This window comes from Drosophila ananassae, chromosome 2L (assembly GCF_017639315.1).
Source record: "Drosophila ananassae strain 14024-0371.13 chromosome 2L, ASM1763931v2, whole genome shotgun sequence".
Classification (NCBI taxonomy): Eukaryota; Metazoa; Arthropoda; class Insecta; order Diptera; family Drosophilidae; genus Drosophila; species Drosophila ananassae.
Genome location: NC_057927.1, coordinates 18,999,031 through 19,255,052, shown reverse-complemented (window position 1 = coordinate 19,255,052; position 256,022 = coordinate 18,999,031). Strand labels below are relative to the sequence as shown.

At 44.2% G+C, this 256,022-nt stretch overlaps 24 protein-coding genes across 39 annotated transcripts; 14 read left to right on the top strand and 10 right to left on the bottom strand.

The window, feature by feature from the left end:
- Positions 1-14,449: 14,449 nt before the first annotated feature.
- Positions 14,450-147,763, bottom strand: LOC6501462 (hemicentin-1). Of its 4 annotated transcripts, XM_044714162.1 has the most exons (14): positions 147,355-147,763; positions 147,160-147,284; positions 119,591-119,667; positions 77,849-78,374; positions 45,815-45,928; positions 39,232-39,432; positions 33,624-33,764; positions 32,899-33,030; positions 32,165-32,262; positions 26,209-26,438; positions 23,799-24,167; positions 23,413-23,471; positions 17,565-17,609; positions 14,450-16,856 (listed from the first exon to the last, which is right to left on the bottom strand). In XM_044714162.1, exons 4-14 carry the CDS (start codon positions 78,096-78,098, stop codon positions 16,738-16,740), a joined length of 1,758 nt encoding a protein of 585 aa, XP_044570097.1. In that variant the 5' UTR covers positions 78,099-78,374; positions 119,591-119,667; positions 147,160-147,284; positions 147,355-147,763; the 3' UTR covers positions 14,450-16,737. The 4 variants fall into 4 exon arrangements, with proteins under 4 accessions (XP_044570097.1, XP_044570099.1, XP_044570098.1 ...); XM_044714164.1 differs by lacking the exon at positions 17,565-17,609 and having other exon boundaries at positions 147,355-147,762; XM_044714163.1 differs by lacking the exons at positions 147,160-147,284; positions 147,355-147,763 and adding an exon at positions 138,285-139,176.
- LOC6499101 (odorant receptor 98a) lies at positions 89,074-90,457 on the top strand (the record flags this gene model as incomplete). Its single annotated transcript, XM_044714069.1, has 3 exons — positions 89,074-89,918; positions 89,973-90,330; positions 90,386-90,457. Coding segments are annotated over exons 1-3 (1,185 nt in total), but the record flags the coding sequence as incomplete, so codon positions are not given.
- LOC123257003 (odorant receptor 98a-like) lies at positions 91,047-92,310 on the top strand. Its single transcript, XM_044714165.1, has 2 exons — positions 91,047-91,836; positions 91,887-92,310. Exons 1-2 carry the CDS (start codon positions 91,058-91,060, stop codon positions 92,293-92,295), a joined length of 1,188 nt encoding a protein of 395 aa, XP_044570100.1. The 5' UTR covers positions 91,047-91,057; the 3' UTR covers positions 92,296-92,310.
- Positions 92,578-93,934, top strand: LOC6499102 (odorant receptor 98a). Its single transcript, XM_001955258.4, has 3 exons — positions 92,578-93,338; positions 93,393-93,750; positions 93,811-93,934. Exons 1-3 carry the CDS (start codon positions 92,578-92,580, stop codon positions 93,877-93,879), a joined length of 1,188 nt encoding a protein of 395 aa, XP_001955294.1. The 3' UTR covers positions 93,880-93,934.
- LOC6501455 lies at positions 112,141-113,056 on the bottom strand. Its single transcript, XM_001955257.4, has 4 exons — positions 112,901-113,056; positions 112,647-112,826; positions 112,386-112,582; positions 112,141-112,317 (listed from the first exon to the last, which is right to left on the bottom strand). The coding sequence occupies exons 1-4, from the start codon at positions 112,949-112,951 to the stop codon at positions 112,248-112,250; spliced, it is 498 nt and encodes a 165-aa protein (XP_001955293.1). The 5' UTR covers positions 112,952-113,056; the 3' UTR covers positions 112,141-112,247.
- Positions 147,764-151,387: 3,624 nt separating the features above from the next.
- LOC6499103 (nucleosome assembly protein 1-like 1) lies at positions 151,388-152,975 on the top strand. Its single transcript, XM_001955256.4, has 6 exons — positions 151,388-151,636; positions 151,700-151,869; positions 151,931-152,054; positions 152,168-152,396; positions 152,450-152,538; positions 152,615-152,975. The coding sequence occupies exons 1-6, from the start codon at positions 151,568-151,570 to the stop codon at positions 152,807-152,809; spliced, it is 876 nt and encodes a 291-aa protein (XP_001955292.1). The 5' UTR covers positions 151,388-151,567; the 3' UTR covers positions 152,810-152,975.
- Positions 152,955-155,913, bottom strand: LOC6501454. Its single transcript, XM_001955255.4, has 5 exons — positions 155,539-155,913; positions 155,186-155,459; positions 155,004-155,126; positions 154,719-154,880; positions 152,955-154,662 (listed from the first exon to the last, which is right to left on the bottom strand). The coding sequence occupies exons 1-5, from the start codon at positions 155,802-155,804 to the stop codon at positions 153,259-153,261; spliced, it is 2,229 nt and encodes a 742-aa protein (XP_001955291.2). The 5' UTR covers positions 155,805-155,913; the 3' UTR covers positions 152,955-153,258.
- A 152-nt stretch (positions 155,914-156,065) lies between these two features.
- On the top strand, positions 156,066-157,304 carry LOC6499104 (28S ribosomal protein S22, mitochondrial). The gene has a single exon (XM_001955254.4). It carries the CDS (start codon positions 156,066-156,068, stop codon positions 157,245-157,247), a length of 1,182 nt encoding a protein of 393 aa, XP_001955290.1. The 3' UTR covers positions 157,248-157,304.
- On the bottom strand, positions 157,198-158,361 carry LOC6501453 (zinc finger protein 426). Its single transcript, XM_001955253.3, has one exon. The coding sequence runs from the start codon at positions 158,306-158,308 to the stop codon at positions 157,295-157,297; it is 1,014 nt and encodes a 337-aa protein (XP_001955289.2). The 5' UTR covers positions 158,309-158,361; the 3' UTR covers positions 157,198-157,294.
- Positions 158,362-158,868: 507 nt separating this feature from the next.
- On the bottom strand, positions 158,869-163,835 carry LOC6501452 (dipeptidyl peptidase 9). Its single transcript, XM_001955252.4, has 8 exons — positions 162,164-163,835; positions 161,883-162,102; positions 161,270-161,826; positions 160,611-161,214; positions 160,240-160,551; positions 159,961-160,183; positions 159,707-159,899; positions 158,869-159,646 (listed from the first exon to the last, which is right to left on the bottom strand). The coding sequence occupies exons 1-8, from the start codon at positions 163,186-163,188 to the stop codon at positions 159,445-159,447; spliced, it is 3,336 nt and encodes a 1,111-aa protein (XP_001955288.2). The 5' UTR covers positions 163,189-163,835; the 3' UTR covers positions 158,869-159,444.
- On the top strand, positions 161,700-168,443 carry LOC6499106 (bifunctional purine biosynthesis protein ATIC). Of its 2 annotated transcripts, none has more exons than XM_044714161.1 (6): positions 161,700-161,704; positions 166,142-166,208; positions 166,316-167,388; positions 167,447-167,880; positions 167,946-168,072; positions 168,133-168,443. In XM_044714161.1, the coding sequence occupies exons 2-6, from the start codon at positions 166,190-166,192 to the stop codon at positions 168,250-168,252; spliced, it is 1,773 nt and encodes a 590-aa protein (XP_044570096.1). In that variant the 5' UTR covers positions 161,700-161,704; positions 166,142-166,189; the 3' UTR covers positions 168,253-168,443. The 2 variants fall into 2 exon arrangements, with proteins under 2 accessions (XP_044570096.1, XP_014765904.3); XM_014910418.3 differs by lacking the exon at positions 161,700-161,704 and adding an exon at positions 164,067-164,170.
- Positions 164,177-165,896, top strand: LOC6499105 (tRNA dimethylallyltransferase). The gene has a single exon (XM_001955251.3). The coding sequence runs from the start codon at positions 164,419-164,421 to the stop codon at positions 165,853-165,855; it is 1,437 nt and encodes a 478-aa protein (XP_001955287.1). The 5' UTR covers positions 164,177-164,418; the 3' UTR covers positions 165,856-165,896.
- Positions 168,426-181,059, bottom strand: LOC6501451 (ATP-binding cassette sub-family G member 8). The gene is made up of 8 exons (XM_001955249.4): positions 180,568-181,059; positions 172,056-172,191; positions 171,652-171,783; positions 170,093-171,447; positions 169,369-169,838; positions 169,188-169,308; positions 168,845-169,125; positions 168,426-168,767 (listed from the first exon to the last, which is right to left on the bottom strand). The coding sequence occupies exons 2-8, from the start codon at positions 172,184-172,186 to the stop codon at positions 168,537-168,539; spliced, it is 2,721 nt and encodes a 906-aa protein (XP_001955285.1). The 5' UTR covers positions 172,187-172,191; positions 180,568-181,059; the 3' UTR covers positions 168,426-168,536.
- A 95-nt stretch (positions 181,060-181,154) lies between these two features.
- LOC6499107 (ATP-binding cassette sub-family G member 5) lies at positions 181,155-184,046 on the top strand. The gene is made up of 11 exons (XM_001955248.4): positions 181,155-181,254; positions 181,467-181,660; positions 181,729-181,837; positions 181,904-182,094; positions 182,148-182,292; positions 182,360-182,825; positions 182,891-183,008; positions 183,072-183,165; positions 183,224-183,362; positions 183,416-183,794; positions 183,850-184,046. The coding sequence occupies exons 2-11, from the start codon at positions 181,601-181,603 to the stop codon at positions 183,961-183,963; spliced, it is 1,815 nt and encodes a 604-aa protein (XP_001955284.1). The 5' UTR covers positions 181,155-181,254; positions 181,467-181,600; the 3' UTR covers positions 183,964-184,046.
- A 241-nt stretch (positions 184,047-184,287) lies between these two features.
- Positions 184,288-192,461, bottom strand: LOC6501450 (mucin-5AC). 2 transcript variants are annotated; one of them, XM_014911566.3, is made up of 6 exons: positions 192,335-192,461; positions 191,740-191,877; positions 189,673-189,896; positions 186,884-187,124; positions 186,265-186,594; positions 184,288-186,185 (listed from the first exon to the last, which is right to left on the bottom strand). In XM_014911566.3, exons 2-6 carry the CDS (start codon positions 191,777-191,779, stop codon positions 184,570-184,572), a joined length of 2,451 nt encoding a protein of 816 aa, XP_014767052.1. In that variant the 5' UTR covers positions 191,780-191,877; positions 192,335-192,461; the 3' UTR covers positions 184,288-184,569. The 2 variants fall into 2 exon arrangements, with proteins under 2 accessions (XP_014767052.1, XP_001955282.2); XM_001955246.4 differs by having other exon boundaries at positions 186,884-187,088.
- Positions 192,462-200,368: 7,907 nt separating this feature from the next.
- On the bottom strand, positions 200,369-204,977 carry LOC6501449 (prolyl 3-hydroxylase sudestada1). Of its 3 annotated transcripts, XM_014911565.3 has the most exons (7): positions 204,787-204,972; positions 202,719-202,809; positions 202,512-202,651; positions 202,259-202,456; positions 202,005-202,199; positions 201,323-201,940; positions 200,369-200,968 (listed from the first exon to the last, which is right to left on the bottom strand). In XM_014911565.3, the coding sequence occupies exons 1-7, from the start codon at positions 204,839-204,841 to the stop codon at positions 200,655-200,657; spliced, it is 1,611 nt and encodes a 536-aa protein (XP_014767051.1). In that variant the 5' UTR covers positions 204,842-204,972; the 3' UTR covers positions 200,369-200,654. The 3 variants fall into 3 exon arrangements, with proteins under 3 accessions (XP_014767051.1, XP_001955281.2, XP_014767050.1); XM_001955245.4 differs by lacking the exons at positions 200,369-200,968; positions 201,323-201,940; positions 202,005-202,199; ... (1 more) ...; positions 202,512-202,651; positions 202,719-202,809 and adding an exon at positions 202,906-204,595 and having other exon boundaries at positions 204,787-204,977; XM_014911564.3 differs by lacking the exons at positions 200,369-200,968; positions 201,323-201,940; positions 202,005-202,199; ... (1 more) ...; positions 202,512-202,651; positions 202,719-202,809 and adding an exon at positions 202,906-204,595 and having other exon boundaries at positions 204,652-204,793.
- Positions 204,978-205,033: 56 nt separating this feature from the next.
- Positions 205,034-209,133, top strand: LOC6499109 (ankyrin repeat and sterile alpha motif domain-containing protein 1B). 5 transcript variants are annotated; one of them, XM_014910419.3, is made up of 9 exons: positions 205,034-205,207; positions 205,532-205,658; positions 205,716-206,482; positions 206,730-206,853; positions 207,187-207,458; positions 207,527-208,332; positions 208,388-208,624; positions 208,681-208,812; positions 208,872-209,133. In XM_014910419.3, the coding sequence occupies exons 2-9, from the start codon at positions 205,555-205,557 to the stop codon at positions 208,971-208,973; spliced, it is 2,544 nt and encodes an 847-aa protein (XP_014765905.1). In that variant the 5' UTR covers positions 205,034-205,207; positions 205,532-205,554; the 3' UTR covers positions 208,974-209,133. The 5 variants fall into 5 exon arrangements, with proteins under 5 accessions (XP_014765905.1, XP_001955280.2, XP_032310198.1 ...); XM_001955244.4 differs by having other exon boundaries at positions 207,148-207,458; positions 207,530-208,332; XM_032454307.2 differs by having other exon boundaries at positions 207,148-207,458.
- Positions 209,134-209,262: 129 nt separating this feature from the next.
- Positions 209,263-211,934, top strand: LOC6499110 (myb-like protein X). The gene is made up of 4 exons (XM_001955243.4): positions 209,263-209,417; positions 209,474-211,030; positions 211,094-211,168; positions 211,225-211,934. The coding sequence occupies exons 1-4, from the start codon at positions 209,402-209,404 to the stop codon at positions 211,791-211,793; spliced, it is 2,217 nt and encodes a 738-aa protein (XP_001955279.2). The 5' UTR covers positions 209,263-209,401; the 3' UTR covers positions 211,794-211,934.
- A 206-nt stretch (positions 211,935-212,140) lies between these two features.
- On the top strand, positions 212,141-213,754 carry LOC6499111 (inactive non-canonical poly(A) RNA polymerase protein Trf4-2). Of its 2 annotated transcripts, none has more exons than XM_001955242.4 (2): positions 212,141-212,349; positions 212,419-213,754. In XM_001955242.4, exon 2 carries the CDS (start codon positions 212,427-212,429, stop codon positions 213,609-213,611), a length of 1,185 nt encoding a protein of 394 aa, XP_001955278.1. In that variant the 5' UTR covers positions 212,141-212,349; positions 212,419-212,426; the 3' UTR covers positions 213,612-213,754. The 2 variants fall into 2 exon arrangements, with proteins under 2 accessions (XP_001955278.1, XP_014765907.1); XM_014910421.3 differs by having other exon boundaries at positions 212,144-212,345.
- A 169-nt stretch (positions 213,755-213,923) lies between these two features.
- LOC6499112 (oligopeptidase A) lies at positions 213,924-216,828 on the top strand. The gene is made up of 2 exons (XM_001955241.4): positions 213,924-214,151; positions 214,208-216,828. The coding sequence occupies exons 1-2, from the start codon at positions 214,048-214,050 to the stop codon at positions 216,291-216,293; spliced, it is 2,190 nt and encodes a 729-aa protein (XP_001955277.1). The 5' UTR covers positions 213,924-214,047; the 3' UTR covers positions 216,294-216,828.
- On the bottom strand, positions 216,778-220,075 carry LOC6501448 (oxysterol-binding protein 1). The gene is made up of 2 exons (XM_001955240.4): positions 218,101-220,075; positions 216,778-218,017 (listed from the first exon to the last, which is right to left on the bottom strand). The coding sequence occupies exons 1-2, from the start codon at positions 219,715-219,717 to the stop codon at positions 217,268-217,270; spliced, it is 2,367 nt and encodes a 788-aa protein (XP_001955276.1). The 5' UTR covers positions 219,718-220,075; the 3' UTR covers positions 216,778-217,267.
- A 617-nt stretch (positions 220,076-220,692) lies between these two features.
- Positions 220,693-226,585, bottom strand: LOC6501447 (protein phosphatase Slingshot). Of its 3 annotated transcripts, none has more exons than XM_032454283.2 (8): positions 226,055-226,585; positions 225,109-225,336; positions 224,645-225,042; positions 224,515-224,580; positions 224,258-224,452; positions 223,928-224,197; positions 221,505-223,862; positions 220,693-220,887 (listed from the first exon to the last, which is right to left on the bottom strand). In XM_032454283.2, exons 1-8 carry the CDS (start codon positions 226,109-226,111, stop codon positions 220,833-220,835), a joined length of 3,627 nt encoding a protein of 1,208 aa, XP_032310174.1. In that variant the 5' UTR covers positions 226,112-226,585; the 3' UTR covers positions 220,693-220,832. The 3 variants fall into 3 exon arrangements, with proteins under 3 accessions (XP_032310174.1, XP_032310178.1, XP_032310180.1); XM_032454287.2 differs by having other exon boundaries at positions 225,440-226,549; XM_032454289.2 differs by lacking the exon at positions 220,693-220,887 and having other exon boundaries at positions 221,648-221,864; positions 221,933-223,862.
- A 97-nt stretch (positions 226,586-226,682) lies between these two features.
- LOC6499113 (nicotinamide/nicotinic acid mononucleotide adenylyltransferase 3) lies at positions 226,683-228,926 on the top strand. Of its 2 annotated transcripts, XM_001955238.4 has the most exons (6): positions 226,683-227,015; positions 227,093-227,499; positions 227,561-227,662; positions 227,715-227,866; positions 228,455-228,728; positions 228,782-228,926. In XM_001955238.4, the coding sequence occupies exons 1-6, from the start codon at positions 226,784-226,786 to the stop codon at positions 228,821-228,823; spliced, it is 1,209 nt and encodes a 402-aa protein (XP_001955274.2). In that variant the 5' UTR covers positions 226,683-226,783; the 3' UTR covers positions 228,824-228,926. The 2 variants fall into 2 exon arrangements, with proteins under 2 accessions (XP_001955274.2, XP_014765908.1); XM_014910422.2 differs by lacking the exons at positions 228,455-228,728; positions 228,782-228,926 and adding an exon at positions 228,045-228,371.
- A 132-nt stretch (positions 228,927-229,058) lies between these two features.
- LOC6499114 lies at positions 229,059-231,159 on the top strand. Its single transcript, XM_001955237.4, has 5 exons — positions 229,059-229,796; positions 229,877-229,986; positions 230,045-230,185; positions 230,250-230,456; positions 230,516-231,159. Exons 1-5 carry the CDS (start codon positions 229,150-229,152, stop codon positions 230,998-231,000), a joined length of 1,590 nt encoding a protein of 529 aa, XP_001955273.2. The 5' UTR covers positions 229,059-229,149; the 3' UTR covers positions 231,001-231,159.
- Positions 231,160-256,022: the final 24,863 nt, after the last annotated feature.

Sequence of the window (256,022 nt, the reverse complement as noted above, 5' to 3'; positions counted from 1 at the left end):
GAAAACCTAACCCATCAATAAAATTTTCTTTTCAATCTTTGTTTGAATCACCTCAAAGAAACCATAAATATTCTAAAACATATTGAGTTGCTTTATGGAATATTTAAAATGAAGTATAATTATTTTTCAAGTGCTATCAGCAATGCAGTTGTGGTCGAGGAATCGATCTGCTTTTAACCCAGTAACCCAAATCCGAGAACGCCGAACCGGATTCGGATCTGGCGAATCCTGAATGAGGTCCTGCCGTGGTCCTTGCAATTAGTCAGAGCTGGCGGGACATTTCTGCCGCTTCAACGGACTGGGTCCTTTGGCCAGCGGCCACAAATTAAATCATATAAATGCACAATTATTTAATGTCAGGGCGGAAGAATCGGGCATGCAACAATAAATTAACATGGCTGTCGGCCTGAGCTGCGGCCAAGTAACAGTTTCATTGAAAATACGCGCAGAATAAATGTAAATTAAAATACATAATTTATGTGTTTTTTGCAATTATTTACAAACCGACACATTAAAACGCCAAGAGATAATGCAGAGCAGGCAGAAGGGCCATGCCGCTGGGGAAGGTCAGTGGGTGGGATTGGGTGGGCATCGGGTTTTGGGTTTTTGGGGCTTGGGTTTTATAGGGTGGTGCTGTTGTTGGGGTGTGGCAACAGTCAATTGCTCATTTGGTTTTGGCAGCACGCAGCTGCTGCCCGCAACAATGAAGTCCCTGCAGACCAATGAATGCGTAATGGCTGCCGGGCGAGTGTGGGAATATAAATGCGTGCGTGTGTGCGTTTTAGCCAGCGCTAATTGTGCGATTGTGTTCGTATCGTATGTGTGTGTATGTATGTTCTAGTGTGTACGCTTGTTACTCCTTATCGAGCGAGTGTCAGGTCTCAACTGAAAGTCGCTTATCGTGTGCACAGTTGACCCCCTTGGCGCTCTTCCAGCACTGATAATTATATAAATTAAATGGCAGTCCGGACCCGGCTCGAATTACACGCCCAAATGCACGTGGTATGCGTGGAGAACTTTGTCACACCTGGCCACCTAGCCAGGTAACCGCGAGTCGGTTAACTCAATCGAAATGTCAAAGCCACATGAGCTGAGCTGCATAAAAAGAATCGTGAAAATGCATAAATATAATTTCCTTTTTCGCGTCAGTTGAAACAATAGCTCTGGCAATCAGTGACAAATACTTGCGATATGGGTTCGTTCTTATGGCGATTGAGCGATTTGTGTGGTGCAGAGCTGGGTGGTGCAGCGATGGCGATGGAGCTGGGTTGGCTGCGATAGCCAAGTAACTGTAACTCGAGCTTAGCAGCTCATGAATATCGTGCTCATGCAAACGGGTAACGAGCTGTCAGAGATTAAGTTGCAAGCGTTATTTTTTATTATATTTAGCGAGGGCTCCGCAGAGCAAGAAAGGGGCGGCGAAACTGGGTGCAGATAAGGGGCAAAAAAAACCAAACAACCCAACAAGCGACTCACCGACCGACCAACCAACCAAGCAAGCCAAGGCAACAGGAAAAGCAAGAAAAAGTAACATTTTGCATATGGTTATAGGGTTGGGCTTGGGGTTGGTAGCGCCAACGAGCCAAGGCAAAAATCGTTTTGACCAGCTCGCTGGCAAACAAACAAACCAGCTCGCAAATAAAACCAAAAAAAAAGTATAAACAGAAACAGAAAGGCAAAAAACGGACCCTCGGAACAGGCGAAAGGCAGATGAGAAAGCGCAGCAAGCCGAAACGAACACTTGGCGGGACTCTGATCAGCAGCAGCAGCAGGAGGTGGTTCTGTGGGTGGCAAAGTGGCAGTGGGTGGGCTGCAGGTCAGCCAAGCCACCCAACCCGCCCTGAGGACACAGTTGCAAGCGAATTTATGCGCTTTGTTAAACAGCAACAGCAGCAGCAGAAGCGGCTTCGGCGGCAAAAGAAAAAATATGGCAAAAATAGAAACAAGCAATCCGCGTTGCCTTCGATGCCGCTGGAAATGAAATGGGATTGGGCGGTTGGGGGGGGACGTGACAGCGGGGAGATACAGAGGTATAGGGTCTGCATAAATAACACAGCAGCCATCCCTGCCTCCCCCTGAATACCTCGCCGGCACCCCAGCTCTCCCTGCTGCTCCTCCGGTGTGTGCTATACAAATGAAAATCGTGTTTGCGCCGGGTGTAAAGTGGCATGTGTAGTGGTGGACGACGATCCTGGGCAGCATGCAACATTTTCGCTCTGCTGTTGCTCCTTGTGATTTACAACAAAACAAATATGCTGGCAGCAGTAGCGGCAGATGGCGGAGGTCGGTGTGGGGATGGACATGCAGCGGCCCAAGGACCAAAAGGAGTCACGGCTCACCCTCACCTTGGCACTCGGCTCTGACTGACTGATTTACAAGGCTGCAAGTTGAGATTGCATGGCGCTGGGTAAATAAAATAAACGCCAGTGTAAAAAGGGGGGTAAGAGGGGACATCGGGGGATAGCCAACGGGGTCAGGCAGGCGATTGCAGTTTCACATTTCGAGTCCCGAGCTGCGTCGAAATGCAATTCCCGTTTTCGCATTTCACGAAATAATTAAAAGTTAAGGAAACGACTCGCCTTTGGCCATCAGATGCAGGTCCAAAAAGACACCGTTCTGCTTGCAACTTAAGCAACGGCAAGTGCAACATCAGCTGCATTAAACTTAGTTGCCGCGGGCCAGTTAATTGCAAAGTTTGCCAGCAGTGGCAGGTGTCAAGGCTGCTTTTGAAAAATTCAACAGGAAGTTGCCCCACGCTCGCTCATCGTGTTGCATGTTTTCGATAACTCGGTTTGTGTTCCGTTTTTTATTTACCTGAGGTTGAGGCGGGTTCTAGGGGGCGTGGTTGGCGGAGATTGCCGCGTATTTATCAACGGAAATCATAAATAAAAGTCTGCGGCATATTTCATTGGAAGCCCTCTGAAAAAAACACACACTCGCACACAATCGGGCAGGACGGAGAACAAACAACCCGCACATGTGACATATTTTTTATCTCTTTTAATTTACAATCACGCTCATTGCGAATTTTAATTGTTGCATAAACGAAACAGACAGCGGCAGGACAACAGGATAAGGCCGGGACACAGCCCCTGAGCCGCTTGCCACTTACGGCGGCAGTTGTCGTAACCAGCCGTTGCCATTGCCGTCTGCTGTCCGTTTTCTTTGATTATCAACTGCAATCAGCCCAAGACTGGATGGATGTGGTCCAGCAGCACTGAGCCCAGGATGCAGGTCCTGAAAAATGTGCGAGAGATATGGCGGACCATGTCTTAAAATAAATTGAATGTTTTTCAGGATGAACTTGAAGAAATAATTACAAAGCTTACGCACTATCTTCGTCAATGTAATGACAATTCCACATTGTTGGAAATCGACTACAATATTAGTTGGCTATGTTTTGATTGGGAAAACAAGTACTGAAAAACCGGTAACGAATAAAATTCGTCGATCGGATAAGTATTTTCCAAGTTATGGCTATTTCCATGAAAAAAAGGCAGATATCCTTTCTGACAAAGATAAGCACTTTTTAGTTCAAGATAAGCACCAATACTTCAGCCATTTACTGACTACAGAAAGCTACGGTCTTTTTTGATCGGATACAAATTGGCAGTGCCATGTCCTTCGGAAGGAGAGAAAAAATCCAACCAGGGGGAAAGGTCGGATTCTCGGAATTTTATAGGGGGACCCCTTGGAAAAATTCGAAAAATTTTAAAATGACTTTTGTTCAATACTTTAAATGAGGAAATCTGGCAGAAGGTTCGCTGATTACAGAATGGTACGTTATTTTTCGATCGGATGTTAATTGGCAGTGCTATGTCTTTCAGAAGGAGAGAAAGTATCCAACCAGGGGGAAAGGTCGGGTTGTGGGAATTTTATAGGAGGACCCCTTGGAAAAAATCGAAAATTTTTAAAATGACTTCTAGCCAATACTTTAAATGAGGAAATCTGGCAGAAGGTTCGCTGATTACAGAATGGTACGTTATTTTTCGATCGGATGCAAATTGGCAGTGCTATGTCCTTCGGAAGGAGAGAAAGTATCCAACCAGGTGGAAAGGACAGATTCTTGGAATTTTATAGGGGGACCCCTTGGAAAAAATCGAAAATTTTTAAAATGACTTCTAGCCAATACTTTAAATGAGGAAATCTGGCAGAAGGTTCGCTGATTACAGAATGGTACGTTATTTTTCGATCGGATGCAAATTGGCAGTGCTATGTCCTTCGGAAGGAGAGAAAGTATCCAACCAGGGGGAAAGGTCGGATTCTCGGAATTTTATAGGGGGACCCCTTGGAAAAATTCGAAAATTTTTAAAATGACTTCTAGACAATACTTTAAATGAGGAAATCTGGCAGAAGGTTCGCTGATTACAGAATGGTACGTTATTTTTCGATCGGATGTAAATTGGCAGTGCTATGTCCTTCGGAAGGAGAAAAAGAATCCAACCAGGGGGAAAGGTCGGATTCTTGGAATTTTATAGGGGGACCCCTTGGAAAAAATCGAAAAATTTTAAAATGACTTTTGTTTAATACTTTAAATAAGGAAATCTGGCAGAAGGTTCGCTGATTACAGAATGGTACGTTATTTTTCGATCGGATGCAAATTGGCAGTGCTATGTCCTTCGGAAGGAGAGAAAGTATCCAACCAGGTGGAAAGGACAGATTCTTGGAATTTTATAGGGGGACCCCTGGGAAAAAATCGAACATTTTTAAAATGACTTCTAGCCAATACTTTAAACGAGGAAATCTGGCAGAAGGTTCGCTGATTACAGAATGGTACGTTATTTTTCGATCGGATGCAAATTGGCAGTGCTATGTCCTTCGGAAGGAGAGAAAGTATCCAACCAGGGGGAAAGGTCGGATTCTCGGAATTTTATAGGGGGACCCCTTGGAAAAATTCGAAAATTTTTAAAATGACTTCTAAACAATACTTTAAATGAGGAAATCTGGCAGAAGGTTCGCTGATTACAGAATGGTACGTTATTTTTCGATCGGATGTAAATTGGCAGTGCTATGTCCTTCGGAAGGAGAAAAAGAATCCAACCAGGGGGAAAGGTCGGATTCTGGGAATTTTATAGGGGGACCCCTTGGAAAAAATCGAAAAATTTTAAAATGACTTTTGTTTAATACTTTAAATAAGGAAATCTGGCAGAAGGTTCGCTGATTACAGAATGGTACGTTATTTTTCGATCGGATGTAAATTAGCAGTGCTATGTCCTTCGGAAGGAGAGAAAGTATCCAACCAGGTGGAAAGGACAGATTCTTGGAATTTTATAGGGGGACCCCTTGGAAAAAATCGAAAATTTTTAAAATGACTTCTAGCCAATACTTTAAATGAGGAAATCTGGCAGAATGTTCGCTGATTACAGAATGGTACGTTATTTTTCAATCGGATGCAAATTGGCAGTGCTATGTCCTTCGGAAGGAGAGAAAGTATCCAACAAGGGGGAAAGGTCGGATTCTCGGAATTTTATAGGGGGACCCCTTGGAAAAATTCGAAAATTTTTAAAATGACTTCTAGCCAATACTTTAAATGAGGAAATCTGGCAGAATGTTCGCTGATTACAGAATGGTACGTTATTTTTCGATCGGATGCAAATTGGCAGTGCTATGTCCTTCGGAAGGAGAGAAAGTATCCAACCAGGGGGAAAGGTCGGATTCTCGGAATTTTATAGGGGGACCCCTTGGAAAAATTCGAAAATTTTTAAAATGACTTCTAGCCAATACTTTAAATGAGGAAATCTGGCAGAAGGTTCGCTGATTACAGAATGGTACGTTATTTTTCGATCGGATGCAAATTGGCAGTGCTATGTCCTTCGGAAGGAGAAAAAGAATCCAACCAGGGGGAAAGGTCGGATTCTGGGAATTTTATAGGGGGACCCCTTGGAAAAAATCGAAAAATTTTAAAATGACTTTTGTTTAATACTTTAAATAAGGAAATCTGGCAGAAGGTTCGCTGATTACAGAATGGTACGTTATTTTTCGATCGGATGTAAATTAGCAGTGCTATGTCCTTCGGAAGGAGAGAAAGTATCCAACCAGGTGGAAAGGACAGATTCTTGGAATTTTATAGGGGGACCCCTTGGAAAAAATCGAAAATTTTTAAAATGACTTCTAGCCAATACTTTAAATGAGGAAATCTGGCAGAATGTTCGCTGATTACAGAATGGTACGTTATTTTTCGATCGGATGCAAATTGGCAGTGCTATGTCCTTCGGAAGGAGAGAAAGTATCCAACCAGGTGGAAAGGACAGATTCTTGGAATTTTATAGGGGGACCCCTTGGAAAAAATCGAAAATTTTTAAAATGATTTCTAGCCAATACTTTAAATGAGGAAATCTGGCAGAAGGTTCGCTGATTACAGAATGGTACGTTATTTTTCGATCGGATGCAAATTGGCAGTGCTATGTCCTTCGGAAGGAGAGAAAGTATCCAACGAGGAGGAAAGGTCGAATTCTCGAAATTTTATAGGTGGACCCCTTGGAAAAAATGGAAAATTTTTAAAATGACTTCTAGACAATATTTTTAATGAGGAAATCTGGCAGAAGGTTCGCTGATTACAGAATGGTACGTTATTTTTCGATCGGATGCGAATTGGCAGTGCTATGTCCTTCAGAAGGAGAGAAAGTATCCAACCAGGGGGAAAGGTCGGTTTCTCGAAATTTTATAGGGGGACCCTTTGGAAAAAATCGAAAATTTTTAAAAATTACTTTTAGACAATACTTTAAATGAGGAAAATTTTCAGATAGTTTGTTGATTACAGAATGGTACGGTATTTTTCGATCGGATGCAAATTGGCAGTGCTATGTCCTTCGGAAGGCCTGTCTGTTCAATAGCTAGCAACACTATTAAAAATCGGAACCTCAATATCTTTGCATTATATATTTCCTGTCTTAAAGACCAACACACATTTCAGAGAATCCTAGAGAAAGTGAAGAAGGATTATTGGCTCAACTTCAGATGCTGAAATTAAGTTGAACGGGAAATGCAGTTCTGACATTGGCAGAAGCATCGCGGCAGCCATTTCTCATAAACGGAAATCGTGAGAGGAGGCAGCTATGGAGCTTTTTCCGCCCGGGGGGAGGTGAGCGGGAGGTAGAAGTGGGGGCGGCTAGCTCCTTGGCATGAAATTTATGTTTTCCTGCCATAAGTGGCACGGCGTGGCGAAACGGAGCCATTTCGGATGGGGAGGCGTGCCCGGAGGGCGTTGCCAGAATTTGTGGATGTGGTCAATGTGCTTGACAAATTGGTTATTGTTATGGTTTTTGCGGATATAACCATTGGTTATGGCCTGGCCCGGACACAGGGACACTCGTAGGTTTTCAGTCCATAATGTCGGGGCGCTAAATATGTCTGCTCATTATTTTTCGGCTACGTGCGGGCGGCCACTTCACAAAAAAAGGAAATGTCGCGCAAATGCGGCCTCGTTAATTGTTTTGATTAATGAACAGGCGCCCGACCTCACGTCCCATCGGGGGTCCACGGACATGGGTATGGGGTGTAGGATTACGGGTTACGAGCTACGGGTTTATTTGAGCCCGGCGAAGGCCCCGCACTCGAGTCGGCTCTCACTTTGCAGTTGCATGTGCCGGCGGCACACTCGACCCCTTTGGCGACCTCTTTCGACCCGACTCAAAGTTGGTCCTCTGTTTATTCGATTTTGTCGTGTGCTGAATTTCCTTAATTTGCACTTTTCACTGCACACCACAAGCCACTCCCTTTCGGTTGCTATACAGCATAGCCCATACCATTCCTCAGTGCCCGCCCACCTGTCCAGCTTTTTCATTATTTACTTTTCTGATTTTTCAATTAATTTAATGCGGCAGTTTGGCGCTTGTTGCATACGCTCAGGTTGCGTGCCTTTGGCCGGGGCACGCACACACTGCGGCTGTAATTAGAAAATTGTGGCACTTTGTTAGGCTCTGCTCTGAATTCTATTGAAGGGCCAAGTGTGCAATTTGTGGGGCCCGGTTAAATGAAGCGATTTGCCACGAAATCACTGTACACCAAATGAATTTATGGCCCCAAGATTTGGTACAACTTAATTGTGAGAAATGTTTTGAAATCGAGTTTAATTGATGCTTTAATCATAATAATTAAGTTGTGTTTATTTCAAATTTGAAGTCCTTAGGATTAGGGAAATTATTTCAATAGCTTGATGGGAAAAATGTTAATCAGATTTTCTAAACCGTATTTTTAATCTTCCAAATTAAAATGATTAAACAAAAAAGTTAATTTAATTCCAAATTAAAGAACAAAAGCTTATTTGCTTTCTCTGGGTGATTCAGGGATTGGAGATTCCAAGTTAAAGTGAACAATAGAATAAGTATTAAAACGTAAGCCCGGCACTGGAATCTGCTAAGCTGGGAACAGGCAATAAGAGCAAAAGAGCCAAAACGAGACAGGGAGAAAGAGGCAGGCACAGAGAAGTTAATGCCACTTCAGCTGGCAGCTGCCTGACAACGTCCAGATACTACGATGGCGACGGCGATGGCGACGACGTTGCATGCATGTGCCATGTGCCCCATGCGCCGGACTTGGAGGCTCTGTGGCAACAAGCGCTTGACAGTCGGACAGTTGGATAGCCGGACTGGCGGACAGCCAGGCATTTGGACAACCAGACCCGCCGTGGTATTTCCAGCGAGCTGACCTGGATGGGTACCCGATTCTCCCGGTCTCCCCCGGTCTTCCGATCATGCCGCCGAGCAGAATAAGTGCTCCCTGCACTGGATGTAGACTAATTGCGGCCGCTGGGCAGGCCACCATGTTAAAATGAAATGGATTTCCATCAACAATTGGCCGTCGAGCTGAGATGAGCTCGGCTGAGCAAACAATGGACCTCCGCCAAAGAGATCTTTGCTGCAAATGGGTTAGGCATTTTAACTTATGATGGATTATGGCTTCAGCCGTGTGTGCAAAGTTGTCCTGCTTTTTGTTGTTGGCCCTGTTATGGCATCGCTGAAAGCTGGCCACAATGTCCCGCATAATAATGCGATTGCCGGGAAGTGAACCATGACGGATGGAGGGAGGAGTGAAACGCCGGGGTAGCTGAAGCGGGTCAGCTGCAGTTGGCCAAACACGCCAGAAACCAACCAAGCCAGCTCTGTTCCGTACTTTCCGTACTTTCTGCTGCCGGAAGGCGAACACATGCTGCCACATGCGGGGGACGACATCCAATATCACCCACCTACCGACCCAACCACCGAGTGGTGGCAACAAGTGAGTGCTCGGAGTGGCGCAAGGACAAACCAAAGTCAAATGCTGGCCACAAAAATTGAAAAACGGTGTGGGAAATGTTGACATGAGAGACATGAGAGAAACCAAACTGAAAGAAAATTATGTAGATTACGTTATTGTACAAGGGAAATCCTTGTAGGACAACACCATAGCTCCCACTCATCCGCACACACACCCATCCTCAGTCGAGAAAGGACATGTGAGCAACAGTGTGCAATAGAAATCGAACAATTGGCAACTGAAAGAAGGACCTGGAGCTGCAACTGGAGGTACACTTGCCACCCCCACTGAAAGGGTGTATGTAACAGTCCAAAACGACAACTTCGTTGACGCTTACTCCACGGGAATTGCCCGAGGTCCTGAAAGAAGGATATGAAATCACATTCTCTGGTAAGACTTGAGATTACTTAGCAATATAATTTTTTTAGGCAATAAATTCCTCTTCTTTGGAGATGGATTTTAACATATGACTTAAACTTAGTCATGCCATTGCATAAAATTCGTAACAAGAAAGTTATTGAGCAGATTTCCGAACAGAATATATGGGTTTAGAAAAAAAGAATAATACCAGACTGAAAATATCTTGAATTGGCTTCTTTCATCCGATTCCTTCTAAAAAATCCATTCATTCTTTTTTCATTATAAACAAAGTCCCCCGTTGATGAGACTTTTGAATTCGTTTCTTAACATTTATTTGGAAAAATGTCTTTATGAGCGAAAACAATATACCCCGTTCGTTCCACAAACTGCGAGTACAAAAATGGGAGAAACAGGAAAGAAAACTGTAAGCGGGGTAAACATATAAAATCGGACAGGGATTCGAGATGGACGATAGGCGAAGCGGATCCTGTTGGGATTGCGACGAGGGCAAGGATTCGTAGTGGTTGCCTCAATTGTGGACATGCCACAGAGCTCACAAGGATGCTTACATGTAAAATCACTGAAAAATTCCGCAGCCAGAGCCAGAGAAAACGGATGGGGAAGCCAAACGAATGAATGAACAGGGAAAACACAATTTAGCAGAAACAAACAAACAAACAAAATTCAGCGGGGCACCAAAGGCGGTGCGATGCCAGAGGCAACAGGGATACTGTGGAATTGGTAGCCGTTTTTTCATTGAGCAGACATTAAGAAAAAATAACAAAGTCAACGGCAATAGTAAAAGGCAACAGCAACAATTCTGTGCAACATAATAGTAGCAACAGCATCGGCGTCAGTGGCAAGGATACTCTGCGCCAACAAAAGAAACCAACAAATCCATGCAAATCGGATTTTCTGATTTTGCTGCTGCTATGTGGTATACCCCCACCACCAGCTCCAGCCCTCTTTAGCCACGCCCACATCTGAAATCCCTCCCATCGCTAGTTGCCTTTGGTGTCCCTGGCGCTGGCCAAACTTGCCATTTGTTGTATGTTGCTCTTGGCTCGTTTTTTACAATTCTTTTTTCTGCATTTGACTTTAGTTTCAGTTGCCCCTCAGCTGCTATTTGCTTTGGCATTCAGCTCTGGCAACAATTGCAGCCAAGGCACAGCTCGTTAGCGCTACAGCGCCAGATCCTGCCACAGTACTACTACCACCTACTCCGATGGCCGGCCAGTCATTCTCTGGGGTCGCATTAGCTGCACATCAATACGTGTGGGAGGTGGCCCATGTTGTTAGGCGTATTTATAAATGATATTACGTATACGTTGGGATGTCCCAATTTAAAGAGCAAACAAAGACACAATGCTCTGGCTTGTTGGCTTGATTCATGACAGATTTCCCCGCCCGTTTCAACAGGACCATTTTTATGAATAAGCGGCACGGCCAGTTGGCCAACAACAATGGGCTGCGAAATCGAAGCTTTTTCCTCTCGTTAGGATTGAATTGCCATTCAGTTGAGGCTTATGTATGTTTCTCCCCTAATTAAGAGGAATACGAACGAAGCGAAAAAAAAAAAAATTAACTCGTGCTTGCAGAATATAGAAAAAATGGAATTCGGCCTTGTATTCAGTTTAGTTTATTAATTACATTTGGAAACATCATATTGAATACGGCATGCCTGTCAATACGATGGCAATTTTCGTTTTTTCTGGCTGGTTGCTATGTGAGATATTTTCATTCAAACATTTTAGAAAGTAATCCTCGACTGACTGACATGGCGCCGGCGGGCAAGTGTACAGAGATTGATCAGGATCCGATTAGAAAATGGTGTAGATTTCAGGCCAGAGTACAGCTGCATGTTGGAGTAGCGATGAATAGGTGACAGGACGAACATCCTGTCGAGATTAGAGGCGAGTGTGGAAAAACTTGCTGCCACTGATACATTCTGGATCCTGGGCAAAGGCCAAATCATAGCACAACCTCTACTTCATCCTTGCATTATGAATTAAAAACGCTGCCAAGCTGCGGCATATAAATGGCCATGTCAACGGCTCTGTGGCAGCCTATTAAGTGCTTTTTGCCTTCATTGTTTCCAGCCAGCCGTTTTGAGTGGCACTTGTTACACGCAGCCTGGCAACCAGGCAGTATGGTGGGCGGATGGGTTTTGCTTGCAAAATGGATTTAGCAGCTTGGCACTTTTCTTTATTTATTTTTTTTGTTGCTTCAGCAAGAATGGCGCCCAGCCATTGTTTTTATATTCCGGCTCCTTGTCCCTTTCCTTTTCCCTTTTGTTCGACGCTGTTTTGTTTGGGGATGCGGCTCGGCTCGGCTTGGCTTTTGCTAAAAGCATGCAAATGCCTATCGCTAAACGCATTACAGGCGTCTTAGGCAAGCGAATTAAGCTTTTTAAATTTAAGTTAATTTCCCCCGCCATTCCAATGCTATTCCCGAGTAGCTGGCATCCGGCGGATGTGGAGGTGGCGGCGGTGGTAGCACTTGAGGAACAAATGTCGAGCCCGTGCCCGTCATCATTGCGGGCGGGCTTAATTACAGTCCTCAGAGCCCTGGCAGTTGGCTTTGTCTTGGCCGGAGACTAAGGAGCATACGTGACCCACTTCCGGCCGCACAAAGGGGGAAGCGAATAGCTGGCGGATGGCTGGTGCAACGCGAAAATTCAAAGGCGAAAATGCAAAAGCGTCGGGCTCGGCAGCTGTGAAGGCTGCTTGAGTGAGAGTTGTCATGACATTTGTATTTTCTCCCCAGCTTTCTGCTTCCTTCATTATGCACCTGCACCTGGGTGTTGGTTTGGTGTTGATGTCGACTGGATCCTGCAAAGTTGGCCTTATTTCGTCTCCTTTTAAATCTTGGCTTATTTTTAGCATAATAAATATCGCATGCAAATATTTATGCAGTGGTGTGAGTGTCTGTGTGTGCGTGTGTCTTTGTTGGCAGGATGTGTCGTCTGTGGTATTTCAAGCTAGCTTACAACACACACACACTCGCAGCGTATGGTACGATAAATTGAGGCACCGTCGAGTGGCGTTCGTGTTGTTGCCATAATGCATTAGAAGCAGTAAAGGACTTTATGTAAACATGTCACACACATGCGCAGGCCTATGAGTGCATGCGTGTGTGTGGGGCACAGGCAGCAGGACAACAAGTAGCTCATAACGTGAAAACAGCAGCCAAACGACAACAGGAAGTGGAACAGGCTCGACTACGGCAACGAGAATGGCATTGAGAACAGGTCCCAGAACCACAACCAGAACCAGAAGAAGTATGTTACAAGTGAACTGCACAAAATGAGAGTGAAAAATTAAATTTATTATTTAATTTATTAAACACTGAAACTAAATGAAACTACTGGGAAGATACTCTCTTTCCATTTATGTATATATACTCTTTATGAAATCTTTTAATTGAAAATTTGATTTACCATAATATGTTTAATTAATGAGTTTTTTTTTTCCAGTGTAACAGAAGCAGGACCTGTACCAACGACAGTTCCAGCAGGCAGCACAGCAGACTTGTGTTCGAGCCAAAAACAATGACCGGAAATGAGGTGCACACACGCACATGTGCTCATACCTACATACATATGTTGGTATGTACGTGTGTTAGGATTCCGTAGCCTTGTTTTGGTTCTGTTTACCCTAGCATTCCTTTCTTCCGCTCCTCTCTCCTTTACCACTTTTCCCAGCCCCCGAATTCACTTTCGTTTGTGGGGAAAACGAGGGGAAGCCATTTTGGGTCGCCAGTTCTTTGCGGTAATTTCATGCCATTTGCACCTTGCAATTTACCTCTGCTTCCCTCCGCCAGAACTTTTGTGCCCGCTCTTCTCGAATTTGTTTCGTTTTGGTGAAATTATATATATTTATTTTTTCAAGATTATTTAACAAGCAAATTACACTCGAGGCAAGTAGAGACACTAGAGTGGTAATATTATGCCATACACATAGCTGGGAGGATTGTTAAAGCCATCGGCACGTTCCCTAATACCCAGTGGGTATTACCCACCTGGAATTTCATTAGCTGTCAGGAATTTTCAATTTGTCGGAAATAGATTTTCTAACTATTTATGTACTATATATACAAAAATAAGTTTTTCCGCAAAATAATCCCATAACACACTGCCAGGCAGATAGCCCATAGATGTCTGATGGCCACACAATGCAGCAGGGACGCACATGTGACTAAGATCATATTTAAAATGCCGGTACGTCTGTCTGTCAAATTTTCCATTTAAAGTTTTTCCTCGAGCTGCCTGGCAGCGAGGCAGCTGGCTTATGTAACCATTGCTACTTCAATCTGGCAGTCGAGTGCCTGGATTGGGGCAGGAAGACTGAAAACTTTTCCATTTTCATTTCCATTCCGTCATGTGGGCTGACGAGGATGGGTGGGTCGTCATCTCTGCCGGCTCACTTAAATGTCTACACAGCCATCACCGGGGAACAGACATACAAAAGGTGAGCCGGTGGAGTAAATAAAATAAACCAAGTTTGCATTTACGCAACTTCAGCTCCTGCAGCAGCAGTGCACTCGACTTGAATGCACACTGTACCCAGAATCATCTGCATCTCCATCTGCATCGCCATCTGCAGATGGAAACAGGCGATGGAGATGGAGATGGCGATGCATCTGTAGTTCTATCTGTGACTGGGTTTATCCTGTCAATGTCTCCAAATGTTGCCCCACCCGGGGAGATAAGGAGACCAAGAGTCCTTGATGAGCATCATCCGTGTCTCGTTCAGTGTCCTCGGGTCTGGGGTAATCTAACATCAGAAGTGGAAAAATACAGCCCAGAGGGCATGCATAAATTATGAGAGAACAGAGAAAAGGTTGAAGTCTCGGGTTTACATTTATATGGTAATATAGACTTTATTTATAGTTTTTGAAAAATTTTACAAAATAATCAAATATACATACACATACGTTTCTAGTCACATATACATTCAATACCGAAAATGTTCTGTTGTAGGTTAGTATTAGTATATTACTTTAAAGTAGAATTGTACACACAACACCGTCTGCAGTGTCCTGTGCGTCCCTCGATTTTCGTATTTTTTGCACTAAAATCGAACGAATTAAATAACTGTAAATTATAGACTATAACTAAGCTGTAAATTACACACACAAGTAACGGCTCATTCTCTATGTATTCAGGTGTACATACACGTATATATTTAGAGTACCGATATCCTTTAGATTTAGCTAACTTATCGATGGGCTCCAGTCGCTGGACCAAAGCAACTTTGCGGGGACTAGAGGGAAGGAAAGTCGGTAACATTATCTTTTGTGGTGTTTATCATATCGTTTGTTTACTATGGCGTACATCCATTTACATAACCTTGAACATAAATCTTTAATTTGCGGTAATTCACGTAACGCTTTTTTGTGGCCAATAGATCGACAGTTTTATTAATTACACATACATATGTATAATTCTATGCTAATTTCCGGTTCGGTCCGGTTCTTTTCCGACCGCTTTTCTCACATTTATTAGATCCTATAAAAGCTGAATGTGTATCTGGTATATGGCTGAGTTTATTTTAGAAATCAATTTAATTTCATATACATTTATTACGTAGGCTTCCTTTTCAATAAATCTCATTACAATATTACGCTTATTGACTATTCTCTAAAGTGCATTTTCCGTTGGCTTTGGTTTCGGTTTTTGTTTTTAGTTTTGCTAAAAAAATCAGATATTACAGGGTGCCGGGTAACCAAATACGAAGAGTGCCGTTTTGCGTTCAGAAGCAACAATACGATTATCGAACTGGTAAGTACATTTATCATGAGATTCCAAAAATGTTTGCGGTGCGATATATTTACATAAAAACAACCTTGGCCACACCCTGTTCAGTGTTCGAGAGAGTTAACCACTCCTCGAGTGGATTTTGGGGCATCATTCTGTGTTTGGGTATCCTTGGATATTAATTAAGTTTACCATTTACTATTCTACTCGCCAGTGGTGACGCCCTTTCGATTGGATTCCTGGCCATCCGATCCTTCCTAAGCCTCCATCTGCACTTCTCATCCCATCGCTCACAATCCCCATATTTATTTACACTTACTGCTAATTGTAATCGAATAACCATGATGTGGAAGTTACTATTTGCTACTCGGTCTGCCTCTGCCTGCCTCCTGGCTTGGCTCCGGTGGCAATACATTAATTTACATACAAAATCAATACGTTTGTTGACTAATTTAATTGCATTTTTGCGGTCAATTAAGCTACTTAGCAGCTACATACATACAAATTGGCAAAAAGCTGGGAAAAATGTCTGATGTCTGTCTTCACAGAGCCATCGAATGAGTTTTACGTGTTTTGCTTGGCCTCGGACTCGTACTCGGATGATGCAAATTAGTTAAAGTTTAACGATTAGTTTCTGCATGTTACCCATTAATCAGAAATTTGACTAAAACGCGTTAGTGTGGCGCGGTGCTGTGATGGCGTATCCGGTAATTAGCTCATATGCATTTATGTATTAATTAAATTAACTATTCGCATACAACTACAAATTATCGGTTCATTGTGACAAAACGAACCGCGTTACATGATCCACGGCCCACTAGTGGCAATTAACTTTCAACTTCCACCAAATATGTACTATATATATATATTTTAAGATATATACCATATGTAAGTGTATTTTGTTTTCTTCGCCGTCGAGTGACTATTTCTTTGGTGCAGTTTATACCTAAAAGTATGCAATAAAATCTATGTACACTGGTATGAGTGCTGGAATGGTCTGCGAATGTGAGTGAGTAGTTTGAAGTTTTGCGATTTAGCAAAATTTTATGGGTCCTATGTAGTTTGAACAGTTGCATGCTCTTTTACATTGATTGTTACATGTATAATGGTTCTTATCATTTTCTTATCATCTTTTTGTTTTCTTGTGAATAATTCATTAAACTCTTTGCTTGGTTGAGAAATTTGAATCGAACAATGAGAAATCGTAGCAGGAATGTTATAAATACGCTTAGGCATATATATGTATATATATATCTCTTAGGCTACCATTTACGACTAAAGTGTGTATGTAGACATCGACCTCGAATAAAATCGAAAACTCAGAATCGATTCACGTTACTGCTATTGGCGGTGAAATTCGTAACTCAGGCAACTGAAGACTGCAATTAGGCCAGGAGCAAACTCAGAGTCAAGGTGGCCGAACTGAGGGCGAAGAGGTTCAATTTCTGTCGATTGATGGCGCTGCTTCCGTAGAAAGTCACACTCAGATCCCGCATCTCGTTATCTGCAACAGAAAGATAGAGATTAATTATTACTTGCGATATCGACTCGGTTAAAAAAATAGCAATGGAGAGATTTTTTTAATATACATAGACACAAAATCCAGAGCGCATATCAAATGCATTTCAATATTCATTGGGTTATAGCCATAAAACAAATTGGTTTCGGGCATGCAAGTCAACAGATTGAAATGTACTCAATGGCCATCACACAGATACTCACGCACACATGCACAACCGCACTCACACACACACACTACTGTCATCTAAACGGACTTTCAATGGCACGCATTAAAACTTATTTTTGTTCAAAGTCCAGTTTTTAGTTTTCAGATTTTCAGCTTTTCGTTTTCTGTTGTTGATCGAGAATTGAAATGGAAACGGAAATGGTACGCCAAATAGTTGGAAAACTGCTCGGGCAAACACACGCAGGGGATTTAATGTTTCTATACAGATACGTATATATGTACACAATAAATGTATTTTTATAATTTTATTCTTATTTTTGGTTTTTCCATTTTTTCAAGCTGGCTTAGCGCAAATATTGAGCTGTATATACAAGGTATTATAAAATGAATATCATGCAGAAATAAACATGCAAATAGAGAGCGTGACAGAGTTGTATATAGTAAGAAAGAGAAAGTAGGAGAAAGTATGAGAGAGAAAGATACAGAGAGAGATAGAGCGAGGGCAGACAGAGTGGGCTGACTAACCTGACAGACCGTGATTCAAATATGTTGACAGATCGACAGGTCCATCTGCAATTAGTACGTGGAGCAGAGTCGTTGAAAGTTAGGATAGTTGAAAGTCGTGAAGTGCAATGGAAATTTTAAAGCTGGCCCTTCAAAGTGTAGGGCTTATTGTGCGGGTTTTTAATAAATGATGGTCCTTACTCCTTCTACCCGACCGACATTTAAATCAAATCCATGCGGGTAAATAAATCATTAACGCTTAAAGTGCAATCTGCAATCAGAGGGATTTACTTTTGCGCAGACGACTGCTGTTGCTGCTGCCGTTGCGGATGCAGGTGGCCAATCAAGTGGGCCGGAAAGTCAGCGGGCTGGACGAAAGCCCACCCACGGACGGCGAGGTCATTCCTCGCCAGGCGGCTCATTTCGTAAAGGGCGCCAATTAAAAAGGCAACCTGCAACATCTGTCAATAATGACAAATGAGCATTTGGTCGGACAACCGATCGGTGGAAGCCTTCAAAGGCGACTCAGGTTGACTCAGTAAACACACGTAAATTAAGACCATCCAAATACCAGATATAACCGTGCATACACCGCGTATATGTATCGGACAGACATCGATTTTAATGAAATGTCAAAGCTGCCTGGGACGGTAGCTTCTTCACTTCTTTAGCAACATAGGGTTGTCACAAGTATCATTGGCGGGCGGTAAGGAAACTTATAAATATTTGATGGTCGCACCTAAGGTATCAGTAGGAAACGAGTCTGAGAGCAAGGCGTCGAAGTTACTCAGTGATTGCTGACACTTTTAATAGACAGGCAACAGCGGATGCCGGAAAGTAGCGAAGCTGAGACGCTGAGGAGCTGAGGAGAGCACTGAAGCAGACAGATATCAATGTAGGTTGCATGTTGCACATGGCATGTTTGGCTAGCAACCGGGACAGCTTATCTATTGAGGCATCTGGGCTGCCAACGCCTCGCAACATGACACCTTTGCAACCAAAAAATAAAGAGAACAAGATTGAATAAAGCCAGAGAAGATACCTTTAATCTTGAATATAAATCTATTTCACCAAGAGTCAACTAAAATAACTAAAAGTTACTGACAATCATTTCAATTTCTTTAAGTGCATCTATTCTCCGGAGGCTTTCATATTTCTCCATTCATTTGGCCATTTAGTCGGTGGCTGGCGGTAAAGCGACTAAGAAAAATTGCCGGCGGGAGGCGATCAAATGCAATGCTCCATGGAGCCACTCTCATGCACACACCGGCATTACCATATAAATTCCCCAACTGTCAACATAAAATAAAAGCAAATTGTCAATTGCGGTGCCGGGCAAACGTTGGCAATTTTGTAATGAAAACAGACGCGGCCCGGCCACGGACCTGTGATGCGCCGTAAACGAGGTCCTGGACAAATGGACGATAGAGGCTATGGCGGATGGTGGATGGACTATGGAGAGCATGGAGGATTGGTGCCTGGAATCGTGACCATGTGGCTGTCCGGCTAATGTTCCGCCAGAGTCCCCTACGGCTGTCGCTCGTTGCGACTTTTATTGCTTGCGGTTGGCGGCACAAAACCCGTAACGTCACTTGTGATTTCTCGTTTGTGCAGCTAAATAAGCGTTTGCCCACCATCGATGTCGCCGCAGTGGCGAGGGTCCGGCTTTCGGCACCTGTCCTGTTTGCGACTCGAATCCGGATTCGTTCTAACCAAGCTTTAGAGAACTCTTCCTCGTACCCTGTCCTCCCCACGCTTTTCACGTAATAGCATTGCGGTGCGGCACCAAATACAAATGGCTGAATGCAATCGACATGGACGGACATGGATTTGTTGGATGTTGTTGTTTCCGCTGCAGCATGTTGCTGCTGCTGCTTTTTCTGCTGGTGGCGGTGGTGATGGTTATCGTGGCGTTTGTAAGTACAGCAGGCAAATCCGATTTTTCGCACAGCTGACACAGTGGCCAGTGGCCAGCGGCTAGAATTGGCTCGGGATGCAGCACCCGGCGAGTATATTAGAGATTCACGAAAAGCTGCCCGGCTGGCAGGTAGCCACGGATTTTCAAGTTTGCCGTTGCAACATTTCAACAGTGCGGCACACGCATCGGGATGACCGCACAGATTTATCCGCCATTGTTTCAATGGGGTTGCGCCCCTAACTTGTCATTTGTCCTGGTCAAGAGGCTTGCCTGGGTCCTTAAAGGTCCTGATGCTGATTAAAGCCCGGCTTAGCCGAAAAAAGTTGGAGCTGTCATATAATGCAGTTTGTTATGCCTTTGTGCAGCAGCACTCAGCACTTGTGGCAAGACAGAAAAAATAAAATTGAAGTATAAGCTCCAGCAACAGTGTCTCTGGGCATCCGCATGTGCCTCCTCCCACTCACACTTGACGGTTTGTGACTTGGAGGGGGGCACTTTACATAAACATAACATTCACGTGGAGCATTCGCATTACACATCTTGCAACTGAGCATGGCTCTATTTTTGCCCGTGCTTGTTATGCTGCCACTACAAAACTTGGGCAAGCTCTCCATCGCCTTCCCTGCTGCTTAATTTTTTCTACACATTTTTTTGCGCCCTTTATTTCTCCATCTTTTTTCGCTGTTCCCATGTACAATGTGCCTCGGCAAACTTTGCAACTTACATGCAACAAACAAAGCAAAAAATAAAGCGGACTATGAACAGAGAATGGCGAAAAAGCGATGACGCTGCTGCAGTCGGCTAAAGTATTCCCAGGGGCAGCACAAAAGCTTCAAACGCACATAGAACGGGAGATCCCGGGGATCCTGCGGATCCTAGGGGCAAGGATACGATGGCCGTCGCCGACGCTGAGGACGAGTAAATTGAAAGTTTTTGAGCAGACGCTCAGTGCCAGCAGCGACGACGACGCATTCTAAGGACATGCAGTGAGGGTCCACTTTGTCATCGTTTGAATGCCTCGTTGTTGTTGTTATTATTGTTGGTGCAGCCATTGCTGCCATTGCTGCCGCTCCTCAGTTGGCAGTTTCAGCAAGTTTTACGCAACTTTCAACGAGTCTTTCATTTTCTGATATTTCTTCCAGCCCCTCCACACACACATACACCCATAGAAACACTCAAACTTGCACACAAACTGATATTGTACATATATTCGCACACCATCGCAGACTGAACACTCGTTGTCGTACTTTATGTTGTAATTTTATTTAACTTCTTTCTTTTTTGCTTTATGTCGAGTATTTTTTCGCGTGCACAAAATGCATTATTTTTTATGTCTCTATGTGCTGGCTGGGGCACGACCCCCTGACCTCTGACCCCCTCACTAGCAGAAACTAGTTCCGCGTGCCCTGCCATCGTTACAATAACTGAGTTCCATGATGTAAATAGCTGCATTCCTGGCCGGAGTCTATTCCAGTGTCCTCCTGGTTTTGTAATCCATGTCACCACCGCCCCTCCCCTCCATCCACATCCACGCATCGAGTCTATGACAATGACAACAAAAACAATGCCAACAAGGATAACATCAGCGGCACAATGGGACTCGAGAATAGTAGACGAAGACTCGTAAAAATTAAATGCACTTACAGGGCATTCTCAATGGGGATAATGTGGCGAAAGGACCAACAAAAAATCGAAGTTCATATGCCCTTTGGGAGTCCTTAAGCTCAGTCCTACTGGCGTCGCTTCTTTACAATCTTTTTGATTACTCCATTGAGTTGGCTTTAGTTTTCAAGCCACTTGTCTAATTAGAACAGTGAGCTTCTATTGATTTCATAATTAATTAATATCTTTAAGTTTCTTAAAATCTGTCTTTTATGAAGCCTTCTAAGTATGATTTTTACTAAAAGCTTATTCAATATTTACAGTCTACTTGTTGATCCTTTTTCTGATAGTTAGAAATGAGACAAAGTGTCATTGTTCTCGCAAATGCCACTTGCAGGAATAACGTGTCTACCGGTGGAACCCTGCTACCTTGCCACTTCTAGCTCCGGCTTTTAAATGAAACTGCAGATGCCACCTTCTATCTCCTGGTGGCAAGTCCTGGATCCTGGAGAAATGCAGGTAAATGAACTAGTGGCTTACTCCCGGACGATTGTCATCCTTTAGTGTTATTGTTATTGGGCGAGCAGGACCCCAGTTATGACACTTGGTGCTCATTAGTTGCCGCTTTGCTAGATTGCACCTTGTTGTTGCCGATGTTTTTGCGGTTATTATTGCATTGCATGCCGGACCACTAATTGCGAAAATTGTTTACGTTTGGAAAATATAATGAAGTCATTTCCATTAGTACAAAGCGCATCCATAAATTGCCGCCAACGAAGTTGTGGTTCGACGACTCGGAAGGAAAAAGGTTTCCAAGCAGGATCCTGGAGCTGCCTTTTCAATGGCGCGTAATGAAGTACGAGACCTAGAGCACTGCTAAAAGGGTCCTTTGTGTGGCACATCTTATGACTCTACGTGTCGGTGTGCAACCTGTCAAAAGCAACACGTCTCGGTTAGGTGACATCGATATCTTCCCGGTTTCTGCATTCAGGGGCCCTGCATACTCATAGTTTGTATTTTTATTGTGTGGCGGCATTCACGTTTTGGTTTATTGAATTTTCGATGCTTCGTTTCGTCCTGCCGGCTGGCTGGTTGCCTGGCAGCCAGAATGCATAAAAGCATCTCTCTCGTTCATGTGCGTGTTTATTGCATATTTCTTTTGGCTTTTGTTATTGTTTTTACGGCTGCTGCATATTTATGCATCTTTTTGCCACTGCAACAGCCGCAAAAATGGCGGCAAAGGCTGCAAAGGCGGCATTGAACTGTGCACCATTTTGCATTTGCATGCATTTCGCAATGGCAGACAAAAGATGGCAAGACGGCGCCGGCAAATGTGCGTCATTTGCATGGAAAATCGCTTTTCTGTGCTCGCATCTCGCTGAGTTTTCTCGCATTCTCCCGCCCAGTCAATGCCGCAGAAATTCAGTATGCAATGCAACAATAGTTTTGCATATAAATGGATTCCGAACGCGCATTTAGACTCTACCCACCTGTCTCTCTGTTGGGCATAAGGGGGGCTCCTTTTTTGTTAATTTATCGCCACGCCCAAAGGTGACTTTCAAGGAACCGCGAAGGATGCCCAGTCACATCCAATTGGCGCCCTTGTCTTGACTTCGTAATCTATTTTCAACTACAATTATGTGAAGTCTTGTCTAACCCCTCTTGGACTTTAGAAGCTTCTAGACAATAACGGTAAAACGGTGCGTATACTTGACATAGTAAGGAATATATGTGATGTACGAGCTTATTGGTTTGCAACTCTTCAGTGCCCTTTTTTTCACCTGTACACAAAAATATTGAATTTCCCATTTAATCCAAAAGGATTCTTAATATCCCGACCTGCGACAAATTCCGCCTGTGAGTGCACAAAAGGTGCAAGATATCTGACATGCTGTGCATTTTTGGGTGCGCGAATATGAGTGCGAAATGATTGCTGAAATTTTCACAACGAATATAAACGAGAGATCGACGTGTTCGCTTCGCGCCTCAATAGTCCGACTTTGGATCTCGTTTCAGTAATAAATTTAAATGCATTAAGTTATCACAGATGGAGCATATTTTTCTTTTTATACTGCGATACACATTGATTTTCAGATATTTTCCGTTCTTTTTCCATTTGCTTTTTTATGGCTTGTCTTTTTGTGTGCTTGCTGCAGCCTTATTGGGATTTTTGTGGATTATCAGCGAAAGCAGAGCTTAATACCAAATTATTATGCATGCAGCGAGCAACATAAAGTACACAAAGAATTCGGGATTAATCAGCAGCAAGCCGAGCTATGGATGCCCCCAAAGGGCTACCTTCCTCAAATTATTTCCTTTCCCTTTAAAAGCATCGAGACTGGTACTCACCATTAGATGATGTGGAGAAGACGAAGCTGTTGGTCAAATCGCTCCAGCCGTATCGATTCCTGTAATTGAGAACCATTGGGTGTATTGATTATGTGGCTCAGCGTCATTAGTGGATATTAATATGCAAATGCTTCCTAATGATCTGAGTTAAGTGCATTAGCATTGACGCTCCAAGAGGCCGTCTATTGTTGAGAATCTCAAATGTCTCTCATTATACTCCGTAGGAATTTAATATTCTTGCTTAAATTCTAACCCTTTTTGATGAATTTATTAGCTTTAACTGTTTGTTCAATTACAGAAGAGTAAACATTTCAGAAACTCCTTAAAGCACTGAAAGTTCTCTATTTGTTGTACAAACTATATTAGCCGGATTGTTTTCAACTCACCTGGACTGCACGGTGGCCTCGTAGTGCTGATCGGGATCCAGGCCGCGTATCATGTAGCTCATGCCCTGGGCGTAGTGGTGGGACAGAGGGATGGCCGGCAGGACAACGTTGCGCCAATCGTTGTGGCCCCAGTGCATCATGTTACCGTAGCCGGAGTAACTGCCAGAGATGCCACCGCCCAAGTTGCTGCCCATCCGGTGCGAGTGCAGTCCGGAGCCGTACATCTGCGAGGAGGACATCGAGGTGGACGAAGAGGATGGGGAGTCAATGGAGTTGCCAACGACCTCGTGTCCTTGTGGCAGCTTGCGGAAGGACAACTTATACTCTTCGATGGGAGAGTGCGAGTCGACGGCCCAGGAGATGTTGTATCTGGAAAGAGGAATGGAAAGCAGGATTGGGTTGGGTAAGTGGCTCCGGTTATCGCAAAGTTTTGCGCGCAACAGTTGGCGTGGGGACTTATTCCAAGGAGGGTTCAATCAATATGTAATTGTTAAATTCTCTATTGAGAGCTGCTGCTGCAAGGGCTGGCGCTGCAGTTATTGTTACAAGCACGCAAGCTGCAGTCAGAATCTGAAGGATTCAGGACAACAAAACGACAACAACGTAATCAATGCCTGACGACAATGGCGGGGTTAAGATACTGCGTCTGAAGTAACTCCTGCTCCTGCTCCTGCTGCTTTCGCAATTTCAGACCCGACGTAATGCCCACCCACTCCTTTGTTATTGGCTGCTTGTTTGGCCAGCTTGCCCCTTTCCTAGGTCCTGGCACAATACGTCCATTCAACCGAAAGGCCAACAGTGCTGCCACATTCTCAGCTCAAGTGTAAATGGAGTTATATCGCAGAGTGCATTGTGGCATGATTAAGGCGATCCGAGAGCCACCAACAGAGGGTTGGCTAAATGCATTTTTGGCCATTGGCCCCGCCGACTTAAAGAGTGGTCCTTTGAAGCCTTAAAGCAGCAGTCCTCCGCATCCTTGTCGGAGCTCATTAGTCCGGTAACAAAACTTATTTATAGGCACACTCCGGAGGAGCGAGCTGTTCAAGTAAACAACTAATTACGAGTCCCCCGAACAGGCTCCAGATTTAGCCGGGATGTCGCACCCGGAGGATGGGGCGCATTACAAAGGCGCAAGTTCATTGCTTTGCGATAAAGTCGGCACACAATTTGAATGTTAATCAGCATGGGCAATGTGCCTGTGCAAAGGCCTGGCCGTAAACAAGTGGGCCGAACTGGCAAGGACCTTCTTCCTGTTTTGTTTTGCTCTCAGTTCTGTATTCTGTATGATTATTGGGCCATGCCAACTAATAACTTCGAGTCCTGGGCACAATAAAAACATAAAACGCCAATCAGAAAACTTTTCGCATATAGCATAAAACTAACGCAAGCAATAAAAATGATTATTAACAATTGAAGAGCCGGCGACTGGCGCCAGTCGGGAAAATGCCAGAGGGTCGGATAAGGCGGAAGAGAGCGGAAACGCTCGCTGGGGGGAGCGAGAATCGCTTTTGGGTACTTTGTGTGTTCGATTCGGGCTTTTGGTAGCTTAATTGCCGGCAGCAGTTTCCGGTGGCGAATCAAACCAAATGAAACGAAATGAAATCAGCGTAAAAGTTGACATGGCAATCGCTGGATCGGTTAGTTGCTTTTGGCCAAAAGTTGCTTTATGCTATCGCTAACGGGGCGTATGCGCAATATGGCTGCCCTAAAATTATAATGGCCAAAATCCCAGTTTCAGCTCCAATTGGATTCGAACCAAGTTGAATAATTGAAAGGTGCCAATGGCATTCCCTTCTACCAACATATCTATTTTTTTTTTTTTGTTTTTGCTTTTAAACCGTGTAAAGCTATCTAACTGTCGGTTTGTCGGCCTGTCTCTGCGCTTGGTTCTGTCTGCCACTTTGTTCGGGTGTGACATGAGAATTGAGCTTGTTTGTCGCTTCGCTGACTACCTTTCCCTATCTCCTCGCACCCCTTCTCCATCACTCCCAGCTCTCAGCTAGACATCGCTTTGTCTGCCCACTTATAAGGCGAATGTGGGTGTGCGTGTGTTTGATGACAGCTAATCCAATTAAAAGTTTCATACGTTACGTATACGCAGGGTGCTGCCGCAGTTCCTCTATCCGTCCGTCAGACCCTCTCCGTCAGTTGCCATGTCAGTCAACGAAATTAATCTAATAAAGTTGCCCAGTGCGAGCTCAGTGCATCATCATCTGTGTGCAATCAACCCTCCAAACCTGACATTTGCTTTGGATTTTGCATTTTATGGTCAGTTACCAGCACTTCCGACCTTCGAAATCCTAATTAGGCAGTCGAGAACTGCGCCAAGCTGGCACGTGTCCTGTTCACTTTTTCATTTTCTTTCCCAAAGTAGCTGAAATAGAGTATTGGGGGGTATTGGAATCCTTACCTGTCCTTGTATTGACTGATTGGCGGTGAATTAAAAACGGCAACGTTCGGTTTTCCGCTCAACTGCAGGGTCTTGCGTGCCTTGCCGAGCTGGTTCTCGGCCACACAGGAATAGTTGCCAAAGTCCTGCGGATGCACTTTGCGTATAATCAGCGTGTGCCTTGAACCGCGCGTCTCCATGATGTGCCTCTCCGTGGTATCCAATTGCATGGTGTCTTTGAACCAAATTACCTGTAAATAATTGAAAACTTGGTCAATCCGGATCCGAGCACGACTTGGCCAACTAACTGGCGAGTTAGTCTGTGAGTCGGTAAGTGAGTGAGTAGCTTTATGTGTTCGTGATTCGGTTTTGTGTTTTCTGTACACCTGAACTTGGAGCTCAGAATGAGTTGGCGGCCAGGGAGCTTCTTGGCCTTCAGGGTCGAGATGGGGGCAAAAGTTAAGACGATTTGCGGCGAGTACTTTCAATTCCACCACCACTTCCACTTACACATCCACTTGCACATCTCCACTTCTTACTGGCTGTCACTTGAGCGTCAATTAAACGTAATTTCTGTTGAAATTGAAAACCAGATCGACGTGCCGGCAATGAGTATTGATTTTACCATCAAAATTTTTTTTGTTCCCAGCCAATGTCAGAGAACGAAATTCATCTTCGATTCTGCATTGTTTGTACCTATTTGTTTGTTACATATTTTGCAGCAGCCGGTTTCGACAACATGTTTTGTGTGTCAAGTGCGAGCTCCAAAAGTCTACGAATCCTGTGCAAACACATCCCGCAAAGGTCCCGATACAACGTGGCTCGGATCCCAACTATACTGGGACAGATACAGACGGACGGGCTGTGCGTGTTTTGTAAATGAATTGGGCGCGAGTCGCTGCAAGCGCCGAGCTGTCGCCGTGCTGACAGTTCGCAGACAGGATATGCCAGGAAACGCCGGGTAGCGGCAGGATGTGAGATAAGCAAGGACAGAACGCACGAATTAACAGGGGATACGGGTAGCGGTTGGAAACGGTGGCAGTGGCATCAACGGCAGCAGTAGAAGCAGCAGCAGGTGCTCCATGGCATGACGCACATACCAAAATCCAATCTCCAGTTACCAACAAAGGCACAAAAATATTAAAACAAATAGATGAAAAAATTATGTGGCCACCAAACGAATGAGAGAAAGAAACAAATATGAATGGTAGCTATCTGGCGTTTCTATTTTCGAGTTCTAGTATTTATTTGGGGATCCTCTGCCACGTTTTGGTTGGGATTAGTTAACGACGGCAGTGTTATGCCGCATATTCCATTAAAATGGCTGTCAGGAGTGCATATGTGTTGTCGTATTTTCGTCCTCACATACACACACAACCAGACAGTCGAACGCAGGAACCGGGTTAGACATTTCCACCCATTGGTCATACAGCGTGTACGTGTGCAGTTACAGTTATGCCATAAATGTTTTTTGCCGTTATTTGTCCGAACTGTTGATGTTTGCGTTTTTCATGCCTTTTCTGCCATCCCGACTAGTTTGGACTGGTGATGTTGATTTTACGTTTCGTCCTTAATTTAAGCTCCGGGGCGACCTCGTCCTCAGAGTCCCCTTAGCCCTCTTAATTCATCGTCGGGGCTATCATCGGCCTGGCGCCATTTCCTTCAATCGTGCGTAACGAGGCGTAAGTGTTGACGCGGCATAAAAATGACCAAAAATTATTTTATTCAATATTTTGCCTCTGGCTGGATGGTCCGGCTAACTGAATTAATTGCTGCACGGCCAGGACGTTATTAGTCGTCCATTGGGACGGCAATTGATTGCCCCTAGTTTGTGTGCACTTCATTAATAGATCCGCGCCAATGTTGTGCCAATCAATCTTTTGCACTTGCGCTTAATTTTCCAATGCTTTTTTGTATTGTTTTTTCTTTACTTTCTAGAGCACGTGAAGCAGAGTAAAGGAAACGAATCGAATTGGATCGAATCGAAACAGAAACTTGGCAAACTTTGAAGCTCTTCCCCGGCACAAAACAAAGCAGCAAAAAATTAGCATTGATGAGCAGCAAAGCGAGAAATACCAATCAACACTAATCAGCCAAAAAGGGAAGAAAGGAGAGTATGCGTGCCTTTGCTCTTCTTTTCTTTTTTTTCTTGCTTTCTCCCGATGATATGTATCCTTGCCTGGCAATCTATTATTCGCCGGCTGGCGCAGCGGAAATTGTAGGAGGAAGTGTGTTGTGGAATGGTTGCCCGTACATGCAGAGGTGTGCGTGTGTGGGCGAGTGGCAGCTGGGAGCGAAAACGCGACAAAGGCTGAGCTAGTCGAAAAGAAAAGCCAAATAATTGCAAGAGGCATGTGGGAATTACGCATACGCAACGTTGGCACGCCAGCACGCACACACGAGAATCGGAATGGAGTTGCGTGTGAAACTGGAATTGCTTCTGCTTCGGGTTCTGCCGCTTCTGGTGTTGTTACCGCTGGTGTCGCTGCTAATGACCACAGTTTGACTTAAGTTGTTGCCTTCACCCGCCGACTGGTCTCAGCGCCAGCTGCTCCCCAAAGTTTCTGCTGCCTCCGCCGCCCAGGGAAATGCTAATAGAAATTAGATAATGACAATAAATAACTTTCCCGTAATTAATTACGGCAGTTTAATGTTAGTTTAGAGAGCCACTTAATATTTTTCAAATAAGTATCGGCTTTAGAGTGTGGAGTTCCAAAGGCCGCTGTTCATTATGGAATATTTTGCCAATTTTCAAATAATTTAGCTTCTTAAATTGCAAATGCCTACTTTATTATAATTTATTTGCTGAATAAATACACATTCAGTAGTGTTAATATTGAATATTTTTCAAATTCTCTCTCAGTTAGCAATTTCCATTCCAACGATTCCTGTAATCATTTAGCAATTTCGTGTCATCAAAACTCATCTCGGATCGGGCCAATAGGCCAACTGCTAGTCCTCCGACCGGAACAAAAACTCATTACGGACGAGTGTGTGTGTATGAGTGTGTAAATGTGAAGAAAATTACCAATTTGGAAATTAATTTGCAAAATAATTAAAAGCCATAGCTGCACTCGGGCTGGCTGGAGCGATGAAAGCTCATCAGCCACGTTCAAGGGTCGGGGTTCGCTGGGTTAAGGGTGAGTATATGGTGGGTGGGCTGTGCGGCGCATATATTAGGGAACAGTTGCTGTCCATACGGACGCCCATTAATGCTGTTAGCTGCTGACGTTGATGGCTCTGTCAAATGCTGCTGCATGTTTAATGCGTCCGACATCGATGACGGCGACAACATCGTTGACAACGTTGACAATGCCGTTGCCCGTTGCCCGTTGACGTTGATAATGATGTTGTCTCATTGCCGTCGCTCATGTTAATGACAATTGCTCTAATGACTTTGTTGCCGTCGACGGGGCTCTTGGGGAAGAAGGAATAGCAGGAGTAGGGAGGAGTTCAGAAGGAATAGGAGCACTAGGATGGAACAGGCACAGCTTAGTGCTTGTTTATGATATTCATTATGCAACAAATCGACAATATCAATGGATTATGAATACACCAGACTTGGGCTTGTGGTGCAATGCGTAATTAATATGTAAATATGCACATAAGTGCCAATGGACGTGCCCGTGCTCGTGTGTGGGGGACCGCTTTCAATGCGCTCTAAATAATTAACATGCTGCTCCAGTGCCGCATAGTTTGCGGTTTTTCCACCGCAAAAGCCGCCTCATCGCTGACAAGACATAATTAAAAATGCACTCTGCTGGACAATGCGAACAATAAGTGATATGTCATAATCAACGTCCATATAAATTTTCAATATTCCATCAGGGCTCATTCGTTCGGCGAAACAGTGATATTGTCCACCTTTTGTGGATGCCACTGGTGGGTTGTAATGCTAAAATTCCATACAATACTAAAATGCCGCAGATATTTTCCGGATTCTGGTATTTTATACGCTAATTAAACCGACCTGGGCGCTAGAGAGTTCACATGCGAGTGAGTCCCTTAATTAACATTTAGGAAAGTTGGGACCTAACTAAAAAACCTCGAAACTCGAAACTGCCGCGTCAGTGGCACACTTGAAAATTTTTATATGCAAGTACTTTGAGCCAGCATGGCGGCTCGTTAAAGAACAACCATACAAAAATAAAAAGCGAGCGAAAACGAAATGAAAAGGAAGCGTTAAATTGTATACACTTAGCCACAGGGATGCAAAATAAAGGGGAAAAATGCTGAAAACAAAAAAAAATTAAATGAATGAAGAAAAAATGACGAACTGCGGCCACCGAAACGTAGTGAGGAGGAAGACGGCCAATGCAAAAATTGCATGCGGAAATGCCATTCTCAAAGACTACTAAATGCCACGCCCCGCTGCCATCAGTCGCCCACCGTTTCGCTCTTCCCGCCACGTCCTCGTCAGCTGGAGATGGCATGCACAATGCAAAGCAGGAGGCGTTGACGCCGACGCTGCAAGCAGCAGGCAAGCAGGGGCAGGACATTAAGGGCAAAGTGGGAGTAGGGGGCAGCAACGACCATAATGAAATGTGTCGGACAGAGCAAATAAAAAGCTGCAGCTAGCTGGCAAATAAATAGTTACGCTGTTCGCTGGAAAGCAGTCAACTCTTTGCGGCCACAAAACGAGGGCCAACAAAAAATGTTAAAAATTAAATAGCATAAAAACTTAATGCGCTGTCGGAATTCGCGGAACGGGCCAGCAGTCAGGAGTCGGCAGTCAGTAGTCAGAAGTCAGAATTCAGACAGAATTCAGCACGAAACAGGGCAAAAATGGAACAGGACCGAAACGGAGTGAAATGAAACGGGAGCTGTATAATTTTAAGCATTGACATTTGCGGTTGCAAGTCATTATTTGGACTGCCACTGGGCCACTCGTTAGGGTGGACCAACTTTAGGCATAATACTTTTAGCTAAAATAGATTCAATGGACTGTATTTCTTAAAGGATTCAAATTAGATAAAGTTTTTAGTGAATACATGGCGTATGAGTAATGTCTTAGTAAAATATTGCTCATACGCAATGTTGCCTTTGAGTCATATGGGATCTTTTGTAATGATTAGCTAATGATAATACAAAATGTTTCTTGTTATGATTGGTTAATAGTTTCCCATTAAATTAAAAACTTCTTTGGCCTCCATGGCGTATTAGTAATTTTCAATCAACATTACACATACGCAGTGTTGTCGAACCTAACTTGAATAGTTAAATTGTCATGTTTTTTATTGAAAACCCATATAATCCTTTTATTGATTTACACATTCAACTTTTAGCTCTCAAAGAGTCACCCTAGTAAGTAATTTTTCTTCTTTTTCTTGCGCTGTGTGTGCGCTATGTCATTTCGGGTTTCTTTTCAGCTCTTTGGCATTTCTCTTGTTATTTTTTTTGGGACTCTCGCCGCTTCTCACTTCCGCTTTGGCAACTTCCGCAATTTTACTTTGAATTATAGCCGAGCGTATTAATTTAAATGTCGACAAAAGGCGCAAAGCACAAAAATAAACACGAAGAGGGACAGCGAGGGACAAAGAGGGCGAGGGCTTTCCTGGCTAAAAGTGAAGTTGAAATTACTGCAGAAATACTCGTTTACGAAAAAATGCAATACTGAGTGGAATGGCGACAGGCTGTGTCTCGCTCGCTCGCTGTGAGCGATGTTTGATTAAAATTATGCTCGGCGTCTTCTTTATTGTAGTCGTATTCGTCCTTTTATCTCCCATCTGCACTTTGTAGTGCACTTCAATTCGCCTTTGTAGACTTTTAATTAATGCGTTGTGGTAGAGGCCGGCTGCTGGCAAACAATGGAGTCGCCTCGATGGCTAAATCTATGGATATATCTGCGGACATTTCTTTATATGGGGCCTGTATCTGTGTCGTGTTTACGCGTGTAGGTGTGTGTATGGGTAGATGTGCTTCCAAGTGAGCAAGTCCGATAATGAAAATTTATGTATGAAATTTAATTAAAACATACCTCAGGCTGAGTTTCGCCGTGGACGATGCAGACCAGCGTGGCCTCGTGCCCTTCGCCGGAAAAGACCACAGGTCGCTCCACGGAGATTTCCGGTGAGACTGTGTAATGAGAAAAAGGGAGAAAAAAAGGGGGAGAAAGCAATGTGAAATTAGTTAATAACATAAATAGTCCCCTCTGCGTTAAATGAAAAGAAATCAATGGCCAAGTGCCAGCAATGCCCACCAGCCATCGAGACGGAAAGTGTAAATAGTGACGAAGGTCCTGTAATTGGCACACTCTGCCATTACAATTCCCATCAAAATTATATATAAATTGTTAATAAATGTCAGAGAGGCCGGTAGCCTCCGAAAGGCATTTTAATAATTGCAATCCAGCCAATGAATGTCGGTAAGTGTGTAAACGTAATAAAAGCTCTCCGCTCTGCGGCGAGTGGCAAACAACGGGCGAGTCCTGCCCCCTGGAAGTACCCCTTTTGACTGCCCCCGTCGTCTGCTTGACTGAATGTGGTGCCTCGTGAGCGTTAAAAGTCAGAACCAGTTCGAATCGAAATCGGATTTGACATAAATTGGACTGACAGTCGAACTCCGTAGCAGAACGGCGTTCTGGAAAAATTAATTCGTTTCACTTCCATTGTGAGCGGGGAGGCACTCGAAAAAAATAAGAGAACTTATAAAATAAAGGTAGGAAATTATATTTTTAATAAAATGATAATTTTCCAATTAGTATATACTTACACAGGACATGCAGGACAACCTGGCTGGAAGCGGGTTGACCGACTCGATTGTTTGCAGTGCAGATGTATACACCGCCCTTGTGCCGATCCACGTTCTCAATGGAGAGGACGTGCGAGTGTAGCTTCTCCTCGCCTGAAAGAAGAAGAAAAAACAATAAATCGGGGGCACCCCCCCACGAAAACCGCATGAAAAATGCAACTCAATAAGGTCAGGCGGAGAGGGTCGAAGCATCAAGAGCCGCCGGAGCCCAAGAAATGACAGAGCCAATTACGAGGAATCAACGTGCGGCCAAGTGACAGTGATGTCCGGCCGTAGTCTCCTCTCCGCGGGTCACCACCCCGGCACCCGGTTGCCAACCGACAACAGAAACCACCAACCGCGCCACCATGCATCGGACACTGCCGGACTCACTGAACGTTGCCGGAAGAGTAAGCATTATATTTAATAATAAAGGCGGAGCGAGGCGGGGCGGAAAATATAATTTCTTTGACTTTCCATTTTTATGGAAATTGTTTAAAGTTTCTTTTACGACTGTATTCATTTACTTTTGCCTCGTTCTTTGTTGCTCTTTATGATTTTAATTTGCGTGGTTGCTGCTCGGTTGGTTTCGGTGTTTGTTTTTGCTTTCGTTTCTGTTGTTTTGGCTGCTGACATCCTTTTTTTTTTGTTTTTTCATATTTGGCTTGGGCTGCGGCACTCGTGTTCGCATTTATGCAGAATCTCACCGTTGGGCAAAATATTATTTTTGCGGCTCCAAGTCACATTCGGCATCGGATTGCCAGTGGCCGAGCATTCGATGCGCACCGACGAGCCCTTTTTGACTTGCAAATGTCCGCCGGTGCTAATGTGATGAATCCTCGGTGGCACTGCAAAGAAAATAAACAGAGAAGAGAAAACACATTAGAAATGGCCGGGTCTGAAATTCGGAAAAACAGAAACAAAAAACAGCCCGCTGACCACCCGCTTTTAATTCTCTGGATGCCCACTGTCCACTGAAATATATGCAAAGTGGGGCCGGCCGGGCAAGGACATCATACAATTTGAATAAATAAATGCGGCCCGAATGCAAATTGAATGAGAGAAAACGACGTTTACGCGTCTTCGACTTGGAAGTGCCCCCCGAATCCACATTTTTTGTGACCCCGCTGGGGCATAGTTTGATTTAATTCGGGACTGGCATTTATTTATACTTGTGGCGGCATTATTTTACAGCTGTTAAAAATTATGTCTGCCGAGCGTTGGCCAAATCAAGGACAATGCCAGATGCCTTCATCCCATTTTATGGGCATTTCTTATGCATTATTATATTTTTGGGGCCCACTGAATGGCCAGCAGTTGGTGTTTCTTGTTTGCGATTGTTGTTTGCCCTGAGTTTGTGATTTTGTATTTACTTTATTTTGTGTCCCTGAGTCCTCTAGTTTCTCTCTTCTACTTTATTTTGCTTAAGCTCTTGGGGATTTCATTCATTTGGCTGGTCCATAAATTGGGACCAAAACACAAGGACACACATTGACGAGCTGATATTTTGCTTGGCCCGAAAATTTCCCATTTAAATGCCAGTATCAAAATCAACAGCTCCATAACCCAAAAGGCTCACAGAGACACATCGCTGGAGTATATAGACTCAATATACATATCAAATTCGAGTCCGTCTGAATGAGCAGGGGTTGAGAGTTACGGATAGCCAGGCTGGCACACAGTTTCTTTGATTAGGTTCCAATCAAATTATCACAAGCAACGCCAGTGGCCCGCAAACATGTGTTATTGATGCAATTCTTTCACAACACATACGATTTGCAATATATCAAAAAGTATATTCGACTGCTATGGACAAAACAAATAAGCACCCAAGGAATGTGGCTCCACATGGAAGGATATTCTATCTCCACCTATATCTCTCGCACTGGCTCTGCAGGATATTTGCATTCGAAAGAAAATTACAATTGATCACTAACAGTTGTTACATAGAGAAAAATAAAAAGTTTTTAAGTTAAATGATAAATAAAGAAACCAGTTCGGATGGTTTAATATTTTGGTGTGAAGTAGTCAGGTAATTTAATAAATATTTCATATTACTTATTTAATTAAAATATTTTTTTCTAGTGTGGCTTATAGCGGGGTCCTTTTGCAGCCACAAAATATGCATTAGACTGTAATAAATCATGAGCCTGGGCAAGGACATTGCAGGCAGGCAGGGAGAAGGACTCTGCGATAGCAGATAGCTCGCAATGAAGTTGCTGGCTACCAGGCACTGGGGCGTGTGTGTTTGAAATATTCTCAATATTCTCACGCTTTGGCGGTCCTGTAAACTCGCATATTGAATTCAATAAATATGTCTCCATACGACTGGGTGATTTCGGGTGGGAATTGTGGATTGGAGTGCTGAAGAGGGGGCGGCAAAGCCCTTATAATATAATACCCTTATAATATAGACCCGAGGCTGAAATTGATATCGACTGGTCGTGTAATACGTGGATTGCGGCTTGTAATGTCGTGCAGATGACGACTACTTAATGGTTCTCGAACTCGAGTCTCCAGACTGGCAGCAACAATCATGATGGTTTGCCGGCTTGTGGGCTATCGGTCTTTGAAGCTTTTGAGCTAGATGGCAAAAATTTTAATAAGCAGCTCTTTCAAAGCACTTGCCGCACTGGCGGTTGCGGCCAGTTTTCATGACAGAGTTTGTTTCATATTGATTCCGAAGCATCCACGGCACTGCCTCAACTTCTGGCCGTGGTTGGTTTTGCGGCATTCAAAGTTCTTCGCTGGCCCACAGCCCCATCCTGATCCTTATGCAAATCCACACTCACATCCACATCCGCACACAAATGCATATACACATTTTCGTCCTCCGGATGGCTTTAACTTTAAGTGCGCCGGATTGTGGGCGGCGAAAGTTTGTGCCTCCGTCTGCTAAGTAATTTAAATCCATATTCTGTTGCAGCCGATAAAGTTTAGTGCTAAAACTTAAGCGGCTGCCGAGTGCCTGGCATTTAATTGTGGGCTCTCTGGCCGGGTCCTGCTGCAGTCCTTGCCTGCCAATGTCTTGGTAATTTGTCTCAAGTATCCTAAGAAAGCTGGCAAGTGTGCGTGTCGCACTATAGCGAATAGTGTGTAGGTGTGTGGGATTGTGTTTTGTTTATCGTTCTTGTGGCATATAATTATGCTACACCTCTCTCGTGCTCCCCTCCTTTATAGCCTGTGGTAGCATCTTTTGTTATTGTACAAACATTGTTGTTTAGACCATTGTGCTGGTCCTGCTGGGAACCCATTGTTGGCCCATAATTAAATGCTCCCCCTTGCCTCACCCGTCTACTCCTGTCCTGCACCTGATGTGCAGGTCCTGTCCACATCCGTCTGCGTCTCCGTATCCGTGGACAGTTGTTTTGGCATATTGTGCATATAAATCACCAGGCACCGGGTTTCATTTTCTATGCCGAAGCCACACACAGTCGGTGCAATAATTATGGTTTCCGGTTCAATGATTCCATTGTTATCGATACTTTAATTGGAGTTCTTGCCTTCGAATTCTGTGGTAAATTTTCGCCATAGATGTGTCCTGTAATTACGCTGCTAATTGCGGATCTCCTGTGGCCATTTCGACTAGTCGCAATCGGATTTGGTGGGCGGGGCGGGCGCTTTAAAGTCAAGCTCACTGAATGGATTTTTAAAATCCCAACTCGCGATTGGATGGATGGGGCGGATGTGTGATAAAAATGTGCAAATTGCCGCAACGCCTGACCGCACAGCCACCGCATAACATAATGTTTTGCAGTTGGATTTGGGTGAGCCACACTCCCCCGCACCACTTGCACTTGCACTTGCACCACAATGACCCATCGATGCCCTGCCACCGGCTAATGGATGGATTGTGTGGATGGGCCGTGTCGAAGCCTAATTGGTTTTATTAAACGTCATATGAATAATGTCCGGCAGCAGCTGCAACTGAATGTCCAACATCCCGCAGCCAGCAAACCAGCAACCAAAAAGCGGAGGTTAAATTAATGAAAATGCTTTTAAGCATGGCTTTAGTTGCAGTTGCAGCTGTATCCTTGACACGGTTACTGGGTGGAAAACAGGACTGCCGTCCCCTGTTGACTCTGGCCAAACAGTCCTTGGCGGACTCATCAAATATTGAAGCTCCGGCGGTTAGGCAGAGATATATAGGAGTGTGTACCGAAAATCTAGGTGAGTGGCAGATGTCCTGCCTGGCGAGGCGCTGGCGCCCGAGGCTCCAATTATTCCAATTCCGCGCCACAGATATTAATGCCGGTGCCATATTAAAAGATTTGTCAACGGCCAAAAGTTTAGGCCATTGTTTTGGCCTTGCCAGAGGCAACGGCATCGGCCGACTGGTCCATTTTTTGGCCATCGCCGGCTAATGTCTTTGTAAGTGCTGCGATGGCCAAGTGCAAAACTTTGGCAGTGGCGCACATTATTTTTTCATCTTTAGTGCGAGCCAAACTGAAAGTAATTTACGCTCGTAAAAACTGCCAAGCCGAGATGCCAGAGAGCGGCAAACTTTATGAAATTTATATACGAATACGCCGGGACACATGGTGGGTTTTTGGGTTTCTGGATTCTGGAGTCTGGATACGGCATTCAGGATTTTTGGGATCTCATTTGGGGATGGGGCTGAGGAACATGGCTGTCGGACGTTTGCTGAGCCTATAAAAACTTCGACAGCGCATTATTTTTCCTGTTTTCTCCTTTGACAATAATGGAGATTGGGGATTGAGTTTTGGGGAGGCTTTTGGCTTTCACCAAGGGTAAGCCGAGGGGGACCAGGCCAAAAGTAAGGGGCCCAGTACAAAAACTGGGCGAGAAATTTACGTGCGCTGCAAAAGTTCAATAAACGAAATATTTCTGGCCATGATCATTATTTGGCAAACGGAGCGCATAATAAACACATAAAATAAACAAAACTTTTCAATAATCGATTTTTTTGCCCAGCTCGCACACGCCCCGCCCTCTTCCTCTTTGAGTTTGTCGAAGTCCTGGTTTTTGTTGTTGTCCTGATTTTCCCCCCTCACCACAAAAAGGAGTCTTCGTTTAATGTTTGCTTGTGGCAACGACGCCCAGAAAGAGGAGGAGCTGGAGCCAGTGCCGGAGTGGGAGCAGGACCACAAGCCAGGACCAAGTTTCAATGACAAATGAAAAAAGTTGCCCCTGCTAAAATAAATACGCATTTTTTATAGGCCTGCCTGGAGAATAATGCTCAAGCAAGTATCCATGCATTCAATATTAAAGTATTTTAAAGAGTGCAATAAAACTATTTTCGAATCGATTTCTAGCCAGCTGAGGAACAGGACTGAAGGACTAAAGACTGATACTGAGCACACAAAAAAGGAGAGCATGGCACTTTGGAGATTTGGGGAATTGTATCGCAATTTGCATGCACCGCACACATACAGCTCGTGGCGCAGTTAAAAGGAAGTGTTAGCCTGGCTAAAAGGCGTGCTCCACACACACACAAACACACACCCACACACACGCGCACGCACTCACACCAGGCCAGTATGCAAATAAAGGGCAACATTGTAATTGGGGGGAAATATATGTAAATTATTCATCATTGCTGATTAGAAGCCTTGCCAAAGACGCACGCCAAAAGGGAGCCGGGGATGAAGGAGGAGCCAAAAAGTAAAAGAACAGGAGGTGGATTAGGACTGGGATTGGGATTGGGGAGATGACGGGTGAAATGGATAGAAGTAACAGTCAGAAACAAAGCTCAAAGCCCGGCCGGAGTCGTGCGCTTGTTAGGCACATTGGGTCCCCGGCAGGAAGTAGTTGAGCAGGACCCGGGAGCCAAGGAGCCAAGGAGCCGAGAGCCAACAATTTGCATCCGCTTTCTGATTCTTCGACTGCCCGCCCCGGGATCTACCCCGGGTCCTGGGTCGTGAGGTCCTCTGTTTTGCGGATGAGCAGCGATTCCGGGGCAAATGGCAGATTAGTTTTGATTTTTTCGCCGCTCTAAAAATTCCACTCTCTATTGAATCTTTGGCCGTAAAGCGGCCAAATTGCAGCCAAGCTACTTTGCATATTTGAGTGGCCCGGACGCATAAAGCACTAAGCACTAAGGATGTAAGGATATGTTAATTTGACCAACACACACACATACCCAACAGCAGAGGTGCCCAAATGATGAAGCCTAACAATGGGGCCCAAGTGATTTGAGTAGGCCGCATAAATTTCCACCCATAAAAATCCCATGGAACGTCAATCTGGGAGATTGGAACTTTGCATAACAATGCGCCCGTTCCCTGGCCCGGGCACGCTTAACCGAAAAGTCAGTTGGCAAATTTGTTGGCAAAAAGCCATCGGCCTACTTACCCAGTATCTCTACCGTGTGGGTGATTTCCCTCGGATCCATGGTGGCAATCTGGCAGATATAATCTCCGGCATCTGTGGGCTGGGCGTCGCGTATCTGGAGATTGAATCCGTTGACCAGGCGAACTCGAGGATCGGGTGTTACTTTCACGGATCCGGCCGTTAATATGGCGATGCCACGCTTCCAGGCCACAACATATGCATCTGCAATCGAAATACCAAAATCGTAATCATCAATGAGTGGAAATTATAATTGATAAATTATGTTCGAGAGTTATTAAATCGACGAATGTCACGATTCAAGTGGCCTGCATTTCAGCGGCAGTGGCAGAGTGGCAGTGTGGCAGAGGCAGCGTAAATTGAAAAGCCAGTATTCAAATGGCTCAATTACGGGCCGCTTCGTAGGATCTAAAAAGGCTAGAAATTCAATTTGGCATGGACCAGCACACACAATCACACACTCGCAGCCAAAGGCAGGACTCCAAAGGCAGGAGTGGAATATAAACCGCAGACAGGCGGCGGGAACAACACTGGATGAGAGTCAGACAGGCACTCAGTAACACCCACTTGATATCCGCTAATGTGCGGCATTTGCAATCATATGCCAGGACGAGAGGCAGTCAGACACCAGGACGCTCTCAACATCAGCAGGATGCTGGAGGAAGGATGCCAGTCAGACAGACAGTAGCGTAGCACACATACTGGCGTTCTCTGGGGTGGACACCATTTTCGAAAAGAAACAATTTCTCAACTTATTATCCCACATTTTTTATCAAGCTTAAAAAGTTTATAATTAACAGGAAAATGGTAAACACCTTGCGCCTTTTAATATAATTCCATAAAGAGATAAGCTTGTGTTAAAGCCACTAATGAAAACATAACTTTTCAAACGGAAGAAAGGAAGCTTTTGGTTCACCCTAATAAAACACATCAATAGACAAACTCACACACAGACACACATATTTCTAACAGTCCAATGGCAATGCCGTATTCATCGAACTCATTAATTGTGATTCCTTTTTCAATTTATGTGAGTTGCTCGATGTAAATTTCCGTGCGCGTGCAAGGCGGTGATGGAAAGGGCAAAAAGGACGATTCGGGACTAAAATTGATTGGAGAAGGAGGCGGGGAAGGAGGAGCAGAAGGGAAGAGCTGGGAGCGGAGAAGTATGGAAAATGTGTATTGAAGCTGCCGGATTTGCTACTAATGATGTATGACTTCCGTGTTTCGGCGCCAACGAGCGGCATTCATTAAAAATTAAAACAATTTCGCCCGCCATCGACGACTAAGTGAGTCCTTCCCCGCACCGGGTGTTGAAAAATCTCGAGTTGGGGGGTAAATGATGTACGAGCACGGGTGTCCTTTCGCGTCCTTTCTTGAAATTGATTTCACCGCATACGCACAGACACTAAGGCACATATGCAGTCGCTGGGACCTCGGCTGTAATAAAATGCTTATGAAGTCATTTACATGCGCATTCAAAAAGCGTATTTATTTGCAATGAGTTCAACAACATCAACAAGCCAAGGCGTCGCTGTACCAGGGCCCACACCAGGACCTGCACCAGGACCCGCACCAGAACCCGTAAAACCTGAAAGGCAATGCAGGCGTAGTGCACTGCAAAAACAAATAAATAAACGAGCACCACCTGCTGTCGTTAGCGTGCTCCAAAAGGACTCGGAGGTGGAGACGTGGCAGGCTTGTGGTTATGCCAATGGAATGGAAAGTGGAGAATGGTGTCCTTGCCTCACAGCAGGAGTTCGTATAGAACGGAAAGCATAATTCTTTAGGCTGCCACGGCGGTGAGTCCTTGCATGCATCCTGCTTAGGAATCAGGAATGGTATGGAGCTCAGGGGTTGCCAGCCGAGTGTTGCAAGTTGGACGTGCTGGCGAAGTGCAGTCATATCATATTAGCCGCTTGATTGAGTTATGAATGAAGCAACGGTGTTTTCAGTTTTTCCAGTTGCTGCATTGCCAGGATATGCAAATTGGGCAATGCTTTTTCAAATTGCCCTCGACCATATGCTGTACGAAATTTCATTCTGTCAATTAGTCTCTTTCCACAGGGGATTTACGAAGCTTTCAATAGGTTAATAACCAAAAGTTGAGACTAATTGGCTGGCGTTGTCTTAAAAGCTGTCAGTTCCCTTCGGTAATGCTTTAGAACTTATCAGTGCCTTTATTTCCATTCCAAAAGATGAGCCAGAAATGTAAAGAATTTCAATTTATTGATAAAAATTTTGGCTTGTTTCATTTTAGCTGAGTCTGTGAAGGGCGGTGCCTTTCCTTTGTTCGGTATGAGCCAAGATTGAGCCGCTTGGCAGGACTCTGCTGGAGTCCTGTGTCCGTTGCACGGGCTTACATAAATTAGAGCCCTTGTAAGTGTGGGAGGGGGGCTGCCGGCTGCAACTAAATAAATTGTTAACTAAAATAACAACAATCTAACGAAAACAAGCAAAACACGAAACGCCTCAATTTCCGGTTTAAGTGTTCTAAACTAAATAGAAACCAACACACACACATAGACTGATATATCCCGTAGTCAAGGATCGCTGGCAGGACTCGGGCATTACGACAACAATACATGCAAACAATTGCGCCGTTAAGCGAGCGGCAATCCTGGAAAATAACAGTAGCCAGGGAAGGGTGAAGGATGTAGGGGCAGGGATCCAGGCACCAGGAGAAGAAGCAGAAACAGCAGCGGATGAGGATGAACGAGTGTCTGGCATAGGGCGGAAACTTGGTAAAAGCATTTCGGTTTCAGTCTGTCCGTCAGTCCAACGAACTGGGCTCACATAAACACGGCCTCCTGGACAAATGGCCGACCACATGTCCTGCTGGCCGGATAGCTGCAGAGAGCGCTTGTTCATTGTTTACAGCCGAAAGCTAACTTTTAGTTTTCTACACTTTACCCAGTGACAGAGATACACACATTCGCACACTCACAAACACAGATAGCCATATGCCTGTAGAGTAGTGTAACACACAAACATAGGCCATTCAAATATGGCCAAAGCCGGCATTGTTGCAGCGCCTTTGTCTGTTTGCCCAGGGCATACTGTGCGTATGCGCCAGCCATCGTTGCGGCCCCTTGCTGAATTTTCTCGCAGTGCAGCAACAAGAACTACTTACACGGACGAGGAGGACCAAAGGCCGACCAACGGACATGTTGTTTGTCTGAGCGCAATTTATTGCATGTCGGAAAGGCCAATATTATAAGATGATGACCCCCGAAGATAAACGATGTTGCGGCTTAGCCGCCTGGGGCAAACTGGAGCGTTGAGGGGCACCGGACTTATCTGCAACTTCTTGTGGAACTTTCTCAGTGTTCGCCCTGTGAGCCTGCCAGGAGGAGGATTGTGTTAAGTGTGGTGTGCGAGTGTGTGTGTGTATGTGCGTGTTAGTACCGTAAAAAGCGAAATTAGAACTGTAAATGGCATTAATATTGAAACTTTGTTGCCTACGCTCTCCCCCCTGTAAATCCTGGACGAAGTGGCATGGACTCCGTTCTGCTGTTTGCACAACTTCAACTTTTGCGGTACGATTCCATTTCCGTTTGCTGGGTAATAGTTTCGAGCGCCGACGCTCCATCAAAGCGTAATGAGCGTTTGTATGGCCGCAACGACGGGGTTTTTGTGTTTTGAATTTTATTGCATTTGAGTTTACAAGTTACAGCCCGTTTCCAGGCAGAAGTACAGCCAGTTTGCCAGTTACCAGTTGTTAAATGTTTTTCCACTGGCTTACTGCTGTTTTTGCCATTTTAGCCATTTTTGTTGTGGCAAAACCGCAATGAAAAATTCACACGACACTCGGCCAGTCGGCGGCATAAAAGGGCTTTGCACGCAGACAAGTTGAGCAGCGGATAAAATGGCCAGAGCCATTAATTAGCCGATTTAGAAAAGCTTAAAAACTGCAACACTCCAATAGCTGCATGAAACCCCATAACGCTGGCTTCTCAATGAAAATATTATGAAGTAATATTAAATGGGTTTTAAAATAGATTAGTCGTGCGGCCAATCTACATTTTTGGAATTTTAAGAACTTGCTTGCCAAAGTGTGCAAGCATAAATTATATAATAATATTTACTCGATTCAAAAGGCAGAAAGGACAACAAACTGATTGTTGGGATTAGCATGCAAGTTTGTCCAGGCATCCTGGCAGCATGTTTCCCAAAAAGAACAATTTGTCGCCTATCGGTGTTTGTTTTCTTTGGCAGGACATCGTTTCAGACAAAAGGACTTTGAAATTGGTCCGAACAGGTGACTGGGAAATGAATCCACTTCCGTCTAATGATCAAAGCTGCCTGTGGACGGTGGTGAACTTTTCAAAAATTCAAATAACCGAGATGCCTCAAGTACAAGACTTTCCACTCTATTCCTTATAGTTTATATCCGCCTAGAGGAAAATTGAAAATTTCCAAGCAGCAGCTGCAAAAAAGGAAAAGCTGAAGAAAAAGTGAAAACAAACAGAAGATACAACCAACGCAGACAATGAAATAAACACACTTGGAGTGCCAGACATTGAAGAACAAATAAAAATTCAAATGAAATGATAATGATGAAATGTTCCAATGTTTACTCGCAGTCAGACAGGACGACTAAGGATATACATATATGGCGGGTATCTGGGGAGGCACAGTCGAGCTGAAAGATTACTCTTTCGGGGTGCAAAGCTCCGTAATAAGTGTTTAAAGGCATTTCATATAATATGGAAATGCCAACACTCATACACTCGCACACCCACCCATTACACGCATGGTCCTTTGTGTGATTTCATTCTTTTTCGAATTTTACGAGTTTGCATCCATAAAACGAAATGAAAATGCGCATAAATTGTACAAAGTGCCGGGGCCAGAGAGTTCCTCGACTAAACTCTCTGGTTTTAGTGGGGTTTTAAAAATTCTATCAATTATTTTTTTACACTTTATGTGCGGTGCCATAAAAAGGGATATGCCGCGATATGTTACGGTTCACCTGCACCCACAATCACGTCAACTCGCCGGATACTCGTTCCTGATCATATTTTTGCCGTTCAGATGGCGCCTCCATAAAGTATGTGCTATTAAAAAAGGCAGCAAATCGCGTTGCGGCTTCACTTTTTAATTAGTTGCATTTATTTAAAGGGGCGCGACTTAGCAGCGAGTATAATGAAATTGTTCTATGGGCACTTTATTAGCATAATGTGGCATTAGCCGGGGGAGGCACACCGGAGCACCAGAGCCCTCGGAAAGTAAAGGTCCTGCAGAGTAAACCAACGCTCAGGCAATTTATTTCCCTTACCATGCCGTGTTTTTCTTTTTATATTTACTTTCTGAAGCTTCCTTTTATTTTTTTTCTTTATTATTAGTACCCAAATGCCCGCAGCTATAATTTTGTTGCAGAAATTGTCTATGTATCGCATCGTCGGCGTTGCCAGCTCTAGCCTCGTCCTTGTATTTATCCTGTCTTCAGTCCCTCTCATTCCCTCCAGTCTGTGTCTGTCCTGTTCTTCGACTTCATCTTCGTCTGAGTCCTGGTCAAAGTTGTAGACATCGTCGGAGGCAATCAAGTGCATGAGAAACGCAAATGAAATTCTTTGTTCTGTATTTCCTTTTCTTATAAACGGATACTCCGACCGCAGACGTCTTGTGTGCATATGTGTGGGAATGTTACGAGCTCTACATACACAAAGAAAAACAAAGCTTTAAGTTTAATTTAACAATTAAAAATATTTATCTTTTATTTACTTTAAATAATAAAACCAAAACTTGCAATGAAAATATCATATTTAGTTCTGAATTACAATAAAACTTAACATAATAGAATGATTTATTAAATAAATAGCTTCTTACATTTTCTTTTTCTCAAAATCAAAATGTTGAAAAATTATTAAGTTTAAAAAACTGTGTCCTGAAAGCCCTGGTCCTTATTTTTTCCCATGCACCCATAAAATGTGAGCTCCAAGTGTTTTGGGTCGGAGCGTTTTTATGTAGCATTTTGTCGGTCGCCGAGTGGCATTAGATTTGACCATCTTGGGTGGCAACGTCTTGGCCCTGGTTTATTTTATTTTAGCCACATGTCCCATCTTCCCTGTTCCTCCCCGAGTCCTGGCATGCTGCTTCTGTTGCTTATGCTAAATCCTTGTTATGTACAAATAATCTCGCACACACGACCGCATTTAAATTGAAAAACGTACATGGCCCAACCACCGCTCAAATGCCAAGTCTTGTGTGGAGCGAACGACCACAGCAAAAACGCCGCAACCACTTCACATGTCCATCCGGATGTCTTGGATGGACATATCCTCACTATCCGAAGTTGTCCGCTTTGACCGCTACTGCTTCTGTTTTTCTGCGGTCCCCGGACGGACAGTGGGCCAGTGAATATTTAGCCCACCCACCCGGATCCGGCCGGGGGATTAATGCATAGTTGCGGCCATCGCATAATGTCGGCTTAATTATTTGTATGGTAGAGCCTTCGACCGCAGCATTTAAATGCATGCTGCGTGGGCGAATCTGCCCGTGTCGGTATGCCGGGTGGAAAATGAGTTTTCCCGCTATGGGTTTCCCTGGGAATCCTTCATCATTGAGCTATGTACAAACTTACCCGTGTTGGCCACCTCGCAGGGCAGCACTATTGTCTCGCCGGTGATGAATTTGAATGTCTCCGAACGTGATATGAACATGGGCTCATTTTTGGACAACATGCTCTGGGCAGATGCTGCAAAAGACAAGAAGGATAGAGAGAATAGATTTTAATATCAGATGCCTTTTGGTATTTTCGTTTAAAATACAAAGTAAATTACTCAAAATATTATTACTTGCCATGCAAACATTCGGGGATAAGAGTTTGCCAGCTTGTGTACACAAATTTTGAGAACACTCTGACCATTTAGATCAACATCATGTGTCCGAGTACCAGTCGGAGTGTGTGTGTCTTTGGATAATTGGTTTAATGCATTTAAGAATATTTGTCAATTGTCGGAAAGTTCATAAAGTGCATTTTATTATGCCCATCCAATGAAAGTTGTCAAATTTACGCACAGGCCGAGTGCATGTATGATTGGACTAGATGGGGAAATAATTTAATGCACTTGCTGTTGATTTGCTAATCAATTTTATATGTCAAAACCAAAGTGGATACGAGTGTGCTGTGGGCTGTGCATGTGTAAGTGCAAGAACACTAGCTTAGACATCTTGTCGGTGTCGGTATCAGTGTCGTTGTCTGTGTGGTATTGTTAAGTGTTAAAATGCACTTAAATATTAAAGCATATTTTTGGCCCAATTCCCCACTGAGCCCTGAATTAATTCAATTGCTCACAGGCCCCAATACGGCCCAAAATACAAAGGCAGCCGCAAACGCAAGCGCACGCAATAGCTGTAGCGCATTATGGAAAATTCGTGTCTTGCATAATTAATTCGCCGCCCAAGCGGGGACCACATCAAAGGACACTGCATGCAGCCCCGACATTAGGCATTAGGGTATTTATTTGGTTTTGTAATTAAACAATGATTATTGCATAAATAGCCCGACATTGCGGCCAGCCCCAATTAAACTCAATTAAATGCTGCAGCTCCGAAATCCCGTCATTATTTGTCCGTCCGGGAGGCTTTTGGGAAATCGTGAATTGCGTCCAAGTCCCAAACGGATATGCTCGTATCCGGTTACAAGGTAATCGATTACTTTTAGTGTGACGGACGGGGGCGCAGATATGTACAAGCCGGACGACTTCCGCACGCAAGGACCCATCGAAAAAGTGAGTCCTGGACGAGGAAAATAACAAGGGAAAGGACGAGCGACGAGGAAAAAAACACAAAAAACTGTGCGTCAGCGCCAGAAGCAACAAAAACAAGGACAATGCCAAAAGGCGACGGCAAACAATTTAATACGTTTAAGCGAATGTGTCAACAGGGCAAGCTGCCTTGAGCCTTGGGGCTCTGGGCGAATGTTGAGCGATGAACAATGCGGATGCGGATGCGAATGCGAATGCGGGTGGGGAAGCGGATACGGATGCGGACCTAGGATCGAGGACCAAGCACTTTTGACACCATGACAAGGCGAGCCAAGGTCCTGGAATTGAATTGATTCGATTACGCTGCGGGCACAATAATGAAGTGTCAAATGTTGTATTTATCTGCTGCGAAAACATTCGTGAACAGGGCGGAGGAGGACTGGAGGACTCGACGAGGACCTTGGAGGAAATAGGTAAGCAAAGCCAAAAGTCAGCAGCACGCACTTGCGAAGAGTGGAGGCTGTCAGGCGGCAGGACCTGCCAGGACTTGGCAGGACCCTCGATGCCATGTAGCTAGCATTTTATTTGATTCCTCTACATTTGGCTTTTTGCCTCTCAATGTTTTGCTTTTTGACCTGACTTTTGTGCCGCCTATTTGTGTTTTTTTTGTCGCTTTCAGTTCGTCCTTCCCCCAATCTTGGCCTGTAAATATAATTTCTTTTGTAGCCAGTTGGCTAGTCGGCTTTCGGCCCGGCTCGGTGCTTGTGACAATATTTTCGCAAGGCTCCACGCTCCTCGCTCCTTGCAAGAATAAAGGCGTCGGCAGCACGTGCCTCTGCTCCTGTCAATCGAGTCCTTGATGCGGATAATAACGAAATGATGTCAGTCGGGGAGAAGTTTTGTTCATCGCCTGTGCTTTTGAAGTTCCTGCTCGGAAGGGTTTCCGGCAACTGACGACGACTGTCTGCCGTCTGGGGATTTGGCATTCGAGTGCTAATAAACCAAATGACTTTGTGCCACTTGGGGCACTGAACCGCGGATGCTGGGGATGCAGATGAAAGGCGCTCTCTCCGCCTCTCATACACGTACACACGTGCCTCTGGAATATTTCTGCATATTTACTTGATTTTATTTCATATTCTCCGATTCAAAATCCAGATTCAGAGTCGATCCCCCGAGGTGAATGTGCACTCATTGAACCGAAGTCGAAATGCGAAGTTTCTATTTGCGTCTGGTCAGTTTGGTCGCTTGCTCTCGTGTCTGTGTGTGGGTGTCTACAATTCAATTTCAATTTTCCAATTTTTAGTGCCCGGTCTGGGCCGGAGGCCCTCTTTCTCAGTTCGCTGGCCAGTATTTTTTATTTTTGTGGTTTCATATTCAAAGTTTTTCCATTAAAGTTATTCGCACAGAATAAGAAAAGTTTGCCCTAACACACCCACTCGCCCACTCGTCCACACACCCACTTACCCACTCTCACAAAATACAGTTGCAAATATTCAATTTGAGTAGAAAATTATCAAACAAGTTTTTTATTTCCCCGACAGCTCCATCCATTCATTCACGGGATCCACCCGCTGACCTTCATCAGAAAGTGTGCTAGAAAGTAACGCCTCCAGTGCCCAGAGACTAGGCAAAAATTGAAAAATTTTCGGTAGCACGCAAAGTGCATAAAATATAAAAAAGCCACGGGTTGCAACAACAACTACAACGGTTGTACAAAAAGCAACAGATGTTGCAACTGTTGTAATTTCGAGTGCAACGCGGTGGCGGCTCGGGGACGCACCTGTTCTGTTCTGGTGTGCCGTGTGCCATTTTTTTGTATTTACTTTTTTCCACCGGAGCTGCAACTGCGACAAATGGAATGGCGGCAGCTTGCTGGAAACTTGCTCCGCCACTGCCAGGACAAACAGAAGCTGTGGCTGCAGGAAAAAATGGAAATTCATTAAGCGCCGCGTTGAGCGTTGAGCGCAGGAACTATGGGAAACAACTTTAAGCCAACACTCGCTAAGGGAAAATCTCACGACAAAGCGGTTAAGGAGCAGATCTTGGCAGGTGCATTTCATGGCAGCCAGGCACTGGCAACGGCATTAGCAAACACGTAATATCTTTGAGCGGCTACTTATGCCGGAGTGGCCTCCATCTCGGCCGCCGGGTGACTGCCCAGACGTCTGCATAAATCTTCCATATTTCGGCCAGAGCCGGAGATCCAAAGCCAATGGACGTCCTCCATGAAAGCCCCCAGCACTATTAGGGTCTGAGCACAAAGGGCAAACTGACGGGTGAAAAGGGGTCGATGGGGCAGGATAGTAGGGAGGTACGTCGCCCAGCCGAACTCAACTGGCAAATTTAGCACAAGGGAATCAAGGATTACCTCGCACATACAACAACATATTCCTAAGCCAAAAACATGATTGTCTTTACAGATGGAAAAGGAAAAAGTAATATTTATTAATTTAAGATTAGACTTAGCATTCAGCCACAACAATTAAACGGGGCAGTGGCTACCAAAGAGCGCTCAATATCCTCCTCTTGCAGCACATTTGTTTTCTTTTTCTATCAACATTTCTTTCTGTGCATCGCCGCAAAATTTTCCAACAGCTTTCGTGTCTAGAGAGGGAGCAGGGAGTCGAGGAGGTAAGTTTGTGGGGCAAGTAAGCATTGCCAAAATTGAGTGAAAACCAAAGTTTGATACTGTTGTTGCAACGTTACGTGCTAGTCTGCCCTGCACCGGCCACGCCCCTTTCAGCCACATGTTAAAACAATCTAAAAAGTTAGCGGGAAAACAATGTGATTGCAAGTGAAATATTCATGGAGTGCACTTTTGACATGAAACTTGGCCAAGCCGCAAAAGACGCAGAACAAGTCGGTGTCGGCTGCGGGTAACTGCGGGAGAAGACGGGCCTGGGTGGGTGGTTGGGTTTAAAATCCTTCCCGTGGCCCGTAGTCCTTCTCGGCCAGGTTAGAAGGAGTGGTGGCTTTCGGGGCAGCGAAGCGCTAATTTCGCAGCCCCACACTGGCCGGGCAAACTGATAGTAAACTCGGATAGTGCATCCACTCCTCCGAGCCGGCAAACCACCGAAATAGCAAACCCACAATGAATACCCCGCCACTGCATCGCCACTTGCCTGCTACGTTCGCACACATGTGGGCCATAAAATCTGAAGTTATGTTCAACAATTTTTGGCCAACTGCTGTGGGTAATTTGTTTGCTCGCGTTGCTGTGGTTTAACAACATGTTATCCAGCCTGTGCCACGAAAATCAATAGAACACTTCTCGCTCGACCAACCGAACCGCCAAATAAACTCCTCCTTTGTGGAGGTTACGCTTCAATATTTATTAAGCATACGCCCCATCCCCACCTCTTCTAACAGACGTCTGAAACGCATCATTTAAAGCAACTGGAAATAGATACGTCGTGAAAAATCCGAATGCGAATACTAGGTAATCCCGCTTAGACTAATACACAACAAATGGACCGAGAGCGTCGGTGAATGCAATGTGTCACCTTTATGGCGACAGGAAAATGAAATCACGTTGTCCCTCACGTGACAAATGCCCGGACTATGATAGATGTGAGCCGGAGTCGGAGACACAGAAGGCAGGAAGAATGGGCAAGGAGCCGCCTTAGTGCCTGCGTGTTTTCCGGACCCGGCCCAGCGGCTCCGGGCACGTTCCAGATAGCCCCGGTGACGACAACACGTAGCGAAATGCGCATTAAATTGTGAAAAATGGAATTTCGGCAAATCAAAAGCGTATTACAATCCCCTCTCCCTCTAGAATAAGTGAGACGAAGTCGGGGGATAGAAAGTGGAACAAACCTCTCATCCTCGCCGAAACTGGCCAGAAAACAAATCAATGTCAATGCTCTGACGTCTGGCAGAACGAGGCCCTCTCCGCATTAGATGTAACAGCATACGAGTGCTGTCGCCACGTGATTAGGCCTGGCCTTCATATCCTTTTGCCAGGTTTCGATTTTCGTTGTTCTGATTCCAGCTCCCGCTCCACGATTTCGGTTTCGGGCACATGTCGCCCATGAATATCTGGGAGCATATTTATTTATTGACTTGTCGACGGCCGTTTGTTTGGTTCCTTTCGCCTTGGCTCACATGCATGCCTTCAGCGAGCAACCACCTGGCTGTCCTTTGACCTGGCTCATAAGCTGTCAGGCTAACTTTTGGCCCCGAAATGGCGGTAAAGGGGCGGAGTACACTTTAAAACAAGGGAGTGTTTCTATAAATTACAATAAATTTAAGCTAAAAAGTGGAAATATTATTTGAAAGTTTTATATCTATTTATTCAAAATATTCCCTTTAGTTTTAAATTTTCCTCCTTTATTGTTTCAAAAGCTTTAAAAATTTCCCTTAGTGTGGCAGGAGTGTTAGCATCGGGGGCATCGACACGGCATTTGAGTGCCTGCTCGTGCATTAGTCAACCTCTTGGTGCTTCGCTTATGCCTACAAAATTTTCACACTCAATTGCCTGGGCAACCTTTTCGCAGGATCACGCGCCGTTCCACCCCCAATCCGCCAGCTACTTAGCGAATGTGTTGCATGCAACAACACACCGCGATACACAGATACAACCGCACACCCACAAACACATCCTCCGTATGAGTCGCTCTCGAGCAAGGACAAGCGACCGGGTTTAGTTAGCTTCTCGCCAACGGCATTTCGTGAGTCCTTTGTGCTGGCAGCTCGGGTTCGGGTATAAATTGTATTTTTTGATTGTTGTTGCCGCTTTCGGTGACACTTTTATTCACTCGATTTGTGTATGTGAGCTGGTAGAGGGTGGCCTGCATATCTGATTGGCGCATATATCATACGTAATGGCTTCCAAATGACGGCAATGATTTCAATTTTGCGATAACCCAGCACGACTTAAAGTGCGTGTTTGCCCGGCGGCCAGATTAAGTAATCAAAGTTATTACCGAAATCCTGAACACGGTGCGTATGGGTAATGTTCAGCAAAAATTTCACAAGTCAGCATAGAGAAAAGCAACCGGCAAAAGTTGGGGCCACCGGAAGTAGACGCTTTACGCATCCGCTCATCGGGGCTCGTTTCTCACCCATTTTGTGATTTTGTGATTGTTGTACGTGGACCCTCGGCACGGCTTCTGCTACTGTTTTGTAGCCAAGTGATTGACGATAATTGACTGTCGCCGGCGAAGGACATCAATCATGGTGTCAGAATGGACAGCAGGCAGCATGTAAATTGCATGCGATAAAAATGAAATTGAATTCGGTAAACAAAATGATAAAAATCTTCCAGATCTCCAGGCCAGGCAGCCCCGATAATTTATGCAGGATCCTGGTGATGGTTCTGGTACTGGGTGGCTCGTTGCCGGAAGTGAGAACAGTGGGATGTCATCAAAAGTAAAAAAAATAAATAAAAAATGCTGCAAATTCATGCTATTTGTTTGCCGTTTAATGCGCAACGAAATGAATTTGAATATATCATGACTTTCAGACAAGGACACTGCTCTTTTCAACTTCGCATTCGTACTTGCCGCTCCCGGCTTCTGCATATTAAATATTTTTGCGTGTCAAATGAAATTTTTGTAATTTTCGAGGTGGCGTCAAATGAAATTCACACAATTCTCGAAGCAGCCGGAGCATGTTTAACTTTTGCCCCAGCGACCCGAGCCGGAGTCCCGGCTTAATTCAGTGGAGTGTGCTGGAAAATGTCACATGCTGCACGTGCAACACTGGCAAAAGTTTTCAGAGTGGAAGAGTGAAAAAAAAGGTCCTTCAAAATTTAGCAAAAATCCAAAAGCTTTAAAGAATCCCCCCCAATCCCATCCCAATTTATTTCGAGGTCTAGGCCATCAACGGAGAGAATGCAAAATAAATTGCCCCAAAAATCGCTGAAGCAAAAAAAGAGACTGGGAGAATTCACCGGACATGTAGGTAACGATTTGCTTGTAACCAGGAAATTCTGCATCGCTGGAAAAATGCGTGTATGCAAATTTTTTTGTTGTACCTGCAAGGGCCGGGGCCGGAGAAAAATGTATTACAATATCTGGGTGAGTGGATGTGAAGGAGGTTCCCCAGAAGCCAAGAAAATGGAGGTAAAAGTCGGGCACGAACTCAGATATTGAGTCGGGTCGTGGCCTAATTTTCACTTCGCAATGCAGTGCCCCGAAATGTTGGCCAGAACAAAAAAATGACAGAAGGAAGTATAGAGAGACGAAGAGAAAACGCAGGGAAGAGAGCGAGAAACGTAGCCCACTTAATTAGGAGGTTTTTCCAGGTATTTTTTCCGGAGTTTTTCGGGCTTTCAGGCATCAGCACGGTTGGCCCCGGCGAGAGTGGAGTAAACACCGGTTCCGTTGGCTTTATATACGCCGTATATAATGCGATTCCTGCCTGTCCGTCGTTCTGCTCTTCCGTTTGCTGTTGACTCGCTAACTGGCTTTTTGTTTCAACGGCTGCTGCCGCATTGTTACGTTTTGTTTTCGGGACAGACCTGGAAAATGCAGGGAAAGCTTATGGATCTACAGTGTGTGTGCGTGTGTGTGTGTTGGGGGGGAAAATAGAAATGCATAATGTGTGAAAAAGCAGGACCGACAGCCACAACAGCAAAGGCAACTGCAACGGCACGGCAACAAAGAGGAAAACAACGCACAAAGAGAAACAAATCGGATTAGGGAAGCGGAATTGTGGACGAAATGTGTTATGTGTGCGGTTCACGACCAGGCTGGCCATGGTAGTCATGGTGGGCAGGATGCCCGGGACAGGCCATCCAACCGAGATCCTACCGAGCGATATCAATTGCAGTTTACCGTATGTGTGACTGATTGCATAAATATATGGAAATCGCACGAGATGGCTCCTGAAACTCCATCACTTGAATATATCCCAGCGCCAAAAGCTCTGCATGCGGGTCATACACTCACACTTTCAACCAGGATATTGCAGGGACACAAAGAATGTGCTTGTGAGTGCGGCAGGACGTGGTGCATTTTTTATGGACAGGCCAGCCATTTAAATACTTGAACAAAGGCCCCAGCAGCGACAAAGCAAAAATGTATGAAAAATGCGACAAGTGGGGAAAAAGTGAAAGGACCAGAGCCTGAGAAAGGGCCAGAGTGAGAGTAGAAAGTGGTATGAGCTGACAATGATGCCGTTAGGAGGAATTCAAGTGGCCACATAACTTAGTCGCCGGGTGACATTAAGCTGAAATTAACCTTGTAATGTCACACGGACAAAGGCAAGTTGCAAGTGGCATGTGCATGCATAAAGTACTATATGCAATGTCTGTGACTTGGCAGGGTGCTGGGGCGGAGACGGAGACGGAGGGCAAGTGCTAAACGGGAAATGGAATACGGCTGGGACTGCCGGAGGGGTGGGCCCATAGGGAAGAGAAAATCTTCCTCTGGAAAATTAATTACGCAGCAATGTCGTAATAGTTGGCAAACTAGACTTAAAGAGCCCGGAGTGGGGAGGCAGATACAACGCAGACACAAATGAGATGAGCGGGCTCAAGTGATGCGCCGGATTACGGGGCGGATGGGTAATGCGGAATCAGATGCCAAGTGAGATAAGCAAACAAACAGCCTTGGTGCTAAATTTTAAGTGTTACAAGGACAACAACACACACGCATCTGAATGGGTGTGTACCGTCTGGGTGTGTGTGTGGGCTTCGGTGTATATGCAAACGGAGATGGAAAAGCCCTGCGGCTGTTTTCCAACTGTTTAAGTCGCTGCCTGAGTGTGTGTGTGTGGGTATATAATTGTTTGCTGTTAAGTTTACGGCAACCGCAGGCGGTGGCAACAATCGGCGGCATCACCAGCGGTGGCAGCAATCAGCATGGCTTGTATTTGCCACAATTTCCCAGCATCTCTGCTGATGAGCCCGCTTGCCATCGACCTGTCAATGGTTGCCTTTGACACTAATACCCCAACACGCACAGCGGTTGTCAGGTCGCAATCACACACACAACCCATCCAAACACCGACAGATCGGCAGGCAGGCAAGACAGACAGACTCATTATGGTGTTCCTGAGTAGTTACTCGATACAGCTTTGTGCCGCTCCCCTCCGCGTCCACGATAATTTTATTCATTTCGTATGGCTAGACTTCCAACGGAAATCCAACTACTTCGCCTTTAATTACGCCAAGAGCCGGATACCATAATTAAGTAAGCGGCTTATGATGCACAATTAAACGGTTGCCCTGACAGAAGTTCCATCATCAGCGTCGACGTAGGATTGGCATCTCACAACCCGGCCAGATTCCTTAGCCGAGCGAAACCCAATCAAACTTGAAAGGCAGAACACGCATACGCCACGTGGGACAAAGAGCACAGGGCATTAGCATAAAGGCAATGCCAGGCCACTTGCCATAAACAAGTTACAACTGTCGCAGTTCGCACGCGTACACTGAACGAAAATTAAGGGTTCTAAATAAAGTAGATAAATCTTTATGGCCATAGTTTAAAGAAAAATCAATTAAAAGGAAAATGAGAGGTTCTTCTAAGTTTTCTTAATTTTTATCATCAACTAGGCTTATATAGGCATATTTTTTACTCTGTAAACCTCTCCAGTTTCATTGTATCCGTGCGTTTACATGTTTAATTCTGGAAGGTCGCACCTTTCCTCTAACGAAGCTATCAGCCCTGGCCGGGCACGTTTGATCTAGCACAAAAAAAGGGTCAACATTGTCATGGCCATCTCTCCTGGCACTGATTTCCAGCCCCTGACTTCCTACTCCCAACTTTGCACACGCCGTCTCCCACGTCGTCGAACATTTTAGGTTACGAGATGCCTATGCACGCACCGCTCCAAGGGTGCTGATAAAAATGTCAACACACAATTGATTCTCTCGCACTTTGCATCGGGATCGACATAGCCAGCCATCGCAGTCGCCATCGACATTGGCATTGGCTATGGCATCACGTCTGTTGTTTGATTTTATTGGGCCACATTTTTTCTGCTCCGTTTTCTCGGCCTAGCAGCCGCCGCAGCAGTTTTTATTTTCGAGCTTTCCTCTGCAGTTTTCCCTTTTTTTCCGTTTCCGTGACCCGTTTCCATAACCTTCTTCGCCAGCTCCTCTAGCACCGCCAGCGCCTCCAGTTGCCATTTCCCCAACTGGGGCGTTGTTTAGACGACCCGGGCAATTGTTTACAGTCCTTGGGTTTCATAGCGGGTCTCTGGCCAGCTCTTGTTGGGCTCGGCTCTCGGCCGGGCTACATGCTTTGCATGAAATCACGTCGTCATCAAGCTGACATTATGTCCATGGGATTAAAGTATCGAAATGGCACTTTGAATTTATCGCTCAAGTTGCAAAGTGTGATTTTTATTGATATTGATACTCTCGACTTTCCGCTTCCACATCCACTTTCCAGCTCCAAATATTCGCACATCCCCGGCTTGACTTTACATGCTACAAACTTGCTTGCCAGAGTTGTTTTATCAACTGGCTCGGCTGGGCTCAACTGGGAAGTTGTGACTGAAATAAGTGTATGCAAATATTGCGAGGAGGGCGCTGGGGCGCCGGGAAATGGCTGCAAAGTTTTACTATCTTGCGGCTCAAGACTCTATTTGCATAAGCCTTGAAATAAATATAAAATATTTTGCATTTAATTATCTCCGCCCTCCTGGTAGTTAAGCTTTGGCACAACTGAAATAATCAACAAGCGGTGGTCCCGGGCAACCAAAATAAAAACTAAATTGAATTTCACAGTAAATAAAAGTTTATCCCTGTACAGATGTCGGGGGCGATGCCAGGTGCCATTTCAGGTGGCTTTGATGGTGGCAGAGAGATGCAATGGGAATGATTACTGCAACTGCAGCTGCAACTGTGGCACGCTACGTGCATTATTTACTGAAACTGGGCAACCTCCACTCCCCCACATGGCTGGCTGCCTGCTTCCTTAATTGCAAGCCAAGACGTGCGTGAGCTTGTGTACATTTTTGCGTCAATTAAGTTTCAACTCTCAGATACTTGGCAATTTACGTGTGCCACGGCTGCCAGTTGTTACTACTGGCTGTCGCAAGTTTTAAAGCAGATTCTCATTACGCGATTGCAAAACTTTTAATGTTGTTCTTTTGTAAGTTGGCCTTGCTTCTCATGCCCATGCCAGTGCCTGTGCCATGCCTCCCAGTTCTCTGTTCCCGCCAGGGATGCCCATTGTTTCTCGCCTCCAGTTTGTTGATGTTCCCTCTGATTTATGTGATAATTTCAGTCTCAGACTCAGTCACAGTCGTAGTCTGTGTTTGGATTCTCGCTGTCTGTTTCTGTTTTCATTTCTATATCTCGTCCTGGGCCTGGGCCTGGTCCTGAGCGTGAGCCTGGGCCTGAGCATGAGCATGAGCCTCGACTCATATGCGTTGCTCGCAGAACGGATGTGCTCAGGATATGAGCAAGTTTTAGTGCCATAGTTAGTTGTTTATTTTGCTTGCCTCGTTTTGCGAGCTGCAACTTATTTTTTATGTGCCATGGCAGGAAGTAATCATCTTGATGGCTCTTGAAATTTATAGCGTATAGCTCGGGATGTATTTGGCTGCCTGCGTTTGGATATTGCGGCGTATCTGCGGCGCTGGTTGTCATTTCAGCTATGTAGCTGCGTAATGAACTACACGATTTTGGCATTAAAGCAGCTGCCGCCTAAGCAAAAAGCCAAACAACAATTACAAAACACACTCGCAGCCGCCGGGCTGAGACAAAACCCGAACCGAGAACACGCCTAAGACTAAACTCGAGCAATTGTGGGCGTTGGCTTAAAACTCCGGGCCATGTCTGGCTGATAGACCGTGTGTATGGCAAGCTATGTGGGGGTGTATGTGAATGTATGTTACCGACAGCTTAGCACGGCCGTAATGCCGTTAAACTCAACTGTCGCTAACGCTTTTAACCTGAGGTTAAATTTTCAATTTGCTTCTATGCTCTTGCCAGCTCAGACACAAAACCTCGAGCAAAACCGAATAGACCAAAGCCCGTAGTCCCGTCCGAGGACAATGGCAATTGCTTTGTGAGCGTATGGGTGTGGATATGTGTGTGTTAACTGATCCGCCTCCTTTCCAACCCATCCCGCTTCTCTCGATGGCCATGGCAATGGCAATCGCCTACAGGTTTTTTCTGCACCACAGAGAATTACTTTCAAGCCGCCTCCTTGTATTGTTTTCCATTTTTTATTCTGTTCTTTTTTTTTTTTGTATAAGTCGACAGACAAAAATACTTATGCACGCAAGCACGTAGTCCTTTAGCTTCGGCTTTGGCTTTAGCTTTTTCCTGACCTCCGCCACTGCTGAGAGAGCGTCTGCACTTGAAATCGCTCCACTCAGCTCAGGCCTTGCTCGAAAACTCGAAATTAAATTAATTCTATTGAATTTTATTAGATTTTGCCTAACAGAGTAGAATGATCGTCAAGATGGAGAAACCAGAACCCAACCAACAACCGGGCCATGACGACGATGGCAAGGACACGACCAGGCACTCAAAGCATTTGACTGTGGAAATTGTAGGGAATAAAGTCAAAAATTTTCCAACAATCTGCCATCCGGCTCCCCCTTGTTTGGTCGTGAAATGCCTTTTGCATTGCTATAAATACACGACTATATATATAGTATATACAAGCTGGTGGTTGAAGTACTCTTATAATTCAATTTCTTGGTGCCTTTGTTGGGGCTTCCGACAAATTGTTGAAGTAGCATATTTCATGCATTAATTTCTGTTCTCTGCCCAAGTTTGGCAATTAATTTAATCGCACTGAGCACTCGAGGACTCTGTCAAGAAACAATTACGGCTAAAGCAATGAAACAATATAAAATAAAATTCAATTTAAATTAAATTGTGAAGTGCAGCAAGGACGCAGGTCCTTCTTTAAGCTGGGTCTAACCGTGCAAAACAACAGGCAGGACAACATAAATGGCAAGAGGAACAAATATATCCCAAGGAAGCCCAGACAACATTTGTGTGGCATACTTTTGGGCGTTCCATGGAGGTGAATGCAAATGCTTCCGCTTCCGCCAGTAGAATGGAATGTGTGTGTGTGTGTGTTGCAAGCATGCTTTTGTGCTTTTGTGTGTGCTTAGACATGCGAAAACCTTGACACAGAAAAGGGACCGTACATGCGGAGAAGTCCTTTCATAATTCATCTAATTACAGGGACAGAGCAGAATATAACGCGACACTTCGTGTGTATAAATATCGACAGTCAGGCAGTCAGGCTGTACGGCAGGCAGCGGTTGAGATCCAAACTTAAGCTGCAAAATGCTTCTGGCTTCCAGCAACCTTCCCGGCAAGCGGGTCGCCAAATTTTCTGCAAATGACACGAAGTCACGTGTTAGACTTGGCGACTTTGGCGCTTGTTAACTTGTTAGCCCTCTGGCTAATGGCTAAAACGAATTCCCTGTTTGTCACCATCCAGCGACATTTAAGTCTCGCCAAGATTTAATGAAACTGAGCGTTCCTACGTCCATATGTGTTTGAGTCTCTGTGTGCGCGGCGGGATGACGGCGGTGTAACGGCGGCCAATACAAAAGTCACTAAATCTCTAAAAGGAAAACCAATTACGGCCATTACCACATATGGCAATTACAAAGGACCTTTTCCTGTCTGCACGCGCTCGAACAGCAAAGTCTCATTAGTTGGCCACAAAACTGGCAACAGGAGTGGGGTGACGGAGCTGTCGATGGGGTAGGGGCCGGGGAAGGTAGTGCCACTTACCACAGATGTCGGAGGATACGGATATGAAAGTGCAGAACGGAGGGATAGCGGGGAGGTAAACCAGTGAAGAGTAATGCTCGATACCCACGGATGGTTGGCAATGTTAATGACTCTAAAGATGATGGCAAAGATGACGAGCTCTGGCTTACTCCTCGGCTCTCCTTCCATCCAGGATGCTCTATACAGGATGTCCTGGAAAACTGTTGCTAATGCCATAAAGCGACCATTTCACGTTCCACCTACTCGTGCATTACTCGCTATTCAATCAATTTACCGGCCAGCCAGTTGAAAAAGCAATCGAGTTTGCCTCTCATGGCGCAACGAAATGCAACACAAATATTACACGTACATATATGTATGAAAAATTTGATATATTTTTATGAACCCTACAGGCCTTTGCTTTTTACGGCTCCAAATCATTCTGCACATTTTGCCGCAATTTATAAAATAAATATGCGAAAGAACGTAATGGAATTTATAGAACAAAAATATATATATACTATATGCATAAATTACAATAACATCTGTCCCGCCCACACTCTGGCACTCCCTCCTTATAGTTTTTGTGTCGCCCGACTCGATTTCCGTATATTTTTCTTGTTTTTTTTGTGTGCTTTGCTTTTCCACAGGAATTTCATTTGGCGAATTGTTTGCCTTGCGTCGTAAATTTGCAGTAGTAAAAATTGTTAGTTGCGTTCCGCAGAGCTTCGCCGTTACTGTCGCCATAGTCGTAGCCATCGCCATCGCCATATGTGCGTGTTTACAGGAACAACATGGTAGGTGTATCAACACAGCACATACAAATTTCATGATATCCTATAGTTTATGCCGGCAGATGATCTATGGATTGAATTTTCCTTTTTCTTGTTTTTTACATTCTATATATACTCGTAATAGTATAGTCCTCTCGGCCATTGTTTTCCCTTATTGGGCATGCAAAAACCCATTAGCAATGCTTTCGGTTTGGCGGGGGTGTTTTTTTTTTTTTGGGGGGGCTTTTCGTGTTTGTGTCACCCTCTTAGAAATTATCTCATTAGCATATTGCGTGGCGGGGGCCTATTCCCGCCAAATATCGATAAGGTTCGTTAAAAAGATTGAAATGTGCGATTTAAGGCGATTTACCCAATGTGGCGAAAAGGCGAGAGGCAATCGAACCGGAGAAGCCCCGGACCCGGACCTGACCCGTTTGCCTTTCCTCAGCCGCGTGGGTGGAGTGCCCTGTTCCCTGTTTTGACACTTGTCACCATTAAGTTAACAGCGCCAACAAGCGAGCAAGGCTGGAAGGGTAGTGAGTGGAGTGGGTGGCAGTGGCTATGGAAGTGGGATTGAAATTGGTGGGCTTGGAGGTAAAAAGACTGAGATGTGGGTGGCAACAACAGGAGACTGGCAGCTGGGACTGCCTCTGGGATTGAATATGCACAGTAAAAAAATACCTTGACTTCCACTCCTTCTTAATTAATAGATTATGAATAAGAATATTATTTAATTAACATTTCTCTCGACAAACAGGCGACCGAATATGCTCCAGTTGTCTTTTCCAAGCTAATTATTTCATAATTAAATTTATGTTAAATATTATAATATTTTTAGAAAATACACCTTTTCTTTCACTGCACTTCTTGGCCTGGGCGGGCTTTAAATTCTGCCAAACCGTTTGACATGCCCGCCAAGATGTCGTTTGTCTACTGCTGTTGTTCGCCGTTGTTCGTTATTCGTTTTTCGCTGCAGCCTGGCTTTTTATGCTTTTTAAGTCAGTTTAAGATTTTTGTAGCCCACTCACTGACTGTCAATGACAACGGCGAAAAGCGCGGAGGTGGATTGGAGACGGGGGCTGGTGAAGTGGGTCTTGGGTAGCAGGACCCCTCTCGAGAGGCTTGAGGCACATATCCACCCCACAACCCCCAACCCCTCCGCGCGTTTTGTGCTCACGCTTTTCCATTTCTGTTAGTCATTTGGCTTTTACTCGGCGCGGATTACGTTTTTATCCCTGTTGCCTGAAACACTTTCACAGCCAATTTTATTATACGCGAGTGTTTCGTTCCGCTTCGTTTCTTTGGCTTTCGTTAGGAAGCCTTTGTGTCGCTGCTGATGTTGATGTTGCTGCTGTTGCTTTGCCGTTGCTGCTGCTGCCGCTGTACTTCTGCCATGTTGCTGCCTTTCCTTCTGCTGCTGACGCAGTCTTCGTGCATTTTTATGCCGCATATAAATAAATCTGTTAGTTGTGCATGTTTACGACTTTTAAAACCGACTCTGGGGAGCGTGGCGCTGTCAACTTGTTCATAAGCGTCACTTTTATGCATACTTCACTGTGTAAACAGCGTAAAATTTTGTTGCGAGCGCTCTGCAAAATTTATAAAAAGAACTAAACGCGACAGGGGTTGGGGGAGTCGCCAACGCAGTAAAACTGCTGTGGGGGTCTGGAGGGTAAATCCATTCTCGACTTATGCAAATCGCAATGAAAAATGGATGCGAGCTTGTAGGACGCGTGCGTTGGCTTATTGATAGTTGCTTTTTGTTGGCCCAAAAGTTCAAAGATGGCCCAACCAATTGGCCGGTCATTCGGCCCTAAGCACCTACCAATGGGCTGGATGAACTGTCAGGCCAGGCCAGACCAGGCCAGGTCAGACAAGTGGCCAAGATCCGGGTGCTGATTTAATGCCCAGCACTTGAGCCTCAGTGCGTAATTTTATGAGGCCCATTCCCGGTTTTATTAGCCAGCGCCGACAATAAACTGTTTATGTTTATTATTTGCTGATGACCTACGTGCAACAAAGCGGAACCCAGGAACCGAGCGAGGACTTCCTTCCCCATCCTCAGACTAGTGGCGCGTCAAATGAATCACTTACGGCCATTTGGCCAGGATGAAACTCTTGCCCAAAATAAAAAAAAAATAAGAGAAAATACCTTCCGGAGCACCCGGGAGCATCTGAAAATGGCTGGCAGTAGTAAAAGGCGGCCGTGGGCTGACTGCGTAAATTACAAATTAGCAATCACACTAAAACCGGCGCAATAAATTCCCAAAAAAAGCTTAAGGCAACTGCTCGCAAACTTTTCATATTCAAAGCGTCAACTCATTAAACAGCTCTCGTCCGAAAACTACGAGCAACTCAACTCGAATCAAATGAAGCACGAAAAACAAATCAAAGTTTCGCTCCAACGAAACACATTCCCTCACAGCCCGCATCCGAGATTCTGAATCCCCACCCCATCACATTTCCAGATACCGACCCATTTCCAGCTCCAGCTCCAGCTACAGATTCAGATTCAGATACAAAATCCAGATACAGATACACACATTTACACCCATGCTGGGACGTGGCAAGTGCAAATCGGATGCGGATGCGTGTGCGTTGAGCAATTTGAAAGCGGAAATCAAAAATTGACCTTAAATCCATGAAACGGGCAGAGAAAGAGGGTCCTGAAAACAACCAGGCTACCAGGACTGAGGAGAGCGGGAAGGGGCAAGGCCAAATCAAACGCGTCTGGGCCATTAAATCGACACCTTCCACCGGGTGAGACCCAGAACGAAATGAAGTATAAAAGTAGCAAAATAATAAAAATTTATTGAGAAATAAAAAACAATTTAATTTATTAGTATTTAGTGTAAAGGGAAATAATCGAAGTTATAAATTTTTTATGCCAGGCCAACCGGCTGTGTGGTTCCTGCTCCTGCGGCTCCTTTCTACATGCCAAGTCCTTCTGAATAGGATATAGTAGTGGTTGATGGGCGATCTCCACCCCTGCTCCGTGTCAGGGCAGTTAAAAGGCAGAGGGAAAACAAATGAATTGGAATACGTTGCCAGTCGGTGCCAAAAATAAAGCGGAAATGCTGCCGGATGTATGTATGTCGATGTGGGAGTGTGCGGGTGTGTGTGGGTTGAAAGAAAGGACTGCGTGTGTGTGTACACGTGTGTGGCAAACAGCAGTCCGTACGTGTCTATTTGTGTGAGTTAGTGTTTCAGAAATGCTCGTCTCGGATGTTGAGTTCCAGCGCTTATCAAGTGTGTAGATCTTACTTATGACTTTACCCCCTAGAAGTTGGGAATTTTCCGGGGATTGTGGAGGGAGGAGTCAGGGTTGGATAGCGGTTAAGGACCGAGGCCTGGCCGCAAAGGAAAGTCCAAATTTGTTGGCTGTCGTTGGTGGCCGGGTAATTTAATTTATCGTCTTCTCTGTTAAATGACGCTCAAGAGTATAATTCGCCATCGGAGCACGCGGCTAATGCGGACACAAATTGCTATCAACTACGAGGATATAAACAAAGGATATACGTATATATATATTGAGCTTTTGGATGCGTGCTAAGTCAGAAAGTCAATTTTTACTTTCAACCCACTTATTAAAATTGTTGAAAACTGTATCCAAACTTTTGTTGGAATCTAATTACCCCTTAATTGTGCGATCATTGAAAAATGTTATGGTTAAACACCTCAGAAATCCCTTTTATTTTTAAAACTTTAGTTTGCATTATTAATTGGAATATTTGATTGACTTTTTAGCTTTTACAAAGTTATTAAAATGTTTTGAACTAATTAATTGATAAAGGCATTTAGCTTTGGATGGGAGTAGTTATAGGTTGCTCGTTATGGGCCATAATCCCTCATATATCCTACCAGAGACTATATAAAGCATGATTATAAAAGCATTATAGTCAAGTGTATGGAAGTGCCCGCATCAGCGAATATATTCGCGGGGCGTCAAGCGCGTCAAGTGTGCGGCTTTAAAAACACAAACAAACACGCGACTCCCGGATCCCCGTATGCAAATTCTGTTACCAAAAACTCAAAAGCAGAAGCGGAGTGAGCCGGAGCGTAAACAATGCACATTTTAATTTTAGCCCAGTTTGTTGCCACATAGAACACGGCAGCTGAGCAAGCCAAAGCAAAAGTAGATTGGAGTGGAGTACAGTGGAGGAGCAAACTGAAGGGGATATGTGCCAATAAAAAGTTTGGCAAACAAAGTTGGCGTCACAAAACTGCAACACACTGCAGCTGGAACAGAAGCGCCACTGCAGAGCCAAAAAATTAGTGGCAACAGGGCAAAAACCAGAAACCACAAAGGGGGAAGGTTGGGAAGGTTGAAATCGGAAATCCAGCTGGGGATTTCCCTCTCAAGTGCTCTGCGTAACCTGATTTTCGCTTTTGCAGGCCACAGCGCCTTCAAGTTTGTCTAAAAAGTAGAGTTAATTAACCCTAATTTGAATGTTGTGCGTGGAGAAACCCCGAAACTATAAGCTGCCGAGTCTGCTCTGCGGCTCCTGAAATTCACCTGTCACCGACACACACATACACATTGCAGTTGTTGGCCACAGCCCAAGGACACGGCCAAGGAGCAGAAGCAGTGGAGGGGCAGTTGCATTCCAAATGGCAAGCATAAACGTTGTATAATTTATGCACTTTATGTAGACCGCAGAAAAATAAATGTTCCCGGCCTCAACACAGCTGTCCCAGACACTAAGATACGTGTATTATGTATGTGGCTGGCACATTTTTTCCTTTTTCGCCAAGTAGCTGACTCGGCGAGTGTCATTCTATTCGGTTTATTCTTTTGGGTGCCTCTAGAACAGGCGAATTTTTATAAAATCTGTGCAGCGCGCTGAAAAACGTAAAGCTTTAAATGTTGTCAGAGACTCAAGCCGATGAAATATTCCAGTCCTGTGGCATAATCAATCTACATCAAAATTTTGAAGCAACATTTCTGACTTTTCATATTTCTCCTAAATGGCCCCTAACGATGTATATATCTTTGCCAATAATGATCCAATCATTAAGAGGAATACCTTAAACGATTTGTAGGACAATTCCCCACTAATCTGCATCGAAACCCTGAAACACAATTTTTGATCCATATTTTTCAAATTTTTGTGGGGCATCCCCTTTCAATATCCTGGATTTTCATATTCCTCATAATTGGCCCCTAGCGATGTCTATATCTTTGCCAATTATGATCCGATCATTGAGAGGAATACCTTAAACGATTTGTAGGACAATTCCCCACTAATCTCCATCGAAACCTTGAAACACAATTTTTGATTCATATTTTTCAAATTTTTGTGGGGGATACCCTTTCAATATCCTGGATTTTCATATTTCTCATAATTGGCCCCTAGCGATGTCTATATCTTTGCCAATTATGATCCGATCATTAAGAGGAATACCTTAAACGATTTGTAGGACAATTCCCCACTAATCTGCATCAAAACCTTGAAACACAATTTTTGATACATATTTTTCAAATTTTTGTGGGGGGATGCAACCCCTTTCAATATCCTGACTTTTCATATTTCTCTTAAATGGCCCCTAGCGATGTCTATATCTTTGCCAATAATGATCCAATCATTAAGAGAAATACCTTAAACGATTTGTAGGACAATTCCCCACTAATCTGCATCAAAACCTTGAAACACAATTTTTGATTCATATTTTTCAAATTTTTGTGGGGGATACCCTTTCAATATCCTGGATTTTCATATTTCTCATAATTGGCTCCTAGCGATGTCTATATCTTTGCCAATTATGATCCGATCATTGAGAAGAATACCTTAAACGATTTGTAGGACAATTCCCCACTAATCTGCATCAAAACCTTGAAACACAATTTTTTATCCATATTTTTCAAATTTTTGTGGGGATAGCCCAGGATATCTATGAATGGCTTTTCCGACAGAACGATTCAATTTACATCAAAGTTCGAAGTCTCGGAAAAGTTTCGGATAATATGAATTAGTTTATAGTACACAGAATTTGTAGTACACTTTTAATCTTAGAGTGCATCATAAAGGCCCCATTTCTATAAAATGAAACGACCAAGGCCACAACAATTGACAGCAAACAATTAGGTATAATGACAGGCTCCTGCTTGCTATATTCAATGTCTATATCCTGGCTTAGTCAAGTGGGGACTTAAAGTAAGTATGTTGAAAAACATAACACTTGCCTTGGCTCAGAATTAAAATGGAAATAATTCGCAGCTGTAAGTCGGTCAGTTATTCCCACTTCTCGTTTCATTTCAGGCTCTTTTTTCATAGAAAGTGCCAAAAGGCAAGAAGAAAGGAACCGGGACAGGACAGCCATTGGTTTTTATGCCGACATGCTCGCGCATTTTAATTAAGAAATTAAATTAAATACAAACTGATGCGTAACAGATTCCTCGTTACTAATTAAAATTCAATTTCTTGCCATTAAAATGAACAGCAGGGCTGTGAAGAGGCGGAGGAGGGTGAAACATCGCCAATTACATGCCGAGCCCTTGGCGCTCCGGAAACCGCGCCAAGAACAACAAGCTGGCTGTATTGTGCCGTATGGAGGCGTGGCTGCCCGCCTACGCCCCTTGCTTGCCCCATAAAGTGGCACTTTCCCCACCACTGCCACTCCCCCTGCTACAACGCGTCGTATCGCCGTAGAGCTGGCAAATTAAGCACGCAAAATTAATACGCAATAAAAAGGCAATAATAAAAGTCGAGTCCTGCCTAGGAGAGTCCTCCGATAACTGAAAACAATTTGTTGTCTTTCCTTTAGCAGTTAGCTTTTATCCCGACGAGACTTTGGAAAAATTAAATAATTTCTTAATGAGAGTTTGGAAAAAGTTGAAGCCTCAAATTTTCCAATTAAGATTTTATATTTAAACCGACATTTGATTGATTCGCTTTAAGGCCAGTTGGATGGATTTCGCCTGCTGGTGCGCTGCTCGGTGCATCCAAGCGATGTAGCTGCCACAAGGGCGTTGCAGAGGGGGACTGCTCGCTCCATTGGAGGCCTGAAGCTGTTCGCCGTTCAACAATGGCAACCGCCAGCCGGGCGGGCAAACAAAAGCTGAAAAATACTTGAAACAACTATGCCGAGCTTACCAGAGTTAAGAGTTTCGAGCAGGAGTGGGGGCAGGAGCTGGAGCTGGGAAATGGTAGAGGGGTAGTGCCCAAAGGAAATCTCCACGGCCGGGTAAAATTGTTTGCTATTTGCCAGACTAAACGGCACAACAAAGCGCTCAGTTGGAGGAACTGCGGCCGGCCAGGGGTTACAAATTACTTAAGAAAACTGTTTTTGCCTTATTGGATTAAGTACACAGGTTCAGATCTCGCAACGCACAATTACCAGCGGCTCTTTTATAATTCCTTGCAACCCCTTTAAGTTAAAGCCCAAGGAATTCCCGGCTCGAATCCTGCTGAAATGTTTGTCTATCTGCCAAAGGGTTTCATTGTTATGGCCACGTCAAGTTGCAAATACTATTGGTCCAGTGGGGCGGGTTGCTGCCCGTTCTCCCCATTCTACCATCAACAAATCTGCCATATGCTACGACTAAAGTCTCGTCTGGCTTCGGTCTTTTTTTTTTTGGCTTTCGGTTTTGTGCGCGTTTATCCCAAAACCTTGGATTCACCCTGGAGGCCCGTTTGGTGTATTGTTATACAATTTTGTTGGAATTTATTTACGGAGTTTGTACCACACAGAATAAACAGAATAAACATCCAAGTTGGCACAATGGAGGTCTGGCTGGCAGGATGGCTGGTTTTCTTGGTTTTTGTAGAAACAAAATCGAAAACTCAAGACCAATATCGAAGTCAAACTCTGCGCTCGGCCAAGTTATGGCTTAAATTTCTATCCCAGCTCGCAGCCAGCACGGATAGCTGATTCGTGTTCTGCATGCCAAGCTCGGAAAATCTATATCCACGAGTATCTATAGCATAGAATGGGGGTCACAAGCTGGCTCCCGATGCCCCGATGGGCGTGGCTCTAAACACAAACAAGATAATAAGTTCATAAGTATTATTTGCAATATAATCTCTCTTCCGATTTGATTTAAAATTCTCGCCCAGCATCCTCTGCCAGCCAGTGTCAAAGTTTTGTGACTCCTGGCCATTTTTGTGGAAAATGTGGGAGGTGAAGAGGAGGATGTAGTTAGAGGCAGCACTTTTGAGCTGGGGATAAGGCAGAGTGTCCTTAGTTAATTGGTCAATTCTGTGGTAAGAGCTGCCGTTGAAGGGGGATTGGGATGGACAGAGCTGGCTTAGGGATCAACTGGCAAGTGGCTCTGAGCTGATTGAGCTACTCCATAGAAAAAAAAGGAAAAACATAGATGGGGAACGGAAATATGATAAGCGCCACGTGCCGCCTTTAACCCCTGAAAGCCCTCCCAGAAAATCTCGCTCAATTTGCAGTGCAAACTTGGAAATTTGTCAAGAATCTCCAGATGGCTGAAGCTGAGTTTAGCTAGCTGCTTCCCACCGGCTAATTAATCAGGCCAACGCCGAGTCGGAAGTAAACAGCAACTGCCACCTAACAGCATTTAGCCAAAGCATACTTTGGCTAACACTTGGCAAACTTCGTCCTACGGAGGAGGATCTGGCATGCTCCACTGCGTCTGGTTTTGGTTGCGATGCAAACTTTCGCTGCCAGCTCCTCTAACTGCGATTTATGAGTGCAGCGGGCCACTGGGCGAAATTTGTTTACAACTTAGGCGTTAATTGACACAGCCACAATTGCAGATGCACAAGGACCAAGCCCGAAGGATCCCACAATCCGGACAACACCCCATACAATGCACCGAAGCCCTCGAAGAGCTGACAATATTTATGCAAGCTTGTTGTGTTTCCAAGCGAGACCGGAGAAAGTTTTCAAATAAAATGTAACACCTTGGCCAGGCTAGGGTTGGCACTTCGGTGGGCCAACTTTTTGCTGGGGCCGCTGCACACCACTTGTGAGGTCGAAACTTGGCCCCAGACAAGTTTAATGGGGAGCCGGTGGTCACTTGTCAGGAATCACACCAGATTGTAGTGCAATTAGCTAAAATACCTCACTCCAAAGGCACGGGGATTGCAGCTAAATCCTTTTGCCCGGCCCCTTCGTTAGGAAATGTGAGTACGGGTAAGCTGAAGGCATAGTAAATCAATGTCGCCTTAATCCTCGCATAAGGCACTTTATCAATCAATGCAGAAAGGATTTAGTATGAGTTTTTTGTCATCGCCTCGTTAATGCATGACGGAGGGTTACGAAAAGAATAAAAAGCGGAGAGTAGGGAACAGGGATATGGGAAAGGACGAGTGTCACAAAGCCGCACCCAGCCAGTTTCGAATCGGCAGGAAAAAGTAATAAGCAATAAGCGGTAAAACAAAGTGAGACCAAATAACACAGTAAATCACAGGATAATACCACACTCGCACACACGCGCTCTCAACTCAACCCATGCGGAGGCACTGAAGCAATCAAATTAAATCCCAATCGCACACTTAGGCTGGAAGACAGGATCTCCTTGTTCCCTTTCGTCCCCTTGGCGATAAAGCGTTATGGTTCATTAGGCCCGCCGATTGCGATTGGGAAGCGTTGTGGGTTATGGGCGCGGTGCCTGGATGAGCCAAACGGATGAGCCCGACAATAGATGCGAATATATCATTTCGTGGCAGGCTTGTCACATCATCGCACGATGACATCGAGCACCTACGCAAGACAAATGGGTACCGGGGGGTTGATGCATCAAATCACAGGCTCAGGATCGGGGGTAGCGGCTTAGGGGTTGCAACGTGAGTTGCATTTAGTGTCAGATTCATGAAGTGCCGCCATATGGGAACGACCGCCACCGGCACTCGAAATGCAGCAATTGTCACCCGGGCCGGAGTCCGGGACGGATGGCAAATATTTGCAAAAGCAAATTAGTAAACCAAACACGGGAATAAACTAATGCACTGGCACATAATTGTAATGGTTTGAAAGTGAATAGCCTACGGTCCATAGGCTGTGACTGCTTGGATGAACTATTTCCAAACTTAATTCCATTATTTCTCTCAGTGCATCTAGTCCCCGGGCCGTGTCGAAGGGCAGAAAAATAAATAAAACATGCGTCGAATATTTGTCAAATCTGTTGCAATTGTTCCCGGCCAGAAGTGTGACCAATTCCAGGGCCAGGACCTTAGTTGCCGCTTCACCCCTTCGGCCCGCTAAAAACCAATCCATCGTATGCCCAAGCACGACTCATTAAACCTCATAGAAATCCCCTGCACCTCTGTACCCTGTGAACCCCAGAGGGCTCTCGACTGGATGCTGGACACTCGACCCTAGCCCGCCAGCTCGTCCTGTTTCCACAAAACTGTTTGATTTATTTGACACTTTGTGCGTTTGTGCCCTGACACCGGAGCTGACACCTGTGCGCCAAATTAATGCAATGAAATTTGCCAAACTTTTATGAACGAGTTAAGTCCACCAGCCAGGATGAAATAAAGGACTCGAGAAGGCGCTCGCAGAGGAGAGGGAATACAATATTAATGAGTTTTCAATGTTAATAAGCCGAGACGGAAGGAGACAGAGAAGGCGTTCAGAAGGACGTCAGCTGCAGTCCGCTGGCGAAAATCCCTTTATAATTTCATTTTAGCCTCAACTCGAGAAATAATTTAAAAACTTTGTTATATATTCTTAAAGTCATTTAAACAACGTCGCGCAAAAAGTTGCCCTGGGCTAACGCAAGTGCGGAGGTCCTGCGAAAAAATGTGAAATTTTAGACGCTCCGTTGATGAGCTGCTGATGAGGCGGTAGTCCTTTTGGCCTCCCATTCCCTATCTGTCCCTATCCACCAGCCACGTTATCATCTGTCAACCAAAGTCGATGTCGGACTTCGTCAGTTTCCAGCTTCAGTTTTCTGCGAGGCCGAAAAACTTTGCGCTCGCCTTTTGTTTCTTTTTTTATGTTTTTGTTTTCATATTTTTTTCCGAGTCCCTCCCAGTCCAGTCTCCTTCCAGTGCCACCAGCCGCAACTTTGCAAGCTTAAAGAAAAATGAAAAATAACTGAGGAGCCGTGGCATATAAAAAAAAAAGATTTATACATATAAAAAAGCACAACAAAAAGATGTGCTTAAAATAAGAGTCGGCACGGCCCTCTGGCGAAGGCTACATGCCCTTTTCTGTTGCGCCGTAAGTGAGACCATAATTCCGGATGGAAATTCACTGACGGAATCAAGGATATAGTCCAAGGATCCTGCACAAAAATCCCGGACACGGCTGCACACTTTTGTGATTTCTTGCTTTCGCGCGAATCGTAATGATGAAAAAAGTATCTCCTGAATATGAAATGAAGCAGCTGGACAAATGTCGCAGGCAAAAACTCGGTCCTTGAGCCGGCCCATTGCCACTTTGCGCCGAGGATAATAATAATAAAGTCGCTTCGCCTGGTGCGGTTGGACAACAGCTGCGTTGATGTCCTGCTACGGCTTTCGCTGCTCCTGATGGTGCTGCTGCTGCTTATATTTCTGCTTTTGGCCAGGTCCTGGTCGAAGAACGCACCCCGGGCCGGCTTGGACGGCAGCTGGCGTCGAACTTAAATTAGCTTGTACACACAATCCGCTTTTCACAGCGCCCCAGCCAAAGTTCTTATCCGTGAATTTATCTTTCATATGGCAATGTGAAAAGTTTGGCCTCGGTTCCCAGTGCTTCCCGGTGTTTGCGGTGCGGCATTGGCCGGCGTTTTGAATTTATTGCAACCACCAGGAGGCAGCACAGTGTGGCCAAAGTGCTTTTGATATTGTCGCCAATATAAACATTTTATCATAAAGAGATTAGACGCTGATAAGCGCGAGGGTGCAGAGAGCAGTGGGGTGCAGACCAAACATAGCCTGGCGAATGAGGAACATCGCCCCAGATGGCAGATCCGAGATTCCGGATCCCGGTATATGTACAGATCCCGGGATCTCAACGAGCTCTTTTGTGCACGGCCCTGATTTACGGCTTCCTGATGCCCGGGCCAAACAATGTCTGGCTATTTCCCCATGCGGTGAAATTAATTTGAAGCATTTGCTGGCCACCCACTGGAAGCCACCCCTTGGCCTCGGCCCCGGCAGCTTTCTCTTTCCGTCAGCTGCAGGAAAGTGCAGCAGTGCCACAGGTTCGCCAGCTGAATGGTTCCCAGGCAACTTCAGGGCAGCCGTAAAATGGCCACATCCCAGGAGCAACACCAAAGAGGGAACAAGGCAATCTGTTAACCCAAACACGGTGAGCAGGGGAGTCTGGAACCTGGAGGGGCAGGAAGGCCATCTAAAGTGGGTGAGTGGCCTGTGAGCTGCACTCACTGTCAGTTAAATCCCGGCGCTGCATTACGACAACCTTTCTCCTTGTCCGAAGATAAAGCTGCAAAAATATTTTAACCTCCTTTGGCAGCATGTCGGTTGGGGGAGAATAGAGTACTGGGGACATGGGACGGAGATCGGAGGATGGAGGACACTATCCCATGGTGCATCCTCATTGTTGTCGCTAATGTTGTTGTAGCCATGGAAACCGTTCTTTTTTCTTCACAGAGAAGCTGTACCTGCACTAAGCAATGTTTTTGTGTTGTGGCTTTTTTCATATTTTATATGCGGCTGGGACGAGTGGAAAACAAACCGAAAACCCTGGAATAAAATGGGCAGTAGCCTGTTTTCGGGTCCGACTCCGCATCCGCAGCCGAGTCCGAGTCCATGTCAATTTGCTTGAAGTGCTCCGTTGAAAAGCTGACAAAGCCAATGCCAATGCGCTGCAAATTAAAATTACCCAGCCGTTGGGCGAGGCATTAGGCGAGTGGCGTAATGAAATGGCTCTCTGGTTTAAGCCGTGGCACAAACGAAAGGTCCACCCATCCGGAGATTCTAATGAAGTTCCCCTTGGTCGGAGTCTAGAGGGGAAGAGACTACTCCGGACCGGACAAACAGATAGCCGGACAGTCGCACGGAGAGAGGAGTCACTTTATTTTATTAGAAACTTGTTTGCGAAGCATTTGCACACAAATTAAATATGGTCTGGCAAAGTGGTTTCTTCTGCTTCTCAAATTACCACTCGCTACGAATTCAATCACGGCAGTTAGCGGCGAAAAGCAAAAGTCTAAGAGCTGAACAGCCCAACTTTGCAGACACGTTAATCGAGGCAACACAATTTCTTCATTTGCCCAGGAACTTTTTAATATGGGCCTAGTCGACGATGATTACACCAAAAAAAAAAATGCTAGCCCGATTCGGGCAACAAGTTCCCATGCTCGTCACAGAAGCTTGAAGGACCTTTGGCCTGGTGTGTGTTCTCTGTTCCTGCCACACATGCGGTAGATGGCCCATAAGCGGCACATTGCCCCAGGCTCTGTGTTTGAGTATTATTCCATTTCTGGCATTAAATGCTGCAATAAACCGAGAGCGTTTACACAGAAAAGGGGGAGCCGTTCGCCCTTGGCCCTGTGACTAATGTTGCACAGAAAAAAATGGCATAAATGCTATTAAATCATTTGAAACATTTTATGAACAATAACACAATAGGATACAGTAAATAAACAAAAGCCTCAGGCCAAAAATCCAATATGTAACAAAATAATTGCTTGCCAGAACAAAACAGAAAGAAAGGGCTTTTTTATAAAAAGAAGGTAATTTTTTTTCATTTACAAACACAAAGCCTATATTGATGTAATTAATATTAATTAACGATTAACATTTTATTTAATATTTAGTTTTTATTCCGATCCAATCAATCCCCTTTTTTCTATGTGCAATATTGTGACATTCATGGCAATAAAATTTCACTTCTTATGGCATTTCATCCCTCAACCCCCGGCTACCCCATGACCTTTAGTGGATTTGCTGGGCTTGGTTTTATGTTTATGATTTAATTGTCAATAAAATAATCATTTGCAAGCCTTTTGCCACTGCAACCGCAGAACGTGCCAAGCAGATTCGAAGCAAATTTTTACCAATAAAGGCATAAGGCAGAGGCGAAAGCCACAGGAGGCTTCAATATGCATGTAGTAGAATCGGGCCAAAAATAACCAAGCTAAAACCGATGGGGGGCCACAGGAACTGAGAGCCCTGGCTGGAACTTAAGTTATTGACGAGATAAAGTTGAGGATTTTGTGTGCATTTTTGTGAAGTGCCAGACGAAGCCCATAATGACGGAGCTCGAGAGGAATAGGGAGCAGGATGAGGTTAAGGATATGGAGAAGGAGTAGCTGAAGCTGGAGCTGAAGATGATGATGGCGTTGACGTTGATGTTGTCGACAGTTCTGATGCCTGTCCTGGCCCAAGCTCACGTAGTGAGATGAAGCAATATGTGCCCAGGACGAAGGCTTTGAGGGCCGCTCTCAGAGGAGCAGAGGGAGTGAGTGAATGTGTGTCCTGGCAGGTCTAGTTTGTTTGCTCAAATGCTGCTCCTTTGCTCATGACACCAGAAGCAGGACAACGGCAAAATCAAACAACACAAAAAAATGTAGGGAAGGCGGCAAGGGAAACCAATAAAAAGCCATGAGAAACGGAGGCGGAAAAGAAAACATTGTGGCCAAGCAACAATGCCAGCCTCCCACCCACAAAAAAACACACCAAAAAATATTATCAGTATTATGTTGTCTCTTCCACATACAGATTAAAGATAACTCCTAATTGTAAGAGTTTGTGGCAAAAAGAGGCATCAATCAAAATATTTGCAGAAGAGCGAAGACCTTGAAGTTGTTTTTATAAGAAGTCTGACACTTGAGTATACATTTACACTATAGATTATAGATTATCTATATAATCTTTGAAGAGACTCTATATCTAAAAGATTTCTCCGTGTACTATACATGTAGGCATCGCCTCATCGATTTTCACTTGAGTTGCGAACGCGAACTCTCCGGAGTCGCACAAACAAATGCGCGTAAATTTTGCTTAGCGCGCAATTCAAGTGCAAATACTTGACACCGCCGCACCTAAGCCTGGGCCAAATGGGAAAAATCGGAAGGGTAGGCCGGGAAAAGGGGACCGTTGATGGATGAAAGTTAAGGGATGAAGAGTCACCCACTCAGTCTCTTCGAATGCCATCAACTTGTAGGCGCCCTGCCTCGAGAGTCACTCGAATACCTTCTCGGCCCTCGTCTCCATCTGCGTCTCCGTCCTCGTCCACGTCACACATCAATATCCTTTTTGTGGTTCTTTTTGTTTTGGATATCCCGCCGCACCAGACCCCCCTCAAAAAAATTGGCAACTTTTCCGGCTCAGTTGCCACCGGCATCTCGTCCCTCTGCGTTATCCTTTCTCATCGGCTTTGTTTAACCAACGAAGTTTTGCAGTGCCGCCCGGTGGTCGATGTCTGATTTATTTGCATTTAGTTTGCGGTCTATGCAGTTAATAAATTTCACTTACCCACCCAAACATGTGTATCTAGCCATGGGGAGGTGGGAGAATGAACTTTTCTCCAACAGATATGTGTGGAGCATCGAAAGTTTTTGGGTTAAAGTTTTGTTGCGGCAAGTTCGGCGTTACCTCCGTATACCTATGTCAAATTGATTAGTTGAGTCGGACAGTTGAATCCGAAAGCTGAGACCCAAAATCCAAATAAGTTGCTATCTGCATGGTGCTCCCCTCGGGCCTTCGGGGAAGATGCAGATAATTTGATTGTGTGATTTATGTCACAATATATATTCAACATTAATGAAGATGAAGGAGATTGCTTGGCAGTTGGCAGTGGAAGCGCTATCTGTCCATTCACAAAACGATTTGCACTTCATTAATTGTGGCAATACGCTATATGCTATGAAATAAAACCAAAGCCAACGATGAATTGACTGCAGCCGTCAGACAACCGCAAATGCAAATATGTATTGCAGCAAAAAAATAAAAGGGGAAAAATAACTGGGATGTCTGTTAACTGGAGTACAAAACCCCACTAATTGTTACTGACACTCGCAGTGGCCAGAGCTGCTGCAATTGAAAAACAGCAACGACCTGGCCACAGAGGATAGTGGGGATAGGGCAGTCCTTCGAAAAGCTAGACAAAGTAAAGTTATTTGCGGTTCATTATTCACTTTTGGATTTTATTTCCTTGCGGTGCCGGTCCGGGCACGATCGAAGACAGTGATGGACAGCAGATTGAAGTTCCTCGAAACACGTTGCTCTGTTGCCAGATTCGAATACTGAATGAAGGATGCAGGATGCAGGATACGGGCGATGGGTAGCGAGGGGACAAGGTGCCACTAGCAACGACCAACACCAAGGCGAGACGTCGTTTAAATTGGGAAATTTTGCTTCGCTGCATTCAAAGCAGCAGTCGAGGAAAATTTTTGCTCTTTGCTTATTCATCTAGCAAGTTGAAAAATAAATTAATAATGCGTTCTTGCCACTGACGGCAGCTGCAACCGCACAAGGAGCACTGGTACAGGGAGGGGTACAAGGAAACTGAGACACTTTCTGGGACTTGGGAAAATTCGTGCTGAGCTTTTTTTGCCCGCGCTCACTTTTTCGCTTTTTTTTCCTTTATATACAAATCTATATGTATGAAGTTTATATCTGACTCGTCTTTGCTGTGCGAGACCCGCATTCGTCTCCGGGTCCATGACCACGTCCATCTACATCTCCGTTCCCGCTCCTGTGCCCCTTGTTTTTTGGCTTGGCTCCCTCGTAGTTCCGACACCCCTGGCCCTAAAATTTAATTGCATCTTTTTCAACAATTCTAGCACGAAATGAAAATTCATGCAAACGTTGGCAGATAAAAACGGAATCCCTAACCAGGACCTCCGCCGCCGCTGCCACACAAAAGAAGAGCGAATGGCCAGAGGAATTTAAGCTTTCAGTTTAGTTCAGTCAAGATATGAATACTAATAGCCACTGGAATGTTTGAGTAGCCAAAGGACATTGCACTGTCAAGGCACTCTCTGGTGCATCCCAAGACACTGCCTGCCACTGCATCCCAAGACCCCTCGGTGGCTGGGCGGTGCTTTTTGCTGGCAATGTCATTACTCTTATTTGATTCCGTGGACATTCGCATAAATGTCAGATTGAGTTTATGCACAGGGAAAAGTTCTTGAGTCCTTGAAATGCACCCACTGCCGGGCATTTAAATGCAAAAGCCTCACAGGACTGGGCCCAGGACCTGGCCGAGACACAAAACGAAGCGAAGAAAAGCAATTAGCGAAATTAATTGCTCAAGTTTCGCTTTGAAATATTCATCCGTGAGATTAATTCGCCGGCCGACAAAGCTCCGTCATCGGGTGTGCCCCCAACACCCACATCCCGATACTAACCCGGCAACCTCTAACCTCCAAGTTTCATTCCGCAATTTGTGGCTTCGTCAATTCAATGGCTTTGCGGCCGCAGCCCGCTGATTGACTTGACTTGGCCCTTTCTTGCACGCGATTGAATTTGCAATTGCCTGGGGATGTGGAGGTGTGTTGCCAACTTTTTGCGGATTACAAACAGATAGTCTAGATAGACAGGCACAGCTTACAATTTACAAAGAAATATTATAATTTGAGGGCTTAATCAAGTCAGAAAAGTGGGTCAACTTACCGCTTTCAAAAAGCAGGGACACCATTGAGATGGCCAGGAGTAGACTGGTGTGGAGGCTCCTCAGGTTTTTCCGATCCTGGATATGTCTTGGATGGCTAATTGTCCTTCCCTCTGTAGCCATTTTGGTGGTGTTGCTGTTGTTGCTGGTGGAGCACTTGAATTTATAAGCAATGTTGCTGGTGCTGCTGTTGCTTCTGCTACTTCTGTTGTTGCTGCTACTTCTAGTGGTGGCCGGCTTAGTCAGGTGCATTGAATTAATTATTTCATTGCTGCACACGAATTTGCTGGCCGCAGATTGTGTTGCGAGAAAGTGGAGCCGCTCCCGGTTCTTTCTCCTTCCTCGACGTCTTCGACGACTGCTGCAGCACTTACGGAATTTTAATTATTCAAAATAGGTTTTTAGCACAGCAGGCAGGATACAAACGGGGGCTCGGTTCCTTCGAATCGTGGTTTGTTGGGGGGGCTGCTCTGCTTTAATTGCTTGTTTTGCTGCAATGCATTTTCCTGGGGCGTTGCAAATTTATAGCTGCAAAATACAAGGAAAACGATATGCGTTACTTTTCTGCATGACCACAAAATGGGAGACCCGGAGAGTCCTGTGTCCCATGTCCTATGTGTTTTTTGTGCTTTTCTGGTGTGTTCTGGTGTGTGTCCTAGTGTGTTGGTGTGTCGGTTTGTTGGTGTCCTGTGTAATGCAGCTAAGCCGCCGTGCCCAAATACATAATTCCTATGCAAATAAGCGTGGCCCGGCACTGAAATTTATGTGCGCACAGCGTTTTGCATATCTGCACACAGAATAGAGGCGACCAAACAGAGATATATCCTTACACCGAAAACTTTTGAAATTAATAGAATAAATAAACTTTGAATTTAGCTTGGAGCTGCTTCAATAATTCTGTACAAAGGCAATACAATTAAAATATAGCTCTAAGAGGTTTATATTTTGTAAAATTTAAAATAAATTTGTGTCATTTGTGAGGTGAATTTTTTTAATCAAGTTATGGCTTAAAATCATTTTGCTTGAATAAATTATATAAATATTAGTTTCAAGTCTCAACATATTATTTTTGCTGTGTGCTCAGTATACATCGGTATATATTCGAAATGCTATTCTTTGACTTTTTTCCACAGGCGAATAAAACTCAAGCAGAGCGTAAAAAAATATAAACGATGGCAGAAAGGGAGCAGGCCGGCAGGATGGCAGGATGGTAGGCAGTCAGGCAAAAACAAAATGCCAACGCAGAACAAGCTGCCAAATTAACAGAAATTTGGATCGTAGCCCGAGCTTTTAGTCTCCGCAGGATAGTGCACGATAGGACCCTACTGCACCCCAGCTCCTTTTTCGAGTGACATGAAGCCAACTGAAATAATCCCGCAAAATATTGTGTGCGCATTTTGGATTTGTTGTCTTTGATTTGGCGCGGTTTTTCCGCTATTTGTACGAATGCCACAAAGTTGGTATGTGTGTGCCACGTTTTTTATCCCGGGTTTTTTATATTTAACATATAAACACAAATATATATATTGCAATTTCTCTACTTAACATGTTTTGGCAGTTGCGCAGGCTGGTGCCCGCAGGATGGAGGACAATGAGGCCGAATGCCAGCGCTGCCAATATGAGGCTCATAAACAATTCTATTAAAATAAATGTAGCATATTTATAGGGACACACACAGAGAGCAGCGGCAAAGTGAAAGCAAAAGCAACTTAAATGCTTTATAAATCGACTCGAATTTGTTTTCCTTTCTGCGCGAGTCGGTTCTAAGATACCATAGGTAGGACAAAGGACTACGATAGAGTCAGGAGCAACAAATTTTGATGAAAGCCAACAAAAAAATATTGATAAACTGGGCAAAAGAAATCGGGTGGCAGAGTTAGAGGCGGAGACGGGCAGAAAAATGATTGATTTTATGTGTTCGGGCCAAGACAAAAAGGACGTAAGAAGGAAGTATGATGATGATGATGGCGGCGACCGGGCCGGAGCAATAAGTGACCACTCTAACAACCGGCTAGCCCAGGAAATACGCAAGGATATTGCGTACCCAAAGCAATATGAGAGTACGAATTTTATGCGCAGGACACAGATATCTGGATCTGGAGCCAAAAACCCACGAAATGAAAATCGAATACCAAGCCACAAAGCAAGAACCAAGAAAACCACACACACGCAGGCTCATATCCTTGAAATTGTAGGAGGTAGGGGTGCGTACGAGAAAATTTGTGTATTTGCCATAAAATAATTTATCAATTGGAAAATTTTCAACCAGCCAACCAAGGGGGTAGGAAGGACAGACGGATGCCTTAAAAGGGCTGCAAAGGGGAGACGAAAGGCCATGGAACTTGAGAATGTGTGTGCGAGGAAAAATTCCCAAGTATTTTGCTATCGCCGCCCTCCATCTCCCCTGCTCAGAAGTATTTGTGTGTCCGGGTGTGTGTATTTGAGGGTAAAATTATGACAGGAGGAAATAAAAAAGCATAAATTTATTACCGAGCCGAGGACGATGACTACTAAAACTTGGCCACAGGCCCGTGGGGAGCACTCGCTGCAAAGTAAAGATCATAAATAATCGAAAGGGCGACAATATTGGCGCAGGACAATGACAACGAGAGGGGCCAGTGAAGGATAAGGGCGGCGGATGGGAGAGGGCCACGGCAAGTACTATGACGTTTTGTGGAGCATATAAATATCTTTCGATTCGATTTGTTCAATGGCTGAATTAAAGAGGTTTCTCCACCACCGCCACAACCATCACAGCGAAGGCTACCCACTCCATAAAAAAGGACCCTGGGAAAGCAAAGGCAAAATAATTGTACAACAATTTTCTGTAACAAGGATATCAAATTTGCACAAGCTGAAACCAAAGGAGACAGCGACGGCGAACACAACGCAACACAGGAAAAAAATTAAATTACAAAAAATAAAAAGGATAACGAGCACAATAAAAGAAATGAAATCGTAGCCCCCGAAACGGTTACTAATTGGACAAAGCAGCCGAAAAATGAAAGCCAAGCAACAAGAGGATATACGCGCGAAGGATTCCCCATCCCACTAACCGCCGTGTGTGACCCAAAAGCCAAATCTGCCTGCTGTCCTTTCTTCGCTCCTTTCTACTTTTGCTATTCAAATGCACCGAGGCAGGATACTGACAACAGAGCAAAAAAAGCTCAAATGAAATAAAAGAGATTGGCTTAGTTAGGTCTAATTTCAGTGGCAGACAAAGTGCTTAAAAAATAATTACACGCTGGCAATCAGCAAGTTGCGCTGGCACAGGAAACAGGAAACGCCGGACACGCGACGTCATTCCTCCATTCGTATGTCCGTCTCTCTGCGTGTCCGCTTGTCTGCCTGTCCGCTTGTCCGCCTGCCCGTTTTCGGTAACCTTCCGGTGGTTCGGACCTTCTGGTCGTTCGGTGGTGCAGGCTGGTGGTGCTACTCGTTAGCAATTGACCGCTTGCCGGCACGTCAAATTCAATTTAGTTGCTGGGCCCCCAAAAACGGCATGCCGCAAATTCGCCAACTTACAAGTAATTAGGCAGCTCAGCTGCATTTTCCCCGCCCCTGCCCACAAGGCAGCCAAAGGCCATTCGGACGCAAAAACACTTTTCAGTACAGTGAGAAAAAATGTCCCTTTTTAATATTAATTGTCAACCTTCAATGGTCTAGATTGGAAGTCATTAAAAAGTAATTATCAATGCTGTTTTCGATTATAAATATCATAGAGACTATCGCTTAGAAATCCTTATTTTCTCTGTGCATACTCTGCACCTACACAAACAGGACACCAAGGACCTCGAGGACAACGAGGACACGCGTCGTCAGCTGCTTTGCGTGGACGATGGCATCGTTTGCTTGATTGTCATCGCCGCAGTGTGGGTATTGGTGTGGATGTCATTGTAGTTGTCGTTGTCGTAGTTGCAGCAGTTTCAGTTGTCGTTGGCTAATTGCACATTGTCCGGAGATGGAAGCTGGATGCTGGAAGCTTTCTTTGCGGGTCTCTGTCTCCTTTTTACGTGTTTGACATGCACTTCAGTCGGGGTAATTACCAATTTGCGGCGCCAATTCGGCTGCCCATATCCGCCAGCGCAGCCAGCAAAATTTAATTAGTTTGCCATCCAAATGCTCTGTCCCCGGTATCTATATCTTTAGCTGTCGCTGTATCCGAATGATGGCCAAGGCAAATGAAACTGTCGCAACAAGGAAAAGCAACAGGATTCGAGCTGAGAAAAGACACAACGAAAAACACTCAATGGCCGGCCGCAGGCGTCGCGCAATTATGAACAATCGCGGCAGCTATCCTTTGACCCTTTGTAATCTCCTTAATGGCAGGACATTGACGATGGCAGAGCCGTAACGGCGACCGGAAGAAAAAAATGTCACAGTTACTGTGATTCTGTGTAAAAATAAAAGCCGTTCGGTGGCCCAGTTTAATTTACTTCAAGTGGCCGTCAATTAATTTAATTTAAGCCGCTCGCACAAAGCATGATTACACTTTGACACTTTGACAACGACAGGCCATGGGAAATTGAGGCACAAAAACGGCAAAAGGACGAGAAACAGAAACAGGCCCGTAGGGTTAGCCCAACCGATAAGCGGACATCCAAAAGTTGCCCGGACAATCGATGTTCAGCCCCCAACTCTTTCCCCCTGGCCATGAATAAGCTCACAACTTTAATTAAAGCGAAATGTGGCTGCACTCTGAATTATGCACAATTTTTAGGGTTCCCAAGCTCTTGAAGGGTTAACTGGTAACTTGTCCTGCACAACTACTTCACACTCGACAAAAAATAATTACTTAAAAATTGTAACCAAAGTTCAAATTAAGTAATAAAATATTTTTCAAAAATCGAAGCAAAATATATTTTAAAACATTTTCATAATCGATTCCTCGATTCTACATAGTTTACTTTTTCTCCGTGCAGAAACAGGAGCCAGCTGCTGTATTTGATTTCAAGGACACTCGATGGGGCAGCTGGCCATGGTCCTGCTCATCCTGGCTGCTACTAGCTGGTAGCCGGAAGTGCTCTTCACAGTTTATAGATCCAAGTGGCAGTTGGCAAGTGCAAGTGGAAATTCTTGAGCACCCTCAGCCCTCCAACTGATTACGGTTTGTTTTCCATGCAAGCAACACTATACAGACATCAGGATGTATAAAAGGATATAGGTATGTATGTATGCGTGGTGCGAACGCTAAAATGATTAAGTTGAGACTTTAGGCAACTATCGAGGAGGCTTTTTAATTGGCACAAAAGGAAATCGCCTGGAAGTTAAATGAAAATTTGATTAAACATCTAATTGATTGGCGGTCTAGCGTGCAGCAATTGATTTTTGTCCGGTGAAGAGAGGGCATTTTTAATTTGATTAAACTCAAGACGCTGCAAATATTTAACGCTAATTAAACTCGACGACCAACAGAAGCCATTCAATGGACATGCCAAGGACTAATTAAGATTTTGTCAATTACTTATGGCGAGTGCCACGCCCAAGGAGCGCGATGGGCAAACAGAAAAGGAAGAAAGCCGCACGAGAACTAGGGACGCAGCGAGGAGGAAGGTCCTGACGCAGCAAACTGCACGCTTCACTGTATCCTCCTTCTTGCCTGTGTATGTGTGTGTATATATGCAATCATTAAAATTAATTTATTGGTTTCATTAACTCGGCTGCCGAGTCTTTAGTAGCTTGGAGCACATTAGGCGCTTCCACACCCGTCGATATCCCTGCCGTCCTTTCATCCTGCCATCCTGCCGTCCTAAAACTAAGGCTGCAATTCCTATCTTTTCTGCTCTTCTGAAGCCAAATGACACTCTGACGACATTTTGTTTCATTTTGTGTGGCAACCAAGCCAAAATCCGTTGAAAGCATAAGCCAGAAAACAGAGGCAGCGGGATTGAAAAGAGAAAAGTCCCCCCGGTCACCGCCATTCGCCCCAAAGTCAAAGCCTTTGCGCTTGGCTGACCAACAATGAAAATATAATGTCGTCCTCGTAGTCCAAGGACCTCCGCGTCCGCGTCCCTTTGCCTCTCCCCCACTCAATATTGTCGGCGGGAAAAAAAAGAATGGCGCTAAATGAAAATGAACTAGAAATAATCATCATTAGGCACGGACCACCTTTATGAACTTTTGGCGGCAAGGCCCAGAAAACTCTTTGCTCCTTTGGCATTAAATTCCAGCAGTTTCGATTTCAGACTGCGTCTCAAAAGTTTCGAGTTGGAAAACTAACTCAGTCACATGAGTTTCCAAGCTTACAATCGGCATTGAATTTCATGCCTAAATTCAATTATTTTATGGAGAAAACAAAGAACTTTGGATGTGTTTGACTTTTTAAGCAAATAGTTGTGTGTACTTCTGAGAAAGATGATTCTTACGGTTAAAATTGACACTGAGATAAAGGGATTTATGTTTAAAATGTGTGTACACTCTTACTCGCTTAAAGCACTCTTAAAGCGCTTCTTTCTTGCAGTGCATCTACACCCAAGCTGTCAGTAGTGTCTATATCTAAGCACCTCACCACCCTCCATACCTCTGGCGTCCCTCGTCAACCCTTTTCTGGGCGCAAAACCACCCGCTTGATGCATTGTACTTTGGCGTGTTGCTGACGCCGCGGGCGAGCTGCAAATGCCGCAGTGCATTTGGCAAATAAGAAAAATTGCATAAATTTCATTAAACTCGAAATGTCAAGCAACTGTCGTAGGAACACCTACCAGCCCCTGAACCCCACACGCCACCCCCTTCCCGATCCATCTATGGGGGCGTGTATATGTGTCTGTGTTTGTGGCTTTACATCAACGATGTGGCTGTCTGGGCCACGGCCTGGCAATATTAAAAATTGTGCACCCAAATCCCCAAAGTAATTTATTAAGATGCCTCATGATGTTTCTGTGCTGTGTTATTTTTTTCTTTTATTATTTACGCGCCGCTGACTTCACGCCATTAAAAAACACGGCACAACCTACATAGAAGCCATTTTTTATGCAAAAGTGTACGTACATATCTAGCAGAAGGCGACTACATCGTGACACTATTTCAGGCAGTTGCCTCATTGGAGTCGTGCTTTGTTTTTAGCCGGGCCAACAGACTCAAATGCCAGTGTCTTGAGAGAATAAGGGATAAGAAAAGGATGTGGAGATATGGGGAGTCATCCGAGCGTCCAACTAATGCATCTGCAGAGCAGCTCAGGGCAGGATCGCATCCATCGTTAGCTTCCTGACATTTATATGAGCTTCTGGCCTGGCCTTAGCCATTTTTGGCTTTGATTGCAATTCGCAGTTTTTGTGGCCAAGGCATTGTCATAAATTACTTTGCATTCCTGCCAGTACTGGGATTGGGAGTACGGGTTTGTGCGAGAGTGTGTATTTGAAAATCGTAAATCAAAAGAGTGTGAGGGAAGACGGGGGAGCCACACTGCGTATGTGTGATATTTCATAAGCGTGTCATGAATTCTAATTACCTTCTGGCGCAAAAGGAGCAATTGCCTTGCCATTTCTACGCTTTGCTTGGCTTCGCTCGGCTTTTGCATTTTATGTGCACACAATTCATAAATTTCATTTTAAATTGCTTTTCAAACTTTTTACACACATTCCCCCACACAATTACCTATACGACGGCCGATGGCATATTAAATTCCCAAAACTGCCTGGCAAAAAGTGCATAAAATAATCAGAATCAAATAAAAAAATTAGCAGATAATGTGAATAATTAAATCCAACAGAATGCATAACTACATGATAGCATGCAAATTTAATACGAAATGCAATCATAATAATAAAAATAATAATAATCATCCTGTTCATTTTTTCACCTATTGAATATTTAAATTGTTCCTTTGTTCCACTGCGCACTCTCTCGCTGTTCCCCCGCGTGCGTTGTGCCAGCACAACTGCCATTTATTGGCCAGAATTCAGTGCCAGCAATTCATTTGGCCATTTCCATGTTAACGTCATAATCTGCGTTATGCAGTTTAGCGTATCAATTACCGCATCGCGGAAAAAACTAGCATGTGGAAAAAATATATGGCCAGTGTGGCGCTCATCAGTGAAAGAGGACCAGATAAACCGAGTGAAAGGATCTCAAATAAATAGCTTTCAAAAGCAATAATGCTCGCGACTAAATATGGCCCATTTCCTAGTTTCAACTTGTTTACATTCCCATTGTTGTCAACTTTTAATAAGTAATGCTTGTATAAAATTGTATTCCTTTTTGAAATAAGAAACGCTTACCTTTGCTAATAATGGCTAATTCTTTAACTACTAATTGCAGCAATAGGTAATTGTGATATGATTATGTCTTGAATTAAATTGCGAACTTTTTCAGGCTTTTAATCCGGGCTAAATTTTTTGCCCCGGACCAACATACCCTGTTACCCTTTTGCCATAAATATGAAAAAATGGCTGCCCTTCGTTTGCGAAAATAAATTTACAATTTTTCCCAAACAAAAACAGACTTTTTCCTTGGTGTCATGAATAAAAAATGTAAATCTGCCAAATCAAAAATTGATTTGAATTGCCATGTGGTAAGTACAGTTGAATGTTGTGAATTGAATGCGGAAAGTGGCAGGCGGGCGCCGGCTGGTAGGAACTGGTGGGTGTTGTGGCATAATTGAAAATGGGCAACGGCCAGGACCTATAGTAGAACACCAATGACATGAAAAATTCATTAAACGCGTCAGGCCACAAAAAGGTCCAACCACAATGGGTGCGGTTCTGGACTGTGTCTGCAAATTGCAATACGAGCCATTGATGCATTGGTTAGAACACACGTAACATTAGAAATCTGTCATTTGCAAAAACATTAAAATTCATTTTAAACAGGTCTCCGTTTCACAGGGTGCAGTACCAAAGGATCGCTGAGGTCTCACATTAACACACAGCATTGGAGTGTGCAAATGAATACACCGCATGAAGTATGACAAATATTTGGCTAGTTTCCGTCCAATGGTGTTGGTTTAGTTAATAAATTAGTAAAATTTTCTGGTGACAATGCTGTTGCTCGCGCGGTTGTCAGACGAGATGGCGCGACAATGGCAAATGGCTGTGATAATAGAATTTTTGCAGAATTTCGTTGTACATTTTCGTTTTTGCCATGAGCGACAGCTGCAATAATAATAATAATGCACCGCCGCACCGCACTGGCAACATCATCATCGGCGGCAACTAAAAACATGTTAGACAAGCGCCAACATTAGCAAAGTGTTTGTAAAATATGCCACCAACAAGCCGGACTGCAGCAGGCTTTCCACCCTTTTCCGCCCATTTTTCCGCCCTCCAATCTAGCCTTCTAAACATTTTCCAAAATGCCTAACGAAGCTGCATGAACGGGTAGGAGTAGGGCCCCGCGGATACACATATCCTTTGCCCACGCACGCCATTGTTGAGGTCGACGTCGCTTTTGACGTTGCAATAAATTTCCACGTTTATTTATTATTGCGCCACACGTCACTGATAATTAAAAATAAATCAATTTTTAATGGGTCTCTGCGAAAGCTAAGCCGAGGCCGCCATAACGCGGCTCTTATGGACGAGTGGACTCTGGGGTTATATGAGGCTTTCGACACAAAAGCAATTAGCACACGTTTAGGGGCGCCAAAAAATTTAATAAGGTTGCCCGCAAGCCAAATCAATATGGGCCAGAAAATTGGAACATACCAGAAATGCGGGGCACGTAAGTCAAAGTGGCGGAGAGTCGGAGTGGCAGACACGCTTTTAAGCAAATCAGTTTATGATCCAGAAACAATACTTCATCAAGCGGCATCGTAGCGCCCATATGGCACAAACTCATATCAGCCACGTTTTTCCACGTTTGCCCAAATGGCCGGCAATAAAGCTCAACTCGGCTCAGCTAGGGAAGAGTGAAAAAAATTCCAAACAAATACTCCGATTCGTGCAAGATAGAAAATGTTGATGCGTCACGTTGTTGCAATCATTAGGCACATAGACGGCGAGTGTGTTTGGAATCAGCAAGCATATATCGTACAATTGTCCCGGCCAATTGCGACTTATTGGACGGATGACTGATGGATATACAAATGGGATGCAAGCAGCAGGTTTAATGAACTTTGGCCGGGCCTAAGCATGATTGAAGGTCGTCGCATTCAGCTTTAATTATGCAGTCAACTCTTTGCCACATCGGCAACACAACACCCACGGCACACACACACCAAACACACACCCAGTAAATCTAATAACATAAGCCCCAGTCAGAGTCAGAGCCAGAGCCAGAGTCACAGTTACAGTGGAAAAGCCGGAGGAGACGCTGTTATTTATATGAACGCATAAATATCAGGGCCAGAGTCTGACCACAGTTGACTTGGCAACCGCAGAAAATGGCATAAAAGTCAACATGTTGAACAGCAGCTGAAAAAATATAGCTCAAGATATTATGCTATATGCTACTATATGGTATAGTGATGCGTGCCTCGTTGTAGGTATATAAGAATGTATTTGTATGTGCGACTTTTCATATCTGGTCGGGCTATAAAGTATAAATTACGGCAAATGTGTTACGAGGAGCAACAGCCTGGGCATCGCACGCACAACTAACTAACAACTATTAAGCCTCTGGCTCACTCTGTATCTGTCTCTTCGGGTAGTGGTTCTTGTTCTGGTTCAGGATCTGGGTCTGGCTCTGACTCTGGGTCTGACTTCATCCCAGGGTGAAATACCGCCGAAGACAGGAGCAGTAATCAACATGCGTGGCACTGTATGGCACTCTGCGTTTTACACATGCGCCATGCCATTTTTCCGGTGATTAAGTGTTGATAAGTCTATAAATTAACTCGAACACACGCGTCTGCCTGCCGACATCCCGACAAGTCAGACAATCCTCTTGGTAGAGGGAGGTAGTGTGAGTAGAGAGCCCACAGCCCACAACCCTCAGCCCACATGTCGGCTACGCAATGTATATGCTAGGAGAAATGTATACACACACATATATTAATCATGGCACCAAAGACATTTACATCCGTATGGCCAGAGCTAAATGGTCGATTGTGGGAAAACTGTTGCCTCCTTAATGATAGGCCTGTGGCCTAGTGTGGAAAGCAAACAAATAAGAAATTCAAGCTGGTAACGCATTGCAGGTTATTACGAAATCAAGTATTCAACAAAAAACTACAAGCTGCGTAATTGATTATAATTCATTGAGCCAGCATTGGCACAGGTTGTTTATATTTCTACTTTTTGGGGAGGAAAAATCAAAACTGAATTACAGTTTTAAAAGGCGGTCATGGTGCATAATTTATAAAGATACGAAGATATGAAGACTATAAAGCTGGGGAAAATTGAACAGTTACATTACTTTTCAGGAAGAGAATAGAAACAAAATGTTGTTCGAGGCGTTAAGAAGGCCAACTCCCGAGAATCTCCTCACATCACCGGAAGCGTTTCGGTACTTCGAATACGCCATGTTCTGGATGGGATGGACTCAATCAAAAAAGTTCAAAGTACTGTACAGAATTGTGTCAGTCTTCATCACAGCATGGTGTGTGATCTATCTGCCGATTGGAATGCTTATCAATCTGATCATTGACACCAAAAGTACTCCCAAGGAACTGCTAAATACTCTTCAGATCTTTTTCAATGGACTGGGTACCCCGATCAAGGTATTTTTCTTCAGAATCTACTTTTGGCGGTTTTATAAAGTCAAGAAAATCTTGCACGAAATGGATAAGAGATGCCAGACAGAAGAGGAGCAAATAGAGGTACATCGATGGGTAGTGCTGTGCAATAAGGTGTACCTCGGATACCAAGCCATGTACACCGGTTACTCCCTAACCAGTTTCCTGTCTGCGATCTTAACCGGTCAGTTGATCGGAATCTATAATCCTTTCGTAGATTGGAGAAAAAGTACACAGAGCTTCTGGTTGGCCGCCTTACATGAAAATGCTCTAATTATGTTTTCCGCAAATCATACTATGATGAGCGATATATACCCGCTACTATATGCCTTGATCTTGAAAGTGCACATCAACCTCCTGCGACTGCGAGTTAAGAAACTTTGCGAGGATCCCCACAAAAGTGATGATGAAAATCACAGAGACTTGATCAAGTGCATTCAGGACCACAGACTCCTTAAACAGTAATTTAATACACTAATTGAAATGATTAAACTCTAACTTAGACTTTCTTCCAGATATGCTGATTTAATTCGTCCCGTGATCGGATCTACTATTTTTGTTCAATTTCTTCTCATCGGAATCCTTTTGGGCTTGTCCATGATCAATCTGCTTTTGTTTGCCGATATCTGGTTTGGATTATCCGCTGCGGTCTATATAATGGGACTTCTTTTACAAACCTTCCCCTTCTGCTATGTCTGCGATCTAATTCGATACGATTGTGGTCGGCTGTCCGAGGCAGTTTTTCACTCAAACTGGCTGACTTCGAGCCAAAAGTACAAAAGAACTTTGAGATTCTTCCTACAGAACTCCCAAAAGTCGATTGCTTTCATAGCTGGCAATATTTTTCCAATATCTACCAGCACAAATATCAGTGTAAGTATGAATTTTACAACTTAATTAGTAAATAACAAACTATTGCTTGTTTTAGGTGGCAAAACTGGCCTTTACAGTTGCTACTTTTTTGAAACAACTGAACATTGGAGAAAAAATAAAAGAAGATAACTAAATTAAAGGAAAAACATTTTTTATCAAGACCTGAACTTCACTCTACTAGTCTACTATTGTAACCTAAAGAGTCTATTATTGTATTAAAATCTTTCGAATACAGCTCCCTAAATAATCCAATCCTAGAATCGATCTTAGAACTAAAATTTTACGACTAAAAAAATGTATTCACCATTTCTAACTATATGCAATCAATAGCTAAAAAATAATTGGAATAAATATGTAAAAAAAAAGAACTGTCTTGTTTAAATAAAAAGCTTCTTTAAAAATCTTAAATTTTTATTACAATACGAGAGAGAAATCATCAATGTTTGGTCTTGAAAAGAATGAAAAGCGGAGGCCCTTTATAATTTTTCCAAGCCAGTTTTATTTTTTTTTGTGTGTGTTTTGTCAATGACAATTTGTCATACTATTTTTTAATTGAAATAATTGACGTGCGTAGGCTGCAGGAAAAATAATTGTGAAAACATGCCTATTGCACTTAAATATTTTAGAATGCGATTGCAGGGTCTCCAAGCTTGCAACCGATGCAAATCCCATAAATATTGTTGTATTCGTACAACCCCGTACAGTCGCAATAAAATTCAGAAAGGAAATGGGAAAAATGTATTTCAAATACTTGAGAAAGCCAACGGCCACGAATGTCCTGACATCTTCGGAGGCTATGCACTATTTCGAGGTTGCCATGTTCTGGGTAGGATGGGCACAGCCGACAAAGTACCAACTCTTGTACAGGATCGCTTCGACCTTTATATGTCTATTCAGTACGGTTTACCTCTCAGTTGGTATGCTCATCAGCTTTATATTTGATACGGACATGAAGTCAACGAATCTGAGTGAGCTGCTGACGATTCTTCAGCTACTTTTCAATGCAATGGGATTGCCGATTAAAGTGTTATTTTTAAGATTGCATTTTTCAAGATTCAGTGACAAGGTCAAGGACATTCTAGGTCGTCTGGACGAGAGCTGCTCGAATGCGGAAGAGAAAAGGGAAGTGCATCGATGGGCGGTCCGCTGCAATGCCGCATATTTAATCTATCAGGCAATCTACAGCTCCTACGCAATTTCAACATTTTTCGCATCAGCATTCGTGGGCACTCTCCCATGGCGAGTTTACAACCCTTTTGTGGACTGGCGAAAAAGCTGGTTAAATGTATGGAAAGCGGGACTAATAGAGTTCGTCATCGCTATATTTGGTATTACTCAAGGCCTGATGTCCGATGTGTACGCTCTATCCTATGCTTTGATCCTTCGAGCTCACCTTAAGCTTCTCCGACTTCGGGTGGACAAGCTTTGCTCGGACCCTGGCAAGAGCGAAGAAGAAAATCTAGGAGATCTCATCAAATGCATCAAGGATCACAAGCTCATAAACAAGTAAAGTCCTACCAAGAATATAAACAAAATTGTAATCTAATATTCTACAGGTATTACGTGACGATTCGGCCCGTCATTAGTGGCACTATTTTCGTCCAGTTTCTTCTGATTGGGCTCTGTCTGGGCCTCTCTCTAATAAATATACTCTTTTCTACGGACATCTGGGCAGCTTTGGCCACCATAAACTACATAAATGGCCTCATCGTTCAGACTTTTCCGTTCTGCTACGTGTGCGACCTGATCAAGTCGGACTGTGAACTCCTCGAAAGGGCTATATTCCACTCCAACTGGTTGGAGGCTAGTCCCCGGTACAAAAAAACTTTAATTTTCTTCTTGCAAAGGTCCCAGAAGCCACTAGCTTTCACTGCCGGATCCATTTTTCCCATATCGACCAGAACCAACATACAGGTAGCTGCAATTGATATATTTGATATATTTGAGGCACGCCCAGTAATTTAATTTAATAGGACATTAAATATTCAGAAGGCGAGCCCCTAGAAGATGAATAGAATGTGAAGAATTTATTAGGCAACATGTATGATGTGCTGACACGAATGGTCCTTAACTAACGATTACCAAGTCATAATAGAGAGTGGCCTGCTGGGGAAACAGCTGCCCAAATATGTCAATTACATTTGAATATTTCACGAAATAATTGTGATTGAATCCAGTATAAATACCTTTCAACTAAAGGGGACAATACTCAGTTTAAGATATATATTGAGAAGGATAAGCAGGGAAATGCTGTTCGAATACCTACGGGAGCCTGTTCCGCCCCATCTCCTCACATCTCCGGAGGCCTTTCATTACTTCGAGGTTGCTATGCTGTGGATAGGATGGATGCCACCGAAAAAACTACAATTCCTATACTGGATTGCATCAACCTTTATTTACACGTGGAGTGCTGTTTACCTGCCGGTCGGAATCACCATCAGTTTTTTTATCGATATCAGAACCCTGAAGGCCAGTGAGCTGATGACCATCCTTCAGCTCTTCTTCAATTCAGTTGGAATGCCATTCAAGGTTCTGTTCTTCCGATTGTACATTGAACGATTTCATCAGGCCAAGGAGATTCTGAGCCGCATGGACAGACGGTGCACTGAGGTGGAGGAGCGCTTGGAGGTTCATCGATGGGCAGTTCGCTGTAACTTTGCCTATTTGATCTACCAAATGATATACACCTGCTACACTACTTCAACGGTTCTGTCCTCTGCCATGGCCGGAGCGTTACCCTGGCGCATTTACAACCCTTTAGTGGATTGGCAAAAGGACACCCTAAGCTTCTGGGAAGCTGCCCTACACGAGGGTGTCCTCATGCTCTTTGCTGTCACCCAGACCCTAATGAGTGATGTATATCCTTTGCTATATGGTCTGATCCTGAGAGCTCACATCAAACTACTTCGAAAACGGGTGGAAAAACTGTGCATGGATCCTGGCAAAAGCAGTGAGGACAATTATAACGACTTGGTCATGTGTATCAAAGATCATCAGCTAATACACGAGTAAGAATCTGAAAAAATCTATGTAATCAGATAACATCTATTTAATGTGTACAGATTCGTTGAAATGATTCGTCCCGCCATTACTCGCACAATCTTTATCCAGTTCCTACTGATTGGAGTGTGTCTTGGCGTTTCCTTCATAAACATACTCTTTTTTGCGGACATCTGGACGGCCTTGGCAACTGTGGCCTATATAACCGGCATTATGGTTCAGACCTTTCCCTTCTGCTACGTTTGCGACCTGATGAAATCAGACTGTGATCTTCTGGAAATGGCCATATTTCACTCAAACTGGCTAACTTCCAGCCGCGAATACAAAAGAACTTTGATATACTTTTTGCACAAGTCTCAGAAACCAGTCGCCTTCACAGCCGGATCGATGTTTCCAATCTCCACAAGCTCAAATATTCAGGTACGATTACCGATAATATCAAATTTGTAGCTAATTTTAATTCATTTTTTTTAATCAAAGGTGACTAAGCTGGCCTTTACGGTGGTTACCTTTGTAAATCAGATGAACTTGGCCGACAAATTAAAATGAAACTAAAAGCAAAAAAGGATTATCCTTCACAAAGGACAATATCAATTTATTGAAATTCTGCAAATTACATTTAGTTGTTTTTTTATAAATGATAAAAGTTCCTTGTGTCGATTGAATTTACCATTAAAACAGAAAATCTTTGAGTTTAGCTCCAGAATCAATTTGGGCAAACCGCAAAGGAAATATATAAATTACAATGTCATCCCATTTTCTGGACCATGTACAGAATGTTGAGGGAAAACAAAGCAAATAAACAAATAAACAGAGTGCCGGCGCAGGACCAGCAGATGGCAAAGTCAATTAAAATTCAGGGAAATTAATTGCTTTAAATACGCATAGAATTGATTTGCAAATTCGCCAAGGACATCGTAAACAAGAAATCTGTCTTAATTGCGGTGGAGGAGAGCAAAGACTGCACAGGCTCAGTGTACACACAGACTGGAGTCACCCAGATCTCCTTTCGACTCACCCAAAACCCAAGCCCAGTACCCATGACCCATTCCCGGATACCCAAGTTCAAAGTCTAGCCCCCGGCGAAAATGTTCTTGTCTGTCTTTGATGTGCACCAGGAGGTAGTCGGTGACGGTTAAAAATATCTGGCGGTACGCCGGGGCGGCGAGATTTACATAAACCGAGATGGAGGCCAAGGCAATCCCGGCCAGCAGCCGACGCAGAGGATGCAGGACGGTGCCACACAACACTCATATTTAATGGGAACGCAGCAAAAAGCCTGCGGAAAATTAATTTGCATTTTCCCCCAAACAACTAGGGCATGCTGGCATCCATTTCTATATAGTTTTTCGTTGCCACACGGCAAGTTTCCAAACACAAGTTTTCACTTGCCCGATTCTCCAGGGCTTTGTGGCATTACTGCTGCGGCGGTGGTGCCTCGTCGCGGTGGTTTCGGGTGGTACTGGTGGTTTCGAAGTGTGTCTACATTTCGAGGCGCCAAAAACTTAATTCTCACAAATGGCCAACAACATTGACAACAAAAACAGTCATCTCACATTTGCCGCCCCCCGCCCCTAGAAAGAGAAGTGGTGCTGTCTGGCGGTTGAGTGGGAAAGTGGGGGCCAGAGGTGCTGGCAACACGGCACGCGTAGACGCATTAAATCAAATTAAAAGCCCGCTAAAAGAAGTGACAAAACCCCAGGTAAATCCCATTTTAAATACAAATAGCATGCGTACTCCTCGAGGGGAAGCTGGAGCGCGGCGGATGCTGGAGTCGTTTTTTAGTCTGTCTGTCTGCCGAGAGTGGTTTTGTGGATACACCCGAGAAGGCCTGAACCACCCAAACACCCACCCACTGTGGTCGCTGGCACACATTTTTCAGCAGCTTAGCGGAGCGGTGCTTGTAATCTTAGTTTAAGTTGATTGTATGACACACACACACTCTTATTCGAATAGGAAAGGAAATCAGGATGCGATTGTAATGACTATTGGATACCTGTTACAATATTACCAAAGTCGATGTAATTATTTTTTAATAAAAATTCTAAACATAAAAGATGAGTAACGGTAAGAAACAAAAAAATATTTTAACGATTAAACAAGCTCTTCCCTTCCTGTCCAATTTAAACAGGATATATCCTTGATATCCACTGTCACCAATATATATAAAGAGAAGGAAACAAGCCCGAAGCTAAGGCAACACGATCCCGGTAAAGTGCTTTAAATAAAAATTTGTGGACCTGTATTAGAGGCGGCGAATGTGTTTGTTTGTTTGTCTTCCTGTGAGCCAAAGGCTAAGGGTTGTGTCTGGGCTAACTCTTAGCGGCCGGAGAATGGAGAATGGAAAGTGCGAAGAAAGGCGCGGAGCTTGCCCTGAAATTGCTTTTAGCGTAATTGCAAGAATTCCCCAAAGAACACCATCAGCTACCTGAAATGCCTCCGTTTTTAGGCCGCTGGAGTTGAATTTCTCCGGCATATATGAACTGTGCTGTATTTCAATTAAGACGCTTCGCAGTTCTGGTTCCCCCTCTCGGGTTGTTAGTTTTTTATTAGTTTTTAACCTTTCGGCGCTTTTGGCAAACAATACATCCGCCAAACACGGGGATCGACCAGAATCAACTCGTTCAATCAATCAAACGATCAATCAAAAAATTCAATCACCATCAATTGCAGGTGGGTGCGGCATTAAACAAACAGAGGAAACTTGTAGCTACGGAAAGGATGGAGTGTCGGCCTCTCAGGACGCAGGACTCTCATTCATTAACCCCAAAAACCGAAAATTGCAAATCGGCAGTTCAGTACAGTTCAGCGGAATTTGGTTTGGCTAAGCTTAGCTTACTTGACTATTCAGGCAAAAAACCGTTTGGCTTTCTGTGTACTTTACGATTTCTGGTTTATTTTCGTCTTTTTCAGCATATGACTGCCGTATGTTACAAGTGGGCGTGGCTGGGTGTGCGGGGTGCTGTGTGGCATTTATCATTAAGTGAGTGTGAGTGTGCGGCCTGTAAAAATCACTTTTTTAAAGCATTACGGCCTGTGCGACAGATACACGCATTGAAGCGTGGGCACTTTTGCGTTTTCCCCACCGGAACCTGAACGACAAATACCAAAGGGTCCTGCAAAACAGGAGCAAAAGCAGTTGCTGGCCACGCCCATGCCTTTCACCTCCTTCAACAGTCCCGCCCTCTGTTGAGGCAGTCATCCAGCCAGCCTGCCAGCATATTTATTTTATTTCAGCTCGTTCTGGCAGTGCATAAAACTGTTTTTAACATGTCCTGCTGCTTGTTTTTGCCTGGGCTGCCGTTGCCGCTGCTGTTTTTGTTGGCAGCCCTTTTTATGCCAAATGTAAGCGATCTGCACGGAACTGACACAAATACGGGACTGCTGGAGTGGGAGGAAGCCGGAGTGTTGGACAAGCAGATTTAAAACGTTACGGTTTACCTGCCACCATGCCACATGCCACTGTGCCATCATGCCACCATCCCACACACACACTCACCCAAACCATACGTAAATATATATTTGCGTATACACGTACATATTTAAATAAAACACTTTCGCAGGACAACGCCGCACTTTGCGCAATCACAGACAAGGGGCAGTTTCAACCAACCCACCTCCTTGCCTCCTTGCCACAACTGCAAGGGTGGTGATGGCTGAGTGAAGCAGCTTCCATTGATTTCACACAGCTTTGGTGAAGAAAAACATGTAAAAGCCGTTGCAATGCGGACAAAAAAGTATAGCTTAACATAAAAAATAAAAAGAAAAAAGTGAAAAATAAGAGACTCGCCCTCACACACAAACAGACAAACACAAATAGAGCAAATACAAATACAAATACAAATGAGTGGGGCAAGAGCATAAAAAAGCACGGCAGCAGGTGGGGGAGGGGAACAAAATTGTCGTCACGTGGCCGCTGCATAAGCTGAAATGAGTAACATCAAATGCTTTTGGCTTTCACAGGAAATGGCAGTGCAATGCATTTTTATTTACATCTAAGGACTCGGGGGCGAGGCTAGCAGGAATGAGGGAAGGGTGAGCAAGCCATTAAGGAATTGCTCAGCAATTGAAATGGCCAAGTCAAAATAAAAGACACAGAAGGGGAAGTAGGGAAAGATGGGGCACGTCGTGCATTTGATTAAAATTAAAAATACTTGGACAGCGCCGGCTTTGATGTAGACCACAGTGGCATATCAGCGGGAAATCCACGAGTCCTTCCAGCCCCTGCTGCTGCCACTGCTGCTTCCTTTGCACTTTTGCCGTTGCCGTTGCTGTTGCTGTTTCGGATTTCATCCCCATCCTCGTGACATTGATTTATGTGAGGCAACTTAATGAAAAGACCATTGCAGGCTGTATCAGCTGGCCAAGGTAGAAGCAAAGCGGCCAGCATGAAGCGTTCGATTAAGCTAAGCGAAAATAAATTACAAGGTATTAAGCAGAAATGACTGCCAAAAGTGTTCTTCGGTTTGGCTGCGTAACGCATACGCCCCTTTGTACAGCAGCGGAGGTTTCCTGTTTTACCTTTTAGCTCGCTAAGCTAGCTTAAAGCCTTCTCAAAAGATTATTAATTTATAAGAAATAAATCATAAGAATAAGGGCCTTTGGATTAAATTCTATCCGCATTTTACTGATCTCTTACCGAGTACTTTTCTTTACTTATTTTAAGATTGAAAACTTCACACCAACCTGAAACGAAAAAGATGTTAAAAAATAATTAATAATTTGCGAAAAATCCATTTATTATTTTCTGTGTAAACATCCAACTACTATTAAGGGGAAAAATAATGCTCTCTAGAGGTTTCAGCACCGCGGCAGATGATAACACTAGTTTACAAATTTAAATGTAATCGAGTGAACCTTAAAATTGATGATTGTTTTATAGTAATTTGGGGTCGGAGAACACGAAAATGATTGATGAATTTTGAAAATTTCAATTTTTCAATTGGTCGAAAATGACACTATTTTTGTACTTTGTTCGCTTGTGCATTACAGAGATTTGATTGAATAGTGTCATTTTCGACCAATTTTGAAAATTTCAATTTTTCAATTGGTCGAAAATGACACTATTTTTGTACTTTGTTCGCTTGTGCATTACAGAGATTTGAGTCAATCTGCACATATTATATATCCACGTAAACGTTACTTCAATACCTGTCAATCAATATCCTTTTTTTGTTTGTAAACAGTTTTTTTCATGAGATATTACCAAAAAACTGAAAAAGGACCTCAAAAACACGATTTTCAAAAATATCTCAAAAACGGTTCTTAAGAAAAATAAACGGATGTCATTTTCGTGTTCTCCGACCCCAAATTACTATAAAAAACACTTTTTTATGGAGGTTCATTTTTGGTGTAAACTAGTGTAATCAATCATCAATTACGTTTGAATCCATCAGGAATTATGCGTTAAATTGATTGAAAGTCAGTTGGCACATTCTAGTTGGGCCCGACACTGAATTATGGCATTAAATCAATACTCTTCTAGTTAAATCAATGGCACTATTGCAGGACTAGACGGGACTCACTAGCCAGGAGTAGTAGCAGCTCCGGCCAATGGCCCCGGATTTATCTGCAGTCCGGGCATTAGCATGGACTATGGCTGCCGTCAGTCAAAGTCAGCCAGCTGGTTGAGCCGGGCTGAGCTGGAGTCCGGGCTCCGGACTCCAGAGTCCCGTGTTGGTCCTGGTGCTGTTGCTGTTGCTCTGCGGAAACTTAAATCGCCCCAGACTCCGGCTCGAGTGACGGCACAAAACTTTTGCCGGGCCAATAAAGTTGGAGCACCAGCAAGCTGCAAAGAGCTTGCAATCTCCGTCCGTCCGTCTGCTGTAGGTCGGTCGTCCTTCTGACCTGGCTGGCTCTCGCTCGTCCCGGCAGTCCTGGCAATAGACTGGCAATAGAATGTGCGCCTCTGGTCCCTCGGAAATGAAAATATTTTCTCGCAAAGCTCAAGCCAAAAGCAGTGGCATAAGAAAGCAAACCAACTGAACAGAAGAAAAACTGCAAATCGCTGCGAATCGTCTCCAGTTCCATTCCTTCTTCTGCGCGTCAATTGACTGCAATAATTCTGGAAAATGTGCAAAGTGTAAGGCCGGACTGTCTGCTTGTCCGCCTGTCGGACTATTGGACTGCCAAGTAATTTATTTATCAAGTTTCAAGCTGCAGCTTGAAAACTTAATACGCCGCCAAATTGAATGCAACACAGACACATAAACAGAGGGTCTTAAATTCCAGACGAAATGGGGTAATCACAGAAAATGATAGTTTTCACGAAGTCCTTCAGTGTCCCTGACTAAAGTTCGATCGTTGACCTAACCGACTCTCTGGGCTCTTCACCACAAAATTCAATTTACGCATCTTACCAGGCTGCCAAATCCTGGCCAGTAAGTAGCACTTCATGCGTGAACCTGACAAGGATACCCGCAACCCGCACCCACAGACCTCGCTGGAATGAGCAAATAAAAGAGAAAGTACTTGTCCTCTTTACAAACACAAAGTGAGAGGAGGGAAAAATGAGAAAAATTTTGAACTGTGGGAAAAATGGAATCCTTTGTGCAAAGTATCGGAATGACATTTATGCATATGGTGCTAGGGACTTGAGAAGCTTCCTTTATCGCCCAGCCAAGCCACTCAAACCACTAGCATCAACACCCACCGCAAATATTTGCAGAACGCAATAACAAGCGATTGCCGAGTGAAAGGAAAAGTGCGAGTGCAGCTTTGTCCTCTCGGCCCCATTCACCACTTTCCATTCACTTCGAATGCAGTTTTTCATTAGGCCCCCGATTCAGAGTCAGATTGTGATTCTGATACCGATTCGATGGAGCCCTTGTCCTCGTTCTTGGCCCACTTGTCATGCATTGCCAAGTTAGCCCTGAGTGGCAAATGGAAGTAGTCTAATCGAAGGCAAAATATTCAATATAAATAATTGATGCGCACTTTTTTTGCAGCACGGCACACCACCTCCCCCCCCCATCGCCCACTAAGCGAATACGCATACATCCGGTGCGGGTGGTGGCGAGTGGGTGGTGCACTGACGACAGCGATAAAAACAATACAGCCAGTATAGCAGCTGCTGCAATGGCAAAACAATTTTGCATGCACATATATATGGCATAGGATAGCAGGTCCTTGTGCAATTGCCTTCTATTGCCCACTGATTGATGTCCTTTTGGCTGTTGTTGGCATTGTTCTTGTTGTTCTCGCAAATTGGTTTCCATTCGATCCCATGAATCGTACGAGTGTGGAAGTGAGTGGAAGTGGAAGTGTGGGTGTGCTGGGGTGATTCAAGGTTGCTGCCGCATTAAGTGTCCTCACAGAGGCAGCAGAAAACAAAAAACAAACCACTGCATACTTATGAGGGCAAAGTGTATAAGGCTCAATTAAAATTTTACGCCCGTTTGCATTTCAAGTGCATGTGTTTGTACAAAGAAGTGAACGGGGCCTGCGGCAAAGGACCAGGATCTGGGCTTAACAGCTCCAAAGTGTGTGTGTTGTGTGTGTAGGCCCAATTGTTTGGCAGTAGTTAGCCCGTAGCTGCAACAGCAGCAGTTGCACTTTCCGACTGCAGTTCAAAGCACTTTGCTTTTGGGGCTAGACTGCACAAGAGCGTATTTAACAAATCGCAACTTGGGGCAAAATTGTTTCGGCCTGGCAGAGAGTGCCTGTCATGCTGCCCACAATTTCAGGCTTCGATTTAAGATGATTTATTCTGGGAGATTGTGTGGCCCTCAGCCATTAATTTTAGTCTGAAAAAGGCATAAAATACAAATTTAAAGATACCATGTATCGCATAATCCATGTATCGCATAATTGTCGACTTGGCCATTATTCATCATTCCGGAAAAAGATAGAAAAGTTCCACCCCCACCCATAATATTTACTCTAACAGCTGGATGCTTTGACAGCGCCAAAAACTATTATTGCAACAGCTCGAGTTGTTTATCCCGGCCACTTTCACACCCCCGCACTGCACGCTTTCAAAATCAGACTAAACTCTCCTCTTTTCTGTTCTAACCCGAATGCGAATTTCATTTTTTATTATCACTCCTTTTATTGTTTCTGCCGCCAACGCAGCCCAGAACTCAAATCGAAATAAAAACAAAATCAACTTGCAAATATGTTGAATATTTTACATGGCGCACAACAATGGTTATAACTAAAAGCGGCAAATGAAATATGCAACAAAAGCGAGCGTGCTGCATGAGAATAAATTGAAAAAGGGCAAAACACATCCTAAAAAACACACACACAGTGTTGGCGAAAAATCAACAAGAAAAAATGCAGAAAAGAAAATGGAAAATGAGAGGCAACTTGGTTAACAAATTGCTGCAAATATTAGAGGCGAAGTTTAATGCAGCGGCAACAGACAATGGACCCATATTTCTGACAACGAATTAAGCAAAATCCCACCGAAAATTCAAAAAATGCAGCAGCAGGATGCAATAAACTGTCGTGTGAGACTGCGAGACGTATAATATACAACAAACTAAAAATGGCAATAGATATATATTCGCAACAGCATCGATTTTCCTTGAACAAGCTGATGATGCAACATGTGTGTGTAACTCAGAGTGTGTTTATATTTTTCCACTTTTTTTCATTTTTAGCCAGGCTAAGCCAAGCATGGTGAAGCGAAGAGGAGTTTGACTGTGAGCTTTCATATTTCCGCCTTCATATAGCTATACTATAGAAGACTGGCAGGACAATTTTTAAAAATTCAATTTTTCCTAACATCTAAGCGGTTTGAACTTGTGTGCGGATGAATGTATTTCCGTATAAAAGATGCAGTCTGAAGAGGCTAGAGAAAATTGCCTTTTTGCGACTATTCCCTCAACAAATTGCCAGGCTGAAGGCTGCAGGCTGAGAGGAAGAGTCTGTCTCACAAATAAAAACAAAAATGTCAACATAAGTAAAGTAAGAATAAACTATAAAAATGGGAAACACAAAACACAGATATATTGGAATAACATGGCCTAGGTGGCCGGGTCTCTTCATTTTTAAGCCAAAATGGAAATGGAAAATTGCACAAAATGCAATTTATGCTCATGAAGTAGAAATCGAGAGAGTCATACATTTTGTTGCCAATTCACTGATGTGATATATAGGCAATAGCAAAATTTCATTTATTTGCTAGACACGCCCACGACGACCCGCCCACTGCCCACCGCCCACCGAATGATGCATGACCCCAATGGTGCTTCAAGGATTGCTCAGCTGTGCGTTGATGTCTAATCCTTAATATTAAATCCATACAATCAATTTGCACAACCGAAACATCAGAGGGGAGGTGGACACGAAAGGCAGGGCCACGTGACGTCGCAGTATTATTTGGAAGCCTGAGAGGATATCTGGAATTCAATTTTCTGCATAGATACGCAGCAACAGGGCCTGCGAGCGATATGAAAAATGCAAAGGGAATAATGAAAGTCACCTTTCGCACAATAATTCATCATTGTGCACGATTTCAAGGGGAGTAGCAGGAACGTCGCAAAGCAGGATCGTCATATCCAATGAAATGCATAGTCATGCGATGTCAGCGAACAGACAAAGCACCACAGAACAGCACAGGACAGGACAGGCGAGTCCTGCGGAACGGCAGAACGTGAAGGGACCTAACCTAACAACGTGGAAAAACAAATAATTCAATTTTTTGCACTCCCAGCAGTGGTGACATCAACACATACGGACGGATACGGATACGGATGGCAGCTCCATGGTGCTCCATATAGCACCATATACGAATGCAATCTACGCAGCGTTCAGCCGGTTGATGTATGACCCACAATGGGCCAAAACGGGCGGGGTCAACAGCCAGGGAATTGCTGAATAGATGAGCATACAAAACGCTGGCCATATGTCAGAGCATCAAATAAATATCATAAATTGCCGAGCGAAGAAGGAAGGAATGCTGATGGTGTTGAGTAAGTGGGTAAGTGAATGAACCATCTCCGGCCCCCGGACAAGAAACAATCAAAATTCTCCTTTCTCGGTGGATATTTTTCAGCATACTCTTGCCCACTATCTGCAGAATTTATTGATTGCCTTGACTTTAGTCAATCTGTCAGATTTTGCTAGCAAAAAAGGAATAAAGATAAAAAAGAACGGATTTACGCTTTTGATTTTAAGTGACAGAGCGACAAAAGGAACAGGACTGGCGAACGAAAAGATAATGTCAATATTAGTCGCCTGCATAATGTGTACAATAAATGGCAAAATAATACAAAGACCCGAACGGAAGGCAGTGGAGAAGCGAAATGACAGGACAGACCGCGCAAAGGGATGAAAAATCAATAGCCCCGAGCAACAAAGGAACAATGCGAAGGATACCGAAGGATACAAAGGATAATACGCACCCAGACCTGGCCCCAGAAGCGAGCCCAGGCCGGATGCCAAATAAAAAAGAAATTTGTCAGTTATGGTTTATGTGCATTTGTGCCTCAATAACAAAATTAATCATTCGCCGTATGGATTACTCGCATGCTCTTCAAGTTTTCACTTTCACTTGGCCCACCGACTTGGCTGATTTGCATTCAGGCGTAAGGTTCAGTCCAAGATTTCGGGCCCAGAAGCAGTACAAAGCCGAAAACAGTTTTTGAAAAATGAATCAAAACATGCGCACGTCATAAATTTCGTAAAAAGCATAATAAATAAAATGAAATAATAACATTTTTATTACACTGCAGCCGGCGAGCCAAGGAGCCAGTGAAGCATGGCCCAAAAGCTGTCGAAGGAGCACCACCAAAATCACCCAACCACCCACTCAGCCGCACCACCCAAATGGCAACAGCTTCTAATACTTTCGAATGGCAAAAGTTTTAGCAGCTCCACACCGCTCAGCACTGGCTGTTTGTTGCTTTTAATGATGCCATCATAAATTATTACATTGCTATTTCGTTTTATTGTTTCACCCGCGATTGAGCAGCTGGAACTGTTACCTAGAGGAGGAGCTGAAGCTCTCAGCTCTCAGAATCTGGGAAAATTTGGGCAGCAAACAAGGCTAAACGCAATTATTATTACTTTTAAAGCATTTTTATGCCCTTTTATTTCCCGGCCACACGATTTTGCTATTAACAGCGAACAGTGAAAAGCGAAACTCCTCCTGCCAGGTTGCTGCTCCTGCCAGGAGCAGGCTCCTGCCAGGAGTATATAACAATCTTGGCGGCTGAAAAAATTCCGCTTTGGAGTTTATTATGATTTTTATGGATATAATATAGGCCGCCCAGTCCTGAATACCAGTGACAGTGCGCACGTGCAAGCTGGGTAGTACTAACGTCCTGAAGTCCTGGCGCCACCTGTGCGATTCCTGTCTCATCAGAATCCCAACTCTCATTTCGGTTTGGTCGCAGCAAAGCATATTGATGGTGGGAAGGTGGTGGTTTGTGGAAATTGGTATGGCAGGGGGCGGAAATTGTTAAAACTGTAATTGCTAAACGAATTTTAATGAGCTCATTAATTTGATAAAGGGATTTACACGGTGTTGCGGTCTGGCGGGCTGCTGACGATGTCCTCGTTCTCGTACTCGTCCCGGTCCTGGCCAAATGTTGCTATGCGGTTAACTCCCCCACGATGCCCCCTCGGTTGGTATCTCTTTTTTGACTGTCTGTATCCGCCGGCAGTGCTGCCGGCATTAATTAAAATTTGCTTCAAATTATTTTCCAGCTTTTTTGGTGTCGTTTTTTGTATCCCTACCAGCTGCCTGCTTGCTAGGCAAACAAAAATTGTTTGACTTGCTAATGTTGTTGGCGGGTTTGAAGCCATGCAACAAAAAAGAAGGAAAGTAACGTGGCTTAATGCTTTCCCCGCTGAAAATTGCACAACAGTAAGCAACCAAAAAAAAAACAATCAAGCAGAAAAAGTTTCGCCCAAAACTAAATAAACGTAGCATGAAGAGATATGCAGCAGGAAGCGGCTATATATGAGCTTGTGTGTCGGCCACAGTTGGTTGCAGCAACAGTGATACACTGGAGTTGCAATGACACTGACAGTCGCACTGACAACACCACATAGATGGCCCGTGGAGTGCCGCACCCACGCACCACTCCCTCCGGTCTGTAAGTCGAGTATGATAGCGCAAAAATACGCCATTTTTGGGCTTGTGTTTCCTTTTTTTATGCCGACAGACATGTTCACAGCTCGTCTGATGTTTCTTTCCATTTTTTTTGTTTCTGGGTTTTTCAACCGAACTGGTCCATCAAGTGTCCAAGGCGGGAGTGAATTTCCGAGGGATTCAACAGCCATTGTTGCCGGGAGCGACTGTAAACGCCTTGATAAACACACTGAAAGCTAATTGGATTCCATTCAATTGAAAAAGGGACAAGAATGGGGTAAGGGCTTTACTCGAATTTAGATCAACATCTTCGAAAAAGCCTGTGGTCTTTGGCTTCAATAATTCCCAAATAAATACCGAGTATTCGACGCCAATCCTTTAATGCCAAATAGTTGATTAAAGCAAGTCAAGTGTATGAAATATGGCTTATAATAGATAGCTTTTGAAGAATTTGACTTTAAAGTCTATGGAACCCGATTTAGGAAATTCAATTCCGGCCATGACCTCTGAACTCGATTTCCCCATTAAGCTATTTCGCCTGCTCTAGATAATTTTCATGGGGGCCGGTCCCCCACAAACTGAGCACAATTTGCACTCATAAAGCAATTTAAATTCATGCCAAAGATGAAAGATATCCCTCGCTGTCCAGAACCAGGACCAGCACCAGCGCTAGCACCAGGACAATGACAATGGTGTGCAAATTGTTGGCGCTGTTTAAGCAAATGTTGCCGAAGGAAAAAAACAAGTACAAGGACAATCCAACCCAGAAACAGGACGTAAAACTCAAAAAAATCAAAACGAGTAACTGAAACAATTGTCGCCAACTGAGTTCCTCTGCTTTCGTACAACTTTTTAAAACAACGCAGGTGTAAGAAAAGGAAAAAAACGTATATATGTAGATATAAATAAAACCAGGAAAAAAATATATGAAACAGCACGCACAGGCCAACCCAGTGGAAGCAGATGAAATAAGAAAAATAAAAATAACAATAAAGATAATATTTTTACAGTTCAATTTTAATGCAGAACATTCTGCAGTTGCAAAAATATTTTCACACCATCGATGGCACTGCCCATCTGATGTATTGCCAGTGAAAACCACTGATGTATTGCCATATATCGTATACAGGACGGGTTTTAAGCCCTATTTTGTATAAACTGGATTTTAATCAACCCATCAAAATATTGCCAAATATGCAAATTGTAAATTGAAGACCGTCAGGGCAGAGCCTGTAAAAAGTTTAACGTAACTAGAATGCCAGGATATGTAGTACATAGCCGGAGTCTGCAGTACGGAGCTTGGCTGTCCGGAGTCCGGACCCTAAGCCCATTAGCGAGTGACGAGAAAGGATTTTTGGCGGGTGAAATGATGGAGCCAAATGTTGCCAAGGCGTCAAGTCAAACGATAAAATATTCAACAAGCAGCCCGAGAAGGCGGCAACAACAATGACAACATTAGTAACATTTGTTTGAATTAAAATGAAAACGCTGACAATCTTTGTGACTTTGAATGCCAAAGGCGGCAGCTTGTTTAGATTCTGTCTTTTCCAAAAAACCTCTATACATACAAACGTATGTTTGTGTGTGTCTGTGATTAAATAGAATTAACATTCGTCTTGCCGGCAGCAGGAGCAGAAAAATATAAACAACAAAGCCATGTAACCCTGCAGACAACCTTTCGTTGGAAGCGAAAACACGACAGCAGATTTGCTCGGCAGCTCATTCATTTTGCGCAGCCTGTTTTGGGTACCAGGATCACGACACGCCCGCTTTTCCACCCACCTACTCCCACTTTTCCCCATTCCCCATTTTCCCTGGCATTTCATTTGTATTCGAAGCATTGTGTCCTGTTGAACATTCTTAATTAGGTTAAATCTACTGTGCGAGGCTGTTGGGTTGGGTCTTTCGGATTTGGGTTCGGAAAGGCATATCCCAGGCCTTTGTGCATGCACACCCCTTACAGACCCCCGTAATGAAGTTACCCTTTTAAAGGAAGGGACTTCCGAGGAACGCGTGTTTGCCATTTGGCATAATTTAGTACACCACCGGCCGCCAAAGACACAAAAGCCATATTTGCGTATTAAGTCCAGGAAATTAAACAATTACAAAGTTTATTGGCTGCAATCAGGCTTACACCCTCACGCCTCAAAAAATAGACCCCACCATGTGTGTTTCTAGTTAGGATTCTGTCAAAATGACAAATATTTCCCAGGATACATTCAAAAAGAAAAGTTGCGAAAAAGTCATGTGAAGTTATGCCAACAAAAAATTGCATTGCTTTTCTGTAAATGTCAACAAAATTTAAATCTAAACTGTGAATGTAAGCCACATGTATCTGCATTTTTTCCTTGTGTATCCCAAGATTTTAGCAAATTCTCCGCAGAGCCTGTTGCCAGTTTGCTGCCAGCTCAAGCGCTTATTATAAATGAACTCAAATTTAATTAACAGTTTCCCATATTTTGTTTCACTCAGTCCAGGAACACGTACCGACTCCATCTCCCATACCATTCCCAGACCTATCATCATCTTCGTCAAGATGTCTGTGTTGTGTCTCCATTTCAGGCTTCATCACGAACAATATTAACGTCATTGTGTGGCTGGCCACTTCAGGTTCGGCGCCCAAAAAAAGAGCGTTGTTAACTAAACTTTTACGCAAAAGCAGAGCCACGGAAAACCGAAGCCGTAGCCGTGACCGTAAACGTTGACTGAGCCATAACCGTAGCGCGTGTTGGCCAAAGGAGAAACTTGAAATTCGCTGCCACAGAAAGTGGCACTCTTGGCATAAACAAGTCGGACAAAAAAAAATAAGGAAAGACTAGAACTGGCAGAAGAAAATCCGGTGTGTATATGTCCTGTCAGGAGGATGTCCTTTTCTTCGTCTACTGCCGTCGACTTTCCCTTTTATTAAATTGAATTTTACCCTCGGACCTGGACGGGGCCCAAGAATTCAAAATGAGGCCGAGGCGATATGTTTATGATGGCACTTGTCTCCCAAATACAATTTTCTTATTTCTTGCATTTTCCGCTCATATTTCAACGCGTGCCACTTGACAATTTCGTCGCTTTTAAATTTGCTTTGACATATTTGGTCGACATCGGCCATTTTCTATATCCCCCCCCTGAAAAAAAGAAATGGAAAGACCCGAACCCGAAAACACGTCCTTCATCTTTCCCGGCCGACCCATCTCTGTAGTCAGTCCGGGAAATCGAATTAAAAACTCATCTTTGCTCAATTTGGGCTTGCTCCCTGCCTGGCCCACATTTGCCGCATCGAGTCGAAGATGATTTAGGCTCGTGTCCTGCCCAAATGCCAAACATCCTTGCCAGCCTGTCGATGCTCTGCGAGAGTGTGTTTGCTTTTTTTATTGTTTTACTAGCAGAAAATCTGTTTTATTCGTACGTTTTTATTGTTGCTACGAGTAATTTAATGTGTATTGCATTTAAGCTAATATTTGAGTTGTTGCTCAGAGTCAGAGGTTTTAATGCTGCTTTTACGATCTCTTTTATGGCCTTTTTATTTGCTGGCCTTAGTCCTGGCCAGTGGCCCTAAGCCACTGTAGGCATCAAGGGGTGGCAATTGTTCCCGTTGTGTCGGCAACTTTACTCAACTAATTTCAAGCAATTACAGACGAGGTACAGCGGGCGGTACAGACGTCTCCTTTATTAATTATTATTTCCCTCAGACGATTGCTCCATTTATGAGGTTCAACACTTCAATGGTAGCGATATCAATCATTGTAAAAGGACTAAGCCGCACCAGACAGAATCGAACCCTTTAAGGACCCATTAGATACACTTGGCTGACTGCCTTACAGGATATTGGAGAGAGTGTGTGTGTGTGTTTTAAAAGGATAGGATTGTGTGTGGGCGGGGGGGTGAAGCGAATTCTTCAAGTTGGCTTTCTTAATCTCGACCCGAGCTAGTTTCGTGGGGCGGGAGTGGGGGAGGATGTGGGTCACATCAAAGGAGCCGCATCTGGAATGCAAACAAAGATAATCTTGGCCTCAATTTATTTACCTTTCGCTGCCCAAACCATTTTACGATTTTAATCAGACCCGAGTGGGCAGGAAGAGCAGGAGCTGCCATCAAAGCAAATAGTTGAGCCGCTGTCACTGGCGAAGGCAAAGGTTCCCTGGGTAATGTACAGTGTCCAAACTAATTTGACGCTGACAGGAGACGAGAGTGGAGCAGAGAAGAGAAAGCGAGTCAGCCTGAATGTCCGGCTGTCTGTTGCTACTACTCCGTTTGTCCATCACTCCCTCTAACCAACTGAGTGACGGACATGCCAGCCCATCCCCTGCATAATGCTTATTACCGCAATCATTTACAACACTGGATGGAGGTCTCCCGAAGTGGTCCAGCCTTTGACTCTCTGGCCCACTAGTTTCTGCTTCATTTCCCGAGGAATGCAATATGCAATCTCCAGGACGACTGACACACCCGCCCGCACATTAGTGAAAGTGTTGTAAGCAGGGTGAGGGTATAAACAAACGAACAATTGCTCTGAACTTTCCGTTATCTATGCCAGCGCACATCCTCCACACTGAGAGGAATAGTAGAGCTTACTAAGCCCAATGCCCAATTAGTTATGCCTCACATTTTTCTCAGTGCACACTTTACGCTGCATGCAACAGTTTCTGCCTTTTAATGGCGATCTCCTGGCAACTAAAATCCTAAATTGTTAACACACATGCGCCTGAATGTGCGTTAGCCTGGTGTCGTCTTTGCTATTATGAATTGTGCAATTGTCGTCGACGCCAGCGCAGTGTCCTTTCGCACCCAACAGCCTCCCCCCCGTTGGCCCCTTTTCATTCCATTCATTCTCCATACACTCCATCTCCCTGCCAGCTGACAGACAGCCAGTCAGTCAGCCAGTCACTCCTTTGCTCCCCCTGTTAGTCACTTCTAGTGCTTGGTTTCATTCCGATTGCCTGCTCATCAGGCAGCAGCTCTTTGTTTGTCGCCAAACTGAAAGGACGACTCACACGGCGTATACGGAATGCTGTCTGCGTTTTCCGTTTTGCCTTTCCTTGCCTGCATTTGGTCCCATTTTTCAACCGACGCGACTCACTTCGTACAACCATATATGCTAGTTGTAGTTGTTGCACTTGGCACTCCTGGTAAATGACTCTTCAACGTTTCTCGTATTTGTCTGGGAAGCACTTTGAAGTGCCAAATATTTTTACGTTTGTTGTAAACTGGCATTATATTGTTGCTGCTTTTGTCATTTGTTTTGGGCCCCAGCACTTTCTCTTTCTCCCTCGACCTGCTCATGACAAATGTCCTTCTACCGGATATACCACCCTCCTAAAATTTCCTCAACACAGCGAACCGTCAGGCCGAGCTGTTCTCCTATTTATGACACCAGCACTACTCTAATTAAGCCACCAAGTGCTCCAATCAGCCAGGTGAGCGTCGGAGCAGTTAATCAAGCCAGGTAGCAAGTATTTAATTAACTTCGCCAAATGGATCTGCGATGGGTTGGCGGCTCTATCATGATTCTTCGGGCCGTAAAATCTTTTACCGGCATTTCCAGGGCTTACCAGAGAATCACTAGGGGTAGTGGTGGTGGAGGTGGATTGCTTTAACATTTATGCGCTTTTCCCGGCACATCAAAGTCATCAAATGAAACGAACAGCGACTGGCAATTGCAATATCTCGCTGCCAGGCAGGCAGTACGAGTGACCTATATGTATTTATATTCGAATCAGTGCTCTTCCATACTGACGGGGGGCCTGTCGCTCACGGTGTGGGACTGTCAGCTAGTTTGCATTCATCAGCAGCAGCAGTGCGGCAGCAATTGAGTGACACACACCATATCCCGTATCATCAACAGAATCATCATCATCGGAGCCATCATTCGCATCCCAAAGATTACATGACAGTGCGACGATGACGATGATGACGATTCGCTTGCTATTCATTTGACTGGGAAGGCTTTTGATTGCTAGTATTAGTGATTGTCAGTTGGCTAAAACGGAGCCAGGAGGGGGAGCTGCATCTAGAATCTCTTATGCTTATGAATATTCCCATTTATGAAGAGCGTTACAAGTTTGTCGCTCGACATCTGATTGAAGTGCAAGTCCCGACACCCGCACACGAATCTCGCCTCGAGTCCTGATCCTTTCATTATGGCAAAGCAACTAATACTTGGTAGTTCGTAGCAGCTCTGAGCACTCCGGTTATTGTCAAAAAGGTATTTATTGATTTCCCGCTGCGCAAATGAAAGTTGGCCCAGAGCAATAGGTACACTCTGTAAGTCCAACAGCAACCCCCGACAAAATAATCAAACATTTCATATGCCATTGTGAGTGCTGTCGACAGTGACTTAGGCATTTAAGCCATTAACACGCAAAGGTCGCCAAATAATATTGATTATGGCCGCTGGCCAGACGGTGGTCCGAGCTTCGAGCAACTTGCCCGCCGCCCCGAGAAACGATAACAAATAACAATAACAAATAATCGACACAAAGGACTGTGTTTAGTTTTTGGCTTGGGTTTGTCTGGAAGGACCAGCCCCGGCCCCTGCTCCAAGTCCTTGCTTGGGCTTCAGTTTAGTTTGGCTTGTATACTTAAACTGTTTTCGCTTACACCGTCTGAGTGTCTGAGGGCCATTCAAGCGTTAAATCATTTTGTGGAGAATTTAAAGAAAAGTTAAATTACATGAAAATGGATCCGAGCTACCAATTATAATTACAAACTGCAAGTGATATCCCCAATGCATTTTATAGTTTCCTTATTAATATTAAAACCATGGTATCAAGTAATTTTATTAATATTTATTAAAGATACATTTCACTCATTTAGCCCTTACAAAAAATATAAAATTTTTAAAATATCCATTACACTTTCATCCGAGTCCACTGTAACATTACTTATTTTCCCTGAGTCTGACTTTGAGGGCCTTCTTCCTCTGCCTCTTCGAGGGTTTCAGGTACAACCTACGGCATAAATGAGAACATATGTTCATCAATCGTCCGACTTGGGATTGTATTTCGTTGATACATACCTTTCACTTGCGGGCATGTATCGGTTGCAGATGAAAGCGTTCACCAAATGCATTATTCCTGCTAGAAGGCCGAAGATACCGACAATATAAAACATGTACAGGTACTCGTTCCCGCAATGATACATAATCACGTCTATGAGCAAGAAAAGAGAGCTGCATGTTACGGCCACGCCCGCGATAAAATTGAAAACGACCGCCTAGAGGAAATGAATACAGTTCATAACATGTATGCAAGGACGATTGGAGCCGTCAAATACGTACAATTGGATCCAGGCCCACGGTGCAGCAGCATAATCGAAAAAGGACAAACACCACACTGTGAAGGGCCATCACCGGTCGAATGAAGAGGCACATAGTCGGCGAAACGGAGAACTCCAGTCCCAGGACACATGGCGACCACAGCAGAAGAACGACAAACACAGTGGCCACAACCTCCAGGATCTGTCGGATGAGAGGCGGATAGCAACGAGATTATCTAGCGACCCCACGACCTCAAAGATGCCAATCTAACTTACCGCCGTCAGCAACTGGAGCACGAAGTTGATCACACGATAGGGACAGGACATATTCCCTACCAGTTACCGGAAATTTTGTTCAACTCGTTGACACTAAAAACAAATTTGACTACACTGAAGAAAATTAAAACTGAATCGATCTAAAATTAGGAGGAGAATCTCAAAGGGAGACCGATTTGAAACCTTTTTTCTAATCCATTAAAGTCTCAAAGTTCATTCAATCAAAATCTTTCTTTGAAATGGATAATTTCACAAATGGAATTCGAAGGTCCTGTATTTTTATCATCGAACTGTGAAGTCTCCTTTGTTTCGAGTGCAGATGAGAAAGTGGCTGGGAGAAAAGGTCGAACTAACCCCTCCATTTATCCACTTGGCAGCAACATTTTATTGCTCCCTGTTGTTCTTTTGCTGTTTTTTGTTTTGTTTTTGCACTTTTACCCTTTTTGTTTTGTTTTGGCCAGGCTAATCTAATTGGCCTCGATAGCAAAGTCGTTGCCCTGCCACGCATTTGTTGCTATTGCCATGGCTATTGCCATTACTGCTTCTGTTGCTTTGTTTGCACTAATTTCATTACTTGTGGAATGTGGCGATGATTTCATGCAATTTAAAGCCACATTTTTCAGTGGCAAAGCATTTAGCATAGTCGCAATTGTCACTGTGTGTGTTTGGCTGTTTGTTCGGTACCTGGCCGGGCCCTCAAAAAAAGTGGGGCCAGGACCCAAGAGTCCATAACCAGCTAGCCATCCCGTAACCAGCTAGCCAGAGTAGCCGCGTTCCGGCCCACTCCAGGCTTTTATAATAATTGCCTGTTGACACGGGATGACCGGAGGGTGAGTTTTGGGGGATGGGTTGGGTCAGGGGACTGGGTCTGGGTTTTGGAATTGGAACTTCTGAACATCGAGCAATGAAAATGCCGTTGATAAATGAAATTTTCAAAACGTGAACCAACAGAAGGGGAATGAAAACAAACGAAATGATTCTAAAACCGAACAGTAACAAAGAAACCAAGTAGGTGAAAAAACGGAGGGCGGCAAATATAATTTAATTTGTTTGCTTTTAAAAAGGTACTCGAGCTACTGCTCCTCCCTTTGATTGAGGACTGATTTAGAAAAACACTTAATTTACAAAACTCTCCAACACCCTCAGAGAGTTTGACGGCTCGAGTGGCATAAATTTTGCCAGCTTTGTTGTGACAATTGCATATTAGCCAAACATGACACTCCCTTCAGTTTTTTGTGGGAAATTTATGAAAAAATTCTGAACAGACCAGAAGAAGCGAAAAGTTTCTCCCTGAGAACGAAGGAAGATACAAGATACGAAGTGAAGTGAACTCCCCAGAGCCGACGAAAGAAACAAAAATAACCAGAAGAAAGAGAAATGCTCTCAAATAAACAACAGCGGAAATGTAGGCTATGATTTGCTTACTTTCCATCAGACCAGGGTCGTAGGGGGCTAGGCGGATGGAAGGGGCCAGAACTCCTGCCAGGGGAATTGAACCAATGACAAGGCGGTGTGGCAGAAGTTCCGAGAAAGAGCTGGCGAAACATAAATCAAATGCATGTAAAATTTTGTACTTTCCGCACACATATCCTGGTCCTGTGCAAGTGCATTGGGGCTGGCCCCAACGGCAGGACAACTTGTAAAAGGGGCGGCGGGAGTGTGAGTGGAAGTGGGAGTGCGTTGTGTTTTGTGCACATCCGTTAACTTTGTCATTTTTGCTCATTTCCTTCCGGCTTGAGCAAGAAAACTGCAGCTGAAGCAAACGAAATGATTCCCAGCAGTGCTCCACTGAGCCACAGTGCTCCACCGAACCACCGGGCCACTGAGCCACTGACAAGCCGTAAGAAACTCAACCGAACTGCAAACACTGGGCTGGATGGCAAAACAAAAGCAATGCGGAAAACGGCAATAAGTTGAGGGCATAACTTTCAGGGCCTTCGAGAACAAGCATACTAGAGTACAGCCTACGGCTCAAGACTATGTGATACCTGGTACATAATTATTAAAGAAAGTCTAGACTTTAGAGCTATTAGTTATAAAAAGAATCTTTAATCTTTATTTCTAATGATAGTTTAAGAATAATTACTGTTTTTTTAACCTTTATATTTAAACACCATATACCTCTAGTAACACTTAAAAAAAATGTAAAGGAGAATGCATTTTCCATGAAATTAGAAACGCAAAACACAAGAACTTAAGCGAACAAAAAGTCTTGAGCCCAATAAGTTGCTTGTAGGAATTTAATTATTTTGCTGTTTCTGCTGCTTCAGTGTTGCAATTTGGTCACGGGGGTCTTATTTTTTGTGCATTACATGATACGCAAGTTATTCCACTGCCACTGCCACCGCCCTGCGAGAATCATGTGCCAAAATAACAAAACTTTGCTGCAATTTTCATTCGCATTTATTGTGTTGACATGCTGCCACACTGCGTACCACACTGCGTATACGTAATACGTATCCTTGGCGCAGCCAAACAATTTATTTATTTAAGTTGAGTTAAGTCGAGTTGAGTGGCGCGCCAAGGATGAAATGTAGAAGTGAGAAAACTTTTCCCGTATGTTTACGCTCCGGGAACTGAGAATTATTTGTGCGCTTTCCGCTGTTTTCAGAGTCCGATTAGGTGGCCGGTCTTCGCAAAAATTCCACCGGATAGGGAGGGAGGACGGATGGTCAGCCCCCATCCACCTGCATTGCCAAGCATATGCATTCAAAGTCAAAGCCACATTAATTAGCATGCTTAGCTGACTTTTATCAAAAACCAATTAAACCTACACACACCCACTCCCCCGTTCACACCCACCCACACACGAGCACAAAGTAAACTTGATAATTAAATGAGTCTGTGTGAGTGGCTTTGAGTTCAAAGTTGTCGGCGAACAAATTTTTTTTTTTAATTTTTTTATAAAATGTTGTTCCTACCGGAGCTTTGACACATGCGACGTTTTTTCGAATAATACGGAGCGAACGAGTTAGGCGCTCCAAATAGAAGTAAATAAAAATCACAAATAACATTATTAACGTTAAATTAAACTTTGCAATTTTGTTTGCACATGCCGACCCAGACATCCTGAAAAGAAACCAAAGAGTTGGCGGAGGACGGGGCGGCTGAGTAACTTTTCAGAGTGCATAGAAGTACATTAAAAACTGGAGAACCGGAAGCGAAAGTACAGGCTTGTTTACGTTCACCGTAATTTGCGGCTCACTCTCAAAACATAATCAAAGACATCAAATAAAGCCGCAGGACGAAAGAGAGCTCTTAGAACACAGCATGTTAAATTAAAAGAGTTTTATTTGCATTATAAAAATCTAATAAATTATTTATGAGATAAAAATTAAGCTGTAAAGTATTTGATTATAAATCCAATGAACTTCTATAGAATTCTAAGAGCAAGCCCTTTTTTCACTGTGTAGCGAAGTGGTTTTCAAAAAGGGAAAATGTGGTCGTAATCGAGCATCTTACCTAGTCAACTCCTGTGTAAATGTAGTGTGATTTTTTCGAGATTTTTCCGCACAGCTTTTCCAAAGCCCCCTACTACCCAGCCTCCCAGCCCACCCACTTTCTCCTCCTCAGCATTCCTCGCTGGGTGTATTTGTCAAGTTGCAAGCGTATGCGTGACACGTAGTAAATTAAATGTGAAACTCTGTAGCAGAGTGTAGCTAACTGAGAGTTTAGTGTTTGTGCGAGGACGAGTACGAGTACGGGACGAGGACGAGTGTGTTTGAGTGGCTACAAAGAATGCTGTTGAGCAAACGTTCATGCTTCGGACCCATTCTCTTACCCCGGCTATAAATCATCAAAGTTCAACGTTTGCCATTTTGTCTACAATGTGAAGGAGTGTTCGAGAGTTGTGCCAGTGTTTGTACCCAAATGTGTTTGCTTTGCAATTTCCTTTTATTTATTTAAAGTTCTTTCGCAAACATTGCTCTGCCACCCATCACGCTTCCCGCCTCGCCGCCTAGATATCCTGGCTGAAAGCAATGTTCGCATTAAGTTTTCTGCCAAAAGTTTTAACAAGTAATCTTTTAATTAAGTGCCAAGCCATCCTCGTCCTCAGACATCTCCTCAGACGTACCGCCATTCAAAAATTCAAACAAACCTTGAATTATGAGAGCAACAGGAAGCGGATGAGCTGGTCGGGTCGGGCCGGGCCAGGGAGGAAGTTCGGGAAATGGCGAAGAAAGAACGCTAAATGGCCTCCGACTGAAATCTAATTTGATTAATGGACAAATGCCGAGCTTAATTAGCACTGAGGACCAAAAAACTCGTCAAAACCAACTGGAATCGGCCAAACAGCATGTGGGTGGGTGTTGGATGAGGGGATCGAAAAATTAAATAAATAACCACAAAACAACAACTAATTGCACCACAAAGCGACATCAAGGATACAATTCCAGTGAAAAATAAAAACGAGGGAGTGAAAAATACCAAAAATGTAGAAAGCATGAAAAGCAGAAAAGCGAAAGCGGAAAATATTTCACAACTAATAAAAACATTGCGGCGTACTAAATCAAGTGGAAAAGTGTAAAATACATTGCAACAAAGGTGAGCTGGGAAAACCGTGGGAAAGCAGTTACCAGAAGGAATGAAACCAGAGGGGGTGGAGCTGGGAAATAAATGAGAAAGATGGTAAATAGTTTCCGCTAAGGGGCAGCACAAATAATGGCAACTGACATTTGACATTAGTTTTCTTGCCTCAGAACATTTATATTTTCCTGCGGCCCTAATTAAAGCGATTGTCATGAATTGCAGAAATTAAGCAGACACAGCCAGGCGTATTCATCTTTAAATGATTGCAATTTACACAAGCCGGGAAGCTCTTTTCAATTAGAAGTATTGCATTGAATTATGACAAGAATTTGTTTGATTTTATAGGGAAAGAAGCTTAAATCTTTGATTCTGTTTACCCCTCGCAAGTCAATGCACTCGCCGTCATTTTTTTCTGTTTTTCATCATTCCTGCAGCTATGGATTGCATTTCATACAATAACAAAGTCGAGTGTACATTGTCCGAAGAGTACTCGTACAGCACAAGGGTATATTGTATTTGGGAAATGTGTGTGGAAGGGAAGAAGGGTCTCCGAAACATATTCTTTAAGAATCCTTTATTTTAATTCTTAGTCAAAGTAAAAATAAACTTAAAAAAAAGTATGGCATGGAGTGAAAGAATAGAGTACCGGGTATCACATAGTCGGGAAACTCTACTGTAGCTGTCCCTACTTGTTTTATTGTTGAGTAATTGGACTCCACTTTTAATTGCTACGCTCTAAGTTCCTCTTGAGCTCCGAACCTTAATTGCACTTCAGCAACGTTCGCTCTTGTTTGTTTTTGTGTTTGCATTTGTATTTTTGTTTGACCAAATTTCGTTGCTTCTCCTGGCGCTCCCTCTTGATCGATTGATTGATTGATTGATAGAGTGATTGATTGCTTGGCTGCTTTTTGTTCAAGTAGCCCGAGCGAAGGAGAAAAATATTTACATAGATTTAACTAATTGCCGGACAAATGAGAGCCGGCCAACAATATCAACTTTAAACAGTTTCCCAAGTCCGGCCTAGACCTGTTTTGTTCGAGATTAAATTGAGTGCAATTCACTGTGAGTGCAATGTTTGACAAAGGATTTTTAGCATTAAAACAAATAGTTTTAAACTTTTCTTGTGGGACAGCGGAGGCTGTGTATGTTTGCTCTGTTATTAATTACAATAAGCTCACTCTCAGTGGATAATACGAATTTATAATATCAACCAAAGATCAAAAGCTAAACGACAACCATAATTAAGTTTTCTGGCGAGCGATTTCAATTATCAGGAATAATGAAACCAACAACGAACACCAAGGTCAGGACACAGCTGGCCCGGCTCAGGACCTTTTTGGTCAAAAACATTAAGATGAAAACTTGGCCAAAGTTTAGTAGCTGCCTTAATGTAAGTCCAAAATCTGAGACCTAAATCACTTTAAGCGCTTTTGGGACAGCGTCTTTTTGGGGGATACTTTTGAGGCCACATAACATTTCAATTTCCTGGCCATGAATAATGGCAAACGTCCAACAGCAACTGGCCAAGCTAGACTCCATTTATTAGCCCGTTTCGACCACCGGAAACTAGTGTCGGAAGAGCCCGGTCCTGTCCAGCTCGTTTGTGGCCACGTTTTGTAGCTGACTAATTGGATAATTGTGATACATTCCAATAGCTATTGATTTTTTGACTAATTTTAACCCGTTGATTGAGTGGATTGTTCATCCAATATTAACTAAAGATGCCATTTGAGCTCGTCAAATGATATTGCCTTGTAAACTGACAGCCACACTGAGTATCAAGTTGGTTTTTCTCAATGACAGACGACACATTGACATGAATATTCACTTTTGAGCGCTTCAGACCACACACTCACCTGCAAACTGATGGATTTGCAGTCACTTAATATGCCTTCACGTTAAAATTCATCCCCCATTATCAGTCAGTCATATCCCAAAACCCGAATGACAGCCAACACAACCAGCTATATACGATATAACATTCAACATATAGACATATAACACGCACACGTATATGCATATTTGTGGTAATTTTAAACCAAACTCAACACTCATTTAATTTAGGCTTCTTCATTATTTTGCCAGACTCCATGAATGTCGAAAATTGTCGAGTGTAATAATTGATACAAAAAATTAATAAATAAACGAAAATTTAATTACCTGTTGGCTATTTGCTTTGGGCGACGTCCGTTTTAATTGCTATAGATGCGACAATGACGGCGACTAGTGCTTGTGCCCTAAAAACGATAAAAGGTAGAAGGATTCTTGTAAATAAATAATACAGTGAAATTTATGAGCGATGGTTTATTGGCATGTTATGCATGAATAGTACTTGCTTCGACCAAGAACTTGTACAATTCAATCAACGTTCAACGTTCCCCAATTGAGGACCGTTGGGGAAAAAAGGCCTCCGAAAAATGATTCACCGCATCCGCAATCACTAAAAATTAATTTCAATTTTATTGCAACGCCACACTGCCTGAAGTGGCGATGAAAGTGGAAATTCCCGGCCGCAGCGAGGAAAACAGGGAAACCAATGCCGACCAGGAGGTCGAGTAAAATATGCAGATCAACCGAGGGGCGGATGGGGGAAAGTGGAAATGCTGAAAACGGTGGAATGAGTCGAGTGTATTTTCAGCAAAAGCCAAACATTTATGAAAATGCAAAAGCGTTTTTAGGGTTTACCCCAGGTAAGCTGCAGCAGTGCCTCCAGAACACGATATTAATGTGAATGGCTGGCTGGCTGGTTGAAGCCTGGCTGGCAAGCAAAAAAGCAAGCCAAAAACTAAGCTGGCAGCAGCATCAGTAGCAGAAACAGCGGCAGCAGCAGCAGCAGCAGCAGCAGGAGCAACAGCAGTTTCTGAAGGGGAGCCAAAAAACAGAGCATGAATTGCGGTTTAAGCATTGAATTATGAATATTTCTTTACCTCGACCCCGACCTGGTTTCCCCCACCCGGATGATGCCAGCGAACATTTATCATCATGGCAGCCGAGATTCTGATTAAAAGCGAGAAATGGAGAAATGTTTCGTAATAATCCCCTAGCTCAAAACCCGAGATAAACTTATTCACAAAATGGTAAAACCGTGCCAAATAAAATATATATATGGCTATAGAGAGCAAATGCATAGCGAGTACGCATCAAACTGTTGAGGCTTTTCATTTTGTTCCCAAAAATCATGAAATTTGGCGTATTTGGCTCTCGCTTTATATTTAGTTGAATGATTATAATGATGAGGGAGGATTTGCATTCAATTTGTAAAGCAATTCATTTGGTTCTTATGCTAAATGGCAATGGCATTATATAAATTAGACAAAAGCCAGAAACTTTCACGGAGAACAAAGTGAAGAGCTTGAAGGGGGGAAGCTAGTATCCGACTATAAGCAGCTGAGCTCGGCCAGTATAATTGGCACAACTTTTGCTCGGTTAGCATGAAAACTCATTTATTTCAGCGCAATCAACATACACATTGACAGCCAGCCGGACGGCGGACGGGTGGAGGAGTCAACCCGACGGAAAGTGGAAGTTATAGCAATTAGCGGACCAGGTCCTGGACCCGGACCCGAACCCGACCCCCCTGAATAGAGCCTCAAAGAATTAGGTAACCATCCAGACAACCGTAGCCCGGCAACGCCTCTCAAAAAAATAAGAGAAAGTCCAACTCTACCCGATTGATGTAAGGATTGCATAAAAGGATATTTATTTTTGCTCCTTCCTCGTCTTTGGGTTTGCTCCTTGATGAATGCCTTAAAGCTTTCCCGGTAACCTCTTACTGTATTTTTTTAGGCAATTACATAGATCAATTAATAAGCTAGAACAAGCTTTTAAAATAATTTGCTTCTTTAACCTTTGAAAGTAAACTTTAATATTAATGCCAAAAGGGTGCCGTCACCTTTTCGTTTTTAATAATTATTCTAAAAATAGGACACTATTGGTAATTAGATTGTTGTCAGAGATAGTTAATTGACTCTTGCTTGTAACGGCTGAAGGTGTTCTCACAAAACTTCTGAATATTTATGAAAACCATTTTATTGATTTATTGAAACTAGTCTTTTATCTAGAGAAGCTATCTGACCAGACCTTCAACAAACCTCACACTTTTTGTTTTGGATTCGCATTTGAGCCTTTGTTTTCGTTACGCCGACTGATGTTTCTGAAAAAACGAATTTTTCATTTAATTAAGTCGGCAGACAGAAAATAATTGGCGCAATTTATGCACAATAGCAATTTGCATAATTCAACGCAACAAATCACAAATCAAATGTTTATTAATGTCCAGACATTGGCTAAAATTCATATCCATCCTAAACACACACAAATGTGTCCCGTTTTTCAAATGTCCCCCAAAGTCCCTGATACTACAACCATCCACATAGATATCAATATCATTTTGCATTTTGCGAACACGCTTCGGTGGCCTGTCCTCATGAATTATGTGAAAACAACTCAATCAAAATGCAAGCTGACAGAAACAAACCAGTCGGGGACGAATACAGGACGAATTCAGGACGAACAAAAAAATGTAAACAACCAGCTAAAAACAAATGAATTAGCCATATCTGTGCGCTGGCGAGAGTGAGTGACGGCGTGATAACGCGTTATTACACTATAAAATCATTAATATGGCGGCTTTAATGTCGCGGATATGTAAATGCAGGCCCGGCTCCCGGAACGGAATCCCGACTCCTGTCACGCGAAACGCTTATAAAAAATATAGACAACGAGCCCCGTAATGCGGCATTAGCCGACTATAGTCAACAGTCTTTGACAACGCCTACCATTTGAGCCATTACCGAACACTTTGGTCATAAACAGCACACACACACGCTAGGGGATATGTTGGGGGAATGTGTGTTGGGGAGCCAAGGCAACGAAATCTATTAGTTTCTCGAGGCCTGGCGGAAATTCTAGCTACACTAGTAACCAAAATTAGTATAATATTATTATTATAACTAAATTAGCATAATATTCATCCCAAAAACCATATTTTCCTTCACAGACATTAGTATCTGACTAAAATAAATCAGAAGCTCATAGTAAATCACTATCATAACTCATATATGGCTACTAGTCTCTCAAAATTATTTGAAAAGAATTCTCCAAGTGTAACCAGCCTTGGCAAGAAAGGGGCGAGATGGAAAGTAAGCGGCGACAATTCCGTAAATTTGATATGCGCAATTTGTTGGCAAACGAGGACGCAAAGACACAGGACGAAGGACACCGAGTCGGCGAGTAGGTGAGGTGGTTGAGCAGCGCCACTCATATTGCTACCTCCTGGCAACCTGTTGCCGCTTGTTACGCACTTTTATGACGCCAGCGGGTGGGCTTCGAGTGGATTGCGTGTGTGCGTCTGCAGTCATAGTCCTCGAAAAAAATACCAAAAAAAAAACAAGGAAGCAGCCACAAAGTCGGCTCCATAAAAGGTAATATGCCACATGACACTCTGATGAGACACACGGTAGTAAATGTATGTTTTTGGCAGACTACTATAACATAATCATTATCAAGATGGGGGTTTTCTCTTCGTAAGATATGATCCCGCATTGCATACAAAAATTTTGGTTTTATATTATAGTTTATTTTGTTTTTTTGTAGTTTTGTTCATCTATTAAGATATGCGAAAGAAAAGAAAATAAGTTTTTCCAAGGCCCCGATATGCTTAGAGTCTGCGACTTGGAGAATCACAGTGCAAGACAAAAGTAGCCAACTTAAGTTGGAAAAGGATTCTTTTTCGGCTTCTGTTGCAGCTTTGGTATTTCTTATGCAACTGATTGCATTTGGCCAAGAGCAGCAGAACCAGAACCAGAAGCAGGAGCAGAGGCAGAAATAGAAACTGCAACTGCAATTGCAATTGAATTTTATAACAAACAATTTTACGCTTTAAGCACACTAGAATTCAGCTTCCAATGAGGTTGCTGCCTTGAAGTGCCCGGAGAGTGCGTCATTGACTTTGCCTTTGGCCAGGCTCTCCTCTACTTTTTTTCCTGTTTATCGTTATTTACCATTAGCTGACTTTCCCAGCTTCATCTACCGTTCCGAACCCTTTCCCAACTTGGCTAGTGGACTCGGTAACGACCACAATAAGCATTCTGGCCCAGCGACTTGCTACTGATTCCAGTTTGGCTTTATTTTTTCTGGCTTCCTCTTTAGCGAAAAGTTTTATAAAAATAAGGACAACAAAAAACAAAATCAATTCACCTATTCAAGTAATTATAAAGGAAGTAGTTAAACAAGCAAAAACTTATTTAGTCCGCCTCTCGATTGAGTCTTAATTAAATAATGATTTTATTTAGGCACTGATGCATGATGAATCTTAGAGAAGTCCTTTATATTTCCATAATGCGTGCATATTTATATTTTTATGGAAATTGTGAAATTTTTCAAATGGGATTCGAAACTGATTTACTTTCTATATTAAATAATATATGTAGATTTATCGCATTAGCATTTCTCGCAGACCGCACACACGCACTTAAGGCTCGAGTCCTCTCCGGCCCGGGATTCATGACAAAGTTTCGGCGCCCCCAGAGCCAGGGCCTCGGGTTAACCCAGCTACCCACCCATTCTAATCCCATTCCAGGCCCTAGTGTATAATTATTCTATCTGTCGCATATGCATGAGATCAGCTATAAGGCAGGGCACACGCCCTCTTTTGGGGGCTTCCTGCCGACTCCACGTACATACATCCTTGTACGTCCTGTATATATTCATATGCGTATGTCGAAAGTTCTTCGCTCTCCCACTCGGCTGCTTCATTAGCAACTTTGTGCGTATTCATTAGGAAGCAAAAGCTGAAGGAGAAGCTGAAACTGAAGCAGCAACAGGGGTCATAACCCCCCGAAAGCCCACAGCTGCGACGGGTTGATAAAAGATTTATGCGAGCACTGATAACCCGACAAAACGCCCACATCCATAGACATACAGCCTGGTCCTGTATAAATAAATGGAAGGAAAACAAAAAAAGACCAAAACCAGAAAACCAAAATTTCTCAAGTCGGGCGGCCAAAATCAAAAGAAAAAAAAGAATGAAGACGAAAATTAAAGCACATAAAAGCAGCTGCTTGATTTGGCATTCAACACAAAAAACCGTCAGCTGGGGCTTGCAAGCAAAGCCCGTCTGACAGACTGGCCGGAAATTTTCGAGTGGCTTCCCCCTGACAGCCATCCTTTGGACTCCCGTCTCTGTCTCTGCTGTAACCGCAACTTGTTTCAGGAAATGTTTTGCCAAAATGTTTGGTAACTCCACGGCGGCTCTTTCACATGTTCATAAATTAAAATGCCGCAAATCAAATTCACATAAGGCTTCAAAACACTCAAACGCTCGGCTCAAAGAGGCTCAGCAAGCGGCGGCATGGGGGAGGTTTGAGTGGGGCCCACAAAAAGACGAGGCAATCCTTGAACATTGTCTAAACCGAAAAACCCAAAAACTGGCGCGCCGCTGCATGTTAAATTATGTTCACACTTTTGTGGGCTCTCCACTTGCTGCTTGCCGACCGGACCCAAAAAAATCGGAATCCGGACACGGACACAGACAGGGACCCAGGACTAGGAAGTACGGAATACTAACGACTGTATACCGACTATGGCGGAGTCCATGTGAGTGAGCGTGTTCGGGGCTGTGGCCGGGGCCGTGGGGGGTTTGCATGTGCGGTTTTTTGCTGGCCAACCACTTAATCTCCTTTCGGTTTATGCCGCTTCTGCTTTTACTTCTTTTGCCCGGCCCGGCTCGGCTGCTGTCTTGCTTCGTTTTTCAAGTGAAATTTATTATATTTTAATCACTCCCCGGGGACTTGTTGTAGCAGTTAAAGCATATTTTTAACTTTCTTCGACCGACCGAGTGCGCGAACGCCTTGAAAATATTAACCAAATTGCCTCTGCTGGCAACCGAAAGTATGAATTGCTTTAAATTGCTTTAAGCCACGACTACCGCCATGGACCGACGGCAAACGGCAAACATATTTCTTGTTTTTCTCCCTTTGGCTTTGGCTCTTTATGGCCATGGCCAACGGCAGCGGCAACGTTGCGTATACGCAACATTCGCAATGCTACGCGCGGAACGCACTTAATCATTTTGATTGTCGTAAATGGCGCATTTTTAGTGCGTCGCAGCTCGTTTCTGGTAGCTGGCGAAATTGCGGCCGCGAAAGGAAACAGTTTCAGCTCATTAGTGATTCATTTATTTATGCTCGCCATTACTTAAGTTATTATTATATGATTAGGACGAAAGTGGCGTTGGCTCATTTATTATGCATCAGAAAAACGGCCGCAAATGCCAAAGATCAGGCTAAACGAAGCCGATGGGCCTGGGGAGTGCCTGGAAAGTCTCGCCTGTCAAGTACGGGGAACATCGATCGACTTGGACAGCTATTAGACGTAATCACGGCCGATTCACACAAAAACCAGTCAAGTAGAGAAACGGCCCTGGAGAAACAGAAAGGGTGGCGGGCGGAAAAAGGAGAACTGCATGTGGTGGCTGGGGTTGGGTCTGGAAGGGGGGGGCTGAGTGGTTGAATGCCTGGAGAATGCCAGAATGCCTGCATGCCTAAGCAACCAGACGGCCAACTTCCGGGGGAAAGTGGCTACGAAAAGGCAACGGCAACGGCAACAGCAAAGGCAAATCACGGCCGAGAACTCACACTCACACTCACAAAAAAAATACCGTCAAGTCACAAGGATATATTGATTTTGCCCTTTGGGCCAACAACGTACATGGCCAAAAACGTGAACAAAGACGAAAATCAAAGCCGCATGCAGAACGCAGCCAGCGGCCTTAAGGTGCTCTCCGTCCTTTCTTCCTGTATCCTGCTGCTCCTTTTCTGTCTCGCTTTCAGCCTCTATCAGCAGTGACTCCTCTATTGGAGCGTTAACGAGCAGTTTGATGGCTCGAAGGACGACAAAATACTTGCCAAGATACAGGCCAAAAAAAACGTGCCAACAAAGCCGATTTAAAATAATTCATATATTAAACTGTGTAGTTTTTAGAAAAAGAGAACTTTTTTATCAATCTATGAGTATGAGTACATAAGTGCCTATCATAAATTATGACCGTTACATCCTTTTGTTTCTGCCAAGCTGCATCCTAAATTGGCCTGCTGAACCTGCACTTTAAGACTTAAATTTGGACACATAGCCCGGCCAACTGTCCCAGGCCCTAACCCCTCATAGATCAACGGCACTTGTTGGCCAGTTTTTTGCACCATTTCTGCATTTTTCTCCTTGCCGTTTTTTCTCGGTATTGCTGCGTTTTGTTGCCAATGCAGCGAGTAGTAGTAGTGGTAGTAGTGGTGTGCAAATGTCGTAACGGGGGAAGCGCAGCCACAAAGCGAAAAATAACATTGCCACACTCCGGACGCCCGGGCTCTTGCACGCTACGTCGGCACATGATGCACGTTGACTTTGACGGCTCGCTGCTCGAGCCCATAGCAGCCACATGCCACACACAGTGGCAACATTGTAAGAGCGCCGATTGTATTGGATTCTATTCGGTTTCGGCTCGGATAGGATCGGCTGAATTCTGTGGTTCCATGGCTCACAAAAAAAAGTACAGCAAAAAGAAAATAAAAATGGCAGAAAAAAGGGCCGAACAATTCTATTGATTGACAGTTTGGCAAAACGCACACGCCAACAAAAGCTGCAAAAATGCTCGCAAGCCGAAAAGTGTAGAGCCGCAGGCGTTACCGTTGCGGATGTTGCAGGCAGCGTGAAAAAATGCTTCCGCCATTGATTTGTTATGCAGAAAGGTGCAGAGCCCTGGCCAGAGGCGTAGCTCCATAGAAGGGCGGCGGAGGGCCGAGGATCCGCATTCAATTTGAACGCGATGTCGCGCACCAAATTCTTTAAATGTTTTTGGCAACGTGCCCTTTGCTGGCCAACTAATTGACTTGATTGACACAGCGTGATTTCCAAGGATACGGCATGACTTGCTGTTCAAAAATTCTATTTTATATTACATTGTTCCAAAAAATATTTACCCACCGGCTTGAGTGATCAGCTTGGCTATTTTCAGGACCCTATCGATGTCAACATAGTAGTGGCCATTAATCATAATTAATCAAGGGGAATGGCACTCCAGCCAGATGTCAGAGTGGGTCGGCAGGTCTTCATTTATTTTTTATCATGCAAATTAAATTTAATTGCTTAACAAGTTGTGGGAATTGGCCGGAAAACACAGAGCCGTGGCAAAGTAAAAAAGCCCCAGCCCGCACAAATTATCTGTCCCGGGCCAGATATTCGGGGCCAGGGCACAAACAATAACTAATGTCAGCCAAGCGCAAATTGCTTTATTAAATAAAGTTCAGCCAAAATAAGCAGCCCGAAAAAAGGAAGTATGTATGTATGTATACCCCATAGCCCTCAGGGGCAGGCGGCATTTGGGCAGTCCCTAGGCGACAGGAGGAATCAGAGCAAATTGTACAATGTGGGCAGTGTCGGGTCCGTCTAATCATTGTGCACACACTCCAACTGGCGGCGAGAAAGGCGAGTTGGCCAATAGAGGATACCAGAATGGATACCAGAAGCAAGAGCCCCATACAAAGGGGGCAGAGCCAGAGACGCAGCCAGAGGCAGAGACAGAGACACAAAAGGGCTGGGTGGTCTGGTAAGGACATTGCTATATGGCCACAAGGACTAAAAGTATTTTTAGCTAATATCAATTTTTCATAGTTCAAAGATTTTGGCTCAGACACACAAAGAATCCGTATGTGTGCTCATGTCGGGGCCATTGAGGCAATATGAAATTTTCTGGTTTTCTGATTATAAACGATCCTCTGCAGTGTCCCGGGGACAGAATATATTCCTGCCATTGTATACGTATATATACAATGTACATTTAAACTGGAGAGAGCCTTTCGCTTCGCCGTTATTCCTGCCATTTGATTTGTATTTATTTGAGGCTGCACAACGAGAAATAGCGAAGGGATTTTATAGTGAGGCACTTGCACGCTGCAAGTGATAATTTATGTTCGATGGAGTAATGCCTCCAAAGCAGGGAATTCAATTTTCGACACTCGACTCGGAAAGGATTTTCTCCCAGATCCTGGGCAGGATCTCTGGCAGCATTTCATTAGCCGGCTACAGCCGGCAGGCAAAGTTGGTAACTTCCATCCAGGTGTATCCAGTATCCCAGCCCTGTTTCTCGATTCCATGTGACACTTTCAATGTATACTCACCGTAAATTTTCGCCAAACGTTATCGACACAAACATCGAAGTTTCTGCTTTTTTTTTGTGCAGCTGCTTTTGTGTCCTTGCTGCCGCAGGAGCTGCACGAGTCCTGTGTCACTTTCCTTGGCCGACTTGCAGCTGCATTGTTTATGTCCTCTGGCCCGGCTGAAGTTGTGTAAATTCTCCCCTTCATCTAATGGCAAATTTATTTGGTACGTAAACAGTTTTTTGGCAAGCGTACACAGGAATCGAAATAGAGAAACGAAGTGTGAGAGCTATGGGGGGGAAACTACGGGCTGAAGATATCCTTTCTGCCGCTGGCTTTTGTATTGTCTGGCCGAGAAGACTGCTGGAAAAGTAGAGTCAACTTGGATTGCATGTAATTCCTGTGTCGGGCCAAAATTGAATTCCATTCTCAGCCACACAGTGGAGTGGGTAAGCCATACTTGCTAATAATGAAAGAGAGATGGGGAAGTGAAGGGGAAGGCGTCGGGACGGCAACTTTTCAAACTAAGCCAACAGGTTAGGCAACTGTTTCTGTGAGTGATTTTCTGGCTACCGGCCCGACTGACAGCCCGACTATCTATCTGCCAGTCCATTTGTTTGTTTTCTGCTTTCCTCAATCCGGGGATTGATCAAATTTCCCCTGCGTGTGAGTTTATGTGCTGGCCTTGTTTTCACTTTAATTGCAGAAATCCATTACGCATTGCAAAATTGCCGTACCCTGTGGGGAATCCTGTGCGGGGATAGAGGAGCGCACAAAGCTAGTAACAAAATTAATTTTTCTCAGCCGCAAAATTGAAACCGAACAGCATCGAAGCGCGTCGGCAAATTTACACACCATTAAGTAGTTTACAAGCACACGAGTGTGTTATAGTGGGTGAGGTGTGTGTATTTGTGTTTTGTGTTCTGTGTGGGTGTACGGCAATAAATGCCGGGATCCCGCACACCCACCCACACTGATCCACATGGGTAGTCATTGTAAGTTGATATTATGCTGCGAAATGGCGGCATGTGTTGCCTGGTGGTGCACACACAACGCCACAATCGGAATCAGAACCGAGCGAATCCAAAGGCAGATGGAGAGAATAAGTAAAGCAAGGCACAGCAAAGTCAAGTGAAGCCGGGGAAATATAATAAAATAAAACCCAATATCCGGGCCAAAGTAAAAGTAGTGTCTGCCTGCTCCGAACTATTCAATTCGCTCATTTCATTAAGTTTCTTGTCGCACTCAAGCACTTGACGTTGACAACGTGCCGTATGCGCAATGTGGGTGCCATCGGTGTTAAGTGTCGAGAGTATTGTAAGTAGGTGGAGCCCATGTTTATCAGGCCGCATAACGATGTGTCACTTGTGCGTGGCTCCTTGAATAGAGCCAGATCTCTAGGATGGGCAAAGCCGGGGGTATAAGTGCGTTGCATATTGATATGCTAATCGAGCCGGCAGCATCAGCCTCGGCAGCAAGAGCAACAAAGGCTTCGGCAAACGTGACTCGGCTGCATGTGAACGATGTGTGGGTGTGTTGTGTGTATGTTTGGATGGAGGTGTTTGCCAGCCTAATGGCTGAAAGACAAAAGCACGGCACAAATGGCAAAAACGCAGAGCGTGATGTCCTTAACGGTCGCTGTTTGTTGGCTGTTCGCTGGCTTTGCGAGGTGGGTGAGCGCTATTAAGCGCATTATTTAGCTACGAACACAATGGCAACACCCACAACAACAACCGCCACAACTGGACAACTGTGTAGATAAGCACTTTTGACGCTGTAATGGCTACGCTGACCACTTTGTATCCTTGTGTAACCATATGCTCGCACCTCCTTCTTCTCCTTCTGCCCTTTTCTCTGCGGCTCTCTCTTTCTCTTGCTGCCCCATGCTACATCTAAAGTGCCCTTAAGTGTCCTGGGCAGGCCACATAAGCGACAACACCTAAGCAAAACACGCAAACAACCGAGTCAAGCCAAGTGCTCGTTGTCCGAACTGATGTCCTTTTGCCCATTTCGTAGCAGACTCTCCTTCATTGATAGGCCAAAATTAAGGCCGACTTTGGGCTATTCCCATGGCTAGTTTTAGGCCACAAACTTAGTCCGACCGATTAGGCAACTTTTTTTTTGGATAACTGATCTCTTAAGGAATTAAACCGTTTTTAATTTTACTCTGAGTGCAGTATTCTCATGGCATATGTACATTCAGAATGCCTTTCAAGAAATTACATAAGAGCTTTCATTAAGCCTACACTATTTTTGAAGATTCCTTGAAAGTCCGGCAGACACCTTACAAATTCCTTTTTAATCTCCACAAATCCCTTTGATACTTCCACATCGTTGGCTTTCCTTCACGATGAAAAAATCATTAGACAAGTTGATACAGAAGGCAATATTTTCGGTTTTAATAAAAGTAAATGGCCATGTTTAGTTTCTAAGCTCCGGAATGACATAAAATTTGGTAGGAAAAGAATGCAATTTCGTGCCTGTTCAAAGGACAGCGCGCATTACTCAAAAAGGAATTAACTTTCCCCTCGCCCCTGATGATGTGTTCCATTGATGCCGGAGTGGGGCTGTGCAGATGAGCTCACGTTAATCCCAAAATCCTCCCAAGTGCTGGCTGCTAGCAAAAGCAGGAGCAACAACAAAAGTAACAGATTCTAGCCGTCGGAAGCACGCACACAAGCAAACAAACCAAGGATGGGAGTGGAAATGGGAGTGGGAGTGTCCTAGAATTACGCACATTCTGTCAATGTACACACTGAGCTGGGTACATGGATGCGTATACGCAATATGGCTCCACTTTCGTTTTAATATGAATGCTAATAGGCTAAGTCGGGATTTCTGGACTCTCTCCCTCGGACTTTGGACTCCGGGCTCTTGGCTGCCGGCTCTGGACCGGGCCTCCTCGAAATGTAATTTTCCCACAATTTTTGTTCACTTTACGCATGGGGCCAGACAATGCGAGACCGAATGAATGGAACACTTGGCAATATGGTGCAGAAAGCACAAGCAAAAGCATAGGAAAAGCAAAGCACAAGCACAGCAGCAGCAATACACAATAGCCAAGCCATTTTTATCGCTTTCCATGCCGGGGCTTATGTTCTGCAGTTAACCAGAGCGACTGGCCCACTAAGTCCTCCATCTTCTAACATTTAATATGACTTTACTTACGCAGCCACCCACCGAAAAAGGAAGCTGAATGAAAGCGGGGAAATCTTTTTCATATTATGCAAACGTCTTAGGCGGACCAATGACCCCCAATGACCCAAAGCCACTATATACATATATGTATACAAATCGCATAAATACACTCGTACGTCCGTATTCCTGTATATATTTACACGTCTGCTCTCGTATATTCTTGTATGAACCATCTTTTGTCGTTAACAAGCTTGCACTCTAATTTAGCCAGCTTCTATTGTGGCTATTTCTTCTGTTGCCCGGCGGGGCATGCTGCAGGATGTTTATCGTGAAATTTACGCCGTGTCCCGGCTCCTATAATTGGCTGTTAGGTCCGTTAAGATTGCGCTTCAATTTCAGATAGGTGACATTTCGTTGCATTTTAATGAGCATTATTTCCCCGGCCCGGCTCCGGATCTGTCCCCGATCCTGGCCAGAGCGTCACGCCATTCCATTTCATCAGCGGCTTATCGACTTATCTGGGTGCCTGGTAATTGCGTGCTAAATTTTATGCTGACTTTGGTCGACATGCCGAACCCCAACAAGGCTCACCTAAGCGTCATAAAACGCCGTCTGAAAATCTGTCTAAGCAGCAGGTTTTATGAATGCATGGAATATGTATGGCCTAATCAAAGTCAATGCCAGTCAAATGTGTCTAAATAATTCAAGTGTTCCGAATAAACACATTTAACAGGTCGGCGTCGGAACACAGGGCCAAAGGGCAAAGGCAACTTTTCGGCATTACAGGCAGCCACAGGATAACAAAAAAAAAAGGGAGGAAAAACGAACTCAAACAGCAAAAGACCGCATAAATGATGAAAAGTATTTTTTATTTTTCTCTTTTCTCAAACAAGTTTAAACAAAAATCTCCTGTTTCGGGGTAATGAAACTGCAAGGTGCCCCGCCAGCAAGGACATCAGCGGCGCCGGGCAGAAAACGAAATGAAGAGAGAGGAGTGGCCGGAGGGAGGGGGCAAGGAAAAACAGCCTGCCTACACCTGCTGACAAAGACATTTACTCAAAAAGTTTTGCCGGCGCATGGCGCAAAATAAAAGGCACAACAAGGTATGCGGCAGCAACATCTACAAACTGGGACACCGGGGCACGACAAGCATTCCTGGCAAAACGCCCGCGCCCATTAAGGGAGCCCACAAAGGGCGCGTTTTTCATTACCATCGAAGGGCGGTCCCGGTGTGGGTCCTATGAATGGGTATAGGAGTGGGTAAGGGTATAGGTTGGTCTTAAAAACGCCGCGCGAAAGGCAACAAAAGTCAAGGAGACTGTCAAAAACTGCTGGCGGGCATTTCCTCACTTTCCATTTCACTTGTCCTTGCAATCGCTCCGCCGACTGTTGACTGTTTCTTTCTTGGGCTTTCCCTTCGGGTCGACTCCTTTTTTTCCTTTGGATTTAATTATTTGGGCTCCTGCGGGCAATGCCCCGCCACAAAGACGAGCCCCGAAATAAGTAAAAATAATAAAGGAAGTGTTGTCGTTTTTATTTGTATTCCCTTTTAGACTTTGACTTTGAAATGAACAACAAACGAAGATCCTTTCGTCCGTATTCCGGCAGAGATATAACTTTAGATATATAAATGGTACTGCAAAGTCCATTTATTATTTGATTTTCTCACTTAATTAAGCCAGATTTAATTTGGGCAAAATTTGTTTGTTTACTGTACAGAATGTATCCAAGACAATTTCTGCATCCAGTGACTGTATGCAGAGTCCATAAATTAGTCAAATTTATATAGTTAACAAAGCCAATAATATCGAATATAAATAGGTTGGTTTATTGACAAATAAACACTCAACTGGGAACTCAATTGGGTTATCAGAAATTGCAGAATTTATTTAGAACACAAAAAATGGTAGCTGTCGAGCAAATATGGTGGAAAGTATCACCACATATTAAATAAATAAAACATTTCGCTTTACAAAAATATTGTTTTTGCTATGATTTTTGTCAATATCCCTGATTTAAGTTAAGAAATGTATTCAATAAATATGAGCAGAAATAAATGCTGACATGACACCTCAAATACATATTATTTTCACTTTAGTTTTTACAAAGAACTTTACATAAAATGGCAATTGTTTAACAATTTATTTTCTATTTAATTTGAATAAAAGACTTTTGAAAATAGACATGCATCGGAAGAATGCAATTAATTACTATGCAAATTTATTATATGTTCCATTCAAGTGTGAAAAAATGCTTTGATGAACGCATACAAAGGACATCCAATTGAGCCAATCAACACGGCCCAATTGGAGAAACTTGGCATGGTCCAGGAGTCCATTTGACCCGTTGGCTAATTAGAAGCACGCACACCACACCACACCGCACACACATGTGTGTGGCTACAAGCACTCACTCATACATTCGGACATGAACAGCTTACAATTTAAGCTAATTACGTGGTGCACGTGAGGCTATGATTTAGCGTTTAGCATAGCAATTAAGCCGACAACTGGCCGCGGGGTGGATTGGTTAGTCGGTGGCACTAACTAACCTTATCATATCAGTAGCAGCACGCAAAGCAGCCTAAGTAGAGTGTGCCTCTAGCCATAATGGACAAGGCGACAATAAAACCTAGAGGAAAACAAATGCCTAGTACCGAAAAAGCGAAAAGCCAATGCCCGTTGACAAGTAGCGAAGGCCAACCGGCCACAAAAATTAAAGGATAAAAATATAGAATAACCAAAAAAAGTTAGGATGCGTGTAAAAGCTACGTTAGAGGGTTAAGTTATGGCCCAGCGACCGCAACGATATAGGGGCGGCGCTGGAGAAGTGCAACAATTAAATTTAATTACCATTGTCATAAATATGCCATGTCATGCCCAACGCCAAACGGCCCTACGCCTGACACCCCACATGCCCACACAGCCCAAAAGCCTCAAAAGCGAATGCAATTGGCCTAGCAAAATAATCAAATAACTTGTAGCCACGGACCCCAGAGCGATTCACAGCCGCACAACCGAATTCCGACCAAAAAGCCAGTCGACCAACGTGTAAATTACCACTGCACAAATTAATTATTCAAATGTGCACACTCGAATGCCTAAACATACGGCGCATCTGCGTGTGTGTGCATGGGCCTTGGCATTAGCTGTCGGAAAATGCAGCAGCAACGGCAACTGGGCCTATGACTGTAGCACCTCCTGCTGCACCAGCAACTCCAACTGCAACGGCATCCTAATTAGCCGTAATAAAGCGCCTAAGCATGGATTTCGGTCAAGCGCAGGCTGGCTAACCAAAATTGCGGCATAATTTGAAGCTGGACCAAATACTGTGAAATCAAGCATCAAAAACAGAGTGAATTTACAAACAGGGTAGGGAACTGAATTTTCGACATACCCTCATAGTTTCTAGCCTCTTATTCTAAATTATAAATCCAAATAAGAGCAATTATAATATATATTTTGAATATCTTTCAAGAAGTACCTATTGCTCAAGGAATAATTGGCAATAAAAGAAATCGTAGCATACTTTTCTGCCCAGCAAGCTGAATTAGCCACCAGCAAATAAAAAAAATTTGTTCACCTGTAATTCATTACCACGCTCCCAACTCTCAGCCCTCAGCCCTCTGACCATTGACCACTCCAGGCATTCTGCTCGAAGACGTTTTCATATTTTCACTATTTTCACGCTCATTATGCCCCAGGCAACGCTCATTGCCCCTCATTGTGGCAGTGGCCCTCTTACAGCAATTACCTGGCTAGCTGGAGCTGGAGCTGGTGGCTCATTTTATTTTCCCTCTCGCTACGATTGCTGCCACATTTATTTTACTTACTCGTTGCTGCTTCTACAATTTCTTCATTCTTTTTATTTTACTGTTTCACTGTTTCTCTCTTATTTTTGATTTTTCTGCCATTTGCCATTTGCTATTTCAGTTGGCCACAAACAAAGCCGGCAAGAGAAGAGCGTGGCTTGGCGTCATAATGAGCTCAAATTTATTGGGTCATTTGGAAAAATACGAGAAATCTACAGTGCCTCCTCTTTTTGTACTTTTAAGAGGTATGGACATTCCTTGTTTTGCTTCTACCATTTAGCCAGAAATTTTAACATCGAGCAAACACACCAAAGGCCAAAAGGACGACTGGATACTGGTAACTAGTAACTGGTAGCCAGAATCCAGTGACCGAAAGGGAAAGAAAAACCAGAAATAGTGTCTTATTATGGCATCTAGATTCCGTTTCTTCCTTCTGTGTTCCGTTGATTTCGTTTATTTTTTTAATTAGTCAATAGTTGGAAATGGACAGAGACAGGGGGGAGTCCAGCAAAAACTTGGTAGTGTGCGGTTTTTAGAGAACAGAAAATGAACCGTGAAATGGATAAGGTGAACTGGCAATTACCACAAGCGAACTAATTCATATTTATTAGAGAAGGGATTTTGGGGGTAACATAAAAAACGAAAAATCAGAGATATGGTTAGATGATTGGAATTTTTATAGTAATCATTTCTAGAAGAGCTTTAAATAGCTCGTCGGATTTCCTTTATATTTGCTTTTGATAGACCTCAATAAAGCTACTGTCAGAGCTACTATCCCCAGAGACCAAGCACATTCAATTTGTAATTTTTGGTCATTAATAATTGGTACAAAATAATGAATTCCTGGCTAAGTGGTGAATAACCTAAGTCGTCCTACACTACTTTGTACAATACATCAATATCAGAAACAGCAAGGATAGGGATAGTGGCAATTTCAGAATGAGGACCAGCAGAGGACCAATCGATGTCCGTCCTATTGAATTAAAGGCAACTACATCTATATGAGAATTATGTTTCGTTTCTATTGCCTTCGATGGCCATATAGGCCGGCATATGTACGGTGCGGGTTGTTAGCTGCCTGTCTGTGGCTTTCGTCCCTCGCATCCTGTTCACATCCTGAAACTCGGCTATTTACATTATTCCATTATTAGGGAATATTTTCATATTACCATTTCCGAACGAGCTCCTCTAGGGCGACTGTGGGTGCTGGGACTGTGTGTTTGTGCGGTCATGTTTAATTAGCCAAATTTATGTATGAATGCTTTAAAACAATTACCACAACAGGAACGCCCACACGCCCTCAAAAACATGAGATATGCACTTTGAGTTTGAGCTTTGGAATTGGAATTTTGAATAACAATTGGAACTTAATAGAGTTGGCTCCTCTTAAATTAAATTGCATTTTGTGGACACCACGCTAGGGAGTGGTGCAAAATAATTGAGCCCGGGCAGGAAAGAGAATCCTGCCATCCCGGATCCCTGAATAATGGCCGAACGAGACCAACCATTAAGCGCTGTCCTGCGAGTGCAGACCCGATAAATATAAATATAAATATGAATGTCTTTAACTAGTATACCATGTGATTGCTGTGGCTTTCGTGCGTCTTTAATTATTTAACCATTATGTGTGTTGACTTATTAATGCCTTTATATAAATATGCGTGTGTGTGCGTTTACGTTTGCGTGTGGGATGTATTTATGCATGTGTATGTGTGTATCGTATGCCGGAGGAGTTGGCTCCGCGGGCCGGCCATGCTTATTTATTGATATGTCTTTCATTTTTAAGCTCCGGCTGCTGGCCGCAGTATTTAAGCGGAAATTAAAGTTCTCGATACATGGCATGATACTGGGTGTGTGAAAAATAAAATTCATTAAAAATACATTCCTTGTTTTTAAAAGCAAATACATTTTTTATCCAAAAATCGGTTAAAGAATTCACTTGACATTATTCTTAGCACGCAATGGCACTGTTTTCCGGTCACATTTATTCAAAACCCATTACATTCAAATGTTAAATACTAAAGCTGATCAAAATAACTCTTTTAACGCTTAATATCTGCAACCATTCATAATTCATATGCGAATTTATTCCATATATCAATCGGTTAAGCTGGAGTGGCATATTATGCGAGTAAACGAGCTGTGATTGTCACTTTGATAGCTTTGTGTTTTTCCCAGGATTTGGCCACTGCATGGCCATCAGATCTGAATTTGTTTTTGCAACTGACTATATAAACTTCGATTTTACACAATTTTTTAAACCTTTTGCAATTTGCCACGGCCGAAGCCTTCTCACAATTTATTGATAATAAAAAAATGTGAAATATTTTCAAATACACGACAAAATATGTATAATGAAACATAGCAAGCAATTGAAGTGCGAAAATACATACATATTTTTAATTAATTGTTAAAAAATATGCAATAAAAACAACAAAGAAAATAATGCCACAGAAAGAGCAACAAAATCAAATGGGACAAAAAAACAATTCGAAGTGATTGCGAAAATCGCATAGCTTTATTTTATATTAATTATGCAGCTGAATGATTGCAATTCTACCATTAAATATTCAGCAAGAGGCAGGACGGTGTGCTAGCAACCAAAGAAAAACAATGGCTGCAATTAAATTGTGCGATTGTTTCATTTCCGTGATTTCCACTCGTCAACGAACACGTATAGAGCGGATGCATGTGCGTATGAATAATTGCATTAAGAACTCCCCCAATTCGAACTTCAACAGGTGACGACGGAACTTACCTTTCTGAATACCAGGGTGTATTTCGGAACTCGGAACTCGAAACAATTCTGTCACTTTTTTGGTCTTTTAGCCTGACCTAGCACTTTGACCTCACAGTTTGTTTGTTAGTTTTCTTAGTTGTTTGCTTGCTTATTTGTTAGCCGGGCTTTATTTATGGCTATTTCGGCTAAGCTCACACACTACTTAATGTAGGTTTATGCTGGAAACACTTGAGCGGCGAGGAGGACCCGCACTTATACCCACACAAAACACACACGATGCGGATACGTCACTTTAGTATGCACAGAGGTCCTGTTGTCGTCCTACTTTAAAATTCGACACAATTTCCCACGAACGAATACTTAAATATTTAATTTCCGTTCTGATTGTTTACATTTGCTTCTGCGGTGACTCGCATTTCCCATTCGCTCTTAATTTAATTAAAAATCTTTGTCTTTCTTGCGGTTAATCACAAATTGGAATGCCCGACGTGTGCCGGTTAATTTTGTTTTCGTTAGCGGCTCTAAAATCGTGGCCAGCAATGTGCGTTTCGACGCTTTTTCGCGAGAGAGAATGGGTTTAGTTTTTGGGGGTGAGAGAACCTAGTTGGAGCCCCTAAATAACGATATAGTCGGGAGCGCGGAAGTCACAATGCGAACCCGGTGCGAATAAAACGAACCGCGATATTACCGATCAAAGTCTTTACTTTTTCCGAACTTTCACTTTTTTATGGGCAGATAGTATTATATTTGGCTTGAGTTGGTTTTAATTAATTACGATATTAATTGCCTTTGAAGAGGAATCTTGAAAATCAAACTTAGCACATTTAATGCGATGGCAGTGGGACGAGGACACAACCGCCTGCTTGCGCGTTTCAATGAGGACTAACGGTACATGGCAGCCATCGGTTTGCAAAAAAACGAACACTCCCGAAGACGCACTCGGCAACCACTCGTTGATTCAACAGTTAGCCGATGCCAGCACCCACGAACGCAATGGCCGGCGGCAGGGGTTGATCGGGGGATTTCGTACGAACGACTAGCACAATGTAATTGGTATTACAGCCTCTTCTGCGCGATGTGTTTGTTGTTGCTGCACTGACTGCCGCTGCTGCTCTTTTTTATACCCCGTAACTGTTAAACACCAGGGGTATGATATATGAAGAACAATAGGCATATAAACTTTTGATCAACACTGATATGTAGCCTTTTCCCCAGTTTTCCATAAATAAAAGTAACATCTTAAAAATCCTTAAGGAAAAAAGGCTAAAATTGGAATCATATAAAATTATATAATATATTCATTTAACGTACACATTTTTGCTTTTTAATTAAAATTATCTTATTTTATTTATATTATTTTTACCTGTTCCGTTAATCCTTTCAACAACATTTGACAAACAAAAAACTACAACACTTGAGGAAACCATTATCTGGGAACCATTATCTAGGCAACCATAACCCCAAAGTAGCCACAAAGTAGGCAATGAAAATTACTTTCAACGGGGGGACTGAGCTTAATTTAGTTTTAAAATAAATAAACGAGTATATTATAGTCGATAGCAACTATTAAACGATGCTTTTTGAATTTCTTTTTAGAATTTAGCATCCACAATGAATATGTGCCACACGCAAAAAGAGAAAATTTCCCTCAAGTGGAGGGTTGTCTTGTGGAACTTAAGGGAGGAAATACTGGGTTTGCCGTGGAACGTAGGATAAGTTAAAAAAGTTAAAAAATCCTGTTAAGATAAAGGACTATGTATGATCGCAAAATTAAATCTATTGCATTTACTATTACAATAAAAATAGTAAATTTTTTTTATGTCTTAGTTTAGCATATTGAAAAAAGGATAATGGAGTGGATAAAGTAATGGAGTATTTATTTATATTAAAGGAAAACCTTTATATTTGACAACAAAATATGTGACAATAAGATTCATTTGACACATGCAATTTAATGTTATTTTTTATATTCTATGACTTATTAAACTTATTGAGGCAAATTGGAGTCATCTGTTTCACCCAAAGGACCCAAAAGCTTAAAGCTATTAAGAGCTTTCTCGTTTAATGGGAATTGGCATACAATTTCCCAACTATTTTTTAAAACTAGTGTATTTTCTCTGTCAGATTTCTGTTTCAATAAAAATATTTTATTTATTATTGAACTTATCATTTATCATGGCACTTATATTGTAAATTATAGATTAAGATTATAGTTTAAGATTTAAAATTTAATGAAGTTTAGTTAGTGTAGATGAAAAAATTCAAGCCAAATATAGATACTAGACAGCAAAAGATTGACGCTTCATTTATTGGTCATTTTAAGTTCACTGTCAGTTTTCCCTCAGGCTTTTCAAAAATTTGAAAATTAAGTAAGAAACTCTGCTAATTGACAGCTTTGTGGGGCTGCCCACGGACCAAGGATGTTCTTTCCTGTGGTACGGCTGTTATTTATAGTTGTTTGCTCTGTTTTTTCTGTTTTGTTCTTCTGGTCCCGTTCCATTGACCATTTTGGCCATGGTCATGAACTGTCGGCGTCGGGTTCGGGCCTCATCTTCACGCTTCAAGGCCGTCACACACTCGAAATACGCCCTCAATTCATTTTCTTTCCTTACTTACGCTCCACAAGCCAGTTTATTGTTATTTTTGCCGTTTCTGTTTTTGTTTTGAGGCAAACTTCTTGTACTGCCATCTGCGGAACGAAGCTTACCGCTCAGCAGAGTGCCACCCACATGAAGCCTCCACCCCTCCCCGAGGCAACTCCGGCAAGAGTCCCAGACTGGCCAGTGTCCAATGGCCGTGGCCAAGGCCCAATTTGCCGACTGCCATGCCCCAAACTATTTGCCCTGCCTCAGTACCTCAGTACCGTTCAGTTCAGTTCTGTCCACTCCAGCACTCGCCACCATAATGAATATTTATGAAGATTTAAAAAACATTTTCTTCGCGTCTGTTGTTTTATGATTTGCAAGTGTGCCTTGTATTTTTTTCCTTCTGCCACAGTGCCGTCAGCTCAATGGCGTGCAAAGTTTTCTGTTTTTCGCCCCCATGGACGAGTGCGGCGGAATGCCACGGACACGGACAGCAGCCAGTGGACAGTGGACACTCAGCTCGAACCGTGGACAAACGGAAATCGTAAAGAGGAACCACATCCACACGCCCCACAGGCGAAATCATTCTAAATACGCATCCTGCCACTGCTGCTTTGTTGCTTCGCCAGTTGTCTCAATCGCTGATGTCGTTACAGTAAGCAAAAAATTTAAATGAGCACCTACACAGCATAGATTCTAGGAATATTAAGTTTAAATATTTATAAAGGTGCACTACAGAATGGGAGCCATAATTTTTTAACTGAAAATAAACCAAACACTATCTTTTTCGTCAATATTATAGCATGAATAATTTGAACATTTTATAACTCATTTTATCCAAGTTTTGTTTACAGACTGGTTTATAATTTCAAATATCATATGCAATGTTTTTTTTAGTGTCCTTTCGTTTGGCACTTCCACTTCTGCTGCTGTTGTTTTCATTTTGTAAATGATTTCATTATGTGCTACGGACGCTGCCATCGATGGCGAGGGTCCTGATGTCCTGCTCCTGTTTTTGGTGGTCTGGGTCGACTGTTGGTCATGCTTTACTGTGGCAGTGGCAATGGCAGTAAGAGTGTCGGAGGCATTGGTGGTGGCGTATACTTGATATTGCCAGTACCATCCCAGGCATCAGATGGAAGGACGAATTTGCGTCCGGCATGGCTCCTTGGTGGAAATTTATTGATAATTTAATTTGACATTTGCGGTCCCTGATTGTCATGATTGTTTTCATTTTAATCTTGTTGTTTTCCTAGCCGCTTCTTTGTTCTTTTCATTGTTTTCTCTTTTTATTTGCTCTTTTATATGCATTGTATGGTTTTTTTTTTCTTTTTTTTTTTGACGTTACATCGAACCTTTTGGCCATTTGCATTTAGGTTTTATGCTCTTGTTTTTCCCACTTTTCTGAGAGAGGCTCCTCATCATCATCTTCAGCGGCATCGACATTGGCGGGTGGTGCTGGAAACAATATCGATGGGGCGTGCTAAAGGAATTTACATGCCGTTATGGTCTTTTAAAGGATCGCCCCGTTTAACTTTTGTTTGCTGCTTTGTATTTGTGACTTTCGCCTTCTTTGTTTAGCTTGGCACATTGCAAATTTGCATGCGAAAACAATGAAATTCATTGGTCCTTGGCTGGCCGGGTCCCACCCGGGCTACATAAGCTGGCAGGGCTAAACGGGGCTGGCCAGGCAGCGTCGTGTCTTATTGAAATGTCCTTCGTCCTGGCAGGCCTCTCCAAATACCTTGAGCATCAACAGCGTCAGCAGCAGAATCTACAAAATGTAATGTCCTTAATGACATTGCCAAAGGAATTTTAATTAAACTATTTCCTGCCTGAGTTGCTTGTCGGGTCTGTTGGCAGTGGGCGTGGCTAAGCAGCTTCAAATGTGCACAAATATTGAAATATTTATGGAGCTAGCACACACATGAGAATACAGTCAACAAAACATAAGGTGCATTCAATTTGTGCCCAATTGGTAATTGCTCAATTGGTAGCCACATTCTTAGCAACAATAGATTAAAATAAGTTTACTATTTCTTATAAATAGTGTCCTGGGAACCCTTTAATAATACTTAGCTTGTAGTTTTGCCATGTGCATTAGCAAACGAAACGATCCAAGGCAAAATCCAACCTAAATCTGTACCCAATACGTTGCTTGCCCTGCCCCGTAATGCAATTTTAATTTCAGCCAAAAGCACAGCAGGCAAAAGTCACGGGGAGGTCATGTGGCAGGCGGCATCAGCTGTGCAGCAGATTTGCCACATCTCCGCCCCATCGTCTCCACCCCTCTTCCAAATATCAACCCAGAGCCGCCCACCCACCTTGTCGCATTCCGTTTCCGCCAGCTCTGCCATCATTTCCGCTGCTCATTTTTGACTGACTGCTGACAAATTTGTATGTCTTTGCTTTATGTTTTTGTGTTTGTCTTGTTGGCTGATTTGATTGTCAAAATTCAGAGCAATTTCGATTGCCATTGTCTGTTCGCAATCAGCGGCTAAAAGCAGGCAGGAGCCGGGCTTGCTGAAGCATCACCTTTAAGGTGCTTAAATTTTGGGCCAGAAAGCAACATAAATTTCGGTGCTAAAGCCTTAAGTTTTAGGGAGTGGCAGCCCAAAAACTTTCCATCAATATGCACTAGTTTCCAAGAAATCACCCGCCCATAACCCGACACTCAGAACTCCACCTACCACCCAGAAGCGAAGCTGTAAATGCAGCCATAAGGAAATTTCATTATTACCGCGCTTACACGCTAATGAAGCATGTAAAATGTCAATGTATGTAGTTGTCGTACATACACACATACATACATATGTATATACAAAACGCAGTCCTGGATAATGTACACATTTATACATATATCCTGGCACACATGCGCTTGAATTTGTGTACGAGTTGGGTTTCTAGTTTTATTGCAAATGTGTGTAATGAATGTAAATTAGTAAAAAGTTTTCGGGTTAAGGTGCCGAGGTGCGGAGGTGTGGAAACAGCACCAAGTAAGCTTTTGCCAAACTATCCTGCGGCATTCAAGGATCTGCTCCTTGCATCCGTCGCCGTTCGTCGGTGTGTTCTTGTGAGCGTAGCCATGTGTGTTAGAATTATGAATAGCATTCGAATTAGGATGTCGGGATAAGACAAACTGCAGGTGTGTGGATGTTAATTATGAGCGTCTATGTACGTATGCCAAGCATTCCAGGATACACCCCACGTTCATAGATATTGCTCCGAAAAATAGCAAAAGCAATGACCCTCTAAGCCAATTAGTTGGCTATGCAAATTAGACGGAGATATTTTCAAAGTTTCTACCCAACTGTTAATTATCATTTAACTAATAACATTTAATGGCAAACACAGCTCTGCACTTTGAGGCATTAGGCGGAGCCGAGCAAAAACTTTAAAACTTCCATCGTCGTCAAGTGGAAAGGAGGGTGGCAACCGACAGCTGCAACTTATTAGATGCGTTGTCTGGTTTATGCAAAACCAAAGGCAACATTGGCCCTTGTTTCTTGGACCGGGCAGCTAGGCCACTAGCCAGTCCTGCAACAACAGTCTTGCACCACCCAACCACCTAGTTCCATTTAAAATAAGCAAAGCAAACTAACAGATTTCGTTTATCAACGCCATGCTGTCTGCAGCTCAAGGAAAGTTCAACCAAGGTGCAAAATAATTTGTTGCAATCAGCTTAGCCTGCTAGCTAAGGATGCCCAAACGACCCACTCCACCTCAAATAAGGGGGAAGAAAGGTGGCATTGCCAACCGGGCTGCTTGCCGGGCAAGTTTTCAATTTAAGTTGAATTATTATGACCTTAATTAACACGTCGTTTCATCATCAAATGCTCCACTACATCTTATGCTTTTGTTGCAGATATTTCGGCATGGCGTCGAGCAGCATCACGCCCAGGTGGATGGCTCCAGGACTTGTTCGGGTTCGGGATGAGGACGTTGAGCTGCTGATTCGATTTTCTGCAGACATGCACTTTTGCTAGGAAGGAACAGCAGCAACAGGAGCAGCAGCCGAACCACCAGCAGGAGCTCTAATCCCTGCGCCAAGTAACTGTTGCTCGGGCTCCCAGGGCTCGGGTTGCCATGTCCTGTACGGCACTGCTCTATTCTGGGTTTTACTAATTTTGGTTTTAATTAAATTCAAACTATGTTGACGCTGCTGGCACTGACGACCTCTAGAACGCCCGGCAATCACGTGGATGATGGCCATGATCCCCACTACCGATGCTGATGACGATGATGATGATGAGGCTGCTCCATTACTTATGTAGCTAAATTTTATGCACCTCCTAATTGAATGACCGAAATGTAAATTGAAAACGGCTAAACAGCTTAAATGGGTTCGCACTTAAAGGGCCAGAATACTTGTTAATTGACTTACAAAACTAAAGACTTGCTTAATTTTTTTTCAAAGTAATTCGGGCAATTATGGCCACCAACATGGACTGAAATTTTAACGATCCATATAACTCGTAGAGTAAATGGACAAGTCGTTCACATGGGAAGGGAAGGGAACTCCCCATTTACCAAAATATTAATTATTAAAATATATTGAGAATAGATTTTAAATCAATTTGCATCAAAATCTAGAAACAAAATATTTTTTGCATTATTTGTAAAATTTCCTGGGGGATAAACAATGGGGTGCCTCCCCTGTGCCATATAGGGAATGACCTTAAATGAATTGGGGATTCTTCATCATTCTGCATCAAAATCTAGAAACAAAATATTATGTACATTTTTTGTAAAATTTTGTGGATACCTTGTATATAACTTACTTTTTCCGGTTCTACAGTTAGCCGTCGTTGCATCCCTTGGTCCTGCCATTGTCATGGTGAGCGCCTTCCTCCATCGGCTGTGATAGTGTCCTTGTCGTCGTTGTCTTCACCATCTACATGGGTCTTCTGGGAGACCCAACTTTGATGGCCATCACCTCTAGGAGGGTATCCTCTAGGACATTTTACAAAAAATGCAAAAAATATTTTGTTTCCAGATTTTGATTCAGTTTGATGAAGAATCGATCCACATTTCCAAGGATCGAAGGACCAAACGCCCCACAGCGTAGGCCATATCTTGGCCAATAGACATCCGATTCCTAAGCGGAATACCTTAAACGAATTGTGGATTGATTCTTCATCAAACTGCATCAAAATCTAGAAACAAAATATTTTTTTCATTTTTTATAAAATTTCTTAGAGGATACCCTTCAAAAATGGGGATGGCACAGGATACGACCAAGCGGCCCACAGCGTAGGCCATATCTTGGCCAATAGACATCCGATTCCTAAGCGGAATACCTTAAACGAATTGTGGATCGATTGGATTGTGGACAGCGTAGACCATATCTTGGACAATAGATATCCGATTCCTAAGCGGAATACCTTAAACGTAAAATTTTGTAGTGGATACCCTTCAAAAATAGGGATAGCACAGGGAAGGACAAAACGGCCCACAGCGTAGGCCATATCTTGGCCAATAGATATCCGATTCTTGAGTGCAATACCTTAAACGATATGTGGATCGATTCTCCTTTAATCAGCGTAAAAATTTAGAAACTAAATTTTTTTTGCACTTTTTGTAAAATTTCCTGGGGATACCCTTCAAAAATGGGGATAGCACAGGGAAGGACAAAACGGCCTACAGCGTAGGCCATATCTTGGCCAATAGATATCCGATTCCTAAGTGGAATACTTTAAACGAATTGTGGATCGATTCTCCTTTAATCAACATAAAAATTTAGAAACGAAATATTTTTTGCATTTTTTGTAAAATATTGTAGTGGATACCCTTCAAAAATGGGGATGGCACAGGGACGGTCATAACGGCCCACAGCGTAGGCTATATCTTGGCCAATAAATATCCGATTCCTAAGTGGAATGTCTTAAACGAATCGTGGATGGATTCTCCATCATTCTTCATTAAAATCTAGAAACGAAATATTTTTTGCATTCATCCCCTTCAAAAATGGGGATGGCACAGGGAAGGACGAAATGGCCCACAGCGTAAGCCATATCTTTGCCAATAGATATCCGATTCCTAAGCGGAATACCCTAAACAAATCGTGGATGGATTCTCCATCATTCTGCATTAAAATCTAGAAACGAAATATTTTTTGCATTTTTTGTAAAATTTTGTAGTGCATATTTTTTGGCACTTTTTGTAAAATTTTCTGGGGGATACCCTTCAAAAATGGTGATAGCACAGGGAAGAACAAAACGGCCCATAGCGTAGGCCATATCTGGGCCCATATATATCCGATTGCTAAGCGGAAAACCTTAAACGTGGATATCTTGTATATAACTTACTCTTTCTTGCAGGCTTTCCGGTGCTTCAGCTAACCGTCGTTGCATCCCTTGGTCCGGCAGTTGTCATGGTGGGCCCCCTCGTCCATCGGCTGTGATCGTGTCCTTGTCGTCGTTGTCTTCACCATCTGCATGGTCATTAGTGATCTTTGTTAGTAATTTTCACTGCTTTTTGTGGATATCTTGTGTAGAACTTACTCTCTCTTGAAGGCTTTTCGGTGCTCCAGCTATCCGTCGTCGCCTCCCTTGGTCCGGACATTTTAATGGTGGGCGCCCTCCTCCATCTGCTATGATCGTGTCATTTTCGTTGTTGTCTTTACCATCTGCATGGGTCTTCTGGGAGAGCCAACTATAAGGGCACTTTGATGGCCGTCACCTATGGCATTGGTGCAATCACGCCATATATGGTCTTCGTTCTAATCTCATTAATTTATTTAATTCTTTTAGGCCTCACTGGCTGTATCTTAAGATATTTATTTCGATTCTTGAGCGGAATTCCTTATTTGTATATAGGAGATTTATGGAGGGAATTGCGCAAAAGGGTTGGCTACATGGCAGTGACACGTGTTAATGGCCACGTAACCTTTTATTTTTAACTTACAAAAATATAAATTAATAAAAAAAAATTGCAACAAAATTTAAAGAAAATGTACAAAAGCAACAACAATTACAACAAATATTACAAAAACAAGAACAACTACAAAAACAAGAGACAAAATTAAGAACAAATTTATAAAAAAAAAAAATTATTTTCATTTTTCAGGCTTGCTTAAGTACAACCTTTGAGAATCGAGGAGGAGGGCACTATTTTTTAAATTAATTTTTTTTAATTTATAAATTGAATTGCTCCCAAATAATAAAGTCTTCAGCAATGTTATTATATCCAAAACAACGGTAAAATTTTACTCTTCATTGCTAATCCACTTCATTGTGCCCTTAAAAGTCGGCAACGGGAAAATGATTGTTTACATTTTGGAATTTATATTTTGGAAAAAATCACGTTTTTCTTTCAAAATTATAGATATTTCAAGTTTCTCTTTACAAACTTCGTAAGCTTATACAGTGTATAATATACACCCTAGCAAATATATTTCAGATTATATTTTACAGTTATATGGCTGATCAAATAAATTTAAAACAAAAATTGCTTCCATAATATTATAGGCATCCATAGTCTTCCATTATATCCATAGTATAGTATCCATTATAGGTATCCATCCAACAAAGACATATTTAATGAATGTTTCACATTTAAATTTAAGCAAATAGGTCCTTAAATAACCAAAAGTTAATATGGATGATGGAGAATTTATCTAAAAATCTTTGAACGTATTATGATCAAGAAACGGATGAAAAGAGGCCAAGATTTGGCCTTCGCTGGGGGCCATATTGTCCTTACATGGATATTTTAAACTTTTTGAAGGTGTGATCCCCTTTATGGAGAATCTATCTAAAAATCGTTTATGGTACGCTGATCAATAACACAGTGTAACAGTGATTCTGAACTTTTGAAGTGACATAGTAGGAATTGTTCACTGGGTCGAGTATATCACAAAACCATTTTTGAAATATTTCTAACACCCTCAAAATCTTGATTTATGGTTGGCTCGCTGCCTTACACTATTTGCTTTATGATTTCTTTTTAATTTCCCAGCGGTATTTAGGGAAAAAATTTAATAATATCAAGTACGGAGGCTGCCAGAGATGTACAGAAGTGGGGATGTCCAGAGAAAGCTGGACAACTGCATGCATACATAAAAAACCGTTTTTCGGGACTTGTTTACGCTTAAAAATTCCAGAACGCGGTTTTTTCAACCGATTTGAAAAGTTTTGGTGTTTTTTAATAGTGAAATGTTGTAGCTTTTGAAAAAAATATACATCTTCGATTTTGTTAAACCAAAAGAACAAAATTTTTACACCTGAAACTGAAGTTTTCGACTTTTGTTCGTGTTTTTCGGATTTTGATGCCAGTTTTTCGGTACAACTTACAAAAATTCTGTCATTTTTGACACATGTTTTCTTATTAATTCTGAATAAAACGAGACAAATTTCATCAAAAAGTCATGAAAATTGGTGAAGTTATAACGCTTTTCCCAAAAAAAGTCAATTCAACCTTGCGTGCACTCCGGAGTACCTGTGTGTAGAAGACAGGAATATGCTCTTCTTCTTATAGTGCTCCCATGGTTTTATTGACTTTTTTTGGGAAAAGCGTTATAACTTCAACAATTTTTATTATTTTTTAATGAAATTTGTCTCGTTTTATTCATTATTAATGAGACAATATTAATATGTGGCATAAATGACAGAATTTTTGTCAGAAGAAAGCAATATACTCTTATTCTTATACACATTGTTACTCCGGAGCGCTCGCTAGGTTGAATTGACTTTTTTTGGGAAAAGCGTTATAACTTCACCAATTTTCATTATTTTTTGATGAAATTTGTCTCATTTTATTCAGAATTAATGAGACAACATTGATATGTGGCAAAAATGACAGAATTTTTGTAAGTTGTACCGAAAAACTGGCATCAAAATCCGAAAAACACGAACAAAAGCCGAAAACTTCAGTTTCAGATGTAAAAATTTTGTTCTTTTTGTTTAACAAAATCAAAGATATATTTTTTTTTAAAAAGCTACAACATTTCACTATTAAAAAACACCAAAACTTTTGAAATCGGTTGAAAAAAACGCGTTCTAGAATTTTTAAGCGCAAACAAGTCCCGAAAAACGGTTTTTTAACCATAAATCAAGATTTTGAGGGTGTTAGAAATATTTCAAAAATGGTTTTGTGATATACTCGACCCAATGAACAATTCCTACTATGTCACTTCAAAAGTTCATTCACTTTTGTCATTTTTGTAACACTGTGTAATCGGATGGAAATTGGCCAATATATTACCATTTTTGAGGGGCATATTTTCTTTCCATATACTTTAAATATTTGAATAGGTCCGAAGAAAATTTGACAAAACCTCTTCAAAAAATTAATTTTGCTTTGTTCTTTATTGTCCTTCCAAAAAATTCCTTAAAAAGTATTAAATTTAGAAAAATAATTGTGTACAAGGTTAAATTCATTTCACTTACATAAATCATGTTCATAAATCTCGGAATTGGCCAGCAAGTCATCAGATGGCTCGCTGCCTTACACTATTTGCTTTATGATTTCTTTTTAATTTCCCAGCGGTATTTAGGGACAAAATTTAATAATATCAAGTACGGAGGCTGCCAGAGATGTACAGAAGTGGGGATGTCCAGAGAAAGCTGGACAACTGCATGCGTACATGTACCATGTGTATTTCTGAGCAAACATTCAACAGCGCACAACAATGTGATCTCTCCACCCATTTTTCCCACATCCTTTGCGGCTTTCCCTTGGCGGGTGTGTGCGTAGTGCATATATATAAGTGTATGTGTGCCTCGCTGTGTGGGTGTGTGTGTGTGTGTGTCTGGACTTCCGCTTGGCTAAATTTGTTTACACTTTTTGTTGCCGCTGCAGCCCCACTCATAATTTCATTTTGAAATGTTTGCCTAAGCGACAAATTTACTCGTTTTTTCTTATTTTTTTTTTGTGGGCCTTTCATTGTTTTTGTTAGCTGGCGTTTTTCACAGCCTGACATATGGTACTAGGCCTGGCCCACATTATTAAAACCAGCTTCTCTTCCGGACGATAAGAGACAACCGAAAATTCGCGGAACTCGAAAAACTGAGAGTCGAGCTCGGTCCATTTAACAGAAGGCGATGGCTGAACCCTGGAAGGCAGCACTCAGCACGTGATTTGCATACACTTAAGCAGCCCCCTCAGCTCGGCATCTGGGCCACACTTAATTACATGCCAAATGAAAAGTTGGTGGAACAAAAAAAATTAACGAAAAACCAAAAATATAAACAGGAAAAAACAGGACTTAAGTGTGCGTTAAATTGCCAATAAACATGGCCTGCATCTCAATGGCAGCCTAAAATGAAAGGGTTCTTAAAGCCTCGCCCAATATGTCCCATTGACTCAAAAATGGAGTAAATTTGGATGTTTTAAAGTACCTTTTTTCAAGAAATTTCACATTTAAATTATTTTTTATATAAGGATATATGTAAGCACTTTTCAGCACTAGGATTTTCATCACTACTTTTAATTTGTAATGAGTCATTACTGATGACTTCGATTAATCAGAAACATAGAAAATAAGTATGCTATGCCTTTTTTGCTGGGAGTGACAAAGACTTCACAACCAAATCGGACTCATTCTCACCACATCCGGCAAGCCAACACTTCACATTAGTCACATAAACGAAAAAAAGGGTGAAAACGAATAAATTAGTAACTGGAAAGTCCCTACTTTTAGAGTGTTTAGAAGAATTCCCTAACAGGGAACACAGCCACAAGATTGCGAACCAAGCTGCAAAAACCCAACCAGAAATGGAGGCTATGCGCACTCGAACCACCAGGATCAAATGCACTACGACGTGCCCAAAGGCCGAGCAGAATGTAAGTGAGCTGAAATCTCAGCTTGTGCCGATGCTCATTCAGAATTTGAAAATGAATCTTCAGCAAGACGTTAAGTTTTCCGAGGACGAGAAAAAGACCATTAACGAGCTGAAGCAACTATACATGGAGACAATCAACTTGGACGTGGCCTTGCAGCGAGACATTTACAATATGGAGAAGTCGTACGAGGACAAACACAACCTTATATTCGAGAAGCGCAAACAAATCCTAGAGTAGGTCCCTAACCGTATTTATTTCTAACATCCTCAATCGAACTGATTTCCCCTATAACAGAGAATTCCGAAAACAAAATCACGGCGACTCTACGCCAAATGAAAATGTCAGCAACTTTTGGCTGAAGGTTCTGAAGGCTTCATACACAGAGTTTATTAGCAAGAAGGATGAAAAGATTTTGGCCGTAAGTATAGGGACTCCATTTGCCCGACATACAATATATCCAAAATATAAATTTGGCGCTCCATTTTATTCATTGTTTTACAATAATTCTTTGAACTTATCTTTTAACAACAGTCCTTGTGTGATATTCGCGCCCGTCTTTTCAATGATCCCGTCGTAAAGTTTGACATTGAGTTTCATTTTGACCCCAACGAATACTTCACTAACCCAATTCTGACCAAGACATATTTCCTTAACTGCTTGCCGGATCCAGACGATCCGCTCTCGTATGACGGAGCTGAGATATTCAAGTGCGAGGGTTGCACCATTGACTGGAAGTCGCCCAAGGAGCGCGAGAAGAAAGGTAAAGATGTTCTTTCTTTTAATATACTTAAGCTATACAACTTTGTTTAATAGAGGAAATCGAGCAGTCCTCATTCTTTGACTTCTTTGCGCCACCTCTTTTGCCTGAAGATACAGAAGATCCAAATTACTGCGACATCAATGTGAGATCCCATTACTTTATATACATATCTATTTTGTTCTTTTTCTTAATGTAATCTTTTAAATATCCTGAAATAGGCTATTCTGCAAAATGATTTTGAGCTGGGCTTTTATCTCAAGGAGCGAGTCATTCCCAAGGCTGTGATCTTCTTCACCGGAGAAATTGCAGACTGTCAGAGCTCAAGCGATTCGGAGTCGGAGACCGACGACACTGAGGACGAATCGGATGCCGGGGAGGAGGAAGAGGAGTCCTCGAACGGCACAGACAAGTAACTCACATCCCAAGGTCTAGTCTCAATTTTCTACATATTTTATACACTTTGTTACGCCATTTTTTAACACCGATTTCCCACACCGAACCACCAAGCAATTGAATGGTCTGTCCTTACATGTAACACAAATAGCTACCAAATACACATTTCTTTAGACGTATACCATATGGATCACGCGATATTTTATTCCTAACTAAGAGGAGATTGGTTTCTTGGACTTCTGGGTTTATACAATGCAATGAGCCTGGCGTATAGTACAAGGGCTTGATTATTTTGTAAATTAATACTAGTTGACTGGAGCTACAGCACTCGCTTGTAGCCAGCGTTGTGGTTTATCGGCTTGGCCATGTTGTCGTCATTGTCGTCTTGCTAAAAATTATTTCATCACGGACCATCGCGACAGGAAAATATTTACGAAATACAAAACAAAGCACATTCAATACTAAACGTTTATGGAGCCGCCAACTCTGGCGGAGGTGGTGGCGACTGTGGTGGCTGATTATCATTTTTATCATCCGGTGATTCATCTCCCGACACAATTATTTCGTCGCCTTCGTCGTTTTTATCATCCGGCGTCAAGTGGGTAGCCACCACTTCGCACTCGGGTTTGCTGCTCTTAAAGCGACGCAATCCGGATAACGTTATGCTGGTGCCACTCACATCGATGTACACCAAATTAGGAGAACACTGCACCAAGTGCTCGAGTGTATGATTAGTAATATGGTGGTAGTTTCGTAGAGAAAGTCTCTCCAAGCGGTTGTTGGGTGAACGATTTATATGCCGTATCCATACCACGTCTGGTTCTACGGGGCGCGCCGCCCTTCCAAAGCTGTAAATCGCTCTATCAGAGACATAGTACTGAGGCGGAGTTGTACAGGGTGGTGGACGATGGCGTACACGCCGAGCATATTCACGATCCAGGGGATCCAACATATTCCAGAACATCGGGTGGTTCACCACCTGATCGATGTTTCCGCGCTGCTGCGTTCGATGACGGCGCGTGTGCATCAAGACCATATGCTCCCTGGCGCCTTGAGGATTCATGTAGATTACCTGATCGCGCCGCGGCATGAAATGACTGTGTGCTGGGTTGTTGCCACGCCAGTTTCGCAAGTGATCCGCCACTTGATCTAGAAGGGAAACAAGATTTCGTGGCGGATGTGGATTCTCTCCGCCAACGGGGTCTGCTTCGGGCACATAGATGTATGCGCGAGGCAGAGGTCTGGCGTCCTGACCAGCTGCCTCTGGGTTTTCTGCATTATCTGCATCGGCCGCCGGTTGTTCTGGTTGTTCAGGTCGAACAAGACGGGCTCCCATACCGGGTAATTCTAAGACAACCAGCGGTGGCCGCACGGGAGCCTCACCATTCTGACCATTGCTTTGTGATGTCGCGCTTTCAGATTTGTCGGACGATGAAGCCGAAGTAGAAGAGGTGTCTTCGTCCTCGGATTCCAAATAGCCAGAAATACGTTTCGCTAATGGTTCTCGGGAACTTGATGCTGCAGGTGCAGGAGAGGGTGCAGAAGAGGGCGCTTGATCCTTTTTTTCGTTGCTGTTTTCGCAATTTGCAACTTCCGCTTCAGCTTGTTCTCTGTTTTGCGCAATCTTTGCCGCACGCATGTGCTCCAATGCTGCCCGTGAGGTGGAAGGCTCGTCGTCATTAAGCACTTTAAGCGGTTCCGGCTGCGAGGGAGCAGCCTCGTCATTAACGTTGCCATTGTTCGCTTTTTGCGCATTAGGAGGTTCGGTAGTCATATTAGGGGGCGACTCTAAACGCAACTCTTTAAGATTCTCAATTGCACTGAAGCACTGAAGATCCGAATTGTTGATAGGCGTCAAACGCAAATCTAAAACCTGCAACATAAAAGATACAGTAAGGGGAAAATTTCACTTTCTAAGATCATCCAAACCTCCAGTTTCTGAAAACCAAAACGAGCGGCCATGCTACCATAGGGCACAAACTTGCAGAGCATTTGGCAACCCTTGAGACTAAGGCGCCGCAAAGATGGCAACTTGGACAAGGCCATAATGTAGTAGGGCTCAAACCAGTCGTTATCTTCTATACCGAGATCCTAGAAAAACAAAATAATGGAACGATAAATAAAGAGGAAGCTTAAGAGTTGCAAAATGTTATCATTAAGTTACGTCTATATCATGCAACTCATAATCTCTCATCTTTCAGTAAGGCACCTCACCTCAAGATCCACCAGCTGCATCTCTATGGTGTGGAATATACTCTTAACCATGTTGCCAACTTTCACGCTGCAATCTTTCAACAGAAGGCGTTTCAGCGAGGATGGAAATTCGGATATATGTATCTGATTGGGAATATATTTGTTAAAAATTTCTTTTGTGATTTCTCCTTCGAATGTCTTACATATTCGAAATCCAGGCTAACACCCTGCAGCTCCAGTACTTTAAGCTGCGTGGCCACTTTAGGGAAGACAGAGTTTAGGGTCAAAGTGAACTGGCGACCCTCGCCCGCCACATGCTGCGATGATGGAGGACCGCAAATTTTTACGGTGTGCGTCTTTTCCGTGGCGCGTCCAAGAATCTCTTCGAGGATGCCCATGGGCAGCGGCCCATTGCTGAGATCAATTCGGTGCCAAAATCGGTGGTCCAGCAGAAGATTTTCTAAGCGCGGCGAGCAGCTAAATAAAATGGTGGATGTATGTTGGGCAAATTCTAGGAATCCTATTGGACTTGTGGGAAAAGCCCGAACACACTTACTGCATCACGGCCATAATAGAGGGCGTGTCCAGGTACTTGAAGATCTCATAGAGGACTTCATCGCAGAGCTCCATTAGGTTACAATCAGAAAACCATTCCTCCGGTAACTGCGGCTCCCCCTTTCGGCGCTGTTTCGTTTGTGGCTGCTCTGGTGCAGTTTCAGGCGGCGATGGTTTGACGACCGTATCTTGGGCCGGGCTATTGCTAGCCGAGAAGCGGCGCTTCTGCGCAGCGGCACAAGCGCTGCCTACGTCGGCATTCTCCATAGTGTCGAGTACTTTTTAGTGCCAATTTTTAATGCAGTTTTTTTTCCAGTCAAAATGCAAGTAACCAGTGTGGCCGCCTGAGCCAATGTGGCGATGTTTTTTAAACTTTCTTATCGATAGGAACGAAATCCAATAACAGTCCGCCAAGCTACGGTATTTTTCATAAATACAGTTACTCCCGTCGCTAGCTATCACGAGGCCTTTGCCATCGCTAATCTCTGGACTCGTGTATTTTTGTCGCAGGCTCTTTTTTGACTGAAAATGCACCTGGTGAGGCAAATAAGGCAGCTTAATGGCCTCCAAGGCCTGCGGCATGCCCTGCGCCAGGTGTCTACCGCCCCAACGAAGCCCGCCACACTGAAGTACGAGCGAGATCCGCAGCCGCTTTTTACAGACGCAGAGACCCAAAAGCTGCTCCAGTCCATGACGCAACTGCACTTGGACCGGGTGTTCCGCAAGCGCACAGTACCGGACAACAGCAGCGAAATCAAGTTCATGACCACCGAGCAGCTAGAGTTGGAATTCCAGAGCATGGTGGAGAAAGCACAGCACATGCTCCAGATGCCTCCAGTTGTTAAGATAAAGGAGGATGTGGATCGCATTATAGCCAAGGATCCAGCCCTGAAAGATTTTGCTGACACAAAGTTCGTGTTTACGGACATCACATTTGGTCGTCGGCAGTCGGAACGCAAGGTAGTTGTGCGGGAAACGGATGGCACTCTGGCATACGCCTCCCTGGACACCACCAAGCGGATGAACCAGCTTTACTTTCCTTTAGATGGCCGCCAATCGTATACACCCCGCATGTTCGCGTTGGAGGAGCTCATAGCCAAATGTCTGACGGAGCATAAATACGAGTACGTGATGGACAGGCTATTGGTGCAATATGAGCCCCATGAACCGGAGTTCCACAATATTTCCGCACGAGTATTTGAACACCTGAACGAATCAAAGCAGTTCGATCTGCTGCGATCCACTCGTCACTTCGGTCCAATGGCATTCTTCTACGCCTGGCATCGGTGCATTGACGATCTTTTGTACGACATGATCCGCCGAGACTACCTACAGAATGCCGTGGAGCTTATTGCCTTGAGCTACAAAATTCACAACGTGCCGGTAGAGTACCAGGAAACGCTGGCCAAATTAGATGCTCTCCATCCCACGCCTGCCCAAAGTGCTCTGACGGAGCTGAGGAGTGGAATGCGACAGCCCGAAGGGCAACAAGGAATCGAGCAAGAGATCCACTCTGCAATTGGCAAGACGGAGAAGGACTTTACTGCCGACGAGATTAGTCTTCAGTTCATCGAGCAATACATAGCCAGCGAACATGCCCTAAAGAAGGTTCAACTGGAACTTGCGGTGCAGACCCTCAAGGAAGTAAACCAGGAAAAACTACAGCTGTTCCAGGGACTGAAGAAGGCTCATGGAATCCAAGCGTCGTAGAAGCTCGTCTTTATTGTTACTAATTTTTATATGCTAATAAATAAGCCTTAGGTCGAAGTTTGTTTGAGCACTTTTTTTTTCATTATTTTCTTAAGACGTCTCTCGTAGCTCTTGATGCACTTTCTTCTGTGCCGCTGGCATACAGTCTCGCTACTGAATCGACACAGGCAGACGGAGCACAGCTTAGGATTAGCTTTCCCAAAAGGGAATTTGTGCTTTCGGAAGAGTGCAAGTGCCTTAGCCTTTCGGCAGCCTTTTTTTCGATTTCGATGAATTAGAAAAGATGTGGCGCTCTTAAAAAATAGTTTGCAGTTCAGGCATCTGTAGGATTTGCTTTTGACGTGTTTCTTCAGATGGTAGGCTAAGTGCTTCTCCGTTCGCAGCGTAGAACTGCACAACGGATGCGGACACTTGATGGACATGGAGTATTTTCTAGTCTTCAAGGCGGGACACACGGGCTCGTGCTTTAAAAGGTTCCATGGCCCTAAATCGCAGCCACAACGGTAGCAGATATTAACCGAACTGTAGTGCATGGATACGTGGGTCTGGTGCTTGTGTAGCGTTTTGGAAACCTCACCACAAACCAAGCACTCCATCATTCCATTCGGGAACATGCTTGTTTTCTCAGTCACGTACAGAAGGAATTTTTCGTTTTCCTGATCAGCGGCGTCTCCTTTTTCTTTTGATTTGTCTGGCTGATTCCAGTTCTCTTCTTCCTCAATGATGCACTGTATCGCCACCTCAGAGAAGTCGCGAGTCTCGGTTTGGGTCAAACGATCTCTTCTTGGCATAAGGGGGGTATACAGGCTTGTCGAATGGCTCTGACCCTTTTCTTTTTCCGACCCTTTTTGAATAGCTTCTGTGGCGGTTCCATTGCTTGGCTGTTCACCGATTTGGCGCTCGATTTCCGGAGTAACTATGTTGTTGTCAATAGCGAACTTTCTTGATATCCACTTGGTCTCCACAAACACGTACTCGGGCAGTTCGTATATCGGGTTCGTTATTGGGGTTATTTTCAGCATTTTTTCAAATTCTTTTGACCAAGTTGTCTTCATTTTCATTTGACAGAGATAACATTCTGCACAAGAATAATTTATCGATATATCGATAGCAGAAATATGTTTCAAATTTTTGAAAATAATAAATTGATAAATTGAGTGGTTGAAATCGACTTTAAAAATACATATGTTATAAAAAATTATTTATTATTTAAAATAATTTAATTTTTTTTTGTTTTGTCTTTTTTATAAATTTTTTTTTTAATTTAGTTTATAAATTGTTAAATTTACTGTAAATTTCACTTTAAATATTTATGACTGCTTCATAAAAAAGCATTTAGAAGCTTTATTTAGAATCTAGACTTGTGAAAGAATTTATATTTACCAGAATTTGAATATTTAAAGTCCCCACAACATTATTTACAAGCGGACACATTGTTAACTCCTTAAAATATTTCAGCCTTTAAAAAAATTAAGTTAAAATCCAGCATTTACACGTAACTGTTTATTTAATTGTTAAACAAAATATATATATGTATATATACGCATGTTTCCATTTTTTATATAAAACTAATGATTATATTTAGGCATAATTAATTTAATAGTAATTTTTATTCAATTTATACTTTAATTAACCGAACGTCGGTTTTCGAAAACTCATTCAAGTATCTTAAATACGTTTTATCGAAGAGATATATATTATAATTGTAATTGATGGCCTGCTCCATAGGCATGACAAGTTTTAAGGGTTTTCTCCAGTTTTTGGGGAAACATTCATGCAATCACAACATACGTATTTACTCACTAAAACAAAGCTTATATTTAGAGAAAGGAAAATGTACATTTGCGCATATTAAAACAATTAAATAATAATTAAGAGTATAATGTATGGGGAGACAACAAAAGGCATAAATTAATTACAATAAGCAGCTTGGTCTGAAGATCAAGGAGGCAGGGGTGTTTGAAAAATGGGTTGCACTTTTATCCTTCTCTATTACACCTAAAACATACACGTTTTTTAAATTAGAGGAGCTAAAATATAATCAATATTTATCTTTTTTCTTCATCATTTTACCTAATAAAAACAATCTATAAAACTATAAAAAAAGTTAAGGACCAAAGACAATCGTGTAGGCTATTCAGGGGGCGGGTTTCTAGTTACATATATTGCGGTTAACGATCTGCGACATTTACGAATCTCATAAGTTTTGCAAGAAGGATAATAATTTCGTTTCGTAATTTTTATTCGATTCTAGATTACGCAACGAGTGACGCTCATCGGGAAACAAATGCAATTCATACGGTTTGTTGGCCTTGTTAAGAGCGCTGATCAGCAGCGAGGTGTGAAAGAAGTGTACGTTCTCGTCGATTAGCCCGTGGATAAGCAGCAGCCGGTTGTCCCTGTGACAGAGTTTTAAATCTTAAAAAAAATTGCCAAAAACACATGCTTAAGTTACTCACTCTTCGGGAAATGAATTCACGTAGTTCAGCACGGACCCGGCCGAGTAGCCCGCCTCGTTGTCCTGCGGCAGATCCATGTATCTTTCCGTGTAGCCGGTGTCGTAATATTCCCAGTCAGTGACTGGTGCTCCTGCAATGGCCACCTTGAAAATATGAGGATACTGCGCCAAGCCCATGAGACTCAGATAGCCACCTGCATTTTATTTAGTGTTTTGGTTATTAGGATGCATATGTAAGAGATATATTAAACTCACCGTAGGACCAGCCGTGTATGGCCACACGATCCATGTCGATGTATCCCAGCTGGTCTGCCAATATGCGCAGGGCATCCACTTGATCAGTCAGCTCCACCTGACCCATCCGGCCGCGAATATGGCTTTCGAATCGCTTGCCCCTATGCCGAGATCCTCGCGAGTCGATACAAATGACACAATATCCTTGGGCGGCCAGCATGTGCATCCGCAGTTGATGTTTCCCCTATGGAAGTGTGATACTTCATCTTCTAGACTCTAGAGTTTGCGTTTTGTGCTTACCTTGAAGGTATTATTAACTGTCTGTACTTCGGGTCCACCGTAGACGTTCAGTACCGTTGGATATTTAACACCGAGTTCGAAGTTGTGCGGCTTGAAGACCATGGCGTAGACTATATCACCCGACTTCAGTTGCGGCCGAAAGATCTGCGGACAGTACTGCGGCTCCGGCTTACCGCCCTCGTTCAGATAACCAACCAATGAGATTTGGATGCCGTTGACTCCGCCATTCTGGCAGGTTTGGTTGACGCGCATCACTTTGCAGCTGGGCAGCCGCTGTATATTGCAGTACACCAGCAGCATGAGCTGGCAATCCTATGGAATAAACATGGATACGATTAAGAATGATTCAATTTAAATAATAGATTTCTTACATCATCGAATTCCACAAGGTATGAGTAGCCCGGTTCCGTAAGCAAACGTATGTGCTCGGGTCGTTGCAGGCTCACCACATAAAGATGCTTCTCCAGTGGCGTATCGCGTAGGCCCACAAAGTACACCAGCTGATTGGCCTTGTCCACCCAGAGATTCCGTGCGAGAACCTCCCACTCACCGCTGGTCAATGCCACCTTATTAATGATACGCGGCTGCAGTGCCGATTGCTCCACGAAGCTGGGCTGGGTGGAAGTCGATCCCGTATCTGTTTGACCATTGGAGTGGGTCAGCAAAAGGCTGGATGTCACCAAGTATAGATGACGAAAGCCTGTCTCCTCCGAAGCCCACAGAAAAGTAACGCTTGTTTCCGCCAGCTCAAGAAAGTAAAGCATGTCGTGCACATTAATCCAGCAGTCGGAGCGCTCTGTGTAGATCACCTGCAGCGGCGTTATGGTGCGGCTATATAAGCTGCGCCAGCTGTGATCACCGATGGAGTCGGTTGGGGTCGACACTTGGCTGCTGTATGACTCGCAAAAGTTATCCAGCGGAATTAAAATCACATCCAAGCGCTGCTGCTTCCTGTCCAGTCCCTGAACCCAGACACTAAAAAAGAATAGATTATTATTATAAAGAACGTAGAAATAGCTTTTAAGCTTACTAGTTAGCATCCGGTGTCCAGCCAACCCGCACGATGTACTCCAGCCAGCTGAAAACGGCGTGCAGGGAGTAGGGCAGATCCTTGATGCAAATCTCGCTGATCTGCAGCGCCTCGTTCAGCACAAACTGGACGAGCTTGAGCTTGGATTTGGCATTGGTGCTGCCAGTGCGCGGGAAACGGTACTCATCTACCCTACCGTGGACCGCCGTTGACGAGGGAAACGTGTACAGGGAGACCTCCGTCTCGTCTACCTCCTCGTAGACGATGCGGTAGATACCATCATCGGAGTGTGGCTGCCACCAGAAGCCCTGGTACCGGCTGAATTCCTCCTGCATTACGTACGAGGGCACGCCGGCACTGAGCGCATCGTCCGGATAAGAGTGCCTACTGTTGCCCGTATAGGTGAGACGTTTTTCGTGGCCGCTCAGCGTGTGCGTAACGAAGAGGTCACAGTCGCTGATGTAGGCTATCATGTCGGAGTTCTGGGGACATATCTGAGGATCCAACGCAATCCATTGGGGACAGGTTCGCAGTTGTGTCGGGAATAGCATGCCAGTCTGAAAGCAAATATCAATATAATCATAAATTCTTCGCTATTCTTTTAGTAATTTACATTATAGCCCGTGTCCAAACACTGATAAAGATCATTGAAGCCGGGGAATATCAGTTTGCCGGAGGGCTTGTGCAGCTCGTAGCAGGTGATGCCCCAGTTGGAGAGCCGCTTGCGCTCCAGCAGCAGCTGCAGCTCCCGGGCATAGGGACTGGCTGATCCGCTACCACCATTTCCCCCCATATTTGGGATGGGCTGCTGCAACAGCGGAGTCCAAGACAACCTGAAAAATAATTAAACATAACTTGTATTGGAACTCGGACAGTTATAAACAAGAATCCTACCTGGGCTTCATGGAAAAGGATCCAAACTGGAAGGCCTGTTGGCTGCTGGTGCTCGTAGGAGAGCTAGCACTCAATGTTGGGCTCCCAGCACCGGACTCTCCAGACTCCAGGCGCTGCCCGAGCATCGTCTGATCCTCCGTCTGCTGCAGATTGATGTCTGTGTAGAGCAGTGTGGTCTCCCAGCTCTGCGGCGGTGTTCCCAGATAGTAGATCCGGGCCCGCCCGTCGGACAGATGGCGAAACTGCACATTGGTGGGCACCATTGTCGACAGGCTGGACATCTTTTTGCGCATCTCCTGCACTACCATCCTGTTTTCGGCCCAGCTCTTTGACGGCGTTGGCGCTGCTATGTGGCCGTCATTATCCACGGCATCATCCTCATCCTCTTCGCAATCGTCGCACTCGTCGTCCCCATCATCGACGTCCAGTCCATGCGGCGGAGTGCCACTTGTCGGCGAGCTAAGGTGATTCGTGATCACCGAGGCAGCAGCTGCAACCACCTCCGTGGTAGTGGCTGTTGCCGCAGCCGCTGCAGCCGTTATGGGGGATGTGATCGAGTTGAGGGCGCTGCCAATGGAGGAGTACAGTGCATTGGCAGTGGTCCCCAGTGAGCCCATGCTGGTGAGACTGGCTATTGAGTGTGTGGAGCCTGGCGTGCTGGCGGCGCTCTGACTGCTGCGGTCCATTAGGAGGTTGGAGGCACTAGTGCCACCCGCCACACTAACCGCTGTGGAGACGCGCGCTGTGAAGCCATCTAGAAGATTCACGAACGATGTAGCTGCTGCGTTTGTGATGCTGTGGCTGCGGTGATGGCCACCTCCTCCTCCGCCACCGCCGTTGTTGTTGTTTCTGCCTAATTGCGACGCCGGCGGCTCCTGCTCCAGACCCATGAGGGAGCTGTTACTATTTGCGTTTGGACCGCCACTTAGGTTTATATTCAGGGGTGGACTGGGCGACGATGGCAGGCGACTCCGCTGCGGCTGCTGCTGTTGGTGCTGGACGGTCTGCTGCGTTCTGCTCTCCATAGTAGGGGGATTCGTAGATGACCCAATTTGGAGGCCTCCAACCACGTACACACACGAATTTCGGCCTCTTCCGCTCTGCTCTGCTGAAATACTGATGAAGTACACACACACACGCACCCACTAACAGGCACCGTACGCTTATACGCTGGCCCAGAAGTGCTGCTGTTTGCTTTTTCTTGTTCTGCTGGACATTTGAAAAAGATCCCACTCGGTTACGGTTCTAGATGCGCTGCTTTATCGGATCTTGGCGAATCTCGCTGGTATCTTGCGAGTATTTTCCACACCTCATGCTGGCTCGGCTCTTTCTCCGCAGCTCTTCATGTCCCCTTTCACCACAGTTGTCTCTTCTGCTCTTCGTCGTCTGCGCTTTTGTTGTTTTTCTTTTATATCTTCGGTGTGCGAAACGTAAAAGTGAAAGTCTTACCGTGCGACAGCAAATCGTCGAGCACCTGAGTTCTAGTCTCAGTAATTACTTCGGGGGTTGCTCACTATACGGTGCGGAGTTTAATTGACTGCTCTATTTGTGTTGTTTTTTGTTATTCGGGACACGGCTCTGCAGGTCAGTGCTGTCTATCTAGTCATTTCCCGGCTGGTTCTGGCTATTTCGAAAGGTCTTAGGTTGGCAATGCCTAAATTAGAGTATTATACTTGGTCACACTGAAATGGTCCATTATGAGTGGTTAGAGATGGGACTTAACGAAGTACCGATAGTTTCAGTATTTTTAAATAATTCATAACAGATAAAAAAAACCAATCAAAGTAAACTATTCAACGAATATAATATAATACAATTATGTTTTATTTGTTCGATTTCAAATTGCAATTCAATAATTACCATTCTTTCCGTTTAAGATTTTGCAGGTTCCTCTTTTTCCCACCGATGGCGCTGCGAAGCTTCATTGTAAAATTTACTGTAAATTTAAATCTGCCAGCTGATTACACATTAATTTCAATCTATAGAAACCGGATAAGTCGCGGATTTGTAAGTTCGGGAAAATTGAAAATTAGAAGAATTAGAAGAAGAAGTTTAAATTAGAAGGAATAAGGTTTTTTCTAAATTTTAAATAATGTATAAGGCTGTTTGGGAACTTAGGACAGACTAGAGTTTATACCTGAATATTAGTCCACGGCAGATCCAACAGGTTGTTGGGAATACACGTGCTCGTAGGCGTGCTGCTTAGTTTACTCCGAGTTTAATTGGATTTGATTAGTATTAGAAACATATACGCTATGATACGCAAGGTGCCGCTGATTGTAATCCTCGGTTCCACGGGCACCGGCAAGACGAAGCTATCGCTGGAACTGGCGGAGCGCTTTGGCGGCGAGATAATTAGTGCCGACTCCATGCAGGTGTACACGCATTTGGACATTGCAACAGCCAAGGCCACGAAGGAGGAGCAGGCGAAGGCCCGACACCATCTCCTGGACGTGGCCACTCCGGCCGAGCCCTTCACCGTCACTCACTTTCGCAACGCCGCCTTGCCTATACTTGAGGGACTGCTCGCTAAAGCCAAGCCGCCCATAGTGGTCGGTGGAACCAATTACTACATCGAGTCATTGTTATGGGACATTCTCGTGGACTCTCAAGAGAAGCCCGCTGCCCTCTTGGAGCAGAAGTTGCAGGAAGGAGAACTGGCTAGCATGACCACCTTGGACCTACACAAACACCTGGCTCAAATAGATGTGGGTAGTGCCAACCGCATCCACCCCAACAACCGGCGCAAGATATTGCGGGCCATTGAAGTCTACCAAGCCACCGGGCAGACCCTGACCAATATGCTGGCGGAGCAGCGTGGGCAGCCCGGTGGCAACCGGTTGGGCGGACCTCTGCGTTATCCCCACACCATCCTCCTGTGGCTCCGGTGCCAGCAGGACGTCCTCAACAAGCGGCTGGATGCCCGAGTAGATGGAATGCTGAAACAAGGCCTGCTCCGGGAGTTGCGGGCATTTCACAACGCACACCATGCTGTCACAGTCGAGGCGTACACCTCGGGGGTCTTGCAGACCATTGGCTACAAGGAGTTCGTGCCATATTTATTGAAGTTTGATGAAGAGCAGGATTCAAAGATAGAGGAGTATCTGAAGAATCACAACTTCAAACTTCCTTCTGCCGAGGAACTCAAGCAGGAGGGGCTTCCAGAGGGACTAGAAATCCTACGCGGTTGCTGCGACGAGCTGAAGCTGGTTACCCGACGCTACTCCAAAAAGCAGCTAAAGTGGATCAACAATCGGTTTCTGGCCAGCAAGGATCGCCAGGTGCCAGATCTCTACGAACTGGACACCAGTGACGTGGGCGCCTGGTCGGAGGCGGTGTACCAGCAAGCGGAGGCCATCATCGAGAGCTACAGAAATGAAGAAGCCAGCGGAATTGAACCCATGGCTAAAAGGGAGCATCCTGGAAGCGGCTTGGACGAGGAGTCAAGCCACTTCTGTGACATCTGCGAGAGGCACTTCGTTGGGGAATACCAGTGGGGGCTGCATCTCAAATCCAACAAGCATAAACGCCGGAAGGACGGGCAGAGAAAGAGGCAGAGGGAACAGGAGATGAAACAAACTATGGAAGAACTCCAGGAGAAGAAACAGAAAAGAGCGGACGAGGGGGAACCCTCGTCGGACGAAGCGGAGGCAGCCGTCAGCCGAGTCACTGATACTGATAAGGAATTGTAAACCAGTCTCCGGCCTGGCAATAAATACCTACGTAAATTTGAGTCATTTGTTGTTGTTTTCAATTCCAAACCAATCTGCCGGCCCTGCTGATGCAAGCGGTTTGGGGCGTAACTCTGATAACCCTACACCTCCCATAATGGGATCTGTAGACCGTAGACCGCAGGGGAGGTCGTTGCCTAGCCAGAAAAGCGAAAACGCGAAAACATGTTTGTGCACCGCGTTCAGTTTTTTAGCCCCAGCCCGTCCAACACCCATTGACTTGTCTCGTCTTTCATTTGCATTTCAGTCTTCCAACGGATCAGTCGCAGGAATCAATTGCTCCCAGACATCAACCATGAGCTCCAGTAAGATTGGTGAGTACATTTTCTATTTTTGGGCATTATTCTTGGTAAAGATTCTTGGTAGGATTTCTGAAATCATTATTTATAATCTTGTAACATAATCTACCTCCAATCTGCAGCTCTTCTCAGCGTTTCGGACAAGACGGGCCTGCTCGACTTGGGAAAGAGTTTGGTAGCCCTCGGCTTCGACTTGGTGGCCAGTGGCGGCACTGCTACTGCCCTGCGAGGCGCTGGCCTGAAGGTCAAGGATGTCTCCGAGATCACTGGAGCCCCCGAGATGTTGGGTGGACGTGTGAAGACCCTCCACCCGGCCGTGCACGCTGGCATACTGTCCCGCACCACCGACACCGATCTGGCGGACATGCGCAAGCAGGGCTATGATCTGGTCCAGCTGGTAGTGTGCAATCTGTATCCCTTCACCAGCACCGTAGCCAAGCCGGACGTAACACTGACCGATGCCGTGGAGAACATTGACATTGGGGGTGTTACTCTCCTCCGAGCAGCAGCAAAGAATCACCAGAGGGTAACGGTGATCTGCGATGCTGCGGACTACGATCGAGTGCTAACTGAGCTGAAGGCTGCGGGTGACACCACCCTAGAGACCCGGCAGGCTCTGGCCCTGAAGGCTTTCACGCATACTGCCAGCTATGACGATGCCATCTCCGATTACTTCCGGAAGCAGTATGGATCTGGGGTGTCTCAGCTGCCCCTGCGCTACGGCATGAATCCCCATCAGAAACCAGCCCAGCTGTTTACCCAGTTGTCCCAATTGCCGCTGAAGGTGCTGAACGCCTCGCCGGGATTCATCAATCTGTGCGACGCCCTCAATGGCTGGCAGTTGGTCCGGGAACTGAAGCAGGCTCTGCAATTGCCGGCCGCCACTAGTTTCAAGCACGTCTCCCCGGCAGGAGCTGCCGTGGGTGTGGCCCTTAACCCGGTTCAGGCTAAGCTCTGCATGGTGGACGATCTTTACGAGCAGCTGACTCCTCTGGCTACGGCCTATGCCCGTGCCCGCGGAGCTGATCGTATGAGCTCCTTTGGAGATTTCGTGGCCCTGTCGGATGTGTGCGATGTGGTCACCGCTAGGATCATTTCCCGCGAGGTGTCCGATGGCATTATTGCTGCTGGCTACGAGCCCGAGGCTCTGGAGATCCTCAAGAAGAAGAAAAATGGTGGCTATTGCATTCTCCAGGTAAGTGGATACTAAAAGTTGGATTTAAGAAGTTGAAACACAACTGGGTAATTTCCAGATGGACCCCAACTACGTGCCGTCGCCCGTGGAGCGCAAGACCATCTTCGGCCTGACTTTGGAGCAGAAACGCAACGATGCCGTCATTGATTCCTCTCTGTTTGCAAACGTGGTCAGCAAGAAGGGACCTCTGCCTGAGGCAGCCGTGCGCGATCTTATTGTGGCCACAATCGCCCTGAAGTACACCCAGAGTAACTCCGTCTGCTATGCCCGCGATGGTCAGGTGATCGGCATTGGCGCTGGCCAACAGTCCAGGATTCACTGCACCCGCCTGGCCGGCGAGAAGGCCGACAACTGGTGGCTCCGCCAACATCCCAGTGTAACCGGCATGAAGTTCAAGGCTGGCGTGAAGCGGGCTGAGATCTCCAATGCTATCGACAACTACGTCAATGGAACCGTTGGCAAGGACATGCCCTTGTCGCAGTTCAACGGAATGTAAGGGACCTATATCCTATCCAAACTTAGGGATCTTAAATCTAATCCAATACATTTATCCAAAGGTTCGAGAAGGCTCCTACCCAGTTGACTAACGAACAGAAGGTGGAGTGGCTGAAGCAGTTAAATGGCGTGGCTTTGGGTTCTGATGCGTTCTTCCCCTTCCGGGATAACATTGACCGTGCTAACCTGGTAAGTTTTCTATAGTTCCAGACATCCAGAGTTTCATCCAATTCTTGTTTCCTCTTTCAGAGTGGAGTCTCTTACATAGCCAGTCCGGCGGGCTCCACCAATGATGCTGGCGTCATTGCGGCCTGTGATGAGCATGGCATCATCATAGCCCACACCAACCTGCGATTGTTCCACCACTAAGAGAGGACAGATTGCCTCGAGTATACGATTTTCTTTACAACGAATATTACAACAAAAAGACATATATATACCAGTTAATAGTAGTATCAACTATTTTTGATATGCATTTTTAGAACCATAAGAAGTACCCATTAAACTGCCTTATCTCCATTCCAAATAAAAAGCCACTTGCCTTTAGTTAGTTAAACAAACGCTGCCTCGACTAAATGCTATTTATTTCAAAATTAGTTTCTATTAAATGTACAGTTTGAAAGTCCACCCGAGCTCCAGTTCCTGAACGGATCCTACCGGCTACGCTGTTTGCGACAGGCACCGCGACAATTGCACAAAAATACGACGAATGTGACAAAGAAGACTATCACCGAGGCCAGGACGAGGGCCATTGTGGTGGTCTGATCGTAGCTGGATGTGGGATCCAGGATATGCTGCTGTGGCAGCAGCTCGAAGTCGACTAGCACTTGGGTGCCGTTGGGCGGCGGGCAGGGCTGCTGCACAATAATCTCCTGGTGCTGAACCTGCAAGTATGGATGTTGTTCATATGGTACCATGTGGATTCTGGCAAGGAAACCTAAATCTTATCTTTAAAACCCACCTGCTTGTTGCGGCACAACTGCAATCCAGCGGAGTTGGACAGTGTCTCGGCACTGTATTCGTCCTGAACCAGGACGGGCAGAAGCCAACGCTCTGGCGAAGCATACTGCAACCAGGTCCAGAACTTGGCCAGGTTCTGTGGATGCACCAGATAGCCGCCCACAGCGGCCAGCCCCAAAGTAATTAGAGCATTCACAATGCTGGCCGAGACTTTGCAGGGCAGTAGATGGGCACAGAACAAGGCCAGGGTCTGGATGAGTGTCAAGTAGAGCAGCATGTAGCCTAAGGATCGGAAATGGTTTAAATATATCTATCCTTCTGGGACAGCCTTTGTGGATTCTTACCCATATACAAGTAGATCCCCGTGTCACTGCTGTTGGAATAGGTATAGAGTCCTGCCATGCTGTGAGCTGGAAGCAAGTAGGCCAGCCAGATGCACAAGCTGGGGAATAACCCAAGGAGACTCTGGAAGGGATATAACAAGTATAGTATAATTTTATCAAATGGGAGAGTGTTTCCACCCACCTGTACAATAATGTATAGACTCCTGGAGTAAAGACCCAGTCGAATGTCTCGCTCCGCATGGCGACGATCCTCCTGGGTATCGCGAATGGTCAGCATGACCAGTGGCCAGTAGACCAGGACCATGACGCAGTGGTGGTAGCCCAACCGATCGTGGTAGCTCAGTTGGGGATCGGAGGCGGGCACGTCCCAGAAGATGCAACCAATGCATAGGGAGAGCACGGCTGCTGCAATTAGCTTGCTGATCCAGGTGAGCAACGATCCTGGCTGCTTGTATCCTGCGAACCTCTTGATCAAGGCACTGATCTGGCCGAAGAAACCCGCCTTCAGGGTGAAGTTCGGCAACGAGGCGGGCGGGGCGGCGAGTGGTGGCTCCGAGTTGATTTGGTCCCAGGCATTGGCCAGAGACTCGATCCTGGCGGAGGACTCCAGCATAGCTGCGGCCGACAGGTCGTCCAGGGTGACCAAGTCCACTAGAATAAATGGTATTCAAAATTAATATGATTTATCGTGTGTGGGGTTTTTGAAGCATAATAAGAAGCTAAAGGTTGACTTTTGCATATTTTATTGATAACTGAATCTGAAAAGATTGAATAAATTATTCCAAAAAACTGGTACACTAAAAATGTTCGATTTTATTGATTGTGATTTAACTATTATTGGACTGAGGATGGTAGGTCCTGGTAGGTGGCGAACGTTAGAATGTTAGACAAAAAATAATACTTACAGTAGTAATCCGCCGGATTCTTGAACGGCGGACATGGGTAGCCCAGTTCGCCCATGTGACGAGGCAGATCCGCTCGGCTGCCGGAGAAGACGGTCCTTCCACCGGAGAGCAGCAGCACGCCGGAGCACATGGACAGGATCTCGAATGTAGGAGGCTGCAAAGTCATGATCACTATGCGACCACCACTGCACCACTGCCGCAGGTATTCCACCAGGAAGAAGGTGTCGAAGATGTCCATATTGCTGGTGACCTGGTCCAGGATCAGGAGCGAGGATTGCGCCAGCAGCTGACAGGCCACGCTCAGGCGCTGCTTCTCCGAGTGTGTCAGTGTGGAGACATTGGAGGCCCGCACCGTGTTCAAGCCCAAGTCCTCGATGAGGACATCCATGCGCTCCTCCAGATCGCTGCGGTCCAAGGGACCCCTCAATGCGGCATGGAAGTTCAGGGTGCACTGAACACTCATGCGAGGATCCAGGGAGGAGACATCCAAAGCCGGCACATAGCTGCAAAGCTCCCTCAAGCCGCGTCGATTCACCTGCTGTCCGTTGATGAGGATTTCCCCGCCCAGACGCTCAGTCAATCCGGCCAGACACTCCGCCAGAGCACTTCCCTCCCTCTGCGAAGTGGCCATGATGGCGAACAGATCCCCGGCCTTGGCCTGCATGGAGACTCCGCGCAGGCAGGGATTCACATCGAGGCAGTGCACCTGGATATTCGGATAGATCAGACCCATGCCCGACTGCTTCCGCCCGTTGTGGACATTTCCGTTGCCGTACTGCCTAGAGCTACCGTACAGCCTGGCTTCGTTATAGTCGTAGCCCAGACCTGCTCCGGCATCCTGCCCAAGTCCCGCTCCCAGGAGATCCGCCTCGCTGTGTGATCTGTGTCCGTAGTGCTTGCCATTGCCCATGTACTGGTGCTGCTGGGTCTGCATCTGGTGGTGGTGCTGCCCCACCGCAATGCTGGCCCGGCTGTTGGCCTGACGCAGCGCAGCCGCCGGTACTCCACCACCTCCTCCTCCGATCTGGGCCCGTGACTCGGGACGCGAATGCGGCATCCCGCCAATGGCACGGAAGTCGGATTCGCTGCGGTACTTCCGCAGATTCGGTGGCACCCGACTCCGCGTTGTCTCGTTGTCGCTGCTGTCGTACCCACTGCTGCCGGCACCTGGCGGTGCTCCGGAGCTGTCACGGAAGGCCCGGTTAACCCTGCCCCGTACTCCTCCCAGGGCACTGGAGCCACCAGGACCCGGGCCTGGACCAGGACGATGGGATCTCTGTGATCCTGCATTTGGAGGAAAAACGCGCGGCAGACCAAACTTCAAGTATGTGTACATGTTGGAGCCCAAAGGAGATCTATAAAGGAATTGAGTTTGAAACAAATACAATTTTTAAATATTTTTTAGAATTAATTCAATCTGTGTCTATTTTTTAAATTTATTTTCTAACGTAACTTTTTTCAAGTGTAGACTCCAATCAAAATCTCGAACTTGTACTTGAAAATCATTATCGCCTTATTGTGCTTGATTATTTCTTATTTAAGTGGGAGGGGGAACTCACTTGGGGCCGTAGCGCGGATGATTTAATATGGATTGGACTGTGGTATCGCGTAGCTGGAAATTTCCATATGGCAGCGGTGACTTGTCCGACGAACCCAATGCCGAGTCGGTGAAGTCGGAGTTTAGATTTTGCCTAATAAATAGAGGGCAGGGAAATGGATATATGTACATGAATATAGACAGTAGCCGGAGGTAGATGCGGTCAGCTGGAGATGATTAGGGGGCTTGGCCGATATCCGTCTCTGTGGCCTGCGTTCAATTTGGCTCTTTATAGCATTTGAACTTCCGCCCCGTGCGGTTAAATCAACCGTCAAAACTCCATTCCATTCGACAGGTGCAGCATTGGGTACAATAGTCACACCCATGTCTGGGATGTCTGTCGGGGATCTCCCCCTCAACACTCACCTGTAGATGGACCAGGCGTGCAGATCTTCGGATGCGGCCGGTGGCAGTGGGGTGTTGGGTCCATGTGGCACCGAGTAGCGTCGCTCCTCGCGTGACATCTTCTTGCTGCTCGAAAAGTTGCTCAGCTCCATGGTATCTGCAAAGAAGAATACCGTGATCCGGGTTAGAGAGTCTTCGGGCCAAAAGCGTAAGCCAATTCGGAGATTCAAACTGGGTCAAGAATGCCGCGAGAATGGCTACGCTGTTATTACTCATAATTTGCGGGAATTAGCCTAATGACAATGCCCACACATCTACACATCCACACGCAGTGGCAGAGTTGGAATCGGATTCGGAATTGGAGTCGCAGTCGCAGCCACAGCCATTGTTATGACAAAAGCGGAAATTGTGTCTGATATGAAAAGTGTGGGGCGAATCTCAGACACTCTAACAATACGCTTTTGATTATAATAAGATAGAATATATCTTTTTATAAAAGTTATCAAGTAAATGATTTAAGATTCCTTTCAAAGAAAGACCAACTAACCACCTGCAAAGACCGATTTCCAGCGTATCATTTATGAATTAAATTTAAGGTGGGGATTAATTTTCATCCGCCATACGTGCTTAATAAGTAGCCATAAAAATATATATAAGTCTCAGGTTGTATACTTAATTTAAGTTTTATGAGTTCTTTGTTTTTGGGCAAACTTTATATCTCTTTGAGAGTCTTAATCTGAGCCCCTGCATTAAAAACAGCCAAGACAATGACTTCTAATCGGGCTTATGACTCGAGCGAAGGAAATACAAGACGGCAGCCAATAGAACAAAGCCGATTTCCACACTTCAGCCACTAGAGCTTTTAATTGCCTTCCAAAAATAAAACTGCAAAAAAAGTGCATGCAAATGAACCGATTGTGGCAGATACAGAAGTATCTGTTGGCCGATTATGCAACCGAACCGAAAGGCAAACAAACTAATGCGGCCCAGACGCTGTCGCCGGATTTCGGGGAACTCGGCTTGGATTGGATGCAGTGCAGCGAGGCGTGCGGATTTCCGCTTTGGAGCGGTGCAGTGCAAGCCGCAGAGATTACGTAGTCTACAAGTGTTCTACAAGTGGCATGGCGAAAGTGAGCGGCTCGAGAGACTCGCACTCGTAATTACAAGATACTCTGTAGCAGGCCGAAAGCGAAGCTGTGTGAAGGGGGCGTTGCCCAGAAGAAAGCCCGGATTACGGAATGCTTTCGCCCAAGACTCTCCATCCTCCATCCACCATCCACCACTCGAAACTCGGAACTCGGCCGGTGTACTAATACTTTTAATTGCGTGTTAAATTCGCCTTAATTAAAATCACTTGTGCCATAATCGCATAAATGGATTTTTCTCTTAGCAGTTCAACGCATTTCAGTTTATGTTTTTTGTTTACTATTATCATTTCTTTCCCCCACAATTATGTGCCTCTGTTTTCAGGCTGGGCTTTTTGTTGGCTTTGGTTGTCCGTGCAACCGTTTTGCCAACACTTGGCATACACCGAGTGAAAGTGGAAGTCAGGGAAGGTGGTTTCAAGACCCGCCAGCCAGGGCATCAATGGGAGCTACCCACACAGAGTCGCGGATACAGTACCTACTTGTATAGTATCTGCTCGGATCGGACTATATGCTTTTGTTCGGAAAGGGGGACTGCGAAATGCGGCATCTAAAGCACGGCTTTGTTGTAATAAATGAATGGTATTGGGGGCAATGATACGGCTACGACCACGAGACAGCACATTGATTTATGCGATCACGATGCGCTGCTGAAGCCAAAAACCGATATCTAAGTATCTCCGCGTACGCGTCTATCTACGTATCTGTCTATCTATCCATTGTTCGCACAAGTGCGTGAAGCAAAAACATTGCGAGTGGCAGATGGCAGAGACAACTTCATTTTCATTTGGTGGGGGAAAGTAAAAAAATGATAAATATGACTTTTAGTTTTAACCCACTGCCTGGCAATTGTGCTTTAAACTATATCAATTAGGTTTCATTATATTTGAGAGAAAAAACCAAACTGATTGATTGGTGGCATTTCTTTAGACTACATGGTATATAATGGTATATAAGATACGTATCTCATTTACTGATAAAGCAGAAATGTCAAGCTTGAGAAAGGTATGTTTTAGCACGTTTTCGAGGCTGTATTATTGCATTCATAATCAACAATGTTTAACAAGGTGAAAAATAAGAAAAATATTTAAATATGTGTCTTTACTTTGTTAATGAAATTAAATTTAATTCCAGCAGATACTCTCTTCAGAAATCTCAGCTTAAACTTCCATTAGCTTTGGATTTATTTACAACCGTTCCCATGGCGATAAATATTAATTGCCAATTCCTTTTGGGTGGCCTTCTATCACCTTTTTTTTTAAGCCAAGCCTTAGCCGACTTTATCAGATTGCCAGACTGGATACCAAAATGCAACATAAAAACGAGCTGCAGCTGCGGCAAGACAAACAAACAACAAAAATAAACCAAAAAATCTGGATACTGACAATGCAGTTCCGCTGGAGTCTAGCACAGTTACAGCTGCAGACGAGAATTATATCATAGTCTTGATTAGCTGGCCATAAACAATGTGGCAATACGGCCAAGTAGGTCACTCGATCATGATCTCCGCATGAGGGTAGCGGATATTTGCCTGTCAACGGGCAGCCGGCCTGCTGCTGGTACTGTTTCTATTTCTGGTGTGAATAAATCACAAATGCGCTAAGTAATTGGCCAACGGTTATTGGCAATAGCTCAGCTAAGCAGGCCGATTAGACCAATTGGCAGCCGGGTGAGTGTCAAGCCAGCCGCAAGATGTTGCAGCCGGAATCCCGTTGCTGTCATTCAAGATTCCCGTTTGGCCAGATATGTTCAAACATCTATGGCCAAGTCCCCAGTCGGTTGACAACTCAAGAACCGTTTGCCGTTCGAGGAGCATTGATGCAAAACTGCAGTTAGACACGAGCTTCGACCACGACCACGACCAAGACGACTTCTTCTCCACCTCCATGTTCATGTCCAACTACAAATCCAACTGCAACTCCGGTTTTTTCGGTCACTGATCGCTGGCTTGTGCGCACATTTTATGATTTAATGGAGCGAGCCCAAGTGGCTCCAAGACCCGGTCCCGGCCATAACCATTTGTGGCTCTCTCCCTTGTCTGGGGGCTGGTATGGTACTTGATTGCCCGCAAGTCGAGTGCGTTTTTCTGCGCCTGATTGATCTTCCAAAGAGCTGACCTGCGGTTCGGTTTCGGCTCCATTTCCATTCCCACGCAAAAGGCACCATTAAATTGGGTTAGCTACGCCAGCAAATGAGCCGGGCTTTTCATTTCACTGCCACCTCGAAACTTGTTACCTGCAGCAACAGGTAGGTCACTCAAAATCAAAAGCTGGCCTTTGATTGACGAACTGGCTGGCTGGACCGACTGAGTGAGGAGGTGGAGCTGCTTGAGAAACAAGCTGCTGACACAAAGATCTCTTCGCCTGCCTAGCCAGTGAGAAAGTGAAACTCTCAGCTTGTGGCATAATTTGTTGCCTCCACACGGGTCGTATGATAAATGCCAACAAAATATTTTTGCGACTGCAGCGCAGGCTGCCACAAAGTGGGTCGCAGTTGCAGTTTTGTAATTTGCAATTAATAACACAAAGGAAATGGCAGACGCAGCGAAGACCGAATGCACTTGCAGTCGTTAAGATTTTATTGAGATGGGAAAAGTAAATAAAAAATTAGCCTTTCTAATTGTCTCGGCAAAAGCTTGCTAATTTATTAAAGAAAACTCCGCGATGACTGAAATAAAAAGGTGCTTAAAAAGAAAGTGTTTGCATGCTTAATAAAATATCCCTTATTTTAAAGGTAAATTATTGTTTATAAGCTTCCATGACATCAAATATACCATATACCTGAGCAAATCTTATTTTTATCTGAACATCAAAGATCATTCCAAGAATTCTCAACAAAACCGCAAAAAAATCCAAAATGCCTAAAGCTGGCTAATGTTTAAGCCAAAGTGATGACTTCTTAAAATAAATATAGACGGTTGTATAAGCCACAAAAACCCGAGATACCCTTCCGTGGACCCACACACATTATATGCACCCGATGGGCGGGCTTTCAAAAGGGGCGGCGATCGAGTGGTGACTAAGACCGTAGTCAGTGCAGATGCAAATTAATAATAAACAAATTATATGATTGCCAGCCCGTGGCCAGCATTCCACGATCAGTTCTGTAGACAAAGCGGTTTGTTGAACTTGTCCGGCAAGATGAAATTTTTTTCATATTATTAACTTCCAGAGGAAAGACATTCCAAGAGAGGTTTTCTGCGAGTGTATGTGTTAATTGAACACTCGGGTTTCGGAGATTTTTGTTCGGGTTTTTGTTTGATTTTTAGCACGTTTTTGTTGCTGGCTGACAAAAGCGAGTATGCAAATTGCTGGCCACGTTTTGCGATAGATGCTAAGGTAGCCATTCCGTCGTCCATCCCGGCCAGCCAGATAAACGACGGCCGTCGGTCAGCCGGAGTGACGGGCACGCAGAGAAGGTGGAATCTTTGAGCTGACAGAGCTTCATGACTTGTGAAAGTTTCGGATGCGTAAATTGATTATGAGAGTGCGGGGAAACGCGATCAGAGATGGGCCTGTGCCCAGCAGGTGAATAAGCCAGGCACTGAGAGAAAAGTTTCGGAGTTTATGATAATTTAGGACAAGTATTTGAGCGGTGGTTTCAAACAAACAAGATTAATTGAACTTTAACAAGCTAATGAAAAAGCAGAACAGCTACCATGACTGACCCTATTTTGGTAGAAAATGAAATTAATGAATGTGGCCCACAAATCGCCAAATTGGCCAATAGCTGTCGCAAAGTCAGCGCCAGAGCCATAACCAGAAATGAGTTAACCGACTGGCAGAGCTGGCAGAAATGCGAGCACAAGAATTCCGCCAGAGCCACTAGTCTGCTGACGTCGCCTCTGACTGTGCTGACTGTGACCCCAAAAAGCCAAGCTAATGTCATGCCGTCAACAAATATTCGTCATGGCTGCATAGCCCCCTCAGCTGCTGGGCCACCTCCCAGCCACCGAGCCGCAGAACCACCGAATCGTCGTGCCACTGCGGTGGTCTCATTGCGGTGTTGGCTTTCAGCGTGCGGCTCGGCTTTCAGTTTTCAGTTTGGCGTTCAGTTTTCGCTTTGTGGTTAGAAAAACTCAGGCAAGGTCAGTTTTATTAATTGCCCAAACGGCAAACGGAATACGAAACTTTGCTTTAGTTTCGGGCATCTTTACAGGCAATTAACGCTGAGCAGCCAAAACCAAAACAAACTCCCGCAAACGAGCCCAGTCGAGCCGCAAACAAAACACTTTCCTGTATTGCAACAGTCTTGTGAAAGTGGCCAACAATTGTGGGTAAAATTTGCATGCGAATGCCTCTCCTCCGTGCCACACACGTGTGCCAGGCTAATTGACATAAATTCCATGACAAAACCGAACCGAAATAGAGAAAAAGACCAAGTATTTCCTCTGCGTTTGACAGCCATTGCATGCATATAAAAATGCGAGAGGGACAGACCAATTTGGCCAAATTCCCGAACACACCCAGAAACCCAACAACCGGGTCTTAGGCGCCAGCCTTACACTTAACAAAACATGTAGTTAACTGTTAAAAAAGATAATATATCTTGAGATATTTTGTGACAACTACATATCATACTTTACTGAATACGTATATTTTGTTAAGTTAATGAATATAACTTGGGTGTGGGTAATAAAAATGTCATAAAATTCCAAACAAATGATAAGAAAATCTCTGAATACACTTAATGATTTTATATTCAAAATATTATGATTTTTGTATGCTAATGTTTCGTGTCAGTGCAAAAATGCGAGCTGACTGAGTGACATGGATTCGAAGCCCGATTAATTCGAATCACGTGTGTGAGTTGCCAGTGCGAGTGAATATCCATGTCACAGGGGGTCTCATCTCCGTCCCCAACTATTCTGATTCTATGTCAGAGCCCCGGGCCTTGTTGTCTGTGAACTTGAAGTGAAATGAAGTGAAGTTCTTTTCTTTTTTTTTACGGCCATAAAAGTCACGAAGTGTGTGTAGCCGTGGCAGAGGCAGCAAAGATACTTACTTTCTTCACCTAATTATGCAGCTGTTCTGCTTCTGCTGCTACTGCTGCTGAAGCGGCTGCTTCTTCTCTGATGTTTTAATTTAATTATAATAAAAAGGAAATTAACTCGACGTGGCTGCATGTACCGTATCTATCAATGCCCACAATTTTCATGGTCGCAGCGTTTAATGGCCCTGCTGTGTGTCTGGAGAGTTTTCGAATTTGAATTGGAATTTCCTGCCCGTTGAGTTTTCACTTTAGCCGGCCGAAGGGTCGTCTCATCATTTCGATGCTGACTTCATCCTCCGTCAAAGATCATTAAATCGAGTGATTCATACGTCTCGGAATAAACCAGCGACTAAGTTCAATTGAAAAACATCTACTGCGATTGGAAAAAGAACAAGTTTTGGCCAACAAGATGCAGCCACACCTCACAGACCAAGGCAGGCCAAGAGAACCAAACGAAAACCCGACTAGACCCAAGACAAAGACCAGATACCAGATACCATGCTATATACCTCTGCGTATCCCGCCCCGGATCCCGCTGGGAGTCCCGGGTCCAAAACTCACCACAAAGGCAATAACTGACAATCAATTCAACTTAAGCTGCCTCCGTTGTTGTTACCGCCGCGCCGCGCCTTCGACTTTTGTCTAGACTCCGACACCAAGTTTGTGTCTTAAGTCTTTCGTTTATTTTTTCAGTCATTTTTTCCTTCAGTATTTGTTTTCTTTTTTGTTGGATTGGCATCAAAATTGTTCGAAATTGAATTACGGCCGCTTTGAGATCTTGTCGCTGCGGTCAGCTTCTAAACGTTGTTTTTTATGGTGTGCCCAAACAGCAGCCACAAATCATCAGGCCCCGTTAGCGGCTATAATAATACTGTTAACTAATTTACGCCAGCAACAACAATGGGAAAAATGTTGAAAAACAAAACACCAAGTCAGCGCACAGAACAAGAAATCATTTTCGGAAGATATCAGCTCTCAAAAAGAGATACAAAAACCAGCCACAAGAATACCTTTTCTTTTTCAATGAACATGGCTCTAACAGCATTCTAACGGTTCGCCAGCGACATGACGGGCTAATTAGGTGCGAGTAATTTGTGCCTGATGGGATGGCTGATGGGAATTTGCATTGCAAAGGGATATCTGCCTATCCCTGAGAATTGTGCTAAGGCCCTGAATGCGGAATCGTCATTAAGCTTGTTTTCGATGAGAAATCATGTTTCTCGACCCAGCATTTTTGAAAGTGATTGTCCGCGAAGATTGGCAGCTGCATCGAAATTGCAAAATGAATGTGAAAGTTGCTTAGCCGGCATGGTTATTCTTTATGAGACGATATGGGAATTAATACACTAAAAGATAAAATATAAATCGATCAAATTTAAAGGGTTTTTCTTATAGACATCTTTTTTGGACAAATACATTTCAAATTAAAAATATGCTTTAGGAATTCGTTTCATTTCCTTTTGAAATCTATATATCCGGTATTAGTTTTATTTAAGCTTTAAAAGTTAATAAAATAGTTTACCAATTTGTGTTTCTCTTATTTCCTAATGAATATTTTAAGTCTTATGCTCATAATACATTTTAAATTGGTTTTTTCGCCTTCAATATTTATTATTTATGAAAAAATAGCAACTATATGACAAGAAAGGAAATGACTGCAAGCTGTGGGCAGAATCAACAAAAAGTGATCCCCAGAGAGCCAAGAACCCAGCCGGCCAGCCACCGAACAAACAAACAAACAGAAACTAGTCGTCGTGGTATCTGTGAGATACACACTCGCCCCTGCCAAAGAAAGGCAGGAAAGGCAAGACGAGCAGACAAACGCGCACACACAATAAGTCGAGTCGAGTTGGGCACTTGGCCATGGCTCTGACTCCCAGTGCGACTCCAACTCTGGCTTTGGGTTCTGGTTTTGGTTTTGGCTCTGGCTCTGGCTTTGGTTCTGCAGGGCGCAGAACTTGCACAGCGGCTAGAGAGGGGGGGTCGAGCTGGAAGTGGCAAGTGGTGGAAGCACTCGCCGTAGAAGCTGGCAAGAAACGTTTGCTAGACAAAACCCGCTCGCGGGATCTTTGACCTGTACTGGTGACGACGACCAAGACTGCGGGTTCTTTTTCTGCTCGCTTCTGAGCAGAAGCAACAACGTGGTGGATACTCTGCAGGCCGAACTTCAACTCGAACCTTAGAGATACGAGTGAGGCGCGACTGTGTGTGTTCGTGAGCTGGGTGAGTATCTTTGTGTCTTTTTAAGGTGGCAAGTGCTGGTCCGTGGTTGTTGGTAATACAATTAACAGTAAATACCAGTTGTACGTACTCTAATTACTTCTCCGGTGGACACATTCTACGGCATTCATTCATGGTTAGAGGCAATAGATACTTTGTGTATCTGTGACACTTACTCTTAAGCTTAGCTCCCGCTGATTTTGACTTCGGTGGATTATCTGTTTACAACGATATCTGCATATTCCACAAAGCACATCCACACACACACACTCACTCACACGCGTCACTTGTTTTATTCGCTTTTTTATTTGGCGTTTCTTATGGGAGAAGCACTTTGTCGTATCTATTGGATATTCCAACTAGAAAATAGCCACATTTGCATGCACTTCCATGTCGGCCTTAACAAAAAACTGCACTTACGCGAGTTATATTTAAAAATGTGAGATGCCTTTTATGCCGAAAACATATCAATTAGCTTTCCAAATACGATTTTTTAAGAGGTTCTTTACTTTTTGCCTGTTCTCTCAGATTTTTTTTCTGTTTTTTTGTGTTGAAGCGCCGTGCGCTGCCAGGTGAGCTGGAATCGTTACCAAGCGCGGTTCGGTTGCAAGGCACCTCTCTCGGAGCTCGGCTCGAAGCGAACTGAGCACTGAACTTGGCCTCGGCCGCCATCTTAGCCCGCTGCTGGCTCTGCTGGCTCGGCTGGCTGACTGGAAGTTTGGCCCAAAGAGCGTCGATTTCCAGTGGGAGATGGAATAGCTTGCTCCCCAATTGGAATGGCTTAGTGGCAGTGGATGTGGTTCGGCAGCAGTTGCGGATCAGTTGGAAGACTGCGCTCAGTTGGTTTGGACGTGTTCGCGGAGGTAAGAAGTGTTACCAAGAACCCTTATTGTATAATTCTGCCAAACTTACTTTAAAAACATGCGATTACTAAGCCTTCAATATTTATTTAATTTTAGTAACTTTATAATCAAGTTAATTAATGTTTAGAAAGATATTACCTCATAAGTTTGTTTAAGCCATCTATAAATACCCCTCTTTCTTCTTTTTTTTTTGCCCTCTCTCTCTATTTTAGACTCTCCTCTCTGCTACCTGTTGGAAGTCAGCAACCACTCTTTGAGCCACGAACAGCGTGTGAAGAGCAGAGATCAAGAAGTATAAACAAACAAACATTCTGCCCTCTCTCCTATTTTCCAGCCAGTGGTGGCTATGAAAATGATCGGAAGCGACTACGTACTGGAAGCCCACAACATTTTCCACACCACCGAGGCAAGTGCCAGACCCTCTTCCAGCCGGAAAACACATTCCAATAACGCTTTTTATTGTTCTCCCGACAGGTGGATGGCGGTGGCTGTTTCAATGGAGCCGGCAACTCGGCCCTGGTACTCAAAGGGGTCAACCTCACCGTGCACAGTGGCGAAGTTATGGCCATTTTGGGATCAAAAGGTAATAAATTTAAATTAACACAAATAAGATTACTTAAAAATTAAATAAAATTATTGAAATTTGTAGGCAGCGGTAAGCGAGCTCTTTTGGATGTGATTTCAAGGCGCGCCGATGGAGCCACTCGTGGTCAGGTCCTGCTCAATGGATCGCCCCTGTCTAAGGCCTTGTTCCAACAGCGTTGTGGTTACGTTACCCAGTCCTGCACATTTGTTCCAGGCTTGACAGTGGCCCAAACCCTCCACTATACGCCTACGATAGTGAGTAAAAAGGATATAGGTATTTAACTTAGATATTAATTTAATAATTTCAGCTAAGTGGCTATCTTAAGAGCTCCAAAGTCCGTCAAGTATTGGCCGATTTGGCTCTTTCCCAAGTGGCTCATAAGCGGGTGGAGTACCTGAACATCAGCGAAGCTCGACGTCTGGCCATTGGCATCCAACTGGTCAGAGATCCTGGTAAGGGTTATATTTCAAAAATATATGAAAGCTGTATATCTTATTGAAATCTTAAATACATTCTTAGTCATGCTCTTGCTGGATGAGCCCACTCATGGTTTGGATCCCTTGAGCGCCTATCTTCTGATATCCATTCTCTCAAACACCGCCAAGAAAACCGGATGCGGAATTCTGCTTTCGTTGGAAAAACCACGATCTGATGTCTTTCCATTCCTGGATCGTGCTCTGTTCCTTTGCTTAGGTGGAGTGGTGTACTCTGGTGGTACACGTGCCATGCTAGAGTACTTCCATGGCATAGGATTCCCATGTCCCCAACTGGAGAATCCTCTCATGTACTATCTCTGCCTGTCCACCGTGGATCGTCGCAGTAGGGATCGATTCTTGGAGTCAAGCCAGCAGATTGAAGCTCTGGTGGAAAGATTCTCAAGGGAGACTCCAATTTCAGATGCCCCAATTAATAATATGGGTTCCGGAAAGGTGCCACTGGCCTATGGAAAGCCAGGGGAACTCAAGGTCTGGGTAATGCTGTATCTGTAAGTTCTTAACTCATTTTGCTTTGTTTTATTAAATCAAAAAATAATATTACTATTTTTTTTAGAAAACTTCTTGCCTCCACATTCTCCTGCGGCTTGGTGGGCATGAAGACCCTATTCCTACGACTACTTCTCCTTCCCTTGGCCATGAGCATGCTCTGGGCCTTCTACTTAAATGTGGGAGTAAGTTATTAGTAGTAGTATTAATATAAGGCCTTTGCCTAAACCCTAATTCCATTTTCTTAGGATGACGCTCATGGTTTCTTTACCAGAAACGGATTAATCTTAAACATCTTGGGACTGTCTTACGGCTGTGGAATTTTAACAACTATATCACTATGTAATATTTAGTGTTTTGCTGAGAAAAGAATGAATAATTACAAAAAGACTTTTACCAGTTCCCATTTGGCGCAAAAAGTTTTCGCAGGACACCCCTGAGGGCCTCTATTCCGGAACAACTCTTCTCATTGCCTACAACTCTGTCTCCATACCATTTTCTGCGATTTCTGCAGTTATAGGCAGCTGTGTTATTTATCCGTAAGTTTGTTTATTTGTTATTTAAAGAATGTTATTTAATGCCATTTTTATAGACTCCTATTGGATTCAAAGTACAATAACGGCATGGTTTTCGCCTATTTGTTGGTGGCCCTCTGGTCGAGTTTTGTTCTTGCCGAGCAACTGTCGATTACCTTCCTCCTGGTGGTCAAGGTTCCATTTAATGCTGCCATCGCGGTGACCTATGTCCTCGTGATTAGCATCGCCTTGGCCAGTGGAACAGTGAGGTCCTTCAAGGGTCTTCAGCCCTGGTTGCAGGACAATACCAAGGGCACTCATACCCGCTATGCCTCCTCCTTGCTGCACAGCATCGCCTTTCAATCCCGGAAGCTCAATTGTACGCCGACGGCCTCCGTCATTTGTCCCAAGCCGGCGGACTTTATGCACGAGCGTTTAGGATTGCCGGATCCGGATGTAAGATTAAAACATTTTAAGCGTATTATCATAAATAAAATGTATTATTTTATAGGAAACCATTGATGTGGCTGCCTCTTGTGCTTTTGCCGTTGGCTTGGCGGCTTTCAACATGCTGCTGTATCTATTTCCCATGCCACGATGTGTCCGTCAAAAGTTTAAAGACTAAAGTCTTGATATTATTATGGACTTGCATTTAGTTTAAGATGTCTAACTGTATTTTAATTTAATAAAAAACGCTGAAACAATCAAGTACCGATTCTAATTAGGGTTGGAGAAACGACTGAAATTTTACGAATTACATTTGATTTTATTTACAAGAAAACTTAAAAACTAATACAATTTCGTAGTGAATTCATTGAATATTAGATATCAAGTACAACAAACTATGTATACTTGAAAGTAATTGCTCCAAAACTACCTCCGAAACGGTTGCCCCTCGATACGGTTTTAGCTGCCCATCGGCCTTCAATTCCAACAATTGTCTAACGACTAAAAATATATATTCGCTTTATTTAAATAACTAGATACACGCATGGAAATTCATTAGAACGCATCTGAAACTGAAACTGATTATTGATTGAATGTACGCGAGTGTTAATGGATGTCGAAGCGATAAACCGGATAAGATAATGTTATGTAATGGGATATGGAGTGGGTGTCGGATCTGTCTTTAAAATACTGTGGCACCTATGTAACTGCTGCTAGATGTGGTATCCGGAAATGGGTGTTCTATGGAATGTAGTTAGTTAGGATTAGGAGCTGGTTCACCCGCTCAATCGGTGTCGTAGTAGGCGTAGTCGTAGCTGGTGTCTTCGTCCGCATGTGGTGGCCGCTTTCCGGCTGGCTTCTCCTTTTCCTTCTTCTCCAGCTGCTGCTCCTTTTTGCTCTTCACGGACTTCTTGGCCTCCTGACTCGGAGCAGTCGTTGTACTGGTGGTCCTCAGAGTCGTGGGTCGCCTGGTGGTGCTAGGTGGTTGGGTTGTGGTGGTGGTAGTGGTGGTGGCTGTTGTGGTGCTAGTGCTGCTGGCCTGCGGACTAGATGACGCCAGCTGGGGACTGTACTGCGAGTTATACTGCTGCGAGGTCTTCTCCGCCTTATAGATGTCCGCCCTCAGCTTGTTGATGCTGGCAGCCCCAAAGTTCAAGGACTGCGCGGTCTTGAAGAGCTCATCCTCGTCGGAGAGATCCGAGTCCTTTTCCCTCTCGCGCTCCCTCTGGTAGATAGACTGCTGCTGACTCTTCAGGTGACTGTGAGCCTGCTGGAAACCGTGGGGCTGCCTGCTGGAGATCGCCGGAGCACTGGTGGTTGAAGTCGAGGTGGAACTAGAGGAGCGGTTCCTCAAGAACTTGAAACGGTTACGCGGGAAGTCGTTCTCATACAGCTCCGGGTGGTACTGGCCGTCGTCCTCGTCCACGTTGTAGTAGGGGTTGGCAGTGGTTGGTGCGGGAGAGGTCGGTGCAGCCAACTTCTTGGTTACCAACTGCGCTGCGGGACGGTGGGTGAAATGAGTGGAGGACTCATAAGGCTTCTTGTAGGTGGTTGGACGGAAGGTAGTCGGCGTGAAGGCTTCCTTGGCCTTAGGTGTGACTGCCGTGGTTGGGTTATAGATCTCCCCATCTGCGTAACGCTCCGTGGTGGCCTTGTAGGTAATACTACCACGACTCGTGAAAGATCTTGGCTTAGAGCTGGGTGCCGAGAAGGGTGCTGGCTCCTGGGCCCCCACTCTGGTCACCTGCGGCTTGTGCCTCTGATAGTGTGGCTCCAGTTGGTTGGATTTCTTTGAAACCTGCCCCTGGGCCTGGAATGGCTGGGGCTTGGCCAGATCAGCGAACTCATTATGATTTATGTAGTTCGATTCCTGTGGCCCCAACTTTTTCCGTACAATCGCTACCGTGGGCTTGGAGCGTGGCTTATCAAAGTCCTGGACACCCTTGCCCGTGACCTTCGTCGAAGAGGAGAAGGATGGTGGCGGAGTGGTCTTAAACCTGTAGTTGCCATTATTTGGATTGTATGTTGTGGGCTGAATCCGTTCCTGGGTGGCGAAGTCGTTGGAACCGAAGCTAAACCGACTGGTGATGCTGCTACTGGGACGTGGAGTGGTGACCTTCGAGTCCAGGAAGTCCGTGTTGAACGTGGCATGCAGGGTGATCTTCTTCAGGGCTTTTGTGGTCGCCGGCGTGGTAGAGGTGGTGGTGCTGGGTCTGGGTCCTCGGGTCGAGGGCGTGACTCGCGGCGTTGTTTTGCGCTGATAGTCGCCCAAGTCATTGGGCTTGGGACGTGACGATGACGACGAGGAGGAGGGCGTCTCCTCGTCGTACTCCCGACCTCCGTGCCGGTTGGAGAAGAAGTGCGAACTGTGGGAACCCTTGAAGATATCATCTACGTCTTCTGCGGATGGGTTAAGGGGAGTTGTGATTAATTTTTGGGCAATGCATCTCTTGGCCTGAGAAGCCATTGTCTATCTTACGTTTCGAGTCGTCATTGTTGCTGCTGTAATTGTTGTTGTAATTTGTATTGTAGTTGTTGTTATGGTTGTAATAGCTTCTCTCCGTTGAGGTGGTTGTTGTGGTTGTCGTGGTCGTGCTGGTGCTGCCCAATGTTGACGGTGTATAATAGGTGGAAATGGGTCGCCTGGTGGGTTGCGTGATCTCCAAATTGGGACTGGAGCTGGAGCTGGTACCCACGGCGGAGCTGCCACCTGCCTGAGCGTAATTGTGGCGAGGGCGCGACTTTTGATCCGCACCGCGGTTATTGTTGATGTTGTTTTTGTGGTTCTCCTTCGAGCGACGCACATCGCCTAAAATTTGAAAAGCATTAAAGCTATGTTTGAAATAACTCAATTAAAGACTCATTTTCTTTCAAGATGGTGCTTTAGAGTCAAAAATTATCAAATTACTTGTTACTTATTAGGTTTAATATCTATAAAGTACTATTAACAGTATTAGGAACTCGTAGCTCACAATTTAGACTTTGTCTTGAGAAGATAGAAAACTAACTGGGTCATATACATATCTATATCAAAGCTCAGATGTGTTGAATTAAGCCACCAGCTGGAGTTCATGGCTGCACCACTGATCTCTTCTTACCAGATTCAGCGCGCTGCAGGTGGAAGGTGGCCTCCTCCTCGTGGGCGGCCTTGCTGTCATCCACGCCGCGGTAGAGATCGTTCAAATCACCCTTGTCGTAGAGGGAGGTGGCCTTGTCACAGTCCACGTCCGCCCAGTTGGCGCAGATCTGAAGCTCCTGGTCAAAGGCCGTCGTGTTGGGGCAGAGGAAGCGGTAGTCCTGCACCTGTTGGACAAACGGATTAACTCTTCGGTGTAGCAGCTGCCCCCAAAAAGCATCAAGCACCAAAAACAGCACCATTAGATAGGCAGAACAACATGCAAAATTCAATGTTATAAGTGAGTTCGATTAAGCAAAAAAAAAAGTATATTGAATGAAAAGCATTAAGGCCAAAAGCCAGTCAATGGCAGCAGCTGCAAAAGTTGCAAGAGTCACGTGAAAAGCTACCCCCTTCCACTTTCAAAACTCTGTTCTGTTAATTAAAACAAGTTGACTTTAAACTGGAACATTTTCATAGTGAGAATTCAAAAAAAAGTTCTATTACAAATTCTAAAAGTATGCTTAGGTAAATGTATAAGTTTTCGTTTTAAAAATAATTAAATATATTCATGTTTCGTTTAAGATTTCACAGTGCATTAAAGATACATGCATCCCATTAGCGGCTTCCTTGTTTGGCGACTTTAATGCCACGGCAACAAGAAGCAGTCGCGTTTGCCTGCCGCAAACTTTGGCATTTCCACTTGCCACTTGGCCGCTTGACATTTGCCACATGGCGGGGGAGCCCGTTCCCCCCACTCCGCTTCTGGTGGCACGGTGACAAAGTGAACGTTCTCGATCGGGTTCTCGAGTAAACAGTAGGCTAATTGACAGATACAAAATCTATTCAATGAGCCACTCACAATCGCGTACATAACACATTTTAATTTTTTTTATATTTTTGTTTTTGTTTAGCTCTTTTCTATCATGCGGAAAGAGGTTAGAGTGTTGCTCTTCCGGAAGCTCTCCCGGCCGGCCAATCAGTCGCAGCAGGAGGTCAGCGATGCGGCGGTTGCCGAAATGATGGATCAGATCTTTGGCTCCGGACTGGGACCAGTTATTCTCTGTGATGAGGGTACTCCAGGGGCGACAAAGGACGCGGAAAATATGGTAAATAGAATCCTGGATACGCTCTTTAGTAGCATTTACTCTCTGGAGGCCAAAAAGGAATTGCATGTCACGATAACACACTCGGCGCTGTCGGGAGAGACCGACAACTGTCTTGGACATTTCAATGGAGGCCCTGGCAACCCCAGCTCAAATGATCATTTCGTGGCAGCCCCGGAAGAAGTTCATGCTTATATGTTAAAAACCATGCCTAAAAGTATCCAGGACCGTCACATTGTCTTCACCGTTCATGTGCGGCAGAGCAGGAAGTGCTGCGGAATACTGCACCTGCTCCTTTTACGCAAGCGGACAAGGAGTTCGAGCCTAGGGCTGCCTCTGGACACACTCGTTAATATCCTGCAGGCTTTGGAGAGTTCGCCAAAGACCCATATGGAGTACCACAACATTCAGCTGACCCGGATTTTGAAGCAGCTTATGGGTGACTCGGAGAGAACCGTAGTAATCAGCTATCCGTTTGAATCCCACTGCCGGGAACTAACCTCGGAGGATTGGAGGGGCAAGTACAGGAACGAACGCCTCAAGTACAGCTGCCTCAAAAATAAGGTGCTCGGGCTGACCCTGGAAAAGGAAGAGCTGGCGGAATATTTTGACAGTCTGGAGTCATCCGAAAGCTCGGAAGACCAGCCGGAGGATAACAACATGAAGCAAGAAGACCAGGAAAAGGAGTTGAAAATCCTTAAAATGGTAGAAAGCAAGAATAACTATCAACTCCAGTGCGAGCTTGAAGAGATTGGCTTAGCCGCAAAGGATAGCATCGTGCAGCTGCAGGAGATACAGCTCAACATTGGCCAACTGGCGGAGGAGCACAATATCCTGGAGCATCAACTTAAGAGGAAGAATCGTGAACTAGCCACCATAAGCGCAGAGCTATGGCATACCCGCGAGGAACTCAAGGAGCAGAAACTTTTCTTCAAGCAAAAACTTTCGGAGTACTCTAACATGTTTCACAGTCTTTGGCGTCAACAGATCTCGGATATCCAACAGCAGGAACTGCAGCAGCGGAAGCAGCTGTCCGACACATTTGACGCCATCTGTCAGGAGCTGCAGGCTGCTCATGAAAGAAAGATCGCAGAGAATCCAGTCGAAGAACCCGGTGGAAATCGCTAGTGTTCTGCACTCAGCTCCCCAGAAAGAGCGCCCTCACTAAAGGTCAGCCGGTCGCAAAGTCTCACAGTCGCTAAGTCGTCTCAAACCTCCTTATCCGAACTAGTCACGAAGTTGAAGCCATCACAGACACACACATTCCCCGGCGCATCTGGCTGATGCCACTTTGCCATTTAGCTGGGACTTTGCTTTCCGTGATGTCTTCTCTAATCAAGTTCGTTGCCTGAGTCTTTCGATTTGTAGCGCTGTGATGTCTGGTATTGCGTGGTGGGCGCGGAAAATTCATCCTCTGGGTTGAGCTGATTACTCAATGCTAATGTTATTAAATTTTTAATTATGTGCACTTCCGGGCTAATGTAATCAAGGTTCAAATTACTTTAATATTATAATATTCTTTATAAAATTATTCTCGATAAAAAAATTAAAATTAAATAGAATAAGAATAAAATCCTATAGAATAAATGTAAGCTTTTCATAGCGACCCTCTGCTGTCCCCGATCTCAGCCCGTGGCACTTGCATCTAAACAACATTCGGACTTACCCCCACTCCGGGCAGCTTCACGCACACGTGAAACATCTGGCACTGGGTCTCCGGATCGGCGTAGTAGCCGCCCAGGATCTTGTCGTGGCAGGTGAACTGTGTCTTCGGCATGTTCTGCAGGCTGTATGTGGGCCATGGTCTGCCGAAGGCCAGGTCATCGTCCTCGTCGAGCAATTGAGCATAAGCGGATCCGGAGTTGCTCCAAAGTGTCGCCGCCGTTATTGCTAGAAAAAAAGTAAATAAAAAAACATAAATCGTGATCTGGTTAGGATTGGTCACTTGGTCTCCAAAATGGCAGTAGATGGATGGAGTAGAGAAGTGCTAGTGGAACTAGTGTGCTAGACTGCTGACCTGGTCAAGTGACCTTCGGGCCACCGCATCACTTTCGCTTACAACTGCGACTGCGACGAGCGACGAGCTCGTGATTTATGTGTGTCGGAGCACTTGCTCCAAGGCTGAGTTCTGCGAGTGTTCAAGCCGCTTTTTTATTTGCTATTATTTTGTTTTTGGAGCAGCATCGATTGGTATTTTGTGATACCAAAAAGACATCATTAACATTGTGGCCCGACAAGCATTCCCACAGCAACCAATGTGGTCGATCAGCCGTATGTGGTCACAAACCAAGATCCACATGAGGGTCCGGCAATTAAAATGCCAAGTCAATCAATTTTTATGGATTACGTTTGTCGTACTCGTGTTGGGCATTAAAAGCTCAAAGGCTAATTACCAAACGTATCATTGTGGTCTCTGATCTTCTCTTTTTGGTTTTATTTTTTTCTATTTTGATGTATTTTTTGTTTACATATTTGGTTCTTCAGACAACGGAAGACGAGCTGTGCTGACTGTGCTGCAATTAAGGCAACGCCAATTTGCAACTTCAACACCAATTGCAGAACCCAATGCTGGCCAAGACTCGGAGTACAAGAGTACAAATTGCACTCTTAGATTGCATAATTCTCCCTCCATTCATCATGAAGGAAAAAAACTTGACTCCGAAAAGAAAAACACTTAAAGGAAGCCCCAAAATGCAAAACAAAGAAAACCAGCCATCCAGCTGGGGTCGAATAAAAGAAAGACGCTGTGCTACAAAATGGGGACTGTGATTCGCATTTAATTCAAGTGAATTTCAAATTTTACTTTCCTCCCATTGTTTGGCAGTGAACTATGACTGGCCAAAGGCAATGCCTTTGTCCCTCCATCCAGATGGTTCGAATCGAATACGGAATTCAATTGCTCGGTCGGTTGGAGGTGGAATCTCTAATTTGGACAGAGATCGGATGGACTTAAGTGAGTCTCACACAGCAGTCCCCTTGAGAGCCACCGATTTTGGCTTGGGCGTCGGCCACTTCACTCTCACTCTTAAAAGATAATTTACAGTATGGTAATTATGCTGCTGATGCCCCACTCTTAGCCATAATTGCCATTTCTCAGCCTTGTCTTCATTTTTTGGGCCAGCGCCAGTGCTGCGGGGGTTGGCCCGCCAAATTACGCTTGATTTCAAATGTGATCGATATGAAACTCATTGAATCCCATTAATTTCTTTAGCGATGAGGCGATGGACCTTGAATCATCGCATTATATTCATAAATAAATATATATGTCGAAAAAAGACCTAATGAGCACGCGATTTTTTATTTTCTGCTGATATGGGATCTTTCATGTTAACATAAAATATGAGATTTAAAAAAAGGCTAATCGCAAATCGAACCTAAACAAGTAAAGGTTTTTGAAAGTTAAATGTAAAAGTGTTGGAAAGTATAGCCCTTAAACGAAATCTAATATGTTTTTTAGTTAATTTATACGTTTTTTAAGCTCTTGCAACAAGGCGTATAAATAAATACTTCCATTTATCAAAATAGGTTTCCAAACTATTAAACATAAAAAAGGATCTAAAAAGTAGATATTAGGACTATGAGGTTGAATAATAAATGCTGCATTATAACTAGAAAAAATAGTTGTTACAGACTGTTTAGTATTCTATTCTATATTCTAGTAAATTCTAGCATTTCTTTTTATAAGAAAAAAATCTCTTACAATCTTAAATATAATATTTAAAATAACACTCACCCAAAAGGAAGGCAATCATTTTACAATCAAAGCTCCACATATCCTTTGATTCTAATTATCCAATGTCGAGATGATATCCAATATGTTAATCCAGAGCAATTAAGCTAAAAGTTAATGTCGATTTTCACATGGATCGCACTGCAAAACAAGATAGGCACAACACTAGAAAATTCATTATAGGTATTGGAAGGGTTTTTTGATTGCAAAACCTCCCAACAGCACAAGATGTATGTTTCTTTGCCCCGATTCGTTTCGTTTGGTTTTTTGTAGGTTTTTTTTTGTTTTTCACTAACTTAACACGAAAATCATCACCAACGAGCGATTCATTTCCATGGCGAATATGCCAAAAAAGTTGTCCGTCATGTAGGAAATGAACGGCAGCGAACAAAATTCTTCAAACTTCGATCGTGTATGTAAATTGCGTACGAAATGTGTTTCGCAAGGTGCGAAAACTACGGAAAACCCATTTAGAAGGTGCAGCGAAACGTTGAGAGCTTGGTGGTGGCACCACAGCGGCTGCCTCACTTGGCTGGGCAAACAGCGGAAAAGCACAAAAGTCGCCACAAAAGGCAGAAGAACCACTTGAACTACGAACCGCACGGAGGAGGCTGGCTAAGACGATGGCGGGTTTTGCGGCAGAGCGGGCGCTGCGATGCGCGATCTGTGACTTTATCGTCCACGTTGTCGAAGCGAAATGATTTCTGAAAGCGAAAGGAAACCACTTGGAGCCCATCGCGGTTGCAAGCTTCAAAGGCAGCAGCGTCAGTAATGTACAGTGGAATGAACACTAAAGTCAAAAAATGCTACCGTAATGTAGGAAAATCTGATGGTATTTCGAATAACGTTAAAAAATACAAGGTATTCTTTGTCACTCTTTTAATCACAATTATTTTATATATTTCTAATTAAACTAAAAACGAGGAATTTTAAATAATGTATTAAGTTCTATTTTAAGTTTACCATGTATATTTAAAATTATGAAAAATTGGTATATCCAAGGTAAGCTGAAATGCGAAGTAAACAGTAACAGTATATATTAGCAGCTAAAACAGTTAACAATAATGAATTAAAATGCTCTATCCCTGATCATGAGGGTTAATAGAGGGGTCAATAATTTCTTGAATTTTTATGTATAAGCCCACTGTGCAACGTCGACGTCGGCAGCGCAGCAGCCATCATCCAACTTCGCTGCCATCTTCGTGCCTGCCTCGTGGTCGTGTCTGTGCTTTTGATTTTCCATGTATTTGTGTTTGTGCTTTTGCTTGATTCTGTTGGCTTTTCGGCTTGGACTCGCTGGCGTATGCTTAACGCAAATTACGCATACGCAGCGTGTGACCATATGACACGTACTTAGCTGCATTGTGTGTGGCAGGAGTCGCTTGCATTCATCACTTACGTCAACTGGCCGCAGGGCCATCACATGATTATGGGCAAGCACTATCCCACCCCCACCTCAAGTCCCAAAAACTCAATTATATGCACCCAAAATGCACTGGTGGAAAAACATTTTTGGAATGTTAACAAGGAATTTCTTCTAGATTGTGGTCTATCAGTAATGTTTAAATCATTTGATTATTTTATTCACTTATATATTATGGCAAATATAAACATACTTATGCTGTGATAAGCTTATGCCCTTCAAGGATGTCAATTTCTCCCAGTGCACTCTTCACTGGTTGCATCTTCCGCTTAGTATTATGTCATAGCCGTGGCGGGGCTTTGTCATTTGCTGCCCCATCTGCCTCGGCTGCCGCGGCTGCAGTTTCTGCTGCTAGTTGTTGTTTGTGCCATGTCGGGGCAAAAGTCGCGATGCCACCGCCAATCCGGTTATGTGTATATGGGTGAGTGTGGCACGGAGCTGGGAGCTGAAACGGCATTTGCTGCAGTGTGGGAATTTACACGCCTGCTACTTGGCCAGCGATCTTAAGCGGATCTTGGGCGTCGCTAGACAGATTTTCTTCTGTAATATTTATATAGATATTTTTGCGAGGGCTGGATGCCCTGAATGCTGGCGAACAACCTCAAGCTGTCACCTGGCAATCTGGCAGCTTGGCATTTCAAAGTTGAGGTTGCCTGCCGGAAAAAAGGCCAATCAAGCAGACAAAACCAAAGTCATGCAAAACAGATGGCTGCCCCCGACTGGCAAAAAATGTCAACAGAGGACGAGCTGGGGCTTAGTACCTGGGTGACTGGATGACTTTCAACCCGAGGTTGGAGCCCGAAACGAAGACGGAGCCATCTGCCAAAAAGTTGTGGGAAGTGGCATATGGCCGCCATCTTTCTAATTTGCTGAGATTGGGATTGTGCAAGAGCCGTAATGCTGTTTGTAATAAATGTTCGCTTTACGATTCCACTCAACTCAACTTAACTCCTGTGTGTGCCAATGACTCACGCGATCTGCTGCTGGCTAGGTGCCCTCTGCGTGGGAAAGGCCAATAATAAGGAAGTGCCAGTGAAGTGCCCAATGAACCAACTTTCACACAGCCAAAAATTATCGAATCAAAAAATTTCATTTTTAAAGGAACAAAGACTGTGATAACCATAAACTATTCTTCAACTTTAAAATTCACGGAATCTTAACTATAAAGCTCACGAATCTGAAAGGTTTCAATCAAGTTCTTAATAAATTATCTTCTATAAAAAATAATTCCTTTATATCTTATGTCACGACGTATACAAGGAAGTACCTAATGAGTTCTTTTTTACACACATCGAAAAAGTTTTGTAAGTTTTGTACAGCAGAGATGATTTGAGATCATTGAAATTTCAAAATAAAATTATTTCTCTGTGCATAGCTTAATTGTTCAAAGATGCTGTTTGGTCAACACGAATTGGAGTTTTGTGGCATTACACAGCATCTAAACGGATTGAATTCTAATTAGCGATCACTTACAATTAAATAAACATCAATTCGTACGGCCTCGGACTTCACGCGGACTGACATTGATGAATGTGCTCCCGCCGACAAAGACACGAATTCCATGTACCACCTGGCAGTTACAAGCTAAAAGTACAAGTGCCAGAATATCCATCCATTGCTTGGGTAAATTATTTAATTTTTAAATCATTATGTAAGCTCTAATGCAGTAAAAGTGCCGAAAGCATTTGCACAACGTGTGGGAGCCGCATTCACCAGTAAATGCATTCACCAGCAGTAGCAACCAAAAATTCAATTAAGCTGAAGATGCGCCTGGGCAAACTCTCGAATCTCGAGATGCAACACTCGGCTCTTGACTCTGGTTTGGTGGCATTTCCATCCCAATCCCATCCAGCAACGCGCCAAAAAATGCCAAAAACCTGGCAGAAGCAGAAGCAACCACTAACGAGTGCCAAGGAGGTGGATTGGGATTGGGAATTGGAATCGCAGCCAGACAGCCAGCCATCCCAGGTCGTTGAGTAATTGTGCAGCAATGAGCATGGGCTGCCAGCAGATTTTCCCGTTGATAAAGTGCATACTCTCGGAAAACCTTTTGCCGCTGCCAGCCGAGCCGCTCATAATAAGAAATTGCATACACACCACATACAATATTTATATACATATATTGTTGCATTTACACACATATAATTTCGCTGAGATTGGGATTTTTGTGGATTGGGTTTGGGATTGCACGTGGCAAAGGCAGCCGCAAATGGAGACGGCAACGCAGCTGCGCAATTTACAGTTTTATGGATGCGACGCCGACGCTTGCGAAATCCCGCCGCTCAACTGTGACTCTCTGGGATCTGGGCAGCGGATCGGATTGGGTCAGTCAGGCAGTTGGACACCCGGACATGCGGTCAGTGGTCAGTGAACGGTCCGGACCGGGCTGGCTAATTTGACGCATTGCCGTGATGCGGCATTTTTTATTTGAAAATCTGCAAAAACGCAAGCCCAACTCGTAAAAATCCTATATAAAAATTAATGACTTGGGAAACGAACTTGTTTCCGATCCTAGACCCAAAAGTTGAAAGTTAATATCGATTTGATGGCTCACAAGCTCAAATATTTAATATTTTCTGCCATAATGTGCGAATCAAAACAAATGACTTAGGAAACGAACTTAATTCCGATTCCAGGTTCAAAAGTATGAGCATCTAAAAGAATATACTTACTAATTTATAATAAATATATATAATTTACAGTAATCTTACTAATTTAGATGCTCACAAGCTAAAATATTTATCATTTTCTTTCGAGATGCATACATTAAATCAAATGACTTAGGCAACGAACTTGACTTAACTCTTTCTATTCATTTACAATTAAATTATTACGCTTTATATTATTCTCAGTTAGCCAAAGTTTTAAATTTGTAATGTAAACTTTAAAAAGCATAAATTGAAACAGGTTTAAGGCTTGCGCCTATTGACAGTCAATAGATTCAAGCATTCTAAATTGCATTTACTGGCACTCGTAAACCGACTTAAGCTGCCATAAGCTAAGCCAACACACTGCAAGATGCTGCAGTTAAAATTTGCATAAAATGTGCATTAGCCGCCCACCCCCGTTGCACCGCCATCATCATTATCACCAATGCAGCCACCACCAGAAAGCAACTGCAACCTACCTGCACCACCACACCACTCAGATCTCATGCCACACCAAGGCGCAACTTGTGCCGAAATCTGCACGACGAAACGTGAGAAAATGTTATAAACGTAGATGTTGCCGTTGCCGTGGCAGTTGCAGTTTCAGTTGCAGTTGCTAAGCCATCTACATAGAGGCGAAATAAAAAATAAATAATAAAAAATATTTGGTAAATTATGGGAAGGCGGTAAAGAATCCAAAGCTGCAACTTGCAGATGCTTTTGCTTTTTCATTCGATGTTGGTGTTGCTGTTTTGCTTTTGCTGCGGACTCTGTGACTAATTGCATGCCCATACAAATGCACTTTTCGTAATTATTTGCTAGTGGATGTTGGAATATGTGTGAATTATTATGCAGTCGAATCTTCATTGTAATCATGTTAATGAGCTTACGGGTCGGTCGTCTGCGTCTTTAAAGCTAGGCGGCGGCGGTGGCGGCATTGTTCGTGATTCTTCTGGCAAGAATATCTGATTGAAATGCCAAATGGCAGAGACGACTAATGCTGACCAGGATGTAAAGACCTGGACCTGGTAAGGTTACATTATCATTTTCCGACAACTTTTATTTTATGTTAATTCAATTAAACGGCAACTTTGTCCCCCAACCAGCATACTGAGCATTGCCTTTTACTGAACCCGGCCCGCAATAGTTTGGGTCTTCTTCAAATTTCGTTTGAAGTAAACATTTTGGCGCAAAAAACGTTTTTGAGGAGCGCCACTTGCTGAGAGTTTGTTTGCCAAAAAACACGACAATAATCCCAGCCAGGCACTATAGCCACATCCACAGCAGCAACATCTAGAGACTCGCCAGCAACAGCAACGACTAGAGCAGCCTCATCGCTGATTTATGCGTTTTGCAGCATTTAAATTGGCATTTATGTCAAACTACGGTAAGGGTAAGTAATATTTTTTTGTATAATACATTTCGCTTTATTTGTTTTATAAGCGTCCTTGGGTTTGTCGGCTTCGACACTTTTCCAGCCAATAGCAGCGACTGAGGTCTCTTTCCCATGGCTGCCAATCGCAAAGGCAAGGGAACGATGATGATGATGATAGTTTTGATGTCGAGTGTTTACTTTTATATTCAGTTACGATACCGCTTCCACTTTATTGAGCTGCAACAAATTGGTTAATTGTTGGAATGTATGTATGAATGTATGAAGTTAATCAATGCCGTGGTCTTTAAAGAATATCTTCCATAAAAAAATAATATATTAATGCAACAGGTTTTGCATTAAACATTCATTTTAGGAAGTTCTGTTTCGCGTAATTGTTTTCTTTAGCTAAATAGCTATATAGTATTTAAGTTTAGATTTCCAGTTGTTTATATTTTCTGTTGTTTCCTGTATTTTGCAATTCCTGTCCACACAAAAATGACCTTTGTTCGCTTAACATTTCGGACTAGACCGGAGTCTTCCAGGTCCGGCGGCGAATGGAGAACGAATTGCCACAAATTGTGGCAACTGCCAGTTGCTACTAGTATAACTTGCAGCTTGCCGCTCACAAAATGTTGCAGATTCGGATCCTCCACGCTAGATCTTGAGTCAGCATATGAAGACAAAATGCCAGTGGCCTTGGCGCATGCTGAGAATGTTGCTGACGGGTAATAGCAACTGCATCAGCAACAGCAACAGCACCGGTAACTGCATCTGCAACTGCAGCATCCATCTACTTCCACCTTGACGATGGCTGCTGAATCTTTCGAAAGCTGCCAAATCAGTTCGGCTTTCAATGGCTGTTATAGTTACGGTGCGAGTGTGTTTTTCTGTTTTGCGAGTGGTTTATGTGAAAAATCACATCACTTTTGATTCGTCTGGCATACGGCATACTGGAATTACCCAATAGGCAGGCAATGAAAATGTGTTGGCGTAATTAATTAAACAAATTATGTGAATTGCGCAGACGCATTGACGTTTTTGGTGCAGCATCCAAGTCGATTGCGATTTTTATTAATTTCACTTAGCGGTGGGAATGCACCAGAGCTATAAAAAGTGCATCAACCAGTGCAGCATTAGTGGTAGCAAGTAGCAAGTAGCAAGTACCGATACTGCACTTTTGGTCAGCAGTGATTACAATTGCAGCAGTAAACATTTTGCAATGCTGCTTTTACGTGCAAAAACCATATAAGCCAACTTATGGGCACACCTGGCCAAACAGCGGGTCTACTCTGGCTAAAACTTTTAGATTCCTTGGGCCACACAGGGAAAAAAGGTCCATTTGAAGGAAGTCACATAAAATGAGACTGGGATAGGATTCGTTCTTCTTTAAAACAAAATAAATAAAGATTAAAACTAGTTAGTATTTTATTTATCAATAAATATCCTGTTCAATACCATATTTTTTTCTACGTGCAGCACTTGGCTCATTGTGTACTTTGTGCCATTTTTGGCCAAAAAATTCTTCAATTCTTTGTGGCCAACTGCAGCTGTACAATCGAATCCCATCGCCGCCCCGAGTGCCATGTCATTCATTGTTTGGGAAAATGCGGCTCAATCAATTATTAATTACACGCCTTGTTGTGCCGTTGCATTCAACTGAAGTGGCGTGGCCCGAGTGCCCCAGTCCATCGTCCAGCTATTGTCTGGGCTACATCTTCATATCTTCACCAAATCGCCAAAGTCTCCTCTGCCCATTTTCCACTTTAAGCGGTTGAGGTGTTTGGAAATACTTAACAACCGCATCAAAATTAGTTTCGTTATTCGGTGCTAGCCTTCGGCTCTGGCTTAACTGCGGCCTAAACTTTAACATCGACTTGGATTCCGCTTTTAAGTGAATTGATTTTTTCCGTGCGTGCGGTTTCTGCCGTGACGGAGTGCGTGTGGGAAAATGGGATTTACGGTTGCCCGGAAATGCAGAGATGATGGCCCTTGCGGCCTGGCAATTAGTGGGCTTAGATATATCTGATATCCAGTCTGAACACGGATTCAAATCTTAACCCTATATGCCACACCATGGCACGGTACAAAAACCATGACACAAAGCCACTTGGCGGGCTGGCGGCATTTGGCGATCGCTAAAAGTCACATTGTTGACCTTTCTGCGGTCTTGGAGCCGCGACCAGAGAGCTCCATCTCCATCTCAGTCTCCGGCGAGTGGAGAAAAGGTTTGTGCCTCTTCTGAAGTCCCTGCCTGCAACACAAGCACGGCTCATTAAAATAATATTTAACCTTTGAAAAGACAAATACTTGATGAATAAGTATGTTCGGGTATGCCGAAGATCTTTCAGTTTACGAGTATCACTTTTGTCTGTCGGCCTGTCCCATTTCGCATCCGCCAAGAGCCAACGAGCCGTGAGCAATTAAAAATTAACTATTTACTTTTAACGCCGAAGCCGACGTCGTCTTCGACCTCTCCTCCCAGCCAAGTCCCGCCCTCTGCCCCTGACGCCTATTACCAATTGAATTCCATGTTTAACGAGTTTTGACAGCCGCGTATTTGCTTCTTTTTCTTCATTTGCTTTTTTGCAATGGCATGAAATTGTGCGGGCACTGTCTGAAGACGGGTAATCCTCAGATAGTAAAGCGTAGCATTTTTGAATATTTTTTTAATTTTTATTTCTTAAAGGTTAAAACAACACTCTCAAATAAAAACCTTCCTACTCTACTCTATTTCTCCTCTATATTTCATAGACTTACTATTATAAATGCTTTTAAGAATTTAAAAGTCAAAGATTAATAATATCTTAACTTAGGACATTATTTTCTAAATGATTTTTTAAGAACCTTTAAGAAAGAGTATTCCATATTCTGGCTTAGCTTTGGACTGCGTGACTGTTGCTCTCTTGTCTCGACTGACATTCATCCGGCAGCCAATGCGTCGTCCGCCGCTGAACCTGACCTATACGAGCCGGAGCCGCAGTTCACACGCTGAGCGGACTGCGCTTTGCCTCGAGGGGTGCGTACAACAGCAGCCACAGCCCTGACATCAAATTGCTGTTGCCACCCACACCCACACCAATTGCAGATTAATCATCTCCAAGGCTTCGAGGTGAAATTGAATCTGGGGAAATAATAATAGAGAATTTTACGTCAAAATTTTTGACCAATCAACCCGATCAAAATTCATTTGAAAATATTAAGTCCAATCTACATAGTCCTTTGGCTACCCCACGGCCCGTCGAAGATGTTGGCCCGACTACTCTTCACATATATTTTGTGCGCTGCTATCTACAGCATGAATATATTCGATGGCACTACGAAGAAATCGACGCCGGACATAAACGATGACGTGTACTACCATATAAGGCAGAAGTAATACAAATAAACCGCAAAAATCGTAAAAATTTATCAAAAAATAAAAGTTTTAATAGGTAGAGCTAAGTGGTATAAATTATTTTTGATTGCGGGATGATTAAGACTGCTTCTCCTTCCGCCTAGCCTGCAGCACACTGCGAAGCATGTTGAAGGAACTCAGCACCGGCACCATAATGGGCAGGAAGAGTGGAATGTAGATCGCATACTTCTGCTCGTCGGGGAAGTACAACTGGGCCAACAGACTCGGGTCGAAGAAGCCCCGCTCCGAGGCCACAAAGGCGCGCTTGGCCAGCGCCGAAGCGTCGGCCAGTCGGTTCTCCACCAGGGCGGCCTTGGCACCCAGAATATCGGCGTAGGATTTCGTAATGGCGGCACCCACATCGTCGTCTATCACAATATAGCTGATCTGATCTAAACACGAGAAGGAAGCAAATATTTGTTAAGTGGGTCCAATTATGGCGGCGTTAAGGTAAAGTCATAATATCTTAATTGCTTTAAAATAAAGCCTAATGAATCCATTGTAATATTTTTTTAAGCAACAAATCATGAATTTATAAATAATACGATTTGGCATTGAAAGTCGTTTCAAAAATGAACCATTTTCGGGCGGAAAAATAAAATGGACAGCGGACGAAACAAATAAATGTATTTTATATCTTAGGCCGGATGAGTTAGATGTGAATCTTTATCTTTCAACAGTTAAGGAAGCGCGCCACTAATAGTTTTCTTCAATTATAAAATATACATTTTACGGGGTCTGCTTACCCAATAACTTAATGAGGCTTTGAAGCGTGTTGCTGGCCGTAGATATGTGACGAATAGCAGTGCGGCGTAGGTAGGACTCATACTCCCAGCGCCGCGGTTCCAGTTGCTCAATGTCCACCACTTTGACACCGTCCATTTGCAGCTCGCTACTGATATCGAGGAGTTTGTGCAGCTGATCCAACATTATCTGCATGTTGTCCGTAGTGCTAACATAGTAAGGCACCGGTTCCTGATCATTGAGCGCCGCCAGACACACATGCTCCGGCGGATTGGCGATGATGAATGCACCCCAAGGAGGCGAAATAAAGGCATCCACACCGTTCCGCGTTAGCCGCTGATCCTTGCTATTGTAAATGTGCAAAGGAGCTGTGTGGCAGGGTGGAATATAGACTACCAGATTGATAGCTGGTTTATCCGTGGTACTGGCACTCAGGTTCTGGGCAATCGAGGTGAGCAGATGAGGCAGGGAGGACTCCTGGAGGGCGTAGTGTCGACCCAGACGGCCCTGGTCGCGCACCTGTTTCAGATCGGCTTCAATGGACACACGGTACTTCCACTGTGTTCGAACCGTATAGTTAGACACCGCGGACACTTGTGCCAGCCAAGGCTCAATGTAGGCTGTAAAGTAAAAATAAATAATATTACTAAAAAAAACCTAGACCAAAACTCTTTTAAATCTTACTCCTCACAGCCATGGCAACATTCCACTGAGCATGGGTCAGGCGAGGCTTTGGATTCAGCACTGATACAATCACATCATAAGCTGGCTGCGGAGCCTCTGACTTGGTCCCCATTCGCTCATCTGTACTTAATATTTGGTTGATACGATATGTTTGGAGGATCTTCGAGTGCAAAAGTTGGGCTATCTTATTGGCAGCTAAGAATTTACAAAATATTGTAATTGAAAACATATTTTAAATTTCATAATCAACCCACAAGTATCTTCTCTCATCAAAGCTGAGCGCTCCGTTGTGAGCAGCAGCTCCTCTTGTAGATTGGGCCACTCTATCAACATAAAATCTCCCACTCTCTGAGGATGCTCTTTCAAGAGCAGTTTCTCCAAGACCGCCGGAGTGTGAGCTTCCTGGATCTTTGCCGTCGCATTTAGTTGTTTGAATTTCACTACCCAAATATCTAAAATAGGTTGGGTCTTAAAATCTTCGACTAACCTTTTAGGCCAGTTACTCACCACTGTCGCTAAAAGCGCTTTCCAATTCACTGATAAGCAATTGGCCCCGACTGAGTTCTTTTGTGTAAATGGCCACCTTCACTGCCGTTTTGATGGGAGCTTCACTAAGGCTAAGAATTTCTGAAGAAGGCAAAGTAACTCTGCACAAAAAAAATAAAGATTAACTTGGTAACTTGGTAAAGGCCACCAGGCATGTGGTCGACTCACCTGTATACGGTGGTAGTGTGCCACCACATAGGTACGCCAATTCCAATGATGACCACTATGAAGGCAACTGTTGCCCCAATCCGAAACTTGTCTGAAAAATTCAATAATTAGTTTTAAATCAGTGTTTCACATTCTAAAAAGTGCTGATCTTTGTTGGTTGTTGAATATATTAAAAAACTAAACCAAGCATGATTTTATGATTTTATTCGGTAAAATAGTTTCTGTACATTAGAACGGTATGTATGTAAATATAGCTCATTGTGCGCGATATTTTTGGGCCACAAGCTACTCCTTGTAACTGCAGGATATAACAAAAACAGGTCCCTTTTCCAAGGGCGTATTACACGACACGTATTTGGTAAACTTTGTTGTACCCTCGCACCGGTAAACTATATTCAAAGCGTTGTCCACTGGGGTAATGGTAAGTAGCACAGACTCGTCCTCCTCATCCTCGCCTTCGGACTCCATCCGCCTGCTGGCCCCAGGAGCCTTTTCTTCCGGAAGTTCAGAGTCAGGCGAAAGATATGTAATTACCGCCGCCCCATCTGCCGCGTTCAGGTAGTAGACAAGGTCCAGAGTATTTTCTTCACTAACCAGTCCGTCGCCTAGCACAGTGTAATTGCCATGCGACCACCGTTGGATTTCTACACTGCAGGTGGGTTGATCGGCATCCGAACCGGCCAAATCCAGGTCTGTGAAGTCGCGCAGAAGGTCAAACATGGCATGGCTACGGAACAATTGCAGCAGCTCCTGGATTGTGCCTTTGGCTGTGGATAGATCTAGTACTTCATAGTTGTGCGCATTCGCAGGACCCTGTCGCCGCCATTTTAAGGTGTTCGAGTCCGCCATTAACTGCGACCGAGCCATTTCAAACCGTTCTCGTTTAAAAAACTCATACAGACATATCTCGGAGTTCTCCTCGATCCGCTTTTGGATGCTTCGTCGTGTGGCACTCTTTAAATAAACATTGTTCAGAAGCAGGCCCAGCGGCGGCTGATTGATATTATCTGGCGGCAGGTAACGAAGGCGGGGAAACGCACGGAGGGAATCGGCTACGAAAGCTTCATTAGTCTCTCCATGGAACCAACCGTTTATAGTAAGGCGAGGGTAGTCGAAGGTAGTCACCTCTCCCACTTGGTGAAAGGATCGCGATCCCACCTTAAAAAATGCGAACTGGTTATCCTTTGGAGCTATCTTTCGCTGCACCGGAAACTGCGGAAAGCACTGTTCATCGCTGGGGAATATCTCCAGGCACCCTCCTTGCGCGTCTGTCCACTCTTCCGCTCCTTCCCACGGCGTCAGATAGTATATAAAAGCCACCTGCCTGTCCTTTAGCAAATCATCGTGGACAAGAAGATAGTCACCGCAAGTGTACATACTGCAGGAGGCAGAAACGTAGTCCAACTTGAGGCCTGTAACCTTCTCCAGCCAAGGTCGCACCTGTTTGCGAAGCACTTGCAGAAAGTTTGTGAGCAGTCGGCAGTTGGGCATGTTGGAGAGGTCAGTGCTCTGGTAGAACTCATAGAGGTCCATCTGCTTCCTCGACCACTGCACTTTTTGGGTGATTTCGGCGACTAACGACTGGCTTTGGCCCTGGACCAGCATCTCGGGTAGCAAGCATATTTGGAACGGATCCCCAAAAACTTGAGCACCAGTCTGTTTTTCCTTTGTCTCGGTTTTTTCGTTTGTCCAAGCAGACTGTAGCCATTCGGTTAGTTCCCTCTGCTGATAGGTGTCGTTCAAGCGGACTTCTTTCACAGCCTGTGGCTTTTCAAAGGTCTCGCTTAATCGGAGTAGTTTCTTTTGAGGCTCACCGCTGGTGTCCATATGCTCCACAGCCACAGCCGCCGCCGGCGCATCGTCTTCCTCACGGGTATCTGTAAGAGCAACATAGTGAATGGTATTGCATTAAGCGGGGCTAACTCAGGCATACCTTAAACGTTAATTTGGCTGTTCACGCCAACACCAACACAAACACACGCGTTATCAAAAGGTACCAAAGGGGGTACGATGTGCCGGCACATCTCGCCTGGACAGTTTTCTTGAAACTCTCAGTCTTTCCACTTACCTTCGTCCTTGTCCTTTTGCCTCGGTTTAAATGGACTGGAGCTTGTGGTTTCCATGATTTAGGGAATTGGATTTTCAGGGAAAAACTTTAAACTTTGGCAAGAAAAATAAAAAATTTCGGCTTGTGCAGCTGAAATATCGGATGGGCAATGTTAGTGGTGGTAGTCTAGCTATTTTTCTAGCTATATGTAACAGGTCTTCGTGAGTCGCCAACCGTTATGATTAGCACGCTCCCACCTCTGGTCGATTTGTAACGAACACTTGCTAGACTCGCAAGAATTCCAACACTGGTCTAGAATCTAGATCGGCTATCCACGTAAATAAAGTTATTGTCCGCAGAAGTTAATTGGTTACTTACCACCTAGGGATTTAAGTGCATCGTTTATGGCGTGAAACTTTCGTATCGGATGTGGACACAGTCGGTAAATTGATTAATATGCCAAAATATTATGTTTACAAGCTCAAAAATCCAATTGGACTGGCCAATGCCGTTCGACGACCTTGGAAGAGGCGGAGCACAAAACAAAAACCTACTATTCGTGCGTGCCCTGGAATGCTTAAAGATAGATTAGCGTAAATAAATATGAAGTATGCGTGTGTTAGTGTTGTCGGTCAATCCGCAAGTTTCGTTTACAGTTAGGGCCACCAGCTGATTCCACCTGATTTTTTGGCTGGGGGTGGGGCTGTTTCTGTTCTCGCGATGATCTCATTTCGTTTTCACTGATATGTGCGCTGCTTCATTGCAGGTCTTTAGTGAGAAGGAGGAGCAATGGGAAAGGATCAGCAGCTGCTGGAGGCGTCGCGAGCCGGCGACATCAAGACGGTGGACAAGCTGCTTGAGCACTTCAGCAAGCGCCATGGACCGCTGTCGAGGTGAGTCATCATTAACACCTGTTGCTACACATTTTTATAAGTTATTTTCCCTTTCAGTTTTCGACGCAGTCCAAGTATAAACTGCCAGGATATGAATGGCTACACGTCCCTCCATCATGCTTGCCTAAATGGTCACAGTAACATAGTCAGATTACTGATCTCCCACAACGCCCTGCTCGATGTACCCGATATACGCGGCTCCACGCCCCTCTTTCTTGCCGCATGGGCTGGACACCAGGACATTGTTAAGATGTTGCTCATGAACAGTCCCTCTGGAGCAAATCCCAACGCGCAGACCATCGAAAACGAAACGCCACTGCACTCGGGCGCACAGCATGGTCATAATGCTGTCGTTGCCATTCTCCTATCCTATGGCGCCGATCCCACCATTCGTAACAACAGCTTCCAAACGGCGCTGGATCTGGCCGCTCATTTTGGGCGACTGCAGGTGGTGCAGACACTTTTGCGCGTTTATCCGGATCTTATTTTGCCGTACAGGCGGCCAGAGGAGGACGATATCGACCAGCTTGTTTACTCACCTACCAAGCACATATTCACACACACCTGTCTGCATCTGGCCAGTCGCAACGGACACAAGAAGGTGGTGGAAACCTTGTTGACAGCGGGCGTGGATGTGAACATACTGACGAATGCGGGCAGCGCGCTCCACGAGGCTGCTCTCTGCGGCAAGAAGTCGGTAGTGGTCACCCTACTGAAAGCTGGAATCTTCGTAAACGCCACCGATGGAAACGGCCGAACCGCCCTGGACATACTTTCCGACTATCCTCCACACGTCACCTACGATATTGTGGGTGCCATCAACGGTGAGTAGGGAGCGAAATTTGACCATAAAGTGTTTAGGAGTGGAGGAAGTCCCTTAAGTTGGGGTCTTTAAATGATAAATATTTGGATAACTACAAGAACGCTACAAAGCAAATAAAAGTAAATAGACAAATTATTTTATTACAGCCAATTAAATAATATAGTCTTTCCCTTCCAATTTCAACCGTTTTCAAATGATAATAAATTTAAAGTCCAAGACCACATTCAAACTCCCACAATCTTTCCCAGAGTTTACTCAAGCAGCAAGGGAACAGCAGAGGGCATGTGTTGTTGAGAATGGCACGCAGTCGCTTCCGAAGCGTCTCTATGAGAAGAACTCCCAGCGGCAGAAGCTGCCAGCCCGGCAGAGGAAGTAAGCCCAGAGAATCATATAAATGTACCATGCACTGAGACACGCCCACACCCGCATCTTCTTTTGCTGACCCCAATTAACTCGGCCCACAGATCATGTCATTCGGAAAGCACACTCATCCCTTCTCTCCCACTCGCCCTCCGCACTTATACCCATTCTCATGTCCACGCCCACTAGCCCTAGCACTCATAAGAATAGACTCGGAATCGGTTGCGCGGTTCTTCAATTAACTGGTCTGGTACCGTTTGGTCTCTTTCTTCCATAACCACCCACTCACTCACTCGCGTCACGTAGAAAGCAAGATCAAGCCAATGGACTTTCGCACTCTTTAAGCTCGCTGGACGTGTTTGCCAAGGCGCCGCCGAACTACCTGGAGATGAGGCCCATACTGCATCAGAAGTCCCACGACGATGTCGCGAATATCAGAGCCGAGGAGAGCGATTCTTGGGTCAGCTACAAGCCTGTTTATAAGCAACCCCACTTGCCCAGCTTTCGAACATTGGGAATGTCGAATGGATCTGTACCCTCTCAGTCGTACGAGTTCATTAATCTCCTGAGGAACGGGTCTACCAGCGATGACAACTCCGCCAGCACCACCAGCAACTGTATGTTAAAGTTTTCTTTATCCCCAATGAGTCATTTAAGTAACATCTGGTTCTTTATCCAATTCCAGCAGCATTGCGTCAAAATGCGGTGGCTTCCTATGTGGAGATGTCACTGCCACCTCCACCGGTTCCGAAACCACGGACTCGAATAAACGGAGAGTACAATGACTATGCGAATCTGGTTGCTATAGAAGAGGACAGCGCAGCGGTCCCAGGAACAGCGGTCGACAAAAATAATAACAATAACTGTCATAAATTGCGATCAGTTCGCCACTCGCCCACGCCGGATTATCCACCGCCCACGGTCACTGAAGCAGAGCACACGATCTATAACTTTATGCAGCCGGTAACGATGCGCAAAAGTAGTATGCTGGAGCCGGAGGCCTCTCCACGGACAGCCAACTCCGTGAGCTCTGACCACGTCGAAGAGTTTGTGGGGGATATACCATTCGCTGGACTTTTCAAGGGATCGACACTCAATTTAGCAGCTGATGTGACGGATGGAAGGGAGCCCAGTCTGGGACCGGGGGACCGGGGCTATTTGCGCTCGCCCAGTATGGTGAGATCGGCCCATGCTCTGAACAATCGACGCAGTTTGTCCCGACAACGATACTCCGCCCTGGGCGAGGATTTTAGCGCATCTCGTGTTTGGGCAGAGATTGACACCATTTTTGAGAACATCGGAAACGAAGTGTCTACAGTGGAACAAGAAACAGAAGCTCAGTTGGCCGAGCCCCAAAGTCTTCCAACCGGCGATGCGCTGCACATACGAGATCCTGTAGAACTGCTACTCGGCAAGAAGGATAGCTCTACATCCAACTGGTGTCACTCACCGTATACCTTAATCTATGGCGAGATTAGGTATTCTCTTTATGTAAGTATAATTAGGAGAGGAATTAACAGGTTAATCAATTGGAAATATTTTGCAGTATCTGGGGTCGACTGTAATACGGCAGCTGCAGGGCACTTTGTCAACGCGCAAGTCCATCCAGAAACTGAAGATCGACGAGAACCTCAAGTCGGCGGCGAGTGTCAGTGACATAAGTCTTTTGGAGAACTGCACCACTTCAACCAAATACCTGAAGGCAGCCAACTTGCAGACCCGTCTTAATGTCGATATTGCCGTTTCTTGTGTCGGCGTAAAGTTTATAGATCATGAAAAGAAGGTAAACTGATTATACGATCAAGACAGTTCCTAAATCTAATATTCCTTCTACCTCAGACTGCCATTTGTTGCCATGATATTGAGAACATTAATTGCGTTTGCCAGGATACGGAAGATTTGCGGTACTTTGCATACATTACCAAAGAACAGGACCTGCACTATTGCCATGTCTTTATGGTGGATAGTTTGGTTAGTAAACTATTAATAATGAAATTTTTAATTTTAAGGCATACTATATTTACTCGCAGGAACTAGCTAAGGAAATTATTCTGACTCTGGGACAGGCCTTTGAAGTCGCTTACCAATTGGCCCTTAGTCGACGGGGTACGCCAATTACTGAGGAGTGCTAAAAATGCCATTAGAGTGCCACAAATTCTTCTCAACCGTGTAAATTATTTATTTTATTGCATTTTATTTGCTAGTCGTTGATGCCATCTCAATGCTGGTTTTGCTTCAGCTAACATGTTAAAGTATTTTTGAGTGTTTTTTCAATAAAATTATTAATGAAGATTTAATAAGATCGTTTGTATTATTATAATTTTTTATTCCGTTCAATTAGTTTCTCGTATTTGTTTCTCAAACTAATAATTTCAAATTTAACGAAATTTTCTGAAACATCGATAGAAAAATCGAACTATCGATGGGTGGGCGGTATATCGATAAGGCCGCCATAGATTCTATACAACTTCAAATAAAACTGTATGTTGGAAATTTTCTGTTTTATTTTCATCGGAATTTTTTAACAAACAACACAACGAGAAACACTTTTTAAAATCGAATGGAGTCCACTGCAGGTATTTAAGAAGATAAATAAAATCTCTACAGATGAATAACTAGCAAATTATTATAGAAACCCCATTAATTGATGGCGTTGCCGCGGCGTCGCAAGACGAAAATAAAGACGCCACCAATGTACACATGAATTTTGATGCGGCTGGCACACCGGTGGCCCTAAAAACCCGCGGCGCCCTTCGACATAGGATGGAGACCACCGCAGAAAAGGTATCGCCCTCGAAGGCTGGTAGGAACACCGAACCACCGCCTAAGATCCTGGGCACTCCTAGTTCGCGCTTGGCGCTTAGCAGTGAGACGCCAAGGCGCAGTTGCCGCAAAAGTGTGCGACCAGCAATAGATTACGATGACATTGTCCGATCAGCCAAAAAGTTGATTCCCGAGGAGCATCCTAATGATGAGGATGATGATGAGAGCACGGCCCAAAAGTGGAATTTAGCTGAAGTTGGTCGCAGCAACTCGCGCAAACGCAACCGTAAGTCGAAACGGTCAGCTAAAAATAAACAAAAAACGGGCGATTTGGACACTGGAATGCCAAAGGATGCTGGAAAAGAGGAGGAATTAGAAAAAAAAGAGGAAAAGAAAGAGGATGACGAAGTGGACGAGAAGCTGGAGATCCTTGAGGAAAACGAAGAGAAGTCGGAGATCCTTGAGGAAAACAAAGAGAAGTCGGAGATCCTTGAGGAAAACAACGAGAAGTTGGAGATCCTTGAGGAAAACAAAGAGAAGTCGGACATCCTTGAGGAAAACAAAGAGAAACCGGAGCTCCAAGTGGAAACTGAGGTTGTTTCCGTAAGCATTCCTGAAGATATTGATCAAATAGGTGAGACCCCACTTAGCCAGGTATGCAGTGATGAACCTGAAAGCGAAACCACCAAGCCAATATGCGGCACAATTCAATCGTCATGTAAAGTAAGCGATGAGGATATAGATGAACTGGGCCTATGTCCACTCAGTCAAGAAAGCAATATTGATCCAACCGAAGGTATTAACCAAAATGATGAAGCAAAGGATGCAGACGGACTTGGTCCTTGCTCAATGGAAATTGAAACTGAGGTCTTGAAAGAAGTCGACGAGCATAACCCAAAGTTTGAAGAAGACTTGGAAGACATGCCTTCGCTCATCATGATTGATGACGAAGAATCGGTAGCGGCAGAAAATGGACAACTTAATACAACTTTCGATGCGGATGATATAAGAAAGGATGAAAGTGTGATCCTTGTTGAAGGATCTCCCCTACAGAAGCCGTCGATTAAAGTGGTGCTCACAACAGAAGACAACACAAGTGAAACTCTCTTGAACACGGAAAATTCTTCACCCATGCTTCAGCACTTAAGCAAAAAGGGATCTAAAGGATTTCGTTTCCCAACGCCGTTTAAAGGCAAGGCATCCTTTAAATTCTCTGATGAACATAAAACTCCGTTTGATAACGATTTATTTAAGAAGTGTTCGAGCGAGATGCTTGATTTAAAGGAACCGAAGCATGAGCGACGCCGTTCGAAGTCTGCAAGCCACGTAAATGATGTTCTATCCAAGACGGTTTCTTTTCAAAGCCCCATTGAGATTGCCAGTGTGACTGACATAGACAAGCGCTGGGAGGTACTGAACAAGAAGAGTGAGTTTTTGCATTTAACTTCTTTTAAGCCAGATTTGATTGCCCAAAACTTATTTATTTCAGATATCACAAGCCGCCGCAAGCGATCGAAGTCTTTGGAAGAGAACCCCTCTAAACTAAGCCGAATTCCCAAGCCCAGTGAGTTACTTTACCCATCAATACCGTTGCAGCAACCTCAAGTTCTTCTCTTTTAGAAATAGTTGCGATCGGCAAAGTGGTGACACCCAGCAAGGTAAAACGTGCAAAACTACCCAATTTTGCGGCTATTCACGAAAAACAGTTCTCCAAGATGGAAAGCCTTGTGGACCACGTCGAACGAAAAGCGGAGCGCGCCAAAGTTCTCACAAACTCTGCTCTAAAACTAGCATCGGGAACCAAGAAACATCAAGCCACTTCCTTAAAGGAAGATTATGCCGTCCGTCCAAAGGCCCTTAAGAAAATTGAACTTTCCGCTAAAACTGTCGCTCCGCTTGAGGCTTCAAAGGAAAAGGCACTTCCTTCACGCTTGCCTCTGAAAAACGCCGCCAATGGGCCGTCTAGGCCCGCGTTTAATTTGTCCACCTCAGTTGGGTCATCGTTTAATACAACCTTGAGTAGCAGGCCGGCGCTGGATAAGCTGGCTGAAAGGAAACAGAGGCACATGGAAATGTTTAAGGGCAGGACCACGGATAAAAATAAAAGGGGAGACTTGATTAAGGGTGTGCGTTCTAACCGCCGTTTTGAACTGCAAATGCAGCATCGTCGCCACATCACAGAGGAATAGAATTGTATCTTTATTCGTTTTTATAATTAAATATGTATGTAATTATCTCATATCGTTTTTCAGATCTTTGCAGTTTTATTTGCAAAAAAATGTTTCTCTCCTTTTTGGATCAAATAAATTTGTTTTTTATATTCTCTTCTACTTGTAAACAACCTTTTCTTCATTATTTTTTTATTAACGCAAATCATATGGCTGAATTTTAATCAATTATACCTTCATTTTAATTAGGATATATTTGAAACTAAATACGAAAATGTATGTAACGATAGTTTTACCATCGTGGCTGAAAGCCGATAGTTACATAGTACTTTTAACTTTTCATCTTGTCGCGCCAAAAAAAACAGTAGGCTTTGCTTTTAGTTTCGGATTACGTTTATTTGTTCACCATTTGTACGAAGGCATCAAACCACTACACTTGACTCGCAAGTTCTTTTGTTCACCTTTAAAAATTTGTGTTGTTTTTTGAATTTATTTTGTAATACTATTGAGATTATTGTTGAGAACATACTTCGCTCCGGTTGGCATCTCTGTCTGAATAACGGCGCTTGAGAAGTGTGTAAATAAAGTTGCATTTTTTTTCCCAATTTTTTCGAATAATCTGAACGATGCCCTTTCTATACCACAGGAATACTGATGGCTTCGAAAGTGTGTGACGCTGTACCCAGCGAGACGAAGCCGTGGCAGCTCTCCAGAACGGCGTACGGAAGAGGAATACCAGCTTTGTGCCTCCTGCACCAGGAGATCGAGAAGTTTTATAATTTTATGCAGTCGACACCTATTGAGTTTTTGTTGCGGGCAGAGGCCGTTCGGCGCATCGAGGACGTGGTGCTGGCTATCTGGCCCAGTTCCTGCGTAGACGTCTTTGGATCCTTTCGCACTGGACTGAATCTCCCTGTTTCGGACATCGATATGGTGGTGTATCATGCCAACCACTGGCACAAGGCACCACTGCACGAGCTGCAACGCGAACTGATCGCACGCGGAGTGGCGGAACCCGATTCAATCAGCGTACTGGACAAGGCTTCCATGCCGGTGGTCAAGTTCACAGAGACCATATCCCAAATCAAGTTCGACGTGAACTTCAATGCAGCCGCCTCTGGCGTACAGGCGGCCGAATTGATCAGGGAATTTATCCGACAGTATCCCGACCTGCCCAAGTTGGTGATGGTGCTCAAGCAATTTCTAACGATCCAGGGCCTGAACGAGGTCTATAGTACGGGCGGAGTCTCCTCATACGCTCTCACACTTATGTGCATTAGTTTTCTAAAGCAGCAGGCGCGTTGCAAGAAGAAGTACAATTGCCACAACAAGCTGGGGTTGCTCCTGCTTCAGTTTCTGGATTACTATGGGCGAAAATTCGACTTCTTCAAGTACGGAATCTCAGTGCTTGCCGAAGACGGCTGCGTCGAGAAGGAGCGCCTGCGCTCCACCCTCGGAGAAAATAACTGGCAGTCTGTACTCAGCATTGAGGACCCAGTGACCCCGACTAACGATATCGGACGCAGCTCGTATGCTGCCTTGCATGTGATGCAGGGCTTCGAGGCAGCCTACCTTAAGCTGTCCAAGCTCGTCGACTCGGACGCCTCGAAAATTGAGGGCCCCATTCTGGGTAGCATTATAGAAGTCCCTCAGTCTGTGATCAACTACCGGGCTTGGGTGCAGTACAACTTTCAACATCTGATGCCAAAATCTTGCCCCGTTTATAGCGCCAATCAGAAGCTGGAAGCCAAGCGCACCACTTCCTCATCTGCCTCTGAGGACGAGCGGTCAGAGGGCCGACGGCCAGTGTATTTCCGATCCGGGTTTCGTCGAACCTAGACTTAGTTTCAGCGTGTGCGAGTCATAAGTTTAATTAAGTATGTTTACGTTTATGCTAGTTTCGCCAAATGTTCATTTCATTATCTTTATTTGCTTACTGTTATGCATGGCATATGTATAAATCATTAAATATTTACAATTTATAGGCAACATTTTATTATCGATTTATTGTGGCTTTTATGGAGTATATTTAATTTTATAGTTGTATTCCTTATTAAAAATTTAAATTATTTTCAAATTGGAGTTAGTCTGGCGCCTTCTTTAAACTCGTGCGTGACACGAATTATGGCTTTTTGAAAAAAATCCGCCTGGTCACATGAATCAGCATTGTAGTTGTTTTTGTCAGCGTGTTGTGTAAATCCTTCAAACTGCCTGCAAAATACGGGGCAGGCTCTCCAGGATTGTACATATCTAGTTCTAAGCCTTCTCTTGAGTTATGCTTAACCTACTCCGTCTTCGCCCGGCGCCAGTGCCGCTCCTGCACTCCGCCTTCCGGGCCTCCCTCCACACATCCGAAAACCGGCCGGGTTACATAGTGCTGTGAGTATGAAGATCCCCTTGAGAACAGTTCCTTCTCTTATTGATGAATTTTTCAGCGTTCCTGAGATAGGAGAGGAGGGTTCCCAGGGCGAGGGCGTACTCAAGCAGGACGGACTGCCAGCTTTCAGTGACATCACCATCGAGATGTGCTTGGGTGCCATCGGACAGCAGGCTTCGGCGGTGGAGAAGTCCGTGAAGGCGCTTGAGGGTGATCTACACAAGGGCAGCCCTCTGGACGCTGCTGGCATCTTCAGTGAACTGGACATCGTCACAGCTCCGCTGGAGACAACCTGGGGTGTGGCCAAGGCTTTGTACCTTGGAAACTCCACTCTAATACCCACCAAGTCCTACATGAACATCCACGAGCGGGCGCGAAATGCTCGTGCCTCCAAGTTCTGTAACCCGACAGTATTTAAGGCGCTGCTTGAGGGATTGCCGGAGACGAGTGGATCGGATGAACAAAGGCTGCGCCAAAAGTTTTTGTTGGAGGGAAAACTGAACGGCCTTACTTTGGCTAAGGACAGGCGGGATGGCTTGAAGGAGCTCCTCATACAGCTGGGACGCGAGCGTGCCAGTTTTAAGAACAAAGTGAACATGGCGGTTCACTCCTTCGGCCATGTGATCCCTGATTTCAATCTGGTTAGGGATTTCCCGCCGTCCCTGCTGGAAGCGACGGCTCGTGACTCTAAACAACCAATGGAGGGACCTTGGAAGATAACACTTCACCCCCAAATAGTGGACGGATTCCTTAAATATTGTCCGGAGCGACTTCAGCGCTGGAATGTGTGGCGTGCCAACGTTCTGAAGGCCTCCTCGCAGCAGGACAAAGCCTTGGAGAATAGCACACACCTTGAAAAGATCCGCAGTCTGCGAAAACGCCAGGCCAACCTACTGGGGTACTCCAACTTCGCGGAAATGTCCATGCAGACTAAAATGGTTGGCAGTGTGGATAACTTGAAGCAGATATTCACAAAGCTTTTGAAGTTCGCCGGTCCGGCTCAGAGTGTTGAGCTGGAGGAGCTGCAGAACTTTGCCTTGGACAGTGGATGCGACTATAAGTTAGACGTCTATGACGTTGCCTACTGGAGACGCAAGCAGCTAGCGGCAGAGCACGGTCTTTCGGAAGACAAGCTCCGTGAATTCTTCCCCTTGCCCCGCGTACTCTCGGGCTTGTTCAAGCTCAGCGAGGAGCTCTTTGGCATTAGAATAGTGGAGCATCCCAAAGCAGAAGTTTGGCATCCGGCTGTCAAATTTTATGACGTCTTTGATGCGGATTCAGCGAACAGCTCGACGCCAGTAGGGGGCTTCTATGTGGACTGCTACTCCAAGGAGCACAAATTCGGCAGGAACAACGGTTGGATGGTGGGCATAAGAAACAGCAACAAATCCGCTGGCCTGACGCCGCTTTGTGCTCTAATCTTCAACTTCTCGGAACCAGTGGAGGGCAGGCCCCCGTTGCTTGGCTATGACGACCTACAGATGCTGTTCAAGACGTTCGGCAGCGGACTGCAGCACTTACTGACCCAGGCCGGATACAGTGACTTGGCGGGACTATCGAACATAGAATGGGATGCCTCCCAGGTGTCCGGCTATGTGATGAGCAATTTCCTGGACGATCCAACGGTTTTAAGAGGCATTTCTAGTCACTACAGTTCAGAGGAGCCCCTGGACGCGGGACTCTCGCAGAAGATACCCCTTCTGAAGACGCAACTAGCTGGATACAATCTCTGCCAGGACCTGTATTTGGCCGACCTTGATCTGGAGCTGCATCGCTCCAATTCCTTCTGGCTGGAGGTTGTGCGAAAATTGTGGCCAGTTTACCAGTGCATGCCGCTGGACAAAAAGGATGCCCATCCCTGCTCCTTGACTGACATATTTGCAGGCGATTGGGCTGCCGCCCAATTCAGTCACCTGTACTCCCGCCTAATAGCTGCCGACATCTCCAGCAGCTTTGCAGAACAGAGTAGCGGGAAGGACTACGCTGGTGTGGGACGTCGCTACAAGCAAACTTTCCTCAGCTCGGGAGGATCCCTGCCCACAGCGGAGGTGTTCCGCCGATTCCAGGGTCGCGATCCTTCGGCGGAGGCTCTCCTCAAGTCTCTCAACCTATTTGTGCCCTCCCAGACCACGGACAGCAATTGAGGGTCATCGCCATGACCCATTACCCATTACCAGCGTTATCATTTGCGTTTAGTTAGCTGATAAGTCTGATCGATTGGAACCAAGGGTGGGTTGGTTAAATTTGATAAAGAATCGTACGGAGAAAGTAATTACTGAACGTTTTTCCGCAAATCTTTGATACCTTGATACTTTGCAAGTACATAAACCCTAAAAATTGATTTGCGAAATTGTAAATGATTGTATTTGATCTGAAGAGAATGTACTTAGGATTGTAAAATAAATTTGTTAAAATTGTTAAAAATAAAATTGGTAGAGTTGAATAGATCAGAGATTACGTGACATGCCACGATTCTTTAGTCGACCCCCACCCAACCGCAACCCAACTGGCAACTGGCAGCCGGATTAAGTGATAAAGAATCACTTGAGTCAGGAGGGCGTGGATCTTATCGGCAGGTGCAAGCGCTGCCGCCACCACCTGGTAGTTAAAACACACACAAGCCGTTGCTTTATTTAAATAATACTTTAATAATAAATTGCATAAATTTATAACATTTAACATATTCTCCCGCTTGTTTCTCGGCCCTCGGTAGTTGTCTGTCCCCCGAATCCGTTCGATATATTTATATATATACACAACAAAAGGCGAAACATAGAATTTGCATAAAGGAAAGTACCTCTAGTCTTTAGAAAAGCGATTGGGAATGGGGAACTAAAAGTCATAACATAACTGAACGACGAATTTAGTGTAACTTTCGATGCAAAGACGCGACTCAAACTCGGTTAGTTTACAGGAATTAATTTATATATATGCACTAGATCGAAGTGTGTACTACTATATATGCGTATGTGCTGCTCCGCTTGATATTTCCGGAGTGGTGTGTGCGGTGTGGGTGTGTGTTTGGTGATGTGGAGGCTGCATATTTGAAATCTTTTAGAATATTCGCTAAGGCTTCTCTGTGGCGGTGTTGTACCCATGATAGTCACGACAAACCCCCTCAATAAATGTCCGGGCAACCTTCCCACCGCTGCGCTTCCTTTGCTTCCCAGTAGGTGTTCTTAAACACATGCACATAGTTTTCGGTGCCCTCCTCCTTCTCACGCTTGAACCACATGGGCTCGTAGGCAGGATATGGTGTGCCCTCCGCCGCCGCCTTTTCCGCTTCAGCCTCTCGCTCCCTGCGCTTTGTACGCTGTTTCTCTTCGAGGCGTAGCTTCTCCTTGTTCGATTCATCCCACATGCCCGTCTCCATCAGCCGCTGGTCGGGCCGACGACGACAGTCCGTTGGCGCCACTCCCTCCTCCTCTTCGTTCAGTTGGCAAGCCAGCGTTGTAAAGTTGTAGTACTTGTCGGAGTCCGACGGAGCCGGGCGACGGCGCCACGCCAGCTTGTAGTCGCCTGTAGTGTGTGTCGGACTATTGGCAGGACCAGTCGTCTTCAGCACTGGCGCTATTTCGATCTTGTTGTCCCAGGTTCCTCGCACCACCCACTTGACTTCATTATGTTTGTTCATGACCACACCCTTTACGCTCCGCTGTACATCACGGCTGAAATAGGAGTAGGGCACGAAGTTCAGGACGCACTTGTAGCCTTCGGCCGCCTGGGATCCGCGGATCTCCATCTCGCCGTGCTGGTCCACCCACAACTTGCCCACAATGATGTTGTTCACAGTGGTGGTAACCTTGCGCCACGAGTAGCGCCGTCCACTGTTTGTAAACATAACATAGACACCTCCCAGTGGATTAATCTGCAAAGAGAGCAAAGTTAAATGGACAGAATACATGAATTTTAGTATTTTAAATGTGGTTTCCTTGAAAATTAAAGTCTCACCTGGACGTATTTTCCTCGGAACTTGCTGGTCATCGAGAACTCCTGCCAGCTGACCCAGTTTTTGCTCTCGCAATGGAGAGCCGCTATCGGAGGATGGTGGGAAACCTGTTCCGCCAGGCAGCGCCACCCGTAGTCGTCCATCCGGTCACACTCGTAGGTCTCTCCCAGCAGCGGGTTGAACGGCTTGCCGATTCGGTTCGAGGTTGTTGCATAGGCGGAAACAATGAAGGCGGACAGATAGGCAAGCTGTTCGCACTCATCCTGACACTTCGCGGCGTGGTCCAATATCTCCGAGTACTCGTAATCCTCCACCAGTCGCTGCAGCATCGAGAGTGGCTCATTGAAGTTCACTGGCATGGGAATCTTGGACAAGTCCTTGCCAATGCAGTTCTTCATGATGCCCCACAAGCTAAGGGGATAGTTGGGCTTGTCCGGTACTCGGTTACGCCGCTTCTTCATCAGGTCAGGATTCCAGTTGCGTCCGTAGATGGAGTCGGTGCTCACTTTGGCCGTTGCTGCCTTGTCGACGTCGTCGTCGTCTCCCTGGCCGCCAGAGGTCACCCGCTCCCGGTTTGCACTCACCAGACACACAGTCTGCTGCACTGTCTGCACGGTCCGCTTCTGCTCATCGCTTTCCGAGGAACTGCCTTCAAGCAGTCCCTCGACCTGGTCCTCGCTGCTGCTGCGCCGCTTGTGCAGCTTCAGGATGAAGGTGCCGCGATCTCGCTCGTCTTGCGGTGAACTAGGACCCACGGGACTGTAGCCTTGCTCCTCGGCGTCAAAGAATTCCATGTCATCGTCGGAAGTCACTACGGAGCCGGATGCACCGCCAGCGCTCAAGGACATCGTGGTATTTGAGGGCACCATCGGCGGTACAGGCTTATTTTGGCGCACCAGCACTGCGGCCTGCTCCATCTGCGACTGCTGTTTGGCCATTTGCTCCACGATCTCTTCAAGCCTCTGTCGCTGCTCGCGCTCATGATGCAGCATTTTAGACCATTTATGGCCCTGCGCCTCTGCCGAGTGCAGGTAGTCGTTCCCGGCATTAATCATGGCGTTCGAAGTGATCCTGAAGAGGGTGGCCCGCTCGTTGACAATTTTGGTTCTGCTGGCCAGCGACTCCTCCTCATTCGTTTCCAAATCATTCAGGGCACGCTGCAAAGCAGCACCATGCTTAGTGATTAAGTCGTAGCAGGTGCGCATGTTTTCCAGCCGCTCCGTGAGATCGCGCACCACAGAATTGATCTCCTGGCTGGGAACGACTTGAGCTGTCTCCGTCTCTTCCTCCTCCTCGCTCTCAATGGCCCGTATTGCCTTGGCCTTAGCCAGTTCCAGGGCGGTGACCCAAGACTGGCGCTCCACCTCAGTGCCGGCCTTGATGTGGAAGGTCTGGGTGCCACCGTTCGAGATGACAAAGGTGCACGAGTCCACCGTGTGAATGAGGGCGCCATGGAGAGAGATCGTACCGCGACAGGTGTGATTTATCTCCGACTGGTTGCGGTAATAGCTGAGGACACCCTTGGACAGGACGAACCAGCGCCGCTGATAGCCCTTGATGTAGTTCGTCCACTTCAGCAGCCAGCCCTTCATCTCCGGCAGACCCTTTTCGTCCGTCATGGCCACCGTCAGAGTCTCCGGAATCCGGCGATTTGTGCGAATAGCGCCACGTACGATGACTCGCAGCTCCGACTCGACTCGAAAATCGAATACGTTCGGTTATTGGACGGCGATGGATTAGCTGCCAGTTACTAGCATCATATACGCCGCTTATCACCCACACCAATGACGGTTCCCGGCCCGATCCAAGTCCCTGGCCTTTCCCGTAGCTGTTACCCTGGTTTTCCGTCGCCTCAGCGTCGCGTTCACTGCGAATTTCGTGTCGTTTCTAATTTTTCCGCAGAAAATAAAGAAACTGTGGAAGTAAAGTGCGCGTTTGTGTGCGTGTGTGTGTGCATGTGTGTTGGGGCTGCTGCCTTAGTGTGTGTGTGTCATTTGGCAATAAAGACTGTCCACTTGCTGTAAGACTATCGATATCGCACTATCTATCGAAAAAGAATATATTTAAAAAACACATTTTCGAAAAATATTTATTTTATTTGAATAAATATTTTTCATAAAACTTAGTGTATTAAAAGTGCTGAATTATTTTTAATTATTAATATTTCGGCACAAAAAAAATCAATGCTTATTGAAATATAATTATATTATTAAAAACTCGAAATACCAGTTGTATTACAAACTGGTTAAAAAACGGTTATGTTAAAAGATATATAATATATTTGTGTTACAAACATATACATTTACATATGTATAAGTTGAATATTCTTTGAAAACCCCTGCTTTAGAAACCGACCACTTTTAAATCCAAGTATTGTTAAATCAAATTTGACCAAGTCTAAACACAGCTTTCTTAACTAAAAGTTTTGCAAACAATAGACTCTCCTTATCGCCCTAAGGTAGTAAACCGGTGTATTTCACGGTAATTGCAAAAACCCAGTGCCAATGTTTTAGGACTGTTTGTTTAACCGCCAAGGTCTGGATCGTCAAGGGTCTGATTCATTTGGCGAATTGTGAAACAGATTGCGCTCGAAATTGGATTACAGTTTTTTTTATTCATAAATACACCGTCTGATAAATAGAAAAAAATACATATGTTTTAGGTGGGGTATGTCTTGGGGGATAGGGCTTCAGACCAGCTCTGATGTGGGCTTCTCGGCAGTGTCCGATCCTCGTCAGTTCTTGCACTCCGACCATGAGTAGTGGAAGGAACGAATAAGGCTGATTAGGCTGCGAATGGCAAATACGCAAAAATCTGGTAAAATGGCAGGCAGTTTCGGCAGTATTGGTGTCTTGGATAGGACAGGACAGGTCACGGGTCATGGGGATATGAAAGGAGGACAGGACAGCAGAGGACAGGACAGACATTACTGCGACAATCACCACACAATGACGTATATACAATAAATCGTTTATTCGTAGGCAGTTCTTGCATAATATAAAATAAATATGTATACAGTTACAAGTAATTTAAAAGTACAAATACAGTTTCTTTTCAATAGGTTGTTTTTGCTCTGTTCTCATCATATCATGTCTAATATTTTTGTAGTTCTTTTCACATATTACAGACACAGGATCGCGTTAATGGACGCCTTATACAACAACAACAAGAAACATAAGGCATAAAAGGGGTGGGGCAGGTATGTGTGTCGCGTGGGGTGGGGTGGGGTGGGGTTGGGTGGTGTGGTTGGATTGTTGGACAAAAAAGCACAAACAAATGGGCGAAAGCAGGAAAACATATAAATACGTAAAGCGAGGGCGGTTGGATGGAGCGAGCGATCTTATGGATTGCCCTTATGGTTGAAAGTTGCATGTTTCAGGCAGTTAAGCAGATCTTGGAGCTTTACATGGTGTTGTAGGCGGCTGTGTTGAAGCCCGTTTTCGGAGCACTTAGCCTGCTCAAAGGATGAGTCTTTCCGTGCTGTGCCAGCCGTCGGATCTGCACCTGTTGCTCCGGCTGTTGCTGCTGCTGCTGTGGATGTGGATTATGTTGCATACTGGTGCGTGCGGGTGCGGGCGGCGGACGACTGTCACTGTAATCGTGCGTGGATCGATTCGACAGCGAGCGGTCGTAGTAGGAGCGCGGTCGTTGCTTGAAGCTAGTGGTGGTTGTCGTGGTGTTGCTGCTGGTGCTGCTGCTAGAGTTGTTCACGTTGATGTTGCTGGCGGCGGTGGTGGCGAGCGGCAGTGAGCTGTTGGCCTGGCTACTGCAGGAAGTAGTAGTTTGATATTTATGCACTAGACCTTTTACATTACGATCACAATTTTCGCTTACGCTGGAATCGGATGAGTTGGAGTTCGAGGCGGTGGACACGTGATTGGCGTGCTGTGCTACCGGCGACGAGGGCAGTGATTGGTGGCTAGATGACTTTTTACACGGGTTTGGATTGACGGATCCACCACTTGCTCCAACCCCAACCCCCGCTGCCGCTGCACTGCAACCTGATCCGGACACGGATCCAATAACGGTTCCGTTTCCAGCACCACCACCCCCACCACCTCCACCAACGCTTCCTACCACACCCGCTTTGGCTTCAAAGTTCTGCTTGAGTATTTGCACGTTGCCCGAAATACGCTGGTCTTCGGCCAGCGATGGATTCTGGGCCTGCCGCAGCTCCACAACGTCCGATTGGTCTCCATGGGTGGTGTTCTTGTTTTCAATGTCGCTGGTGTGCATCAGTTCCTCGCTGTTGCAGCGCAGAGGTTGCCTCTGACGTGGGCTGTGCGCCGAGGAGGTGCTCCTCTGTAAGCTTGGGCTCCTTTTCTGACCACCGCTACTGCTATCCACCGACTCCAGGACCGGCTGCTGCTCCTGACTGTTGTCCTCCTGACAGCGCTTCTTCAACGAAGCCTTATTTTCTTCTAGTTTCTGCTTAGTGCGCTTCACGGTGCCTTCGCCAACACCAAGGACTTCTCCTTCGCTTATGTTGCAGTTACTGCTGCGCTTCAGATCCTGGATCTGACCCTCGAAAATGGCCGTGGTCGTGGCATTGCGATTGCTGTCGTAGTAGGAACACGAGCTGGTCCGTAACGGAAGACTACTCCGGTTGTCCCCTGATCCCCAGCTGGCGTGTCGCGATGGTGGTTCCCTTTGTCGCAGTCCGCGTGGGGCCAACACAATAGAACCCGAGCTGGACTGCTGCTGCTGGTCCAGAACGATACCCCCACTGGGGCCAAAAGACTCTGTCCAGGACTGTGTTTTGCGGCGCTGCCGCTTTTCGCGCTCCTCTCGGGCAAACACACTGTCCACTTGCGAGGAAAACACATCCGATGATCCGGAGTCGCGACGCGACGTTCCTCCTAGATGCGAAGTTTGAGTGATCAGCTTGCTGGAAGCAGTCCAAACGGGCTGTTGGGACTGATGGCTCTGTGAAGGCGGTGGCAGTTGGTCCGCTCGGTGCGCCTCGAGATCGTGAACCCTCGTGCGCACAGACAGAGGCGTGTGCTTCTGGATGTGCAGCACCTGATTCTGGGTGACGCTGTAGTTCTCGCCATTGCTGCCAGGAAAGCGCATGTTTTTCGGTTCCTCGGCCACACTTCGCTCCGGCGTCAAGTTTTCCATCGACTGACTTTGTTGCTTGGTGACTACTGCCGTCTGGGTTTTCGGTGATGTGCTACTCGAACGTCGAATCATGCGGCGCTGTGATTTTTGGGCGGTGGAGCGTCGATGCAGCCGCTTGTCTGGTTCCTGCTCGCCATCCGGAGTGACACCGGCCGTCTCCCCGGTGGACTTTGACTTGGCCTGGTTGAGAGCCTGGATAAGAGGCGTCGGCTCACTTCCAGGCAGCAGACGTGCGTCTTTTGTGCTCTTCAAATTGGTTTCGCTCTTGCTGCGCTGCAACTTCTCCTTGTTCTTCATGGCGTCCAGCATGCCGTTATACGTCTCCAGCTGGGTGAGGAAGTTCTTGTTCGGCTTTATGCAGCTCCGGCGCTTCTTAACGTGCTCCAATGCCTGCTGAAACTCCCACTGGTAGGCTTTCATTGCATACGCAATCACCACCGAAGCAGACCGGCTGACGCCCATCTTGCAATGCACCAGAACCTTCGATCCCTCGGCCTTGGCCCGGGAAATGTATCGGTAGGTACTATCCCAGTGTTTCAGGAGATTGGTCTTCTCGTCGTCATAGACACGCACATTAAAGTACTCGAAGGTTCCGGGAAAAAAGTTGTCGATCTCCCGAGTCACATTGAGAATATGGCGAACGCTGAAAGCCATCCATTAGAGTATTATTTTAAAGATCTATTTTGGAAATAGGCCACTCTCACATACCCATTCTTTTGCAGTTCTTCCAGATTGCTGGCATTCCATTCCGAACCCAAGTACACGTGCTCGAATATCTCGGTGGGCGCGTCCATCTGGCCAAGTATAAGAAGCATTTCCTCATCAATGAACGACTTGTACTCGGCCAGGTCCATGTCGAGAATCTCCTCCAGCCTCCCGCGTATGTACTTCGAGGTAACCTCGTCCAAGTCCACTGACATCATGATGGCCTTCAGCTTAATCTTAATGACACTCTCGGTTTCCTCTTTCTTAGTGGGTCTGCCAAACGAAGGAAACGAAGTTAAAACGAACCAATCTCTTTAAAATTAGAATGCTTACTTGTTTCGTATGGCATCGGGCGAGGGGGGACGACGGCTCTCGATTGCATCCATGGCATTCCATTCGTTCAGACAGGATTGGTCGGACTCGATGCGGCTCTCGTAGCTGGACAGCCAGTCGTGAGAGGGACCGCTGGCATAGAAGTTGCTTTCACGAGCCTTGTTCGACACCTTGTGCAGTGTCTGTAGCGCGGACCTGTAAGGAGATTCACATTTTAAAATAACGTTTTAGACACCCAGTGTTGTGGGGAGACCTACCACATGGCCTGTACTGAAACGGGCTTGAAAATGTGCGTCTTCTCGAAGACCTTGACACTAAAACCACTGCAATTAGAAGATACGCGAATATTACTCTTCAAAAACATGAATAATTTAATTAAATTCTTACCCATCACCATCCAGGTGAATTGAGGTGTCTGCCAGAATCGGCACCACCAGGCCAATCGTGGTCCGCTCGTTGCAATCAATGCCCAGGAGACAGGACTCCTCCATGCCCGAGGTATTCTTGTTATCGCCGGCCGCCGTTGCATTCTCTTTGTCCGCTGACCTATCACATTTGCTAGCTGGTGTGCTTGTTACTGCTCCGCTGGCCGCATGATCCTCGGACATCTGCCGCTGGGCAGTGGCACCGCCCGAACCGGTGCCCGAGGATCCACTAACCTTGGCCGAGTTGTGACGCATGATCCGATGACGCCGATGTTCGCTGGTGGAGGACCGGCAACAACTGCGGGAAGCGATCACGAGGTATCGGGTGCGGTTCGACCGTTGCGACTCCAACTTAACGGCCTGCAAATCAACAAAAGACAATGAGTATGAGTATGAATCCCAGCAACTGGGTTTTTGTGAACCAACCATCTTTAGGGTGTCCTCGCGATGCAGCAGGAAGAACATGGACTGCAAATGGAGCTGAATGTCCGAGTTGTTGCTCTGCGTGCTGTTGCTGGAGCGGGTGGAGTCGGTGCTTAGCCGGCGCTCACTTTGGTCCTTTGGCGGGAGATCCAAGACCAGGGCAATGTCCCTGCCGGCACTGATGCACTCAGCCTGCTTGCTATTGCCCTCGTCGTCCTCGGCCTCGCCATCCTGCGGGCGGGAAACGGAAATAAGTGAAACGAGGGACTCTGAGTTGGCAGTACCAGTCCGCCCCCTTCCTTCGACACTCTTCGCCGTCATCCGGATGACTCACCCCCCCCGGTAAACAAAATATATCGTATTGGGGCCAAACGCAAGACCTCATGATGAACGACTTTACAAAAAGGGATCAGCGGCCGGGAGATATTTGCTTGATTATTGCCTGAATTAAAATTCCAAGGGCGGCACACACACACAACACACGCACACACTCACACACAATAACACTAACAAACATATGAGCATATGCAGACGTCAAGGTCTCGCGAACTATTTTTGGGGCGGTCGGGCGGCCGCCTAACGGAACACCACCGCAGGTGGAAAGGGGAAAGAGAGGGTGCCAAGCGAAAAACAACGGAAAAACGACAAATAAGGCAATGCAAAAGTTTATTGAAAAATATAGACGTCGCGACGTCTGCGGCTGATTTGCTTGGGTTACACCGAAAGCAGCGACGATGACGCCCACGCCAGGCCGAAAACAGAAAAAAATCATATAGCTCAGCACTCAGAAAACCCACAAGCAACAACTGCGAAAATAAACATTTTTTTTTTGCAAGGGAACACACAAAGGATCATGACCGAACCAGGCGGAACACGCACCACAACGGAAAGAGAGCTATACTCTAATTAGGGAGACCAAAACAAAGCACGCACGCGAAGAGGTGCTCACCGAATTCGAGCAGGAGCCAGCCCCACTGGGAGAGCGCTGCACTGTCACCAGCGCCATTTGTTGTTGCTGCTCCCGCTCCTCCCTTTTTTCCGCCGCCGCCTCCTCCTCCTTCGGCTGCAGCTGCTGATGATGAAGCTGCTCCTGATCCTCCTGGTTCTCCTGTCCTCCTGGCTGCTGCACTCTGCGTCAGTGTGCAATGTGTGCTTGCGCGACCCTGTGTGTGTGTCTTTGTGTGCGAGCGTGTTTGAGGGCTACAAATGCATTTTCATGTCGCTGCACTCGGCTCGTCGCTCCTTTCCTCCTTGCAGCTACCCGACAGTCCCCGCGCTGGACGCTCTTGGCAGGCGGCTACTGCCGTTCTCTATTGAAATCGACGTGGCAAGGTTCGTGTACTTGGATCGAAACGTCACAAACGATTTTGCTAAATTTGTAAATACTTTTCACTATTATTTCCAACAATGCATGACGACGAAGTAGCTACAAACGATTTTGGCGGCGTTGCCAGAGTCGGCGGTAAAACATGGCGGCCAATAAGTTTTTTGTAGCTTATCGATATATTTTCTTAACCAATTAAATGTAATTGATTAATGTATAGACCTTGCGATTGGAAGACACTTCTAAACAAACATTCCTACGCCGTTTTTAATTGCCAAATTATGTTACTCTTTTCAGCCCAGATAAAAACAAAATTTATTTGATAGTTTGCGGCGGGTTGCCACCACATGTCCGATGGCTGCAACAATCAGCTGTTCCAGGGCGCTTTTGGTGTTCTCCAACACCCTTGTTAATCAAAAATCGCAATGTCGTTTGTTTTGGAACGGAATCGCTGAAGGTCGCCCTAACTCGGACGAATGCAAAATGACTGCTATCGTCGAGGAAAGCAAGGGTCTACTGCCCCGCATCGCTCTGATAGCGTGCGGTTGCTTTAGCCCGCCAACGCCGATGCATATGCGACTGTTTGGTGAGTCTGAATAGCTGTTGTGAAATTCCCCCTGGGGCATAATCGATAGCATGACACAACTTGACACATTCTTGCAGAAATAGCCAGGGATCACTTTGAGATGCAGAAGACACACAAGGTTGTTGGCGGTATTATATCTCCTACACACGATTCGTACGGAAAAAAAGGCCTGGCCTCCGCATTGGACCGGTGTGCAATGGTTAAGCTGGCCACGCAGAGCTCCTCCTGGATTCGGTTGTCCGACTGGGAGATGCACCAGAATCAGTGGATGAGGACGCATGCAGTTCTGCAGCACCATCAGAACTTCATTAATAATTACATAAATTGCGGAGGAGGAGATGGAGACGAAGAATCAAATGGCCACCTGCCTAATTGGTTGCCTCGTGGACTCAACGACCGAAGAGATCCTGTGCAGCTCAAGCTTCTGTGCGGTGCCGATTTGCTAGAGTCCTTCGCAGTACCGGGTCTGTGGGCAGATGCCGATGTAAGTCTTAAAGTACAAGTTTATGCAGTAAAACAGGTGCCTCAAAATTGAATTCTTTCAGATTGAAAATATTGTGGCCAATCATGGTCTAGTAGTCATCAGCCGTGCAGGCTCCAATCCAGGAAAATTCATCTTTGACTCTGACATCTTAACGAAATATCAGGTAAAACTTTTATAAACAACCTGTTGAACATTCATAAACAATTCTTTTTCAGAACAACATAACTTTAATCACCAACTGGGTGCCTAATGAAGTCAGTTCGACATTGATCCGACGGCTTCTTGGACGCGGTCAGTCGGTGAAGTATCTCCTGGATGATCTGGTTTTGGAGTACATCAAGAGACAGCGCTTGTTTAACATTAAATCGTAGGTGGAATTTCGTTTACCCCATAACACTCTGCATGCATACTGACACTCCCTGTCCCGTATTCGATACGTACACTGAGAAAAGCCAGCTTCACATATTTCACAGCCTCCATCACCAAGTTCTCAAAATGCACTTGCTGCTCCTTGTATTTGCCTTCTTTTGTGTTTTGACCTATAGGCCGAGTGCACCCGAATGCAATTCCTGACGAACATTGCACCCAAAAGAGACGTTCACAAGATCCAGAAGTTGCCCGAGCTACCAGCACCGTTATTCGCACCATCTTCCCTACCAGCACCATCCGCTGTTTGAGCCATGGCGCCTCTTCATGGAGTGTGAGCAGAGCTTATGTTCAAGTTCCTATATGGAGGAGACGCCTCCGAAGCATGCATATTTTATATAATCCTTTGAACTTGCCCTTTTGTATATAGTCTTGGATAGTTGTATGTAGTTTTGATATTAAAATGGTGGTCAGTGTGCGTATCATACAGATATATGAAAATATTATTCAGTATGTAATCCCTTTTAACTATAACCATAATCTGTTGTTTTTATACTGACCATGCCCACTTATCCTGTATGGATTTTAGTAAGTATATAACGGATGCAGTGCGTCCTACCCATTTGCTCTTTAATCACGCCTACACGGACAACAACAACAAGTTTGCGGACAGCTACCCGTTAGGCAGCCACTTGGAGCAGGACATGGATGAATCCGACAGCCCGAGCCCGAATCCTCAACCCTCGGCCACTTCCCGGGTCTTCTGTTGCGGCGAAACCACCCCTAGAGGCTCCAAGTTGCTGCGTGTTGGGCCGGGACAGGCTGTTCAGGTCATCACGATGCAGTCAGACGAAAAGGAAGAAGTATAACTACAAAACTCTTAGACCTTCAAAAATGTTAATCATGGTTTTTTCAGAGTCTGGCAAAGAAACAGAAGATTTCGCAGGTGCAGCTTTAAAAAGACAAAGGATTTAATCTGAAAACGAAACATTCAGGAGCGCTGGAAGCTATTTGTTGATATTGTAGACTCATAAATACAAAATAATAACGTTCTTAACACATGTGGTAACTACTCCCCTTATTTTGTGGGTCAGTCTCTGGACAGGGGGAAGGCATTGAACTTCAGGTAACGTGCATTGACATTGCAGCCGTTGAAGGGCTTCTTCCCTTTTCCCTGGTATCCAATGTCAGAACTTGTTGCCGCGTTGCGATGAAAGGCTACCATTAGTTCAGCCTTAGAGGGGCTTTAGTTGATTCTTTAACTTGGTGGAGACCGGATCGCGAATGTTCTTCTTCCGCCGTCAGAATGCCAAGCCTGCGCCACGCCCCTCCCGCGCTCCTTCATTTGCGCTGCCGAAACGCAGGCCTCCAGTTCAGCTGACTCCTTCGCATCAGCACGATCAGCTTCCGTTCCTTCGGAGATCCCGGTTCAGTGCGTTGCCACATTTCCGCGTCTATGAGGATGAACCCGAGAATTTGTCGCTCTTCATCGCCATCCTGTACGTGGTGGATTTGTTCGGCATATTTCCTTTTGTGACGCTGCCCGCCTTGCTGGTTAAGCTTGGCTACTTTGGGGTGCTCCTGGTGCTGTCAATCATATTTCTGCAGATTTATACCTCGTTTCTATTGTCCCAGTGCTGGACCATGGCAGAGTTGCTAGATCCCTCCATTCAGCAGAAGCGTAACTATCCTTATGCCGCTCTGGCGGAACTGGCCTACGGTCCGTATGTGAGTTTGCTGGTCTCGGTCCTCCTGGATCTCAGTATCTTTGCCATGGCGGTGCCCAGTGTGGTTATGGCCGCCGAGAACCTGGAGGCGGTGGTGCTGCGCATGAGCGGGGGTCAGTACAACTTCTCCTACTGCTACTGGGCCATCATAGTCGGTCTGGTAATCTGTCCGCTCATGTGGCTGGGCAGTCCGAAGCATATGCGGTAAGAAATTGGTTCAGAAGGATTTTAAACTGAAAGGTTAAAGCCTCTCCTTTTAATAATATTATTTAAATCTTTTAAAGGAGTCTGGCCATCATTGCTGTGTGTGTAATGATCATCATTGTGGGCTTGCTCTGGTTTTGTCTTTTCGCCGCCCCCGCGATTGGAGCTCCTTTTGAAGGAATATCTTTGGGTGGGTTCTTTGGAAAGCATTCCATATTCTTAAGCCTTAAATTTATAATTTTCCACAGAGCTTCCTGGCTTCCTGACTGTGCTAAACAGCTATAGTATCTTGGCCTTTCAGTTCGACATCCATCCGGTGCTGCTCACTCTACAAATCGATATGAAGCACAAGTCACAAGTTTCCTGGGCTGCCCTCAGCGGTATATCCAGTAAGTGGCTTTCATTTATCTGAGGGTATAGGATAATGATTGCTAATCCTTTTGCTATCCTTAGTTACCTGCAGCGTGGCCATTATCGGATCTGTCATCGCCGCCTATAAATTTGGGTCCATGATAGCCAATAATTTGCTGCAAACGCTGCCCACCAGTGTGCCGTTTTATGTGATGCTGATCCTCATGTCCTTGCAGCTTTGTTTCTCAGTGACAGTGGCCAGCTCTGCCATGTTTATGCAGATTGAGAATTACTTCAACCTTCCAGAGAGTGAGTGTTTTTTCGAAGGAATAATTTTCAATCTACATAACAATCTAAACCACCTGCAGCACTTTCTTTCAAACGAATGCTGATCCGGTCGTCGATCCTGGCCCTGGAGGTATTGATAGCTGAGTTTGTGCCCAGCTTTGATGCTCTCATGGACGTGGTTGGAGGCACCATAACAGGTCCTTTGGTGTTTATCCTGCCGCCGCTTCTGTATCGACGCATTCGTCGGATGGAGCGAGTACATCAGCGCATTGCAGCAGAGGCCTGTTACGGAAGCTTGCCCCTGGACCTTAACTACGATCCCATCGAACTGGAAATGGAGCCGCTGCTGGTGTCCACACCGTCGACCACTCCTCGCGGCTGCTGGCTGCGGGTGGTGAGACTGCTGCATCGTTTCGAGTGCGACGTATCCTGCACCATGGGCGTCCTGATATTCGGTCTTCTGGCCACCTTCCTCTCGACATATCTGAACATATTCAGCCTGGCGGATCTATTCACTAACAACTCACCCTGCTTGGGTAATCTCACGAATCACTTCCCGCAATAAAAACGCAAAAAATCAGTCAAGTTCAATTGCCGTCGTCCTTCGACGACGAGTTCAAAAACCTGAGACGATCATCTTTAGTGCAGTGAGTGCTTGGGTGTTTTGTATAACACAAACTACAAATTTAATAATGCTTAATAATAAATTCATTATATTACTCGACGACACGCAGAATTTGAGTGGTGGTGTTTAATTAGTTAAGCTTTATTAAAACATGGAAAACAGCAAATAGCAAACAGCAGATAGAAGACAACTGACAGCCGGAGATCCAAACTATTTGTTGGGGAATTGCACACGCGCATCATTTATCATTTTTTTCGGCTGCCCAGTCAGTAAATGTTTGCCAAATTTATTTAACCATTCGATGTGCGTTGTGGGTATCTTTTTTGAGCTGTGACTGTTGCTTTTGTTTTGGCCAGTAATTTGAGACGAGCAGATGAGAAGCGCTCATCCCGAGTGGAAAGTAAACAGGCTGATAACACCTTTCGCGGCACTCTTTTGTTTGCCACTGTATCTGTGTCTGTGTATCTTGGTATCTTTGTATCTCAATATCTGTATCTATCTCTCTATCTGGCCGACATGCCGGTGTGGCTTAGCTCAGGGTTTAAATTTAAACACACAAGAACTCCGAACCCCCAGATTCTTTTGCCAAGATTCTTCTGCTTAACGCCGTACGAAAATTTAATTTATTCTTTCGACAGCAGCTGGCTTACCTCCATGTTCCATGCATGGATTTTTCTATTTGCGTATATCTCTTTCCTATATATAATATACCCACAAAGTCGATGATTTTTTCCTGGCATTCATTTCCGTCTTCCATAATACGTTTTTAAGCGCGTTCCATGATCGGGGAGATGACTCAAGGCATTGTGTTGATAACCTCCCCGGAGTCATCTAACCATCCAATGCAAAAACCGCAACAACAATAACTCGAATCGAATTATTATTTATATATTTTTGTTCCCTTCCATTCTCGGTGATTATTTATTAAAATTAATACCCAATTGTTTGATAGCTCTTGTCGCGTCATCAGTCGTCATCATCCCTCCACCTATTTGTCTGTCTCACCTGTGGCTCGGATGCTTTTATTGGCTCGTTATTCTCAGTTGGGTCTTTTAATGGTCTGGCCAAAAAGGTACGCACTCAGCCAGCACTGTTCGCCCTTTTAATTGCGACGATCTTAGGGTTTACTACCTTTTGGGCCTTTCCGAACGCAAGTTGTTTTAGCCGTTTTTTTTTTGCCAGATTTCAATATATGCAGAAGGTCTTGTTTGGCACGAACTCTATGTTCCGTGGATGAGTCACGGTGGAGGCTAATACAAGTGCTTGTTGCCTTACCACTTGGACATGGATCCGTGGAGTTGGAGATGCTGCTGCCCCAAGCTGCCAGTTTCCAGTTGCTAGTTGCCAATTGCCAAGTGCAGCATAAATCGTGCTAATTGATTATATCGCTTATCCATTGACAAGTGTTTAGGGTACGATTTGTTTGTAAATTTATGTACTTATTTTATTTGCAAATAACTCAAATAACTCAAATTAATACTAATTAAACTTTATTGCTTACATGGCCCGAGGAATTTCTGTTTTATGACTGAAAAGTGGTAGTTGCTTATTCAATTGTCTATTATTGTGTGTTTATTTAAGTTCCTTAATAATTCATATGCTTAAATTTGGTACTTGGCTTACTGATTCTATGAATTATGTATTTTCTTTTAAGAAATGTAAATAAACCTGTTCAACATTTCTTATTTGGTTCCATTTAAGACTTCAGGTCTTTTTTGGCAACACTCTTTTTTCGGTGCTTTCCCAGAGCTCCCAGAGATATATGGACAATTCTCCGGCTGATTAAAGACCCATTGAGCACTCGGACTCGGACAGAGTGTCGCCCTCATGTTAGCCATTGCCCGGGAGCCATTGCCAATTTGACTTGCGGCTGATGCCGCTGCCAATGCCTGTCCAAAACTGATTATACGGTGGCAATTTTCAAGTGGCCAGCACAAAGGCTTAACCCAGAATTTAATGATATTTAAATTGCAAGTTCCTTTTGGCCAAAAAGCAAAATTAAAAATCGAAAAAATCGAAAAGCATATATTTTGTAGTGTGTACACAACAAAAGGCAGCAAAGCTTTGGGCATAAAATTTCACTTTTCATTTCCTATTGACCCCGATTCCCTGGACACTGGCACTTCTTTCTAATTTTTTCGGCTCCACGCTTACCCCAGCCCCCCTGGTCCATTTTGTTTTTAGCCACCATCTCTCAGCAAAAAACGTCTGAAGTGCCCGCAGTTCCCTACTTCTACTTTTCCTAATCGAATTTCGAATCTTTGGCGTTCCATCGATCGAACTGTAACGTCTTTCAAATGGCCATTTATGGTGGCTGCTCGTTTTTGGCTGCTTTCTGCATCAATTGAATACTCATTAGGCACACTCACAGACTGGCAGGGCAGGGGGATCTCTGCCAGTCAGATCGCCAGATCTCGAAATCACCAGATTCGCAGATTTGGTTCCTCGTGGCGAATGATGACTATTTGATTTTTTTGTTTTTTTCTCTCGGCTTTGCCCAGAATCAGCACAAAGTGTTTCGAGTTTCAAGATATTTCGCGGACTCTTCTCTGAATATACCTTTTATGTGGAATAGCCCCCCGAAAAATTCTGCATTGTTTTGCATGTTGATTTCTGCCTATCTAACCTGCCTCGGGGGCCAAGATCTGCTTGACTTTGAATTTGACCAACATTTCCAGGGCGCGAACTGAACCGCTTTTAAAACGCACTTTCAGCCAGTTTCGGAGTTTGTTTACCTGCCAAATTTATTTTTGGCGAGCCTAGAAACGACTAGAATCAAAAACAAACAATTGAAATTAACATAAAACGCATTTTTACATAATAAATGAAATAATATGCTAAGGCGCGATAACAACAATTCTTTAAAAATACTTCGATGACGTTATAAATGATTAACTCTTAGACAATACAAATTGTTTGCTAATAGACATGGAAGTAGTTACTCTGGGCAGGGACGGGGGGTGACCGGCAGACAGAGACGAGTCTATCTAGGGGCTTCGTAGATTCACATCGCTTTATTCAAATAAATTATAATATTTGGCGAGCTTCGAAAAAACGTGAGCCATAACAACAACAGCTCGGTCGAGACTCGATAATAAGCAAATAAATTATAATTATACACAAGTTCAATACAAAATGTACAGCCAAGGACGTTGAAGGCCATTCAACGAGTGTTTTGGGGGTTGTGCCTCCACCCCATCACTCAGACAACCTCCTCACCCCTCTCGGCTGACCCTCCATGTCCCTGAATCATCAGCCACCTGCTCCTCCCCCTTCTCGGCATTTGATGGCTTCCTCAAGCTCATCGACATGCTAATCAAGCCGCATAAGCATTAACTCAGATTGATGCTGGCCCATAAATATGGATGCTGGCTGGAAGGAGGCTAGGTGGGGCGGGGAATGGGTGGCTGGCAGGCTGCAAGGCCACAGCCGAACTGTAAATAGCTTGCAGCTCATTACCATTAGCCTGTTGCTCTTCGTGGACGCATCCTCGGTTTATTGTCTAAAAATAAACGCCGGGCAGCGCGACTCCAATCGACTTTGGCTTAGTTCTTTGGATCGCCGAGGGGCCTGAATCTGGCCAAGAGCCTTCCTAGTTGGCGTTCGTGGGCATTTTTGTTTTATTATTATTAATTAGTACGGTTCAGTATAGGCACTGAGCCAGGAATGCTGCACTGCAAATAATTTATATAACCTCTTCATAGATCAGATCTTCAGAGGCTTTTGTAGTATTTTTTATTTAATAAAAGACATATAGTTTATTTAAAACATAATAATTACTACTATCATTTTTTAACATGTATGTACGTAAGGCCGAACCTCTTGAAAGGGGTGTTGGCACTTTGGCGCCTCTCATCAAGGAGCCCAGACACTGGGAAACTGCAGCTGCCTGATCCCATCCTCATCCTTGCAGCGTTTGGCCAACGACAGCAACCAATTAATTGGCATTGGGCCTACTGCCAAACCCCAAACCCCCAACTGACAAGCCCCCAACCCCAAAAACTGGAAGAGCTCTTTAATGGCAACGCTTAGGAGATGCTATAAATAAAACTCGGTACCTCATTTCCATTGTCAATCTGCGGCCGGGGAGTCTGAGCCAAAGTCAGTGCCATGGCTATGACTAGAGAGATCTGGCTAGAACTTTCCACTACCGCCGCTGTCGCTGCCGCTCATTAAAGAGGCAACCAGCGCTGACTTTTTATTGATGCAATCAAAATGTGGCAAGAAACAAAAACCTTTTAAGTGTGTCTTCAAAATGCAGCCAGCGGCAATTCCTCACTTCTCATTACCCGGCCATGCCCTTCTAGGAATTGGCAAAAAAGCACAGAAACCGAAATGGTATGGCAACATAGACCGGCTCGGTGCGGCCTCCATGCAGGATCCATAAAACGGACGAAAACCTAACCAGATGCCGAAGAGGCTGTTAATGATGGACACACAGGAAATGGGTTAAGTGGTAACGAATAACTATCAGATTGAGTTCTTGCAAATCTAAAGGATAGCTGGGATTTCCCTACCCGGGATCGTAAAATGCCACAAAAAAGCTTTCAGTCTTCCCCGCCCCGTAGAATGGTCTTTTTCTTTTTCGGGCCTATTCCAATTCTGAGCGGTACTAATCAAACTACTACTATTATTGTCCCCAGTTTAGTCGGTGATTTATTTTAATATCTCAGAAGCCAGCTGCCATTATGCGTACACCGCCCTATCTGCCGACAGAACCCACGAATGGAATTAAAAATGAAATGGAAATAGAATTAGAATTAAAATTAGAAGAAAAGAGCGGATTAGAACGGAAAAGAATAGAACAGAGCACTTGACGTGAGTTTAACAGCCGCTACTTTATTTTGGGTTGAATAAAACAATAAACAGAAGTCCGGGACTGGGACTGGGGCTGCGACTGGGACTGGGACTGGCCATTCAAATTAAACAGATTATTCATAACCTTTATAGTGCTCGGGAATTGAGGGGTCCGCGGTCCCCTTGCCGATGATTAGATAAAAAAGAGCACTGAGGAAAAATGATCATTGATATATTTGATTTGAAATGAAAATGTTAGTTTTTATTAATTGGTTCACTTATCAAAATAAATCTCTTAAATAAATCACTTGAACATCTGTTGACTTTATCATTCATGTATTTGCAAAGTATCTGCATTTAAGATCGTTTAATATAAGAGTCTTAGAAAATATGCAATTAATTAAGTCAAGTTTTGTATTATAATTTTAGTTCGATGTAATAGTTTGTATTGTATATTTCTTAGTTAACTTATCTATAGTCTGGTATTTCCGAAATGTATCCTAATTTAATACAAAGCTTTATAGTTACCTAGTTTTTCTCTCAGGGTTCATGCCGTACGTTAACCGCGACGAACGACCCAGACATTTTGCGGGGCATAGGCCCAAAAAGGGGTGGGGTATGGTCACCTCTAGAAGAGGGGACGAGGCAGTGACAGGGTAGGACCAGTGCCCATTACCCAAGCCAGGGGGTTAGTGGCCAGATCACGTAACAAGCGAAGAGTGTCGGGGCAAGTTCTCAGCACTGGAATTATAATTAAAAAGTGGAGGAGACATCGGCCAGAGCCAGAGATAGGCCAAGAGACAGAAGCACCGGGTCCATGGCAGAATTAGAGTTATGTTTCCTTAATGAGTGCCACTGGCGGACCAAGACCGCTAAGCATCTTTCAATAGGGCCTGAGAAGATCGCAGATGGCTGATAGTAGGGTTCACTGAACTTTTTGGCAATGAGCCGGAGTTGTAGATCTCCGACCTGGCCACTTTCCCAATCCCAAAATAAAAACTTCACAAGAAAAAAAAACTTGAAAAACCAAAAACCAATCCACTGCACACTCGACTCGGCGATAACGCCTCTAACTGTAAAAATATTTACAGATCTCTGTGTTGTGCCTGGTTTTTTTTTGGTGTTTCCCTATTTTTTGGGGGCCTTGTTCGATGCTGTTTGGGTCAGAAATTTGCATAAATTCTGATTTATACCCAAACATTTCAAAATGCTGTGCGAATTGGGAGCTGTTGATTTTTTGCTGCTGCCGGGTGGAGTGTTTACATAACACTAAAAGCCATTTCTCATGAATGAACCGTAAAGCAAACAGCCCGGGGTTCCCTATGAATTTGCATCAGTTTCGACAGGCCGGGAATTAATCAAAGATTCGCTGCCACAGGTAGACAGTCTAAAGCTTACCTTGTCTTGGCGTTTAAGCCCAATTACCTGTAGACACCGAATCCGAATCTGACATATTTACTCAACAGGCCAAACACACACCGCGCAGAGATGCGTCGCTGCCCCGAGGCGTTTTTTATTCTAATAAAAAAAAAAAAAAAAACGTTTACCTATTTGGGGCGCCGTCGTCGTCATTTGGGCGTCTGCGTGAGCCATTTGTGTGCCAAATGCCAAATAGCCAAATAGCTAAATAGTTAAATAGCAATGTGAAATTCCCCGCGAGGCCATAAATCAGCCAGCGAGTGCCAGAGTGCCTCGAATCTGGCGACTGCCCGCTGTAATTGTCGCATTAGAAACGCCAGCAAAACGCGCGAATAAATCAACTAAACCCAACCGAACACCCACCCACCGTACGTGGGCCGCCTTCAACTTCGCGAGATTTTAAATATCTTAAATACTGCAGTAGCCGACTACTGTTCTGGCACTCTATAGTTTTATATTTGCATTTATCTACATATCCATATACATATTTGTAATTTTAGAACACTTTAGAATAATTTGGTTGGTAATTAAGAAACTTGGCTATGGTTTTTAAAATAATGGTTTTTAAAATAGAGGTTTGGTATTCTTTCTTTCAGAAAAATGAGCTCTTTTCTGTACTCTATTTCGTTTTTACAGAAGCCTTCTGTATGCAAATATTTTTTCAACTGTAGGGGCACCCTTTTGTGGCTTTGTTTTACGGCTTTCGGCACATTTTTTTTGGCGGCTGAAATGGGGGGTGGTTGGGGCCCAAAGGGGTAAGAGGGTAAGCAGGGAAAGGGCGTAGAAAAACGAGCATAAATGCCAACCCAGTCACGCCTCTTTTCATTTGGCATAATTTGTCGCCCATTTGCCGCAGTCTCGTAAATTTGCTAGAGCTGCGCGTGCGCGAATGTCGCTCAGGCACTTCAAGTCTTTAAAACAGTTTGGCGGCGTGGGAGTCTACATAGGTGTGTGCACTGTACAGTAGCCACTCCAGGGTGTGCCGTCAAAGTGCGCCGCAATGTGTAGTCAGCTCAGTGCACTTCCGGCTTCCGTACTAACTAAAAATCATCGTTACACGGCCAATTCGGGGGAATCAATTAGCAACGACCGTCGAACCATCGGCCATCGAACATCGGAGATAAATACAAAACTTTGGCTCAATAAACCTGGCTCAATGCAAAGCAAATATGAGCCATGCCGGGCCAGCAAATTGCTTCGACAAGTATTTAAGTTTAATTGAATTTGACGATTTGCCGCCGCCGTTGGCTTTTGTATTATTGCCTTCTGCAAAATGCCTCAAGGCTGCCTTTGGCCAGGTCGATCTTCGGTTTCGGTCGAAGATCGGAGCCTGGTCTCTTAGCCGGGCCCGATAGATAATCATCAGTGGCTAAGGCCTGGAGTCTCTGAGCGTGGGGCTTAGAGCTGGCAGAAACTGAAGCTTGGCGGGCAATCGCCCAGACAATTAGTCAAAACAATAATTCATAGACATAGAGCATGTCTGTGCGATTATTGGCGAAATCTGAGAAATCTTCTTTGGCATCGGGGGTCTTAGAGTTCTGCTCTGAAACGATTATGCAACAGTGAACTCATGCAGCAGATCACTGAGAGAAAGGAGGTCTATTTCTTTCTTGGGTTATTCTTGGGTATTTCTAGATTTTCAAAATCCCCCCATTTAAAAGCCCCAAATAATTGGGACAAATGGGTATATAAACTAAAATATTTTGTAACTATAAATAACTTTTTTCCCGGTGTCATAGGTTAAGGCTCTTTTAACTAGATATTTCCGTTGCCGGCGAGACGCCACTAGAATCGGAATCCCATACAATCCGAACTTGAATCCGAATCCGCTTTTGTGATTCACAGAACGATTACACGGCACTCGAGGGGTATTAGATACACTCGTATCGTATAGAGTGTACTTCTCGTGATTCTCGCATGTTGTTTTTTGGGTTCAGGAACGAGGGCATGGCAACCGGCAACCGGCCGAGTCTATTCATAAATCTGCGTCCGGGCAGTGCCCAATATAATCAGTGAATTAGAATATCAATGCCACGAAATGGCTGTGAAGATGAGCTCTTTCTCCTAATGGGATCATAAATCTATTTCGGAAGATTAGTGTGTGGCCATCTATCTATTGTCCATTGGAATCTAACTAGGCATCTCATTTCGCAAGCCAAGAATACATCAAGAAATTTTCATTTTAAGCTAGGCATTTTTCTTGGTTCTGGCTGCCTAATTATTAATACGAGTAAGAGTTTTGCTTTTTAGTCTTTCGTTTTATTTGTATTCTTTTGCTGAATTGAAGTTCTAACTAAAAGCAAACCAGTTTTCAATTCTAACTTATTTTCGTTTGTTTCGCATCACTTGGAGCCCGGCTTTTTGTGTTTTCTTCGCCATCCCACCTGGGCTCTATTTAAAGGTTCAATGTCCGCATCCGCATCTTGTGAGTGTCTTCTAATGGATATGTTCGTTCGTTGGGGACTGAAGATTGAGCTTGAGCCTGCCTGAGCTCCTTTCGAGTTCATTAAAGGCTTAAGGAATTTGAAGGCTCGTAAACTGCAGGCGGCTGCACTCAACATTTGATCCGGCCGGCGCGGCGTCAACGTCATCTTCCCACTCCGCCGGGACTTGGAGCCCAAATCCAAATCCGCCTCGAGTGCTTCGGCTGTCAAACCCATCTTCAGTGTCAGGGTCACGCTCTTGGCCAGCTCAAAACAAAAACAGCAAAAAAACGACAAACCAAAAAACCATGCAAGACAAGAGTCAACAACATTTGACAGCCGCTAATTGGCCAAACACATGACGGACAAAGTACGACAAAATAAAAAAATTCACCCACACCCGGGAATATAAATGGTAGTAATATATGTAGTATGACTCTCGGCTCATGCCTCAATTATTAATGGCTTTTCTATTGACATGATTTTTACGCACGCAGTCACGTTATAAATTTATACACAATAATAAAAAAACTATCCCCAACGGCTTTCAAGGCCAATTGCATTAATTTCATAATAATCGCGTTAGTTTACCTGGAAGCCATGCTCCGTTTTTGGCCTGCATTGTGGCCGTCTTGTTTTGTCAATTCGATCACGCTTCAGAATGGCCAGTCGCAGCCCAAAAATAGTTGTGAGCCGCTTTTTGAGTCTGAGCTGCCATTCACTTTTCACCTAGTGGAAAAAAAACTTTCAAACAGTCATAAAAATCGAATCCAGACCTAAAACAAACCCTATACACTTGCAGTAATTCATAGGGAAAGAATAGATTATTTTTGGGTAATGTTACTTAGAAATTAAAGAAATTTGTAATCATTTTTCAAGTTTTATAATTGCAAAGGATGATATTTGAAGGGTTTTTGATTTGTTAGAGATTTATAAATGGTCCTGTTGTACTGGATATTGATTATTCATATTGTTTTGGTTATATTAAGTATACTGATTTCTATAATGATAATAAATAAAAGAAAAATGTAAGTTTATACCAAGAGTCCTCAAAGTATTAATAAATATGCCTTATATTAACTCTTACCAATAATTTCTTTGTGTGTAAAATTATGTTCTCTCTCCCGTTGCCTTTTTATCTTAGCCATATTCCTGGTTCATGGCTCACAAGTTGAATTGTAACGGTACTTTTGTTACCATGCGCCAAGCAATTTGTTATTTGTATTCGTTTGTATTTGCTCTAATTTGTATGTTTCGACTTGCCATCACCATCACTATTACCATCGGCAACGGCTGAATGGGGAAGATCCGAGACGACCAGGAGGGGATTGGAGGAGGGGAATGGCTCCACTTCACCAACGAAGCCCGCTCACAGCTGACATTTTTGCTTGTGCACAAAGCAAATACCAAACTGTGCCTGGCATGGCTAATTAGAACGCGGGGCCAAGTGCGAGGCACTCCAGCCATCCGCTCGCACATGCGAGATACATTTGTATCTCGGACTGACTTCGGTTTGACCCACGCTTGAACAAAATAGATATAGAATCTCTTTTTGTTTCTTCTTCCCTAAACTGTTGCGAATCTATTTGCAAAATATTTCGCTTAGCTTGACAAGATTTGTTTCTCCACCCCCGCGGACGTAGTAGTGCCAACGGGAACTATTTGTCGGGCTTAAAGTGACAGACACACGTTTACCATTTGGGCGTCGTGCCTGAGGTGAACCCAATTCGTGGCTTTGTTCCTCTGGAAACTGGGTCGGTCCGGGTCTGGAACTCCCACAGTCCGTACGTCCACTTACCGACAACACCTGGCCGGGCCGCTTAATTAACCCAAAGTCGCATAAAACGATGCGTGTCGTGGTCACTTTACCTCGAAGCGCATCATCATCTCGGGCCCGCGTAAATGAAATGAAATTCCCCCAACGATCCAGAACTGGCCAGAACAAAACAGATCAGGAGGCATTTTATTTTTAGTGCCTCGTCTGACGTAGACGAATTGCATCCAGCATGCCACAGATGGGGGCGTAACTGCCAGGCAATTAAAAAAAATCTGAGAGCACCAAGATTAGTGGTTTGTTGTCGTTATAGTCGTGGCAGAATTGCCATGGAGAATGGCCATGACTAAGAACGTTAAATATGCCAAAAGAAATTATAGTTCAATTTTATATTTATGATTGTCATTTATATTCTAATTTATTTCTCTGCCGTTGCTGCTTATCTCGGCTGATTATACGTCATTCCAGTTTTAGGAAAGTTTACAGAAATTTCACCTATGTATGATTCAGGCTGACAAATGGGAAATTTCACATTTAGTTCAGTATGAAATTGCATTTACATATGCGGGGAAATAATTAAATTTGTGGTGCAGTGATTTTGTGTGGCAGTAAAGAATTTCAATTCGTTAAGCTTATCGTTTTTCCCCAGAAATCTCAGTCATCTTTGGAGCTAGAGATTTGTTCATGAAACAACAATCTTGGCCTCCGACTTTAAGCCTTTAAAAATAAACGCTTATATATTCTTTTGGCAGGTCATAAAAACTGAAATAAATTTTAGCTTTAAGTTTCACATTAGCAACATTAATTGGACGATGAATTTATTTGATTCTTTCGCCTGGAACTTTCTCAATTCTCTTTTTGCTATTTCTATTTGCGAATTTCTGGTAATTTTAAACCAAGAGTAGGAATTTATTGCTTTCTTTGTCTTCGAATGAGTTATTAAAACGTAATTAATGGCATTTTAAATTAATTAATTCGGCATATTTATAAAACAATTAATGAAGTTCGCAGAGCAGTTAGTCAGTCAGTCATTAGAGATACCAAAAAGTATTTTGAAAAAATAAAAAAACCATAGGAATATCCACAAATGGTTTGTCTCATTGAACACTGGAAATGGCGTGCGTTGAAAGTTATTTCTGATTGATGACAAAATATCGAAAACAGAAGAAGAAATTAATGAATTCCTTGTAAGCCGTTTGCAAATCCGTAGAAGAACTCAGCCAGCCAGTCAGCCAGCCGGCAGAACAAAAACCCATAGAATCTTGTTTTCAGCCTCCATTTATCAGTTTTGAGCTTATGAAGATATTTGTTTTCATAGTTCCTTAATTGCTATTATGTTTACTCTGCGTTTCAAATTAACTATTGCCTTGACCGGGGGATTTGCATAGATGATAGTGGTCGGTTCATAAATTCTACTGACTCACCATCCGCGGCGACTAACTTTTATTCTTTTTCCCAGTTGCTATTTATAAACTGATTACAAAATTAATTTGAATTACAAAACGACGCTGTCGTGGCGACATTTCTAGATCGCAGACACGCCCCAAGAATGAATAAAAGCAAGATAGAGAGCAAGTCGTTGACTTAAGAACCGTTTTGTTGATTCTTATCCGAGATTTGCAGAAGCGCCAAAGACCCAAATAACAATTTGCAGATAATCGCCAGCGGATGGGCGGCGGGCTAACGACCTGCAAAAAACAGTTTGGACCTTGGGAACTTCTGCACCAAACAAATCGGCGACATGTGCCATAAATAGAACTTCATATTTAATGCCATTCCAAGTGAGTCACAAAAGTTGCAATAAAATGACCATCAAGTTCGTGTCCTAAGTCTTTTGTTATAAATGCGATTTTTACAGCGCCGAGTGGCACTTAACACCCCGGAATAACCATCAAACGGCACCCTTAATCTCCAGATCATACATTTAGTGTCAATAAAATCGAATTTAAAACAAACAACACAAAAGTTAAGCCCAAGCATTGCTTTAAAAATGTCACCAAATTATATGGGAGATGACGCTACTCCAGACTCCTGATTCTTATTCGGCTTCTGCTGTCTTTTCTGCCACTTTGTGGGTTAACGAACTGCCCGGCCGATCGGTCGATCCATGTTAATTAATTAATGCATAAAATTGCCCGCCAAACAAGCGCAAAACATATTCACAACATTGCCCACATTGATAAGGGTCACAAATTAAATGACCCATCAAAAACACGGAGAAAAAAGTATTAGGCCATTAAAAATTGATTCAACATGAACTTTCATCAAATAAATTGACCTTTTTTTTGTATACATGGTAAAAATGATATATTTTATTAAAATACACCCTTTTTCTTTATATAAATTTTTTTGAGTGATAAAGGTGCGGGTTATACCAAAAACATCACACAACTGAGACGTGTAGCAAGTGTTGTCGCCGCCTCGCGCCGATTCAGATGCTAATCGCGTGAAATTTATCAAAACGCTGTATATTTGCATACATTTCAATATGTTTGTGTCGTTCCGGCCGTTTATGCTGGCCCAAAGTGATTCGCTTGCTAAATCGAATTGAGTTTTTCAATTTAAATAAAATGCGATTGAGATAAATTAGATAGCCGGCCGGGGAGCTGTGGCGATTTTTGGTCTTTGTTTGGGGCGGCGTGAAAGCTTCTTCTTCTGCTGCGAACTGAATGGAGTGGGCAAACATACATAAATACATATTTTCTTAGCCAAATTCAAAAGCCTTTCATTTCTAGCCCGCTTTGCCAACACAGTGTTTTGTCTGAAACCGATAGAATTGGGCGCAAGCGCTCGCGGACAATTGCAGAGCTAAAAGGCTTATGGGCTTAGTGGCCGGGAATGGAGCATAGAGTTGGCTCGTGGAAAGCGGCCTTAGCTTTCGCCCATCGCTGAAGGTCGTCTTTCTTTTGTCCGACGAAGATCGATGGTGAATGACCAAATGGTGCAGAACATTTTACTTTTTCGGTATCTTGAGGCAACAAAAACCAGCAGCATCCACAAAAACCAAAGAATTCCAAACAAACAAATGGCGTTAGAATTTTTGATTTAGTGCACTCCAATTAGAGGATCGTTTTCGCAATTAACTTTTGATAACGGGTTGCCGAGAGTTTTTCAAATTAATTAGACAAAGTTTCAGATTGATTTCGACATTTATGAAATAATTATTTAAAGGTCACAAATGTGTTTATTTCTTTTATAGTTTTGTGTGTTTGCAGTAGAAATATAAAATTCTGAATTTAATAATTAATTCAGACATTAAAAATCGCAATCGAAGCAATTAAAATACTACAAATACTTATATTATTCTTAAAAGTGGCTTTAAACTTACTAACCATTCCATTCAATGTCAATTGTTATTAATTGTCATAACTAATATGAATAACAATGTTAAATAATTGAAATATTTTAATAAGTTATTCCTCTGAATACTGATCAAGACAATGTTTAAAAATATTGTAAATAAAGTTTTATTATGATTAATTTCTTTACAAACTCACCTTGAAATATAATGTTTCCTGCGGTGATGATGATGATGGTTACATTCGGTAGCCAGGGACTTAAGCTGGATTGGTTTGGATTGGATGGATTGGTTGCCAACATAATGTTGTTTGATTAACGGCCAAATTTGCGATTCAAATTCGCGAGATGGACAATTTGGCTTTTCACGTACATGCGTCTGCCTAATGAACGGAATGAACAGTTGCCAAAATCAGAGGCAACTTGAGCAGATTAAAGGCGGATTGTGCAACCTGCTGCTCGATGGAAGGCAAACACGCACGCAACAGCCAACTAGCCACTGGCAAAAGGCAACAGGCAACCGGCAACGTGCCACGGCCCGATAATCAAAGATTTTCATTAGTTATCTCGCGGATTTGAAGCGTTCAAATATTTTTGTCGACTGACCCATTTGACGAGTGTGCACGCGAGGAAATGGATTTGAATGGAATGGAATGGTTTGGATTGGATTGGATTGGATTCGGCAGACTCTTCACTTCTTCGATGGCGTCGACAAGTGTTTGGCTTTTGTGTGTGTATGTTTGCGGAATGGCAGAAACAACAATTGTTTTGCCCAAAATGTTGCCGACTCTGGTCTGGTCATTCAAGTGGCGCTTAGGCGGTTTTTGGCTTACTTTCTGTGTCAATTGCCACCGCTCGAAGATCTTGCCCCGCGGGCAAGTAGGTAGTGAGTTTTCAGTCTGGAGCTAGAGCACAAAACTGGGCAAATGAGACAATTTTAATGCAAACAAATGACGGGAGAGCACCACAACAGAAACAAAAAATAAAATATCAGCAAACTCAATTAACAGTTCATCAGCAATTGGCCGACTAATTGAATCACGCTTTTGCTATTTTCATTCTACACTAACTTCGATCATTAATTACCCGATCTGGCGATCTGACGACTGACGACGCCTGGCGGATGTGGTAAGTAATCTGGTAGTACCTTTGCACCCCGGCCTTATGAATGGGCTTCTATAAAATCTATAATCGGAGTGAATCAGTCGAGGCGCATCTGCTATTTTTAAACATGAGTCTCCGCGCACTTACTTGCCTCGAATCCAGTTATTTTTTTCGTTATCTAAAGTGCAGACAACATTCTCAAATTGAAGTAATTGCGCATGGGCAGCAGCAACAGCAATAGCAACAGGTTGCTCTGCCTAATACTTCCGCCGGCCGAGGGCTGTGTCAGGCAAGGAATCCATTTTTCCATTTTTTTTCAATCGTTGCTCTACGGACTTCGATCGGAGCCTGTGAATCAGATGCGGAACTGCTGTGGAGTGGCAGCTGGCAACTAGCAACTTGCAACATGTTGCTGGCAACCAGTGAGGCAACATTTTGCGATGCGTTCTAAAGCTATTTTTAGACTAAGTTGCATTTATTAAAATGGCAAATTATGTTGCCTGGTGAGCCTACTTTACACTGAAAAAATGTACATGATGAATACTTATATGGAAGTACTAATGGAAAGAAATTAAAATAGAGTCTATTAATCGAAAAATGATTAAGATCATTAAATTTAACTGAAGTATCAATTAAACTACCAATTTCTATGTTTTATGTAAATAAACCTGTATTCTTGACTATTTCACAAACATATTTTTTCCAGCGTACCTACTACCAACTCTCCTCAGTGGCTCAGAATCTGTTTACTTTTGCCACATTCTTAATGCGCTTTTGATCGCCCCTCGCGGCAGGCAACTTGTTGAATGCTTATTACATCATATTGGATCGGCTTGGATCTTGGCCCTGGCCCCGTCCTCCGATTCCTCGGATTCCTCCTATTCGTGCGGATCGGATTGGCCAAACTCTGATGCAATTCGTGAAACTTGTCTTACCGGCTCAGTATTCCGCGCATTCGATATGCGAGCGCCACAATTGAAAGCTTCAGTGTCAATGTCACCAATTCCAACTCCAACTCCGGAGACCAAGTCCACTTCCTAGAGATATTCAGCTAGCCTTTTGGACATTGCCAGAGATTTAGGAGTTGGGAGCTCGCAGCTTGGATTTTGCGTGTTTGTAATTTAAGCGGCTGTGTCATTTAGTTGTTGATAAGATGTAACGTTGTTGTTGCAAATAAATTAGAAACATCTCTCTGCCCGGCGTGGCGTATCTGATAACCGAAGAGTCTCTGAGACTGAGACACTGAGAGCTGTAGAATAGGAGAATCGGAGAGGTTGCAAGCTGATAGCCGAGAACCGTTGACAGCAACAAGCTGCAAATTTGTTGCCACAACCATTTTGATATATGGTCTCTATTTCCTGTTACCGCTGATGAGCCTGGTTTATGGTTAATAAAACCTTTCTTTTTCCCCCTGGACCTGGGGACTTTTGCCGTTTTCTCAGGGCCCCGAACGAATCATTGATATTCGATTTTTCGTATGGAAATTTCTATTGTGGGAAGCTCGAGTCGAGAACTTTATGCATATGATTCAAATGACCCAAATTGCAGCGCAAACAGCTGCACCACCAATGGGCGAGTTACAGTCGAGATGGACATGTTAATACTCTCTCAAAGGGTATATGAATTTTTCTAAGAAGACTTTTATTATAAAATTTAAATGATAATATCTTTCAGGTCCTGTGGTATTGCCTCCATTCAGCTAAAACAATAACTCTTACTGGGAATGAAAAGTTTTTACAAAAATGTATGTGCTGTAAAGTAGTAATTTAGCTAAGTAACCCCATAAATGTATCCAATTTTTGGTGTTATCCCGCCTCTGCCCCTGCCACCTTGTTGTTGTTTAAATTTGGCAAACAAAAACCACAAGAACGGGGCGGGGCGGAGGCAACCTGTTTGTCGTTGAGTTTAGCACATGGTCTGAAGAGTGGAGACGCAATATATACCCCATCCCCACTCCGGATGACTTCGAGCCAAGGCGGAGTAAGAGTCAAAGTCAGAGCCAACAGGGCCACAGTGCCTTTCGGTTTAGCCTCAATAAAAATGCAGTAAATTCCTAGAACAAATGATTAATAAAAAACGAACAAAAAATGCACTCACATGGCAGCATCTTTGGCTGCACCCACTGGAAAGCTGTGAAAAAACGCGTATAAATTTTGGAATTTTTTGCAGCAACAACTGTTGCTGTTGCTGTTGCAGTTGCACTTACATCTGTAGAATGGTGTTGCAATTGCAACTGCCGGGTTTGGGCTTAGTGAGAGTCGCTTGTTTGTTCCCGCCTCGGTGTTTGTTGGAGAAATCGATTAGAACCAACAACAAACGACATCGTTTGTGCTGTGCTTTTGCTGCAGTAACTGCAGTTGTGTGTGGATGTTGCAAGTGCACAATCTGCCCAGTCACCCTGCGGACTTTTGATGAACCTGCGTGGCCAGCGCTGCGTAAAGGTGTCAATTTTAGCACGCAGCTGCCAATTCAGAGGATGGGCCCCCCACCGCCTTGGATAGCCCTCTTCTCTAGCTAATTAGCGGCGGCCAGAAGATATTCTCTTTCTCAAAAACGTGGCTAGGTTTAGTGCAGTGTTTGTACATCAATCAAGTGAAATCAAATGGCAAATTTTGGCATTGATTGAAAGCATTGCTTCGGGGCCGGGCAGCTCGAACGAACAACGAACGTCAGCATTTAATTGCATGCTCTTCACTGGAGAAGGAGCATTGGATTCTTGGAGATTATGGATTGGGGACCGGAGATAGAGATGGAGGAGGTTGTAGTTGGAGAAGGAGGAGGAGAAGTCTTCAGCTTGAGCTCGTCTATGGCCACTTTTAATTTGATTGTTATGCAAATTGCACAGCCAAACCAGCTGTAATAAACATTATGCGGCATTTGGTTTATTATTTCAAATTAATTATGGGGCCGAAACAAGTTTTCGCTGAATAATAATTGCGCACTTGCCAAAAGAATCTCCTTGCCGCTTGAAAAATTGGGAGAAGGCGTGGCATAATCATCCGGCAGCTATACGGCAGCCCGGCACCTTTCACCGATCCACCACCGATCACCTTTCGAAGATCGGCCCATTAGAATAAGAATATGAATGCCTCGCCTAATGAACGAAAGTGAAGTGAAAGTCATTTGCATATGCAGACATATGCGCAAAAATCTGAAACAAAAGCTGAAACTCAATGACGGATTTTTCGGATTTTTGATGGCCCCAGTTCGTAAAGAAGTTTTAGTGCAGCGAAAGTGAAGTCGCAAAATGCAGTCGCAAATGTGGAAGAAAATAGCAACAAACCCTGGGCCAAGCCGAGTTCAGATTTCAGATTCTAAAATTAAGTCAGCAGCGACAGTTTACAAGAGCGCGAAACAGAAAGTAAATCGTAAATCGGAGAAAGTTTTCACTCATCACCGTTCGTGGACGGGCTCAGCTCATTTGTTTATGCCGTAACTCTAGCCGCGTCGCTGGACTGGTCCATTAATCATTTATCAGAACATCTTGTTAATGATGAAGTCCCCCCGACTTGGGCCCAAAATAAAAAGCCAAACGAAAAAGCTGCGCCCATTGCGTGAGAAGAGCTTCGGCTAGGGTCTCATATTATATTCGAAGACCTTTGGTTTGGGGGTGCAATGAACTCTCCTGCCGAAGAGACAATACAGGTCTCCAGAAAAAAAACCAAGCCAAGAACCAAACAATGGCTGAAATGGCACAAGAATATTTTTTATACGGCGATCATGGCTCTGGATGGGCAGAAAACCTTGAACCCGTGTCAGGTAGTATCTATGTATCTACGTATCTTCTCCACACTTCTCTACGAGCTTCAAGCTTCGCTTTATTACAGTTATAAAGCTCGAACCGAAAAGTAAATGAAAGTAATGCCTGGCCAGAAGCCCGACGTTTGCGCCATTTTCGGTTAATCATTTGTTTTTACTTTCTAAATTGGCATTTGCTATACATACTCGAATGCGCTAAAATACCTCACAGATGCCAGCCGTTGACGATGAACTCGGCTGACCTCCAAGATGCTACTTCCTCGGCTCGTGCCCGTAACAATGAGGTGAATCACACTTTCTCCCAGAAGCAGCAACGGCAGAATCAGCAGCAAAGCTGCTGCAAAAGCAGCGTGCAGCATGCAGCATAGCCCGCCTGGTTTGCATAAATTATGTCGCCCTCAGAACATTGGCCCGACCGGGAGGTGTCTGTGGCAAATAATCAAGATAAATGTCGGCCACTCTCAAGGTGCGTTGCACAAACAAAAAATGAAACAAGAATTGCAAAAAGCAAGTGTGCGAAAAAAGCATCCAGAACCTTTTCGGATTCCGATTACGACCCCGATCGAAATGCTGATGATGACTAATGGTTTGGTTCTTGGCTTTAAGCCGGGCTTAGTCAGCGGGTTTTTCACGAGCTAGGGTCTTTTATTTTTTCTCTGATGATGATCATTATAATTCGGGTTTATCATCTCAGTAGAAGTAGATCGTGGACATATACTGGATATAATTTACACGGTGTTTATAAAAAGATACCTATTCACTCATTACGTTTTATTTCTGATTTATTGACTTTCATAAAATTATTCTACTTACTTGTATAAGCATTCTTACATGATATTTGATTTTTTTTCAACATCCATTTTATTAATTATTTTCAATTAATCCTATATTTTGTTGATTTTCGTTTAAGACTTCATATTTCTTAGACATCTTTTCTTTAAAACATGTTTTCTAAAAATAAATCTTTTTCCGTAGACCGAAACCAATTGGAATGAAAAATGGTCGGCCCAAATTTGGCTAAAACAAACATTCATCTTAAGCACCTTATCTTAATCTTAACTAGCGAAATAAAATTTACAATATTCCTGGCTTGTTCATTCCCGAAGGCACGAAATAAATCTCAGTTGAAACTTTCATTTTAATTAGCCGTCTGGGCCGGGGAGTGACTCGACATATGTTTATTTATAGAACTCGGCTGGAACTATCTGCACATCATTTAGCCGCCGTTTTGTGTCACTTAGGCACTGGGCAACTCATAAACCAACTCCCCATATGTGGAAGCCTCTGCTGTAGATGTATCTGTATCTGGCGCGTGTATCTGAGTATCTGCGGCCGCTGCGGCGGCGGCGGCACAATGCTAGACCTTGCTGCCATTAGGCTGCTGCTGGCCATATCCCACAAGATCCCAACACATATCCCATATCCCGATTCCCGAGAGAGGACTCTGGCCAAAGTCGAGGCCATGGCTTTGTCGTGCTCATGTCGGCACAACAGTTTTCGTTTTCAATGATGGCCGGGCCAAGTCTTTAGGGCCAACTTCCCAGGATGGTCAGAGGGGCATGGTTGGTGGCATGTATGCTTGGCATGCATTCAGCACACGATACTTGGCATTCCAGACTTCTTTTGCCAGTTCGCTAGTTGCCAGTTCCAAGTTCCCCAGTTGCCTGCGTGAGTTTGTGTCCAAAGTCTTTTGTTGTGCCATCTTCAGTCTGCCGGCTATCGATCGGCATGATCGTCATCATGGCTTACTGCCTGGACACACTTGGAAAAATGTAAACATTGCTTCGATACTAGATACATGTAATTGGCTACCGCTGATGTGACACCTTTTTTTTATCAAAATTTTTTGGTAATTGATAGAGGATGCAATTACCATATCCTACTTGGGATATTTATGGTTTTTACTTACTGCTTTGTACTTTCATCGTAAATTCGTTTCCGATTTTTAATTAGCTCTTGGCCCATTTTTCAAGTGTAACTATATGGCTAGTTGGCCAATGCTTGGCATGCTATTTTTATTACATTATTCAGCAAAATAGTAACAACACAGATACACACACACACCTCTGCACACCCCACCCTATGGTCATGTTGTCAACGCTTTTTGCATTGTTTTTCATGCGCAGTCCATTACATGATTTTATTATGTTCCTGGCATTCGCAGCGTCATGTAGAAAATGTGGACCCGACTAAAAATTCAACTGCAACTGCAGCAGCAGCGGCAGAAGTGGTTGCAACTGCATCTTCTCTCTGCAGAGCTTTTGTTTTAGTTGTTGTCACTTTTTGTTTGGTGCTGCCAGCAACACGCACGCTCTAATGAGCAAAAATCATTTAAGACCCGGGCTATTTTTAGGTGGCATCTTCTATATATAGCGCCTGGGGATGCGGTTTTATTGGGCTTCCAACTGGTTCCATGGCTCTGGGATGGAATGGATTTGTGGTGATGCGATCGAATGCCTTTAGGAATTTTCTATCCACTTTGCATTTAATGTAACTACACTCAATTTTATATATTTGCCCGCCTTTGATAGTTGAACTACATTTTATTGCCCAAATACTTGATGTCGATGGAAGCTATTTAGAGCCCTGATTTGTAAATGGAATTCCCTCCCCAAATTTAGGAAGGATACAAATGGTACAAAATAGCTGAAATATTGGCAAAAATATCCCTCAAAAGATGGCATTTAGACTTCCCGAGGATCTTAACTTGGCCAACATGTCCTCCCCATCGATTTCTTTCAGGAAAAAGGCCATAACTCTTTTAATAATTGTCCGATCGGAAAATGTTTTACCTTCCCGAACTTGGATCTTCGAGAACTATCATTTTCAATCAAAACCTGACCACCTAAAATCGGACTCCAATTTTGTAATTTTTCAAAGGGGTAACATCATGATTTTGGCCAAAAATCGGATCAAAATTTTATATCGCGATGGGGACTATAATTTGATGCAGATCGAAGGTTCTTAGTTTCCTGATTTGTAAATGGTATTCCTTTTTCAAATCCGATATGTATTGGCCTAAATAATGACTAAACAGTGTCTCAATATATTTTATTTTAGCCACCCAAGGATCTTAACTTGGCCAACATGTCCTCCCCATCGATTTATTTCCGGAAAAAGGCCATAACTTTTTTAATAATTGTCCGATTGGCAAATGTTATACCTTCTCGAACTTGGATCTTCGAGAACTATAATTTTCAATCAAAACCTGGCGAACTAAATTCTGACCACATTTTCGAAATTTTTCCATGATTGAGCAAAAATCGGCCCAAATATGTGTTCTATATTTTGATGCAGATTCATAAATGGCAGTCCATTTCGGAATAGACTAATAAGTGGAAGAGATGGAAGGGACGCAATCCTTTATACAAGGCAAACGGCAAAATGGTTGAAAATAAAAGCTAACCAAAACATTTTGGTTCAGTTGCATTCTGCAACTTTCGGTCAAGTACCTGAGCTGGCGTTTGCTTTGGCTAATTGCGCGTGCGCAGCCAACGGAAGCCATGCAGTTGGTTCCAGCAGAAGCAGCAGCAGCAACACCACGAAGCAACTAGCAACTAGCAGCATCAACATCAGAAGAGTAGCAGTAACAGCCGCAATAGCAACATCGTGCTTAAGCAGCTGTGGCCATGCTAATTAAACGGAATTGGGCAGGGCAGGGCACTCTGCAAGTCCACAAGTGGAGTGTGGTGACGTGTGTGCTGTGAAATGAAGCACCGAATGGTTCTTAAATCCTAAATCGCTGGCGCTGCTGCAACATGTTAATTTCAAGTTGCCGGCAAATTTCGTGGAAGAGCCGGGCCGGCAGGGGAAGTATGAATTACAGCTGAACTGATGCGAAAAATTGAAGCCAGCAAACGGACTTCAGTTCAACGGACGAATGAACAAACAAAAGGAACCGTTGCCGATGGTCGGTGACTGCCTTCCCCCTTTTGGGGATCCTCCAGTTGCAAGTGTCGTTGCACTTTCGGGCCCTGAACTTGGATTTTTCGGCTGCAAATACATATCTTCTAGATGGGACCACAGGAGATAAGCTAATGACGCTACTCGGTTAGTCAGCCATCCGCAGAGCCGGCATTTGCCCAGGCACTTGCCACTTGGCGAGTGTGTGCTAAAAAGAATCTCAATTCCCGTCTCTACATCTGCTCCCGTTCGGTTTTCTGATGAATTGCCATCGGAGCTGCAAATTACGGTTACGGTGCATATTTATGGAGTGAGTGCCATAGGCAAATATCAGGCGATAAATTGAAATCCAAAGACACCCCTAAAGCCCCTAAAGAGCAAACACATTCACGCATCCCAGGTCTTGGGCCAGGGCACTGCGGATCTGAAAGTTGGCAAGAAAGTGCCTTAGCCTTAATGCAGTGCAGTGCTAAATGCTTTTACCAAGGATTTTCAGCTCAAATCCAAACCCGTCTCAGACTCTGTCTCGGAATTCAAACAAAACACTTGACAAAATATTTGATTTTGTATTTCTTACGTTTATTTAATGAATCTTCTTAAAGCTTGATCTGCTTCTTAAAATGTTACGTCTTTCTTTGTTTATTTACAATTATAAAATGATTACCCGGTTTGGTTTGAATAAAGTCCGTAATTGAATTAATTTTTTGTTTGTAAAAGAAAGAGCTACTTTCACACCATTTGCTCCTTTTTGGAAAGTGGAGTTTTGTGGTTTTTCCTGAGTGCAGACCCAGACTGAGGCACAGATACTCCAGCCAGAGACGAGAGCCAACAATGTCATGAAAAACGAGGCGGCCGACAACAAAATCTACAAGAACAGTAGCAGGAAAAACTCAGCCAGTTGGCGACTCTCGCGCGGCATTGAAATTGATGATGTTCTGCTACTGCTGCTGCTACTTCTTTTAGTTTTTATGGCTTTCACTTTTTGCGCTCCATGTTTCTGGCTAGACAAGCAAAAACTTCCCTTTTCTCTTCCACATAGTAGACCCACATCCCACACCACCCGTAGACATGTCTATTGCCACCCAACCATCCGCCCACCCACTCGCCCATCCCCTCCGAATTGGGGTAGCAAGGCGCCAGAGCATGCTGACAGCATGCTTCTTCCAGTTGTTTCAGTCTGGGCTGGTGTTTGTGTAGCCTTAGTGAGCTGCTTCTACTGCTGGTTGCACTTGATCCCCCAAAGTGAAATTAGGAAAAATTTCAATTAAAAAGCATTTAAGTAATCCACAGTTAATGCCAGGACTGCGAAAGCTTTCACCCTGCCACCGGACAGGATGCACTTTCAAAAATAAAATGGGATAGAAAGGATATAAGCAATAATAGGATTGAAAAATAAGATGTTAAACTTTAGATAACTTAAAGATTACTTTTTCAAATACTTTTTAAAATAAACATTATATAAGTTAGAAATATTTTTTATCCAAATTTTTCTCATTGTAAAAGGGGGTGCGTGCTTTGGGGATGAAATGCCTCACTTGCAATTGATGGCCACCAGTGGGGATGAGAATGGGGGACTGCAAGTGGATCCAAGTGGCATGAAGGAGCTGCATTCTATTAAACTTCACTGACGTAGATGCTCCATCGTTTAGCAGGTCAGTGCAATTTTCCGAGAATTTGCTAATGAAGCGAACGTTTTACTTTTTTCGGCAGAGACAGAATTGTGTTGACAGCTCTTGCTGGAAAGTTAATTGAATTGTAAATTGGATGGCAGTCAGCTGAAGCTAATTGAGGGGCATCGCATACCATTCCCCCAAGCCCATTTCCCGGAGCGTTGTTATAAGTATCTTATCTGGAAGCAATCTGCAAATAATTTGTCATTAATTTGCATCGATTAGGGATTGGATTAATCAGCTTTTTCATTTTATGAATGGTGATGGGCTTAAGTGGATTTCAATACCCTCTATTGGCATGTGAACTCTCTCTTTTGGAGGTATAATTGTTCTCCTTCATAGCGGTTACTTTTTTAATTACAACTCAGAGTTTAATTAAAGTTCTTTGAAAAATTTCCAGAGGCTATTTGTAGCGTCTTTGAATAATTGCTACAGAACCCGAGTTCCTTTTAGAATTTTCCAATTTTATGCGTAACCTCTAAGAAGGCATATCAAATATTTTCTAACGCTATTTTTCATAGCCCGAGGCCAGTTTACCACTAACACGCAGATAGACATCTAGCTGGGGATTCGTTCCGCTTATTCGGTTCCCATTCCCGATTCCTGCCCTTCTGCCCTGCCCGCTGGGCAATTGAAACCTCTGGCCGGGCTGCTTTCCGCTCTTCGAAATTGAAATCCCGGCATAAGTGAGTTCCCTCGACGAGAATGAAAATTGGCCATGGCAGTGGGGTGGATCAGTGGCGAGCAAGGGGAAGTGGCAGGGCGAGTGGCACTCAGAGGCCAAAATGCAAACACAAACATATCATGGCCGGGACA

Bases quoted from the DNA above. Each gene is read 5' to 3' on its own strand.
- LOC6499113 (XM_001955238.4), top strand. From the start codon at position 226,784: ATGGCTGCAACAATCAGCTGTTCCAGGGCGCTTTTGGTGTTCTCCAAC. The intron at 227,500-227,560 runs GTAAGTCTTAAA...GAATTCTTTCAG, and splicing joins GTCTGTGGGCAGATGCCGAT to ATTGAAAATATTGTGGCCAA. The intron at 227,663-227,714 runs GTAAAACTTTTA...ATTCTTTTTCAG, and splicing joins ACATCTTAACGAAATATCAG to AACAACATAACTTTAATCAC.
- LOC6499111 (XM_001955242.4), top strand. From the start codon at position 212,427: ATGGCTTCGAAAGTGTGTGACGCTGTACCCAGCGAGACGAAGCCGTGG.
- LOC6499110 (XM_001955243.4), top strand. The intron at 211,031-211,093 runs GTGAGTTTTTGC...TATTTATTTCAG, and splicing joins GGAGGTACTGAACAAGAAGA to ATATCACAAGCCGCCGCAAG. The intron at 211,169-211,224 runs GTGAGTTACTTT...CTTCTCTTTTAG, and splicing joins AAGCCGAATTCCCAAGCCCA to AAATAGTTGCGATCGGCAAA.
- LOC6499102 (XM_001955258.4), top strand. From the start codon at position 92,578: ATGCTGTTCGAATACCTACGGGAGCCTGTTCCGCCCCATCTCCTCACA. The intron at 93,339-93,392 runs GTAAGAATCTGA...TAATGTGTACAG, and splicing joins GATCATCAGCTAATACACGA to ATTCGTTGAAATGATTCGTC. The intron at 93,751-93,810 runs GTACGATTACCG...TTTTAATCAAAG, and splicing joins CCACAAGCTCAAATATTCAG to GTGACTAAGCTGGCCTTTAC.
- LOC6499112 (XM_001955241.4), top strand. From the start codon at position 214,048: ATGCTTAACCTACTCCGTCTTCGCCCGGCGCCAGTGCCGCTCCTGCAC. The intron at 214,152-214,207 runs GTGAGTATGAAG...TGAATTTTTCAG, and splicing joins CGGCCGGGTTACATAGTGCT to CGTTCCTGAGATAGGAGAGG.
- LOC6499106 (XM_014910418.3), top strand. From the start codon at position 164,069: ATGGCGCTGCGAAGCTTCATTGTAAAATTTACTGTAAATTTAAATCTG. The intron at 164,171-166,141 runs GTAAGTTCGGGA...TTTGCATTTCAG, and splicing joins ACCGGATAAGTCGCGGATTT to TCTTCCAACGGATCAGTCGC. The intron at 166,209-166,315 runs GTGAGTACATTT...TCCAATCTGCAG, and splicing joins CATGAGCTCCAGTAAGATTG to CTCTTCTCAGCGTTTCGGAC.
- LOC6501448 (XM_001955240.4), bottom strand. From the start codon at position 219,717: ATGACGGACGAAAAGGGTCTGCCGGAGATGAAGGGCTGGCTGCTGAAG. The intron at 218,018-218,100 runs GTGAGACTTTAA...CTCTCTTTGCAG, and splicing joins TCCGAGGAAAATACGTCCAG to ATTAATCCACTGGGAGGTGT.
- LOC6501449 (XM_001955245.4), bottom strand. From the start codon at position 204,841: ATGGAAACCACAAGCTCCAGTCCATTTAAACCGAGGCAAAAGGACAAG. The intron at 204,596-204,786 runs GTAAGTGGAAAG...TTGCTCTTACAG, and splicing joins GCAAAAGGACAAGGACGAAG to ATACCCGTGAGGAAGACGAT.
- LOC6499103 (XM_001955256.4), top strand. From the start codon at position 151,568: ATGGAGGCTATGCGCACTCGAACCACCAGGATCAAATGCACTACGACG. The intron at 152,397-152,449 runs GTAAAGATGTTC...TTTGTTTAATAG, and splicing joins CAAGGAGCGCGAGAAGAAAG to AGGAAATCGAGCAGTCCTCA. The intron at 152,539-152,614 runs GTGAGATCCCAT...ATCCTGAAATAG, and splicing joins CAAATTACTGCGACATCAAT to GCTATTCTGCAAAATGATTT.
- LOC6501462 (XM_044714162.1), bottom strand. From the start codon at position 78,098: ATGCACCTGACTAAGCCGGCCACCACTAGAAGTAGCAGCAACAACAGA. The intron at 45,929-77,848 runs GTAAGTTGACCC...TGTCTTTTGCAG, and splicing joins GTCCCTGCTTTTTGAAAGCG to CATCTGCCCAGAGCATGTTG. The intron at 26,439-32,164 runs GTATGTTTTAAT...AATTATTTACAG, and splicing joins ACGGCGAAACTCAGCCTGAG to GTAATTTGGTTCAAAGACAC.
- LOC6499114 (XM_001955237.4), top strand. From the start codon at position 229,150: ATGTTCTTCTTCCGCCGTCAGAATGCCAAGCCTGCGCCACGCCCCTCC. The intron at 229,797-229,876 runs GTAAGAAATTGG...AATCTTTTAAAG, and splicing joins GGCAGTCCGAAGCATATGCG to GAGTCTGGCCATCATTGCTG. The intron at 230,186-230,249 runs GTAAGTGGCTTT...TGCTATCCTTAG, and splicing joins TGCCCTCAGCGGTATATCCA to TTACCTGCAGCGTGGCCATT.
- LOC6499109 (XM_032454307.2), top strand. From the start codon at position 205,555: ATGGGAAAGGATCAGCAGCTGCTGGAGGCGTCGCGAGCCGGCGACATC. The intron at 206,483-206,729 runs GTGAGTAGGGAG...AATCTTTCCCAG, and splicing joins TATTGTGGGTGCCATCAACG to AGTTTACTCAAGCAGCAAGG. The intron at 208,333-208,387 runs GTAAGTATAATT...AATATTTTGCAG, and splicing joins AGATTAGGTATTCTCTTTAT to TATCTGGGGTCGACTGTAAT.
- LOC6501453 (XM_001955253.3), bottom strand. From the start codon at position 158,308: ATGAAAATGAAGACAACTTGGTCAAAAGAATTTGAAAAAATGCTGAAA.
- LOC6501451 (XM_001955249.4), bottom strand. From the start codon at position 172,186: ATGGAGCTGAGCAACTTTTCGAGCAGCAAGAAGATGTCACGCGAGGAG. The intron at 171,784-172,055 runs GTGAGTGTTGAG...TCTATTTATTAG, and splicing joins CACGCCTGGTCCATCTACAG to GCAAAATCTAAACTCCGACT. The intron at 169,126-169,187 runs GTAAGAATCCAC...TCCGATCCTTAG, and splicing joins GGGGATCTACTTGTATATGG to GCTACATGCTGCTCTACTTG.
- LOC6501455 (XM_001955257.4), bottom strand. From the start codon at position 112,951: ATGTCCTGTCCCTATCGTGTGATCAACTTCGTGCTCCAGTTGCTGACG. The intron at 112,583-112,646 runs GTACGTATTTGA...CATTTCCTCTAG, and splicing joins CCGTGGGCCTGGATCCAATT to GCGGTCGTTTTCAATTTTAT. The intron at 112,318-112,385 runs GTATGTATCAAC...TTTATGCCGTAG, and splicing joins TACATGCCCGCAAGTGAAAG to GTTGTACCTGAAACCCTCGA.
- LOC6501454 (XM_001955255.4), bottom strand. From the start codon at position 155,804: ATGGAGAATGCCGACGTAGGCAGCGCTTGTGCCGCTGCGCAGAAGCGC. The intron at 155,127-155,185 runs GTAAGACATTCG...ATTCCCAATCAG, and splicing joins TTAGCCTGGATTTCGAATAT to ATACATATATCCGAATTTCC. The intron at 154,663-154,718 runs GTTTGGATGATC...TTTATGTTGCAG, and splicing joins TTGGTTTTCAGAAACTGGAG to GTTTTAGATTTGCGTTTGAC.
- LOC6501450 (XM_014911566.3), bottom strand. From the start codon at position 191,779: ATGTGGAGCTTTGATTGTAAAATGATTGCCTTCCTTTTGG. The intron at 187,125-189,672 runs GTAAGTCCGAAT...TTTTGGGGGCAG, and splicing joins TGAAGCTGCCCGGAGTGGGG to CTGCTACACCGAAGAGTTAA. The intron at 186,595-186,883 runs GTAAGAAGAGAT...TTCAAATTTTAG, and splicing joins CCTGCAGCGCGCTGAATCTG to GCGATGTGCGTCGCTCGAAG.
- LOC6501447 (XM_032454283.2), bottom strand. From the start codon at position 226,111: ATGGCGCTGGTGACAGTGCAGCGCTCTCCCAGTGGGGCTGGCTCCTGC. The intron at 225,043-225,108 runs GTTGGTTCACAA...GTTGATTTGCAG, and splicing joins GCGAGGACACCCTAAAGATG to GCCGTTAAGTTGGAGTCGCA. The intron at 223,863-223,927 runs GTATGTGAGAGT...GATGGCTTTCAG, and splicing joins GAAGAACTGCAAAAGAATGG to CGTTCGCCATATTCTCAATG.
- LOC6499107 (XM_001955248.4), top strand. From the start codon at position 181,601: ATGAAAATGATCGGAAGCGACTACGTACTGGAAGCCCACAACATTTTC. The intron at 183,009-183,071 runs GTAAGTTATTAG...CCATTTTCTTAG, and splicing joins CCTTCTACTTAAATGTGGGA to GATGACGCTCATGGTTTCTT. The intron at 183,795-183,849 runs GTAAGATTAAAA...ATTATTTTATAG, and splicing joins TAGGATTGCCGGATCCGGAT to GAAACCATTGATGTGGCTGC.
- LOC6499105 (XM_001955251.3), top strand. From the start codon at position 164,419: ATGATACGCAAGGTGCCGCTGATTGTAATCCTCGGTTCCACGGGCACC.
- LOC123257003 (XM_044714165.1), top strand. From the start codon at position 91,058: ATGGGAAAAATGTATTTCAAATACTTGAGAAAGCCAACGGCCACGAAT. The intron at 91,837-91,886 runs GTAAAGTCCTAC...AATATTCTACAG, and splicing joins GATCACAAGCTCATAAACAA to GTATTACGTGACGATTCGGC.
- LOC6501452 (XM_001955252.4), bottom strand. From the start codon at position 163,188: ATGGAGAGCAGAACGCAGCAGACCGTCCAGCACCAACAGCAGCAGCCG. The intron at 161,827-161,882 runs GTAAATTACTAA...ATTTGCTTTCAG, and splicing joins GTTTGGACACGGGCTATAAT to ACTGGCATGCTATTCCCGAC. The intron at 160,552-160,610 runs GTAAGAAATCTA...TTTATTCCATAG, and splicing joins ACCTTGTGGAATTCGATGAT to GATTGCCAGCTCATGCTGCT.
- LOC6499104 (XM_001955254.4), top strand. From the start codon at position 156,066: ATGCACCTGGTGAGGCAAATAAGGCAGCTTAATGGCCTCCAAGGCCTG.